The 288,358-nt window shown below is 46.0% G+C and overlaps 1 pseudogene; it reads left to right on the top strand.

The window, feature by feature from the left end:
- The first annotated feature begins 46,952 nt into the window (after positions 1 to 46,952).
- LOC119921710 lies at positions 46,953 to 48,147 on the top strand (annotated as a pseudogene).
- Positions 48,148 to 288,358: the final 240,211 nt, after the last annotated feature.

The following is a 288,358-nucleotide window of genomic DNA, read 5'->3' as shown; positions in this document are numbered from 1 at the left end:
TCATCGGAAGAGCAGGAGGTACCGGCTTCATCCTCACACCCCAATGTCGCTTTCGCACTATCCCTCCTCCCCCTTCCCTTTCCTTCCCCTCCTATGAAGCCCACATTATTCACCTCTACCAGACCCTCCAGATGCCTCCCTATCCTCTCTACCCACTCTCGATGACCGGATTACTGCTCTTAACCACACTCTCTCTACTCAACTGAACTTGCTCGCTCCCCTTTCTCTTCGCCGCTCTCGCACCACTAATCCACAACCTTGGATCACTGCCACTGTCCGTCCCCTTCGCTCTTATGGTCGAGATGCTGAATGCTGCTGGCGAAAGTCTAAACACCAAGCCAAACTTGTTCACTTTGCTCCCTTAACTCTGCCCTCTCCTCTGCTAGACAAAACTATTTTTCCTCCCTTATTGGCACCCATGCCCATCACCCCCGTCAGCTGTTCCAGACATTTAACTCCCTCCTCGGGCTCTGTGTTCCTCCCCCTCATCCATCCCTTACCCTCAACGATCTGCCCTCCTACTTCATTAGTAAAATTAACACCATCATGTCTGATCTCCCCAGTCACCCCTCCCCCTTCTCCATCCCCTCAGCACTCAACTCCTTCCGCTACTCTCCACCCTCTCCGCTGCTTTCCCATTCTTCCCAGCAGCATCTTCAGATGAGATCTCCTCCCTCCTCTCAAGTGCCACTTCAACCACCTGTGCTTCGGACCCAATTCCTTCTTAACTTATGAAAGCTCTCTCTCGCCCCTTCCCTCCTCTCCTCCTTAACTTCCATCTTCAACTGCTCACTCTCCACTGGTACCTTCCCCTCTGCCTTCAAACATGCCCATGTCCCCCCATCTTAAAACAACCCTCTTTTGACCTCACCTACCCTTCTATCTATCGCCCTATCTCCCTCCTACCATTCCTTTCCAAACCCCTTGAACAAGTCGTCTATACGCGCTACCTGAATTCCTCAACACCAGCTCTCTCCTCGACCCCCTCCAATCTGGGTTCCGTCCCCTACGTTCCACCAAAACTGCCCTCTCAAAGGTCACCAATGACCTCCTTCTTGCCAAATCCAACGGTTCCTACTCTATCCTAATCCTCCCCGACCTCTCAGCTGCCTTCGACACTTTGGACCATCCCCTTCTCCTCAACACGTTATCCAACCTTGGCTTCACAGACTCTATCCTCTCCTGGTTCTCCTCTTATCTATCCGGCCGTTCATTCTCGGTCTCCTTCGCGGGGTCCTCCTCCCCCTCCCATCCCCTTACTGTAGGGGTTCCTCAAGGGTCAGTTGTTGGTCCTCTTCTGTTCTCTATCCATACTCACTCCCTTGGTGAACTCATTCGCTCCCCCAGTTTCAACTATTATCTCAACGCCGATGACACCCGAATCTACATCTCCATCCCTGCTCTCCCTCCCTCCTTCCGGGCTTGTATCTTCTCCTGCCTTCAGGACATCTCCATCTGGATGTCTGCCTGAATCTAAAACTCAACATGTCTAAGACTGAGCTCCTTATCTTCCTTTCCAAACCCTGTCCTCTACCTGCCTTTTCTGTCACTGTAGACGGCAGTACAATCCGCTCTCTAATTCACCCCACCAATCCACAAATCATCCCACATCGCCAAAATCCGCCATTTCCTCTCCATCCAAACCACTACCTTGCTGGTTCAATCTCTCACCGTATCCCGACTGGAGTACTGCATCAGCCTCCTTTCTGATCTCCCATCCTCCTATCTCTCCCCGGTTAAGTCTACACTTCACTCTGCTGACTGGATTATCTTTATTACAGAAACGCTCTGGGCATGTCACTCCCCTCCTCAAAAATCTCCAGTGGTTGCCTGACAACCCACGAATCAAGCAAAAACTCCTTACTCTCAGCTTCAAGGCTCTCCATCACCTTGCCCCCTCCTACCTCACTTCCCTCCTTTCCTTTTACAGGCCAGTCTGCACCCTCCCCTGTTCTGTCGTTAACCTCCTCACTTTGCCTCGTTCTTTCCTGTCCAGCCATCGACCCTGGTTCACGTCCTTCCCTGGCCTGAAATGCCCACCCTCCACATATCGGCCAAACTAGCTCTCTTCCTCCCTTCAAATCCCTAGTGAGAGCTCACCTCCTCCAGGAGACCTTCCCAGACTGAGCCCCGTTTTTCTCTCCTCTTCCCCATCCCCCACGCTGAACCCCCTTCCCCTCCCCACAGCACTTGTACATATTTGTACATATATATTTCTTTATTTATTTTACTTGTACATATTTACTACCGCATTTTATTAGTGATGTGCATATACCTATAATTCTGCTTATTCTGAGAGTTTTGTCACTTGTCTACTTGTTTTGTTTTGTTATCTGTTTCCCCCTTCTAGGCTGTGAGCCCCTTGTTGGGAAGGGACCGTCTCTGTATGTTGCCGACTTGTACTCCCCAAGAGCTTAGTACAGTGCTCTTCACACAGTGAGCGCTCAATAAATACGATTGAATGAATGAATGGATGAAATGATTGAGTCAAACACAACACCGAAATTCTGACTACTGAGGCAGAAATGATAGTCGAACGATCTACAGTGATGAAAAAGGAAAGCAGCTGGGTCTGGTAGCGAGAGCTCTAATTCCAGCTCTTGACTATGTCACCCTGTGGGCAAGTACCCTCTCTACAAATGCCTGATTGATTCACTTTTTCTTTCCTTCTTTATCTCTTCTGTATATTAACGTCTGTCTCCCTGCTAGGCTGTGAGCTCACTGTGGGCGGGGATTGTGTCTGTTTATTGTGAGCCCGCTGTTGGGTAGGGACGGTCTCTATACGCTGCCAACTTGTACTTCCCAAGCGCTTAGTACAGTGTTGTGCACACAGTAAGCTCTCAATAAATACGAATGAATGAATGAATGAATAGTGTACTCCCGCAAGCTCTGTGAACAGTGCTTTGCATACACTAAGCGCTCAATCAGTGCGAGTGAATGAATGAATGAAGGAACAAATGAATGAATTCCTGGGGCCTCAATTGCCTCATCTGCAAAAGGAAAGGTAAAATCCGTAATTCGCATGTGGGGCAGGGGTGTTTCCAGCCAGATTGGCTTGAATCTACCCGAGAGCCGACGACAGAAACTGGCACATAGCAAGCGCCTATGAAGAAATACCAGTAGAACAAAAATCAAAGAGGCCAATAAGAAGGCAGGTGCCTGGACGTGGTTCGAATTGGAAGAGAAGGAGGACGATTTGGGGCATGTGGCGTTGGAGGTGTCGGAGGGCCATAGCATACATGGCCCTTGGCCCTACCAATAGGACAATGTAGACGGGAGGAGGGACAAAAATATACTTTCCCAGTGGGAGGACGTCATAGAGAATGAGGAAGTACTGAAGGACGGAAGCATCGGTTGACCGCTGAGGTAATACTCGAGAGGTGCCACCAGAGGGCAGCTGTCCGGGTTCGTCTGACCCTGGCCGGCTCCTCCGGATTCCCAGAGCCCCGCCGCCATCCAAACAACCTCGCACCACCCTCGAGAAGCAGCAAAGGGAGTTGGAAAGGGCGCAGGGCTGGGATGTGGCAGAACTGGGACCACGTCCCGGTTGTGACACTTTTCTGCTGTGTAACCTTGGCCAAGACACTCGGGAATCTGTGTGCCTGAGCTGTCACACCTGTAAACCTGAGAAGGAGCTACATGTTGACTCTCTTCCCCAGGTTGCGAGCCCCGATACGGGACTCAGGCCGCCTCTTCTCTGGTCCTGCTGTCTCCACACCCGGGATTGACCAAGAGTAATCACTGAACCAACTGGACTGCAAGAAAGAGGAGGCGACAGAGTCCAGCCTAGGCACCAACCCAAAAATTCCGGCCGTGTCGCGCTGGGAGGGAAAGTGGTGTGGCAGATCGGAGACAAAGACTTCTGGGAGTCATAGCCTGACTCTCGCTCTTGACTGGCTTTCACCTCCGCCTCCCGAAAACCAGTCACATGGTGCCCAGCGGCGGGGCCCGAGGCCATGGGCCAGAGGGCATAAGGCATGGGCGGCGTTTGTTTAGAACATTTTCCGATTGAGACCAATAGTAATTATGGTATTTTTAAGTACTTGCTACCACTCCCTGGGAGATGTACTGCAGAGAACAGAGAGACCCCAAACTCGGGCCAAATCGGGCTACTTTCATCCCATTCGCTCACGGGAGAGTTTACCACACAAACCACCGCCAGGGCACTGAGCAGCCCCACATACTGAAGGCCGAACCCGTAAATCTGGAGGCATTTCATTGACATAAGCCCACTCCCCCCTAGACCAGGCAGCTGCCCTTGGCCCTCCCCAAGCTGCTCCCACGGGAGCGAACCCTCATTAGTACCCGCGGTCTCCGTCAGATCCACATGGAGCCCAGGCCAGGCACTGACCCGGTCAGTGAGACCCTGGAAAGAGGGTCCTGTGGAGGCTCGAGGTCCAAAGACCTCAGGGAGTCGTATTCTGAAGCTCTTTCTGGACAATGTTCGCCCCCGCCTACAGAACTACAATCCCTGTATTGCCCTGCGACCTGTCTCGCGGCGTTTGGGGATTGGCAGAGGTCTCCTGAAGCCTATAATCAGCCTGACAAAGAGGAGCTTTCTGCAGCGCTGCGGCCGTGCTGGACCTTTCACCGCAACCCTCAGCTCCGCAGACTTTTCGTCTATAACTGCAATGAACTGATTCCTATTGGTGTCTGTCTCCCGCTGGAGACTGAAAGGTCATCGTGGCCAGGGAACGTGTCCCTTTTATTGTTGGGTTGTACTCCCACAAAAGCTGAGTACAGTGCTCGGTGCACAGAATACACTCTAGCAACACGATTGATCAGAGGATCGATAAATTGATTGAGTCCAACACAACACCAAAATTCAGACTAATGTTACGGGCAAAAAATCGTGCGATCTACAGTGATGAGAAAGGAAAGCGGCTGGATCTGGCGGCAAGACCTCTAATTCTGGCCCTTGACTATGTCACCCTGTGGGCAATTCCCCTCTCTACAAATGCCTAATTGATTCATTTTTTACTTTCCTTGTTTATATATTTCTGTATATTAACATCTATCACCCCCCCTAGACTGTGAGCTCACTGTGGGCAGCGATTGAGTCTGTTTATCGTTATAGAGTAATCTTCAAAGATCTGAGGACAGTGCTTTGCATACAGTAAGTACTCAGTCATTGGGAAGGAAGGAAGGAAGCAAGGAAGGAAGGAAGGAAGGAAGGAAGGAAGGATGGAAGGAAGGAAGGAAGGAATTCTCGGGGCCTCAGTTACCACATCGTTAGAAGGGAAGGTGAAGACCGTGAGTCCCACGTGGGACAGGGGTGTGTCCAACTAGATTATCTTGATTCTAACCCAGCGCCGAGGACAATACCTGACACAAAGCAAGCACGTCTGAAGAAATATCAGTAGAAGAAAAAACTAAGAGACCAAAAAAAAGTAGGTGCCGGGACAGGGTGCGGATTGGAAGAGAAGGAGGACGGTTTAGGACATGTGTAGTTGGATGTGTCAAAGGACCCTAGTACACATGGTCCCTGGCCGTAGGAACTGGACACGATAGACGGGAGGAGGGACAAAAATATGTTTTCCCAATAGTGGGAGGTCATAGAGGATGACGAAGTTCAAAAGTACTGGAACATCGACAGTTGCCACAAGAGGGCAGCTGCCCGGATTCCTCTGGCCCCAGCCGGCTCTTCTGGATTCCCTGAGCTCCGCCACCATCGAAACAACCTCACGTTACCCTCGAGAAGCAGCGAAGGGAGTTGGAAAGGGCGTAGAGTTGGGATGTGGCAGACCTGGGACCAAGTCTTGATTGTAACACTTTTTTGCTGTGTGACCTTGGCCAAGGTATTCTGGAATCCTCAGCAGCCACACCTGAAAACCTGAGGATGAACTGTGTGTTAACTCTCATCCACAGGCTCCGAGCACCGATGTGAGTCACCAGCTGCTTCTGTTCTGGTCATACGGTCTCCACACCCGCGATTGGCCAAGAGTAATACCTGAGCCAACAGCACTGCGAGCAGGCAGAGGCGACAGAGACCAGCTCAGGTCATCCACCCAAACAAACCGGTCGTTTCCCAGTGGGAGGGAGCGTTGCGTAACATATCGGGGCACAAAGACTATGGGAAGCCATAGTCTGAGGCTCGTTCTTGACTGGCGTTCACCTCCGACTCCCGAACTACCAGTCTCATCGTGTCCAGTGGCGGGGACAGAGGCCATGGACCAGAGCGCGGAAGGCACTGGTGGCGGTTGTATAGACGTTTTTCCGTTGGGATTGATAGTAAGTTTGATATTTTTAAAGTACTTTCTACCACTCCCTCTGAGGTATAGTGCTGAGAGCACAGAGACACCAAACTCAGTCCAAATCGGGCTCAACGGAACGTTTACCACACAATCAACTGCCAGAACACTCAGTGGCACCAAGTATTGAATGCTGGTCCCTTGAATTGGGAGGGGTTTCATTGGCATGAGCCTGCTCCCTGCTGGTCCAGGCAGCTGCCCTTGGCCCTCCCCATGATTCCCCCACGGGAGCGAATATTCATTACTACCCTTCGCTCTCCCTCAGATCCCCATGGAGCCTAAGCCAGGCACAGACCTAGTCAGTCAGCCCTTGGAGGGAGGGTCTTGTGGAGGTTCGAGGCCCAAAAACCTCTGGGAGTCTGATGCTCTCTCTGGAATGCTATCGCCTCCACCTACCGCAGTACCATTTCCGTCGTGCCCCACGGCCTGTTTCGAGGCAGTTCTGGGGCTTACAGAAGGCTCGGATAGCAGATATTCAGCCTCGCAAAGGGCGGCTGTGCCAGTGCTGGGGCCTTGCTGAGCTTCTTCCCACAACTCCCAGTTCCCCAGCCCTTCAGTCATTAGCCGGAAGGAATTGATTCCTATTTATGTCTGCCTTCCCCTGAAGACTGAAAGCTCGTTGTGGCCAGGGAAAGTGTGGCTTTTATTGTTGGGTTGTACTCCCGCAAAGTCTGAGTACAGTGCTAGATGCAGAGAATGCACTCAATCAACAGGATTGCTCGAAAATCGATCGCTTGATTGAGTCAAACACAACACCGAAATTCAGACTAGTGAGACAGGAAGTAAAGTCGTATGATCTATTGTGATGCGAAAGGAAAGCAGCTGGATCTAGCGGCGGGAGCTCTAATTCCAGCTCTTGAATATGTCACCCTGTGGGTAAGTCCCCTCCCTGTATATGTCTAATTGATTCATTTTTTTTCCTTTCCTTCTTTATCTATTTCTGTATATTAAACTTCTGTCTACCCCTCTAAACAGCGAGCTCAATGTGGACGGGGATTGTGTCTGTTCATTGTTATAGTGTACTCGCCCAAACTCTGAGGATAGTGCTTTGCATACATTAAGCGGTCAATCATTGCGATTGAATGAATGAATGAAGGAACAAATGAATGGATTCTGGGGCCTTCAGTTACCTCCTCTGTAAAAGGGAAGGTGAAGACCGTGAGTCCCATGTGGGGCAGGTGTGTGTCCAACCAGATTAGCGTGATTGCAACTCAGCGCCGAGGACAGTATCTGGTACATAGCAAGCTCTTATGAAGAAATAGCAACAGAAAAAAAATCAAGAGACCAGAAAAAAGTAGGTGTCTTGACAGGATTCGAATTGGAAGAGAACGAGGACAGGTTTCTACAAGTGGAGCTAGAGATGTCAGAGGGTCCCTGGCCCAAGTAATTGGACAATGTAGACGGGAGGAGGAACAAAAAATATTTTTTTTCCAGTAGTAGGACGTCATAGAAGATGACGAAGTACAAAAGGACTGATGAATCGGATGATCGCCAATGGAATACTCGAGAGTTGCCACCAGAGGTCAGCTGCCCGGATTCGTCTGGTCCTGGACGGCTCCTTTGGATTCCCAGAGCCCCACCGCCATCGAAGCAACCTCTCACGACCTTCGAGAAGCAGCGAAGGGAGTTGGAAATCAATCAATCAATCAATCAATCAGTCGCATTTATTGAGAGCTTACTGTGTGCAGAGCAGTGTACTAAGCGCTTGGGAAGTACAAGTCGGCAACACATGGAGACAGTCCCTAACCAACAGCGGGCTCACAGTCTAGAAGGGGGAGACAGAGAACAAAACAAAACATACTGACAAAATAAAATAAATAGAATAGATATGTACAAGTAAGATAAATAAATAAATAAATGGAGTAATAAATATGTACAAACATATATACATATATACAGGTGCTGTGGGGAAGGGAAGGATGTAAGATGGGGGATGGAGAGGGGGACGAGGGGGAGAGGAAGGAAGGGGTTCAGTCTGGAAAGGCCTCCTGGAGGAGGTGAGCTCTCAGTAGGCCCTTGAAGGGAGGAAGAGAGCTAGTTTGGCGGATGGGCAGAGGGAGGGCATTCCAGGCCCGGGGGATGACGTGGGCCGGAGGTCGATGGCGGGACAGGCGAGAACGAGGCACGGTGAGGAGATTAGCGGCGGAGGAGCGGAGGGTGCGGGGTGGGCTGTAGAAGGAGAGAAGGGAGGTGAGGTAGGAGGGGGCGAGGTGATGGAGAGCCTTGAAGCTGAGGGTGAGGAGTTTTTGCCTGATGTGTAGCCACTGATTGATTGATTGGTAGCCACTGGAGATTTTTGAGGAGGGAAGTAACATGTCCAGAGCGTTTCGGGACAAAGACAATCCGGGCAGCAGCATGAAGTATGGATTGAAGTGGGGAGAGACACGAGGATGGGAGATCAGAGAGAAGGCTGCTGCAGTAGTCCAGACGGGATAGGATGAGAGCTTGAATGAGCAGGGTAGCGGTATGGATGGAGAGGAAAGGGCGGATCTTGGCAATGTTGCGGAGCTGAGACCGGCAGGTTTTGGTGACGGCTTGGATGTGAGGGGTGAATGAGAGAGCGGAGTCGAGGATGACACCAAGTTTGCGGGCTTGTGAGACGGGAAGGATGGTAGTGCTGTCAACAGAGATGTGAAAGTCAGGGAGAGGGCAGGGTTTGGGAGGGAAGACAAGGAGTTCAGTCTTGGATATGTTGAGTTTTAGGTGGCGGGCAGACATCCAGATGGAGATGTCCTGAAGGCAGGAGGAGATGCGAGCCTGGAGAGAGCGGGAGAGAGCAGGGGCGGAGATGTGAATCTGGGTGTCATCAGCGTAGAGATGATAGTTGAAGCCGTGGGAGCGAATGAGGTCACCAAGGGAGTGAGTGTAGATCGAGAACAGAAGGGGACCAAGCACTAAACCTTGGGGAACCCACACAGCAAGGGGATGGGAGGGGGAGGAGGAGCCTGCAAAAGAAACTGAGAATGAACGGCCGGAGAGATAACAGGAGAACCAGGAGCGGACGGAGTCTGTGAAGCCAAGGTCGGATAGCGTGTTGAGGAGAAAGAGATGTTCCACAGTGTCGAAGGCAGCTGAGAGGTCGAGGAGGATTAGGATAGAGTAGGAGCCGTTAGATTTGGCAACCAGGTCATTGGTGACCTTTGAGAGGGCAGTTTCCGTGGAATGTAGGGGAGACTGGAGGGGGTCGAGGAGAGAGGAAAGGGCACAGGGCTGGGATGGGGCAGAACTGGGACCAAGTCCCGGTTGTGAGACTTTTGTACTGTGTGGCCTTGGCCAAGACACTCTGGAATCCGTGTGCTTCAGCTGTCACAACTGTAAACCTGAGGAGGAACTCACTTCCCCATGCTGAGAGCCCCGATGTGGGGCGCAGGCTGCCTGTGCTCTGGTCGTACGGTCCCCACACCCGCAATGGGCCAAGAGTAATCGCTGAACCAATATCACTGCAAGAAAGAGGAGGCGGCCGAAGCCAGCCCATGCACCTACCCAAACACTCCAGCCATGTCGCGGTGTGGTGGAGCGTGGCATGGCAGATCGGGGCCCAAAGAAATCTGGGAGTCGTAGTCGGACACTCGCTCTTGACTGGCGTTCACCTCCGCCTCCCGAACTACCATCGTGCCCGACGGCGGGGCCCGAGGCCGTGGGCCAGACAGCGGAAGTTGAGGTAGGTGGTTATTTAGAAAGTTTTCCGATTGAGATAGATAGTAATTGTAGTATTTTTAAATAATTGCTACCACTACCTGTGAGGTGTAGTGCGGAGAACACAGAGACCCCAAACTCGGTCACATCGGGATCCTTTCATCTCATTCACTCACGGGAGAGTTTACCACACAAACAACCTCCAGGGCACTCAGCTGGCCCATGTATTAAAGGTCTGACCCTTAAAGCGGGAGGCGTTTCATTGGCATGAACCCGCTCCCCACTGGTCCAGGCAGCTGCCCTTGGCCCTCTCCACAATGCTCCCACGGGAGCGAACCCTCATTACTACACAGCGCTCTCCATCAGATCCCAATGGAGTCCAGGCCAGGCACCGACCCAGTCAATCAGACCCTGGCTTGAGCGTCCTGTAGGGGCTTGAAGCACAAAGACCTCTGGGGGTCATATTCTGATGCTCTCTCTGGACAGCGATCTCCTCTACCTACAGAACTTCCATACCCGTCGTGCCTCACGGCCTGTCTCAAGGCCCGCGGGGGAGCTCTCAGAAGGCTCAGGTAGCCGATATCCAGCCTGAAAAGGGCGGCTTTGCCCAGAGCTGCTGCCATCCATTTCTCCTCAGCACGTTATCCATTTTCATAGTACATTTCGTAGTACATTTTCAGTCTACTACGCGGGCTCCTCCTCCCCTTCCCATCCCCTACGGTAGGGGTTCCTCAATCATTCATTCAATCATTCAATCGTATTTATTGAGCGTTTACTCTGTGCAGAGCACTGTATTAAGAGCTTGGGTAGTACAACTTGGCAACATATAGAGAAGGTCCCTACCCAACAGCGGGCTCACAGTCTAGAAAGGGGAGACAGACAAAGAAAGAAAACATATTAACAAAATAAAATAAATTGAATAGTAAATATGTACAAATAAAATAGAGTAATAATTATGTACAAACATATATACAGGTGCTGTGGGGAGGGGAAGGAGGTAGGGCGGGGGAGATGGGAAAGGGGAGGAGGGGGAGAGGAAGGAGGGGGCTCAGTCTGGGAAGCCCAGGAGGCAAGCTCCCAGTAGGGAGGAAGAGAGCTAGCTTGGTGGATGTGCGGAGGGAGGGCACTCCAGGCCAGGGGAAGGACGTGGACCGTGGGTCGACGGCGGGACAGGCGAGAACGAGGCACAGTGAGGAGGCTAGCGGCAGAAGAGCGGAGGGTGCGGGCTGACGGAAAGAAGGGAGGTGAGGTAGGAGGAGGCTCACTCCTTTGGTGAACTCATTCGCTCCCACGGCTTCAACTATCATCTCTACGCTGATGACACCCAAATCTACATCTCTGACCCTGCTCTCTCTCCCTCTCTACAGGCTTGCATCTCCTCCTGCCTTCAGAACATCTCCATCTGGATGTCTGACCGCGATCTAAAACTCAACATGTACAAGACTGAACTCCTTATCTTCCTTTCCGCTGTTGGGCACGGACCGTCTCTATATCTTGCGAACATGTACTTCCCAAGCGCTTAGTACAGTGCTCTGCACACTGTAAGGACTCAATAAATACGACTGAATGAATGAATGAATAAATAAATACGATTGAATAAATGAATGAATTTATTCTATTTATTTTATTTTGTTATATGTTTTGTTTTGTTCATTCATTCATTCATTCAATCGCATTTATTGAGTGCTTACTGTGTGCAAAGCACTGTGCTAAGTGTTTGGGAAGTCCAGGTTGGCAACATATAGAGACGGTCCCTACCTAACAGTGGGCTCGACGGCAGGACAAGCGAGAACGCGGCACGGTGAGGAGATTAGCGGCAGAGGAGAGGAGGGTGCCGGTTGGGCTGTAGGAGGAGAGAAGGGAGTTGAGGTAGGAGGGGGCGAGGGTATGGAGAACCGTGAAGCCGAGGGTGAGGAGTTTATGCCTGATGCGTAAATTGATTGATAGCCACTGGAGATTTTTGAGGAGGGGAGTAACATGCCCATAGCGTTTCTGGACAAAGACAATCCGGGAAGCGGCGTGAAGTATGGATTGAAGTGGGGAGAGACAAGAGGATGGGTTGAGAGCTTGAACGAGCAGGGTAGCGGTTTGGATGGAGAGGAAAGGGCGGATCTTGGCAATGTTGCGGAGCTGAGACCGGCAGGTTTTGGTGACGGCTGGGATGTGAGGGGTGAACGAGAGAGCGGAGTCGAGGATGACACCAAGGTTGCGGGCTTGTGAGACGGGAAGGATGGTAGTGCCGTCAACAGTGATGGAAAGGTCAGGGAGAGGGCATGGTTTGGGAAGGAAGATAAGGAGTTCAGTCTTGGACATATTGAGTTTTTAGTGGCGGGCAGACATCCAGATGGAGATGTCCTGAAGGCAGGAGGAGATGCGAGCCTGGAGGGAGGGAGAGAGAGCAGGGGCAGAGATGTAGATTTGGGTGTCATCAGCGTAGAGATGATAGTTGAAGCTGTGGGAGCGAATGAGGTCACCAAGGGAGTGAGTGTAGATCGAGAACAGAAGGGGACCAAGAACTGAACCCTGAGGAACCCCTACATTAAGGGGATGGGAGGGGGAGGAGGAGCCTGCAAAAGAGACTGAGAATGAACGACCGGAGACATAAGAGGAGAACCAGGAGAGGACGGAGTCTCTGAAACCAAGGTTGGATAGTGTATTGAGGAGAAGGGGGTGGTCCACAGTGTCGAAGGCAGCTGAGAGGTCGAGGAGGATTAAGATAGAGTATGAGCCGTTGGATCTGGCAAGCAGGAGGTCATTGGTGACCTTTGAGAGGACAGTTTCAGTGGAATGTAGGGGACGGAAGCCAGATTGGAGGGAGTCGAGGAGAGAGTTGTTGTTGAGGAATTCTAGGCAGCGCGTGCAGACGACTCGTTCAAGGAGTTTGGAAAGGAATGGTGGGAGGGAGATGGGGCGATAACTAGAAGGTGAGGTGGGGTAAAGAGAGGGGTTTTTGCTAGGATGGGAGAGTCATGGGCATGTTTGAAGGCAGAGAGGAAGGAAGAAGTGGGGAGTGAGCGGTTGAAGATGGAAGTTAACGAGGGGAGAAAGGACGGAGCGAGAGATTTCATGAGATGAGAGGGAATGGGGTCAGAAGCACAGATGGCCGCAATAGCACTTGAGAGGAGGGAGGAGAGCTCCTCTGAGGATACTGCTGGGAAGGATGGGAGAGTAGTGGAGAGCGTTGAAAGCCGGGGGGTTGGAGAAGGTGGGGGAGTGACTTTGGGGAAATCAGACATGATGGATTTAATTTTATTAACGAAGTAGTAGGCCAGATCTTTGGGGTGAGGGAAGGAGGAGGGGGAGGACCCTGGAGCCTGAGAAGGGAGTTGAATGTACGGACGAGCTGACGGGGATGATGGGCATAGGTGTCAATAAGGGAGGAGAAATATGTTTGTGTGCCAGAGGAAAGGGCTGCGTTAAGGCAGGAAAGGAAACACTTGAAGTGAACGAGAGTGGCATGGTGTTTAGACTTTCGCCAGCAGCGTTCGGCAGCTCCAGCATAAGAGCGAAGAAGGCGGAGAGTGGCAGTGATCCAGGGCTGTGGGTTAGTGGTACGAGAGCGGCGAAGGGAAAGGGGAGCGAGTGAGTCTAGCTGAGTAGAAAGGGTAGAGTGGAGAACAGTAATCTGATCATCAAGACTGGGTAGAGAGGAGAGGGAGGCGAGTCGGGGTGTGAGGCGCTCAGAAAGATGGATGGGGTCAAGAGAGCGGAGATCTCTGTGGGGGAGTAATATGGATTTACAGGGGAAATGAATGAGAGTGAGGAGGGAGGTGAGAAGATTATCATCAGAGTTGGTGAGGGCAGACACAGTGCAGCGGTAGGAGATGATAAGGTCGAGGGTATGACCAAGTTGGTGAGTGGGCAAGGTGGGGTGGAGCAAGAGGTTGGCAGCGTCAAGGAGACACAGAAGGCGGGCGGCAGATGAGTCATCAGGGATACTATAGTGAAAAGAACATCCAAAGGATAGGGGGGATCAGTCCATCCTTCCTTCCTCTCCTTCTTCCTTTCCTTCCTCTTCCCTTCCCTTCCTTCCCTATCCCTTCCTTCCTTCCTTCCTTCTCTCCTTCCTTCCTTCCTTCCTTCCTTCCTTCCTTCCTTCCTTCCTTCCTTCCTTCCTTCCTTCCTTCCTTCTTCCTTCCTTCCTCTTCCTTCCTTCCTTCCTTCCTTCCTTCCTTCCTTCCTTCCTTCCTTCCTTCTTCCTTCCTTCCTTCCTTCCTTCCTTCCTTCCTTCCTTCCTTCCTTCCTTCCTTCCTTCCCACATTCCCTATCCACAACAACTCACAGTCTAGTGATAAATAAATAAATAAACTACAGGTGTGTGCATAGGTGCTTTGAGCTGGGAGAGGGGCAATGAACAAAGGGAGCAAGGTCGGTGACTAAAAAGCGAGTGGGAGAAGAAGAAGGGGAGATTAGTCAGGAACGGTCCTCTGGCGAGGAGATTGCCCTCAATAAGGATTTGAAGGCAGGGAGGGTAATTGCCTGTTGAATTTAACAAGAGCGGATATTCCAGGCCCGGACATCGACGAGAGGTTGGTGCAGAGATAGGTGAGATTAAGGCACAGCAAGAAGCTTAGCATTAGATGAGCTAGGTGTGCAGACTGGGTTGTAGCAGAAATGTAGCCAGGTAAGGTAGGGGGAGGTAAAGTAATTAAGTGCTTTAAATAATAATAATTAATAATAATTGTGGGATTTGTTAAATGCTCACTATATGCCAGGCACTGTTCTAAGCGCTTGGGGTAGATAAAAACATAATCGGGTTGGGCACAGTACTTGTCCCACATAGCGCTCACAGTCTTATTCCCCATTTTACAGATGAGGGAACTGAGGTACAGAAAAGTTAAGTGACTTGTCCAAGGTCACACAGCATACAGGTGGCAGTGCTGGGATTAGTACCCATGACCTCCTGACTCCCATGTCACTCTGAAATATGGTGATGCACCTCAAGAACGCTAGTCTGCCCAGACTGACCTCAGAAGTGAGAAAGTCCACCTTCTCTGCAGAACCGGTGTGGAGCAAAGGATATTGGAGCTGGTTAAAATGGAACTGGGGACAAAAGTCTTTGCTTGGTGGACCGGAGACCATGGGTCTGGGCATCATTGTGAGAGTGAGCCAGTAAACTGTATTGGTTTGAGATTTTTGCCCTATGGTCTCATCCTGGTTTTGACAGTTATCCTGGGGTGATGCAGGGGTTCTTTCCCTTTTTTGTGGAGCCCAAAGATTTGGCTCAGCAGTCCACCACCTCTAGAGATGGTCCTGGGACATGGTCCAGCACCCTGGAAACTAGCAGGAGAGCCATGAATCAAAATCCTAGTGCCTATTGGGCAGGGGTCTCAGGACCTCACTCGGGCTCTTGGCATTTGTGAAAGTTCTGGCACATGATTCAGCATCTCAGTGAGGGCTCTGGGACCTGGGCGAGCAAGCCCGATCCTGTAGGGATGGTCCTAGGTTCTGATTCAGCACCATAGCAGCAGAAACAAGGGCTCTGAGCCTCAGGTCACTTCCCTGGGACATGTGGGAGGGGTTCTGAGATTAGCACCGGAGAAATGTAAGTAGGAAGGGCCCTAGTACCTCGGAACTATGAGGTTGTGGAGTGGGGCTGTGGCCTGGTCTAGAGTGGGGCCACAATCTGGTCTGTGAGTGGGGCCGTGGCCCGGTCTAAGTGGGGCTGTGGCTTGGTCTGTGAGTGGGGATTTGGTCTGATTTGTGAGTGATGCCAAGGCCCAGTCAGTGAGTTACTACGAGGCCCTGTCTGGGAATAGGACCTCAATCTGGTCTGTGAGTGGGCCTGCTGTCCGGTCTTTCTGAGTGGCCTTGGTCTGGTATATGAATAAGGATACAGCCCAGTCTGTGAGTGGGGATAGGCACGAGTCACCACTCACAGAACAGGTGTCTACCCCACGTACAAACTGGGAGGCGAATCCACTTACACACTAGGCCACAGCCCTGCTTGAACAAAGGGCCATGCCACCAGTCACAGACCATTCCATGTTTCCAATCACAGACTGGATGGAGGCCTCACTCACTGACTAGGCCATATCTCCATTCACAGAATGAAGAGCAGCCCAATTCACAGACTGAACTGTGGCCCCATTCACAGATTAGTCAGTCAGTCAGTTGTATTAATTGAACACTTACTGTGTGCACAGAACTGTACTAACTACATGGAAGAATACAACAATATAATAAGCACATTCCCTGCCCACAACGAATTAGAAGGGGAGAGAGACAATAATATAAATCTATACAATACAGATACTGACATAGGTGCTGAGGGACTGGGAGGGAGAATGAATGAAGGGAGCAAGTCCTGGTGATGGAGAAGAGAGAGGGAGAAGAGGATAGAATGGCTTGGTCAGGGGAGGCCTCTTGGAGGAGCTGTGCCTTCAAGAAGGCTTTGAAGTGGGGGAGAGTAATTATCTGTTGGCTACAAGGAGGGAGGGCAATCCAGGACAGAAGCAGGATGTGGGTGAGAGGTTGGTGGTGAGATAGATAAGACAGAAGCACAGTGAGAAGGTTAGCATTAGAGAGAAGCACGTGGGCTGGGTTATAGTAGGAGAGTAGCATGGTGAGGAAGGAAGGGGCAAGGTGATGGAGTGCTTTAAAGCAATTGGTGAAGGGTTTCTGTTTGATGTGGAGGGGGATGGGTAACCACTGGAGGCTCTTGAGGAAAGGGGAAAAAGTGGCCTAAACATTTTTCTAGAAAAGGGATATGGGCAGCAGAGTGAAGAATGGACTAGAGTGGGGAGAGTTGGGAGGTCAGCCAAGAGGCTAACACAATAATCGAGGTGGAATAGAATAAGTGATTGGATAAACATGGTAGCTGTTTGGACGGATAGGAAAGTGCAGAATGTAGGGCTGTTGGTTGGACCAACAAGATTTAGTGACGGATTGAATATGTGGGTTGAATGAGAGAGAGAGGAGTCAAGGCGTTATGGCATTACGGGCTTGTGAGACAAGAAGAATGGCGGTGCCAACTACAGTGATGGGAAAGTAAAGGGAATGACAGGGGAAATCAGACAGTGGCCCCACTCCAAGGCCAGACCACGGCCCCTTCTCACTCACGCTGAGAAGCAGCGTGGCTCAGTGGAAAGAGCTCGGGCTTGGGAGTCAGAGGTCATGTGTTGAAATCCCGGTTCCACCAATTGTCAGCTGTGTGACTTTGGGCAAGGCAGTTCACTTCTCTGGGCCTAACTTCCCTCATCTGCAAAATGGAGATTAAGACTGTGAGCCCCACGATGGGACAACCTGATCACCTTGTAACCTCCCCAGCGCTTAGTACATTGCTTTGCACATAGTAAGCGCTTATTATTAAATGCCACGGTTATTATTATTATTATTTAAACAGTGATGATGGCAGGGCCTTGTTGCCTCTTCTAATGTAGGCAGAGCTTGGGTGCCTTTTCTGGCCTTGAAACGGGCTGTGGACAGAGATTGGGTAACTCTACTGGGATTGACACAAGGGCTGTTGGCAGAACAAGGGTACCTCTTCTTGAACATAAACAGGGATTATTTAAGTAGTACCACGTTAGTCCCATCACTATCCTGCCTTGTATCAGCCTCCTTGCTGACCTCCCAGCCTCCTCTCTCTCCCCACTCTAATCCATACTTCACTCTGTTGCCCGGATTGTTTTTCTACAAAAATACTCAGACCATGCTTCCCCACTCCCCAAGAATTTCCAGTGATTACCTATCCACCTCTGCATCAAACAGAAACTCCTCACGATTGGCTTTAAAGCATTCAATCCCCTTGCCTCCTCCTATCTCACCTTGCTACTTTCCTACTATAATCCAGTCCACACACCTGGCTACTCTAATGCTAACTTTCTCACTGTATTTTGATCTCTTGCTCACGTCCTGCCCTTCAATACCCTCCCTCCTCATATCTGACAGACAATTACTCTCACCCTCTTTAAAGCCACATCTCCTCCAAGAGGTCTTCCCTGACTAAGCCTTCTAATCCTTCTCATCAGTTCTATTCTGCATCATCTGGACTTGCTCTCCTTATTCATCCACCTACTCAGCCCCACAGCATTTATGTACATATCTGTAATTTACTTATTTATATTCATGTCCATCTCCCCCTCTAGACTGTAAGCTCGTTTTAGGCAGGGAAGGTAACTGTTGTTGTGTTGCATTGCACTCTTGAATTGTACTCTCCCAAGAATTTAGAATGGTGCTGTGCGAACAGTAAGTACTCAGTAAATTCAATTGACTGATTGACTGACTGACTGTGGGCAGAGCCTGGGAGCTCTTCTACTCTTGACACACGGACAATGGGAAGAGCCTGGGTGCTTCCTTTGGCATTGACACAGGGATTGTAAACAAAGCCCGGATGCCTTTTCTGACATTGACACAGGGACTGTGGGTAAAGCCTGGGTTCCTTTTCTGACTTTGAAACAGGGACTGTGGGGAGAACCCAGACACCTTAATCAATCCACGATATTTATTGAGGGCAGTGTTCTAAGCGCTTGGGAGGGTACAATTTAACACATTTGGTAGACGCATTCCGTGCCCACAATGTGCTTACATTCTAGAGGGAGAGACAGACACCTACCACCCTTCTGTGGGGCTGAATTCTATGCAAACGAACTGAAGAATGGCTGTCCTTCCTCTCATCCCACTCCAGAGTCCAGGCAGAGTCTGAGTGCCCTTTCTGGCATTTATGCAGTGACTGCTCTCCAACACATATCTAGTGGCCTAGGGTGTCCACCTTCACCATCCCCATCAAAATGAGTCCCTCTGCCTCCTTTCAACCCAGAGCCAGTCCCAAATCCTAGGCTGCAGAGATGGCAGCAATGGAGACCTGCAGGAAAGGAGCCATTTCAGGAGCCAGTTCAGGAAATCGATACTTCATACAAAAATCACATGTACAAAACAGCCTAAAAACCAGGGTAATGAAGGGGGGCGTGGCCCCACACTAAAATCCAGGGGTGTCTTTAGTTTCACCTTGCCACCCTGATCCACTCAGTTGTCTGCCCCACCAACAAGGACAAGGGGGAGGATAAAAGGGCTTCCACTCTCTGGCTCTGGGCAGGCCTCATTTACATATACAGTAAATGCCATTACCAAAAATAAAGACAGCCCTGACATACATTCCGGATCCCCAGCCCCATTCCCAACACCCGGTGGAGGGTCAGGCCCAGGGTACGGTGGGATTTCACAAGCTAGAAGACAACTCCTCCTCAATCAACAGGATCAGATGAAGGGTGGCCAGGACGAGGCCCCAACCTTATTTGGGATCAAATCTGAAAATAATTATTCCAGCTTCTCTTGGGCCCAGTCCTCTCAGCGCTAGGGCCCCATCTTGAGAGCCATTGGAGGCCAGTATATAAGACAGCCTGGTCTTCGTCGGGGTCTGGCCTGTTCAGGCGTGACTCCACACCCTCTGCAGACCCCAATCAAGCCACTGAGGGATTTGGGCAGCAGTCATCCTGAGCAGAATCTTGTCTCTGACTGGCCCCTGATAGCAAAACTGACACAGCTAGTTCCCATGACTGTGGGGAGAGCCCAGTCACCTCTTCTGGCATTGGCACAGGGACAGAAGGCAAAGCCTGGATACCTTTTATGGCATTGAGACAGAGAATGTCCGCAAAGCCTGGGTGCTTCTTCTGGCATCGACTCAGGAGCTGCTGTCAGAGCTCTTGGGATCCTGTTCTGGGCATTGATTCAGGGACATTGTGCAAAATCTTTAGGGCTTCTTATAGCATAAGTACAGGGACTATGGGCATAGCCAGGGTGCCTAAAGTGACATTGTCACAAGGGCTGTGGTCAGAGTCTTTGTGCCTTTCGAGGCATTGATACTGGAACTGTAGGCAGAGACAAGGCATTTCCCTTGGCCTTGACACAGGTAGAATTTGAGGGCCTCTTTTAGCATTGACACATGAACTGTGGTCAGAGCTTGGGTGTCTCTTCTGGCATTGATACAAGAGCTAAGTGTAGAGCCTGGTGGTCTCTTGTCTTGATCCAGGGACTGTGGGTTGAGCCTGCAGGCCTCTTCTGGCATTGGCACAGTGGCTGTGGGCAGAGCCTGGGTAACTCTTCTGAAATAGCCTCAGGGGCTGTGGGCAGAGCTTATAGCACTGACAAACGGACTGTGGGCAAACCCTGGGTTTATACTAATAACAGTATTTTTAAGCGCTGACTATGTGCCAGGCAGAGTACTAAGCACTGGGGTGGATGCGAGCAAATCGACTTGGACACAGTCCCTTTCCCATTTGGGGCTCATAGTCTCAATCCCCATTTTACAGATGAGGTAACTGAGACACAGAGAAATGAAATGAATTACCTAAGGTCACATGGCAGACAAGCCATGGAGAAGCAGCGTGCCTCAGTGGAAATAGCACGGGCTTTGTAGTCAGAGTTCAAGGGTTCAAATCCCGGCTCTGCCAATTGTCAACTGTGTGACTTTGGGCAAGTCACTTCACTTCTCTGTGCCTCAGTTACCTCATCTGTAAAATGGGGATGAAGACTCTGAGCCCCCCGTGCGACAACCTTATCACCTTGTAACCTCCCCAGTGCTTAGAGCAGTGCTTTGCACATACGAAGTGGTTAATAAATGACATTATTATTATTATTATTATTATTATTATTATTATTATCATTATTATTATTAAGCAGTGGAGCTGGGATTAGAATCCATGACCTTTTGACTCCTAGGCCTGTTCTCTATTCACTACACCAGGCTGCTTGTCTTCTGGAATTGAGACAGTGGCTGTATGCAGAGCATGGGTTTCTCTCCTGGAATTGATAAAAGGAATGTGGCCAGAGACTGGGCAATTCTACTGACCATGTCTTAGAGTCTGTGGGCATAACATGGATGCCTCTACTGTCATTGACACGGGGGCTGTGATCATAGCCCCCACAACTCTTTGGACAGTGTCTCAAGGTCTGTGGACAAAGCCTGGTGATTTTTGTGGCATTAACATGAGGGCTGTGTGCAGATCCTGAATGCCAGTGAACAGCTGGGCTTTGGCCAGGCAGACTCCACTTCGTAACAAGCCACCATTTGCTCTGAACAAATACACCATGTGTCTGCCAGTGCTAAGCCAAGACTGTGGGCCCCTTGATTCTGAAAACTCACAAGGTCACTGACACCAGAGGACTAGCAGTGAGTGATAAGGAACAGTGAGCTCCTTGATTCTGAAAAAACACACAAGGTCACTGACGCTGTAGGGCTAGCAGTGAAACCCACAAGGTCTCCTAGTAAAGAATTCCAATGGGTCTTGACACATGATCCTCCCAAATGTGAACAGGGAGAGGATTGAGAATTGTAGTAGATTGGAATTCTGTCACACTAATGTCACACTAATGTCACACCAATCCTCTACCGAGATGAGGGTGCCCACTTTGCCAGATCTTGCGTGGTTCCAAGTGAACGAGTGGACCTCCTTGCTGGAGCAAAGAGGAGTGAGTATCCCTTCGAGGAGTGAGCTCAAATGGTAACCCTTCGAGGAGGTAGGTCAAGTGCAAGGTGATATGAAAGGTAGTCCATGCCGGGTGTGATTTGAAAGGTTGCCCCTGGAGAATTGATTCCTGGGTAATTTGAAAGGTAGCCTCTGGAGATGACCATGTCTCCTTCCTGCTTCTGCCGGCTGTTAGAAGTTGGGAACCATGTTGACCCGTGGACTCACTGCCTAATAGTATAGGATTGGCATTGCTTGTAACTTATAACTGTGTTCCTCCCCCCCCCCGCCCCCACCCAAAGGGATGCTCAATAAACCATGAATGATTAAAAACAAGGATTTTGTTCCCAAAAGGGAAGTTCAAATCCCTGCACGGAATACATCTTTCATCTTTCCGATTCTGGTCTCACTCTAACCATGCCGATCCTTGAATCCCATCCCCACCTGTTGGATGAAAGTGCTTCTTCAGGCACTGATGCAGGATAGTTCGTCTGGCAACATCTCAAGTGTTCTGGGCAGTGCCAAGGTGCTTCGGCCGGCAATAACACGGTGGATGAGATCGAGTCTGGGTCCCTCTTCTAGCAGTGACACAGAGACTCTGGGCTGAGGCTGGAGACTTCTTCTCGAATTGATGCAGGGACTGTGGCCAGGGCCTGGGCAAATCTCCTGGCCTTGACAAAGGGGCTGTGGTCAGAGCCTGTCTGTCTTTTCTGTAATAGTTCAGGGGAAGTAGACAGTGCCTAGATGTCTCTTCTAGAATTGACCTAGGGTTTAAGAGAATAACATGGTGCCTCCTCTGGCATTGATACAGGTATTTATCCGATCCTGCCGTGATTATTGTATCAGCCACCTTGCTGACCTCCCTGCCTCCTATTTCTTTGCACTCCAGTCTATACTTCATACTGCTGCCTGAATCATTTTTCTTCAAAAATGTTCAGACCGTATTTCCCCACTTCTCAAGAAACTCCAGTGGTTGCCCATCCACCTACACGTCAAGCAAAAACTCCTGACCATTGGTTTTAAAACACTTAATCACCTTGCCTGCTCCTATCTCACCTAGCTGCTCTCCTAGTACAGGCCAGACCTCACAATTCATTCCTCTGGTCCTAAACTTCTCACTGTACTTTGATCTCATCTATCTCGCCACCGACCTCTCACCCACATCCTACTTCTGGCCTAGAATGCTCCCTCCCCAACTCATATCAGAGGGAGGCAGAGTTCATTTGCTCTACCTCATTTCAAAGCCATGTTCAAAGCCTGGACATCTCCTCCAGGAAGCCTTCCCTGACTGGGCTCTCCTCTCCTCTTCTCCCACTCCCTTTTGTGCCACTCATACTTGCTCCTTCAATCATCCACCCTCCCTTCCCCATAGCACATATGTTTATTTATCTGTAATTTCTTTATTTACCCATTTATTTATATTTAATGTCTGTCTCCCCTTCTAGACTGTGAGCTCATTTTGGGCAAGGAATGTGTCTGATTTTATTTTGTACTTTCCCAAGCGCTTAGTATAGTGCATGGCACAAGGTAAGTGCTCAATAAATATTATTGATTTACGGTAGCAAAGCCTGTGGCTTCTTCTGGCTTTGAAACAGGGTGTGTGGGGAGAGCTTAGATGCTTCTTTTGGCATTATTCACAGGGGCTGTATGCAGAGCCTGGGTGTCTTTTTCATGCACTGAGACAGAAACTGTGGGCAGAGCGCAGACATCTCTTCGGGCAGACCCTCCGGGGTTCTGGGCAGAGCCTATCTGTCTCTTCCGGAATTGACACATGGATTGTGTCAAAGCTAGAGAAGGCACCCAGCCTCTGCCCACAGTACTCATGTCAGTGTCAGAAGAAACATCCAAGCACTGCCCACAGCCCCTAAAACTATGCCAAAAGAGGTGTCTAGATTCTGTCCACAGCTCTTGTTTCAATCCCAGAAGAGGCATTCAGGTTTTTCCCACAGTCCATGAGTCAAGGTCAGGAGGGGCACCTAAGCTCTGCCCACAACCCCCTTGTTAATGCCAGAAGAAGTACTCAGGTGCTGCCCACAGCCTCTACGACTATGCCAGAAGAGGTGCCCCTGCTCTGTCACAATCCCTTTGTCAATGCCAGGTGAGACATCCAGGATCTGCCTATAGTTCTTGTGTCAATGCCAGAAAGGGCACACACACTCTGCCAACAGTCCCTGTGTCCGTGCCATAAGATGCGTCCAGGCTCTGCCTCCAGTCACTGTGTCAATGCCAGCATTAGCACCCAGGCTCATGCCACAGTCCATGAATCAATGCCTGAAGAGGCACCCAGGTTGTCCTACGGGACCTGTGTCAATGCCAGAGGAGGATCCCAGGTCCTTCCCACAGACCTCGTGTCAATGCCAGAAGAAGCATCCAGCCACTGCTCACATTACCTGAAACTATGCCAGAAGAGGTGCCTGTGCTCTGTCCATAGCGCCCTTGTAAATGCCAGGAGAGGCACCAAGGCACTGCCAACAGGCCCCGTGGATCTGTCAGAAGAGGCACCCAGGATCTTCCCACATTCCCTGTTCCAATGCAAGAAGAAGCACCTAGGATCTGCTCACCTTCCCTGTTCCAATGCAGAAAGAGGCACCCAGGATCTATCCACAGCACCTGTGTCACTGTCAGAAGATGCACCTGGGCTCTAACCACAGCACCTGTGCCAGTCCTCTCAACTGCTACTCCATCCACCTGCGTTTCGGACCCATTCCCTTTCATCTTATGAAAACTCTGGCCCCTTCCCTCTTACCCTCCTTAGCTTCCATCTTCAACCGCTCACTCTCCACTGGGTCCTTCCCCGCTGCCTTCAAACATGCTCTCGTCTCTCTTAACCTAAAAACCCTCTCTCGACCTCACTGTCCCTTCTAGTTACCACCTTATCTCCCTCTTACTCGTCCTTTCCAAACTCCTAGAACAAGTCGTCTACACTCGCTGACTCGAATTCCTCAACTCCAACTATCTCCTAGACCTCCTCCAATCTGGCTTACAACCCCTACACTTCACCGAAACTGTCCTCTCAAAGGTCACCAATGACCACCTTCTTGCCGAATCCAATGGCGCCTACTCTATCGTAATCCTCCTAGAACTCTCAGCTGCCTTCGACACTGTGGATCACCTCCTTCTCCTCATTACACTAACCAACCTTGACTTCACAGACTCTGTCCTCTCCTGGTTCTCCTTCTATCTCTCCGGACGTTCATTCCCAGTTTCCTTTGTGGGCTCCTCCTCCTCCCCCTCACATCCCCTTTCTGTAGGGGTTCCTCAAGGGTCAGTTCTTGGTCCCCTTCTGTTCTCTATCTACACTCACTCCCTCGGTGAACTTAATCGCTCGCACGGCTTTAACTATCATCTCTACGCTGATGGCTCCCAAATCTACATCTCTGCCCCTGCTCTCTCTCCCTCCCTCCAGGCTAGTATCTCCTCCTGGCTTCAGGACATCTCCATCTGGATGTCTGCCCGCCATCTTAAACTCAGTCTGTCGAAGACTGAACTCCTTATCTTCCTTCCCAAATCCTCTTCTCCCCCTGACTTTTCCGTCACCTTAGACGGCACTGCCATCTTTCCTGTCTCACAAGCCCACAACTTGGGGGTCATCTTCGACTCCGCTCTCCTATTCACCCCACACATCCAATCTATCACCACAACCTACCAGTCTCACCTCCACAGTACCGAGAAGAAACGCCCTTTCCTCTACATCCAAACTGCTACCTTGCTGGTTCAATCTCTCACCCTATCCCGACTGGATTACTGCATCAGCCTCTTCTCTGATCTCCCATCCTCCTGTCTCTCCCCACTTCAGTCTATAGTTAACTCTGCTGCCCGGATTATCTTTGTAGAGAAACGATCTGAGCGTGTCATTCCTCTCCTCAAAAATCTCCAGTGGTGGCCTGTCAACTTACGAATCAGAAAAAACTTTTGAGTAGCGGCTGCAAGTCTCTCCATCACCTCGCCCCCTCATACCTCACCTCCCTTCTTTCCTTCTACAGCCCAGTCCACACCCTCTGCTACTTTGTAACGAACCTCTTCACTGTGCCTCGTTCTCGCCTGTCCTGCCGTCGACCGCCGGCCCATTTCCTTCCCCTGGCCTGGAATGCCCTCCCTCCACACAACCACCATAGTAGCTCTCTTCCTCCCTTCAAAGCCTTACTGAGAGCTCACATCTGCCAGGAGATCTTTCCAGACTGAGCCCCCTGTTTTCTTCTCCTCCTCCACATTCCCCCTCTCAGCCCTACCTCCTTCCCCTCCCCAAAGTACTTGTATACTTTCGTACAGATTTATTACTCTATTTATTTTACTTGTACATATTTACTATTCTATTTATTTTGTTAATGATGTGCAAGTGCTGAATAAATGCCTTAATCATTATATAGCTATAATTGTATTTATTCTAGCGATTTTGACACCTGTCTACTTGTTTCGTTTTGTTGCCTGTCTCCCCCTTGTAATGACGATGGCATTTGTTAAGCGCTTAGAACATGCAAAGCATTGTTCCAAGTGCTGGGGGGATACAAGGTGATCAGGTTGCCACACGTGGGGCTCACAGTCTTAGTCCTCATTTTGCAGATGAGGTAACTGAGGCTCAGAGAAGTTAAGTGACTTGCCCAAGGTCACACAGCAGAAATGTGGTGGAGCTGAGATTAGAACCCATGACCTCTGAGTCCCAACCCAGTGATCTTTCCACTGAGCCATGCTGCTTCTCAAGACTGTGAGCCCGTTATTGGGGAGGGACCATGTCTATATGTTGCTGACCTGCACTTCCCAAGCACTTAGTACAGTGCTCTGCATACAGTAAGCGGTCAATAATTATGATTGAATGAATAGAGGTGGTAGTTGTAGCCATGGGAATGAATGAGTTTTCCAAGGGAGTGGGTTTAGATGGAGAAGAGAAGGGACCCAGAACTGAACCTTGGGGGTCCCCCAAAGTTTGAGGGTGGGAGACAGAGGAGGAGCCTGCTAAGGAGACTCAGAATAAATAGCCAGAGTGATGAGGGGAACCAGGAGAGGACAGTATCATTGAAGCCAAGGTTTCCAGAAGAAGGGGGTGGTCTACAGTGTCTAAGGCAGCTGAGAGGTCGAGAAGCATTACGATGGAGTGTAGACCATTGGATTTGGAAAGAAGGAGATCATTTGTGTCCTTTGAGATGGCTGTTTCTGTGGAGTGAAGGGGATGGAAGTCAGATTGAAGGGGGTCAAGGAGAGAATTGGAGGAGAGGAGTTTGAGACAATGGGTGTAGACAACTCACTCAAGAAGTTTGGAGAGGAATGATAGGAGGGAAATGGGATGATAACTGGAGGGAGCCGTGGGGTCAAGGTAGAGTTTTTTTAAGAATTGGGGAGACATGGGTACGTTTGAAAGGAGTGAGGAAGAAGCCATTGGAGAGTGAACAGTTAGGAAGATAGCTGCTAGGAATTGAAGAAGGGAGGGGGCAAGTGTTTTGGTAAGGTGAGAAGGAATGGGGTTAGATGCGCAGGTGGAGGGAGTGGCTTTTGAGAGGAGGCAAGAGATCTTATTTAGGGATCCTGCTGGGAAGGATGGGAGAGTTGAAGAGGGGGCTAGAATGGGGAGGGACTGAGGAGGAGCAGGGGCGATCTTTAGGAAGCTCATGACTGATAGTGTCAATTTTCTGAATGAAGTAGGTGGCCAGTTCATTGGGGGCAAGGGAAGGGAGAGGCGAGGGGAAAGGGGCCTGAGGAAGGAGTTACATATCTGAAACTACTGGCAAGGGCAATGGTCTTGGCTGTCAATAAGGGTGGAGGAATAGTTTCGCGGGGCAGAGGAGAGTGCACAGTTAAAACATTAAATGACAAACTTGAAGTGGACAAATTCAGTCTGATATTTAGATTTCCACCAGCAAGCGCTATGCGGCTTGAGCACGAGAGAGAAGAATGTGGATTTCTGCTGACACCTCAAAGTAAACATGTCCAAAACTGAACTCCATATGTTCCCACCCAAACCGTGTCCTAACGCTTTCTTTCCCATCTGTGTTGGCAATACCATTATCCACCCTATCTCACGAGCCTGTAACGTTGGTACTGTCCTCGACTCATCTCTCTGATTCCACCAAATTCAGTGTCATCAAATCCTGTCGGTTCTACCTTCACAACATTGCCTTTCCTCTCCATTCAAACTGCTACCATGCTGATTTAATCACTTGACTACTGCATCTGTCTCCTCACTGCCCTCCTGCCCTCCTGTCTCTCCCCACTCCAATCCATACTTAGCTCTGCTGCACGGATTATTTTTCAACACAAGCTTTCGTTCAATCCTTGCCTCTCCAGTCCTCAAGAACCTGCAATAGCCGCCCATCCACTACTAGATCAAACAGAAACTCCTTACCATTTGCTTTAAAACACTCGGTCAGCTCTCCTCATCCTATCTCACCTCACTGTTCGCCTACAACAACTCAGCCCACACACTCCTGTAGAACCAGTTTACTCACTGTGCCCCAATCTTATCTTGATGACAACCCCTTTCCCACGTCTTCCCCCTAGCCTGGAACATTGCCCCAGTTCATACACATCTAGCCACCACTTTCTCCACCTTCAAAGTACAGTTTCAGTCACATCTCCTCCAAGAGGCCTTCCCTGACTAAGCTCTTTTTTCCCTGCCTCACTCTTCCTTCTGCCTCCTCTATGAACTTGGATCTGTGACCTTTGAACATTTGATATTTGCCCCATCCCCAAACCAACAGCTCTTGTGTACATATATTGTAATTATATAGTATGACTCACTTATTTTCCCCTTCTAAATTTGTCGTGCAGGGAGCAGAGAACTGAGAGACAGGGAGCAGAGTGCTGAATGGGGAATGCAGAGAACTGAGGGAAATGGATCAAAGAGTTGGGGGGTGGAATGGTCAGAGAACACGGGAGCAGAAGCAATGGGGCAGAGAGCTGGGGTGAGGGGCAAAGAATAAAGAGCCTAAGGGCAAGGAGCATTCCTCTCCCCCTCCTTCCCCTCCCCATCACCCTTGCCTTACCTCCTTCCCCTCCCCACACAACCTGTATATATGTTTGTACATATTTATTACTCTATTTTACTTGTACATATTTGCTATTCTATTTGTTTTATTTTGTTAATGTGTTTTGTTTTGTTGTCTGTCTCCCCCTTGTAGACTGTGAGCCCACTGTTGGGTAGGGACCATCTCTATATGTTGCCAACCTGTACTTCTCAAGCGCTTAGTACAGTGCTCTGCAAACAGTAAGTGCTCAGTAAATACGATTGAATGAAAATGAATGAAGATATAAGGGACAGAGAACTGAGGGACAGAGAGCTGAGAAGAGGGACAGAGAGCCGAGGGGCAGAAAGCTCAGGGCTAAAGAGCAGAGATCAGAGGGGCAGAGAGCAGAGAGCTGAGGGCTAGAGAGCAGAGCACTAGAGACCAGAGTGCTAAAGGGCAGAGAGCAGAGAGCCAAGGAGCAGAGATCGTGGAGGCAGAAGGCAGAGACCACGCAGGGGTCGGGGTGGGGAGGGGGTTGAGAGGGCGGAGCAGAAAGCAGAGAGTTGACAGGGGTTAGAGAGCAGAGAGCTGAGGGGCAGGGAGTAACGTGCTGAGCGGAGACAAAAGAGAACTGAGGGGCATGAATCAGAGAATAGGGGGGAAATTGTCAGTGATCAGAGGAGCAGAGACCAGGGAAGCAAGTAGCAGAGAGGCAGAGACGCGGGGTCAGAGAGCAGAGGGGCAAAGAGCAAAAAGCTGAAGTAGAGAGAGTGGAGATCAGAGGGGTAGAGAGCTGTAGGGCAGAAAATAGAGAGTTGGAGGCCAGACAAGATATCTGATAATAATAATAATAATAGTAATTATTATTATTATTTTTATGGTATTTTTTGAGCGCTTTTGATGTAACATGCACTGTTCGAAGCACTGGGTAGATGCAAAGTAAACTGGTTGTCCCATGTGGGCCTCACGGTCTCAATCCCCATTTTACAGATGAGGTAACTGAGGCATAGAGTAGTTTGGTGGATTGTCAAGGCTCTCCATCACCTCGCCCCCTCCTACCTTACCTCCCTTCTCTCCTTCTACAGCCAAGCCCGCACTTTCCGTTCCTCGGCTGCTAATCTCCTCACCGTGCCTCGTTCTCATCTGTTCCGCCGTCGACCCGCGGCCCACATCATCCCCCTGGCCTGGAATGCCCTCCCTCTGCGCACCTGCCAAGCTAGCTCTCTTCCTCCCTTCAAAGCCCTACTGAGAGCTCACCTCCTCCAGGAGGCCTTCCTAGACTGTTCCCCCTAATTCCTCTCCCCCTTCTCCCCCTCCCCATCCCCCCGCCTTACCTCCTTCCCCTCCCCACAGCACCCGTATATATGTATACATCTTTGTACATATTTATTTCTCTATTCATTTATTTATTTTACTTGTACATATCTACTCTATTTTATTTTGTTAATATGTTTTGTTTGGTTCTCTGTCTCCCCCTTCTAGACAGTGAGAACACTATTGGGTAGGGACTGCCTCTAAATGCTGCCAACTTGTACTTCCCAAGCGCTTAGTACAGTAATCGCTTAATAAATACAATTGAATGAATGAATGAATGAGATGCAGAGAGCTGAGAGGCAGAGAGGTGAGTCCTGAGGGACAGATGCCAAAGAACTGAGGGGCAGCGCCAAAAGGAAAGAGTGGCAGAGCCCAGAGAGCTGAAGGGCAGTGGTCATTGAATGGAAGGGCAGAGATCTGAGGGTCAGTGAGGCAGAGTACAGAAAGGTGATTGACATAGGCCAGAGAACTGGGGGGTAGAGAGCAGAGAGCTGAGGCGTAGAAAGCTGAAGGGAAAGGGCAGAGAGCTGAGGTGCAGAGAACCGAGGGGCACAGACTAGAAAGCTGAGGTGCAGAGGCCAGAGGTTCGAAGGGCAAAGGTCTGAGAGTTGAAGGGCAGACACCTGTGAGTTGAAAGGCAGAGGCCAGAGAGCTTAGGGGAAAAGGATGGACAGCCCGGGGGCAGAGAGCTTGGGGGCCCAGGGATGGGGACAGAGGAATGGTGGGTCAGAAAGCAGAGAGCTGCAGGACAGAGCAGTGAGCTTGGGTACAAAGCAGAGAGCTGGAAAACAAAGAAGAAATCTGGTGGGCAGACAGAAGAGAGATGGAGGGCAATAAGCATACAACTGGGGGTCAATCAGCAGATAAATGGGGAAGAATGAGCAAATAACTTTGGGCAATGAGCAGATAACTGGGAGGAATTGTGCAAAGAATAGAGAGTGGGGGGCTAGATAGCAGGGGGGCAGAGAGCTGAGGATACATAGCTGAGAGACAAAGATCTCACAGATTGAGAACTCGCGGAACGAGAGCAAGGGGTAGAGAACTGGGTATCCAGAAAGCTGAGGGGCAGGAAACTGAGGGGCATGGTGGAAAGAGTGGAGAACTGGGGGCAAAGAACGTAGAGCCTGGGGTGGGCAGAGAGCAGAGAGCAGGGAGTGGGCAGAGAGCAGAGAGCCTGGAATGGGCAGAGAACGTAGGGGCACAAGGCAGAGAGCTGGGGGTAAAGGGGAGAAAGCTGTGGGAAAGAAGGCAAAGAGCTGGGGGACAGAGGGCAGAGAGCTGGGGGATAGAGGGAAGAAAGCTGGGGGACAGAGGGAAGAAAGCTCGGGGGCAGAGAGCTGGTGGGCAGAGATCAAAGCAGCATGGCTTAGTGAACTGAGGGTCATAGATGTTTGAGGGACAACGAGCAGGGAGCATGGATTTCTGAGGGACAGCAAGTAGAAAACTGAGGGGAAGTGAGCAGAGGGCCTAGGGGTAACATGTAGAGAGCTGAGGGGGAGAGTGCAGAGACATGCAGGGCAGAGATTAGAGAGTCTAGTGGTAGAGATTAGCGAGCTGGGGGGGTAGGGAATAGAGAGCTGGGGGGCAGAGAGCAGAACACCGGGGGCCACAAAGCAGAGAGATAGGGACAGATAGCAGAGACCTAGAGGGCATAGAGGGGAGACCTAGAGGGCAGAGTGAAGACCTAAAGGGCAGGGGGATGAGACCTAGAGGACCGAGAACAGAGGAAGATAGGAGTGATCTAGAGGGCAGAGAAGAGATATGCATAGACCTTGGAAACAGAGAATAGAGAGCTGAGGGCCAAAGAACAGAGAGCTAGAGATCGGGGGGCAGAGACCGGGGGTCAGAGGTCGGGGTGGTAGGGAGCAGAAAGCTGAGCTGCAGGGAGTGGAGCATAGGACAATGTGCAGCTAGCAAGAGGGCAGAGACCCGTTTGCATGTGTGTTGGGTGGGTGGCGGGTGGCAGAGAGCATGGAGGGCAGAGAGCTGAGTGGAGAAGAAAAGAAAGCTGAGTGGGAGAGGAAGTGAGGAACAGAGGTGCAGAGACCTGAGGGACACAGTGATGAGGGACAGAGAGCAGAATAATAATAATTATTATAATGACATTTTAAAGTGCTTATTATGGGCAAAGTACTATTTTAAGCACTGGGGAGGATACAAGGTGATCAGATTGTTCCATGTGGTGTTCACAGTCTTCATCCCCATTTTACTGATTAGGTAGCCGAGGCACAGAGAAGTTAAGTGACTTTCCCAGAGTCACACAGCTGACAATTGGTAGATCCGGGATTTGACCCCATGACCTCTGACTCCCAGTCCCATGCTTTGTCCACTGAGCCATGCTGCTTGCGAATGCTGTGCTGTGCTGGGGGGAGAACAGAGAGCTGGGGTTCACTGAATAGAGAGCCAGAGGCCAGGAGGGCAGAGTCTGGTTCACGGGGTGATAGAGAGAAGAGATTTTAGGGGCAGGAAGCAGAAACCTAGGTGCAGGAAGTCGAGCATAGGGCAATGGACAGATAGCAGGGGAGCAGAGATCAGGGGACAGTGACTTGTGGGGAGGGGATCTTGGGGACAAGGTCCTCAGGGGCAAGGACCCCAGGGCAGAGAGCCGGGGGCAGAGACCAGGCGGGGCAGAGAATAAGGTAGCAGAGAGCCGGGATGCAGGGAGCAGGGGTGTCAGAGAGCATGGGTGTCAGAGAGATAAGGGGCAGGAAGTAGAGAGCTGACGTTCAGGGAGCAGAGAGCTGAGGCAAAGGGAGCAGAGAGCTGAGAGGTAGGGAATAGGGAGCCGAAGGGCAGGGGGCAGAGGGATTGAGGGATAGCGAGCAGACCAATGTAAGGCTGAGGGGCAGAGAGCAGAGAGCAGGGAGCTTTGGGTCAAAACCAACTGGAGGTAGAAAGCAAAGAACTGAAGGCGATCAGAAAGCAGAGAGTGGGGGTGGATCAGAGAGAGGAGAGCTGTCGGGGGCTAGAGAGCAGAGAGCTGGAGGGGTCATAGAGCACAGAACGTTGGGAGGCAGGGCATTACAGGGCAGGGACCAGGGGGGCCGAGTTGACTGGTAGAGAGCTGGGGGATGGAGAGCTTGGTGGCAGAGTTCTCCGGGACAGAGTGCTGGGAGACAGAGTGCTGGGGGCAGAGAGCAGAGAACAGAGAGCTGAGGGTGAGAGAGCAGAGAGTTGAGGGGAGAAGAGCATTGAGCTAAGGGGATGGAGAACAGAGAGCTGAGGGTGAGAAAACAGAACTGATGGTGAGAGATTAGAGAGTTGAGGGGACGAGAGCAGTGAGCTAACGGGATGGAGAGCAGAGAGCTGAGGAGCAGAAGCCAGACAGCTGAGGGGCAGAAACCCGACAGCTGAGAGGCAGAGAGCGAAATCTGTGGGGCAGAGAGCAGAAAGCTGAGGGATAGAGAATTGAGGGGCAGAGCTGACAGGCAGAGAGGCAGAGACCAGAGGCCAGAGACCTGAGAAGCAGAGCAGAAAGCTGAGGGGGAGAGAACATTCATTCATTGATTCAATCGTATTTATTGAGAGCTTACTGTGTGCAGTGCACTGTACTAAGCGCTTGGGAAGTACAAGTCAGCAACATATAGAGACGGTCCCTACCCAACAACGGGCTCACAGTGTAGTAGGTGGAGACAGACAACGAAAGAAAACATGTAGACAGGTGTTAAAACTGCCGGAAGAAATAGAATTACAGCTATATGCATATAATTAACAAAAGGAATAGAGTAGTAAATATGTACAAGTAAAATAAATAGAGTAATGCATCTGTACAAATCTATACAAGTGCTGTGGGGAGGGGAAGGGGGAAGGGCAGAAGGGAGGGGATGGGGAGGAGGAGAGGAAGTCCTCCTGGAGGAGTTGAGCTCTCAGTAGGGCTTAGAAGGGCAGAAGAGAGCTAGTTTTGCGGATGTGTGGAGGGAGGGCATTCCAGGCCAGGGGAAGAACATGGGGCAGGGGTCGATGGCGGGACAGGCGAGAACGAGGCACGGAGAGGAAGTTAGCAGCAGAGGAGTGGAGGGTGAGGGCTGGGCTGTACACGGAGAGAAGGGAGGTGAGGTGAGGGAGAGCAGAGAGCTGTGGTGCAGAGATCATATAGCTGAGGGTCAGAGAACTAAGGAGCATCAACCAGGGGACAGAGAGCTGAGGGGCAGAGGGCAGAGAGCTGAGAGGCAGACAGCAGAGAGCCGAGGGGCAGAGGGTCAAAAGAATTAAGGTCAGAGAGCTGAGGAGCAGAGAGCTGGGGGCAGGGACTTGCGGAACAGGTACCAGGGGGGCAGGAACACGGGGGCAGTGAGCCAAGGGTCAGGGAGTTTATGCGGAGGGAGCAGAAAACAGAAGGTTAGAGAGAAGAATGAGAGAATGGAAGGGCAGAGAGCAGAGGAGCAGAGATCTGAGAGCTTAGGGGCAGAGACCTGAGGAACTGAGGGGCAGGGAGCTGAGAAGCAGGGGGCTAATTGCTGAAGGGCCGAAAGAAGAGAGCTGAGGGCCAGAGATTTGAGGAATAGAGGGCAGAAAGCAGAGGAGCAGAGAGCAGGAAGCTTATGGGCAGAGAGCGAGGGGCAGAGATGGGGGCCAGAGCTAGGGCTTACAGAGTTGGGGTGCAGGGACCTGCGGGTCAGGGACAAGGGGGGCCGGGTCCAGGGAGTGGAGAGCCGGTGGGTAGGTAGCCGAGGGACTGGATCCATGGGCCAAGGAAGAGAAAGAGCAGAAAACAAAAAGGCAGAGAGCAGAACAAAAGAGAGCAGAAGGGCAACGAGGAAAGAGCTGAGGGGCAGAGGGCAGAGAGCTTAGGGGCATAGGGTAGAAAGATGAGGGGCAGAGAGCAACCTGAGGCCAAGAGAGCAGAGGGACAGAGAGGCAGAGGGGCAGGGGGACAGAGACCTGGGGGACAGAGAACTGGGCGGGGGGGGGGACAGAGAGTTGAGGGACTGAGGCCTGAGAGTTGAAGTGCAGTGGCCTGTGAGTGGAGGGTCAGCGGCCTTAGAGCTGAAGTTCAGCAATCTGAGAGCTGAGGCCAGAGGTCTGAGAGCTTAGAGTCAGAGGACCGAGAGCTGAGGGGCACAGTGCAGTAAGCTAAGGGGCAGGGAGCTGAGGGACAAAGTGGTGAGGGTCAGAGAGCTGAGGAGAAGGGGAGCTGGGGGGAAGGGGAACTGGGGGGATGGGGAGCTGGGGGGACAAAGAGCTGGGAGGACAGAGCTGAAGAGATAGAGAGCTGGGGGTGTTACGGGAGGTCTTCCTGCTGGAGGATACAGAGTTGAGAGCTAAAGGGTGGAGAACAGAAAGCTGGGGGGCGGGGGCAGAAAGCTGAGGGGCAGACAGCAGACAGCTGAGGGCTAGAGAGGCAGAGAGCTGAGGTTCAGAGAGCTTGAGAGAGGGAGCTGGGAGGCAGAGTGCTGGGGAACAGACGGCTGGGGCCAGAGATCCGAGAGATGAGGGGTCGAGAGCTTGGGGGACAGAGCTGCGGGGACAGAGAGCTGTGGGGACAGAATTGTTCCAGATGTTTAACTCCCTTCTCAAACCACCTATCCTTCCACCATCCCATTCCCTTGTCCCTAATGACCCAACCACCTACTCTATTGAGAAAATTGACACTACCAGGCATGATTTCCCTAAATTCTCCCCTGCACCTCCCTGGTCCCTCTCCCATCCTGCCCCTTCTTCAATTTTCCCATCTTCCCCAGCACTGTCCCTACAGGAGATCCCCTGCCATCTTTCCAAACCTACCACCTCCACCTCCACATCTGACCCTAATCCTTGGCACCTCATCAAAACACCTGTCACCTGCTTTCTTCCCTCCCTAACAGCAATCGTCAACTGTTCGCTCTCCAGTGGCTTCTTCCCCACTGTTTTCTCACCATGCCCAACTCTCCCCTTCCCTAAAAAACCCTCCCCTGACTCAATGGCTCCCTCCACTTCTTGCTCCATCCCACTCCTACCTGTCCTCTCCAGACTCCTTGTGTAAGTTGACTATGCCGGCTGTCCCAAGTTCCTCTCCTCCAAACCTCTTTACTCTCCTCCAGATGGGCTTCCATCCTCTCCAATCTCCAAAAACGTCCCTCTCAAAGGTCACCAATGATCTCCTTCTTGCCATTTTATTATTAAGTGCCATCAAGTCATTTCTGATTCATAGCGACTCCATGGACATATTTTCTCCAGAGTGTCTTGTCCTCTGCCATAATCTGGAACCTTTCTCATGGTTCTTCCATTATTGTTGTTATGGTCTCTATCCATCTAGCTGCTGGTCTGCCTCTTCCATGCTTTCCCTGGACTTTTCCTAGTATTAGTGTCTTCTCCAGAGAATTAGTCCCCCTGATTATGAATCCAAAACATGCTATGTCGAGTCATGTGGACTTCCAAAGACCACTTTGGTTTAATTTGCTCCAAAATCCATTTACTTGATTTTCGGGCAGTACATTGGTATTCGCAAAAGCGTTGTTAAACAGCACATTTCAAAAGAATTGATGTTCTTTCTATACTATTTTTTCACTGTCCAGCTTTCAGATCAAAACAGTGTTACTGGAAACAGCATAGAGTTGACAATTTGTATTTTTGTGGCAGTTGTTACATCAGCACATTTCATGACGTTTTCCGGGTTCTTTGTAGCAAGTCTTCCTAATATTAATCTTCGGCGTGTTTCTTGGCTACTAGTTTCTTTATTATTGATGATCGATCCCAGGAGAGAAAAACTGTCACCGGTTTCAAACTTCTGTCTGTCCACTACAAAGTGTTAAAACTTCCAGTTGTCATGATCTTTGTTTTCTTGACATTCAGATATAGTTCCAGCATTTTGCTCAGGTCCTTAGTTTTAATAATCAGCCCTTCAAATCTTCACTTTCTCCTAGTAGGGTTGTATCATCAGCATAATGAGGGTTGTATATATTCCTTCCTCCAATCTTTACTTCCTGTTTGTCTTCATTTAATCTGGCTTCTCTCATTAGGTATTGGGTGTAAAGGATGAACAGATAAGGCAATAATAATAATAATAATAATAATAACGATGTTATTTTTAAGTGCTTACTATGTGCTGAGCACTGTTCTAAGCGCTAGGGGGATACAGAGTAATCAAGTTGTACAACGTGGGGCTCACAGTCTTAATCCCCATTTTACAGATGAGGGAATTGAGGCTCAGAGACGTTAAGTGACTTGCCCAAGGTCACACAGCTGACAAGTGGCAGAGCCAGGATTAGAATCCACGACCTCTGACTCCTAAGTCCTGTGCTCTTTCCACTGAGCCATGCTGCATCTCTGATAAGATTCATCCTTGTCTTACAACCTTACTAATGGGAAACCAATCTGTTTCTACATATTCTGGTCTTATTGTAACCACCTGTTTGTCATACAGGTTCTGTATTAATGGAATTAAATGGTTCAGTCTGCCCATTTTCCTCAATGTGCTCCCGGATTTCTTGTGATCCACACAGTCAAAGGCCTTAATATAATCAATAACGCACCGGCTGACTTCCTCTGGCTATTCTCTTTTCCTTTTAATTATCTAACAAACATCAGCAATAACATTTCACGTCCCTTGTCCTTTCCGGAATCCTGCTTGAACATTGGGCCATTCGCGTTCCATGTAGGCCTCCATTCGATGCTGTATAACTTTTAGCAGTTCCTTGCTGGCATGTGAGATCAAGGAAAGTGTACGATAAATGATGCATTTAGTTGTATCTCTTTTCTTCGGTATTGGAACATTAACTGATGTCTTCCAATCAAATGGCCATTGAATGGTTAGCCACACCTGTTGACATAATTCGGTAAGGACTTTAACCAATTCCTCTTTAGCTGTCTGAAACACCTCAATAAGAAGCCTATCAAAGCCAGGTGCCTTGATTTTGGAGAGGCAGTGTAAAGCTAACCTAACTTCACTTTCCATGATGAGTAGCTTAAATCCTAAAGGAGATTCCTCAGATACTTATTGTATATTGCAGTCTTTCTGGTATAGTTCCCGTGTGTATTCTTTCCATATCTGTTTGATTCCACTTGGTATCATTTATTGTCAGTCCATCTTTGCTTTTGACAAAGCCAATCCAAGGACGAAATGTTCCCTTAATTTCCTTAATCTTCTGAAACAGTGATTTTGTCTGCCCACATTTGTTACTGATGCCCATTTCTTTACATATGCTGTTGTAATGTTCCTGTTTGTCCTTCCTGTCAGAGCGCTGAAATTCTCAGCTTAGTTCTTGAACCAGGTTCTTTTATCCTCTGATATTTGCTTCCTTCCTTTTTTTGGCTACTTCCAGAGTTATGTTTGACATCTATTTTGGGTTTTTCTTCTTCCTGACCTTTTGCAATACTGTGTCACTTTCTTCCTTGATGACATTTTCAAACTCCGTCCAAATTTCTTCTGGATCTTTGTCTGAGATTATACACCTCAAATCTATTTTTTAAATGATCCTTAAATACAGGTGGAATGTTCATCAGTTTATATGTGGGCAACTTTTAGACATGATTAATCTTTCTAAGTTTTTGCCTGAGGTTACACAGTAACAGCTCGTGATCTGTTCCACAGTCAATCAATCAATCGTATTTATTGAGCGCTTACTGTGTGCAGAGCCCTGTACTAAGCGCTTGGGAAGTACAATTTGGCAACATATATAGACGGTCCCTACCCAACAGTGGACTCACAGTCTAAAAGGGGGAGACAGAGAACAAAACCAAACATATGAACAATATAAAATAAATAGAAAAGATATGTACAAGTAAAATAAATAGAGTAATAAATATGTACAAACGTATATACATATATACAGGTGCTGTGGGGAAGGGAAGGAGGTAAGTTGGGGGGATGGAGAGGGGATCTAGGGGGAGGAAGGAAGAAGGAGGGGGCTCAGTCTGGGAAGACCACCTGGAAGAGGTGAGCTCTCAGTAGGGCCCTGAAGGGAAGAAGAGAGCTAGCTTGGCGGATGTTGGGAGCGAGGGCATTCCAGGCCAGGGGGATGATGTGGGCCGGGGGTCGACAGTGGGACAGGCGAGAACGAGGCACGGTGAGGAGATTAGCAGAGAGGAGCAGAGGGTTCAGGCTGGGCTGTAGAAGGAGAGAAGGGAGGTGAGGTAGGAGGGGGCGGGGTGATGGAGAGCCTTGAAGCCGAGGGTGAGGAGTTTCTGCCTGATACGCAGATTGATTGGTAGCCACTGGAGATTTTTGAGGAGGGGAGTAACATGCCCAGAGCGTTTCTGGACAAAGACAATCCGGGCAGCGGCGTGAAGTATGGATTGAAGTGGGGAGAGACACCAGGATGGGAGATCAGAGAGGAGGCTGATACAGTAGTCCAGACGATATATGATGAGAGCTTGAACGAGCAGGGTAACGGTTTGGATGGAGAGGAAATGGCGGAGCTTGGCAATGTTGTGGAGCTGAGATCGGCAGGTTTTGGTGATGGCTTGGATGTAAGGGGTGAACGAGAGAGCGGAGTCGAGGATGACACCAAGGCTGCGGGCCTGTGAGACGGGAAGGATGATAGTGCCGTCAACAGTGATGGGAAAGTCAGGGAGAGGGCAGGGTTTGGGAGGGAAGACAAGGAGTTCAGTCTTGGACATGTTGGGTTTTAGATGGCGGCAGACATTATGTTGGAGATGTCCTGAAGGCAGGAGGAGATGCAGCCTGGAGCCAGGGGAAGAGAGCAGGAGCAGAGATGTAGATTTGTGTGTCATCAGCGTAGAGATGATAGTTGAAGCTCCAGTCAGCTCCAGGCCAAGTTTTTCCTGCCAGAACAGAACTCCTCCATCTCGTTCAACAAATAATATAGACTATTTGATTTCTACATAGTCCATGTGGTGAAGCCAATGTCTGCCATTGTCGTTTAGGTTGGATAAAGAAGGTGCTGCAAATAAAAAAGTCATTTGTGTCACAGAAATCCTAAGTCGGTCCCTGGCTTGATTCCTATTTCCAAGGCCATATTTTCCAACAATCTTCATTTGCATTCTATAACCAACTTTTGCATTCCAGTCCCCAGTGATAATCAACATATCTTGCAGCTTTTACCAATCTCTCTCTGTACTTCATCGTAAAACCTTTTTCTTCTTGCTCTGCATTCGTTGTTGGGGCGTACACCTGAACTATTGTCATATTGAATGGTTTTCTTCTGAAACTAAAAGATAACGATTGGTCACTTACAGCATTATATCCAATTACTGTATTAGCAATTTTCCTTTTATTGGGGCGCCAGAAGGAAGTCAAGACCTCCTTTCCCAGTGACTCTCGAGGAGTGAGAGAAGATGAGGCCCACTCTGGAGAGAGCAGAATGAGGGTCCATGTTGTCTCGGGAGAGTCAATTTTCAGTGAAGGGGAGGAGGAGGAGTGACTGGGACAGGAACAGTTCAAAGATGAAGGGAAGCTTCCTCACGGTGGAATTGGGGATCCACAGGTATACCTTGGCTGAATCTATGGATATGTGGGTATGTGGGTGGTGGGGAGGGAAGAGGGGACAGCGCTAGAGTAGGGGAGGGATTGGGTGAGACAAGGGCTGGTGTAGGGGGAGGGGACAAGGGGTGGCGCTGAAACAGGATTACAGGGATGAGACGGGGAGAATGGTGTGAGCAGTGCAAGAGGTGGGGAGGAATTTGGCAGCGGAGCCTGGGGGAGGTGGGGTGGGAGGAGACGACTGGGGTGGTCTGACAGGAAGTGGGAGGGACTGAAGGGTCATGGTGGAGTTGGTGAGATAAATGACAATAACAATCCCGTGTTACTCAAAGGAGGTGGTTGCATTGTCTTTGGGTCGTTAAGTGGGAGAAGGTCAGAGACTAGAAGAACCTTGAGTAGATGGCTGAATTGTCCTTGGGTCTTAGAGAGTGAAGGGTCCTGTGTTCAGGTGAACCCCGAGGAGTTTGTAAATTCGTTGTGGTCATGGAATGTAACTTTATTATTGTTGTCCTCTCTCAAGCGCTTAAGTGTTCTGCATGCAGATTGAATGAATGAATGAATAGTTGAATTTTCCTTGGGGCCTAGGGAGTGAAGGGGCCATTGTTCATTCATTCACTCATTCATTCGTATTTTTTGAGTGCCTACTGTGTGCAGAGTACTGTACTAAAAGCTTGGAGAGTCCAATTCAGCAATAGAGACAATTCCCACCCACACCGGATCTACAGTTGAGAAGGGGGAGACAGACATTAAAACAAGTAAACAGGCTCAATATAAAAAAAAACTACAATTATAGCTATGTACTCATCAAAACAGGTAAGCAGGCATTAATATTAATTCTTCATTCAATCGTATTTATCAAGCATTTATTGTTTGCAAAGGACTGTATTAAGTGCTTGAAAGGACAAATCAGTAATAAAGGGAGACAAATAGAATTATAAGTATATATATAGATATATAGATATATACATATACATGTATGTACGTGTATATATATATTTATATTTATGTATATACATATACATGTATGTACATATATATGTGTATATATATATATATATATATACGTATGGATATATCCACATGTGCTGTGGGGTGGGAGGGGAGGAAGAGCCAAGGGAGTGAGTCTGGCTGATGGGGAGGTTTGCGGGAGCTGAGGAAAAGGGGGTTTTAGTCTGGTGAGGCCTCATAGAGGAGGTGAGCCTTCAGTAGGGCTTTGAAGGAGGGAAGTGTGTTTTTTTGGCGGATAAGAGGAGGGAAGGCACTCCAGGCCCCAGGTACTACGTGGTCGATGGCGAAACAGGTGAGAACGAGGCACAGTAAGAAGGTTAGCACCAGAGGAGCGGAGTGTGCGGGCTGGGATATAGAAGGAGAGAAGGGAGGTGATCTGACTGTAGGGAAAGTGGGAAGATTAATACACTGAGGAAAAAAAGCCACTTCACGTCCGCAGGAGATCGAGAACACTGGGTCCTATAATCCTGGCGGGCAAGCAGACGGTTGTCAGGGATTCCAACGGTTGATGACCTGACCAGGCTGAGGTAGCTCGGGGGAGAGGTCCATCGTTCTCTGGAAAGTCTCTGCCCCGAGCGACGGTTGATGTTCCCCGCCGGTTTGTGGCCCGTCGGCGAAGGGATCTCGTGATTCCTGGGCAGCTCGGTGTTCCAGGCCACGGTTGAAGGCCACACCGGTCTGTGGCCTCTCGAAGGAAAGTTCTCACCGTCCTATGTCAGGTCATTGTTCCGGGCCACAGTTGATCGTCTGCGCCACTTGTGCCCCCTCGCTGTAGAGATGTCGGCCTCCTGAGACAGGTCTTTGTCCCAAGGGGTGGTTGATGGTCCGTACCGTTTTGTGGCCTCGTTTCCCTATGGCCTGGCTCCGGCTCTCGTCCTCACCGGCTTCCTATTCTCTCTCAGCCTGAGAGCACTAACAACAAGCCCAGGCCATCATTCTCTTCCAGGCTTCTCGTGTGGGAGCTGAGAAATGGGCAGATCGTGGTCGAGGGGTCGTTCTTTAGAATTTCAGTTTCTGAAAAGTGGGTGGCAAAAACCACGTGAGACCCGATGCAGCCCTACCCTCTTAGCAGCCCTCCTCTTCTACCACACCCCGGGTACCTGGGAGGAGTCCTGACTTCCCCTTGCCTCACCCTCCAACTTCCCCTTCCAGGGCTGCGGAGACGGTAAGGGGCTTAGAGAAAGAGCCTGAGAGAAGGGAAAGAGGAGAAAGAAAGTCAGAGAAATCAATCAACCGATAGTATTTGTCGATTCAATCAGTCAACCGATGGTGTTACTATTTGGAGCGCACTGTACTAAGAGCTGGGGAGAGCAAAATCCATCAGAATGAGCAGACTCGTTTCCCTGCCCTTAACGAGCTGACAGTCTAGGGGAAAACAGCGGCTAGAGGCCCAGCGGGCAAGCATTCAGAGAGGAGAATAAGGGAGGAAAGGAAGATGGAGGAGGATGCATAAAACCGAGAAGGGGGGGGGGGTGAGAGAGAGGGACAGAAAGGGAGAGGGGGGAGAGAGAGAGAGAGAAAGAGAGAGAGAGAGAGAGGGAGAGAGAGGAGACAGAGAGTCTACGGTTGGGATTCATCCTGTGAAAGGAATTTCAAGTCTTGCTCGGAGAACCACAGATTTTCCAGACCGATGGTAATGGCGAGGGAACAGGAACCATGCCGTTATTTTCTATTTTCATTATCCATCCATCTATCCTCTTCCCAGAGGGATTACTCTGGAGGAGGAGCACTGAGGGGCCTACCGTCGGCACTAGTCAAAAGAAGGGGCTCTCCCACTCTTCCCTGCTCTGCTTCTAGATTGATGGTGATGGTGTAGACTGATGGGGAAGGCAACAAACCATTAATTTCTCCTTTGTTTGTCCATTCATCCGTCCACTCGCTTTCTGGATGAAATACTGCCGCTCGATTTCCTACTACTCTGTCTGGATTTGGCCCTCTTCCTCCTCCTGGTCCTAGTCCACCTCCGTCCCATGGTACTATCTATCACCTCTGACTGTTCCTCCTCCTCTAGCGGGTCATGACCCTACCCTTCTGCCTAGTCCGGACCCTCTGTCTCTCCCTGATCCTGTGCCCTCATTCTCCTCCTGGTCCTGGCCTTCCTCCTCCTTTGTCGGGCCCTGGTCCTCCTCCTCCATCTGGTCTTGTCCCTTGTACTCTACCTGGTTATGGCCCTGCTCCTCCATCTAGTCGTAATTCTCCACCTCTCTCTGTTCTTGGCCCACCTACTCCTCCTGGTACTGGACCACCTCCTCGCCCTGGTCTTGGTCCTCCTGCTATGCCTGACTATCACCTCCCTCCTTCTCCTGGCCCCGGCCCTCATCCTCCACCTGATACTGGTCTTCGTCCTGCACCTGATCCTGGCCTTAATCCAATCCCTGGTCCTAGTCCGCCTTCTCCACCTGGTTCTGAGCCTCGTCATCTGCCTACCCCTGGCCCTCCTCCTCCCCCTTGTCCTGGCCCTAGTCCTCCTCCGTCTGGTCCTTGGCCCCCTCCTCCCACGGCCCTGGCCCACCCCTTCCGCTTGCTCTGGTCCTCCTCCCCTGGCTCTACCTCAGCCTTCTCTGCCTGGTACTGGCCCTCCTCCTCCATCAGTTATTAGCCGTCCTCGTCCACCTGATCCTGGCCCTCCTCCTCCTCCGATGGCATCAAATGAACAGGCTGGAACCCAGTTCTGGCCCCAGTCCAAGTGCCATTCCCAAGCGCTTATCACAGTGCTCTACACACGGTAAGCGCTCAGTAAATACGATGGAATGGATGAATGCCATACCAACCCACTCCTGGGGCACCCATGCCTCACCAGAAGTGTGTCCAAGCCCAGCACTTAAAACTATCCAAGCTCTACCCCGGTAGGCGGGTCTCCCCCTCCCCGGCCCACCCCCAGACTCGAATGGCGCTCCACTGTCAGCGCCCCCACTCCCTACCGACCCCGCTGGCTGAAGGAAAGGCGGTCCCAACCTGGAAAGGAGGTAGGGCTTTGATACTGGCGAGGTCCAGTTCCCCCCATCCCGAGTCCTGGGGTTAGAGTCCACCCCCCACCTGGCCTCCTTCCTGTCGCTGGCGTCCAGAGCAAAAATGGGGGTTCACGGAGAGGGCCGGGCCCCCTGAACCTGCTTCTTTCACATGGCTGTCTGGGGCCGGAATCCTCTCAATTCTTCGGAGACCTGAACCTACGGCACGTCCCAAGGCAACCCCCATTGCCTCAGACCTGGAGCCCCAGGATAGTCCTGTTGCCACCTCCCCCTCCTAGGCTTCGTCTTCTCCCACGGGATGGGAGCCCTCAGAAGAGGGCTTCCTTCCCCTCCCCCTCGTCCCCCTCTCCATCCCCCCATCTTACCTCCTTCCCTTCCCCACAGCACCTGTATATATGCATATATGTTTGTACATATTTATTACTCTATTTATTTATTTATTTATTTATTTATTTTACTTGTACATATCTATTCTATTTATTTTATTTTGTTAGTATGCTTGGTTTTGTTTTCTGTCTCCCCCTTTAGACTGTGAGCCCACTGTTGGATAGGGACTGTCTCTATATGTTGCCAACTTGTACTTCCCAAGCGCTTAGTACAGTGCTCTATACACAGTAAGCGCTCAATAAATACGATTGATGATGATGATGATGATGATGATGATGATGAAGAACTGGCCATCGTTCTCTGCCAGTCTCCTCTTGAAGGATCTCAGGAATCTGCGAATCTTGGTCGAGCAGTCGTTTTCTAGAGTTTGAATTTCTGAAAAGGTGGTGGTAAAGAGCACGTGAGATGTAGGGCAGAGAGAGAGACGGGGGGGGGAGAGGGAGAGAGAGAGAGAGGATGTCTATGTTTGAGACTCTCTGGAAAAGGATTCCCAAGTCCTCTACGGAGAGCAGCGAGCTTGCTAGAATGATGGTGTTGGTGTGTATTGAGGGGAAAGGAAAAGAGCCATTATTTTCTCATTAGTTTGCCGATCCATCCATCCAATCGCTTCCCAGAAGGACTTCAGACGCTCGGTTTCCATGTCCATCCCACGGAGGCAGGGAGGAGGAACCATGAGAGGACTCCTTTGGGATCCGTCTAAGAAAAGGGGCCGGGCCTGATCATGAGCATATTTTGCAGCTTTTTGTTTGCTTCTTTTTTCTTTCCCGAGCACTCTCTTCTCTCCACTCACCAAGGGAGACAATGGCCACAAATTTCACATCTGGCTGGGGGCAGTTGGGATGAGAAAATGGGATGGTTATACTCAAAGCTTTCCATCTGTGGAGGAAGAGAAGGAGAGTGAGAGACGCCAGCCCACCCCCAACCTCCTTGCGGATGCACCCCAACTCTTCAACTCCTAGTTCCACCCAAGGGCACTGGGCTCTTAACCTCCTCCTGGTACCTTTAGCAAATCACCCCCTCTAGACTGTAAGGTCATTGCAGGCCGGGAACGTGTCCACCAACTGTTTAACTCTACTCTCTGGGGCACTCGGTACAGTGCTCTGCAAACAGTAATTACCCAAGATATCCCACCCATGTGTCCCCCAGGAGGGATCCTCACCCACAATCCCACACCCCGCCCATCCCTGACGTACTTACCAAGGCCTCACAGATGGTACCGTAGGCTGTGCTCTCCCTCTCTTCCCAGCTCAACATCCACCCGACTACTTGGGAGTGCCTCCAGCCGACATTCTGGGCCAACTAGAAGAAGGTATATCTGGCTTTCTGGAAACGGAGAGCCCGAGGGGTGGGTGTCAGAGGGCGGCACATCCCAGGTCCAGGGGCCCAGAGAGGATGGGCACTGTGGAGGGTGGGGGAGACTCACTTTGACCACTGTTGGGTGCTCGTCCTTCAGGTGGAAGAGGACGGGAAGGAAACAGAAGATCAGCTTCTGACAGAGGCCGGCTTTCCTCTCCATCACACAGCCGCTGGCTACTGCTGCCAGCAGCGCCAGGGCTGCCACCCGCACCTGGGGTCTCTCCTGAGGGGAAATCCCCGGTGCAGGGTGTAGGAGGGGCAGGAGATGGGTGGGGGGCTTCTGGCACCCTGGCGAGGGCTGGGGACCCTTGGGCAGAGATAGCAGGGGTACTGAAATCTCCTGGGCAAGGGCAACGCTGGCAGATTGGGAGACACAGTGCCTGGCGGAGGGTGTGGGAGCGCCGTGGGTCGCCGCTGAGGTGACAGGCTGGGGAAGCGCTTCAGATTCCCCAAGCTCTATGGGAGTCTTGGATGCGGCCGCTCCCACTTGGGTTCTCTCCTGAGGAGAGATCCCCGGTAGAGTGTATGAGAGGGGCAAGAGATGAGTGGGGAGCTTCTGACACCAGGGCGGGGGCTTGGGACCCCAGGGCAGGGACAACCGGGGGAGAGACGTCTGCCGGGGGAGTGTAGGGAGCGAAGGCAGCGCCGGCAGAAGGAAAGCTGCGCTCGGGTACGGGGGAAGCCCTGTGGCTCGTTGCGGGGGTGACGTTATTGGGAAGGGCAGCCGATGCCACGAACCCAGGGGCAGCGGCCCCCTCTGGGTTATGCCACAGCCGGGTCGGTGGCCGCGAAAGTTCAGAAGGATAGGAAGGAAGGAAAGGAAGACGGATGAGGAAGCACAAAACAAAGCTAGAGAGAGAGAGATACAGACAGACAGACTACGATTGGGACTCACCCTGGGAAAGGAATTCCAAGTCTTCATCGAAGAGCCCCAGATTATCCAGACTGATGTCGATGGTGTATACTGAAGAAGATCTGTAGGCCTTCCAGTAGGCCTTCTGGAAATGGAGAACAAGAATGGGGGCTGCAGGGGGAGGGGAGGTGTCAGAGGAAGAGGGAGGGGAGGACCAGTCGCCCAAAATAGGCAGGGACTGCAGAAGGTGGGGAAGACGCATTTTGCTCACTGTAGGGTGTTGGTCCATTGCGTGGAAGAGGACAGAGAGGAGGCAGTGGAACATCAATGTTGTAGTTGGCAGGCTTCCTTCTCTATCGACCAGCCACCAGCCACGGTTCCCAGCAGCTCCACGGGAGCAGCCTGTATTTGGGGTCTCTCCTGAGAAGAAACCCCCGTTAGAGTGTGTAGGAAGGGCGGGAGATGGGAACGGGGCAGGTTCATGTCCCGGGCGGTGGTTGATGATCCCGACGGTTTGTATTTTTATTTTCTAATTTGTTTGCCTATCCATCCATTCACCCGTTTTCTAGAAGGACTATTGCCGCTCGGCTTCCATATCCAGTCCCCAGAGGCATGGAGGAGAAACCAAGAGGGGCCACATCTGGGATCCGGCAAAGAAAAGGGGCTGGGCCAGAACATGGCGCTTTTTTGTTGGTTTTTTGTATGTTTTCCTTTCTTTCCCCAGTGCCTTCCACTCTCCACTCACCGAAGACGAGCACGGCCGTAAATTTCACATCTGGTTGTGGGCAGTTGGTATAAGCCAGAGCTTGGGACAAGAAAATGGCATGGTTGTCCTCAAAGCTCTCCATCTGAGCAGGAAGAGAAGGAGAGTGAGAGACCCCTGCCCATCCCAAACAGGCTTGTAGATTCCCACCCCCAAGTCCCCAAAACCTCGTTCCACCCCAGGGCACTGGGCTCTTACCCTCCTCTTGGTCCATTTTCCAAATCAACCCCTCTAGCCTGGAAGTCATTGTAGATCGGGACCGTGTCCACTAGCTGTTCAACTGAACTCTCCCAAGTGCTGGGAACAGTGCTCTGCATATGCTAATTACCCCCGATATGCCATCGATGTGCCTCCCAGGAGACATCCGGGCCCACAATTCCCCCTTAGACTCAAGGCCGCCCCTCCAGCCCCCCACCCATCCCAGTCCTACTCACCAAGGCCTCCCAGATGGTACCATAGCCCGTGCTCTCCCTCTCCTCTCCGCTTAGTGTCCATCCAACTACTTGGGTGTACCCCCAGTCGATGCTCTGGGCCAGCCAGAAGAATATGTATCTGGCTTTTATGAAATGGAGAATCCGAGGGTGAGTTTTAGAGGGGAGAAGAGGCCAGGACCAGGGACCGAGATGAAGGGGACTGTGCAGGGTCGGGGAGACTCACTTTGCCCACTGTGGAGTGCTCGTCCTTTAAGTGGAAAAGGACAGGGAGGAGGCAGCGGATCAGCTCCTGCTGGAGGCAGGCTTCCTCCTCCGTCACCCAGCAGCCGGCCACAGCTGCCAGCAGCTCCAGAGCTGCCACCCGCACGTGGGTTAGCTCCTCGGGAGAAACCCGTGGTGGAGTGTGTAGGAGGGGAAGGAGATGTGAAGAGGGCAGGTCCTTGACCCGGGCGGTGGTTGATGGTCCTACTGGTTTGTAGCCGTCCGTGGGGAGATCTCGGCATCTTCGTGGAGGTCTCTGACCCAGGCGGTGGTTTATTGTCCGCACCAGTTTGTGGCCTTTCGGGCCTCACACTTGGTTGTGGCCCTCGTTCTCACAAGCTTACTATTCTCCCCCAGCCAAGGAGCACTAAGAATAACCTCAGGCCATAATTCGTATTCTGCCTCTGCACGTGGGAGTTGAGAAATGTGTAGATCGTGTTCTCAGCACTTGTCGTGATAGTTTACTCTATTACCGTTCCTGCAATGTAGCCCAGTGCCTGGATCAAGCCACGGCTGTGGCCTGGGAGATGCAATCGGCCGTGTTCCCATCAGACTGGAGTAGCAATGGTGGTCATGCAGACAGTGGTTATTCTCAACACTCCACGATAGGTTGGTTCAGGTCCACATGCAGTAAACCTCTTGGCATCCTTGGGAGTGGATATCCTCTCTTCCCTGGAACTTCGGTGCGTGAATTTTCCTATTCTATTTCGCTTTGTCCTATTTGATGTACGCTGCTGTTGGAAACCGCCGAAGAATAGCATGGAAGCGAGGAAATGGGATCCCCCTCATGCCTGTCCAGATAAGGCATTGGCTGTAGGGCCGTCAAGAGCCCCACTGGGCCACGGCTGGACCAGTGCCAAAACGTGGGATAGAAGAAAGGGGGATACGTCCCGATGGGTAGAGATTAAGCTCTGCCTTTATTTGTAACAATTAGCTAAATTTAGTGTCTGAATTGCAGAAGTAATCGGTAGATCCGTCAGATTTCATGGGAGCTTACTGCATGCAGAGTACCTTGCTGAGTGTTTGAAAGTCTACAATATCACAGAGTTGGGGGACACATTCCCTGCCCACAAAGAACTCACAATCTGGAGTACATAGTATTTACATTACTAGAAATAAGATATGTTTATAATATAAATAACTAAGTTTGGTCTAGCCCTCAGTCCTGAATTGCTGGATGACTGCCATCAAGACCTCCAGGTGACTCGGGGGAATCGGCTTCTTTGGTCAATCGATGGGATTTATTGAGTCCCCACTGGGGGCAGAGCACTTTACCGAGCGCTAGGGAGAGTAAGATTCAAAAATCGGCTCAGCTTCCGCTTCATTTTCAGGAAGGTGATTGGGGGTCTGAAAAATTATAATAATGGCATTTGTAAAGCGCTGACTAGGTGCCAAGCACTGTTCTAAGCACTGGGCTAGGTATAAGATCATCAGGTCAAAATACAGTCCCTGTCCCACATGGAGAACTCAGTCTAATAATAATAACTGTGACATTTTTTAGTCGCTTGCTATGTGCCAGGCACTGTACTAAGCACTGTGGTGGATAAGACCAGATCGTGTTGGATCTAGTCCCTGTCCCACATGGGGCTCCTTCTCTTCATCCCGGCAGGTACGCGACCCTCACAAGCTCACCTCCTCCAGGAGACGATCCAAGACTAAGCCCCTTTTTCCTTTGCTCCTCCTCCCCTCCCCATCGCCTCTACTCACTCCCTCTACTCTACAACCCCTCCCCACCACACAGCACTTGTGTATACATGTTCATATTTATAATTCTACTGATTTTATTGATCATGTGTATACATCTATAATTCTCTTTATTTATATTGATGCTATTGATACCTGTCCATTTGTTTTGTTTTGTTTTGTTGTCTATCTCCCCCCTTCTAGATTCTGAGCCCGTTATGGAAGGATTGTCGCTATTTGTTGCCGTACTGTACTCTCCAAGTTCTTAGGACAGTGCTCTGCTGACAGTAAGCACGCAGTGAATACGATTGATTGAATGAATGAATGAATGAATGAATGAATGAATGAAGGATGTCAGACTAGGAATGTAGGCTCCGGCTTCACACAAGAAACTATACGAGGAGGACTTGGCCAAGCCCGTTGTGCATATCGTCCGCGCAGCTCACACTGGATTTACCCTCCAAAACCAGACGGCCAAGGTACGGGAGACCTGGTCCCGTACGTCTACAGGACTCGGGTAGGACCGAATAGACTCCGAGAAACTGGAAGTTATTTGGGCATTCCTTTCCTCGTGTTTCCCCACTGTTGCCTCCCCCATTGGTCCTGGCATATTTTGACTTTCGTCCCTCAAGACATGGCTTAAATAGTGTCGTGCTCTGTTGTTCTCCACTCCAGCGTTCTCTATAGCTTTTTTCCCCGCTGCTTCTCCACGAAGATCCACCTGAACGCGCTCTGCCTAGAGCAACACTGGAGCTGACCAGTCGGGATGCATTTGGAGTCTCCCAACCAGAGCTAGCCACACCGACCCCATTTTGGAAAGGCCCTCCTTCTCCTCTGTTATCAGGGAATTGTTACATGCTCTGAGTTGTTTATGTATGGGAAACAAAGACTTGTAGTTAGAGGCCACACCTTGCAGATATGGCTTAAGGTTACACTTAACAGGGCCGAAACATCTCACCCGAAGTCCCCTATATATTCCCCGTCTGCCACGTCCACAAAAACATGTTTCTATGTAGAGTAGGGTCCATGCGGAAGAAGCTCGATGTTACGCGTTACAGGCAGATAATCTTTTCCAAACATGGCGGTCATATTGGATTGCTCACCTGGTTGGTCGGGGAATATGAACGCCCAGCTGCCACTTCCACGCCCACCCCCATCAAAACAATGTGCACCTGGGCTAACTCTTGCTCTTTGCAACCCGGAGGGGAGGCTAGGACAGTCCAGAGTATTTTTGGCTTAGCCTGGGGCTCCCGGCCCGAGGCTCAGTAAAGGCCCCGACACTAGCCCCAATCGCACTTTCAGGCATGTGTGGGCATCGACAATAGCCTCGATAGACGGCCACTCCTCCCCTGGAAGCCCAAAGCACGCATTAGGTTATCTACGGGCACCAGATATGTGTAGGCACCTAAAAATCGGTTTTCCGATCGTGGGCACAAATCAACAGAATTTTTCTGCCATGAGCACCAACAAAGCGCTTGCTTTTGCAGGCTTCACTAGGGGAGAGTGATTTTCGTTTGCAAAATAGGGAGATTGTGGGGTTTTGGATTAAAAGCCTTCTAAAGTTGTTCCTTTTTTATGAGGAGTAATAGAAAAAAAGGGAAAGGAAGCAACAGGAAAAAAAATTCTGTAAGCTACTCACTTGCAGAGGTTTTGTGGAGGAACAGCCACGTCTCCCAAGGCTCATGGTCAGGGATTTTTCTAAATTGAAAGACAAAAATAATTAGAGAAGTAGCTTAACACACTGTAAAGACCGCGGGCGCTGGAGTCAGAGGTCATAGGTTCAAATTCCGCCTCCACCAATTACAGGCCGTGTGAATTTGGAAACGTCACTTCACTTCTCTGTGCCTCGGTTCCCTCATCGGTAAAGTGGGGATTAAGGTTGTGAGCCCAGCGTTGGACAACCCGATTACCTTCTAACCTCTGCCGCGCTCAGAACAGTGCTTTGCACATAATAAGTCCTTAATAAGTAATACTATAGTAGATGGAATTATTATTCCGATGGAACTCGTGCAGCCATACCGTAACTGGGGCAGGTGGGTCATTCTGATCTCTCGGACCAAACTCGAGACGGCCCCCTCTGCACAGGTAAACTACACCTACAGACAGCTACCCACGACCCGACTCAGGATCAACAACAAAATCTGCGACAGAGCCAAAGCCCCTACCCCAAGAGAGCAGTGAAAAAGTCAAAATAAGCTCCATATCCTCACTCACCATGACCCGGGAATACAGAGAGGAGGGCAGGCTCAGGGAAGGTACTGAAACGGCAGCAACCGGGAGAAGGCCCAACCTCCGGGGGCCTTATATAGAGTAAGGAAGGGGCGGGACTCAACCGCCTGGCAATCCCTTCATTGGGAGCAGCCTAGTAGTGGACCACCTTAGGAGGGGACTGGGCCGTGGGCAGCTCATCCTTTGGAGTAAAAACACCATACCAGATAGGCAGAGTGCGTGGGATATGGACGGGGGCTTCCTCGGCAGGGGATGTCATGAAAAACCCAGTGGGAAAGGACCGAAAAGGAATCTCGGGTACTCCAAGGGACCCAGGGGAATGGGAGAGCTAGGGTATGGCCTAGCTGATTATTTAAAAAGAAGGAAAAATAAACTGAACTAAAGGTTTCCCGATCCAACATTCTGTCCCCATGAGGCGGGAATTAAATCAAATTTCTTTCAGTTTGGACAGTGAGGACCCACCGAGACTGGAACCGGTACCCTGCCGATTTTCAACTGCCCACCCCATAAGGTGGACCCCGGGAAGAGTACACTAAATTCCATAGGGAAATAAAATTGAAAAAAAAACCCATGATGGCCCCCAAAAGAATAGAGGGGTTTAAAACATGCCTTAGAAACCTCAGAACCACAAAAGGAACCGAAATGAAAAAGTAATTGGCGTTTTGATTTTCTCTTAAATTTATTTAATTTAAGAGGAAATCAAAAAGCCAAAGCATCATCTGACTATTCATATCCATGGTGTCCCGGGAAGGGAGGTGGTTCCATTAGAGGATGGACAGTGGGAATTGTCGGCCCGAAAAATTTTTCGTGTTTTGGGGATTTTTTTGAATGGCCCATCCACCTTCCGTCCAGCACTGGGGTGGACACAGGGGTAGCCGGGCAACCCAATCGAGTAAGTTCCATTTTCCAGAATGATCTCCATCGATTTTCAAGGAAATTAATGTACCTCCGGACATCTAGAATATTGATATCCTTTATCCTCCCACCAGAAAATCCAAATTAGCAGTTAAAAATCAATTTGGGCACCGCTGGGGACCGAAAACCGGTTTAGGCCCCCACACGGTTATTTAAGGTTAACCTGTGGCCCCCAATCGCACTGTCGGGCATGTGTGGACAACGGCAACACCCTCGACCGACGGCCACTCATCCCCTTGATGACCAAAGCACTCATTAGATTATCTACGGGCACCAGATATCTGTAGCCACCTAAATATCGGTTTTGCGATCGTGGGCACAATTCAACAGATTTGTTCTGCCATGAGCAGCAACAATGCGCTTGCTCTTGCAGGCTTCACTTGGGGAGAGTGATTCTAGTTTGAAAAATAGGGAGGTTGTGGGGTTTTGGATTAAAGGCCTTTACAGTTGTTCCTATTTTTATGAGGAGGACTAGATAGAGAAAAAGGGAAAGGAAGCATCAGGGAAAAAAAGTCTGTAAACTACTCACTTGCAGGGGTTTTGCGGAATAACAGCCACGTCTCCCAAGGCTCTGGGTCAGGGATTAATCTAAATAGAAAGACAAAAATAATTAGAGAAGCAGCTTGTCACAGTATAAAGAGAGCGGGCTTTGGAGTCAGAGGTCATGGGTCCAAATCCCGCCTCCACCAATTACCGGCTTTGTGACTTTGTACACATCACTTCACTTCTCTGTGCCTCAGTTCCCTCATCGGTAAAGTGGGGATTAAGGCTGTGAGCCCCGCGTTAGACAACCCGATTACCTTGTAACCTCTGCCGCACTCAGAACAGTGCGTTGCACATAATAAGTCCTTAACAAATAATACTATATTACATGGAATTATTATTCCAATGGAACCCGTACAGCCATACCGTAACTGGGGCAGGTGGGTCATTCTGACCTCTCAGAAGAAACTCGAGATGGCCCCCTCCGCACAGAGAAACTACACCAAAAGGCATCTGCTCATGACCCGACTCAGGATCAACAACACAAACTCCGACAGAGCGAAAGCCCCTCCCCACAGAGAGCAGCGAAAAACTCAAAATAAACGCCCTACCCTCACTCACCATGACGCGGCAATACAGAGGGGAGGGCAGGCATTGGTAAGATACTGAAACGGCAGCAACCGGGAGAACGCTCAACCTCCGCGGGCCTTATATAGTGTAGGGAAGGGGCGGGACTCAAGCGCATGACAATCCCTTCATTGTAAGCAGCTGAGTAGTGGACCACCATTGGAGGGGACTGTGCCTGTGAGCGGCTCATCCTTTGCAGAACAAACACCGTACCTTCTTGGTAGAGTGCGTGAGATGTGGAGGGGAGCTTCCTCGGCTGGGGGTGGCATGGAAAAGTCAGTGGAGAAGGACCGAAAAGTAATCTCGGGTACTCCAAGGGACCCAGGGGATGAGAGAGCTAGGATACGGCCTAGCTGATTATTACAAAAGAAGGAAAAGTAAACCTAAATAAAATTTTCCCGATCCAGCACTATGTCCCCATGAGGCGGGTATTAAATCAGATTTCTTTTGGTTTGGTCAGTGAGGTCCCAACGAGACTGGTACTGGGACCCTGCCGATTTTCAATGTCCACCCCAAGAGGTGGACCCCTGGAAGAGTGCCCTAAATCCCACAGGGAAATAAAATTGAAAAAAACCCACGATGGCCCCCAAAAGAATAGAGGGCTTTAAAACATGCCTTAGAAACCTCAGAACCACAAAAGGAACCGAAATGAAAAATTAATTGGAGTTTTGATTTTCTCTTAAATTTATTTAATTTAAGAGGAAATCAAAAAGCCAATGCATCATCTGACTATTAATATCCATGGTGTCCCGGGAAGGGAGGTGGTTCCTTTAGATGATGGACAAAGGGAATTGCCGACCCGAAAAATTTTTCGTGTTTTGGAGATTTTTTTGAATGGCCCATCCACCTTCCTTCCAGCATTGGGGTGGACACAGGGCTAGCCGGGAAAACCAACCGAGTCTGTTCTATTTTTCACAGTGATCTCCCCTCGATTTTCACGGAAATTAAAGTACCTCTGGACATCTAGAATATTGATATCCTTTATCCTCCAATCAGTAAATCCAAATTACCAGCCAAAAATCAATTTGTGTAGGGCTGGGGACCGAAAACTGGTTTACCCCCCACACGGTTATTTAAGGTTAACCTGCTCCCCCAGTCGCACCTTCGGGCATGTGTGGGCAACGACAAGACCCTCGACAGAAGGCAACTACTCCCCCTGGAGCCTAAAGCACTCATTAGGTTGTCTACAGGCACCAGATATCTGTAGGCACCTAAAAATCGGTTTTGCGATCGTGGGCAAAAATCAACAGATTTGTTCTGCCATGAGCACCAACAAAGCACTTGCTCTTGCAGGCTTCACTTGGGGAGAGTGATTTTCGTTTGAAAAATAGGGAGGTTGTGGAATTTTGGATTAAAAGCCTTCTACAGTTGTTCCTTTTTTTATGAGGAGCACTAGATAGAGAAAAAGGAAAAGAAAGCACCAGGAAAAAAAAAGTCTGTAAGCTACTCACTTGCAGAGGTTCTGTGGAGGAACAGCCACGTCTCCTAAGGTTCTGGGTCAGGGATTAATCTAAATAGAAAGAACAAAATAATTAGAGAAGCAGCTTGTCACAGTGTAAAGAGCGCGGGCTATGGAGTTAAAATCCCGCCTCCAAAAATTACCGGCTGTGTGACTTTGGACAAGTCACTTCACTTCTCTGTGCCTCGGTTCCCTCATCGGTAATGTGTGGTTTAAGGCTGTGAGCGCCGCGTTGGACAACCCGGTTACCTTCTAACCTCTGCCGCGCTCAGAACAGCTCTTTGCACATAATCAGTCCTTAATAAATGGTACTATATTAGATGGAATTATTATTCCAATGGATCTCGTGCAGCCATACCGTAACTGGGGTAGGTGGGTCATCCTGACCTCTCGGACCAAACTCGAGACGGCCCCCTCCGCACATAGAAACTACACCTACAGGTAACTGGCCACGACCCGACTCAGGATCAACAACACAAACTCCGACAGGGCCAAAGCCCCTACCCCCAGAGAGCGGTGAAAAAGTCAAAATAAGCCCCCTGCCCTCACTCACCATGACACGGCAATGCAGAGAGGAGGGCAGGCATTGGCAAGATACTGAAACGGCAGCAACCGGGAGAAGGCCCAACCTCCGGAGGCCTTGTATAGAGTCGGGAAGGGGCGGGACTCAACCGCCTGGCAATCCCTTCACTGGGAGCATCTGAGTAGCGGGCCAACATTGGAGGGGACTGTGCCAGTGCTCTGCTCATTCGTTGCAGAACAAACACCGTACCCGCTTGGCAGAGTGCGGGGGATGTGGAGGGATGCTTCCTCGGCAGGGGGTGGCATGGAAGACCCAGTGGGGAAGGACCGAAAAGGAATCTCGGGCACTGCAAGGGGCCCAGGGATTGGGAGAGCTAGGGTACGGCCTAGCTGATTATTTTAAAAAAAGGAAAAATAAACCGAACTAAACGCTTCCCGATCCAACATTCTGTCCCCATGAGGAGGGAATTAAATCAAATATCTTTCGGTTTGGACAGTGAGGACCCAACGAGACTGGAACTGGGACCCTGTCGATTTTCAACTGTCCACCCCAATTGGTGGACCCGTGAAGAGTGCCCTAAATCCCACCGGGTAATAAAATTAAAACAACCACGATGACCCCCAAAAGAATAGAGGGGTTTAAAACATGCCTTAGAAACCTTAGAACCACAAAAGCAACCGAAATGAAAAAGCAATTGGCGTTTTGATTTCCTCTGAAATTTACTTAATTAAGAGTAAATCAAAAAGCCAATGCATCATCGGCCTGTTAATATCCATGGTGTCCCGGGAAGGGAGGTGGTTCCTTTAGAGGTTGGACAAAGGGAATTGCCGGCCCGAAAATGTTTTCGTGTTTTCGGGAAATTTTTGAATGGCCCATCCACCTTCCTTCCAGCTTTGGGGTGGACACAGGGCTAGCCGGGTACCCAACCGAGTCTGTTCCATTTTCCAGAGTGATCTCCATCGATTTTCAAGGAAATCAAAGTACTTCTGGACATACAGAATATTGATACCCTTTTCCCTCCCATCAGGATATCCAAATTACCAGCCATAAATCAACTTGGGCACCGCTGCGGACCGAAAACCGGTTTAGGCCCCCTCACGGTTATTTCAGGTCAACCTGTGATCCTGTGGCCCCCAATCGCACTTTTGGTCATGTGTGGGCATCGGCAATACCCTCGACCGACGGTCACTCCTCCCCTTGGAGCCCAAAGCACTTATTAGGTTATCTACGGGCACCAAATATCTGTAGCCACCTAAAAATCGGTTTTGCGATCGTGGGCACAAATCAACAGATTCGTTCTGCCATTTGCACCAACAAAACGCTTGGTCTTGCAGGCTTCACATGGGGGGAATGATTTTCGTTTTAATAACAGGGAGGTTGTGGGGTTTTCGATTAAAAGCCTTCTACAATTGTTCCTTTTTTATGAGAAGGACTAGATAGAGAAAAAAGGAAAGGAAGCACCAGGAAAAAAAAAGTCTGTAAGCTACTCACTTGCAGGGTTTTTGTGGAGGAACAGCCACGTCTCCAAAGGCTCAGGGTCAGGGATTAATCTAAATAGAAAGACAAAAATAATTAGAGAAGCAACTTGTAACAATGTAAAGAGAGCGGGCTTTGGAGTCAGAGGTCATGAGTTCAAATCACCCCTCCACCAGTTACCGGCTGTGTGACTTTGGACACGTCACTTCACTTCTCTGTGCCTCGGTTCTCTCATCGGTAAAGTGGGGATTAAAGCTGTGAGCCCCGCGTTGGACAACCCGATTACCTTGATACCTCGCCCGCAATCAGAACAGTGCTTTGTACATTATAAGTCATTAATAAATAATACTATATTTCATGGAATTATTATTCCAATGGATCCCATGCAGCCGTACCGGAACTGGGGCATGTGGTTCATTCTGACAGACTTACAGTCTTACAGACTTTTTTTTTCCTGGTGCTTCCTTTCCCTTTTTCTCTATCTAGTCCTCCTCATAAAAAAGGAACAACTGTAGAAAGCTTTTAATCCACAACACCACAACCTACCTATTTTTAAAACAAAAATCACTCTCCCGAAGAGCCTGCAAGAGCAAGCGCTTTATTGGTGCTCATGGCACAACAAATCTGGTGATTTGTGCCCACGATCGCAAAACCGATTTTTAGGTGGCTACAGTTATCCGGTGCCATAGATAAACTAATGAGTGCTTTGGGCTCCAAGGGGAGGAATGGCTGTCGGTCGAGGGTCGAGGGTATTGTCGATGCCCACACAAGATCGAAGGTGCGATTGGGGGCCACAGGGTCACAGGCTAACCTTAAATCACCGTGAGGGGGCCTAAACCGGTTTTCGGTCCGCAGCGGTGCCCAAATTGATTTTTAGCTAGTAATTTGGATTTCCTGATGGGAGGATAAAGGATATCAATATTCTAGATGCCCAGAGGTACTTTGATTTCCATGAAAATGAATGGAGATTACTCTGGAAAATGGAACATACACGGTTGCATTGCCCGGCTAGCCCTGTGTCCACCCCAGTGCTGTAAGGAAGGTGGATGGGCCATTCAAAAAATTTCCCCAAACACGAAAAATTTTTCGGGCCGGTAATTCCCTTTGTCCATCCTCGAAAGGAACCACCTCTCTTCCCGGGACAGCATGGATATTAATAGTCAGATTAATAAGTAAATTAAATAAATTTAAGAGGAAATCAAAACGCCAATTACTTTTTCATTTCGTTTCTTTTTGTGGTTCTGAGGTTTCTAAGGCATGTTTTGAACCCCTCTATTCTTTTGGGGGCCATCGTGGTTTTTTTTCAATTTTATTTCCCTGTGGGATTTAGGGCACTCTTCCCTGGGCCCACTTCTTGGGGTGGACAGTTGAAAATCGGCAGGGTCCCTGTTCCAGTCTCGTTTGGTCTTCACTGTCCAAACCGAAAGAAATTTGATTTAATTCCCGCCTCATGGGGACAGAATGCTGGATCGGGGACCTTTTAGTTCGGTTTATTTTTCCTTCTTTTTAAATAATCAGCTAGTCCGTACCCTAGGTCTCCCATCCGCGGGTTCACTTGGAGTACCCGAGATTCATTTTCGGTTCTTCCCCACTGGGTTTTTCATACCACCCCCTGCCGAGGAAGCCCCCCTCCACATCCCCCGCACTCTGCCAAGCAGGTACGGTGTTTGTTCTGCAAAGAATGAGCAGAGCACTGGCACAGTCCCCTCCAATGGTGGCCCACTACTCAGCTGCTCCCAGTGAAGGGATTGCCAGGGGGTTGAGTCCCGCCCCTTCCCTACTCTATGTAAGGCCCCCGGAGATTGAGCCTTCTCCCGGTTGCTGCCGTTTCAGTATCTTACCAATGGCTGCCCTCCTCTCTGTATTGCCGCGTCATGGTGAGTGAGGGTAGGGCCCTTATTTTGACTTTTCACTGCTCTCTGGGGGTAGGGGCTTTGGCTCCGTCGGAGTTTGTGCTGCTGATCCTGAGTCGGGTCGTGGGCAGATGCCTGTAGGTGTAGTTTCTCTGTGCGGAGGGTGCCGTCTCGAGTTTGGTCCGAGAGGTCTGAATAACCCACCTGCCCCAGTTACGGTATGGCTGCACGAGTTCCATTGGAATAATAATTATATCTAATATAGTATTATTTATTAAGGATTTTCACGTGCAAATCACTATTCTCAGCGCGGCAGAGGTTACAAGGTAATGGGGTTGTCCAACGCGGGGCTCACAGACTTAATCACCACTTTACCGAAGAGAGAATCGAGGCCCAGAGAAGTAAAGTGGCGTGTCCAAAGTCACACAGCCGGTAATCTGTGGAGCCGGGATTTGAACCCATGACCTCTGACTCCAGAGCACACGCTCTTTGTACTGTGACAAGCAGCTTCTCTAATTATTTTTGTATTTCTATTTAGATGAATCTCTGACCCAGAGACTTGGGAGATGTGGCTGATCCTCCACAAAACCCCTGCAAGTGAGTAACTTACAGACTTGTTTTTCCTGGTGCTTCCTTTCCTTTTCCTCTATCTAGTCCTCCTCATAAAAAATGGAATTATTGTAGAAGGCTTTTAATCCAAAACCCCACAATCTCCCTATTTTTAAAACGAAAATCACTCTCCCCAAGTGAAGTCAGCAACAGCAAGCGCTTTTTTGGTGCTCATGGCAGAACAAATCTGTTGATTTGTGCCCACGATCTTAAAACCGATTTTTAGGTGGCTTCAGATATCTGGTGCACGTAGATAAACTAATGAGTGCTTTGGGCTCCAAGGGGAGGAGTGGCCGTCGGTCGAAGGTATTGCCGATGCCCACACATGCCCGAAAGTGCGATTGAGGGCCACAGGGTCATAGGTTAACCTTAAATAACGGTGTGGGGGCCTAAACCGGTTCTCGGTCCCCAGCGGTGCCCAAATCGATTTTTGGCTGGTAATCTGTATTTCCTGATGGGAGGATAAAGGGCATCAATATTCTGGATGTCTAGAGGTACTTTGATTTCCTAGAAAATCGTTGGAGATCACTCTGGAAAATGGAACAGACTCGGTTGGGTTTTCCGGCTAGCCCTGTGTCCATCCCAGTGATGGAAGGAGGGTAGATGGGCCATCCAAAAATGTCCCCAAATCATGAAAAAGTTTTTGGGCCGGCAATTCCCTTTGTCCTTCGTCTAAAGGAACCACCTCCCTTCCCGGGACACCATGGATATTAATAGTCAGATCATGCATTGGCTTTTTGTTTTCCTTTTAAATAAATTTAAGAGGAAATCAAAACGCCAATTACTTTTTCATTTCCGTTCCTTTTGTGGTTCTGAGGTTTCTAAGGCATGTTTTAAAGCCCTGTATTCTTTTGAGTGCCATCGTGGTTTTTTTTTCAATTTTATTTCCCTGGGGGATTTAGGGCACTCTTCCCAGGGAAATTTGTTTTACTTCACCCCTCATGGGGACAGAATGTTGGATCGGGAAACTTTTATTTCGGTTTATTTTTCCCTCTTTTTTAAATAATCAGCTAGGCCGTATCCTAACCATGCCATTCCCTGGGTTCCTTGGAGTACCCGAGCTTCTTTTTCGGTCCTTCCCTACTGGGATTCTCATGCCACCCCCTGCCGAGGAAGGCCCTCTCCACATCCCACGCACTCTGCCAAGCGGGTACAGTGTTTGTTCTGCAAAGAGTGAACCGCTCACGGGCACAGGCCTCTCCAATGGTGGCCCACTATTCAGCTGCTCCCAGTGAAGGGATTACCAGGCGATTGAGTCCCGACCTTTCCCTACTCCATATAAGGCCCCCGCAGGTTAGGCCTTCTCCCGGTTGCTGCTGTTTCAGTATCTTACCAGTGCCTGCCCTCTTCTCTATATTGCCGTGTTACGGTGAGTGAGGTTAGGGGGCTAATTTTGACCTTTTCACTGCTCTCTGGTGGTAGGGGCTTTGGATCTGTCTGTGTTTGTGTTGTTGATCCTGAGTCGGGTCGTAGGTAGATGCCTGTAGGTGTAGTTTCTCTGTGCGGAGGGGACTGTCTCGAGTTTGGTCCGAGAGGTCAGAATGACCCACCTGCCCCAGTTACGGTATGGCTGAACGAGTTCCATTGGAATAATAATTCCATGTAATGTAGTATTATTTACTGAGGACTTCTTATGTGCAAAGCACTGTTCTGAGCACGGCAGAGGTTACAAGGTAATCGGATTGTCCAACGCGGGGCTCACAACCTTAATCCCCACTTTACCAGTGAGGGAACTGAGGCACAGAGAGGTGAAGTGACGTGTCCAAAGTCACAGAGCCGGTAATTGGTGGAGGCGGGATTAGAACCCCTGACCTGTGACTCCAAAGCCCGCGCTCTTTACACTGACAAGTTGCTTGTCTAATTATTTTTGTCTTTCTATTTGGATTAATCCCTGACCCAGAGCATTGGGAGACGTGGCTGTTCCTCCACAAAACAGCTGCAAGTGAGTAGTTTACAGACTTTTTTTGCCTGGTGCTTCCTTTCCCTTTTTCTCTATTTAGTACTCCTCATAAAAAAGGAACAACTGTAGAAGGCTTTTAATTCAAAACCCCAAAACCTCCCTATTTTTAAAACGAAAATAATTCTCCCCAAATGAAGCCAGCAAGAACAAATGATCTGTTGGTGCTCATGGCAGAAAAAAATCTGTTGATTTGTGCCCACGATCGCAAAACCGATTTTTAGGTGGCTTCAGATATCTGGTGCCCGTAGATAACCTAATGAGTGCTTTAGGCTCCAAGGGGAGGAGTGGCCGTCGGTCGAGTGTATTCCCGATGCCCACACATGCCGGAAAGTGCGATCGGGTGCCGCATGGTTATAGGTTAGCCTTAAATAACCGTGTGGGGGCCTAAACCGGTTTTCGGTACCCAGCGGTGCCCAAATTGATTTTTGGCTGGTAATTTGGATTTCCTGATGGGAGGATAAAGGGTATCAAAATTCTGCATGTCCAGAGGTACTTTGATTTCCTAGAAAATCGATGGAGATCACTGTGGAAAATGGAACAGACTCGGTTGGGCTGCCCGGCTAGCCCTGTGTCCACCCCAGTGCTGGAAGGAAGGTGGATGGGCCATTCAAAAAAATCCTTAAATCACGAAAAAATTTTCGGGCGGGCAATTCCCTTTTTCCTTCCTCTAAAGGAACCAGCTCCCTTCCCGGGACACCATCGATATTAATAGTCAGAAGATGCATTAGCTTTTTGATTTCCTCTTAAATTAAATAAATTTAAGAGGAAATCAAAACGCCAATTACTTTTTCATATCGGTTTCTTTTGTGGTTATGAGGTTTCTAAGGCATGTTTTAAACCCCTCTATTCTTTTGGGGGCCATCGTGGTTTTTTTCAATTTTATTTCCCTGGGGGATTTAGGGCACTCTTCCCAGGGTCCACCTCTTGGGGTAGACAGTTCAAAATCGGCATAGTCCCAGTTCCAGTCTCGTACTGTCCACTCTGTCCAAACCGAAAGAAATTTGATTTAATTCCCGCCGCATGGATACAGAATCTTCGATCGGGAATCTTTTAGATCGATTTATTTTTCCTTCTTTTTAAATACTCAGCTAGGCCGTACCCTAGCTCTCCCATTCCCTGGGTCCCTTGGAGTACCCGACATTCCTTTTCGGTCCTTCCCCAGTGGGTTTTTCATGCCAGCCCTGCCGAGGAAACCCCCCTCCGCATCCCACGCACCCTGCCAAGAGGGTACGGTGTTTGTTCTGCAAAGAATGAGCCGCTCAGCGGCACAGTCCCCTCCAATGGTGGCCCAATACTCAGCTGCTCCCAATGAAGGGATTGCCAGGCGATTGAGTCCCGACAGTTCCCTACTCTATATAAAGACCTTCCGGAGGCTTGGCCTTCTCCCGGTTTCTGGAGTTTCAGTATCATACCAGTGCCTGCCCTCTTCTCTATATTGCCGGGTCATGGTGAGTGAGGGTAGGGGGCTAATTTTTACCTTTTCGCTGCTCTCCGGGGGTAGGGGCTTTGGCTCTGTCTGAGTTTGTGTTGTTGATCCTGAGTCGGGTCGTGGGCAGATGCCTGTAGGTCTAGTTTCTCTGTGCGGAGGGGGCCGTCTCGAGTTTGGTCCGAGAGGTAAGAATGACCCACCTGCCCCATTTACGGTATGGCTGCACGAGTTCCATTGGAATAATAATTCCATGTAAAGTAGTATTATTTATTAAGGACTTCTTATGTGCAAAGCACTGTTCTGAGCGCGGCAGAGGTTTCAAGGTAATCGGATTGTCCAACGCGGGGCTCACAGCCTTCATCCCCACTTTACCGATGAGGGAACCGAGGCACAGAGAAGTGAAGTGACGTGTCCAAAGTCACAGAGCCGGTAATTGGTGGAGGCGGGATTTGAACTCATGACCTGTGACTCCAAAGCCCGTGCTCTTTGCACTGTGACAAGCTGTTTCTCTAATTATTTTTGTCTTTCTTTTGAGATTCATCGCTGACCCAGAGCCTTGGGAGACGTGGCTGTCCCTCCACAAAACCCCTGCAAGTGAGTAGTTTACATACTTTTTTTTCCTGGTGCTTCCTTTCCCTTTTTCTCTATCTAGTCCCCCTGATAAAAAAAGGAACAACTGTAGAAGGCTTTTAATCCAAAACCTCCCTATTTTAAAAACGAAAATCACTCTCCCCAAGTGAAGCCAGCATGAGCAAGCGCTTTGTTTGTGCTCATGGCAGAAAAAATCTTTTGATTTGTGTCCACGATCGCAAAACCGATTTTTAGGTGGCTTCAGATATCTGGTGCCCGTAGATAACCTAATGAGTGCTCTGAGCTGTACGGGGAGGAGTGGCCGTCGGTAGAGAGTATTGCCGATGCCCACACATGACCGAAAGTGCGATTGAGGGCCACAGGGTCATAGGTTAACCTATGAAGGGAGGAAGAGAGCTAGCTTGGTGGATGTACGGAGGGAGGGCATTCCAGGCCAGGGACAGGACATGGGCTGGGGGTCGACGAAGAGACAGGCGAGAACGAGGCACAGTGAGGAGATCAGCGGCAGAGGAGCAGAGAGTGCGGGGTGGGCTGGAGAAGGAGAGAAGGGAGGTGAGGTAGGAGGGGGCAAGGTGATGGACAGCCTTGAAGCCCAGGGTGAGGAGTTTCTGCCTGATGCACAGATTGATTGGTAGCCACTGGAGCTTTTTGAGGAGGGGAGTAACATGCCCAGAGCGTTTCTGGACAAAGACAATCCGGGCAATCAATCAATCAATCGTATTTATTGAGTGCTTACTGTGTGCAGAGCACTGTACTAAGTGCTTGGAAAGTACAAGTTGGCAACATATAGAGACAGTCCCTACCAAACAGTGGGCTCACAGTCTAAAAGGGGGAGACAGAGAACAAAACCAAACTTACTAACAAAATAAAATAAATAGAATAGACATGTACAAGTAAAATAAATAAATAGAGTAATAAATATGTACAAACATATATACATATATACAGGTGCTGTGGGGAAGGGAAGGAGGGAAGATGGGGGGGATGGAGAGGGGGACGAGGGGGAGAGGAAGGAAGGGGCTCAGTCTGGGAAGGCCTCCTGGAGGAGGTGAGCTCTCAGCAGGGCCTTGAAGGGAGGAAGAGAGCTAGCTTGGAGGATGGGCAGAGGGAGGGCATTCCAGGCCCGGGGGATGACGTGGGCAGGGGGTCAATGGCGGGACAGGCGAGAACGAGGTACGGTGAGGAGATTAGCGGTGGAGGAGCGGAGGGTGCGGGGTGGGCTGTAGAAGCAGAGAAGGGAGGTGAGGTAGGAGGGGGGGAGGTGATGGAGAGCCTTGAAGCCCAGGGTGAGGAGTTTCTGCCTGATGCACAGATTGATTGGTAGCCATTGGAGATTTTTGAGGAGGGGAGTAACATGCCCAGAGCATTTCTGGACAAAGATAATCTGGGCAGCAGCATGAAGTATGGATTGAAGTGGGGAGAGACACGAGGATGGGAGATCAGAGAGAAGGCTGATGCAGTAGTCCAGACGGGATAGGATGAGAGCTTGAATGAGCAGGGTAGCAGTATGGATGGAGAGGAAAGGGCGGATCTTGGCAATGTTGCGGAGTTGAGACCGGCAGGTTTTGGTGACAGCTTGGATGTGAGGGGTGAATGAGAGAGCGGAGTCGAGGAGTCGAGGGCAGCAGCATGAAGTATGGATTGAAGTGGGGAGAGACACGAGGATGGGAGATCAGAGAGAAGGCTGATGCAGTAGTCCAGACGCGATAGGATGAGAGCTCGGATGAGAAGGGTAGCGGTGTGGATGGAGAGGAAAGGGCGGATCTTGGCAATGTTGCGGAACTGAGACCGGCAGGTTTTGGTGACGGCTTGGATGTGAGGGGTGAATGAGATGTGAGGGGTTGTATCTACCCCGCTGCTTAGTACAGTGCCTGGAAAATTGTAAGTGCTTATCAAATACCAAAACTATTATTATTTGCATCCTGAAGAATCATGGTATCGGACACTGCCTTCCATGACTTAGAAATCTGGGTCCTCAAGCGTAGAGATAGAAAAGTAGAGATGTACTCTACAAAACAAGTCTTAGCACAACTGAATCTTAGCATTTCACTTAATCTTTAGACTGTAAGCTCGTCTCCAGACTGTAAACTCATTGTGGGCTGGGAGTGCATCTGTTTTTCTGTTATTTTGACTCTCCCAAGCACTTAATCAATCAGTCGTATTTATTGAGTGCTTACTGTGTTCAGAGCACTGTATTAAGTGCTTGGGAAGTTCAAGTTGGCAACATATAGAGACAGTCCCTACCCAACAGTGGGCTCACAGTCTAAAAGGGGGAGACAGAGAACAAAACCAAACATACTAACAAAATAAAATAAATAGAATAGATATGTACAAGTATAATAAATAGAGTAATAAATATGTACAAACATATATACTTAATATAGTGCTTTGCACATGGTAAGTGCTCAATTGATATGATTGAATGAATGAATCTCATTGTGCAACAACATTTAGTGCCCCCTTCTGTATGCAGAGCACTATGTGGGTCCAAGACAGGGCAGTAATTTGCATGAGAGCTGTTTGGTTGGTTTAGAAATTTGTCCAGGCTTCCTATTAGTTCTACTAATCCCAAGACTCAGAGGTTAAACTCTGGTCTAATATGGCTTCACCTTCCCCTCCCAGTCATATGACGGGATCTGGTGCTAGTCTGCTGCCCAACACGACACACATCCTGACTCCCACCCCTCCCACAGTCCTGGGGGTGGCGGGGGTGGCAGCAGCAGCTCTCAGCACCCTGCCAGGAAAGGCCCGGCTACAGTCCCCGGCACAGCGGCAGTGGTGGCGACCGCAGCTCTCAGCCAGGAGAGCCCCAGCTATGGTGGCCCAGACTGGTGTCCCCTCTTCCCCTGCCATGAGGGTCACCTCTGGAGGAAAGTACCAACTCCCTTTTCCCCCACACCGCTCCCTGGTTGGAAGGTTGAATGACTTTGTAATTTAAAGTATGCAGAGAGAAAAGCAGGGGGTGCTATAAACTGCTCTTTTATGAAATCATTTTAAGAATTTCAACCAATGATTTGTAGAGCAAAATGTGTCAGTCCATAATGGAACTATATTAGGTGCTTAGGGGACATCCAGTAAAAGCCAAAGACCTAGTCTCTGCCCTCATGAAGTTTAAAATCTGTTAAAGGAGATAATCTGACACAGATTGCTAAATACAATAAGCAAGAAGTAGAAGAATAGAGACTGATGATTAAAAGTTACCAAGAGTAAGCAAATTCATAAACCAACAAAAAATTCTAGGAAAAAAGTCCATGAGGTCAGGGAACATGCCTTGCAAGCAGCCTGGCCAAGTAGAAAGATCGCAGGCCTGGGAAATCAGAGGACCTGAGTTCTAATCCCAACTCTGCCATTTACCTGCCGTGTGAACTTGGGAAATCATTTAATTTCTCTGTGCCTCAGTTCCCTCTTCTGCAAAGTGGGGATTCAATATCTATTCTCCCTCCTACTTAGACCGTGAGCCCCATGTGGGACTTGATTATTTTGTATCTACCCCAGCACTTTGTACAAAGCTTGAAACATTGTAAGCACTTAAATACCACAATTATTACTCATGCAGCGTGTTGTCCCCATAAACATTCAATAGAGACCATGTTAAATAATGCCCATAAGTGCCAAAGTGAATGAAGAAATGACATTGTGAGCAAGGTGGAAGATTTATTAGGGAATGCCTCAGTCAAGAAATTAATCAATGACATTTATTAAGTGCTTACTATGTCCACAGCACTGTACTAACCTCTTGGAAAAGTACAATATAACAGAGGTGGTAGACACAATCCCTGCTCATCGCAGTTTATAGTCTACAGGGAAAGACAAAAAGAATAAATTACATATAGGGGAACTAGTACAGTACAAGAATATTTAAGTGTTGTGGTGTTGGAAAGGGTTATGATAATTCTGGTATTTGCTAAGCGCTTACTATGTGCCAGGCACTGTACTAAGCACTGGTGTGGATCCAAGCAAATCAGGTTTCTGGAGAAGGTAACTTTTGAGGAGAGCTCTGAAGGTCAGGAGGGATGTAAGACGACAGAGCTGAGTGGGGAGGGTGTGAAGAAGTTAATTGGAGTTAGGGAGCTGAGTGCAAGAAACAATCCAGAGTTGTCTAGGGAGGAGCAAAGTTGAAGTGGGAAAACAGCAGGTACAAACACATCAGAAGCTTTTGTTTGGGTGAAATTGAATAATCTTCTTTAGAAATATTGGAGTACTGGTGACCATTTGCTAGGCTGGAACCACTCTTGTTTTGAAGGGGTTTAAGTAGCAGCATGGAATCATGGATAGAGCACAGGCCTGGGAGTCAGGTCATGGGTTTTAATCCTGGTTCTGCCAATTTGTCTATGTGACCTTGGGAAAATCACTTCACTTCTCTGTGCCTCAGTTACTTCAACTGTAAAATGGAGATTGAGATTGTGAACCCAACGTGGAACAAGAGACTGTGTCCAACCCAATTTGCTTATATCTACCCCAGTGCTTAGTACAGTGCCTGACACAGAGTAAGCACTTAAAAATACCATTATTATTATTATTATTATTATTATTTGGTAGCTTAACTCAGTAAGGGCTTTGGTGCAGCTCAGTTCTGCACCAGCTAAAGCTGGAGGTGACAGTGCACCCTTGTCCAGGACACACTTTGAACAGCACCTGGCACATTGTAAGCACTTAAATACCATAACAATATAGTATAATAATAATAATGCAGGGTACCTGGGGCATACTAAGCACAGTCCTACACTCTCAGTAACACCACTCACTTGGCTGACAAGTCTCAGGGAAGAGCAGTCCAGTCAGATGCTCTCAACTCTGGGGAACCATAGAACACGTACTGAGCTCTCATTGTGTACAGTGCTTAGGAACTACAAAATAAGCAAGTAATCCTGATTCTGTTGCTTGCCTGCTGGATGGTTCACTTAACTTCTAATAGTAATGGTATTTGTTAAGGGCATATTATGAGCAAGCATTGTACTAAACAGTGATGTAGGTACAAGATAATTAGATCGGATTCAGTCCCTGTCCCAGATGGCACTCACAGCCTGTACTTCAATTTCCTCATCTGTGAAAGCGTAGTTTAAACAGTTTTTCTCCTTTGCAGCTGGACAGAGCCCCAAGGGGGACAGGGACTGTTTCTGGTCTGATTCTCCCATATCTACTCTTGCACTTAAAATAGTGCCTGGCACAGCAAAAGTGTTTAACAAATACTCTTGTTTTTTATTATTATTGTTATTATTATTGTTACTTTATAAGTGACACACTCACAAAATTCACAGTAATGGGAGAGACTGGCAAAAGTTTTTAGCAACAGGGAAATCAAAATAAATAAATAAGCACATATGCATGAACAGTTTTGGCATAATGGGTAGAATACGGGCCTAGGAGTCAGAAAGGCATGGGTTCTAATCCCAGCTCAGCCATCTGTCTGCTTTCTGACCTTGAGCAAGTCACTTTATTTCTCTGTGCCTCAGTTACCTCATCTGTAAAAATGGGGATTGAGATTATGAGCCCCACGTAGGACAGGGACTGTGTCCAACTCTATTTGCTTGTATCCACCCCAGCACTTAGTATAATGCCTGGCATCATTATTATTTGTGGTTGGGTATAGGTAGGTTCATAAGTCCTAAAATGGCTGATGAGTTTATATGACTTGGGTTTCGAGGAACTAATCGGGGAAGGTATGTTAGAGGAGGTGGGATTTCAGGAGAGCTTTGAATATGGGGAGGGCCATGGGTTAGTGAATTTGGTAAGGAGAAAGTTTCAATTTGGGGAAGCTGCATTAATGAGGGGATGGAGGCAACAGAGTTAAGAGCAGGATACAGTTAGAATGCAGTTGGGAGCAGCGAAGAAAGGGAGTTGGGTAATAGTGGGTGAAAAGAACAGATACATAAAATGGGGTGAGTTAGTGGAGAATTGTGAGAAGCTTTCACTTAATGTGGACAGCCACTGGGAGCCAGTTAAGGGCTTTGAGGAGCAAAAAGAGGATGGGCAGTGTAGCAGTGTGTAATATATTTTGCAAAATGAAGAGGCTGCAAGCTGGGAGACCAGCAAGATAACGTAGTCTAGTTTCTTATAACCAGAGCTCCTACCGGAGTTGAAGCTGTTTGGGTAGAGAGAAAGGTGACTTGAGGATCTCTCGGATCTCCAGGAGCCCCTGGAGCAATTTAGCCCAGCAGAGATCATTTCCAGCTCTTGGGAGCCCTTGGTGTAAGGAAGGCTGAGATGGCTAGAAAGGATGACCCAGAACCTATTTGGGAATCTATGAACCTGGGAATTGACCCAGATGGAATTATATCCCTCCAAAGGTGGACACCAGCCTCTTGGGACCACACTGAATCCACAGCATGTACCTGGGTTCCCTAGGCCCTACCCCAGAGCATATGACAGGGGGTAGGAAGAAGAATGCTTAATTACTGCTATGCTGGGGCAGCCTCCCCATCCCTAACCCCACAACTACACAGCATCAGTGTAAGTGAAACTATCAATACATTCTGCTCTGGAAGACTGGTTAACCTCCAGGGGTTTGTGCTGGTCTATTCTTTTCTCTGTGCAAGGGAAAAAACAGACCTCTGAAATGCTGGCTCTCTCTTTTTCTCTGTTTTCAAGTTTCTATATAACTCCCTCCGCCTTTATGTCTCTGATTTTATTTTTGTCTCTATCTCTCAATCATGTTTATTGACCACTTACTGAGTGCAGAGCACTGTACTAAGTGCTTGGGAGAGTACAAATTAACAATATCTTACACACACACACACACACACACACACACACACACACACACAGAGTAATTCAATAAGTATTCCTCAAGGTTAAAATTGTTTTCCTGGAACCCAAATAATGTGGTTAGTTCAATATTTTTCAAGTCCCATAAATAGACCATATAGAGCATTTATTAACAGTTAAATCTTTTCTACAACCCTGAAAGAAGTGAGGAATGCATTTTTTTTCCAAAATAAATTCCAACTACAGTTCTTGGGATTGCAGGAAAATTATACCTCTGGATCCCCTAACAACCTCAAGTGGTTCATTTTAGAACTTCAGAGCTAAATTATTAAGCTCGTATATCTTTCCAGTAGATTAATGAGCGACAACTCTGGATGCTTGTGACAGCAACTTTTTGGCAACTGTTCCAAGGAGGAGCTGCTCAAGGTGAAATCTGGAAGAATTACATAAGAAGGGAATCTGAATATTTACAACTACAGGTCTATGGAAACCAAGAGTCCATTTTTCTTCTTTCCTTTACACCCCATCAAAGATGATGCAATTTGACTTCAAAGGGCTCTCCAAACTTGCCTCAACTCTGCAGGGGTGTGGAGTAAGCTGAGAAAGGCCCATTATGTCTTGAATTTCATGTCCCAAATCATTATTTCATTGATGCATGAGCTGGTTACCTAGGCCTACAAAATAACATCATAACTGGCCATGCCACTGGGCTGATGATATATCAGGTCCAGGAAATTTACAAAGAGAGCATTTTGGTTTCAATCACATTTTAAAGCCTCTTTTCTCCTTCCATTTGTAGAAATTCTTCGAACATCCTTTAGCGATGGTCTGGTACCCCCATAATGCCCGGGGACCTGCTGTGTTTTGACCTCCTCTTCCCGAACTCTGGTCTGAGAAGCATGGAGTGTCACCCTGAGGTAATTAAATGTGTAGGTATCAGAATACCCACTTCCATCTGCTGGTTGGCAGGCACTTCCATTTCTAATTTGGAATTTTTCTGGTCATTTGTCAGTAATGCAGGATTAACTTTTAGTTAATCTAAAAAAAATTTAAAACAGCCCTCAAGTTTTATAGAAAACACATTTTTCAGCACATTGTTTGCTCAACAATGATATGATTTTTCTCACTTGCCAGCTGCATTAACGGTATGACCTATAATGGTTTGAAAGGGGGCATTATATTCTATCCATTCAAAAAATCCCCTTTAAAAGTGCCTAAATATTTAGTTACAGTCTATTTGTAAAATAATATCCATAGCATAATGTGGATATTGGTTTTGACAAAAAGCAAATAATTTATTAAGGCCCTTTCATGTTCATTTTTAAACAAGGCTAAAATCATGTTTTCTTGAAAGAGTGAGACGACTGGATTCAGTTAAGTATTTTGGGATAATAGACTACAATTTATACCATTGCTTGGGATCATTCTTTTTCCTCTTTACACATTAAATCACATTCATTTGGAAAAAAGAATGAGGAAATTTACAAACAGGGCTGGGTTTAAATGATTTTGAGTTACAAATAGGGCTGGATTTTGAGTTAGGACAGAAAAAGAAGCAGAAGAAACACAAATTGACAGTTTTGAAATCATTTCATTTTTTCTGGGACCTTATAAGTGATTGTCAGGCACAAGTATTAAGCGTTTTGACAGTATCATTCAGTGATATTTGTTGAGCATTCGGTGTATACAGAGCACTGTACTAAGAGCAGTATTGGTTTTACTTTGCCCAGTTTTGTAATGTAAATTAGTCTATCCTTTAAGGGAGATAAGTAGAGGAAGATGATCAAAATTTTATCCTTCAATCACTGACCAATGAGCACTGTCTCCCCCTATTCCCTCCGCCCTCCCCCCCCCCCCAAATGAAGGCAAATATTGGCTATCATTCAAGAGAGGAGAGAGGAAATTAATGCCACTACCCTCCTTGCAGAAGAGAGCTACAAATGAATTCTCTCTCTCCCCTCTACAACTCCTTTTTGTATAGTTGTAAAATTCCAGCAAAGCAGCCAAGACTTCTCATTGGCTTTCATCCTTTTTGCAGTAATTGTCCTCATTGCCAATGTCACATTTTTTTAAATTCTACTTCCAAGGCCCTGTCCTAAGTTCTGTTAGATCCCTTCAATAGTTCGCATGCAGCGTACACTCTAGCATTTCTTGGCAGAGCCTAAGGATAGTGCATGTTACATCTCTGATGCCAGGAAGAATCAGAACCATCCCCAGAAGGGTATATTTTTGAACCAGCAGAGAACAATGATTAGCATCAAGCCTCAGTGCTTTTGTCAAGATGCTGGCCTGCCGTTGCTTGGAAAAACTGTTCTAATGAACAGAATCCACACTTACCAGATGTGCTATCATGGCTATGCCAGATTTCTACAAAATAGGACTTTATCCCTTGTGCAAATTGCAAGTTAGATTGAAACTTCTATTATAGAAATTACACTTGGCTCTAGTGGACTGCCTAATTATTTTAAAAAACCTGCAAGTGTTCCCGAAGAGGGTGCTGATTTCTAGGAGAGGAACACATACAAGCTGTCCAGATTCCCTGGCTGCTGCTGTAGATATTTACACAAGGTGGCATAGTTGCAAAATATGCCAGGAGAAAGGCACACCTCTTGTTTAGAAACATTTCCCCTTGAGATGTGTCGTGAAACACACTATAGAATCTAAAATTCAAGTGGTGGTAATAGTTTGCCACCGAGTTCATGAAAGAGACCATTTAGATAAAATGCCCAAGGGTAATTTTCACATTATCCATTCCATGGGACTGAATTCGAGTGTGGGAAAAGGGTCTCTGCAGTCCCTGAAAGATTCATCTTGTGGGCCTACGTGAGACAAAATGATAAAAGAAAGAAAATAACTAAAATGCTATTTCGGTTCTGAAGGAATACTTTTTTCTTGCTTTGCCCAAAAGTAAACAAACCCCAAGCCCTCTAATGAAAACAAATTACTGTTATAAAATGGCTTTGAGAGGAATTTTGCTGCTTCTTCTGTGAGACCTTCTCATTCCCACACACCACAGCTGCTTGCTTTCATCTTTGTCTTTTAGCTTTCTTCCCAGAACATCTATTCTAAAGGGGACAGAGTGCAGATTTATATTTGGGTATAGGTGCATGGTGTTGGCAACATGTAGTTTCCCATGAATTTCCTCTGGAAACATCTTCCGCATCTTTCCTGGAAATTTCCCTAGCACATCACATATGGATGTTCACCTGAATAACCTAAACCATTCACCAGAACCTGGGTCTTCATGTGATTATGGTCCGTTGCCTGTGGTCCGAATGATAGATTCTAACATTTGGGTGAGTCCCAGGGAAGATCTCAGTTATCAAAATGTCCAGAACTCATATGTTCCAAAGCAATAGTACTGTCCAGGGAGCCTAGCTGGTGGAAACACGGCCTAGCAGAAAGAGCACGGGCCTTGGAGTCAGAGGAAGTGAGTCCTAATCCCTGCTCCATCACTAGTCTGCTGCGTGACCTTGGGCAAGTCATTTAACTTCTCTCCTCAGTTCCCTCATCTGTAAAATGGAGATTCACTACATGTTCTTCCTCCTACTGTAAGCCCCATGTGGGACCACATCATCTTGTATCTACCCCAGCGCTTAGTACAGTACTGGACATATGGTAAGCACTTAACAAATGCCACAATTATTATTAGTATCCCTATTTATGTTTGCTTGCCTTGGCAGAGTATGCTCAACAGGAGTTTCTTTGGAAAAAAGGAACTGACTTCTTTGTTCACACCAGTTCCTCATCCACCATTATGACTAGATCACAATTGTTCAGCACCTAACATATATCAGAATTTTAGCCAAAAAGCAAAGATATAGTCCTTGTATTTAAGCAACTATTTTCCTACCACCACAAAAGAAACCTACCTAGGGACCATTTCTGCCCAAGGCAAACATTCTCTTGGAACTATCCATTTTTGACCAAATTTGGACCAAGCAAATCTCATCCTCAGTCTCAAACAGATGTTTGTATCAGGACCACTCTCCCCACCTTCAAAGCCTTATAATAATAATAATGAAAATCATTCACAGATAATTCTCATTCACATAACCTCATTCACAGATGAGGTTAAAATAATAATAAAAATGATGGCATTTGTTAAGTGCTTACTATGTGCCAAGCACTGTTTTAAGCACTGGGGTAGATATAAGGTAATCAGGTTGCCCCACATGGGGTTCACAGTCAATCCCCATTTTACAGATGAGGTAACTGAGGTACAGAGAAGTCAAGTGACTTGCCCAAAGTCATACAGCTGATAAGTGGCACAGGAGGGATTAGAACCCACCACCTCTGACTCCCAAGCCTGGGCTCTTTCCACTAAGCCACACTCTATTAAATCACATCTCCTACAAGAAGCCTTCCTTGACTAAGCCCTCTTTCCCCTTACTCCCTTTCCCTTCTGTGCTTGGAGCTATTCCCTTTAAGCATTTGATATTCACCCTACTCTCAGCCCCACAGCACTTACATAAATGACTGATTTATTTATATTAATATCTGCCTCCCCCTATAGACCATGAGCTCCTTGGGGGTATAGAACATTCCTAACAACTCTGTTATATTGTACTCTCTCAAGCTCTTAATGTATTCCTTTGCACACAGTAAGTGCTCACTAAATATCATTGATTGATTGATCAATCATAACTATAAAGGGAAGGAACCACCAGTTCCTCCTCAGAGGCCCCCCCTTTGTTCCCTGATACCAGGATGTTGGCGAAGAACAACTGGGGTTCTTTTGGCTCCCAACCCTCTTGTTCTGTTGGGAGTCAGAAAGGCCTGCATTCTAATCTCTGCTCCACCACTTGTCTGCTGTGTGTCCTTGAGCAAGTCACTTCATTTCTCAATGCCTAGTTACCTCTAATGTAAAATGGGGATTAAGACTGTGAGCACCTTGTGGGACAGGGACTGTGTCCTACCAAATTACCTTGTATCTACCCCAGTGCTTAGAACAGTGACTGGCACATGGTAACACTTAATACTTTCATTATTATTATTATTCTGTTAAGGAGAGATGCTCATGGAAGTTCCCAGAATTCTTGAAGAACAATTGGTTTTGAGAAAGGGGGCTGAGGAGGAGAAAGAGAGTACTCTCGAACAACTGTGAATCAATCTACCAGGCCAATCAGAGACAAAGGAAAATGAAATCACATAATAAAACAACACTACCTGGATAACCTCAAACAGCCTTCACCAAATCCATTGAAATTAAAACAACTTTCTCTTTAATCCATCAGGAGTAATTATTGAGCACCCGCTGGGTCAGAGCACTGTAGTAAACACTTGGCAAAGTACAACAGGATCAAAGCCAAGAGGCCTTTCATTTGAGTGAGGTTAGGAATAATTTCAAAGTTAAAAATTTGTTGATTCAAGATTTCTTCAAACTTGTGGAATCTCTCCCATGCTATCAGGACCATACACTAATAATCAAGATAGCAAGTGAAACACTGTAAAGACACAATACCACACCAGGGTGGTGGAAAAGAAAAAGTGTCATCCACGTTGCTTGTTTTAAGGTTAAACCATCAAAGAGTTGGGGAATAGAATTGGATTATCTAGATTGACCCCTTAAGGTCTGAACCTGCATTCCTGTTCCTTAAGTGGTTGGGTATTCAAACTGGGAATTGGCAGGCAGCAGTGCAATCACGCTACCACTAAGCTATCAGCATGGTCCACCTGTTACAAGTTAATAAGAAAAAATAAATTACAGCAGATGTTATGCAGAAAAGCATTAGGAGAAGGGTGCCCATTTAATTCCAATCAGGGCAATTTCTCACCCAGTTGAAGATAAGGGGAGAGAATCTCATAGCGAACAGAGTCAGTGGGGAAGTATTTGCTCAAGCAATGAACCTCCCAGAGGTTTACAGACTACTCAATCTGAAATAACGTTGCATCTCCCCAGTTATTAGCTGGTTAAAATCAATCAATCAATCAATCAATCGTATTTATTGAGCGCTTACTATGTGCTGAGCACTGTACTAAGCGCTTGGGAAGTACAAATTGGCATCACATAGAGACAGTCCCTGCCCAACAGTGGGCTCACAGTCTAAAAGGGTCTAAAAAAAACCCTAAAACAAAGTCTAATCCTGGGTCTGCACCATGAGAAACAAGTATTGTGACAAGAAATAAGCAGGTGTCTGTGAATGGGACTTTGGAAGCAGGAAGAGATGATGTCCATTCCACACTCATTTCTCATTGACAGACGGGAGTGATTCAGATTGAAGTGTCCTGATTGGCTGACATTGAGTCAGATCACAAAAACCTTCTTGACTGGCAGCTATAAAGCTGGCTACCACCCTACATCATCTTTAGTACCCTCTCCATTTTGTATTTTGAAGTTTCATGGAACGGAAAGTATATTTTGAGCCAAGAAATATACTACAAATTTAAATTTTTTAAATCAACTCAATCAATTTTTACTAGAACCAGGAGGACTCCTGCTATGATGGAGTGGTATTTCCTGATTCACCTCTCCTCACTTATTCTCTGCCCCCTCCCAGGGTTCACCCTGAGGATTGCTTTTCTGAAAATAGAAGCTGCAGCAGAGCAGAGGAGAGGAGGAAGGGTGAGGCAATGAATCTACCTCTTCCCCTGCCACTTATAATGGCATTCTGTGTGCATACACACACACACACACACACACGTATACATGTTCAAGTACGTCATCTCTGTTCCCTAGAGACTTTTATTATTCACCACCTCCCCCAAACAAGCAGATAGCTCTAGACTATAAGCTCACTGTGGACAGGGAACACGTCTACTAACTCTTATTTTGTACTCCCCCAAGCGTTTAGAACAGTGGTCTGCATTCAATCCATTGTATTTGAGTTTACTGTGTGAAGAGCACTGTAATAAGCACTTGGAAGAGTACAATATAACAGAGTTGGTAGACTCATTACCTGCCCACAAGTACTTAATAAGTGCTCAGTAAATATGATTGATCCTGCAGGGACAGAGATGAAGAGCTAGAAGTAGGGTGGGGGTCAGTGACTAGCACCAATCTGGTGGGATAACTGAGAAAATGAGGGGAAGATTTGTAAAGGAAAATAATTAGTTCACCCTTATTCATATGGACCTTGATTTGACAGACATCTATGTGGAGATATCCTGAAGGTGAGAGGAAATCCAAGATTTGAGGAGAGGTGAGGATATGGGGCTAATGAGATAGAATTGAGATAACTACTGTCCATAAATCCTCCTCCCCAAGGACCCAGAAATTAGGAGACAAATAGTGAACCACATACATATGCCCTGATAAGGAATCCATCTTAAAAGTGAAGATTATGCCTCAGTATCTTTCCTCTCCCCAAGCATCATCAGCCTTTTTCTAAGGAGCAGTAACCCACCAAGCCCACAGCAGGGAGGCTATGTACTGGACTAACCCCAAACTCTGAACCTCAGAGGGGCCCAGGGTTCTTCAGTATAGAGAGCAAAGTTTGCCATGATGGTGAGTGTCAAGGAGTTTCTGTTCTCTTAGGATTAAGATTTTGGGGGTGGTGGAATGGTTCTAGGGTCTCCTGGGAACCCCAGCTACCTCTGGGGATTCTTGGGTTGGAGGGGAGTGGCTTAGGAGGGAGGGAATTCAGTCATGGAAGGGAAGTTGAAAGGGCCTTGCCTCTCTGCTTGCCCCATTTTCAAGTGAAGATAGGGCATCCCTATAGTGGCCTAGTGGGAAGAGCACAGGACTGGGACTCGGAAGACCTGGATTCTAATCCCATCTCTGCCACTGACCAGCTGTATAACCTTGGTTAAATCACAACCTCTCTGTGCTTCAACTTTTTCCATCTATAAAATTCAATCATATTAATTGAGCACTTTCTCCATGCAGAGCACTGTACTAAGTGCTTGGGAGAGTGCAATACAATAAGCAGACGCATTCCCTGTCCACAACAAACATACAGTCTAGAGGGGAGAATGGTTCATCCAAAACAGCAAAGTCTTTTCGGACTACCAGTCCCTAAGATTTCTGAGACTGTCTGAGATTTGTCCCTTCTTCCAGGGTCATCAGACTCTGAAGCAGAAAATATCCGCTGTTTGTTAACCCTGTTTCATTCTGTGTTTATTTCTGGACAATGAAGGTATCAATAATTTATTATTATTTTCCTAGGAAGATAATCTGATGCATTTTACATTTTGGGTGGTTTTAGACCTTTAATTGCCGTTATTCACTTCCAGCAACCGGATACAAGGAAGAGGGGGGGGGAAAGGCTTCTTTAAAAATAAAAGAGGCCAACTCTTATATAGATCTATGCACCAAATATAAGGGCATGGGGAATCTTGAAATATTCCACTAGGTAATTTATTTCTGAAAGCTTAATGAGTAGCCAAATCAAATAGATATCTACAGTCTTGGCAGATGATTTTTTTCTCTTGATTGCATACAATTTCATTAGCCAATGTTAACCTTATGTGCATCACTTTTTATGCACTAGTTTTTGGTATGCACATTGGAAACAGAGGGAATTTGGGAGCCATTTATGGTGATAATGCCCATCTATTCTGAAATCTGTTTTTGTGTTCCATTAGTGAAAGAGAACTGGAATTCCACCAAAGGTATTTTAATAGGATTAAGAGAAACAGCTCCAGGGATTTGAAACAAGAAATATTAAGACAAGGAAAAGCACGCTAACATCTTTTAGGCAGCATTCACTTGACTTTCTGTTTAGGAAATTTTCTTTAAAGGTGTATTTTACTTTGAAAGATAGTGTAAAGGTGTGAACACTAAGTAAACAGTCAAACAGCATTTATTGAGTGCTTACTGTGTGCATAGTACCTTACTAAGCCCTTGGGACAGTACAATGCAACAAGAGTCGGTAGAAGACATTCTGCCCACAAGGAATGGTATCTGCCTGCAGGAGCATATAGATATTTACTCTTTTGGTCTCATTACTCGAGAGCATTAATAGTTTAGACCCATGTTATTTTGGGTACACAAAGTATTGGCTTCAGAACCACCAAAAGGTCTCAGTTTAAAAGTCTGATTTCAGCCTAAATTTGCTTAATGAATAAAACACAGCACAGATTCAGCCTTTCTATTTCTCCCTTGGGACCTCAAATTATTCTTTCTCTTCCCCAGCCTCTGCTGCTCTCTCCTTTATCTCTGGACTAGCAGAAGTGGCTAGTTTCAAGCCAGATGCCCCAAACCTCATTCATGTCCACCCCCCTTTCCATCCCCTCCAGCTCGTGCCTCACTCTCTCACTGTAAATATCTCCTTTGCTGTCCCGGATCCTACAACAGACCCTGCTTAGGTTCCTGTGTTCCTCACCCATCCCTTTCCCCGTGGCCTAGGTTCTTAGCCAGTCACCTTTTTGGGAGCTGTAGGAACCACTTTGAATGCTCAGTTGTGATGATTCAGATTGAGACCACTTCTACCTTCCAACTCAGGAGCATATAGATTCAGCGGTGCATGAATGAAGACACTCATGCCTGATTGGGGGCTGATTTGTAAGTAGTGAGGAGGTAGGATGGGAAGAGGGCCACAGATTACCCTTCAATGCTGGAAAATTGCTGCTAATGGAATAGTCGGCATCCATGGCCATGGACAAGGAATTGAATGGACTTTTCTTCCTGGTTCTCCATTCTCACTTTTTACACTGACAAGTTCATGGCTGGGCACTGGGAAACAGTATTCTTGGTGGCTAATAATAATAACCTTACAAACCTAAGAGCTTGGGTGAATTCTCCAGTAATTTCACCCTTTCTACATCCAGATGTCAGGTTTACAGGTTACACATAAGTAATAATAATAATAATAATAGTACTTATTAAGGTGATTACTATATGCCAAGCACTGTTATAAGTGTTGGAGTAGTTACAAGTTAATCATGTAGGACACAGTTTCTGTCCCATATTGGGGTCATGCTCTTAATCCCCATTTTTTACAGATGAGGTAACAGGCACAGAGAAGTTAAGTGACTTTTCCCAAAGTCACACAGTAGACAAGTGGTGGATCTGGGATTAGAACCCATGACCTTCTGTCTCCCAGATCCATGTTCTATCCACTACACCATGCTGCTTCTCACATGGTGTTGAGACTTTCTTCACATATGAAGATGTGGCTCTAAAGATCAATTGTATTTATTGTTTACTGTGTGCACAGAGTACTGTACTAATCACTTGGAACAATGCAATAGAACTAAATTGGTAAACACATTCCTTGCCCACAACAAGCTTACAGTCTCAGGGAGGTTGGGGGGGTGGGAGGGGAGTCAATGCAGTCCCAAACTCTTCCTCTGTTTGTGTTGGTAAAGATCATCCCTTGCCCTGCTAATGGGACTTAAATTGTCTACATGAGCCATAATATTGCTGATATCACAATTTCTCAACAATTTAAAAGGATAATGAGGAATTTTATTAAGTGTATGCTATGTGAAAAGAACTGTGCTAAGGGTTGGGATAGATATAAGATCAGATTCTTTGAGGGAGGGAGATAGAACAGTTATGTCATCTCCATCTTACATGTAAGGAAACAGGCATAGAGAAGGCAAATAACTTGCCCAAGGTTGTACAGAAGGTCATGAGTTCTAATCCCACCTCTTCCACTTGTCTGTTGTGTGGCCTTGGGGAAGTCACTTTACTTCTCTGTGCTTCAGTTACCTCATGAGTAAAATAGAGACTGAGACTGTGAGCCCCTGTATGTCAGTAACTGTGTCCAACCTGATTTGCTTGTATCTACCTCAGTGCTTAGTACAATGCCTGGCATATAGTAAGTGCTTAACAACTACCACAATTGCCACAGCAGACAAATGGTTGAGTCAGGATTAGTACCCCAGTCCTCTGACTCTAGGGGCCCCATGTGGGACTTGATTATCTTATATCTAACCATTGCATAGTACAGCATTTAACAAGTACTATTATTATTATTATCATTATTATTATAATTCTCAGGGTTGGTGGAGTGGAGAACTATAACAGTTCATAAGGCAATGAACTTTCTACAAAACACTGTCCCTGTCATAATGAATGGCATTTATTATGCACTTACTATGTGCAGAACACTATACTAAATGCTTGAAAGAGTACAAAAGAATTGGTAGACATGTTCCCTATCTACAAGGAGCTTAGTCTCTCCATGGAACTTTCTCTACGCATGAAAAGCTCTGCCTCGTTATTCTCTCTTCAATGACTTGACAAAATACTCAGAGGGAAGTACTAAATATCACATTTATCCAAATGAGTCCAAAGCTTTAGCTTGGTTTAAGACATTTTGGCAAATTTAAGATGTTTCAATAGAGGATAATGTAACAAACTGGGTCATGACCCCAAGCTGAATTTCAATGAATTGGAGTGGAATTAAAAGGTACAGAACCAAACATATTCCAGATACTGAATAATGACTTCTTTTCCCCAGATATTTCTAACATGTCCCATGTTTGGTTTGATTCAGTGGTGAATAACAGGAGGGAAGCTGTTGGACAACATGAATATAGAGCTACAACTCCAGGTTTTTGCCTGAGTTTGGAGAAGAGTAACTGCTTCAATGCTTCACTGAACTTTGAGGAAGGCTCTACAATCCAAAAGGACTTTGAGTCAGAATATCTGTCCAATGTGAGCAAAGCTTGGACCGGAGCACTCTGTCTAGGGAGGTTGAAAATCAGGCCTCATGAACAGCATGTGGTGTGTAAAATGAGAGATTTAGTGGAGCCTAAATAAGCATCATAATATAGAACAAACTTTGAGACAAAGATCAGTAATAATAATAATAATAATAATGGTATTTGTTAATCGCTTACTATGTGCAAAGCACTGTTCTAAGTGCTGGGGAGGTTACAAGGTGATCAGGTTGTCCCTTGGGGGGCTCAGAGTTTTAATCCCCATTTTACAGATGAGGTAACTGAGGCCCAGAGAAGTGAAGTGATTTGCCCAAAGTCACGCAGCTGACGAGTGGCAGAGCTGGGATTTGAACCCATGACATCAGTAGACTTGTGATGGTGTCCAGCGAAAATAATAATAATAATAGTGGTATTTGGGGGTTTTTTATGGTAGTTGTTAAGTGCTCACTATGTACCAAGGACTGTACTAAGCACTGGGGTCAATACAAGTTAATCAGGTTGGACATAGCCCTTGTCCTGAAAGGGGCTCCCAGTTTTAAACCTCATTTTGGAGATGAAGAAACTGAGGCATAGAGAAGTAAGAGACTTGACCCAGGTCACACAGCAGACATTTGGTGGAGCTGGGATTAGAAACCACGTCTCTCTGACTCCCAGGGCTGTGCTCAATCTACTAAGTACTTACTATAGGCCAAGCACTGTACTAAGAACTTGGGAGAGTATGAAACAGAGTTGGTAGACATGTTTCCTTCCCACAAGGAGCTTACAGTCTAGGGGGGAGGCTCACATTAATATAAATTACAGATATGCACATAAATACTATGGTACTATGGGCAGGATGAATTTCAAATGCTTAAAGGGTAGAGATCTAAGTGCATAGACAACACAGATGGGACTCACATTGGGAAAAAGAGGGCTTAATTAGGTAAGGCTTCTTAGAGGAGATTTTAAAGGTGAGGGAATGTTGGTAGGGAGACAAGTGACTTGCCCAAGGTCATAGGGCAGCCTCAGGTTTAGAATCCAGGTAATCTGACTCCAAGGCCTGTGCTCTCTTCACTAGATTACACTGCTCCTCTCAACATGTTCAGCCAATTCTAGCAGCAACACACTGGGTACGTGAAATAACTAAGAAGAACAGATGACAGAAGAATAGCCAAGTAGCTGCCATATTGGAAGCTGAAAGGAAACATATGTAAGCAGGGAGGGCAGAATGAATGATTGAGAGATATGGTAAAAGCACTATCTTCAACACAGACTGTAAGCTCATCTCTCGACTGAAAACTTGTTTTGAGCAGGGAATGTGTCTGTTTATTGTTATAGTGTACTCTCCCAAGCACTTAGTACAGTGCTTCGCACACAAGTACTCAGTAAATATGATTGAATAAATGAATGAATGAATGTGACATAACAATAAGATCCTTGTGTTAAGGGATTGGGTCTACCAACTCTTTACTATTGTATTCTCCCAAGAGCTTAGTACAGTGCTCTGTACTCTCCCAAAAGCTTAGTACAGTGCTCTGCACACAGTAAGCACTCAATAAGTACCATTGACTGATTGATCATAGTAGAGTAACAGGAGACAATTGCAGCAGGTGAAAGGTGATGCAAACATCTGGAGACCCAAAGGCCCTTCAAGAGGTAATTTCATCAGCGCAGCACAGATTCTGTGCACACAATCTGAAGTGGACGATCAATCTATTCAGCAGTGGGTAAAATCTAATCATCATTAGAACCACCCATGCAAATGAAGAACAGCTAAATACATATGTCTATCTTCATACCTTGTTCCTTTAAGAACCTCTGGTTATGGGTCATCCCAAAGATATGTTAACTGGGGGAAACTGAGACAGGCCAGAGCCAGGAACTACAATTGAAAACCTCTACTTTTCATATAAAATGCAAAAAAGTATATAATATTAAAGAAGTCCTGTGAAACACATCATTTTCAAGTCTAAAACTGTGGTAAAATAAGGATGAGTTTATGCTTAGCGATTATTTATCTAGACAAGATACCCATTGGGAAAATTCTGTGTATTTATTAGGTAGCAACACAATCATGCATGACAATTGTGGTTTTTTTTTAATAATGAAATTCAAATGCAAAACATTGTGACATTTAACCAAATTAAGAACATTTTTCTGACTTGATGTCTGTCTCTAGATCTTCACTTCTGATGGATTTTCCATCACTGCTTGGTTGCCTTAGAGAAAATTACTCTGTGACAGGCTTTACATTCTGCGTTGAAGATAAAACTGAGTACTGCCACATACTTCCATTACCATATGAAATTGTCATAACCATAGCCTAACAGGAAGAGCTAAATAAATGCAAAACTTTATATAACATCAAGCACTTAGTACAGTGCTTGGCATAAAGTAAAAATCAATTAATACCATGGACTGAGCATCCCACTGATGTGGGACACCCTTTTGAAGTCAATGGGTATTTTGCTTAAGGATGGAGATATCTTTATTAGGAGGAATGTGCTGAAACAAGTCCCACACTTTGCATTTTACTTAGGATAAGCTTAGATCTCTAAAGAACTCTTAGAGAAACAGTGTGGCTCAGTGGAAAGAGCACGGGCTTGGGAGTCAGAGGTCATGGGTTCGAATCCTGCCTCAGCCCCTTGTCATTCATTCATTCAATCACATTTATTGAGCACTCACTGTATGCAGAGCACTTTACTAAGTGCTTGGGAAGTACAAGTTGGCAACATATAGAGATGGTTCCTACCCAACAATGGGCTCACAGTCTAGAAAGGGGAGACAGACAACAAAACGAAACTTGTGAACAGGTGTCAAGTCTTCAGAATAAATAGAAGTAAAGCTAGATGCACATCGTTAACAAAATAAATAGAATAGTAAATGAGTACAAAAAATAAATAGAGTAATAAATCTGTACAAACATATATGCAGGTGCTGTGGGGAGGGGAAGGAGGTAGGGCGGGGGGATGGAGAGAGGGAGAGAAAGGAGGGAGCTCAGTCTGGGAAAGCCTCCTGGAGGAGGTGAGCTCTCAGTAGGGATTTTGAAGGGAGGAAGAGAGCTAGCTTGGCGGATGTGCGGAGGGAGGGCATTCCAGGCCAGGGGGAGGAAGTGGGCCGGGGGTCGATGGCTGGACAGGTGAGAACGAGGCACAGTGAGGAGGTTAGTGGCAGAGGAGCAGAGGGTGCGGGCTGGGCTGTAGAAGGAAAGAAGGGAGGTGAAGTAAGGGGGGGCGAGGTGATGGAGATGCTTGAAGCCGAGAGTGAGGAGTTTTTGCCTGATGCGTAGGTTGACTGGTAGCCACTGGAGATTTTTGAGGAGGGGAGTAACATGCCCAGAGCGTTTCTGCACAGAGACAATCCTGGCAGCAGCATGAAGTATAGACGGAAGTGGGGAGAGACAGGAGGAAGGGAGATCAGAGAGGAGGCTGAAGCAGTAATCCAGTCAGGATAGGATGAGAGATTGAACCAGCAGTGTAGCGGTTTGGATGGAGAGGAAAGGGCGGATCTTGGCGATGTTGCAGATGTGAGACCGGCAGGTTTTGGTGGTGGATTGGATGTGAGTGGTGAATGAGAGAGCGGAGTTCAGGATGATACCAAGTTCGCGGGATTGTGAGACGGGAAGGATGGTAGTGCCGTCTACAGTGATGGGAAAGTCAGGGAGAGGGCAGGGTTTGGGAGGGAAGATAAGGAGTTCAGTCTTGGACATACTGAGTTTTAGATGGTGGGCAGACATCCAGATGGAGATGTCCTGAAGGCAGGAGGAGACCCAAGCCTGAAGGGAGGGAGAGAGAGCAGGGGCAGAGTTGTAGATTTGGGTGTCATCAGCATAGAGATGATAGTTGAAGCTGTGGGAGCAAATGAGTTCACCAAGGGAGTGAATGTAGATAGAGAACAGAAGGGAACCAAGAACTGACCCTTGAGGAACCCCTACAGTAAGGGGATGGGAGGGGGAGGAGGAGCCCGCAAAGGAGATGAGAATGAAGGGCCAGAGACATAAGAGGAGAACCAGGAGAGGACGGAGTCAGTGAAGCCAAGATTGGGTAGCGTGTTGAGGAGAAGGGGATGGTCCACAGTGTCGAAGGCAGCTCAGTTGTTTGACCTTGGGCAAGCCACTTAACTTCTCTGTGCCTCAGTTACCTCATCTGTACAATGAGGATTAAGACTGTGAGCCCCATGTGGGACAACCTGATCCCTTTTTATCCCCCCAGCACTTAGAACAGTGCTTTGCACATAGTAAGCACTTAACAAATCCCATCATTATTATTAAACGGGTTGATCTGACAACTGAAACACTACTAATTTTGGACAATTTGAGCTGGAATTGAAAAGAAATGAGCTTATTCCTTGTGAGAAGCAGCAAGGCTTAGTGGAAAGAGCACAAGCTTGGGAGTCAGAGGTTGTGGGTTCTAACCCTGGCTCCGCCACTGGTCTGCTGTGTGACCTTGGGCAAGCCACTTAACTTCTCTGTGCCTCAGCTACATCATCTGTAAAATGGGGATTAGGATTGTGAGCCTCACGTGGGACAATCTGATTACCTTGTAGCTACCCCAGCGTTTAGAGCAGTGCTTGGCATATAGTAAGTGCTTAACAAATACCATAATTTTTATTATTATTATTCCAAATTGAAATTCAAATTACAAAATGTTCAACTGATCCAAAAATCCAGATAAACACACAGTGCAAATATTGGGACAGAAGTATGGAATTTCCTAAAAGGTTTCCGTAGTCAGCCTTCCAAAGTTACATATAAAAATTACAATTAATGATGGTTTTGTTTCTGGTAAATGCTAGGCACACACACAACACTAGGGTAAACACAAGATAATCAGATTGGACACAGCCCTTGTCTCCACTTTGCACTCACAGCTTAAGTATGAGAGATGAGTTCCATATGTTACAGTCGAAGAAACTGAGACATTGATAAGTTAAGTGACTTGTCCAAGGTCACACAGCAGATAAGTGGTGGAGCTGGGATTGGAACCCAGGTTTTCTAACTCCCAGGCCTCTGCTCTTTCCATTAGGCCAGATTGCTTCCCAAGTGCTTAGTATAATGCACTGCACAAGTAAGTGCTCTATAAATATAATTGATGGATATACAGATAGGATTAGAGATGCAACAGGAGGGGGTAGATTTTGATAGGAGGTGTGAGAACTTAAGATACTACTGGAGAGGATGAGGGAGGTTATAAGGAGGCAGGAGGAGGAAGGATTGGAGGGGTGCATTGACAATTATGTCAAGGAAATGGATGGCAAATCATCAGGGACAAATGATGTGGGAGGCAAAAGGGCAGGGGGTTTAAGGAGGGATGAAAAAGTATAAACGGTTGGTGTGGATAATGGGTATGAGAGTCAGTAAGGATGGAGAAATATTGTTGCTAGGCAGAGGAGAGGACAAAATTACAGCAGGTGAGCTAGAAATGGACGAGGTTGGCCTAGTGTCTGGATTCCCACCAGCAGCATTCTGCAGCTCAAAACGCGAGCAGAGAACATGTACGTATCACGATTCAGTATCCCAGTTGCATTGTCAGTCGTGCCAGAGTTAGAGGTGCTCTGCTGACACATTCCCTATCGTCATCAGGTTGAAGCAGGGCTGGAAGGCTGGTCCAATTCTGTTTAGCATGCCCCGTGCTTGAGAAGACAAAGAGTTATCTCAAAGCCAGTCAGAATAAATCAATCAGTGGTATTTAGAGAAGCAGTGTAGGCCTGGGAGTCCAGAGGTCATGGGTTCTAATCCCAGCTCTACCACTTCTCTGCTGTGGGCCTTGGGCAAGGCACTTCACTTCTCTGTGCCTCAGTTACCTCATCTGTAAAATTGGGATTAGGACTGGGAGCCCAATGTGGGACAGGAACTGTGTCCAACCCAATTTCCTTGTATCCACCCAGTGTTTAGTACAGTGTCTGGTATGTAGTAAGCACTTAAATGCCACAGTTATTATTATTATTATTAATCCCAACTCACCACTTGTCTGCTGTGTGACTTTGGGCAAGGCACTTCAATTCTCTGTGCCTTAGTTTCCTCATCCATAAAATGGGAATTAAATCCCACTCCCTCCTACTTAGACTGTGAACCCCATACGGGACTGGGACTGTGTCCAAACTGATAACTTTGTATCTACCCTAGCGCTTAGAACAATACTTAGCCCATAATGAGCACTTACATACCACAATTAGTATTATTATTATTGAGTATTTACTGTGTGTTTCAGAGTCACAAGGAAACTCTTTGCTTTTATGAAACTACTATATGCCAAACACTGATCTAACACTGGATAGCCACAAGATAATCAGATCAAACATAGTCCCTATCTAATATGGGAATGTCTCAGGTTGGGGGGGCCAGAGAAGTTAAGAGACTTGCCCAGGGTCACACAGTTGGCAAATAGCTGGGATGGAATTAGAGCCCAGGTTTTCTATCTCCTATTCCCCTGCTCTTTCTCTCAGGCTACACTGCCTCTAGCTGTGCTTCTCAAAAATCTTTGAGACATTTTTTCAGAGAAATTGATTTATGGTGATGACTTGCTCTTGGGTATGAAACTATATACACCAAAGTCTTGCAAATGAATTATTTTATAGATGTCATACAGCACTATAGACTCACAATAATCAAGGTTATCAATCAGCTTATGTCCAGGAAGATCTACATGGAACCAAAAAAATCTTCATTGAGAACACAGAGTGTAATACCCTTACTCCTTTCTGCTATCTTGGCAGCAAACAATTAATGACGCACAGGTAGACAACAGGTCACCAATGTATAAACCATGTTGAAAGTCTATAAAAATTATTGCGGTGGTAAACCTTTTGCATGGCTGTGAGACCTATACTTAATATGAAAGATACAACTTGATTTTCAAGCAGTTTTTTCCAACATCACCTACAAACCATACCCTACATTTATATTATGATAATGTTTCTGACAGATTGTGGACTACAGTCAGCTCACCATCATTGAGAAGATGCCCACAGAAATACAGCTTCACTTTAAGGGCATTTTAGTCAAATGAAATATAGCAAGATAGCAGCTGCTTTGTGCAGTGAAAGTGGACAAAGGCAACCCTGGAGGAGTACGACTAAGTTTCTGTGGGCAGGTAATATGTCTGTTATATTTTACTCTCCAAGGAGCATAATACAGTGCTCTGTACACACTAAGTGCATAATAAATACAACTCACTAAAGAAACGGTGGTGTTTAGTAATTGTGACATTTAATAAGTGCTTGTGTGTGCCAAGCACTGTACAGAGAAAACACTGAGTAGATATTAATCAGGTCAGGCACAGTGTCTGTCCCACACAGGGCTCACGGTCTAAGTAAAAGGGACAATGGGCATTGGATCCCCATTTTACAGTTGAAGAAACCGTGAAGTTATATGATATGCCCAAGGTCACACAGCAGGCATAAGATGGCCCCCAGGTTTCTGACTCCCAGACTAGTGCTCATATTTTTTTGTGATTGATGGAGTACTGAATTGCTGGGAACCCAATGATGAAGGCAGATTAGCTGGAGGATAAAAAAAAAATAGGAAGATAAGTTGCTCTGTTTGAGCAAAGGCTCGGGGAAGATCGGGCTACCAGCAGACAGGGTAGAGAAAAAAAGAGGTGGGCCCCGTGTGGGACAAACTCACTCTTTATGTTCGCATGATGAAGAATATTAATTCATTCAGTTGTATTTATTGAGTGCTTACAGTGTGCAGAGCACTGTACTAAGTGCTTGGGAAGTACAATTCAGCAACAAATAGCGACAATCCCTGCCCACAACGGGCTCACAGTCTATAAGGGGGGAGACCGATATCAAAACAAGTAAACAGGTCTCAGTAGCATCATTATAAATGAATAGAATTGTAGATACATACACATAATTAATAAAAAATAAATGTAATTATAATTATGAATATGTACATATATACACAAGTGCTTTGGGGCAGGTTGTCGGGTAGAGCAAAAGGAGTGGGAGCATAGAGTTGGTCGTACACCAGTCTTTTCAGCCACACTTGCACACATGGGAAGAACCTCGTCATTATGAGCAGTGTCATGATCAGCTATATCTGTATATATTGATTGAAATGTTGGTCACATTCTAAATAGGATAGAAGCTAAATCCTTGCCTGTAAGAACAACAACAACTGTGCTATTTGAAAAGCACTTACTATGTGCCAAACACCGTACTAAGCACTGGGGTACATAAAAGGTAATCAGGTCCCATTTGGGGCTCACAGTCCAGGTAGGAAAGAGAGCAGGTTTTGGCGTTGAGAGAACTGAGGCACAGAAAAGTTAAGCGACCTGCCCAAGGTCACAGCACGTATGTGATAGAGCCGAAATTAGAACTCAGGTCCTCTGAGTCCCGGGCCCATACTCTTTCCACTATGTTATGCTGCCTCCCTAATGAATTTGAGCTTGCTCCATGAATTATTTCCTATACTTACACTGGGTGTTGGTTACCATTATAAGCACTGAAAATTTTATGGTAACAATTCAATTAGGCCCCTAAGAAGTTATTAAAATACATGTCAATATTAATATCAACACAGATGTCGATATTTATGTTGATTGTATCCAATTATGCATGAATTTAATTTACATAAGCAAATTTACATTATTTTAGCAGCATTCTTTGGAGGTGATCTGACACCTCTTCAATTTCATTCATTAAGACAGTGGTATCTGCCCCATCCCTAACCCCACAGCATTTATGTGTGTATCTTTAAATTATATATTATAAATTATATTAGTGTCTGTCTCCCCCTCTAGACTGTAAGCTCATTATGGGCAGGAAGTGTAACTGCTAATTCTGCTGTATTCTGCTCTCTGACCTGCTCAGTACAGTGGTCTGCACAAAGTAAGTGCTCCATAAATATCACTAATTAGTAAGACAAGCATAGCCAACCTGAGGCTTATGGCCAGTCCACTGTATTTTAATTGTCCTTGTCTCTGTGTTCCTTTTGTCTGTTTCTTCCCCATCTCTCTTACCCTGTCTCAGACTCTCTGCCTTTTTCTGTTTTTCCCTCTGTCTCCAAATGATTCTCTTACTTGTCTCTGTCTTTCCATCTCTGTATCACTACCTCCTTTTCCATCTCTCTCATTATTATTATTACCACATTTGTTAAGTACTTACTATGTGTCAAGCACTGTTGTAAGTGCTGGGGTAAATATAAGTTAATCAGGTTATACACAGTCTCTGTCCCACCTGGTATGTATAGTCTCCTCATTAATTCTGGACCATTGTCCCCTTCTCCATAGTAGCCCTGACCATTAACACTGTCTGCAAGAAGATAAAAATAGTTCCATTCATAAATGTCTCTCCTTTTTGTTCTGTTCAGAATACCCAAGCAATACCTATCTATTCAATCATTCAATGGCATTTACTGAGTGCCAACTGTGTGCAGAACACTGTACTAAGTGCTTGGGAGAGTACAATACAATAGTGGTGCTAGACATGATTCCTGTCTTCAAGGAGTAGGTTGAACTGAAAGGGGAAATATGCAAGCTGGAAAAACAGCATGAACGATTTAAAGACATAGTGAAGCATTACATCAAACAATGCCCCTTGTGGGATGGGATTGTGTTTACCAACTCTGCTGTATTCTCCCAAGCTCTTAGTACAGTGCTCTGCACACAGTAAGTGGTCAGTAAATACCATTGATGGAATTGTTACAGGCTAACAGCAGAATATTTGGAAGAACAGCCTGGTGGGCAGCAAGCAGGGGCATGGGCTGTTCTTCTTGAGCAAAGTCTTCAGGAAATTTGGGATACCATGAAGCATATTCAAGCTCAGAGATAGTCACTGTATGGGACAAGCCCATTAGAGCAGGAAGGATCTTTGTTTTTAGTGGAAGCAATGTGGAATGGAGTGTTGGTCACACCGTGAAGACCAGATTAGTGCTGGGTCTTCAGCATCTAAAGACTAAGGAGGACTCTGATGCCACCCAGGGATATGCCATCAAAGCTGCCACTTCTTCAGATGGCAGCCATGCACTTTCTGACCCTACCTGAGTAGTGGCCCCTTGAGATTTTGAGTAGCAGCATGGTTCAGTGGAAAGAGCATAGGCTTTGGAGTCAGAGGTCATGGGTTCAAATCCTGGCTCCACCAATTGTCAGCTGTGTGACTTTGGGCAAGTCACTTAACTTCTCTGGGCCTCAGTTTACCGCATCTGGAAAATGGGGATGAAGACTGTGAGCCCCCCGTGGGACACCCTGATCACCTTGTAACCTCCCCAGTGCTTAGAACAGTGCTATGCACATAGTAAGAGCTTAATAAATGCCATTATTAGTATTATTATTATATTGTTAAAATAGCACTCAAATTAGAAAGTCCCAAGTTTGCTGTCGTGCATGCATAATGTAACATAACATAGCATTACTCTAGCCCCTTCTCCTTCAAAGCCATCTTGAAGGAACATGTCCTCCAGGAGGCCTTCTCTGACTAAGACCCACCTTTCCTCTTCTCCCACTCCCTTCTACCTTGCCCTGACTTGCTTCCTATCTTCTTCCCCCACTTCCAGCCTCACAAAACTTATGTGCACACCTGTAATATCTGTGTGCATATATGCATAGATATACATATCTATGTGTATATATATGTATATATATATACACACACATACACATATGTACACACACACACACACAGAGTAATGGGTTCGAATCCCGGCTCCACCTCATCTGCTGTGTGACCTTGGGCAAGCCACTTAACTTCTCTGTGCCTCAGTTACCTCATCTGTAAAATGGGGATTACGACAGAGTCCCACATGGGACAACCTGATCACCTTGTATCCTTCCCAGAGCTTAGAACAGTGCTTCGCACATAGTAAGCTATTAACAAATACCACCATTATTATTACTAATGTCTGTCTCCCCACCTCTAAACTGTAAGCTTGTAGTGGACAGGGAATGCGTCTGTTTATTATTGTACTGTACTCTCCCAAGTGCTTAGCATAGTGCTCTGCACATAGTAAGCATTCAATAAACAGAACTGAATGAATGAGATGGCCACATGGACAGTAAGTTATAAATCAGAAATTGATTCCTGAAACAAGATTGGAGATCCCATGCTTACCAAAATTATCTAAAATTTTGTACTCAGCTATAGATATGGTTGGCCACATGGATCATATTTCACCATGATCTTAAACAAAGAACAACTAGATATATATTTATTGATAAAGTGCTAGGCATTCCCCAGACATACATCACAAATAATTCTTAAAAACTGAGTCTCTCAACAAAACATTACAAACTAAAACCTCAAAGGAGCAGTGTTAGAAATGGAGGATTTGTTCATGAGACAAGGTCAGCTATCCTATATCTACAAAAATTACCCAGAATTTGGTACTAATGATAGATAAATAAAGTAGCTGGCTTTGCCTTCATCATATGTAAAATGGATGTTTTGACCTTCTCTTGTGACTGCTGGGGATTAAGTAACACTCTTCCTGCCCCCAGTCTCTCCCAATTCATCCACCCTAAATACCCTCTTCAAGTTTTTCAAGAGAAGCAGTGTGGCTCAGTGGAAAGAGCCCGGGCTTTGGAGTCAGAGGTCATGGGTTCAAATCCCGGCTCCGCCACTTGTCAGCTGTGTGACTTTGGGCAAGTCACAACTTCTCTGGGCCTCAGTGACCTCATCTGTAAAATGGGGATTAAGACTGTGAGCCCCACATGGGACAACCTGATCACTTTGTAACCTCTCCAGCACTTAGAACAGTGCTTTGCACATAGTAAGTGCTTAATAAATGCCATTATTATTATTATTATTATTTTACTCTCCCTCCCCCTACCCCCTTGACCAGTCACAACCTGACCAAGCTAAGCATCTTAGCTCACTAGCACTGGAGAGGCTTGCAGGAAGCGATAGGAAGCATTAATACTTCCCATACCTCACGGTACTCCTGGAGGGGCTGGGTGAGCAATAAAGCCAACCAATTAAACCTGGAATGATAAAATTGTGATGAGTCCTGTCACATGATCCTTTTTCACCTCAAATACAGCCAAGGGAAGAGAATCAGGAAGTAACAAGGTATATCTGGGGAGGGGTCTCCACGAACTTTTGGATGTAGGTTATAACTGTTACATCGATGTGGAGAGTCCCCTGTACCCAAAGTTAGGGATGCCCACTCTGTCAGACCCTGCCTGGTACCAAGTGACTGATCAGACATCCTCACTGGAACTCGGAGAAGTGAGTATTCTAGGAACCTGACCCCTGGTTGACTGTGAAAGGTAGCCCCTTGTCGGGGTTCCTGGAAAGGTAGCCCCAGGTTGGGATGGTTTTAGAGGTAGCCAGTTTGGGATTAGTTGAAAGGAAGCCCATTTGGGGTGGTTTTAAATAGGTTTAAGAGGTAGCCCATTTGGGGTTAATCAAAAGGAAGTCTGTTTGGGGTGGTTTGAAAGATAGCCCCAGTAGACAACTGGTATTTCCTTCACAATTTTACCAGCCGCTAGATGTCTGGAACCATGATGACCAGTGTATTTATTGCTTATTGGTCTAGGAATAGCTTTGCTCCTCAGGGTTATCTATCGTGGATTGTTCGTGTTACCTTAATCAATCATTTATTGAGCACTTACTGTGTGCAGAGCACTGTACTAAGCGCTTGGGAAGTACAAGTTGGCAACACATAGAGACAGTCCCTACCCAACAGTGGGCTCACAGTCTAGAAGTCTAAACATGCTATTACCCATAACCCCCGAGTCTGTGAATCCCTTTCCAACCCTTCAATCCATGAGCTCACGAGTTAACCGGTGGCTCATTCTGCCTAGTGACCCACCCCCCACCCTCTGATACCATGGTTCTAAAAAATAAATTAATAAATAAAATAAAAAAAAGATTTCCCATTTCACTATGACTCCAGTGTGCCACTCCTTCCATTTCCTCTAGACTGTAAGCTCCTTGTGGATAGACTCTCTTTATTGTACTCTCCCAAGAGCTTATTACGGCGATTGCACACAGTAAGAACTCAATAAATATGATTAATTTATTGACAAACCACCCACACCCCCAGAGCTAGTGTTGTAAAGTTAAAATCCATGCACTATAAAGCCTAAGATGTGAATTTAGAAACATCATAAAGTGAGTTATAACATGAAACATTCTAAATTGAGGACTGTCTAATTTTACGAATTGTGAGTAATGTACAGTTTTTTTTTCCAAACTCAGATTATAAAAAAAAGTGCATGGCATATGCGGACTATCCACAGAAATGCTTAATTTGGGTTAAGTTGGTAATTTTCCTTTTTTACCTCACTGATTTCCTACTATTACCCAGCCCACCCATTTTGCTACTCTCATGCCAACCTACTCACTGTACCTCAAGATCATCCATCTCATCAGTGACCTATCCCCACATCTTCCCTCTGGCCTGAAACTCCCTCCCCCTTCCATATGATTCCACTCTCCCCACCTTTAAAGCCTTACTGAAATCCAACAGGCCTTCCCTTACTAAAGCCCTCATTTCCCCTAAACTCTCTTCTCTGCATTGCCTAGGCACTTGGATCTGTACTCTTTGAACAGTTGATAGTCACCTTGCCCTCAGCCCCACAACCCTTATTTACATATCCATAGTTTAATGTCTATCTCCCCCTCTAAACTGTAAGCTCCTGGTGACCAGGGAACGTGGCTACCAAGTCTGTTGTATTGTACTCACCCAAGGATTTGGTACATTGTATTGCACACCGTAAATGCTGAATATATGCCATTGCTTGATTAATGAATGACTTTGCATATGGGAAGATATCACTGTAGTTATGTATAGCAGTAATTCCACTGGAACTGTGCATGGCCTACCTCAGGGGTGCCAGGGCTGAGACAGTTTAGGATTCTGATGTTGATTTGCTAGGGAAATGGAAAATGTTGGAGGCTCTTGGGAGCAGAGAATGGACAGAAGCCCTGACCTATGTGGCCCAGAATCTTTCCACAACTATAGATCTCTAGGGACCCAAGAGGGCAGGGTACCACTTCCCCCACACCTTAGCCAACACCTCAGACCAAGCCCTACCCCCTTCCTCTGCCTCCATATCCCTCCCTCCTCCCCCCCGCCATGCCCCTTGCCACACACACTCACCCCGCAAAAACCCGTAAACAGGGTATGCTAGAAGGCAAATCTGGGAGAATTGATTGAGAATGCACTGGGAAGTGGTAGATGAAAAGTCAATATCCAAGATGGAGAAAGCCACTGGAGAGTTACTCAGGCTAAGGTTTTTATGCATGATGTAGAAGGAAGCGGGTGACCATTTTGAGGTGTTTTTAGGAGACTGGCTCTGGTTTATTAGTGTTTTGTCTTGGAGTAGCCACCTGGCTTTTGTAGAAGTTCCCACTTGGGTCTATCACTTTGTCCTGCAGATCCTTTGGCAAAATCACCCCAAAATGGAAGTCACCCTCAGGTGGCTTATGTGAGTACAGATGTCTTAGTGCAACTTTCCTGGTAAACATCTCCAGCACAAAATTTTCCAAGAGTCTACAATCTTGGGGATAAAAATGTTGTGAGCAAGTTCCATTCATGTCCTAGGAGAAGATAATACTCAAATTTCATGAAAGAGTTGTGGCAACGCGGACTATGGAAACTGTAATTTCTTTTCCAACACTTTTATTGCCTGTTATTGGTAGACTCCAAACAATGGAAGTTCAGGGACATGGCTCTAATCTACTCAACACAACTGCGATGGATGGGGCTCATGGAGAGAATGAGTGATAGTCAGGTGCCCTTTACAGCTGAAATTGGGAAACCAAAAGAAAGTAGGGCAAAGGAAACATTTTAAGGATGAGACAAAACATAGTCTCTGGTAATGTTGCACCCCATCTTAAAACAGAGTTAGCTGCTAAGGACAGACCAGAATGGCCTACTGCTGCTAAGAAAAGAGAGACTCATCCTGAGCTCAACTATTGTAAGGAACAAATGGCAAAGTGGCAAAAGAGAAAACAGACCCAGGCTCTGGAAATATCAAACACAATTTTCTTGTACACACAATGTAGCCTGGACTATGAGTGCCACATTGTCCTTTACAGTCATACAAGGATGCACAGGTGAATTTCACCATGGCATTGTTCTCTTGATTTACAGCTCTTCAATTGAGGATATTATCTCAATAGCAAACCAAAACCCAGAAAGTACAAAATGTCCCCACCAAAACCATGGAGGGAATAAGGTAGGGTTATCGAAGTAAAGATGTTATCTTTAATCTCATCATTTTAGACCCTCTCTGAGACCCCCTCCTACAGTCCTGCCATGGCCCCAGGAGACAACTGTTGTCAAAGGAAGATCAGCAGATTTCACTACAGCTGTATCAACAGCATACTCTATTTATTTTATAAAGTGGACCCTACATGTCTATCATGACACACTGGGTTGTGAAAGTTAAAAAAAGAGTTATTTCTTTAACCATTAGTGTGTTCTTGGAAGCATTCTCTCAAAACATTTTCATGTAAATTTACACTTTTTTACACCTCAGATTATTTTTAGAGTTTACTACCTTTACAGAAGAATCATTCACTATGGTTTAGATGTATAGTCCTATTTTTGTCACTCAGATTCCTGAAGGTGAAAAGTGGAAAAGAACATTGCATGGCCTCATTTCATATGTACATTTGTGCCTGGTAACTAGGATGACCTGATAGCCCAATTTGGGGAGAGGGGAGCCCTGAAATTTAAGGATCTGTCCTCTCTCCTACTTTAGATTTGAGGACATGAGTATGCCTAGGAAAATTAAAAAATGTTGTCCAATATAGGGGGAATAACATAAGGTGGGAGATGCATGCTCACAACAGCATGGATCTCCCTTTTACTCTCTGGAGAAGGGGAAGCTGAAGGCAGAAGGGTAGAAGGTGACCATAATCAACCAGCAAACCTTAAACCCCTAACTCTGAAGCTTCTAGGTCTATGTTGCCAGCTTGTACTTCCCAAGCGCTTAGTACAGTGCTCTGCACACAGTAAGTGCTCAACAAATACGATTGATTGATTATGTGAGTCTAAAGTTCTGGCTGTTCTGAGGGAGTCCCAGGTCTGTGTTTCTAGGACTGTGTAAGGTTGAATGTGCAGATCTTGAAAGTTCCTGTGGCTCACAGAACCAGGCTGGCAGCACCAGGGAGGTCACGGACAAGCGTAGGCTAATTCACCCAGGGCCAGTCCCATCACCACCATAACTCAGGCCAGAGCTGTTGTGTTGGCCCCAGGAGGATCATCTCTCCCTCAACCAAGACTCCACCAGGGCTGTGGGATGGAAACAGCCAGAAGAGATGGGGTGAAGGTAGCAGAGAGGGAAATGAAAAAGGAAGGAACTGAATGTGTTTTTCCACTCACCCCACTAGACCACAACTTTAACTTTCTCCTCTTTCCTATTTCCCACCCTGCCATCCCTCTCATCCAGAACCAATCAATAGAACGTATTGAGCGCCTGTGAGCAGAACACTGTTTTAAGCTTTGGGAGAGTACATTAGACTTAGTGGACATGTTTTCTTCCCTCTAGTAACCTAACTTGCATTGCTTTTTTTTTTAAACTAACTCCAGCCCTATCCTCCTAATAATAACAATGATGGTACTTGTTAACTGCTATGTGCCAAGCACTGTACTAAGCACTGGGATAAATACAAGTTAATCATGTTGGAACCAGATCCTGCCCCGCATGGTCTTATAGTCTATTATTATCATCATTACTATTACTGTATTTGTTAAGCACTTACTATGTGTCAAGCACTACTCTAATCACTGGGGTAGATAGGAGTTAATTAGGTCAGATAGTCTCTGTCCCACTTGAGTCTCAAAGTATAAGTAGGACAGAGAACAGGTATTTAATACACATTTTACAGTTGAGGAAACTCCCAGAGAAGTTAAGTGACTTACCTAAAGTCACACAGCAGGCAATTGGCAGAGCTAGGATTAGAACCCAGGTCCTCTGACTTCATAGCCCATGCTCTTTCCACTAGGCCATGCTGCTTCAATGACACTACTTCTTGGAAAGTGTAAGTACCTGCTTTATCTTCACTTTGTAATTATACAGAAGCATACTTTTTTGGAAGTCTTTTGCCCATTTAAAACACTAAAAAACAACAACAAAACTACATATTCAAAGGAAATTATGCTTAAATTAAAAGGTATTCATTCATTCAATTATATTTATTGAGCTCTTACTGTGTGCAGAGCACTGTACTAAGTGCTTGGTATGGAGAATAGGAAAGTCAAATGAACTCATTTTTAAGAGTATGATCACTGGAAATACATAAATCTTAAAAGGAATAAACTCAACATATTTATCTGTTAGGGAAGCAATGTGGCTCAGTGGAAAGAGAATGGGCTTTGGAGTCAGAGGTCATGGGCTCAAATCCCAGCTCTGCCACTTGTCAGCTGTGTGACTTTGGTCAAGCCACTTAACTTCTCTGTGCCCCAGTTACCTCATCTGTAAAATGGGGATTAAGACTGTGAGCCCCCTGTGGGGCAACCTGATCACTTTGTAATGTCCCCAGCACTTAGAACAGTGCTTTGTACATAGTAAGCACTTAATAAATGCCATTATTATTATTATCTATTAAATTATGATGACTACCAACTAGCCTAACTACAAGGGAGTAGTTTAAACCCTATTTTACAGATGAGGAAAATGAGGCAAGAGGACATGAAGTGACTTGCCTAAAGTCACACAGCACACAATCAATCAATCATATTTGAGCACTTACTGTGTGCAGAGCACTGTACTAAGTGCTTGGGAAGTACAAGTTGGCAACATATAGAGACAGTCCCTACCCAACAGTGGGCTCACAGTCTAAAAGGGGGAGACAGAGAACCAAACCAAACATACTAACAAAATAAAATAAATAGAATAGATATGTACAAGTAAAATAGAGTAATAAATATGTACAAACATATATACATATATACAGGTGCTGTGGGGTAGGGAAGGAGGTAAGATGGGGGGGATGGAGAGGGGGACGAGGGGATGACACAAGTGATGGAGCCAGGCTTAGGACGCAAGTCCTCTGATTCTCAGGCCTGTGTTCTTTCCATGAGGCCACACTGCTTCCCAATTAGTCATTGCTCCTCCTGATTATTATTATATTATAAATTATAATATTATATATTATTATATTATCATATTGTAATAATACTATTTATTAAGCGCTTACTCTGTACCAAGCACTGTTATAAGCACTGGGGTAGATACAAGGTAATCAGGTTGTCCCACATGGGGCTCACAGTCTTAGTCCCCATTTTACAGATGACATAACTGAGGCACAGAGAAGTTAAGTGGCTTCCCCAAGGTCACACAGCAAACAAGTGACAGAGCCGGGATTAGAATCCACATCCTCTGATTCCCAAGACCATGCTCTTTCCACTGAGCCATGCCACTTTTCTAATTACCACTTCAATTACCATTGAAGACCATAAACAGTGCTGTAAGGACTAGGTGAATGCTTCATGCTACCTAGCAATCTCACTAAAAGTGGTAGGTAACAGGATGCTCAGGAAAAGGGAAACCCACAGTTAAAACTTTCCTCTTCCTACTCTGATCCACACTGAACCACCTGAAGAGCAGTGTCCCTTTTAAGAGTCAGCCACTTCTGCCTCTGAGGATCATAAGGACAGGGGACTACCCTCCCAGGTGTGGACTGCCTCATCCCTGAGGCTCTGCTTGACTGGGAGAATGGAGTAAGGCAGCAGTGGTAGAGTCAGAGCCACCCCAGGTCAGTGCCTGGCTCTGGAGTTGAGCTCCAAGAGGATAGCCCCACACAGTTTCCCTTCCAGTGTTTCTCCATTAGATCCCGTTAAAAAGTGGCCACCATTCATTCATTCAATCGTATTTATTGAGCACTTACTGGGTGCAGAGCATTGTACTAAGTGCTTGGGAAGTACAAATTGTCAACATATAGAGACCATACACATGATGCATCAGAGGGAGCAGGGATTGCAGAGCAACACTGGGTCACCCTCCCTCTCTTGCATTGGTTGTGTGTGGTGGCCATTTTGGGAAGGCCTATAATAGAATATCCCAAGTGGAGGCCATATTAATAGGGTGAGGAGAAGCACAGTGTCATCTGAAGCAGAAACTGTTTGAATCGTGTATTTCTAGGAGGGGGTGGAGGAATCTAGACCTGCATAGCCCAGAGCTGTAACTTCAAAAACATCTGAGTCAATCCAACGCTAAGCACCTTACCAATGTTGTGCTGTAGCATTATGAACTGGCAAGCAATTGCCTTCGCGGCTTCTACAGTGTTCACTTACATCAGCCAGCTGTATTTCTAGATCACCTGTGGGCTTATCCTCCTTTCAGACCACTTTGGATGATTCTTCAGTCAGAAAAGTTCACCACTCATGGCCAGGGCAAAGTGGGCACAACCAAAACTAGAACCCAAGTTTCTTGATTGCCAGGGTAGTGTTCTTGCTACCAGATGTTACAGAGTCCAAGTCCTGGACTGATAACACTTGTCCTGATGAATCAAATTTAGAGAGTATTCCTCTAACCCAGACAGCAGAGCTTACAAACCACAATTTCTTAATTTTGACCAAAGTAACCATGAATTCATTGAACAGATCTCCATTCACATGATCTTTGATGACAATCTGCCCATTGAAAGTACTCTCCATAAAGCTGAAAAAATTGTGAAATATACACATGTAGAATTTTTGTATATCTTGCACCACTACAGTAAGTGCACTGGCTTTTCTGCCTTTTTTGTATATGCAAAAAATGTAGATGGGAATTTGCTTTTCCAAAAATGTGATTTCTGGCCAACAGATCAAACACCAAATACTTTTTAAGGATAAAGCTGAACAGACTGAGAGCCCCATGCAGGACAGACTGTGTCTGACATGATTAACTCATACCTACCCAAGTGCTTGGAACAGTGTTTGGCACAGAGTAAGCACTAAAATACCGTGAGAGACAAAAAGAAAAAAAAAACCCAAAACCTCACTTTGCTAAATGTAATTAATCACTTGCCCCAAATGACTCCTCCTCCTCAGGCTAATTTCCCCTGATATCACACTCTACAGGAGTACCCAAAGAGAGCTTTGGTACATTTTCATTGAAAACCCTTCAGTTTCCACCATTGGCCCCAAGCTGGTCTGCCTTCAGCAGACTTTCAGTTACAGAAACGTTTCCTGAAGCTGCTACCTGCGAAAGGGCATTCTTCGTAATTCAGTCTTATAATAAAAAAGCTTGAACTTCAGCATGCCAGAAAATGCTGTTCAGTTTGTTTTAGGGTCTGAAAAAAGATTGTACTGTAGGTTCCAAAGATTAATTACCCTAAATGATAATTTTTGAAGTCGATTCAAAAGACAAAAGAGTTTAACCTTTCTCTTTTGTCCCTCAAAAAAACAAAAGCGGCTGGGGTGGGGGGAGACTGACAAATATACCTCTTCCCTCTGGGTTTTAAATGTTCAAGGAGAGCTTGTAGATTGAATGTTGAAGGAGTTATTTGAATGCATGTTGCAAATCTCCCATCTCTGGAGTTTATGATGGATGTCAGTGAAGTTTGAAGCTGGATAACTGTAGTCTCACATCAATGAGATTTATCGTGAGGATGCATTTAGTATTATTCATGAGCCGCTTAACAAGACTGAGCCAAGAAGACCATATGGCCTTTGTTCAGATTCCCAGGAGACCGTAGGAAGGCCACTTCAGAACTGGAGCAGTTTTGTGATAAATGGTGGAAGTCCTCAAGGTGGGTCTGTGGCTGCAAGTGTGTTTTCCTGTTATCTCAAAGAGGTGAGCCATTTATCCTACCTTACCCATTCTCCAAATACAAAATCATCAGATATTCTGCTGCTATTTTATTTTGCTACTGTTCAACAGCATTAAAGCACCAAGAGGGACACATTTGGTAGAAAAATGTTCATTTGACTCTCTATTATAGCAACTTGGAGCATCTTAACAGGCTATGCCGATTGTTGAACAGAAATGGAGCAACATATGTTTGAGCAGTCTTTCATATTGTATTGTTTATGTTTATGACCTACATTCTTTCAGTGGATTGTTATTTATGGCAACTGTGTGTATAATATTTTTGACTTAACTAAGTACTTTAGTACTACAGCAGCTAGCTAAAAGACATGGGAATAAAACAATTCAAAGCAGTTGCTCTGGTGATTTAGTTCAATAAACTGGAGCCTGGTAGAGCAGGTAAATAAAGGTTAGAAATTAAAACTCTTACACCAAAAGAACTGTTTTAGTGATTTGGTTAAATAGCAATTCCTAGAAGTAATGGAAAGTGATTTAAATTAAAAAGCTGGAATGAAAAGAGACTTTCCAAAAAATTTTGGTGCTTTACCTCAGGTTGAAAGTTTTACCATCATAATACAAAGTAGTCTAATCCCCTTGTGGCTAGGGTGTCCGTCTCTTTCAGAGGACATGGCATCTTCTAGTGAAATGTTTAACCTTAGTATTAATAATAGTTATGACATTTTACGTATGCATACTGCAATCACATTAAGTGCTTTGCACATAGTAAGCGCTTAATAAATGCCATCATTATTATCCCAATTTCCTTAGAATACTCTGGACATCAGATCACCACCAATGCCATGTTGAATCAGCCCAGTCATTATCCAGCTCAGTCAATTCTTGGCAGTGACTTTGAATGAAAGACACTTGGAAGAGTGTGATCTTTGTCCTAAATTTTTGACATCGTACTCATATATATTCATTAAATATAGTTGCCCTACAAATTCAGACACGGCTGCTGATTGTGTTATTTAATATGTGCAAGGGGTAGCCGATCAAAGTCAATCAGTGGTGTCTGTTAAGCTCTTATTTGTGCAGAGCACTATATTAAGCTCTTGGCAGAATACCACAATGTTGCTGGACATGTTCCCTGCCCACAACAAGCTTATATCTAGAGGCAGAGACAAATGTGTAACCAATAATTCCTTGCTGCAAGGTTGTTATTTTTATTATGTTATTTGTTAAATGCTTACTACATGTCAAGCGCTGTTCTAAGTTCTGGGATAAATATAAATTAATCAGGTTGGAATCAGTCCTTGTCCCATAATGGGGCTAATAATTTTAGTAGGTGAGACAATGGGTATTTCCAATCTTTCCAAAGCCTCTTTCAATAACAACAATAATAATAATGGTATTAGGTAAGCACTTACTATGTGCCAAGCACTGTTCTCAGTGCTGGAATAGATACAAGCTTACCAGGTTGTCCCAGGTGGGGCTCCCAGTCTTAAATCCTATTGTACAGATGAAGTTACTGAGGCACAGAGAAGTTAAGTGACTTGCCCAAAGTCACACAGCTGACAAGTGACGGAGCCGGGATTAGAACCCACAATCTCTGACTGCCAAGCCCCTGCTCTTTCCACTACACATCCGTCTTTTCTAACACAGGCAAAACCACCAGGCTAACCTGTCTGGCATGACGATTCCCACCTGCTCTGTGCTATCCCACTGCCCACTCTGTTCATGGTTTCCTGACTTCAGCTTACTCTAGAGCATTTAATTAGCATTCTTGCTGTCATCTATTCTTCCCACATGTTCCACCTACTGAAGATGAGGTGAGCAGTGCTTCCATGCTGGTGACTTCACTCCACTCCAAGACTTTGTTGTATGTGACCCTCTTACCCCTGATGCTAAATAGCCGAGAAATTTAGAGATATGAAGTTTAAACTGGCAGTCAGCTGGAGATTTTTGAGGAGGGGAGTAACATGCCCAGAGCATTTCTGGACAAAGATAATCCGGGCAGCAGAGTAAAGTATAGACTGAAGTGGGGAAAGATAGGTGGATGGAAGATCAGAGAGGAGGCTGTTGGAGTAATCCAGTCGGGATAGGATGAGAGATTCAACCAGCAAGGTAGCGGTTTGGATGAAGAGGAAAAGGCGATCTTGGCGATGTTGTGGAAGTGAGATGGGCAGGTTTTGGTGACGGACTGGTTATGTGGAGGATGACACCAAGGTTGTGGGCTTGTGAGATGGGCAGTGGCGAGCAAGTGGAAGGAAGTCTGTTACAAGTCAAAACTCACCCATGCTGGGCAGCAGCAGCATGGGAGACAGTCGAGGGTGGAAACTCAAGTTTGCTGCACAGAAAGAGGCATTGATAAACTACTTATGTATTTTTACCAAGAAAACTCTATGGATACACTACCAGAACCTTTACAGATGAGGTGGGGAATTCTGGGAGAGATGTACCCATGGTGTCACTATGGTTCAGGGACAATAATAATAATAATAATAATAATAATGGTATTTGTTAAGTGCTTACTATGTGCCAGGCACTGTATTAAGCTCTGGGGTGGATACAAGCAAATTGTGTTGGACACAGTCCCTTTCCCACGTGGGGTCACAGTCTCAATCCCCATTTTACAGATGAGGTGACTGAGGCCCAGAGAAGTGAAGTGACTTGCCTAAAGTCACACAGCAAACAAGTGGAGGAGCCGGGATTAGAACACATGACCTTCTGACTCCCAGGCCGATGCTCTTCCCACTAAGCCATGCCTCTTCTTCTGGGAGAGATGTGTCCATGGGGTCACTATGGGTCAGAAATGACTCGACGGGATGAGACAAGACAATTTGCCAGGCACTGTACCAAGTGCTGGGATAGACACAAGGTAATCAGGTTGGACACAGTCCATTGTCCCATAGGGAGCTCACTGTCTTAGTCCCCATTTTACAGAGGAGGTAACTGAAACACTGACAAGTTAAGTGACTTGCTCAAGGTCACACAGCAGGCAAGTGGCCTTTAGACTATGAGCTCGTTGTGGGCAGGGAATGTGTCTCTTTAGTGTTATATTGTACTCTCTCTAGTGCTTAGTACAGTGCTTTGCAAACCATAAATGCTCAATAAATACAATTGAAAGAAAAAAAGTGGCAGAGTGGGGTTTGAACACAGGTCTTCCTGACTCCCAGGTACTTCCCAAGCACTTAATACATTGTTCTGCACAGATTAACTGCTTAATAAGTGCCACTGATGGTTTGATTGTCTGACAGCAATTCATTGCTTGAGAGCTCACTCACTAGGACTTGTCTTACCGAGTTATTTCTGACCCATAGTGACCCCAAGGACACATCTCTCCCAGAACACCCTGCTCTACATCTACAATAGTTCTGGTAGTTTATCCATAGAGTTTTCTTGGTAAAAATACAGAAGTGGTTTACCATTGCCTTCTTCCGCGCAGTAAACTCCAGTCTCTGCCCTCAACTATCTTCCATGCCGCTGCTGCCCAGCATGGGTAAGCTTTGACCTGTAGCAGATTGTCTTCCCCTCACTAGCCACTGGGCAAGCTAGGACTGGAAATGCCTCTGCTTGACACTCCCTCCCGTAGCTGAAACTGGTAGAGTACTGGAAACTCTCCTCTTCTTCCTGCAGTGGCATAGGCAGATTTCTTTCCCAAATGACAGCTGAAGAGTGGACAGGAAGAGAAAACACTGCCTGGATTAAGGGCCACACTTCCGGTTATGGACAAAGGCTTTTGGGGCAAGGGAAAGAGGAAAATGAAACCTGTCATATTGCCCAGACTCCTGGCAGAAGGATGGGGAGCAGTTTGTTTTCCCTCACATTAATTCAATAGGGCCTGATGTTTGGAATGAACACACTGGCTGATTTTCTAGTGCCAACAAATTCCATTCCTTGCTTCATCTTCCTCCAATCCTCACACTGCTGCCTACAACAATTCTCTTAAAACAGTATGCTGGCAAGTCACCAACACCATCGTTTTTCAAAAAACATTCATTCAGTGCCAGCAATTCTTGGCATTGACTTGAGGGTAATAAAATGCAGGCCTCTGTGATAGGAACTTCCCCGATAGGCAAAATTCCCATTATGACTGGGAAATGTGCATATTTAAGAAGGTCATTATCAACATCAAATATTTATTTAGTGCATCTTATGCTGTGCCAGACACTCTATGGAGCAATTTAGAAATGGTCCCTCTTAGAGCTTAAATGCTAAAATGGGAAACATAGATGAGGAAGACAGACAGTATTGAATAGCCATGTAGTGATATGAAGATGACTGGAATGGTAAAACAATAACTAGGAATAAATAAATAAGGATTTCAAGTTCATGAACACTAGCTGAAAAACTTCAGAGGTATCATTCCAAAAGACAGATGGGAGATTTTTATTTCAAAGCTAGGAGTAGGGGTTAATTTGAGCCAAGTCCTTGTGGAATAGGCAACTCTGGCCTTAGCAGTACACTTGTGAAAATAAATTAAAAAAAAAAAACTTGATTGGTAAACCTGCTAGGTACCACAAAACTAACATTTTACCTTACCCCACTAATAGTACACTCTTCAAAATAAACTTGATTGTTTAAGTGGCCATCTTGCTACCATTAGAAATAGTAATTGTGATTATGCTACACATTCTAAGTCGCTACAAATTAAAACAAAGCTTAGACACTTAATACCGATACAAACTTTTCTTGAAATCCAATTGTAGCATTGGTTTGTAGGTAGAACCCCTGTCCAGTCTGTACTTCATTACTAACCATATCAATTTAATTATATTTTTATCATTTATTTAGTATGATTTATTAATGTCTGCCTCCCCCCTAGAGTGTAAGCTTGTTGAGAGGAGGCAATGTGTCTGTCATATTGTAATAATAATAATAATAATAATAATGTTGGCATTTGTTAAGCACTTACTATGTTCAAAGCACTGTTCTAAGCGCTTGGGGGGATACAAAGTGATCAGGTTGTCCCAAGTGGGGCTCACAGTCTTAATCCCCATTTTACAGATGAGGTAACTGAGGCTCAGAGAAGTTAAGTGACTTGCCCAAGGTCACACAGCAGACATGTGGCGGAGCCGGAATTCGAACCCATGACCTCTGACTCCAAAGCTTGTGCTCTTTCCACTGAACCACACTGCTTCTCTCCCATGCACTTAGTGGGGTGCTCTGCACATATTAAGTGCTCAATACAATTGACTGACTGATCAATCGTGTCTGCGTGCTTACAGTGTGTAGAGCATTGTATTAAGTGCTTGGGAGAGTACAATTTAACAGAGTTGGTAGACACATTCCCTACCCACACTGGAAAAAGACATTCTGTGCACATCACCCTCACTCCTCAAACTCCCTGCCCATTTTTTCCCCCCAAACAGAAACTCTTCCCATCAGCTTTATTGCACTCAATCAGCTTCTCTCTCTCCTATTTATCCTCATTCCTCTCCCATTACAACCCAGCCCTCACATTTTGCTCCTCCAACACAAATCTACTCACTGAACATTAATCTCATGTCTCACACTGTCAACTCCTTGTACATGCCCACCACCAGCCTGGAACTCCTTTCCCCTTTATAGCCAACAGACCACCTCTCCCCATCTTCAAAGTCTTCTTAAAAGTCTCATCTCCTCCAGGAAGCTTGCCCTGATTAACCAGTCACCTTCCTACCCTATTATCTCTCCCTTCTGCATCACCTATACACTTGGTTCTGTACCCCATACGCACTTCGATACTCGCCCTACCCCCACAGCTCTTATGTACATGTCCTTACCTTTTGCTTCTCCCTTTATCTGTAATTTATTTTAATTTTCATTCAATCATACTTACTGAGCACTTCCTGTGTGCAGAGCACTCTACTAAGTGCTTGGAAAGTACAAGTCGGCAACAATCCTTACCCAACAATGGGCTCACAGTCTAGAAGGGGAAGACAGACAACAGAACAAAAGTAGATAGACATCAACAGCATCAAAATAGAGAAATATAATTATATATATATATATATATATACATCATTAATAAATAGAATAATAAATATGTACAAATATACACTAGTGCTGTGGGGCAGGGAAGGGAGTAGAGCAGAGGGAGGAAGTAGGAGCAATGGGGAGGAGGAGCAGAGGAAAAAGGGGGGCTCAGCCTAGAAAGACCTCCTGGAGGAGGTGAGCTCTCAGTAGGTCTTTGAAGGTGGTGGGGAAGAGAGCTAGTTTGGCAAATGTGAGGAGGAAGGGCATTCCAGGCCAGAGGCAGGACGTGGGCCAGGGGTCACAATGGCAGAACAGGCAAGAACAAGGTATAGTGAGGAAGTTCGTGGCAGAGGAGTGGAGTGTGCGGGATCTCTCCCACTGTATTGAATTCCTTAAGGGTAGAGGTTGTGTCTACAAGCAGTGTGGCTCAGTGGAAAGACCATGGGCTTGGGAGTCAGAGGTCATGGCTTCCAATCCCAGTTCTGCCACTTGTCAGCTATGTGACTTTGGGCAAGTCACTTAACTTATCTGTGCCTCAGTTACCTCATCTGGAAAATGGGGATTAAGACTGTTAGCCCCACGTGAGACAACCTGCTCACCTTGTATCCCCCCAGAGCTTGGAAAAAGTGCTTGGCACATAATAAGCGCTTAACAAATGCCATTATTATTATTATTATTATTGTACTCTCCTGAGCACTTAGTACGTAATAAATGCTCAATAAATTAGCCATTGATTGAAATTCACAAGAGAAAGGTGAGAAAGAGATGGATGATTTTTAAAATACTATTCCTTTACCCTTAATTTATGCCTTGGTAGACCTCTTCAGAAAACTGAACAAAGTGTTAAATCAGGGATCAGGAACTATGGCAAACTAGCCACCAATGGCTCTTGAATGTAAGTTCCCACTCCTGGTCTTGGCACTGGAAAAGTGATGCCATTAGCTTTGCCTCCTGATCAAGAAGTAGGCAGGAATCTGGGAAGAAAATAGGTGGGCCACCTTGCCCCCTTGATCTAGAAAGTGGCAGAGGGAGAGCCAAGGTGGTGGCTCAGTGGTTTACAGAAAGGGTGAACTCAGATCTTCTCCTCTTCTACCCTGCACATCAACAGCAAAAAGCTGTGACTTCTCCAAACCAATCAGAAAAGGAAAGCATTCACCTGCCCTGCTGATAGGGGATGAGACCAGTACTTGAAAAGCAGCATGACCTAGTGGATAGAGCCCGGGCCTGCTGGTCAGAAAGACCTGCATTCTAATACCAGCTGCATTACTTGTCTGCTGTATTACCTCAAGAAAGTTCATTCATTCATTCAGTCATATTTATTGAGCACTGTGTGCGGAGCACTGTACTAAGTGCTTGGGAAGTACAAGTTGGCAACATATAGAGATGGTTCCTACCTAACAATGGGCTCACAGTCTAGAAGGGGGAGACAGACAACAAAACATGTGGACAGGTGTCAAGTCATCAGAATAAATAGAAGTAAAGCTAGATGCACATCATTAACAAAATAAATAGAATAGTTAATATGTACAAGTAAAATAAATAGAGTAATAAATCTGTACAAACATATATACAGGTGCTGTGGGGAGGGGGAGGAGGTAGGGCTGGGGGGATGGGGAGAAGGAGAGGACAAAGGGGGCTCAGTCTGGGAAGGCCTTCTGGAGGAGGTGAGCTGTCAGTAGGGCTTTGAAGGGAGGAAGAGAGCTAGCTTGGCGGATGTGCAGAGGGAGGGCATTCCAGGCCAGGGGGAGGATGTCACTTCACTTTCTGGGTCTCAGTTATCTCATCTGTAAAATGGTGATTATGACATGAGCCCCATGGGGGACTGGGACTTTGTCCAACCTTATGAACCCATATCTACTACAGGGCTTTACTACAGTATAGGAGAGGTGAATGCTTTCCTTCCCTGATTGGCTTGAAGAAGTCACAGTTGTTTGCTTGGATTACTTGGGCCAAGAGATTATTTGGCACTGAACCCTGTGGTGAGTTCAGCTAGTGTACTGACTGAACTCATGATAGTCACCTATCATGAACCCTGTCTAAGACCGCTTAGGAAGGAGGGACCCAGATGGTTTCTCCCTCTACTTTCTACCCTGCTAGCAACGCTAATTTGCACTATAAAGCAGCCATACAGAGCAGTGACATCACACAGCATGATGCAATGAAGTCATCCTTCCTCTCCCTCTCCTTCCCCTCCCCATCCCCCCTGCCCTACCTCCTTCCCCTCCCCACAGCACCTGTATATCTGTTTGTACATATTTACTCTATTTTACTTGTACATATTTACTATTCTATTTTGTTAATATGTTTTGTTGTCTGTCTCCCTCTTCTAGACTGTGAGCCTGCTGTTGGGTAGGGACCGTCTCTATATGTTGCCAACTTGTACTTACCAAGCGCTTAGTACAGTGCTCTGCACACAGTAAGCGCTCAATAAATGCGATTGAATGAATGAAATGACTCTATTTTACTTGTACATATTTACTTTTCTATTTATTTTATTAATATGTTTTGCTTTGTTGTCTGTCTCCCTCTTCTAGACTGTGAGCCCGCTGTTGGGTAGGGACCGTCCCTATATGTTGCCAAGTTGTACTTCCCAACACTTAGTACAGTGCTCTGCACACAGTAAGTGCTCAATAAATACAATTGATTGAATGAATGAATGAATCACTAGAAAGGATGGAGGGTCATAAATTGTAAGGCTCTTTGTGCCTCAACTCCTTGAAGCTTTTTTTTTTAAAAAAAAAAAGTTTGCCCATCCCTATGTTAGATGACACTCAAGAAAGCTTTGTTACAAGCTCTTAAAGATAGTAAAAATGCAGTACACACAAACCTCTCCTTTTTTAAACACCCCTCACTTAAGTTTGAGAAAAATTTGATGTGGCAAAAAGTGTTTTCTACCCAAACTGTAGTGTGGGTACTTTAAACAGCTCACTCTACTTTTGCTTTCACAGAAACAGATCAATCATCTGAAATCCATTCCTGTGTTTTCCTCTTACTGGGTCATTGGGTTATAATGAAATATTCCTGAGATTTGGTTGTGGAAATCTGAGAAGGCAGGTGAACACTGATCAGAGCAGAATGAAAGATTCTATAGTGTTTCAATAACAGAGAGAAAAATAACTTCTTCCCTCAATGGTCTAGAGCAGTATGGCAACAGCAGGGTTGGGTTTTAACTGTGGGGGTGAAAACCTGGAGATTAATAAAGTGGCTAATAAAACCCAGACACCTTTCACTAGATTCTGCTTTTCTCCTCTTCAAGAATTTGACTCTGATATCAGATCCTCTCCAGTTATTTTCACTTCAATCACCTAATTAGTAGGAAGACTCCTAGGCAGCTCCTGTCATTGAGGACATCTGAAATCTTTTTGGGATTTCCTCCCCTCCCTGCCCACCTTAAAGCTTAAGAGAAGCAGCGTAGTTTAGTGGAAAGAGCATGGACTTGGGAGCCAGAGGTTGTGGGTTCTAATCCCACCTCCACCACGTCAGCTGTGTGACTTTAGGCAAGTCACTTAACTTCTCTGGGCCTCAGTTACCTCATCTGTAAAATGGGGATTAAGACCCTGAGCCCCTCGTGGGACAACCTGATCACCTTGTATTTTCTCCCCCAGCACTTAGAACGGTGCTTTGCATACAGAAAGCACTTAACAAATACCATCATTATTAAGACTTCATCATCCTTATTTAATAATAACAATACTACAAGGTGATCAGGTTGTCCCACATGGGGCTCACAGTCAATCCCCATTTTACATATGAGGTAACTGAGGCCCAGAGAAGTTAAGTGACTTGCCCAGAGTCACCCAGCTGACAAGTGGTGGAGCCAGGATTAGAACCTATGACCTCTGGCTCCCAAGCACGTGCTCTTTCCACTGAGCCACACTCACAAAGAATATGAAGATTGATTCAAATGAAATTTTTCCATTTGATTTCTGGAGGCAGGAAAAGATTAAGTTATTCACTCATTTCATCTGATGAAAATCTGTAAGATTGACCAAAACAATTCTATTTCAAGTACGAAAGCTTTATGCTAGTAAGTTTTCGGCTCCTCCCTGCTCTATACCATCCATGCCAGGAGAAACTGGGACATTCAACAGGGCTAGGCCTCTTCCAGCCCAAGTAATCATTCATTAGGGATCAATCAATAGTATTTATTGAGCACTTACTGTACTAAGCGCTTGGGAGAGTACAGAGGTGTTAGACACACTCTCTGCCCCAATGAGCTTACAGTCTAAAGGTGAGGCACATTTAATATGTACATTATGAATAAACTAGGAAACATTTCCCAGAGCAATTGTTTTTCTCGTTGAACAGTGCTCTGCACATAGTAAGCACTCATACCACTAGTTGATTAACAATTCTCCATGACATTCCACTGACAGTCTCCATTTTCAAGGAAGTTTTTTTAAGCTGTTGAAGCATGGGTGGTATAGTTTGTAAAGTAATGAGGATCTAGTTTGCAATATGTTTTATAGACACTCTTAGGAAGAAAAGGGAACTACCCTGTGAAAGAAGGAAATTAGGTGGTGGAAGAAAAGGGCAGGATGCACAAGTCTTTGTGATGCATCTTAGTGAGAATCAGCACAGCACAGTAGAAAGACTACAGGCCTGGGGGTCAGTGGACCTGGCTTCTAATCCCCACTCTGCCATTTTTCTGCTATATGATCTTGAAAAAGTCCTTTACCTCATCTGTAAAATGGGACTGATGACCGTTAACCCTAGGTGGAACAGGGATTGTATCTCACCCAACTATCTTGTATTTACCCTAGTGCTTAGTAAAATGCCTGGCCCATAGTAAAGGCTTAACATACCACAGTCCTCATCACTATCAACAGCTGGACAGGCTGGAGTGCACCTGGTTCAGACTCACTGAATGAGGAAGGACTGGGTGATTGGTTTCCATGAGTTTGGGTCAACATGAGGTATAGGGAGCTCCCCAGAGTCTGATTAAAACTCATGAAAATCAAACTAGTGGTCCTAAGCCATATCCTTGTGGAGGTATTATGGGAGTAGTGCTATCTCCACTTAGCACAGAAATTCATGGAATTTCAGGGTTCTAGGTAATGTATCCAGGGAACAGTGTGCATCTGGGATTTGGTGATATTCTCAATGGTAGTTAATTATGGTATTTGTTCAGCGTTTACTATGCGGTAGTCACTATACTAAGTGCTGGGGTGGACACAAGCAAATCAGTTGGACAGTTCCTGTCCTACATGGGACTCACAGTCGCAATCCCCCTTTTACAATGAGGTAACTGAGGCCCAGAGAAGTAAAGTTACTTGCCCAAGGTCACAAAGACAAGTGGTGGAGATGGGATTAGAACTCATGACCTCCTAACTCCCAGGCCCATGCTCTATCCACTATGCCACGCTGCTTCTCCGATGTAAGGGAAAAGCTAGCATCAGAATGGAGGGACAATTGCTTTTTATCTCTAAAGAGGGGAAAATCTTGTATCTACCCCAGTGCTTAATACACAGTAGGTGCTTAAATACCCCTATTAGAACACTACTAAATCCCCATTTTTCAGGTGAGGAAACTGAGGCAGAGACCAGTCAAGTGAAAGCCTCTTGGAGAAGGAAAGCCTTCAGTGGGGCTTTGAAGTGGGGGCAAGAGGGACTATGATTGACATATTTGAGGAGGGAGGGCATTCCAGGCCAGAGGGAGGACATGGGCCAGGGTCAATGGCAGGACAGGTGAAAACAAAGCACAGTGAGAAGGTTAGCAGCAGAGAAGCGGAGTATGCGGGCTGGGCTGTAGAAAGAGAAGGGAGGTGAGGTAAGAAAGGACAAGTTGATGGAGAACTTTGAAGCCAATAGTAAGGAGTTTAGAATCAGCTGCCCCTTAAAACACTGATCATCAGTCAAGTGTTAGTCCCAAGCGAACTGAGGACCCTAAGGCCTCACCTATTACTAAATAGGCATATTTCATTGTTATTAAATATAATTTATTGAGGTATAGTTGTCTCTGTTTTGAGAACAGACATAAAGTCAGTAGAGGGGCCAAAATACGATTGAATGAATGAATATGCAAGTGGCATTCAAAAGTCAGCAGGCAATGGTTTGAGGTGGAGACAGTCTTGCCCCACACCACTTGAGGGTCATTTGGGTATGGCCCAGGATCTCAACCCCAACCCCACCCACTAATACTACACCTCCTACCCAGCACCAGGCTTTCAACATCTGCCCAACACTGTCCCATAACAAAAAAGGGGACATTGGAAACACCTCACCCTCACTTCCTCATCTTACCAGCTGCAGTTGACACTCCAATAACTCCCAGAAAAAGAGATGTCACATCTTATGTCACAGAATATTTTTTTTCTTCCCCCAAATGCCCAGGATGCTTTCAGGGGGCTAATGTCTGGTCCTATAAACAAGCATATACAGCATTTGGCTAGGAGACCATTGCCTCTGCTCCCTCCTCAAAGCAATAACTTAGCAACTACAAGATAGTGGGTTCATCAGGGGCAGAGGTCACCAATATTTCCCCTTTGCAGTGAATGAATGTTTTTACTATATTTTTAAAAGATATCAAATGCAAAATCTTAGGTCACTGTTAAGCATGAATTGAACAATTTAGCAAAAAGCAACCAGTACAAGTAGCTTTTACATAAAAAACCCTTATACAGCTACAGACCACCCTGATTTGGCCTTAGGCTTGTTGAGATTCCATAAAACTATTAGCACCCACTTATCTGTATTCCACATGTGGTCTTTTCTGATGGAGCTGCTTCTTCTTTGGCCAAATAAGCCATACTTCCTTCCTGCTTCCCTATTTATCCTTTCTTCTAACTTCCCTCCACCCCTTTGCCCCACCCATTACATTGTATGGGCTTCAGCTGATACCATCAGGTGAGTCTCTCTGAACATCTCTGAACAGAGCAACTATCTGAACATTTGACAGCTCCTGCAAATAGATTTTCCCAGAGAGTCTTTAACCAACCAAAGAGAGCTGTAATCAATCAATCAATCGTATTTATTGAGCACTTACTGTGTGCAGAGCACTGTACTAAGCGCTTGGGAAGTACAAGTTGGCAACACATAGAGATAGTCCCTACCCAACAGTGGGCTCACATGCAATGGACTTTCACTCAGTAAGGGATCTACTTGCAGGCAGACGGGCACTTTGCCTGCCCTTAAAGAAGCCCTTGAGAAGCAGTGTGGCTCAGTGGAAAGAGCCTGGGCTTTGGAGTCAGAGGTCATGGGTTCAAATCCCAGCTCCGCCAATTGTCAGCTGTGTGACTTTAGGCAAGTCACTTCACTTCTCTGTGCCTCAGTTCCCTCATCTGTAAAATGGGGATTAAGACTGTGAGCCCCACATGGGACAACCCGATTGCCTTGTAACCTCCCCAGCGCTTAGAACAGTGCTTTGCACATAGTAAGTGCTTAATAAATGCCATTATTATTATTAAAGGTCTGCCATAGTTACCAAACCTTCTTCTGTGATTTGAAATCAATCAATCATATTTATTGAGTGCTTCTTGTGTGCAAAGCACTGTACCAAGTGCTTGGGAGAATACAACAGTAGATGTGTTCCCTGCCCACAACAGCACAGCTGCAGCCTAGGGATTTTAACAACTCCGTTCTGCTTCCTTATCCACTGGCTAGGCACTCAGACTCCATCATCATCATCATCAATCGTATTTATAGAGCGCTTACTGTGTGCAGAGCACTGTACTAAGCACTTGGGAAGTACAAGTTGGCAACACATAGAGACAGTCCCTTCCCAACAGTGGGCTCACAGTCTCCATCACCCTAATCCCAGCAGGTTGAGGAGAAAGGAAGTGAGCAAAGGTCCGTGACAGGGGTGTGATGTGCATAGGAGACACTTGGTTGGCTTCTGAAGTTTTCTGGGCAAACTATCAATTCTACCAATCCCATGAAGGGGTTAAACTACCCTCCAACATGGAGCTGTCTGCCTCCCGTCCAATCATATGACACATTCTGATGCTGGCTTGGTGTCTATCCTCCATTTCTGGCCCTGCTAGTATCTAATAATAATAATGACGGCATTTGTCAAGTGCTTACTATGTGCAAAGTACTATTCTAAGCACTGGGGAGGATAAAAGGTGATCAGGTTGTCCCACTTGGGGCTCACAGTCTTCATCCCCATTTGACAGATGAGGAAACTAAGGCACAGAGAAGTGAAGTGACTTGCCCAAAGTCACACAGCTGACAACTGGCAGAGCCAGGATTTGAACCCATGACTTCTAACTCCCAAGCCCGGGCTCTTTCCACTGAGCCAGGCTGCTTCTCTAGTCTGCCAATGGTAGTATCTGTCAGTACTACCACTTCCACAGCTAGGCTATATGGGTGAAGTGAGTCAGTGGAAAGAGCAGGGGCTTGGGAGTCAGAGGGTGTGGGCTCTAATCCTGGCTCCGCCACTTGTCTGCTGTGTGACCTTGGGCAAGCCACTTAACGTCTCTGTGCCTCTTTTACCTCATCTGTAAAATGGGGATTAAGACTGTGAGCCCCGTGTGGGACAAGCTGATTGCCTTGTATCTACCCCAACACTTAGAACAGTGCTTGGCACATAGTAAGCCCTTAACAAATACAATCATTAAGTGGCAGAGCCAGGATTAGAACCCAGGTCCTTCTGACTCCCAGGACCCTGCTCTGTCCACTAATCCATGCTGCTTCTCTGTCACAGAGAGTTGTTGATAATATTGCTGCTACCATCAGGCTCTATGGGTGAATGGAGACATGTGCTCACATGGTTTCCACTGCTGGACCAGGGGACAAACAAGAAAAGAGAGCTAGTTACAGAGCTATTTCAACTACCAGAGGTAATAAAAATAACAATTATGGTATTTGTTAAGCATTTTCTAAGTGCTGGGGTAGATACAAGGTAATCAGCTTGTCCCACGTGGGGCTTACAGTCTTCATCCCCATTTGACAGATGATGGAACTGAGGCACAGAGAAGTGAAGTGGCTTGCCCAAGGTCACACAGCAGACAAGTGGCGGAGCCAGGATTAGAACCCACGTCCTCTGACTCTCAAGCCCATGCTCTTTCCACTGACTCCCTTCACCCCTATAGCCTAGCTGTGGAAGTGGTAGTACTAGCAGATACTACCATTAGCATATTAGAGAAGCAGCATGGCTCAGCGGAAAGAGCCCGAGCTTGGGAGTCAGAAGTCATGGGTTCAAATCCCGACTCTGCCAATTGTCAGTTGTTTGACTTTGGGGAAGTCACTTAACTTCTCTGGGCCTCAGTTCCCTCATCTGTCAAATGGGGATGAAGACTGGGAGCCCCACGTGGGACAACCTGATCACTTTGTAACCTCCCCAGTGCTTACAACAGTGCTTTGCACATAGTAAGCACTTAACAAATGCCATTATTATTATTGTTATTAGATACTAGCAGGGCCAGACATGGAGGATAGGCACCAAGCCAGCATCAGATTGTGTCATATGATTGGACGGGGGAAGACAGATCCATGTTGGAGGGTAGTTCAACCCTTTCACGGGATTAATAGAATTGATAGGTTACCCAGAATACTTCAGAAGCCAATCAAGTGTCTCGTAGGCACATCACACCCTTGTCACGGACCTTTGCTCACTTCGCCAGCAACCCATCCTGGGTTGTCCCACGTGGGGCTCACAGCCTCAATCCCCATTTTACAGGTGAGGGAACTGAGGTCCAGAGAAGTGAAGTGACTTGCCCAAAGTCACACAGCTGACAAGTGGCAGAGCCGGGATTAGAACCCATGACCTCTGACTCCCAAGCCTGGGCTCTTTCCACTAAGCCACACTGCACTTGTCTGCTGTTTGACCTTGGGCAAGTCACTTCACTTCTCTGTGCCTCAGTTCCCTTATCTGTAAAATGGGGATTGAGACAGTGAGCCCTGTATGGGAGAGGGACTGGGTCTGACCCAATATGTTTGTATCCACCCAGAGCTGAGCACGTTGCCTGGATCATAGTAAGCACTTAACAAATACCATTATTATTATTATAACTGTGACATATCTGTAGAGTTTTGGTTCCTGGAGAGCTTCAGCTTCCTTCCCTCCCACAGTGTTTTCCACACTTTCAGCGGACAAGCAGGGAGACAGAATTCAGGCAGCACCAACCCCCACAAGGAGATAGGAGAGCCCCAGCTGTGGCAGCCCAACCTGGGGTCCCTTCTGCCACTGGGATAAGCTCTGCTTCACCCACGCATGTTTCATTTCTGGAGGGAAACACACAGCCCCACGGTCAACCAAGTTTCCTTCCTCCCGAGCTTCATTAAAGTCCCACTTTCCTCTTCCCTGGAGCCTCCCTCCCTCTGCTCAGAAGATCAGAAAACCATGTAAAACAAACTAGTACTGATATGTAAACATTAGAAAAGCCCATTTGTCCTTTCATCATTCAATGCCTGAATAAGGTTTTGTAGAACAAAATACACCAAGCCAACATGGAATTGTCAGCAATAAGTGAACCACTCATTCATTCAATTGTATTTATTGAGCACTTACTGTAACCAATTTGTAAATCTGTAGTAGTAATAATCATATTTGTTAAGCACTTACTAGGTACCAGCAGCTTGTGGATACAAGCAAATCAGGTTGAACACAGTCCTTGTCCCACATGGGACTTACAGTCTTAATTCCCATTCCCATTTTACAGATGAGGTAACTGAGGCAAGGAGAAGTGAAGTGAAGTGACTTGCCCAAAGCCACATAGCAGACAAGTGGCAGAGTCAGGTTTAGAATCTATGACCTTCTGACTCTCTGTCCCATGCTCTATCTACTATGCCATGTCAACAGGATTCCTGGGATTGGGAAAGAGAAGGACATTGGATTCTAAAACTCTGTCAGCCTGAGACATGACATGATGAGACATGATTTAATGTTAAATAGCCTACACCTAATCTCCAACATTTAGTGTGCATTCATTCATTCATTCAATTGTATTTATTGAGCACTTATTGTGTGCAGAGCACTGTACTAAGCACTTGGGAAGTACAATTCAGCAACAGAGACAATCCCTACCCACAATGGATTCACAGTCTAGAAGGGGGAAGGCAGACATCAAAACAAGTAAATAGGCATCAGTAGCATCATTATAAATAAATAGAATTATAGATATAGATACATCATTAATACAAATAAATGGAATTATAATTATAAATATGTACACATATACACAAGTGCTGTGGGGTGGGGAGGGGGGTAGAGCTAAGGGAGCGGGTTGGGGCAATGGAGAGGGGAAGGGGAGCAGAGGAAAAGGGGGGCTTTTCCTGGGAAGGTCTCCTGGAGAAGGTGAGCTTTCAATAGGGCTTTGAAGGGGGGAAGTGTGCTAGTTCAGCAGATTTGAGGAGGGAGGGCATTCGTTCATTCATTCATTCATTCAATCGTATTTATAGAGCACTTACTGTGTGCAGAGCACTGGACTAAGCTCTTGGCACAGGGCAATTGGGCAGCTAGTGGAAAATTTCTTTCCTGACCCCTGTCTAGTCAATGCCAAGATACCACAGCCTCAAACCACCCCCATTCTCCACTCTCTTTTATCCTCTATAACAACATTATTCTCTGTATTTGGCCCATAGTACTATTATTATTATTCCTCAGGCATTGTAGTCTACTAGAAAGAGCATAGGACTGGAAGTCAGTAGATCTGGATCCTGGGTTCACCTTGGGTCAATCTCTGTCTATTTCCCCATCTGCTAAAAATGGGGTAAAATACCCAGTCTCTGACCCTGTGAGATGGTGAGCCCCGTCTGGGATGGGGACTGTTTCAGGTTCAGATTAGACTTTCTGTGGACTGTAAACTTGCTGTGGGCAGCGAACATGACTACCAACTCTGTTACACTGTACTCTCCCTAGTGCTTAATACAGTGCTCTGCACAAAGTATGTGCTCAATAAATGCCATTGCTTGAGTGAGAGATAATGTGCAGAACACTGTACTAGGTATTTATTAGACTATAAGCACAATTTTTATGGTATTTACTAAGTGCATCTATTAGCCAGATACCTTCCTAAGCACTGAGGAAGATACAAGATAATCAGTTCAGACACAGTCCATGCCCCACATAGGGCTCACGGCTTTAATCCCCATTTTACAGATGAGGAAACTGAGGCACAGAGAAGTTAAGTGACTCCCCCAAAGTCACATAACTGAGTAGTGGTAGAGCTGGGATTCGAACCCAGGTCCTCTGACTTGCAGGCCCATGCTTCTTCCACTAGACCTGATTGCTTCTCACTGTGGGCAGGGTGCATGTCTACCAACTCTGTTGTATTGTACTCTTCCAAACACTTAGTACTGTGCCCTGCATGCAATAAGTGCCACTTTTTAAGTTATAAAAGTAAGCTCATATAATAGATATGAGTAAAATTCTTATATAGGGAATTATACATTCCATAGGTAATGAAGACAGACACTTAAGAGAAGGTCCCCTTCCTCTGTGACCCCCTCCCTGCCCCAAGACCCCCCTGCCTAGGCCCCCCCTTCCTCTTCTCCCACTCCCTTCTGCATCGCCCTGACTTGCTCCCTTTACTCATCCCCCATTTCAGCCCCACACCGCTTATATCCACGTCTCATTTATTTATAGTAATGTCTGTCTCACCCCACGGTAAGCTCGTTGCGGGCAGGGGATGTGTTTGTTATATTGTACTCTCCCAAGTACAGTGCTCTGCACACTGTTAGCGTTCAATAAATGCGATTGACTGACTGACAAGCTTTCCACCAGAATTGTCTGGAACATTCTGGAAGGCCCCAGAAAAAGTGGGAACACCCTGGGAGGAGACTGGCCCCTATGCCAGCACTGTTAGAGCTCCACCCATCCTCTGTCCATCTGAATTCTCCAGAGGGCAGTGAGAAAGGAAGCCATACAGCTGGGAGATTCCTGTTGGCTGTGATATGTTGCCTGCCTGCCTCCCCCAATGCCCAGCCAAAAGAATTCTCTTCTCTTCACCCCAAGCCAAGCTCTCACACTTTACATATGGCAAGGGAGCATTTGACTTCCGTTAATCAAATCCTTAACTTGGCCAAATCAGCCTTGAACCTCTGTGGTTTTAAATATTATCCTAAAAACCTTGGTTTTAGTCATTTCTTTTGTGTTCTTTCTCCATTTGCATCCTAATTAAATCCTGATCTTAATCATTATCTTGTCTGGAAGTCTGGTTCAGCGCTAGTCGCTTGGGGCCTACATAGATCTCTCAACTGCACTCCTGTGGGAGTTTAAATCCCATACCAGCTTCTGATGGCCCTACACACAGGGTAGTTGTTGAGCCTCATTTAAGGTTATACCGAAGAGCGGCCCCAATTTCAATCTTCCAAGGAATAAGCTTCACTGTAGTGTAGTAGCAGGTTCATGAGGATTTAGATCAATTCATGATTAAGCAGTTTATGGTGGATAACTATAAGGGAGGTTTGGGATACAGAAGTTAAGGGTGTTTTATGGAACATGAGAATGAGTGTCCAGAATTCCGCCGTCAATTACAAAGACTTTCCATGTGTCACGGTGCTTCTGTCAGAGATAGAATTCTGGACTGGATGGCCTGGGGGATCTGACATCAGTTTGCAATATCCTTAAGAATATAAAAAATGATTGAGAGTATTAATTATTACAAGTACTAATTAAGAGCAAAGAAAAGCAACATGACCTAGTGTACAGAGCACAGGCCTGGGAGTCAAAAGGACATAGGTTCTAATTCTGACTCCACCACCTGTCTGCTGTATGACCTTGGGCAAGTCACTTCACTTCTCTTTGCCTCAGTTACCTCATCTGTAAAATGAACTGTGAGCCCCATGTGGACATAGACTGTGTACAACCTGATTAGTTTGTATCTATCCCAGAGGTTATTAATACAGTGCCTGGCACGTAGTAAGTGCTTAATAAATACCTTAAAAAAGAATATGGATAACAGACTTATCTTCTCCAAAAGGAGTTCTAGACTACCCTTTCCTGGCTAACCACCAAAAAGTGCAGTTTCCTGCTAAATTGGAAGATCCTTGAGGTCAAGAATTATGTCTACTAATGCTACTGTACTGTTCCAAGAGTTTAGTACAGTACTCTGCACACCGTAAGTGCTCAGTATTACCACTGATTGGTTGTAAGATCCCTGAGGGCAGTTATTGTGTCTACTAAGCCTAGTGTACTCTCCAAAGAGTTGAGTGCAGTGCTTGCACACTGTATGTGCTCAATAGGTACCCTTGATTGACTTAGTCAGATGCCAAGCACAAGGTGTTTCATATACACCAACACCATTGAAGATGTTAAAGACACCACTTGCATGACACCCTAAGAAGAGGCAGAATTTCAGGGGTTTTTAATGGTATTTGCTAAACGCTTACTATGTGCCAGGCACTGTACTAAGCACTGGAGTGGATACAAGCTAATCAGTTTGAACATAGTCCATGTGCCACATGGGTCTTATAGCCTTAATCCCCATTATCAGATGAGTTAACTGAGGCAGAGAAGTGAAGTGACTTGCCAAGGTCACACAGCAGACAAGTGACAGAGCAGGGATTAGAATCACATCCTTCTGATTCTCAGACCCAAGCTCTATTCACTAGATCACACTGCTTTGAATAGGCCACGTCCTCCTTTGTCAGTTTGCATCACCCAGGGCAACCCTTGGGGATCTAGATAAAGGGGAAACCAGTGGACTGAGCCTCCATCTCTTATGGAATCACCTGTCAGCAGTGTGATTCTGTTCCCCTGCTTGTGCCACTCTAGGTCTCGCAGACCCCTTCACTGGACGGCAAATGAGGTTAGGGCTCTAGGGCCAGTAGGCAATAGGCACAATCAGCTCAGAGCCCGTTCCTTGTGTGCCTCCTTTCCCTAGTGTAGTCGTCATCCCATTCACCTCACGTGCTAAATGTCCACAGAGTGAAACCGGGGGAGGCACTAAAATTTTAGGGAAGCAGCACGGCCTAGTGGATAGAGCATGAGACTGGGAGTCAGAAGGACCTGGGTTCTAATGCCAGCTCCACCACATGTCTCTTGTGTGACCTTGGGAAATCACTTAACATCTCTGTGCCTCAGTTCCCTCATATGTAAAATGAGGATTAAGTCCATGAGCCCCATGTGGGAGAGGGACTGTGTCTAACCCAATTCACTTGTTTCTACCCCCAGCACTTAGAACAATGCCTGGCACATAGTAAGCACTCAACAAATACCATATATGCATATAATACATATGTATATTTCCTCTACAAGGATGACTCCTACATCTTTCTCTCTAACAATGACTTGCCTCCTGTTATTCAATCATGCATCTCCTCTTGCTTCCATCACATCTCCACTTGGGTGGCTCTCTGACTCCTCAAACTCAACAGGCCTAAAGGCAAAGTTCTCACCTTCCTGCAAAATTAATCCCTCCTCCAAAATTTCCCATCTCTGATGACGATATTTATCCACCCTATGCCAGAAACCCACAACCCTGAGCTATTCCTCAAATCTACACTGTCTTTGAGCTCTCAAAGTTAATTGCTAAATCCTGAGAATTCTTCCTTCCCTAAATTTCCTAGGTTTACCCTTTCCTCTACACCCATGAGCCAACAACCTAGCTCATATTGCAGTTAGACTATTGTTTTATCCTCCTTCTGGTCTCCCTGCCTCCAATTTCTCCCCTCTTCATAGAGAAGCAGCCTAGCCTAGTGGATAGAGGATGGTACTGGGAGTCAGAAGAACCTGGGTTTTAAATCCACCTGCAACACTTGTCTGCTATATGACCTTGGGCAAGGCACTTAACTTCTCTGTGCCAGTCACCTCATCTATAAAATGAGAATTATCCTGTTTTATGCCATTGAGTTGTCTCCAACCCATAGCGACACCATGGACACATCTCTCCCAGAATGCCCCACCTCCATCTGCAACGGTTCTGGTAGTGTCTCCATAGAGTTCTCTTGGTAAAAATAGGGAAGTGGTTTACCATTGCCTCCTTCTGTACAGTGAACTTGAGTCTCCACCCTCGACTCTCTCCCATGCCTCTGCTGCCCAGCACAGTTGAGTTTTGACTTGTAGCAGATTGCCTTCCACTCGCTAGCCACTGCCCCATCTAGGAATGGAATGGGTATGCCTCCTGTAGTCGAGACTGGTAGAGTACTGGAAACTCTCCAGGTGTGACCCTGAGAGGGGAAAATGGGGATTAAAACTGTGAAACAGGGACTCTGTCCAACCTGATTGTCTTGGATCTACACCAGTGCTTAGTAGAATGCCAGACACATAGTAAGCTCTTAACAAATACCATTTACAAAAATAATCTTGCAGAAATGTCATTCATCACACATCTTTCCGGTCTTAAAAAATCTACAGTGTTTGTCCATCTCTCTCTGCATCATACAAAAACTCTTCACCATTGACTTCAAAGTTCTCCACCAGCTTTCTTGATCTAAAATTTCAGCTTTTTTTACCCACTCCTCTCCAGATCATATAATTGGCTTCACCTTCTAATCCCACTCTCAGCTCACCTGTCTTTAACCCCTTTGTTCATGTTTTTCCAGACTTAAACTCCTTTCTCACCCCAAATCCACTAGACCTCAAACCTCACCATCTTCAAAACCTCCTTTAATCCCACCTCCTCCAGCAAGCCTTCCTGATTAATTCCCAGCACTCCTAGCTATATGAATGAAAGAGCTATCCTTAGCATTTATGTATTTATCCCCAACTTTAGAGAAGATGTGGCGATTGCTCCTGTTTCATACGCCCTATTCTCCCCAACTTCTAAACAGTCCTAAAGTTATATCTCCTCCAAAAGGCTTTCCCTGACTGATTTTCAGTCCTTATTTTCCCTATTCATCCTCCCTTCTGCATCACCTATTCAATAAGCAATTGATATTCACCTCAGCCTCAACCCCACAGCATGTATGAATGTATAATAATAATAATAATAAAAATAATAATAATAATAATAATGGTATTTTAAGTGCTTACTGTTTGCCAGACACTGTTCTAAGCGCTGGGATGGATACAGACAAAACAAGTTGGACACAGTCCCAGTCCCATGTGGGGTTCACAGTCTCAATCCCCATTTTACAGATGAGGTAACTGAGGCACAGAGAAGTGAAGTGACTTACCCAAGGTGGGTATAGCTACAACAGACAAGTGGCTGGAGCCAGAATTAGAATCCACAACATACCTCCTATACAATTCCATTTCTCCTAGCCTTAATTTATTTTAATCTGTGTATCTCTAAGTAGTAAACTCTTTGTGGATGGAGTTTGTGTCTACCAAATCTACTCCACTGAACCCTCCAAAACCCTTAGTACAATTCTCTGCATGCAGTCAATCAATAAATCAATCTACGGTATATATTAAGCACATACTGTGTGCAGAGTACTATACTAAGCACTTGGGAAAGTACAATACAACAGAGTTAGACACAATCCCTGCCCAGAAGACGCTTATAATTTAAATGGAGAGAGAGCCATTAAAATAAATTATGGATGTGGGAAATAGTATAGTATAAGCATATTTACATATATCCAATGGTGTTGGGGTGAGTATTAAAGTGCTTAAGGGTACACAGACAAGTGTATAATCACAAAGGAGGAAAGGGTGGATAAGACTTAGTACAGTGCTCTGCACACAGTAAGCACTCAATAAAGACTATTGAATGAATAAGGGAAATGAGGGTTTAGTGAGGGAAGGCTTGGAGGAGATTTAATTTTAGGATAGTTTTGAAAGTGGGGAGAAAAATGGTCTGTTGGATGAAGAGGGAAGGAGTTACAGGCCTGAGGGAAGTTGTGGCTAGTGGTCATTGGTGGGATAGATGAGATCGAGGTAGAGTGATTAGGTTGGTATGAAAGGAACAGAGTGTGTGAGTAGGGTTGTAGTAGTAGATCAATGAGACAAGGTAGGAGAAAGAGAGCTGATTGAGCCCCTTTAAGTCAGTGTAAAGAGTTTCCATTTGATGCAAATTTCAGCGGGCAACCACTGGAGGTTTTTAAGCAGTAAATAAGTGAAAAATGCCATTAAGTGCTCAATAAATACCATTGGTTGATTGATTGATGCAGATTCAATTGTATATTTCAACAATTCTGATTTTTTCCTTAATCTCATCCTGGGATGAGATTTCAAAGTTTAATCTGATTTTATTTCCTGTCTGATCTTGGATCTTCTTTCTGTTCTCATTATCTGTAAGTGTTCTGCATGTTTGTCTCTCTCGTTGCAGTATAGGCTCTGGACAGGGAACTTGCTTATACTTCCGTTGTTTGTTCCCAAGGCCTTACTTAATACACTTAATTGCACTGAGTAGTTGCTCATTAACTGCTGCTTTTATGTGCTACTATGTGAAAAAATCTGATATATCCGAATTACTTCTCCCTGCTTTTCAAATTTACCCAATAAACGTTCAACCCTCCATTTTGTTTTGGTTGTTTAATTCTGCCTTGAGGGTATTTATCTGCCAGCATATATAGGTGGGTTGACTGAGCCCGAGACCAGAAGAGCTACTGAAGAACATGGTTGTGCCACTAGTCTTCTCTCCTAGTTTCTGGACACTACAATAGAAAGTTCTGGCTTAGCCAAACCACATTAGTCATTCAAAGGACATCCATTGTTTTGGTCAACATAAAGTCTTCGACATTTTCAAATACTGAAAATAAGATCAATATACTTCTTAAGAAGGAGTATATTGATTTAGAACTAATAATCAGCCGTTAATCACTCACAATGCACCTAGCAAAAATTCTGATTCTAGATTGATGCAGACAATTTTGAGAGAGGCGTATTAAATTGTGCGATACCAAGGAAATCTGTGTGGCAATTCACTGGGAGAAGAATGGCTAAACCACAGCTTTAACAGATCATTCCTGGTTTCCTGTTGACTCATTAGTGCAAGGCGTGCAGATCTGGCAATGCACTGCCCTAATCAGTACAGTTGTAGGTTAGACATTAGATGTTAAGATTTCTACAAATTGGACCCTTGATAGCTCTTAAAGCTAGGGCCTAGGTCTTATTTCTCTGCCCTAAACCCCTGAAAAAAAATAACGGCCGCAGCATGCTTAATTTCACTGTCATATAAACATAAGGGAAGAATAATTTAAAATGACTTTTGGATTTTCATTAATAAGCTTAACAATCTATTAAGATGTCTTTGGCTAAGCAGTCAATGAGAACTTGGAGATTGCCAGCTATGAATTTTAATGGCCACGAGTCTTTTGTGCTATTTTTCACTGTCTCCTGTGAATGTCCTCCGTAGAACAAGCACAAACATTTACCGTTCTTAAAATTAGTCAGAGAGCAAGACTATCTTCACATTGCAAAATTCTGCAAAGAACTCTCTGGAAAAAAACTGTCCTACCCTGTTAAATATGATTTGATGGATCATTATTTTATTTTCCTCACTGTTTGTAGCCCAGGTGAATTTTCAGAACCCAGTCATAATGGTCATTCAGCTTAAGTTCAGAATAATGAAAATATCAGACAAATTGGTATTCTACCGCACACCTACATAAAGCACTAGGGTTAGGTCCTTAGTCTCATGATAGACTGTAACAGGAATGGAAAGTGGCACTACATTAATCTACTTAGGTGAAAAATTATCATAAAAAGTGGAATTAGTGCAAAATTCATCTCATTTCATTATACTCTCAACATAGTATTTTCCGCAGGTGCTCTTCAGATAGCCTGATTTAGGAGACTCTGAATCAGAAACATTCTCAGAAAACCTACAGTGTTTTTTTTTAATTAATCACACAGATACTGTACACTGAAGCCTCCCCAAAGAGATACCCAAGAATTCTTAGTCTGAGAGACCAACAGAAACACATCACAAGGGGAGGAGGGTACCAGTGGCCCTCAGATAAGGTTGGGAGTGTGGAAAATATAAGCCCATGACCTTTGACCCCCTCCCCTCTTTATTTTTCCTCCTATAACAAGGCATGGTTGGCAGGCAAAAAACAATAAGAAGTTCTCATCTCTTTTGTTTAGCTTAAGAAGGACTGGAGAAAGCTTTATTTTCAGCTAAATTAGAGGCTAGAAAGACAAGTCTTTTTCAATCATGTTTTTCTAACAATTAATCACCACATTACACAGTTGCCTAAATAAACTGGCAGGCTCCATAAGGTAAAATGCAAAGTACACTATGAAAGGATGAGGTTTTCAAATTGTTGCTGGGTTGCTGTTTTTTTAATTGGTGCTGTTAGTGCCTAATATTCATTGTCTTTTTAAAGAGTTTTAACAATCCGTTAGTAGTCCCAGATCATGGGGATGATGACAAGAAGAGGAATCACAGATTTCAAGGAGAGCCATCTGTGGGAGCCTAGGTGCTTAACCAGGCTGATGTATCCCTTGGCATTCGTTATGGAGTGCTAATGCGCCACTGTAATGGGAAGTTGAATTACTTGTGAAATTAAAAGTAGCAGATCTAAGACTAGGAAGAAGCAGCATGGCTCAGTGGAAAGAGCCAGGGCTTTGGAGTCAGAGGTCATGGGTTCAAATCTCAGCTCCGCCAACTGTCAGCTGTGTGACTTTGGGCTTAACTTCTCTGTGCCTCAGTTATCTCATCTGTAAAATGGGGATTAAAACTGTGAGCCCCATGTGGAACAACCTGATCACCTTGTAACCTCCCCAGCGCTTAGGACAGTGCTTTGCACATAGTAAGTGTTTAACAAATACCATTATTATTATTATTATTCTAAAAACGGGTTAGTGGAAGTAAAGCTTATAACATATCTGTGCCATAACTATTTTGTGAGTGGGTAAAGGGAGACATGGCTCACAATATAGGCTTTGATGATGGGATATATACCTGTATATATAGAGTACATATGCATATATGCATATATATATACTCTTATGTGTACATGATTTCCAATCCCAGATTTAGGAAATTGTAAAGAATACTAGAAATTACTGTGAGTAAATGAGCATTAATATCAATATAAACGCTTTCTATGTATACATCAGAATTTGAAATGAGCATGGATTTTGAAAAAAAAAGCATTGTTTGTGTGGAAAGTTTATTTTTTTCTCACTATCCTAAAATAATTAGGCTTCATTACATTTGATGAGCAGAGGGATATGCAGGACTGACTTTGGTCCAAGAAGCCAAATTACTTTCAATTGGCTGGAGTGCCAAAAAAAAATTTATGATAATGAACAAATACATAAATAAAGTGAAATGTGTTCCCGATAAGAAAGCAGCGGAAACAGCATGACATAATGGAAAGAGCACCGGTCTGGAAATCAGAGGATATGGGTTCTAAATCCTACTCCACCATTTGCCTGTTGCATGACTTGAACAAGTTCATTCAATCATATTTATTGAGCGCTTACTGTGTGCAGAGCACTGTACTAAGCGCAAGTCCATTGACTTCACTGTGCCTCTGTTTCCTCATCTACACAATAGGGAGTTGATACCTATTTTCCCTCCTACTTAGATTATGAGCCTGATAAGGGACCGGGATTTTGTCTGACCTGCTTATCTTGTATCTACCCTAGCACTTAGTACAGTTCTTGACACATAGTAAGCAGTGAACAAATAATATTATTATTGCTGTTATTATTGTTATTATTAATAATTATAAAAGAAAGTTGAAGAGGAAAGGTTATTTCTGAGTTCATTTCTGGACTAGCTTTCACCGTTGCCAGATCAAAACAGGATCTGAGCTTTCGATGAATTAGTCCACTCTCAATTAGTTATAGGTAAAGCATTTAGTGATTTCCAGGGGCCCATGTTGATGTAGCTTTAGACACAAACAACTACCACTCTTCACTCCACCAACAATAAATTGATCATCAGTCGATTCATGTTTGATGTGTTTGAAGAAATCATCCTGTGGGTGGATTTGTCCCTCTGGATAGTTCTGCATTTCTCAGATCCTTTCTTATCGGAATCAGTATCATTAGTTAAAATACAAAAAGTGAAGCACAATCAGTTTGGGAGACAGACTTAGCTATTGGCCTTCATTAAGAAGTGCAACTTCAGACCATGCTTCCCTGAATTTTACCTTGATTATGGATGTTTTGGGCTGGATGGAGATTTCAGCTCAAAAAACACAGGCCTGAAACTTCAAAAAGCCAGGATTCAAATAGTATTTATTGAGTGCCTAATACTGTACTGTGTTTAGTACTGCACTGTCCTAATTTCTTGGAAGAGTAGAAAGGTAGGAATACCCATGATCCCTCTAGAAGGGGAGACAGACACTAAAATAAACTAGAGGTTAGGGAGAAACAACAGAGCTTAGAGATATGTACAGATATGTTACAAAGGGAATAGAGGGAAAAGGACAGTACTAAATAATAATGGTATTTGTTAAGCGCTTACTTTGTGCTGAGCACTGCTCAAAGCGCTGGGGTAGATTCAAGGTTAACAGATTGTCCCACGTGGGGCTCACAGTCTTAATCCCCACTTTCCAGATGAGGGAGCTGAGGCCCAGAGAAGTTAAGTAACTTGCCAAAAGTCATGCAGCTGACAAGTGGTGGATCGGGATTTGAACCCTTGACCTCTGACTCTCAAACCCATTCTCTTTCCACTAAGCCACGATGCTTCTCTATCTAGTATGAAGTGCTTAGGTGTTGGAGACTCAACACATAGGTGACACAGGAGTGTTGAAGTGGCAGCGGTGGGGGAAATAGGGTGGGGAGATGAAAGAGTGATCAAAGGAAGCTTACTAGAGGACATGCGATTCCAAAAGGGCTTTGAAGATGGGCAGAATAGTGGTTTACCAGAAAGGAAGGGCCAGAGAAAGGGTGTAAGAATTCAACAGTGAGGGAGATAAGAATGAGACAAGATGAGAAGGTTGGCCTTAGAGGAAACAAGTCTGCAAGCTAGGGTGCAGTGGAAGAAAGAGAGCTGATTGACTACCTTAAAGCCAATAGTCAGGAGTTTCTGCTTGATGCTTAGAGGATTCATTCATTCATTCAATCATATTTATTGAGTGCTTACTATGCAGAGAACTCTACTAAGCTCTTGGGAGAGTTTAATATAATAGTAAGTAGACACATTTCCTGCCCACAATGAGCTTACAGTCTAGAGGGTAATGCTATTTGCATGAGGTCTGGCCAGATGTAAGGCCATAAACCATTTTAAGGTTTCTCTTTCTAGCCAGGATCATGGCTCATCCAAACAGAAACTTACTTGTGAACATTTTAAATAAGAGAAGATTGCATAATCACTAATGTAGTACAATTAAGACAGCCTTGAAAATAGAATAATCACTAGTCCCTCATCACCCTACCATTTTTTTAGTAGCTTGTTCTCTCCAGGCAGTGCCCAGGTGTAAAATATAGTAAATAAAATGGATGATCTTGTCTACTTGTGTGGCTTATATTGTCTTTGCTAAGATGACCGAGGCAACTCTGCATGGTATTATTACACATTTGCCGAAAATGCTGATGGGCTTTAAAAACTTGACATGGATGAGATCAGGAATTATTGCCTCCAAGGGAAGCCAAAATACCGTACATATTATACTCATCAAACTACTTCAATATCTAGTAGATCTCTCAGTCACTGAACTGTGAGCTCCCTCATTAGAATGTAAAGGCAGGGACCTTGTCTTACTCGTTCTGGCAACACTTCTCAGGGGTTAGAAGAGTAATTTCTCTCAGTACTCGATTAAGTCATTATTGTTGATGATGACAAAGAGGAGAATAATGAAATAAGTATGGTGTTTGTTAAGCACTTATTATGTGCAAGGCACTATATTAAGCACTGGGGTGGATACAAGCAAATTGGGTTGGACACAGTCCCTGTTCCATGTGGGGCTCACAGTCTCAGTCCCCATTTTACAGATGAGGTAACTCAGGCCCAGAGAAGTGAAGTGAGTTGCCCAAGGTCACACAGCATACAAGTGGCTAAGCAGGGATTAGAACCACGACCTTCTGATTTCTAGGCTAGAGCTCTATCCACTATGCCATGTTGCTTCTAAACTCACCTTAATGTTCATTGTGATGTATAAATCCCCAGTCCTATTTTGTAAAGTTTGAATTGGGTAGTGATTGATACAAACCTAAAAGGAAAAGTTAAGAAATTCATTGTTTATTGAAATTCTACTGTAATAGAAACTAGAAATAGAAAACTATTTTTTTGTGGAGAGGTGTGTTCAATTTGGCTATAAGAGACTCTTTACAGACACCTTGAGGCTCAGAGTCCCAGACCAGAGACTTCCCCTTACATACACAAACAAAGGAAGGAAGACATAGAATGAGAGAGGCTGAAGGTCGGTGGAGATGATGATCCAGATCTGCTCCCAAAGTTGAGGAAGTAGACAGCCAACTCTGGTTTCCTGCAGGAATGAGTTAACACTTTTACCTCAAGTACCACATTGCAGCCAAAATTGCAACTGGAATGAATTGTACTTTCCAAGCATTTAGTACAGTGCTCTGCACACAGTTATTGCTCAATAAATATGATTGAAAGAATGAGTGGAGACAGAGAACATTTTTATCTTAACAGTTTCGTCTTAAAAAATAGATGGGGAAAGGAGTGAGATTTTAGTGATTTAAATCCAATGTGCCAACCAATCTGCCAACTTTCTACTAGAGAAAACTGAGTCTCACTGTCCTCATATTCCTCATAAGCCCCACTGAAGAGGTTCTTCTTAGACTTCATAAGGGAACTAGTCACTTATTCAAGGTCTTTAAAAGTTAGCCCATCTCCCTCTCTCTGATTCTTTCTGGCCATTCTAATGGGTTTTTTAAATGGGTAGCCTGATTCCCCGTATTCAGAACCATTTAGAGAAGCATGGGATGTCAGCGAATACATTTCCCAATCCACCTGCTAGTCAACCCTTAGGGCAGTAGACTGGGGAAATAAGATCCAGTTTGCTTTGAATTTCCCATTTCCTTGTTTGACTTTTGTGTTGTAAAACTTCCCATTTGTTGAGAGTGATACCTTTTGTATTTCTGATGTCAGCTCAAAGTCTATTTGAGGGAAGTGCACATTTGAGTGCTGGTAGAGATGGGCTGACTAGGCTAATTCTGAAAAAAGATCCTCTATGTCTGCTAATTTAAAAGAACAGTTGATCTATCCCAAGTACCAAAGCATCATTAAGATGTCAGTGGATATATACAATGTGTCTAAACATTTTCATCTCTCCCGTGTTTTAGGAGTCCATAGAGGTTTTGGTGTTCTGCAATCGTTGGCTATTTTTATTTAGAAAGAGGAAGAAGATTGTTATTTAATTCAATCTCAGATGAGCGCTCTGAATCTTCTGAATGTTGATTCATTTATCAACATGCAATAGCTTGCAGAATGAGGTTCATCTGGCCTGAATATGCACTGTCATGTCGAGTGGATCACCTGTGTACGATCATGAAGTTATATCTTTCTGAATATAGTCTTTCTCTTGCACAAACTAAAACTCGAGTCACATTTTTCTTCCCAGTTCTTCTAAGGTGTCCAAGTTAAGAAGTGCAGCATGATGTAGTGGAGAATGTATGGGCCTAGAAGTCAGACAAACTGGGTTCTAATCCCATCTCAGCCAGTGGCTCGCTGTGTGACTTCTCTGTGCCTCAGTTTCCTCAACTGTTCTCCCTCCAACTTACACAGTGAGCTCCCATGCCCCTTGTGAGCCCAGATTGTGAGTACAGATTGTTACAGAGACTAGGCATTGAGGTTGAAGGGTCCTAAGGAGGATGGTATCACTATTCCCAGTACATACAATTTGAGGACCTCAACATTGGCTTCAGGTTCCTGGAGCCACACAAGAGTAAATAGAACATCTTCACTCCATCTGTAGATGTACGCTACATCTCCATCTCCATCTAGTCTCACTCCCTTGGTGAACTCATTCACTCCCAAGGCTTCAACTCTTCTCTACGCAGATGACACCCAGATCGACATCTCCTCCCGTTCTCTATTCCTCCCTCCAGGTTCATATGTCCTCTTGCCTTCAGGACATCTCCACCTGGATGTTCGCCTGCCACTTAAAACTCAACATGTCCAAGACTGAGCTACTTATCTTCCCTCCCAAACCCTGTCCTCTCTCTGACTTTCCTGTCACTGTGGATGGCACTACCATCCTTCCCGTCTCACAAGCCCGCAACCTTGGTGTCATCCTTGACTCTGCTCTCTCATTCAACCCACACATCCAATCTGTCACCAAAAGCTGTCAGTCTCATCTTCACAACATTGCCAAGATCTGCCCTTTCCTCTCCAACCAAATCGCTACCTTGTTGGTACAATCTCTCATCATATCCTGACTGGTTTAATGTGTCAGCCTCCTTTCTGATCTCCCATCCTCCTGTCTCTCCCCACTTCAGACTATATTTCACTCTGCTGCCCAGATTATTTTTCTTCAGAAACACTCTGGGCACATCACTCTCCTCCTCAAATATCTCCAGTGGTTGCCTATCAATGTTAGTATCAAGAAAAAACTCCTCACTATTGGCTTCAAAGCTCTCCGTCACCTTGCCTCCGCCTACCTCTCCCCCCTTCTCTCCTTCTACAGCCCAGCCCTCACACTCCACTCCTCTGCCACTAACCTCCTCACTGTGCCTCGTTCTTGCCTGTCCCACCATCGACCCCTGGCGCACATCCTACCTCTGGCCTGGAATGTCCTCCCTCCTCACATCCACTAAACTAGCTCTTTTCCCCCCTTCAAAGCCCTACTGAGAGCCCATCTCCTCCAGGAGGCCTTCCCAGACTAAACCCCCACTTTTCCTCTGCTTCTCGTACCCTCCCCATCGCCCCACTCCTTCCCTCAGCTCTATCCCCTTCCCTGCCCCATAACACTTGTGTATATTTGTACATATTTGTTATTCTATTTGTTTTATCAAATATATATATATAATTCTATTTATCTATTTTGATGCTACTGGTGCCTGTCTACTTGTTTTGTTTTGTTGTCTGTATCCCCCTTCTAGACTGTGAGCCCATTGTTGGGTAGGGATTGTCTATATATGTTGCCGAACTGTACTTTCCAAGCACTTAGTACTATGCTCTGTACAATTGAATGAATGAACACAAAAGGAAGATAGGATCAGGGCTACAGTTACAAGGGACAGTAGGGCTACAACAACTAATAGATCAACCTATCACCACCAATACTGAAGGGCAGGGAAACATTCCCCAAACAATCAGCCCAAGAAGGTCAAACTAGCTGATCTGACTGTGACCCTTTTGCAAGAATTGCTCAGGCTCTCAACAAGGTAACACCCCAAAATATGCAGACACACCTCAGGAATACTCCAGACCACTCAGTCTGACATCAGAGGTGAGGATGCTCACCTTCAGGGAAGAACGAGGGAGGAGCAAGGAGTGTTGGAGAGGTATAAAAGGGATCCAGGGGCTAATGTCCTTTTTTCTGTGGGCCAGAGTTCACTAGTCCCTAAACCAATGTAAAGGTGAGCCAGTAAGATGCATTGTTGTGGACCTCTTCACGTGTCATCTCTTTCTTGGACTGGTAAGTATACTGGGACGATAAACAGGTTCTTTCCCGTTTTGTGGGGTTCTCTTATAGCAACCCCTGCACATTATTGATGGGAGGCAGTTGTCAGCAACACAGCATTTTTTAATATTTTAAAGTAGCTGGCTAGTGAAGTGACTTGCCCAAGGTCACACAGCTGACAAGTGTCGGAGCCAGGATTCAAACCAATGACCTCTGACTCCCAAGCCCGTGCTCTTTCCACTGAGCCACTGCTGCTTTCCCTAAGCAGCATACAATATACTGCAAACTCCTTGAGGGCAGGGATCCTGAATACTTTATTGTATTCATTCATTCAATTGTATTTATTGAGCGCTTACTATGTGCAGAGCACTGGACTAAGTGCTTGGGAAGTACAAGTCGGCAACAAATAGAGATGGTCCTTACCCAGCCAGCTCAATGGAAAGAGCACGGGCTTTGGAGTCAGAGGTCATGGGTTCAAATCTCAGCTCCACTAAATGTCAGCTGTGGGACTTTGGGCAAGTCGCTTAACTTCTCTGTGCCTCAGTTACCGCATCTGTAAAATGGGGATTAAGACTGTGAGCCCCTTGTGGGACAATTTGATCACCTTGTAACCTCCCCAGCACTTAGAACAGTGCTTTGCACATAGTAAGCACTTAATAAATGCCATTATTATTATTATTATTATTATTATTATTAATGGGTATTGTACTCCACCATGCTCTGCTCACAGTGGGTGCTCCAATAATTCTCTAGCCTCCCTCCCCAGTAGTTGATCACTCGTTCCTGGAGAAGAAGCACTCAATAAATGCCACTGATTAATTCAGTTGGTCTATTTATTGAGTGCTTTCTGTGTGCAGAGCACTGTACTAAGTGCTTGGAAGAGGACAATGTAACAGAGTCAGTAGATGCATGCCCTGCCCATGAGGAGCTGACAGTCGAGAGGGGGAGATGGACATGAATAGAAAGAAATGAGCAATGTGGACATAAATGGTGTGGGGCTGGGAGGGGGGATGAAGAAATGGAGCGAGTCAGGGCGACGCAGAAGGGAGGTGGAAATGAGGAAAAGTGGGGCTCAGTCAGGGAAGTCCTCTGGGAGGTGGTGGGCCTTCAATAAGGCTTTGAATCCGGGGGGCGGGGGGGAGTCATCGTCGGTGGGATATGAGAAGCAGCATGTCTCAGTGGAAAGAGCCCGGGCTTGGGAGTCAGGGGTCAGGGGTTCTAATCCCAGCTCTGCTGCTTGTCAGCTGTGTGACTTTGGGCAAGTCACTTCACTTCTCTGGGCCTCAGTTACCTCATCTGTAAAAGGGGGATTAAGACTGAGCCCCACGTGGGACAACCTAATCACCTTGTATCCCCCCAGTGCTTAGAAGACTACTTTGCACATAGTAAGCACTTAACAAATACCATCATCATCATCATCTAGCCTTGGGAAAAGTTATTAAAACAGGATTTAAATTCTAAGATAAAAGACACTCAAGGCCAGAGACTATCTCCCAGTGTGGAAAGCATTGGCAAAGAGAGTATACAGATCTGGAACTGAGGTCTGGCTAGTTTCCCACTTAATCATAGGTAAGGTGGTCCTCTCCATAGAGGTTGGCTAAGCAGAGAGCAAAGAGCCTGCTGGGACACAAAAGTTATTCAGGAAGTGCAATTTTGTCCTTTTTCCTACTCCTCTGGGTAAATGGGAAGAGTGAAGTCTTCTCTGCCTTTCGGGGAAACTCCATCCACTTCCAGTTTAGAAATGGAATTGGTACTCCAGATTCCCTAAACAAGAGCTGTATTTGGCACTCCCATTATAGAACATCTTTGGTTTCATCCATGTGGCTCATATTCAATCTGACAAGTCATGGAGCGATTAAAAATTGGAATGCTCCAACCACAGGGTTGGAATTAGGATCAGTGACGAAGTGAACTCTCCCTGACAAGGAAAGCCTGGCCAAGACCATGACCCAGCCAGGAGGGATCCTTCAGCTTGGCTGCGCACTGCCAATGGGGACTGACAAGTCTCCTCACGGCAGCAAATGTGAGGTCGAGCAGATGCACCGTGAACAAAGTTTCCACTTCTGGCCAGTCTTAACCCAGTGCTGTTTCTTAGAACACACTGGCAACTGGGTTTCAGCAGCCTCGGGACGTGGATTACGGGAGGCCATTAAAGAAGTTGAAAGAGTACCTTGGACAAGACCTAATAAAAGCAGCAACTTCAATACAGTAATTGGATTTTTCAAAGAGCTATTTAATTTGCAAAGATAATATTTCAGTGGGGCAGAATGCAAGGGGTTAGAGAGTGTTCTTCATTTATCATCTGGCACTAACCCTATATTCAGGTAATGATTTTACTGCTTTGGGCAACTCATAAGTTTAAACCTCTAATAATTTTCCAAACATGTTTTGACCAGCGTCATCAGAAACAATGCAGCTGTGGCTGTTTTAGGCTTTATGATTTCCACTCTCCTTGAAAAACCCTGGGACGGAAGCCTGAGGTAAAAGACTCAATCAAATTTTTGAAATCCATGTGATGTACTCATGACTGGGGTCTTGTGCATAGCACGGTGAAACTGAAGTCTGATCTGTGTTTGGCATGCCAATGCTTTTGAGAGGATTACTTGTGCAGTCAACAAACCTATTAAAACAAAAATAGCAAATGTGGTGAAGAAGGTGCTAGAAAGAGACATAGGAGAAGAAAGGAAAATTAATTATCCTCAGAAATTCCTTATCTTAATGCAAAGATCTGTCTTGAACATAAATCACATGACCACTCTGTAGTGTATCTATTTCACTCCATCCACTGGCAGCAATATTATGCCAATCAAATATTCACAGATCTCACCTTCCATCCATTACATTTCAATCATAGATGAAGTCAGTAAAGAAACCTCTAAAATTCAGCAGCTCTGCCAATATCATTTGCTCCTCATCCAAGAGGGGAAACTATGAATGGGAAGTGAATAGTAAAGTGTCTCAAAGATTTTTGAAAATCATCTATCATTTTGAAAAATCAGTGGAATAGGCATTCTCACTATTCACTACCAATACATAGTTACCCCTGTTGGGTGACAGACATATGGCTATTTGCAGAACTGCTGACTTTAACAACCTTTTGTGAGTCCTCTCCTGCAGAGAAGCTGAACTGGGGAAATGGCTTTCCAAAGCAGAGTTAACATGATTAAATGGGGAGATGAGCAATACAATACTGGATCTCAAATTCTGACCTAGCAAGAGGCCAGCCGGTGTATTCTGGGATTTACCTTAAGAGTGAAAACCTCTGAGCTGATTCTTTCACTAGCACCCACTGAGTTGGTATGTGTTCATAATTGAACTGGAAATTTGATCGGGCATCAAAATGTACCCTGATAGAAGGGAAGATGTGTACGTGTGCCTGTGCCTGAGAAGTTTCCAGTCTTTTAGGATGATCCTATGGTTCATTCTTCATGTATGTCATATTCAAATCCATAAAACAATATTCATATATGAATATACTTTCACATGCTCTATATTTAAAATATATTGCATCCAAAAGTATAAAATGTATGGTTATTTTAAAATGTCAGCTAGATAACTAAAACTTTTGAAAGTTCAAGTTCAAATTTTGTATTTTTCTAATTTTGCATTTTTTGTTAAAGAATGATGTGGATGATGCACATGAGGAGTAGGAGGAATAGGTTCATGAGAAAAGAAGGCTGAGAAGATTATGGTTTGACCAAGACTAACCGGATCTTGAACAATGAAGGGCCTGAGAACTATTTCCCTCCACCCCCAAGTAGGAAAATATTTGTTTTATTGTTTATGTTGAATTTTTGTTTTTACATAATTTACCTGGTTGTTCTTTTCCTATATGCCGCCCCACCCCCTTTTAGATCCTGGGTTTCCTGGAGGCCAGAGACCCCATTTGAATGAATGTCCTTAGATCTTTTCAAAGTGCACTGCATTATAAACATTTGAGATATATCAGAAATCAATATATAGAAGTGTGCTTCTCCCACACACTTTTGGAACCCCTCTTTTGCCACTGAGAAAAGCATCTGTGGTAACTTCCCCCTTCCCATCAGCCACTGAGGGTCCCTCCTTCCAGCATGTTCTGTGCTTACCAGACTGGGAATAAATCTGCTTCTGCACCCACCCACAGTCTGAGGCCTCCACAAAACTCCAAGAAGACTGGTGGCTGTGGGTGTGTCCTGAACTCAGAGCACCAAAGTGCCTGAAATTCTGCTCCTTTGGCATCAGGTCCCTACTGATTTTGACTTCATTTTGTGTATTTGCCTATGTTATATTTTCAATTTTCCTCATTATCGATCAATCAATTATATTTATTGAGCACTTACTACGTGCAGAGCACTGTACTAAGTGCTTGAGAGAATACAACAGAATAAGCAGGCACGTTTCCTAGCCATAATGAGCGTACAGTCTAGAGTGGGAGACAGACAATATGAATAAATAAGCAATTCATAATAATAATAATAATAATAATAATAATGACATTTATTAAGCGCTTACTACGTGCAAAGCACTGTTCTAAGCTCTGGGGGGATACAAGATGATCAGGTTGTCCCACGTGGGGCTCACAGTCTTAATCCCCATTTTACAGATGAGGTAACTGAGGCTCAGAGAAGTTAAGTGACTTGCCCAAGGTCACACAGCAGACATGTGGTAGAGTCAGGATTCGAACCCATGACATCTGACTCCAAAGCCTGTGCTCTTTCCACTGAGCCACGCTATAAAGATATGCACGTATGTGCTGTGGGATTGGGGTTAGGGAGACTATCAAATGTCCAAAGGTCACAGATTGAAGTGCCTAGACAACACAGAAGGGAGAGAGAGTTGGAGAAAGAGTGCTTAATTGGGGAAGGCCTCTTGAAGGAGATGTGACCTTGGTAATGATTTGTAGGTGGATTCAGTGGTGGCCCGGAATATATGGAGAGGGAGGGAGTTCAAGGCTATGGGAAGGATATGGGAAAGCGGTTGGCAGTGAGCTAGGGGAAACTGGGCCACAGTGAGTATGATGGCACTAGAGAAGCAGACTGAGCTGTAGTAGGAGATTAGTGAGGTGAGGTAGGATGGGACAAGCTGATTGAGTTCTTTTACTAATGTCTGTCTCCAGTCCCTCCACTCTACTTATACTCTTAGATTGTGGTCCCTGGAGGGGCAGGTACTATGTCTAATTCCTACCTGCGTCTTCTCTCCCAGAACTTAGTACTGTACTCAGCACATAGAAAGCTTAATAAATGCCATTATTACTACAACTTACCACTACTACTACTATGAAGAGAAGTAGAAAAAGAGAGGGGATGAGGGGAAGAAAGATGTGGAAGATGAGGAGGAGATAAAGAGGAGGAAGAGGGCAATAGAGCTCTATTAGAATTTCAGTGCCAAAGCTAAACCAAACCTCCCTCTGTTAGCAGCCAAAATATTGCTTTGGACCTGGCCTTGTTGATTCAAATCAAATTGCAAATTTTCAACTCAGTTTGAAGAAGCTGGAGAAATATTTGTTTCAATACTCCTAATGAAGGAAGGAAGTTCTTTCTCTGCCTAGCTAGAAGCATCTAAACTGGAAACCAAAATGAAAAAGAAACTGGGAACTCAAATTAGGGTATTCAAATAGCAAGCATTGATTACATAAGACACTCTTCTATTCATGTTTTCTTTCTAAATTCAAACCTTGGAAATCAATCCAGTGGACAGCTCCAGAATTGAAATTGATTCCTTTGTATAGTTTGTACTGGATCCAGGGTTTTCTTTATTTTAATTGGTTTTAGCTCAAATCTAAGTGTATCCAAGTCTATGAACTGACAGATATCTCTTTGACTTTTATTCTGGAAAATGGTATTTTTTTGGTATTCATTTTTCAACAATGAAGATAATTTTAAAAAGTCCTGAAAAATTCAATTCCATTCATATAATACAGTAACTGTATTTAGTGGACCCCAACATAATTTCAACACTATAAATTTGAAAACCTGGAATAATGATTTCTTGTCAAATATCCTGAGTTTGTGGAAATAAAAGAATCATGAATTAATCAATCAATGTTTTTATTTACATCGTGAAGTTTCTGTTTTCTTCATCTCATTTCTTGATTAGAATTTATTAGAGATATTTATTTTCAACAACCCTCAATAGACCCTCACGTTCCTGTTGATTGATCTGACATTGTAGTCACCACATGGATTTTATGTAAAATGGAATAAGATCCAATGTATTTAGCATGACTGCCATTTTTTTCAGTTGATTGTATTTACTGAGTGCTTACTGTGTACAGAGCACTGTAGGAAGCACTTGGAAAGTACAACACAATAGACCTGATAGACATGATCCCTGCTCACAAGGAGTTTAAGTCTAAGGGGGAAACATGTTAAAATAAATTACCAATAGGGGAATGGGAGAACATAAGGACATAAGTGTTGTGGGACTTGGGGTGGGGCACATTTTTTATTTGTGTATCATAGTTCAGTTTTATGCTGGCATAGTTAAGGGCAAATCTTCCCTTCCCTAAACATCTTCTGAACCTGATTCTTGTATTGCTCCTGACCCCTGAAACCAATCTACACCCGACTCAGCAATGTTTTAGAAGGAAGCTGTGTGGAGTGACAAAGGCAACAAGCTAGCCCCCTTACTTCCAGTGGTATTAGCCTTTTGTTGAAAAAACATACTTTGAGCATAGAATATATACTTATGCAAATATTTTTCTCTATATAAAGATGATATGCCCATGTATAAACATAAATATACATATATATCAGGTAATTCAACTTGGAAATACTATTTCATTTGTCACATATACAATGCAGAAAGTTATTAATAAATATAAAAACTGGCCAACCCAAAGGTTCATTTTACCAATGAAGAAGGAGTTAAATTGTACCTTGACTAGAGGTTATTCTTAACAGTAATCTCTTTATATATTAGCAGGTCAACAGTTCAGCCCAAGAAGGAACTATAACTTGAATAGACACTAATTAAAAGAATCAATTCTTATCCTACTACATATGTCCAGACATATTAACACATTTCTAGATTTCTTTCTCAGTGAACTAGTCAAGATTAAAGGATTTGCTTATGTGGATGAACTGAGTATGCTTCCAAACTGACTGAGCAGATTTGGGAACAAATTAGTTCATTTAAAATTGACAGTGAGAGATTGATTTTGCCCAGAATGAGTAACTGAAGGTTTTCATCATTCCCTTTGCTTCCTTGTACAAGGCAGATCTCTGCTTCTTAAACTTCATGATTGTAATAGGACTGCTTACTGAGCACCTCGCTGTCACAGAAGTGATTGCAGCCAGTCATTCTTTGTCATTTCAGACATATTTTAGCCTCTTGGTCAAACCTTCAGAAATATCTTCCTTAAAAGCTTCAATAATAATGACTCACTGCTTGAGTTGCTCAACTGAACCGTATCGTACATTTTAAAGCACGGGGAAAGATTGTAATTACTTAGAAGATCTAATTATTCATAGGGCCATTTGATTCATTATCCAAATTGGTGGGAGTTGAACAGAATCCTATCAGAGAGGTATCTAGGTAGCACTTACAAATTAATGTGGACATTATATAACTTTCCACAGCTCTTGTCTTTTGGTTCTGGGCACAGTGGATGATAACAATGAATTCATACTTTACTGAGGAAGTGAAGAAGTCTACTCAAATGCAGGGGTGTAAAATATGGGAAAATCATAAGAAGGTGAGATTTCTTGATGATAATACATAAAATTAGAGAGGGTTAAAAGAAGTTTTAAACATAACCGTGGAAAAATAGTGAATAAATGAAGTAAAATTAGTTATAGAGGAAACACAGAAAGGTGGCGGAAAAGGAAATCTGTTTAACAATGTGAGGAATCATTGGGTTTTTACCCCTGGGGTCTAACATTTGGGCTCCAGGCACCTAAATGATTTATTTAAATCCAAGAATGACCCATTCAGAAGTTTGAGTCAGAGTGGTGTGAGACCCTTTTTATAGAACCAGTGGTGAGAAAATTAATACCTTTGAATTTGTCAGTATCGTGTGCTGTTGGGTTCACCCAGAAGGTTGAAAATCAGTGAAATTCATTCCCACAGGAAACTGCAGACCAAAAGTAACAGTGGGTTTCAAGAAAGGTTTGGAAAAAAATCATGGAAGAGTGGTCCATAACAGATTACTTGATGGAAGATTGGGATGTGGAAGGAAATGTTAGAGCATTTGGACTGTCCATCCCTAACCGTTTAGATGGAGATCTAAGAAAACAAAAATTACATGGCTCTTTTAAAGGCTCCAGTGTTGGAGCAGGATGGAGCCAACCACGCAACTCCAGATTTCTCCAACATGCAGAATCTGAATGCTGAAGGTAGTGAATGCTGAATGCTAACTCTCTTGTGGCTTAGTGGAAAGAGTGTGGTCTTGGGAGTCAGGGGACATGGGTTCTAATCCCTCCTCTGCCACTTGTCTGCTGTGTGACTTTGGGCAAGTCACTTAATTTATCTGTGCTTCAGTTACCTCAACTGTAAAATGGGGATTGTAAGTGTGAGCCCCATATGCGACAACCTGATTACCCTGTATCTACCCCAGTGCTTAGAACAGTGCTTGAACATAGTATGTGCTTAACAAATACCATCATTATTATTATTATTTCTCCTCCAGCCATTCCAGGGGAGAAAATCTGTCTAGGAGAATGATACAGCATCTGAATCAGTCAGTCTATAGTATTTTTTGAATGCTTAGTACAGTGTTCTGCACATACTAAGTACTTGGGAGAGGATAATATGACAACATAATAGCCACATTCCCTGCCCACAATAAGCTTAGGGTCTAGAGGGAGAGACAGAAATAAATATATATAAATCAAATTACAGAAGAGTATGATAGTGTTGTGATCCAGTAGGAGGAATCCTCTTATACTAATTTCTTGTCCTTCCTTTTCTGCTTGTTATCACAAGGAAGAAGATCTTTCCATAGGGTGCAGGTCATCATAAACCCCTTCACTTTTATAAGGTTGCAAAGATTGTCACAGTTTAGACCAAGGGCAGCCTTTCTGAGGCCAGTGAAGAACTTAAGAACATGAAAAGCGATGTAGCCTAGTGGAAACAGTGTGAGCCTGGGATTCAGAAGGACCTGGGTTCTAAGGGAAGCAGCGTGGCTCAGTGGAAAGAGCCCGGGCTTTGGAGTCAGAGGTCATGGGTTCAAATCCCAGCTCCGCCACTTGTCAGTGGTTTGACTTTGGGCAAGTCACTTCACTTCTCTGGACCTCAGTTCCCTCATCTGGAAAATGGGGATTAAGACTGTGAGCCCTCCTTGGACAACCCGATCACCTTACCTCCCCAGCATTTAGAACAGTGCTTTGCACATAGTAAGCGCTTAACAAATGCCATCATCATTATTATTATTCTAAACCTGGCTTTGCAACTTGTCAGCTGCGTGATCTTGGGCAAGTCACTTAACTTCTCTGTACCTCAATTACTTCATCTATAAATCGGAATTAAGACTGTGACTCCCATATGGAACATAGACTGTGTCCAACCTAATTTGCTTGAATCTACCCTAGCACTTAGTACTACCATTCTTACTACTTGTTTTAGTCTGTGAGCCCTTTGTGGCCTTGGGATTATCTCTGAGTCAACATCCTTAGCCTAAAATAAATGCTTAGCCAATGGCAAAGCTATTAATATTGATGCTGATAATGATGATGATAGTAATAATAATAATGGTAATAGGGAAAAGTTACAGAGGTTAAATGGTACATCACTGGTTATGTAGTTGAATGTCAAAAGGAGGAGCCATCCCACTGCTCCTCAAAGCATCCTTTGATGCCACCATCAGAGACTGTACTGAATGTACTACCTCTGTGGTAGGTGCCCTTTTTCACCCCCATCACTTTGTATAATGAATGAAAGATCCTATGAATGGCCGTTTAGACATTATGACCCTGGGAAGATGCCTCATTACTTAACAATTCTGTATTTATCGTGGCTTAGTGGAAAGAGCACGGGCTTGGGAGTCAGAGAACATAGGTTCTGCAACGTGTCTGCTGCGTGACCTTGGGTAAGTCACTTAACTTCTCTGTGCCTCAGTTACCTCATCTGAAAAATGGGAATTAAAAGTGTGAGCCCCACGTGGGACAACCTGATAACCCTGTAACTACTCCTGCTCTTAGAACAGTGCTTGGCACACAGTAAGCGCTTAACAATTCAGTACTTAGAACAGTGCTTTGCACATAGTAAGCACTTAACAAATGCCATTGTTATTATTATTATTATTATTACTGCCACTCATATCTTTCCTTTAGTACTAATCTTCAGAATGCACAAGCAAAGATGATTCTATTACCAGCTAACATTTCCTAGGAAACAGTGGTGCCCAAGGACACAGAGATCTCACTCTGCCAAGCTGTTTTAGCCAACTCAGGACCATGTAGCAACAGAGCCACTGCCTACCAGCCTCCATGACAAAAATAACTTTCCCCAAAGTCTCCTAGAATGGCCACTTCTAAGGGCATTCTTTCATTTGACTTCTCCCTGCAATTCTGCAGGGAGAGAACAGTGGAGATGTGGTGTGACTGTTTGAAACCCTGTGGGCAAAGACCTTGTGGGAAGGGAATATGCCCCCTTATCGTTGCTTATTGCAATTTAATTTAATTTAATTATGTCATTTTTGAAGCACTTATTATGCCCCAAGCACTGTTTTAATTGGGGCTCACACTCTTATCCCCATTTTACAGATGAGATAACTGAGGCACAGAAAAGTTAAATGATTTGCCCAAGCTCACACAGGAGACAAGTGGCAGAGCTGGGATAAGAACTCATGGCCTCTGACTCCCAAACCTGTGCTCTTTCCATTAAGCCATGCTGCTTCTCTTCCAAGGGCTTAGTACAATGCTCTGTACACAGTAAGCGCTCAATAAACGCAACTGAATGAATGAATGAATGACTCTTCTTACATACCAATAGTTCATTCATTCATTCATTCAATCGTATTTATTGAGCCCTTACTGTGTGCAGACCACTATACTAAGCACTTGGGAAGTAAAAGTTGGCAACGTATAGAGACGGTCCCTACCCAACAACTAGCTCACAGTCTAGAAGGGGGAGACAGACAACGAAACAAAACATGTAGTCAGGTGTCAAGTCATCAGAATAAATAGAAGTAAAGCTAGATGGACATCATTGACAAAATAAATAGAATAGTAAATATGTACAAGTAAAATGAATAGAGTAATAAATCTGTACAAATATATATACAGGTGCTGTGTGGGGAAGGAGGTAGGGCGGGTGGGATGGAGAGGGGCCTACCTTCCCAACAATGCAGCCCTCTGTTTATTGTAAGCATCCACCTCTTGGCTCAAGTGTACCCAACTACTTGCATTCAATTCAGCTGTTAATCAATGGAACCACCAGATTAAACAGTAATTGCTGCTGAAAATCTCTCCTATGCTCCTTAAACTTCCTTGATCTTACCATGTCTCCTCAATCCCCTCTCTTTGATCAGCCCAACCCTGTCTTTTCTTCCCAGACCTCCCCTTATCACCCTCCATTCAACCCCTCCCCCCTCCCCTGCCCCATCCCTATCCTCCTTTTCCTGCACTGCCCCTCATCTTTTTCTCTGGGCTCTGATTACATCAGGTCACTCCCATCCAACCCCTCTCCAACTCTCACTTCAACCAGCCTGTGGAATCATGGCTCCATCCCACAGCACTTGGCCCCACAAAACTTAAACACACATCTCTAATTTATTTTAATGTCTGTTTCTCCCTCTAGACTGTAAGCAACTCGTGGGCAGGAATCTTAGTCTACCAACACTATTGTACTATAATTTCTCAAGCCGTTAGTGCAGTACTCTGCACACAGTAAGAACTCAGTAAATACCGCTGATTGATGTAAACCAGCAAAGACTACTTTTCCTCTCCTCCTCCCCATCCCCCCACTCTCCCTCCTTCCCCTCCCCACAGCACCTGTATATATGTTTGTACAGATTTATTACTCAATTTATTTTGCTTGTACATATTTACTATTCTATTTATTTTGTTAATGATGTGCATCTAGCTTTATTTCTATTTATTCTGATGACTTGACACCTGTCCACATGTTTTGTTTTGTTATCTGTCTCCCCCTTCTAGACTGTGAGCCCGTTGTTGGATAGGGACCGTCTCTATCTGTTGTCAACTTGTACTTCCCAAGTGCTTAGTACCATGATCTACACACAGTAAGTGCTCAATAAATATGTCTGATTGAATGAAGGAATGAATGAATTTATCCAAATCCTTCCTGAGCTATTTGTGGGGGGGGGGGGGGTGTCTGAACAACTTCCTGTGGTAATAAATTCCATCTGCTTAGCATCAGCTGAGTGAAGAAATCTAAATGTTTCATTTTCTTTTTTAGCTTACTACTTTCACGTTTCAATGGGTGTCCCCTCATCTTGATGCTCCTCACATCAAACAGAAACTCCTTAGCATCATCTTTAGAATGCTCAATCACCTTTCCGCCTCCTACTTCACCTTTCTGATTTCCTACTACAACCCAGCCCACATACTTCACTGCTCTAATACCAGTCTAGTCACTGTATCTCAACCTCTTGTATCTCACCACTGACCTCTCACCCACATCCTGCCTGAAATCTCCTCCTTCTTCATATCTGACAGACCATCATTCTCCCTGCCTTCAAAGCCATATTAAAATCACATCTCTTTCGGTAACTAAGCCCCCCATTTCCTCTTCCAATTTTTTTCTGCTTTATCCTTGCACTTGTTAGACTGTAAGCTCATTGAGGCCAGGGAACATGTCTGCTAATTTTGTTGTATGTACTCTCCCAAGTGCTTAGTACAGTACTCTGCACATAGGAAGTGCTCAGTAAATACCAATGATTGAATGACTGTACCCTCTCAAGTGCTTAGTACAGTGCTCTTCACACAGTAAGTGGTCAATAACTATGATTGATTGACTGGATTTGCACCCTTTATTCAACCCTCCCTCATCCCCACATCACTTATGTGCATATCTGTAATTTACTTATTTATATTGATTTCTGTCTCCTTCTCTAGACTATAAGCTTGCTGTGGGCAGGAAACATGTCCATGAACTCTGTTGTATTGTACTCTTTCAAGTGCTTAGTACAGTGCTCTACACACCATAAGTGCTCAATAAGTATGATTGATTGATTGATTGATTAATTGTGGTGGGATTTAGTAAATAAAAATTTCATATTTTCCCTGTCCAATCCATTAGGATTTTGAAGACTTCATTCATGACCCCCTTCCTGTTTGCATTAATCGAGACCAAAATGTCTGAACCCTTTCAGCTTCTCCTGCTTCATCCCGCTAATTCCCATCCCCCGATCATCTTGGCTCTCTTTCGCTCTACCTCTTCCCACTCCATTTCATCCTTCCTAAAATGTAGCAATCAGAAGGGCACATGGTGCTCCAGGTGAAGGTGTGCCATGGTTTCATATTTTGGGAAAACTATGACACTGTAACACAGTTCCACAGATCTGTCTGTAAAATGCAAAGCCGCGTGGGAGTCAGAGGACCTGGATTCTAACCCCGGGTCTGCCACTTGTCTGCTGTGTGACCTTGGGCAAGTCACTTTACTTCTCTGGGCCTCATTTACCTTATCTGTAAAATGGGGATTAAGGCTGTGAGTCCCCTGTGGGATAGAGACTCTTTACAACCTGATTATCTTGTATTTACCCCACTGCTTAGTACAGCTCCTGGCACATAGTAAGCATTAAACAAATACCACAGAAAAAAATACTGCCTTGTCATACAAGCTATTCATTTTTTTGTCATGTTTATTCCTTGGTCACACAGGCATTTGCAAAGTTTTTGAAACACAGCAGCCCTGCCATAAATTAGCTCAGGCTGCTGATCTTTTTCAAGATATTTCAATTTCACTTCTAAAGCAATTATAACATTTTTCTTTGGAAAGTCTGAGTTTTATATGTTCAATAGTTTCATTCATTCATCTGAAATTCACTTAGGGGTATTCTAAACTAGATTTCATGAAGGGTTAAGTAGGCTATAAATAAATGGGAATATACAATTCATTGTCAACAGTTTTATTATTTTTTTCCACTTAAATCAATTTTACTTCCATTTACTTAGAAAACCAGGAATGCTATATTTACTTTTGGGGAATTATACACAGACCATTATGAGCACCGGCTGGAGAGGGTGAAAAGATTTGTAGTCTTCAGCCTGGAAAGGTGAAGGCTAAGATAAGGTGCAGACAGAATTCTCATTCACTAAATCTGGTATCTCCAAGATAAGGTAGAATGCATTGAATCCTGATGCTAGAAAGTTCAAAACAAAAGGAAACACTTCTTCATATAAACAGGGCAAAACTAATGGAAGTTGTATGGGCTGGAAATAGTAGGAAGTTCAAGAATAGTTCTCACAAATTTGTGGACAAGGGGACTTTAATAGGTTACTAGGGGCAATATAGATAGGAAAACTTAAGACAATTGAGTGATGTATCCCAGTTCAAAAGCACTGATGACAAGGACAGTTGGCCCTACTGAGAGCTCACCTATTCCAGGAGGCCTTCCCAGACTGAGCCCCTTCCTTCCTCTCCCCCTCGTCCCTCTCTCCATTCCCCCATCTTACCTGCTTCCCTTTCCCATAGCACCTGTATATATGTATATATGTTTGTACATATTTATTACTCTATTTATTTATTTATTTATTTTACTTGTACATATCTATTCTATTTATTTTATTTTGTTAGTATGTTTGGTTATGTTCTCTGTCTCCCCCTTTTAGACTGTGAGCCCACTGTTGGGTAGGGACTGTCTCTATATGTTGCCAACTTGTACTTCCCAAGCACTTAGTAGAGTGCTCTGCACATAGTAAGCACTCAATAAATACGATTGATGATGATGATGATGACAGTTATTACAATCCCTTCTAGAATCATTTTGCACTGATTAAAGGCAGAATTCTGGGTGGACCGTGGTTCTGATCAAGTCATGGTTTTGCTTATATGCTTCACAGCAGTTCAGGTAAAGCAATTCCCCAAGTCAAATTAGTGGGTTTGTCCCATTATAGGCTGCCGTTTTGTTGCCTCTCAGAGGCATTGCATGCTAAAACCATTAGGTTCAATAAATTATTTTGAGAAATGCTTTAGAAATAGGAAAGATTATTCATTTAAAGATTAAACCAGTAACCACCTATCAATGGAGCGGGAGAAAGGAGTGATGCTAGGGAAGCAGCATGGCCTACAGGATAGAGCACAGGCCTGGTAGTCAGAAGGTCATGGGTTCTAATCCTGGCTCTGCCACTTGCCTGCTGTGTGACCTTGGGCAAGTGACTTCACTACTCTGGGCCTCAGTTACTTCATTTATAAAATGGGGATTGAGACTGTGAGCCCCACATGGGACAGGAAATGTGTCCTATCCAATTTGCTGTATCCGCCTTAGAGCTTAGTACAGTGCTTGGCACATAGTAAGTGCTTAACTAATACCATAATTATTATTAGGTGGTGCCTTTCTGAGAAAGGAAGTCCCAGGGCCAGATTTTCTCTTCTGCTGATTGGAGTCCAGTCGTTAAAGCCTATATTTAAAGTTAAAATATTTATACCATCTGTTTAGAAAGGATTAGCTCTCTGTAGTCCGAACTCTACTGAAAGCATCATTATTTATCTGTACAATAAATTTATGAAGGGAAAATATTTATATTAAATGTTCTCAGTGGCAACTCACATGAAAGAGAAAGGCTATATTCTGAACAGTAGGAAATTTATACAAATAGAATGGTTCGGAAAGCTATTTTATAAAATGGCACACAGACATGTGGAATAAGTTAAGAATAACAAGATAACTTCTACCATATGCTTATGAACCAATATGTTCAACAGACTCCTAGTTAAGGTCTCAGGAACTGGGAAAACTGAGGAGGGAATACCATGGAAAGGTTACAGTCATTTAGGCCAGTTCATTGGTGAAAGTAGCCCCCAAAAGTCACTTTTCTGAGACGTGAAAGTTTTTTTTTGGATTTTTAATCATTTTCTTTCACAAGACTTTTCACCAACATAAAATCCTTCTCTACTCTGGAATCCTAATGCATTTGATCCTGTGTCTACCTCTCCTCCCGGGTGCAAGGGCAATGAATCAGACCTATTGAAATGGAAAAATAAAGGAAGACTAGAAAGGTGTCGTTTCAAAGATAAGACCATTAACAAAAATACAGGAAACTAGAAGGGAATGGAGGCCAAAAACTCAGTCTATCTGGACAGCTTCGCTGCACTAGCAAACCCAAAGGCAGGACATTACAAGAAGAAATCATTGTAAAACATATCTAGGGTCATGTTAAGTGCACCCGATTCTTCAAAGAAGAAAGTGGACTTGTAACAGTTACTCTTTGTCCATGGTTATTTGGGGACAGTTTCACTGGATAGGCATTTGACAGTATAGTGTTGAGGAACAGCAAATGGCTTATTTCCATTAAAAATCACAATCATTTAGAACTATCGATTTCAGGCCCTAACCCCTAGGAGGCAACAGTCAAAGAAAACAAGAAATATGAAAATGAATCAATTTTTTTTAAGGATGTGTGTTGGTGTGCATCTAACAGTAAAGATTCTGTGAGGAGAAGGTGGTTTTGTGGTAATGCCAAGGGTCACAGAGATGCTTCAAAAGGAATGTAATTTTTAAGATTAGCTTTAATGCTTCTCTTCCAGTTAATTTGTTTCCATGCTCTGAATTTTGATGAATTAATTTCACTTCAGGATAGAAGATTTTCTGTAATCAATGTAAAGATGGCCCGCCTTCTCAGCAATCTGTCTTTTGACTTTGTGGAGAAAAATATGGCTCCTCCCAAATAACACTTAGCTAGCCATGCTGGGGTGCTGGGGGCCCAATCCATCAACTAATCAGCTGTATTTATTGAATGCTTACTGTGTGCAGTGCACTGTATTAATAAACCCTTGGGAGAGTACACTATAGTAGCATTGGTAGTAGCACTGTGGGGCTGAGAGAGGGGTGAATAAAGGGTGCAAATCCAAATACAGGGATGATGCAGAAGGGAGTGAGAGGGGAGGAAATGAGGGCCTAAATGACAGATGATCATTGGTATTACCAACTTCCTCAGCTTGCTTATTTTCTCTAAGCAGTGACATTCTTCAGATATATTGCTGACTTGTACTTCCCAAGCATTTAGTACAGTGCTCTGCACACAGTAAGCGCTCAATCAATACGATTGAATGAATGAATGAATATATTTTTTATGAGTACTCAAGATCACATAATTTGTTGGCAAAGGAGCTTGGGATTGCAAAAATAAACTTTTGACCAATTCCTTTCTTTTGCCTTCTCTTCCTCAATCCAATAACTAGGATGGGAATCAAGCTTCCCAAAATGCTCATGCACTGTCCATATGAGGTCTTTCCATAATAAATAATTCTTGCAATTTACCTTTTGCTCTCTTCCTATCTAAACATTAGTACCTAATCTGGGGCCTGACATTATTGCTAAAACTCTAAAGCACCCCATGTAAGATTTTGCTTGATTTATTCAAGTAATGAATTAGTTTTATTATGAATGATTAAATGTATTTTACTTTTGAAAGCACAAGAACTAGAAAAGAAGAGCTGCGTTACAATTTGAAAATAACTAGAAAGATAAGTTCATTAACTTGCCTACACTTGTGCATCATAAAAACCTTGTTAAAAATGACTCCCCAGCCTGCTGTATTAGCTTCTTTATGAGGTAATTTCTTCATACAGTAATAAGATTTCTCTTTTACTCTCCAGTGCATATTAAACCCACTAATCTTCTTTTATAAACTACAGTTTCAGCCACTTTCTCAATTTACTCACTTTAAAGATACACTCCTATTAATATTAAAGGTAGCAAATGCAGATATGAACTTTGCAAAACATTCGTCTGGATTTATAGCACAATTTTTTAACAGTGAATTGCTGGAGCACAAAGGGGACAATGCAGTAAATGTCAAATATGTCTCCTGACAAACCAAACAATCCTGGTCCCCAGAGAATTAATTCCCCCTCCCATGCATTATGTGAATGAACTATAGACATATTTTCTGCTGTCAGCAGATAACAACAGCCTGGTAAGACTCTGTTCATTGAGGGAAAGGAAATTAAATTGTGCACGGAAACCACACAGATGTCAATGATCTGACTGATAGGGATTATGGATGTCTTGGGGGAAGGCTATCAGACCAACATTTCTACCTGGGAAGAAGATCATCCAGTGCCAATTTTATTTTTTGCCTGCTAAATGAGAAAGGCCACATTATTAGATTGAGAAGAGTCTCCATAAGCAAAATGGAGAGGAGAACTGAGACAATTATCCAGATAATTTAAGTCAATAAAACCATTTTCACTTTGACTACCTGCATGACTCAAATAAATAATTTTTCAGAAGCTGATATCTGGATAATTGACTCAATGGCTTTCATTCAATCAGTCAATCATTATTTAGTGCTTTCTGTATGGAGAGCACTGTACTAAGAGCTTGAGAGTGTAATATACCAGAGTTGGTAGACATATTCCCTGCCCACAACGAGTTTACAGTCTAGAGGAGAAAACGGACATGAATATGAATAAAGAAATTACGGATTATGTAAATAAGTGCTGTGGGGTTGAAGTAGGCCTGAATAAGGGGTGCAAATCCCAGTGCCAGGACAATGCATAAGGGAGTGGAAAAAGAGGAAATGAGGGCCTAGTTGGGGAAGGCCTCCTGGAGGAGACTTGGAAGGTGGGGGAAGTGATCGTCTGTTGGATATGAAGAGAGAGGACATTCTAGCCCAGAGTCAGGATTATCCAGATAATAAACCCACATTCACTTGACTACCTGGATGACTCAGATAGGGGCCAAAATCTGGATAATTGACTTACTGACTAATTTTACTTGTTAGTGTAACTTTCATCCTCACAGTGAGGGAGGTGAGGGGCCCCAAATCCCCTTGCCATTGGGCAGTGTGACTCAGTGGAAAGTGCACGGGCTTGTGAGTCAGAGGTCATGGGTTCTAATCCCGGCTCCGCCACTTGTCAGCTGTGTGACCCTAGGTAAGTCACTTCACTTCTCTGTACCTCAGTTACCTCATCTGTAAAATGGAGATGAAGACTGTGAGCCCCATGTGGGACAACTCGCTTACCTTGTATCCTCCCCAGCACTTAGAACAGTGCTTGGCACATAGCAAGTGCTTAACAAATACCATCATTATTATTGGGCTCTAGGATCTGTGAAGGACTACCTGTTGGCTGGGCTGGTCTCGTCCCTCCAGGCCAGGGAGAAACCTCATTCCCCTACTATATCCTTTGGAATAATGAGAGGTTTTGCCTGTTTGCCTGGAATGGAAAAGGGCCATAGAACTGTCCAATATAGTCACGATCTTCTCAATTTCATGAACTTAGAACTGTAACTTCTGAGTTTTACCTGTTCTTCTTTAAGTGTGATACATTTAAATTGAGAAGAACATCTTCGTGGAAATAGCATGGGGCCTGGGAGCCAGGGGACCTGGGTTCTAATCCTGGCTCAGCTACTTGTCTGCTGTGTGATCTTGGGTGAGTTGCTTGACTTTTCTGTGCCTCAATTTCTTCAACTATTCTCCCTCCCCTTCAGACTGTAAGCCCTATTCAAGACAGAGCCTGTGTCTGACCTGCTTATCTTATCTCTGCCCCAGTGCTTAGTGCCTATTAAATGCTTAACAATTATTGTAATATTTATTATTGTTATTATTAATTGTTGGATTTTTCTCTGACTCCCCCCACTCCCACCTGTCTCACTGGACTGTGAGTCCCTGAAGACCAAGAACCCTATCATAATTAATTTCCAGTTAACCACCCCAGCAATTAGTACAGAGTTCTGTACATTTTAAGCACTCAGTAAATAGCTGAGATGATGGAATGATGAGGGTGACAATGACAGCAACAGGACAACTTTCTAATCTTTTCCTTCAAAGGAATTATCTATGATAATATATCAAACTTGAAACTATAAAATGCGCAATGTTAAGATTACATGTCCCTTTCTAAGAAACTGAAGAAACCCCAGGTGGTAAAAAAAACAACAAAAATCTTCTATTCAATCTTATATTTGTCCTGTAAATGCAGAGTGTCTTCTGATGAAGGCACTACTTTGTCTCTATTTCAAGTATGCTATCTCCTCTTCTTGTTATTCATCTCAGAGTTTAGAGCCATTTCTCTGTCTGCTTAAATTTCTCTAACACTTCTCTCTCTCTCTGTCCATTCTTCTAATACATGTTGATTTAGATTTCTTCTTCTAGATTCATAAATATCTAATATATTTCTGAAGGCCATTTACTTCATGGTTTATCTCTTTGTTCCTAACTTCTGTTCCAAGGGCTTCAAGCTGTTTTGACCTTTTCCTGACCCTTCACCTAAGTGACCCCACTGTTCATCGCTCCATCGTTCCACCTCACTTATTGCTGTTATTAATTTTCCATGTCCAGGCCACACGAGGAGCCAGTACTCTTCCCAACAAAACTTTTCAGAAAAAAATTTTGTTTTCGTTCCAATACCATGTAGAAAATCAGCCCAGTATTTAAATGCTGGTCTCAGGTACCAGTCTCCACATGGGAGGAACAAAATTCCAACCCCACTTCTGATGCTGCACCAAGAACGCTAATAAGAATGGTGGTAGAAGTAGTAGTAGTAGTAGTAGCAGTATTTACCAAGTGACAACTTGATACACTGAACTGTACTAGGTGCTTGGGAAGTACATAATAATGATGTGACACACTCCCTCCCCACAAAAAGCTGTCACTCTAATGGGGGAAGACAAACATAAAAGTATTTACAATTTGAATGGTCAAAATAAATAATTGAATAAACATATGTTCAGGAGTGCTATGGATGAGTATCAAGGATGGGAATTCATTAGTGTAAAAGTAAATAATAGTATTGATTAAGTAATTACTATGCCCTAAGCACTGAGGTAGATATAAGATAATCAGATGAGGCACAGTCTTTGTACCCCAGAGGGTTTACAATCCCTGATATAGGAAGTGCAGATATGTTAATCCCATTATAAAGATAATGGTATTTGTTGAGCACTTACTATGTGCCAGGCACTGTACTAACTGCTGGGGTGGATACAAGCAAATCAAGTTGGACACAGTCCCTGTCCCATTTGGGGCTCACAGCCTCAATCCCCATTTTACAGATGAGGTAACTGAGGTACAGAGAAGTGAAGTGACTTGCCCAGGGTCACACAACAGACAAGTGGTGGAGCAGATGAAAAGTTAAATGACTTTCTCAAGGTCACAGAAGGCACAGGGAACAGAGCTGAGATTAGAACTGAGGCTTCCTGATTTTCAGTCCCAAACTCTTTCCACCAGGCAACACTGCCTCTTCCCTAAATGGAGGGCAGTGTTGTCTAGGTAACACACACTATATGAACCAACACTTTCCTTCCCTCCCACCCCACCTCCAAGCCAGTCTCCAATCTGTTGGACCCCAAGCCTGTAGCCAGACCTGAAGGGGATCCAAAGTCCCCATGCCTGGACATCAGTTATCGAGTCTATGGACTCTGGGGGTCAATCGGGAAACAAATCCATGGAAGTACAAGACTCTGCAGATCTCCTGCCTTAATGCCACAAGCCCAACCCAGCATTATCAAGGTGAACCAGGCTAAATTGAGACAGCGTCGAGACAGCCACTAAGCAGGAGGTGTTCTCTGCTCAGGTTCTTTTTATCTTTTTCAAACTGCCATGCTGTTCGTCTGTGGTAGACATGACCTCCAGGATTCACCTCAAACAACCAGTTACTTTTGACTCACTGGGTCAATGAGAAAGCTATCAAACTCTGACAAGAATATTCCTCATCCCCAGCCAGTCTTTGAACTCATTCTTCCTACCAATTTGTTCTTTTGAATACATTGGACTCTGGGATGACAAGAAGCAGGGAGTCCTAAAATACCCACTGGGTTAAGGGTGAGTCCACTGAAAGAGGGCCTGGGAAAAAAGTTAAAAGAAATTAAAATGTTCAAATGAATTAAAACCAGGTTAATAAGCTCACTACTAAACTTCCTGGGCTCCTGATTGGAGCACCTGTGTTAGCTGTAGGTGCTCCTGGAGCTGCTGTGGAGAAGAAGCAGGGGTTGGCTAAAATGACATAAGGAACTGGAGCTGGATGGAGGTGTCAGGGTTGGAAGTGGGAGTCAGAGATGGAAAGAAGAGCAGGAGCTGGGCGCCCAAGGTGGAGTTGGAAGCAGGAATAGGAGACAAGAAGAGGCAGCTGTAGGTGCAACCTGGTAAGGGTACCCATCCTGAGGTGGAGGGGAAGAGGAACGGGATTTCCAGTCATGGAGCAAATCCTGTATTACTGGCTTGGGGTCACTTCTTTGATTGACTAACCAGAGTAAGTGAGAAAAAAGGGAAAATAAAAAGGTGTGGTTAAGTGTGGACCCCCCTCTGGCTTTTAATTGACTCACTTGGCCCAACGGGCTCACATCTGCTCCTGTCCAGGGAACACTTTCCTCTCCATCCTCATCTTACTTCTGGAAAGGCAATGTTTCCCACTAATGACCTCAACCCACTTCCTCTCCACACGACAAAAAGTTATCAGAACCCATGATTGAGTGAGTGACCCCATGACACTAGGGGGTCCTAATGTAAAAATAATTGTACTGTACCACAACCCTGAGAATTTGTAATTAAATAAAGGGAGACTGCCTGGGGGTGTCAGTGGTTGCCCCCATTATGGGGAGGCGTTTGGCTCCGAGGATGCTGAGGTAGGAGGAAAGATTTGGAAAAGTGGCAGAACTTTCTAGACCCTATCTGGTTCTGAGAGATAGCATAATCCATTTTTCCTAGCCCTCAATCAATCAGTGATATTTCTTGAGCTCTTACTGTGTGCAGAGCACTAAACTAAGCAATTGGAAGAGTACAATAGAGTCATGAGAAGCAGCGTGGCTCAGTGGAAAAGAGCACGGGCTTTGGAGTCAGAGGTCATGGGTTCAAATTCCGGCTCTGCCAATTGTCAGCAATGTGACTTTGGGCAAGTCATTTAACTTCTCTGGGCCTCGGTTCCCTCGTCTGTAAAATGGGGATTAAGACTGTGAGCCCCCCGTGGGACAAGCTGATCACCTTGTAACCTCCCTAGCGCTTAGAACAGTGCTTTGTACATAGTAAGTGCTTAGTAAATGCCATCATTATTATTATAATACAACAGAGTTGGTAGACACATTCCCTGCACAAAGTGAGCTTACAGACTAGAGGGGGAAGACAGAAATTAATATAAATAAATAAATTACATGTTACATAATATATATATATATATATATATATATATATATATATATATATATATATATATATTACACAGAGGAGCAGCATGGCATAGTGTATAGAGCCCGGGCCTGGGAGTCAGAAGGTCACGAGTTCTAATCCCGGCTCCACAACTTGTGTGCTGTGTGGCCTTGAGCATGACACTTTACTTCTCTGTGCTTCAGTTACTTCAACTGTAAAATGGGGATTGAGACTGTGAGCCCCAAGTGGACAGGGATTGTCTCCAACTCGATTTGCTTGAATCCACTCCAGTGCTTAGTACAATGCCTGGCACACATAGTAAGTGCTTCGCAAATACCATAATCATATTATTATTATCTTGTATCTACCCCAGTACTTAGAACAGTGCCTGGCACATAGTAAGTTTTTAATAAATACCACAATTATTGTTATTATTATAAGTGCTGTGGAGCTGGAGTTGGGTGGGAATCAATGTGCTTAAAGGGTACAGATCCAACAGTATGGATGACACAGAATGGAGAGTGAGTCAGGGAAAGAGGGCCTAATTGGGAAAGGCCTCTTGAAAGAGATGTGGCCCTCACAGTGCTCAGTGGAGAATGACGTGGGGTTAGGGGCAATGTATCCCGGGGCTTCCTGAATATTTCTTTTCTTTTTTCCTGGGATATCTCTTAAGAAACCCAAGTAAATGTTTGGGGTCCAAACAGGCCATAGGAGTTGGTGCTCTGATTGTAATTGCTTTGCTGAGGCAACACAATATTGCAGATAACCTTTTCACAGGCTGCACCTGGCAATGCTTCCCACTAGCAGAGATTTTCCTCAGAAAATCAGGGTTAAGCCTGCCAAAGAATTTTACTCCCTAGGTGGAAACTATCCAATAAAGAAAGGCTGGGCAAAGAAGTACAGAACCAAAATCAAGAAAGCCAGCATGTCATTTGGAAAACCACTGGACAGTTTGTGGTGGTGGTGTAACATCAAGCTTCATGCTAAACTAAAGCTCAGCAGAGGTACCATGGTGTCCAACTTACCAATGGCTATGAGACCTGGACAATTCTACAATGGAGTTTTACTAGCATTGCCTATGGCCCACATTCAGCATTAAATGATAGGATGGTATCTCCATCTACAGAGTCCTGGAGCAGTTCAGCTCACCATTCATTCATTCATTCATTCAACTGTATTTATTGAGCGCTTACTACATGCAGAGCACTGTACTAAGATCTTGGGAAGTACAAAACAGTAACATACAGAGACAGTCCCTACCCAACAACAAGCTCACTGTCTAGAAGCAGGGAAACAGACAAAAAAACAAAAACAAGTAGAATGGTGTCAATACAGGTGTCTTCCCCCAGCCCCTCCCCACCTTCATATGTCCTCCACCCCTAGCCAGAACAAGCAAGGGCATCTCTCAGCCTCCATCCCCTCCTACCTCAGACCAGCAATAGTTTTGGAAACATAATCAGAAGCCCCCAACACAATCATCACCACCCCAACCCCTTTCCACTTTCTCTAGTATCCCCTAACCAATGCATAAAATAAACACATCCTTATCAGTATCACAACCCATCAATATCAAGCACCCGGGCACCTCTCTCTATGAACCTTCATCCCCACATTTGCCCCCACACCCACATTTCAACAGCATGTACATTCAAGTCATTTCTCAAACCATGGAATCAACATCTTCTCCAACCACCTCTCCACTCAACCAGTCCAATACTTCTAACCCTGATTCCACCCACCATCATCAACAACACCAATACAATAGGCATCAACAATCCCAGCAACTCCAGTCCCAGCCCCACCCTAAAAAATGTGGGGACGGGACAGCCGCAGCCCTCTCCTACTCACCGAAGCTCCAGGTGAGCCACACTCTGTCTCCTTTCCAGTTGCAAACCAGCAATGAAGAATGTGCACGGTGAAACAGCTTTCCTGAGTGGGACATGTGAGGAGAATGGATGATAACAGGATACCCAAGCAGCCTTTGAGTGGAAATTTGAGACAGGTAATGCACAAACCAGGAGAACAGGACATACATTTTAAAGACAGAAGGGAGTGCAGGATCAAACAAGCAGTGTGTGAGTGTGGATCTGGGAGTCAGAAGGACCTGGGTTCTAATCCCGGTTCTTCCATGCATCTGCTGTGTGACCTTGGGTCACTCAACTTCCCTGTGCCTCAGTCCCTCATCTGTAAAATGGGAATTAAGACTTTGAGCCCCATGTGAGTCTTGGAACATGTCCAACCTGGTTAGCTTGTATCTACCCCAGTGCTTTGAACGATACCTGGCACATTGCTAAACAAATACAATAAAAAAAATTTGGTATAGCATCATACTGTTGGAAAAGCATTGCAACAAAGAGAGTGTCAATGGGCCAAAGGCTTTCTCCCTTTAAGCAGAGGCTTCGGGGAGGATCACAGCCTCAAGTGGAAAAGTAGGAAACATAAGCACCCACGAAAGACTGTTTTTACAAGTGAAATGTGAATGGATGCTAAGGGGATATCAAGTCACAGTATTTTCTACCTGGGGTCCTCACACTGGTCAGAGGATGATAATTCAGGGCTTCTCTCTGCTCCAGGGATTATTATTCTTGGTTTTCCCGGATTATCTTTGTCCAGAAACGCTCTGGACATATTACTCCCCTCCTCAAAAACCTCCAATGGCTACCGATCAATCTGCGCATCAGGCAGAAACTCCTCACCCTGGGCTTCAAGGCTGTCCATCACCTCGCCCCCTCCTACCTCACCTCCCTTCTCTCCTTCTACTGCCCAGCCCGCACCCTCCGCTCCTCCACCACTAATCTCCTCACTGTACCTCGCTCTCGCCTGTCCCGCCATCGACCCCCGGTCCATGTCATCCCCCGGGCCTGGAATGCCCTCCCTCTGCCCATCCGCCAAGCTAGCTCTCTTCCTCCCTTCAAGGCCCTACTGAGAGCTCACCTCCTCCAGGAGGCCTTCCCAGACTGAGCCCCTTCTTTCCTCTCCCCCTCGTCCCCCTCTCCATCCCCCCGTCTTACCTCCTTCCCTTCCCCACAGCACCTGTATATATGTATATATGGTTGTACATATTTATCACTCTATTTATTTATTTATTTATTTATTTTACTTGTACATTTCTATCCTACTTATTTTATTTTGTTGGTATGTTTGGTTGTGTTCTCTGTCTCCCCCTTTTAGACTGTGAGCCCACTGTTGGGTAGGGACTGTCTCTATGTGATGCCAATTTGTACTTCCCAAGCGCTTAGTACAGTGCTCTGCACATAGTAAGCGCTCAATAAATACGATTGATTGATTGATTGATTGATTGATTTTCTGGGTCCTTGGGAGTGAATTGCAGAAAGAGGGCCAGCAGCCTTGTCTGGGTGTGGTTCATTCTAGATATTTCTAGTGTATCATCATCATCATCATCAATCGTATTTATTGAGTGCTTACTATGTGCAGAGCACTGTACTAAGCGCTTGGGAAGTACAAATTGGCAACATATAGAGACAGTCCCTACCCAACAGTGGGCTCACAGTCTAAAAGGGGAAGGCAGAGAACAAAACCAAACATACTAACAAAATAAAATAAATAGAATAGATATGTACAAGTAAAATAAATAAATAAATAAATAGAGTAATAAATATGTACAAACATATATGCATATATACAGGTGTTGTGGGGAAGGGAAGGAGGTAAGAAGGGGGGATAGAGAGGAGGACGAGGGGGAGAGGAAGGAAGGGGCTCAGTCTGGGAAGGCCTCCTGGAGGAGGTGAACTCTCACTAGGGCCCTGAAGGGAGGAAGAGAGCTAGCTTGGCGGATGGGCAGAGGGAGGGCATTCCAGGTCCGGGGGATGACGTGGGCCAGGGGTCGATGGCGGGACAGGCGAGAGCGAGGTACGGTGAGGAGATTAGTGATGGAGGAGCGGAGGGTGTGGGCTGGGCTGTAGAAGGAGAGAAGGGAGGTGAGGTAGGAGGGGGCGAGGTGATGGAGAGCCTTGAAGCCGAGGGTGAGGAGTTTCTGCCTGATGCGCAGATTGATTGGTAGCCACTGGAGATTTCTGAGGAGGGGAGTGATATGCCCAGAGCGTTTCTGGACAAAGATAATCCGGGTAGCAGCATGGTGTATGGATTGAAGTGGAGAGAGACATGAGGATGGGAGATCAGAGAGAAGGCTGATGCAGTAGTCCAGACGGGATAGGATGAGAGCTTGAATGAGCAGGGTAGCGGTATGGATGGAGAGGAAAGGGTGGATCTTGGCAATGTTGCGGAGCTGAGACCGGCAGGTTTTGGTGATGGCTTGGATGTGAGGGGTGAATGAGAGAGCGGAGTCCAGGATGACACCAAGGTTGCGGGCTTGTGAAACGGGAAGGATGGTAGTACCGTCAACAGAGATGGGAAAGTCAGGGAGAGGGCAAGGTTTGAGAGGGAAAACAAGGAGTTCAATCTTCGACATGTTGAGCTTTAGGTGGCGGGCAGACATCCAGATGGAGATGTCCTGAAGCCAGGAGGAGATGCGAGCCTGGAGAGAGGGGGAGAGAGCAGGGGCAGAGATGTAGATCTGGGTTTCATCAGCGTAGAGATGATAGTTGAAGCCGTGGGAGCGAATGAGGTCACCAAGGGAGTGCGTGTAGATCAAGAACAGAAGGGGACCAAGCACTGAACCTTGGGGAACCCCCACAGTAAGAAGATGGGAGGGGGAGGAGGAGCCTGCAAAAGAGACTGAGAATGAACGACCGGAGAGGTAAGAGGAGAACCAGGAGAGGACGGAGTCTGTGAAGCCAAGGTCAGATAGCGTGTTGAGGAGAAGGGGGTAGTCCACAGTGTCGAAGGCAGCTGAGAGGTCGAGGAGGATTAGTACAGAGTAGGAGCCATTGGATTTGGCAAGCAGGAGGTCACTGGTGACCTTTGAGAGGGCAGTTTCCGTGGAATGTAGGGGACGGAAGCCAGACTGGAGGGGGTCGAGGAGAGAGTTGTTGTTGAAGAATTAGTGTATCTAATTTTAAGTGCCAACATTCAATAATAGGAGAGGGCAGAACCACGTAGGGCTTACAAGAAGTAGTGAATAAACTTGCAGGCTTACACAATCAAAACTCCCCACAAGTGCCTATGAATTTCAGTCAGAATTTCATCCAACTAAAGATGTAGAAGCAGAATCAAAAATTAACATGACCTGATGCTCCCATCCCTAATGGCAGGCAGAAGAATTGAATCAAAAATCTGACTGCATTGCCTTGGGGGAATAAACAACTCTAGGTAATTCTAGGTTGCTAGCTGATGGGCAATTCTGTGGTGTCATATTTAGAAATTAGTCTAATAGATGAGCAATTTCTTTAGGTAACGGATGGTAAGCGAGCTAAGCTACTTTTGCCTGAAATGCAAATATTCTCATTTATTCAGCATTCCATTGAAACTTCTTTTAAGGATACTTTATGCCAAACAGAATATTTATGCAGAACCTTTTAGGGTTCATCCACATCTACTTCCCTTATACTTTTTTCACCCTTAAAGGTCATTTCACAAAAGAGATCAAAAGCAGCTCTTCTAGGACATCTCTGCAGGTGGCCAGCCACAGATTAAGTACTAACAGAGCTCTGAAATAGTACAAATCCGGATGACTTGTTTAACACAGTTCTATAATTTAGTGTCTTTATTACTCTGCAACATAATTACATATATGAAGCTGTTTAATTATAAATGATGTAATGAAAAGCACTAAAAATGGTCTTGAAACAAGCTTTCCAAATGGGCTGTCCATGAATATAGGGCACAAGCTACTGGTGGCAACTTGCTCCATCAGTAATTTAAAATACATCCCAGCCCTCAGACGTTTCATCCCACCCAGGGAACAGGAAACAGTTGTATTATGCTGAGGATCTCCAATGATCCTCAAAATGAAGTTCATTGTGGTTGCTCCAAGCAGATGTTTGCATCATTAGCTGGAGATTTTAGGGCATGATCCTGTATGCCACAGGCCAGTTTCTCGTCTTTGCGCTCCTGCAGGGCAGATCTAAGCTTGGAGCTTCCTTTGAAGTCTACAGGAGCTCTACACTGTTAAGATTTGCTGTGTGGGGGCTGGAAGAAGGAGATGAGCTGGGCCAGAATGCAGGAAATGTTGGAAATGTTCATATTGGGATTCTTACATTCCTACTCCCTGAAATGAAAACAAGGAGAACATTTCCTGTGCCCTGCTGGGGAGGAAAAGCCAGCTCACGTGAACAAACTCAGGCCTGGCCAGTGATCTCCTATATTAGGGAAGCGGGTGTCTTTCTCTCTTTCTCTCCCTCATGCTCCCCACTCGACTCCCATGGCACTGCATTGTGATCCATAAGTCCATTGAACCCCAAAAGGGATTGACCAGAAAAGCGGCAGAGCTGGCAGGACCCTCATTTCATACTCTTTGTGCACACTACCCTCTCCCCTCCTGGTGAACAGAAATAGAGTGATCAAGAGAACTGAATCGGTCAATATGGTGCCCACAATTCAGGTTTTTCTGATGACTCATGACATCTGATGGCAGATGTGCTAGTCTGCCTCAGAGCAAAATGTTTCCTAGAATCTGTACAGTTGTAGTCCCTGAAAACCGTACTAGGAATGCTCAGTGCAATCAGTGTCACCTTCATCAGGTTGTAAGGTCTCTGGGGGCAGGGTCTGTGCCTTTACTGCCAATTGTACTCTCCCAAGCACCTCTGTGCTCCGTGAACTGTAGTCAACTGATCTTGCTTTCTCTCACCAGTTCTAGCAGCTGGGTTCTAGGGGTTCCTACACTGGGAAGGGAATGACCAAAAGAATGAAAAGGGGGAAGGAAAGAAGAAGGGAAAGGTGTAATATTTGTAATGTAGGTGATTCTTCGCAAGTCATTTCCTTTAGTTTCGTGGTAGTGTGCTTCATGGAAACTTTTGAAGTAACATCAAAGCAACTGTAGCAGTTCTCCTACTATTATCACAATTATTATATTGCAAAGGAAATTTAAGGAGACGGTTTTGTAAAAGAACCATCTAAAGGTAAGTTTAAGCTTAGCTTTAATTTAAGGTGAGAGATACAATGCTTGGCTGGCAGCTTTATAGAACGTACTGGTAATGTTTAAAATTGAATTCCTTTTTCTCATGTAACTGTCAATGAAATACAGCTTTCTTATAAAATAGTCCTGTTCTTAACAAAAGTTATTTAATAGTAGTAACACTTTGACCAACATCATGCTCATCTTCACAACCATTTATTTGTAGACTATAAGCTCATTGTTGGCAGGAATTGTAGGCAGGAATAGTGTCCCCCAACTGTCCTAAGCTCTTAGCACAGTACTCTGCTCACAGTGAGTGCTTAATAAATATGATTGATTAATTGATTGTACAGAGCATCTAATTTGACAACTCATGGGCCATCTTCTATCCTGATAGATATACTTTGTGGAAAACATTCCCTAACTTTCAACTGATTTCTATTGAAATCTCAAAGTGCACTTTGTAGGAGAACTGACTGTATCCAATTAAAAAAAACCATAATGACTCCAATAGGATCACATGTCTCCCTGTCAGGAGTTACGGTATGTGGTATGACAGAATATTACTCCTTGATACCATCAGCATTGTTCCCCATCCCACCCTCTCCACTAAGACAGGGTGAGGACAAGTGGCAATTTGAGGGCCAGCAGCTCCCCTGATATCAGAACAAAATGCCCATCCCACCAGGAGACATCCCATAGTCACAGCTCCCAATCAACATCAGGGACTATCCTGCTCTCTCTACCTTGGCAATGGGAGGACAAGATGGCAGCCTGCCTTCTGAACTTTAAGAATATTGGGGATGGGATGGTTATGTCTGGTAGACTCTGAACAATCCTACCTGGGCAGGGAGGAGACTGAAACTGCTCCTTTCACCACAATGTTGTGGTATCGATTCTATATGCCTCCCTTTATATGTTTTTTCTACTTTTTATTGTTTCATCTTTTCTTTTGTGTCTGTCCCCAACTCTCCCTGACTTATTCTTAGATTCTAAGCCCTTGGGGTCAGGGACCATATCTAGTTCTCATGTGGGTACTTTTTCTCAAGGCTTACTTAGGAAGGTGTTTATCACACTGTAAGCCCACTGTTGGGTAGGGACTATCTCTATATGTTGCCACCTTGTACTTCCCAAGTGCTTAGCACAGTGCTCTGCACACAGTAAGTGCTCAATAAATACAACTGATTGATTGATTGATTGATTGATTTAGCTTGAGTTCCAATTCTTGTTTTTACAGAATGAAAAAATTCAACTAGAAAACTATTTTTTCTCCTTTTTTATTTTGACTAGTCCCTTCTGAATTTAATGAGAATCTAATATTTCATGTTGAATAGCTGGTTGCAGATTTTCCAGTTGGGCCAGATTTCTTCCTGGTTGTATTTGCTGATTATCTGAAGATTACACAAATTGGGCCATAGGACATATTGCTGGAAAAATAAGTGGATTCTAAGATTTTTTTTAATGGTACTTTTTGAGTGTTTACCATGTGCCAGGCACTGAACTAAACACCGGGGTAGATACAAGTTAATCAGGTTGGACAAAGTCTTTGCCCACATGAGGCTCATTTTACAGATGAGGTAACTGAGGCACAGAGAAATTAAGCAACTTGCCCATGGCCACATAGCAGACAAGTAAGGGATCTGGGATTAGAACCCATGTCCTTCTGACTCCCAGTCCCATTCTTTATCCATTAGGCCACACTGCTTCTGAAAATTGTGACCAAATTCTCTAATCCAGCCTGAAAATTGGCATTAGACTTTTAGATGTAAAGTCTTTCAAGGGCAGGCTGTCTATTTAAAGGAGAAAAGCAGTAAAGATCTGAATTCTCTTATATATAGAACAAATGACTCTATTCTTAACATCCATAGTGAGACTCATGGTGCATTAAAGTGGGTCTGTGTGTGCATATGTGTGTATGCATAAATATATGGAGAAAACTAGACCAAATATTAACCAAAATAGCTCAATGAGGAGTAAGACATACCTAAACACAGGTAAGAATACATTAGTGAACATATATTTGAGCTTGAAGGTTTGTATTCATGACCTCCAAATAATTATTCACGTCCTCCAAATAATTGTGGTCAATAACCATGCCTTGTGCCCTATAGGTAAGCCCCAACAGCCCATCCACCTGGCCTTGCCAATAGGAATGTTGTTAAGTCTGATTTGGCAGGAGGTCATTCTTTGAATATTTTACTGGCAAACCTGCCACCTGCTAGGTAATGTGAGTTTTATGTCCCTCCAACTCCATATGTTCACTTTAAAAATGGTGATTTGAAGCTTTCCAGGCATTTAACTCGCAATATTGATGGCAATAATACAAAAAGAAACATTTTTGCTGAAATGGACGAAAAATTGGCATGACTTTGGAAAGGAACTGTTTTCACTGCAGTGCTCCCCCAAACTCTCCCAGATAAAAATAAGATACGGGTTTTTCTTGAGTATCACATACATATGTATGTATATATACATATTTCTTGCTTCATATGTATGTAATTTGATTTTGTATGGCTTGATAATGCATAGAATCTCAGTGGTGAGATTAGAATTGATATCTGAATGAAATGCAATTTGCCAAAAAAGAATATCAGAGTTATTTCTTGAATTCAAACACTGGAAATGCATTTCCAAATAACAACTTGAATACACCCAGTGGCTCAAAACTTAAATGAGAAATTTAGAAATCAATTTAGTATTATTAATGGGTAGGGCAGCTGTGTCACCTTCAAAGAGGGACTAGGGAATAATCCAGCATAATGCTGCCTTATATTCTACTAGGATTCCTTATGAAGGCTTGTGAAATGAACATTAATAAAACTATGGAGCAAAACACTTGAGGTTCAAACAGAAAATGTCGGATGTAATATGTTCAAAACAAAATGTATTTTATTTTTTAAATCTTTTCTTAGTGCTACTTAGAAATGTGACAGACCCTCACCCCCATCTTCTACACCTCCTATCAGACTGATGTTCATTTAACTTCAGATATGGACTTCCTTCTTCAATCATCTTTTTCTATGATTTGAAACCTTTAAACTATATTGATACATCACAGACACATTAGTAATGTTCAGAAACATGGACAACAATAGCCAGTTTGGCACCAAAGGGAAATTCTGCCTGAAGGATCTGCGACAGATTCTGTTCTTCTGTGTCGAAATCCTATGAGCCTGGAAAGAAAAATCAGTGGGAGTAAAGCAAGTTGGACATGCCAATAAATTAATGATAAATTATTAAAGCATGATTGGAAATATTGCCATTTTTCACAGCTGTCATTTTAAGTATAAAAGCATCAGCACATTAAACTAGTTACTGCTTTTTCATAATTGAGACTTTAGCTTCTAGCTGTGCCTTGCAGCTTTTCATTAATCACTAGGACTGAAGTTCAAGTATCATGACAGCTTAGAAGGCATTAAATGGGCAAAGTATTTCCCAGGTACAGCTAGTAAAGGCCTTTTAGTCCTATAATCCTTAGCTAATTGTTTTTCAGAGTCACTAAACAAAATCTTCTTGTGGCGTGTCCTAGTGACTGAATTAGCAGCACAGACTAGCAGGCTTTTTATCTTTGCAAGCTTTCTCTCCTCAAGATATACAGAGGGGTTATGGTGAGCTGCCTATAACAGGTGCAGAATGGCTGGAAGATGTAAAACTGTAACTGATACTTAACCAAGGAAACATTAATTAGGTGGCCTGGGAAACAATACTTCCTGAAGACGGATTCTAATTACACCATTTAATTTGTCGTAAAAGGAACAAGATGGCGGGAAGGTTTTACACACCGGCAGATTTCCTTTCCCTCATCCACCTAGTATCGACCTGGAAAATAATGGGTGTTGGGATTTGCTAATGAATGCATCTAAGATAAACTGGAAACCAGGCCATCCACCTTCACACTGAAGCTGGAGTATTCCCGGAGTACCCCTTTAACCCCTTTTCTGTCTAGTTCACTTTTCCCTTTGCTAAATGCAAAGTGTTGTACATCAAGATTTAATGGAAATGCCAAAACATTCTTTCTTTTGTATAACAAATTATCAAGTGCACAGAGGTTCATTAATTATGTCATCTAATTGGATTGAGGCAGGTGTAAAATACCTCAGATGAAGTGGTCACTGGCAGGAAGGCTAAACGCAAGTTTTTCTATTAGAAACCAGCGTGTCTCCAGACTCCTGGAATTACTTTGTACTCATTGATTAATGGCCATAATTTATTACAGTGCAGAAGATCTTGCATTGAGTTAAATGTGTGATTAATCAATTTTCCATCAAATTATGAACAGTGGACCAGTTGCCAGAAAGAAAATACCGAATGCATTTTCCCATGGTATGACTCTAGCAGGACTTTTGCTTGAGGAGAGCTAATAACTGTCTATCACACCCTTAATATTTCCTGCCACACTGACAAATACCATCCCCACAAACAGGCCACAGGTAGCGGTGATGGAAAGACCCCCAGACCAGCCGCAGAACTGCCTTTCTTATATAATGAAACACTCCTTAAGCCCATCTCAAAACAATTTACTAATGCAAAATTCATTTCTGCCTTCAGCTTGAAATATATCATTGTAAAGTCAACAATATGATATTAAATTGATAACTGATATTGAGGGAAGGAAACAGGCAACGGGGAGATGAATTTGGAATTTCTGAACACAGGAGCTCATTTTTATTTTCCATCAAGAACTCAGACGTGTGACTAATTGATGTCAATTCTAATCAGCTGTTAAAGCACATTACACCCAGGACCTGCAAACACTGCTCCCCCTGGAAAAAAAATTCTAGGTCTTTTACTTCAACGACCCAAACATGGAAAATCCTTTCAGAAATAGTCTGGTATTTCACTCCATCCTTTGTTTCCCAAAGGCACTGCATAGTACATCCGAGCTGATATGCCATGTATGTTTGGTCCATCATGGATTACTAGAAGGAAAGTGAGGTGTATCTTAAGGTCTATCCCTAATTATGAGGAAAATGGTGGAGGAATCTATATACAATTAATCAATCAATCAATCGTATTTATTGAGCGCTTACTGTGTGCAGAGCACTGTACTAAGCGCTTGGGAAGTACAAGCTGGCAACATATAGAGACAGTCCCTACCCAACAGTGGGCTCACAGTCTAGAAGAGGGAGACAGAGAACAAAACCAAACATACTAACAAAATAAAATAAATAGAATAGATAGGTACAAGTAAAATAAATAAATAAATAGAGTAATAAATATGTACAAACATATATACATATATACAGGTGCTGTGGGGAAGGGAAGGAGGTAAGATGCAGGGGATGGAGAGGGGGACGAGGGGGAGAGGAAGCAATAAATGCTCAGTAAATGGTGTCAATGATTATGATCACACTTTTCCTTAAAGCACCCTATCATGACTGTTGGACACAAGGATCCTGGGTAATATAGGTCCCTGAAACAATGCCAGATAGAAAGATATATTTATATCTTTCTTTATATATTTCTTTCTTTATATATATATATATATATATATATAGCGAGAGAGAGAGAGAGAGAGAGAGAAAGAGAGAAAGAGAGAGAGAGAGAGAGAGAGAGAGAGAGAGAGAGAGAGAGAGAGAGAGAGAGAGAGAGAGAGAGAGAGAGTTAGGTAGACCTAGTTGGTATCCATATTCAAAGAATACACTAAACTCAGTGAGTGCTGGTTTGACTAAAAAATAACAATGATGGCATTTGTTAAGTGCTTATTATGTACTAAGCACAGTTCTAAGCGCTGGAAAGTCAGTGAGGGTCACATAGTCCTGGCCACATTGCACGTAGACAAAGACCATCTCTGGTCATTCATGTTTAATGTTTGCAGCATCATCATTTAGAAAAATAAAAACTAGCTCCCAGTTTTTAACTAAGATGCAGTAAGTTCTGAGGCTCTCTTTAACTGTGTCCTTGTGTCCTGTTTTCTCTGTCCACCTTGCTTTTATTCTCCTCACACACCGCACCCAGTATAGCTGTGTTGAGGAGAGCAGGGCTTCAGGGCTGGGAGACTAACTCTGGCCCAGAACTTCATTGTTTGTGAGCTACTGCAACAAATGGCCTCACTTGGGACTCCCCACTCAGGAAGACCACTTTAGACACAGTGCTAATGGCAGAGGTAACCTTGGTCTGGCTGCCAATGAAGCAGTCAATAACTAAAAAATGTAAGGCACTCTGGCAATAAAAGCACCACTTGGAAACACAGGTATTATTATTCCCTTTAGACTGTGAGCCCATTGTGGGCAGGGATTGTCTCTCTTTATTTGCTGTATTGTACTTTCCAAGCATTTAGTGCAGTGCTCTGCACACAGTAAGCTCTCTTTAAATACGATTGAATGAATTGAATGAGTGAGTGAATGAATGAATCATCACTGACCTCTTCTTTAGCAGCAAGATCAAGTGTCGTTCTAGCCAGAGGGTTCCTGTTCTAGCACACCAACTCAAATAGGACCTTTCATGTACTACCTTACGTCTAGCAGATGGCAAGACAGAACCCCCAAAACATGACTACAACACCCAGATTGGGAATTTTGGTCATCTTGGCCTGTGACAGTTGAATATCACTAAGTTTAATAGGCATTTAATAGGTGAGTTTTAATAACCTCCAAGCAATATTCTCTTCCTTCTCCCCTCATATGTACTGTTAGTTGAGCTAGACATGTTCACGGCCAACAAGGAGCTTATGGTCTAGAGGAAAAGAGCACAGGCTTGGGAGTCAGAAGACCTGATTCTAATCCCACCTCTGCCACTGTCTGCTGTGGGATCTTGGACAAGTCACTTAACCTCTTTGTGCCTCAGTTTCCTCTGCTGTAAATGGGGCTTCAATACCTGTTCTCCCTCCCCCTTAGAGGCTGTTCCCCTTATAAGGCAGGAACTGGGTTTGACTGGATTATCTTGTATCTAATACAGTACTTGGCACATAATTAAGTGCTGAAGACATGCCTTTGGTTTGTTAGGTATGCTTTTACCACTTCATTATTTTTAATGCTGAAATTCATCCCATTCATTTTTGTCCTTCTAGTGATTGTCTGATTCCGCAGACAATGATAGTCCCTTGGGAAGAAGAGGAAATAGAAGAGTATTTAGTATTTGGGTTCAATACACTGTACAAGCAGCGTGGCTCAGTGGAAAGAGGATGGGCTTTGGAGTCAGAGGTCATGGGTTCAAATCCCAGCTCCACCAATTGTCAGCTGTGTGACTTTGGGCAAGTCACTTAACTTCTCTGAGCCTCAGTGACCTCATCTGTAAAATGGAGATTAAGACTGTGAGCCCCCCATGGGACAACATGATCACCTTGAAACCTCCCCAGTGCTTAGAACAGTGCTTTGAACATAGTAGGTGCTTAATAGATGCCATTATTATTATTATTACTACAAGTGCTTGACAAATGCAAACAGAGTGTTATGTTCTCTGCTCTTAAGGAGCTTACATACTCCAGTCAATCTCTTCCTCTTTTTGTGATTTCACTATATTTCATGCACACTCATTCATTCATTCATTTGATCATGCTTATTGAGCATCTACTGTGTGCAGAGCACTGTACTTAGCGCTTGGGAAGTACAAGTCGGCAACAAGTTGTACACCTTATACAAGTACAAGTTACACACCTTAATTGTCCATCTTCTAATCCATTTCCAAGGATGTGATGTACCTCTCGGCAAATTATTTCCCATTCCCCAGCTACTACAACCCAACCCACACACTTCACTCCTCTAATGCCAACTTACTCACTGTACCTTGTTCTGTATGTCACCACGGACCCCTTACCCACATTTTGCCTCTGACCTGCAAACCCTCCCTCTTCATATCCAACAGAACATCATTCTCCCTACCTTCAAAGCCTTATTAAAAGCCCATCTCATTCAAGATGCCTTCCCCAACTGAACCCTCATTTCCTTTTCTCCTACTCTCTTCTGCATAGTCTTTGTCCTTGGATTCACACCCTTTATTCACCCCTCCCTCAGCCCCACAGCACTTATGCACAGATCTGTAATTTATTTATTTATCTTAGTGTTATTTATCTTAGTGTCTGTCTCCCCCTCTAGACTGTAAGCTTGTTGGGTGCAGGGAATGTGTCTACCAACTCCATTGCATTTTATCCTCCCAAACACTTAGTACCATGCTTTGCACACAGTAAGTGCTCAATCAATGATTGGTTGAATGATTGATTGATCAACAACAGCATATATTAGACACATGCAGCATGTTGGTCACTGTTCTGAGCTATTGGGCATAAATAATATAAATGAACAGGATCTCTACCCACAACGAGGTTCCACGTGAGTCCAGTTGAAATCTTTTCAATTTAAAGTGATTGAACTTTGGCGTCCCTCGTTTGCCAGAGAATCGATTTGCCATTTCCTGCCTATCTCAACTCATCTCCCCAGTTTCTATGGATTTTCTGGCCCCCTTACCACATCCCAAACTCACTCCCCTACCTCCCCTGTCCCCCATGCTCTCTTCTATTCTGTATCTCTTCTTGAAACATATGTAGATATTTTGGAGAAGCAGTATGGCTCAGTGGAAAGAGCCTGGGCTTGAGAGTCAGAGGTCATGGGTTGTAATCTTGACTCCGCCGCTTGTCTGCTGTGTGACTTTGGGCAAGTCACTTAACTTCTCTGTGCCTCAGTTACCTCATCTGTAAAATGGGGATTTAGATTGTGAGCCCCATGTGGGACAACCTGATCACCTAGTATCCCCCCAGGGCTTAGAACAGTGCTTTGCACATAGTAAGCACTTAACAAATACCATTATTATTATTATTATTATTTGCATTACAGTTCCACCGCTGTTGAGTACTATCTGGAACCTAACTGTTATTGCTGCCCAAGCCCCTTCCTTATCTAACAGTCTTCATCTTTCAAAGTGGAAAGTCAGAGGGCTGGAGCTGGTTTGGGATGGAATGGGTGGGGTGAAAAAAGTCAAGGAGGTTGGGAGCCAGTGTACAGGAATTAAGGTCCTAGGCTCCCCCAACCCTTCTGCCTTTCTCCTCTTCCTTCCCCTTCCTTCTTCTGGCACTGCTACCACCCACTCTCTCCCCTTCAGCCCTTGTCTTCTCTCAATCCCCACAATTTTGCAATCTCAGAAGGTGAGGACCATAGGTTCTCCCCTCTCCACCTATCCTACCTATCCTTGCTCCTCTCTCACTACAACCCAGCCCACACACTTGGCCTCAGTAATTCTACCTACTCACTATTTCTTGCTCTCATCTATCTCATCAGCAAGAGGTGTTCTTTGACTTTATCTCCCCTTCTTATCATCCCTCCTGCATCACGTTTGCACTCAGATCTGTACCTCTTAAGCGTTTTGATATTCACCCCACCCCCAGCCACATAGCACTTATTCATTCAATCATATTTTTTGAGCGATTACTGTGAGCACAGCACTGTACTAAGTGTTTGGGAAAGTACAGCAATAAACAGTGACATTCCCTGCCCACAGTGAGCCCATAGTCTAGAGGTGGGGAGACAGACATCAATAGAAATACCTAAAATATCCTTATACTCTCCCATGCCCCCTATCTGTAATTTATTTTATGTCTTTCTCCCCCTGTAAACTGTGAGTTCTTTGTTGGCAGGCATCATTAATAATCAATTAATTAATAATGGTATTTTGTTAAGTGCTTACTACGTGCCAAGCACTGTTCCAAGCGCTGGGGGATACAAGGTTAAGTTGTCCCAGGTGATGCTCACAGTCTTAATCACCATTTTACAGATGAGGTAACAGACACAGACAAGCTAAGTGACTTGCCCAAAGTCACACAGCCGACAAGTGGCAGAGTCGGGATTAGAACCCACATCCTCTGACTCCCAAGTCCATGTTCTTTCCACTAAGCCACGCTGCTTCTCTAATCATGTCTACCAACTCTATTGTAACTGTATTCTTCCAAGCCTTTAGTACAGTGGTCTGCACATAGTCATCACTCAACAAACGCCATTGACTGATTTTTGTTGCTGTGAGGCAATGATTTACCTAAATTACCATCTGAAGACAAACTTGTTTCTCTCTTATTAAAAGAACAATAGGCCCAGACCCATTACACCACCAAATTTCATGTGGATTTTTCAAATTTTGCATTTCATGGCCAAGGCAATATTTGAAAGGAGAAAGTAAACAGGCCAAAAATATCAAACACCGATTCCCACTTGCAAAGCAACTAATTCTTCTTAAGTCTCCAAACTAAGTGGGATAGAACTAGTAGTCGTCTAAAACAGGCAACTTGGAACAGAAAAGGAGAGAGAAAAAGAGGTATGAAGGAGAGATAAAATTCAGGCAGCTAAACTTCTGTTGAGCCAATAGTTCATTAGACATTGCTTTGAGAATGTAAGACCCCCTCCAGGAGTGTATTTGAGAGTTCAAGCTTGAACCTATGGTAAACTTTGTTTAGTGTATCTGAGTCACAACACTAAAAACTGAGTGCTATTCATGAAAAAGGACCTGGCATGCTCCCTTGCAGTTTGTATTATCTTTACTCAGGGGATGTTTAGAACACTTTCTCCCATTTACCCTGTCTCATCTGATATCCATTAAACCTCTGTTTCCATTCTCCAGCGTGGCCGTGTGGAGTGAACTCTTCAGTGTTAAGCACCTAAAAGATGTACAGCTGAAAGGATGGATCAGAGTCAGACGGTACATCGACATCCATGGCTCTGAGGTGTATAATGTGCATATTCATCAAATAGGCTTTAAACAAATCATAAAAAAGGGGAGAGCACAGGTTACTATTGCCCTGGGATAGCTAAAAATTGCATCCTGTCCAATTGAATGAAAAATTGCTGACCATACAGTGAAGTAGTATGAATACCACAGTAACTTAGCAGTGAACAGAGACATTTGCACATGCCACACACACACACACACACACACACACACACACTCTTTCACTCTGGCTGAGAAAGCGAGGAGTGCCGCAATTGAACATAACAACTTTAAAGTTTGCTTTTCTTAAACAGAGGTTAATAGAGTTGTCTTTGGTGCTAACACAGTCTTTTCTTTGTAACTGACTTTAACAAGAGCCATAAAAAATCTCCCTCCCTGCCCTTTGCCTCTCCAAAAGTCTATTCCTGAACTTATTTGGAATGATAGACACTTGCTTAGGGATTAGGTACAAATGTCAGCCTCCTGCCCACTTTGGAAGCTGTTTCCATTTCCTATTTGCCCTTATTTGAACCCTACAAAGGATCATTCTGCAAAGGAGTTTCAGAAATGTATATATTTGGGATAGAAAAAATTGAGATTTTCATTCCCATTTTGGCTTGTTCTGAGATGCACATGTACTTGTTCAGGTCACAACTACCATCACCTTCATGAATCTTGATCCAATGCCTCTGTTTCAAAAGTACAACCATTCTGCGGACTGTAGTGGAAGAACTTTTTATTTTAAGAGGTTTTTTCTAAAATTCAGCTGATTTTCCCTTCATGTGTAATCCATTATCACAATCAGAGCATTACATTTCTTTTTAAAACCAACCTAAATTAGTTTATCCAATTAAAAATGCTTTATTCTGAGTTAGATAGTTTCAAGACTAAAGTAATCAATCCTTTCCCTAAACCCTGCTGCAAGAAAAGGATGTAGAGTTTGGGGAGGTGGGAGGGAGAGGTCTTCCCTGGTTAAACCCTCTTTTCCCTGGCTCCCTCTCCCTTGTGTCATCCATGCATTTGGACATTTGGACAGTTGATATCCACCCTACCCTTAGCCTCACAATACTTGTGTACATATCTATAAATTATATATTCTAAATTATTTATTTGTACAAATGCCTGTCTCCCCTTCTGGACTGTAAGCTCACTGTGGGAAGGGAATGCTTCTACCAACTCTGTTGTACTTTCCCAAGTGCTTAGTACAGTGATCTGCACATAGTAAAAGCTCAATAAATAGCGTTGATGATGATGATGATGTCTCTACCTCCTCCAAATGAGCTTGGGCTCAGTGCTAAACTGCAGTGTCTGTATAGAGACCCAGCTTCCCATTACCAGGTAGTAGGGTGTGTTGGAAGGAGAGCCAGTGGGGGTTCTACTGAATCAATCAATCAATCAAATTTATTGAATACTTACTGTGTGTGCAAGGCACTGTACTATACATTTGGGCAAATACAACACAACACTATTACAGACACATTCCCTGCCCACAATAACCTTACAGTCTAGAAGGGAGAAAAACATTAATATAAACAAATATATTATTTATATGTATCTAAGTGCTGAATGCCCTCAAGCAAAGTCACACAGCCCAAAGTCACACAACAGGCAAGTGGAAGAACCAAGATTAGAACTCAGGTCCTCTGGCTTTCAGGTTTGTGCTCTTTCGGATAGATCACAATGCTTCCTAACTTCAAGATTCTTCAAGAAACTTTTTGTTTTATTAAATGGAAATTGTTAAGCACTTATTATCATGCCAGGCACTGAATTAAGTGCTGGGGTAGATGCAGGATAATCAGCTTAGACACAATCACTGTCCCACGTGGAGCTCACAAACTAAATCAGAGGTATTGATTTAAAATTTTATAAATGCGGTACTTGAAATACAATGAAATTAAGTGACTTGCCCAAGGTCAACCAGCAGACATGTGGAAAGGCCAGGATTAGAACCCAGGCCTTCTGACTCCCTCTCCCATCTTCTTTCTCCTAGGCCATGATACCTCCTTGAATTCACAGCTTCTTTGGGAAACCAGCTATGCTTAATCTCCCTCATCCCCACCCTTTTTAATAATAATAATAATAATAATAATAATAATGGTATTTGTTAAGTGCTTACTATGTGCAAAGCACTGTTCTAAGCACTGGGGGGATACAAGGTGATCAGGTTGCCACACATGGGGCTCACAGTCTTAATCCCCATTTTACAGATGAGGGAATTTACACACAGAGAAGTGAAGTGACTTGCCCTAAGTCGCACAGCTGACAATTAGCGAAGCCGGGATTTGAACCCATGACCTCTGACTCCAAAGCCCGCACTCTTTCCATCGAGCCATGCTGCTCCTTTCCTTCCCTCGTAACACCTGAGCACATTTGCAACACCTATGCACTTCAGTACTCACCAACCTTACTTACATACCTCCAAATATCTTTAAATATGTATACTTATCTTTACAAATCCATAATTTATTCATGTATATTCATAATTTCACTCATTTATTCATTCCTTCAATCATATTTATTGAGCGCTTATTTTGTGCAGGGCACTGTACTAAGCGCTTGGGAAGTCCAAGTTGGCAACATATAGAGATGGTCCCTACCCAACAGTGGGCTCACAGTCTAGAAGAGGGGGTTACTACTACAACCGGTTCACCCAGAGGCCTTCCCAGACTGAGCCCCCCTTTTCCTCTGCTCCTCCTCCCCTCCACATTGCCCCTATTCCCTCCCTCTACTCTATCCCCTTCCCCACCCCACAGCACTTGTATATATTTGTACATATTTATTACTCTATTTCATTAATGTATATATATATCTATAATGTATATATATATATATAATTCTATCTATCTATTTTAATGCTATTGATGCCTGTCTACTTGTTTTGTTGTCTGTCTCCCCCTTCTAGACTGTGAGCCCATTGTTGGGTAGGGATTGTCTCTGTTGCCGAATTGTACTTCCCAAGCACTTGGTACAGTGCTCTGCACACAATAAGTGCTCAATAAATATTATTGAATGAATGAACCCAGGTCCTCTTGACTCCCAGACTAATGACCTCTCCACTAGGCCATGCGGCTTCCCTACTCTCCCTCACATACAACATAATAATAATAATAGCATTTATTAAGCACTTACTATGAGCAAAGCACTGTTCTAAGCGCTGGGGAGGTTACAAGGTGATCAGGTTGTCCCACGGGGGGCTCACAGTCTTAATCCCCATTTTACAGATGAGGTAACTGAGGCACAGAGCGCTAAGTGATTTGCCCAAAGCCACATAGCTGACAAGTGGGAGAGCCAGAATTTGAACCCATGACCTCTGACTCCAAAGCCCGTGCTCTTTCCACTGAGCCATGCTGTTTCATACCCACATCCACATGCCCATGAACACACATGTATGCACTCACTCACTCACACACACCTTGAGAGTGAAGATAGCAACTCTCCATTTTCCAGCACAGTTCCCATAAGAGTGCCAACTAGCAACTTTAGCTGCTGTAGCCATGGAGCCTCTCTCCAAGACACCAAACCTTTTAGTTTGCACACCATTCATTCATTCATTCAATCATATTTATTTAGCTCTTACTGTGTACAGAGCACTGTACTAAGCACTTGGGAAAGTTCAGTACAACAATAAACAGACACATTCCCTGAACACAACGAGTTTACATTCCAATAAAGTCTGGGCCACAGAACTCCTCAGACCAAACTGTTAGTGTTGATGGGCAATTCCTGCCTGCAGGATCCCAAAATTATCTGGGTTTTCTGGGCTCTAATGTGACTTCTGGCACCCAGAAGATCTGGTTGCAGAAAGAGAGAGGGAGGGGAAAAAACATGTCCTTGTTCCCTACTTTACACTAGTGACTGACTACAAGTGTCACCACTACTGAACCCTCATGTCCTAGAGGAAAGAGCACAGACCGAGGACCTGGGCTCTCATCCCAGCTCTCCCACTTGCCTGCTGTGTGACTTTGGGCAAGTCACAACTTCATTGTTTCTGGTTCCTCATCTGTAAACTGGAAATTAAGAGAAGGAGCATGGCTTAATGGAAAGAGCACAGGCTTGGGAGTCAGAATTCATGGGTTCTAATCCTGGCTCTGGCACTTGTCACCTGTGTGACTTTGGGCAAGTCACTTAACTTCTCTGGGTCTTAGTTACATATCCTGTAAATGAGGGCTTAAAACTGTGAGCCCAACGTGGGACAACCTGATTACCTTGTATCTACCCCAGCGCTTAGAACAGTGCTTGGCACATAGTAAACACTTAACAAATACCATCATTAATTAAATACACGCAACATGGCTTAGTGGATAGAGCACAGGCCTGGGGATCAGAAGGGCATGGGTTCTAAGCTTGGCTCTGCCACTTGTCTGCTGTGTGGCCTTGGGAAAGTCATTTCACTTCTTTTAGACTGTGAGCCCACTGTTGGGTAGGGACTGTCTCTTTATGTTGCCAACTTGTACTTCCCAAGTGCTTAGTACAGTGCTCTGCACACAGTAAGCGCTCAATAAATGCGACTGATTGATTGATTTCACTTCTCTATGCCTCAGTTACCTCACCTGTAAAATGGGGATTGAGACTGTGAGCCCCACGTGGGACAGGGACTGTGTCCAACCTGATTTGTTTGTATCCTCCCCAGTATAGTGCCTCGCACATAGTAAGCACTTAACAAATACTATTATTATTATTATTACTTAGACTGTGAGCTCCACAAGGGACAGGGACTGTGGCCCAGCTGCTTATCTTGTATCTACCCTAGCACCTGGTACAGTGCTTGGCCCATAGTAAGCATTCAGCAAGTGCTACTATTGTTATTACATTTGAATACAAGTATAATATATTTTCTTACTTCTGGGAAATTTTTTCAATTCATTGGGCTTCAGGCATCATTTAAAGTCTCAGAGACAATCCCGCAAGAATTGCTGTATGCAGATGACTGCACCCTAGAGGCACACACCCAAGAAGGTTGTAAATTGTTATAAAATGATTGCCCAAATTAGTCAGGCAATATGGGCTGGTAATAAATAAAGAAAACAGGTGATCCATCAGCCTGGACCAAGGAAGCCATATCCAAATCAAAAATTGATATTGACAACAGAGAACTAATAACTATCGTGAAATTCTGTTACCCAGGCAGCATATTGATGAGGAGCAGTGTGGCTTAATGGAAAGAGCATGGACTTGGGAGTCAGAGGTCATGAGTTCTAATCCTGGCTCCACCACTTATCAGCTGTGTAATTTTGGGCAAGTCACTTAACTTCTCTGTGCCTCAGTTACCTTATCAGTAAAATGGGGATTATGATTGTGAGCCCCACGAGGGATGCCCTAATTACCTTGTATGTACCCCAGTATTTAGAACAGTGCTTGGCACATACTAAGTGCTTAAGAAATACCACCGTTATTATAATGATCACCAGGTGATAGGGAAAGATTTAAAAAACATGTAGATGTAAATATACCTCATTCTCGCCTGCCCCGCCATTGACCCCTGGCCCACAACCTTTCCCTGGCCTGGAATGCCTTCCCTCCACCCATCCACCAAGCTAGCTCTCTTCCTCCCTTCAAAGCCCTGCTGAGAGCTCACTTCCTCCAGGCGGACTTCCCAGACTGAGCCCCCTTTTTTCTCTCCTCCTCCCCATCCCCCCCCGCCCTACCTCCTTCCCCTCCCCACAGCACTTGTATATATACTTGTACAGATTTATGACTCTATTTTACTTGTACATATTTACTATTCTATTTATTTTGTTAATGATGTGCATATAGCTTTAATTCTATATGTTCTGCCGATTTTGAAACCTGTCTACATGTTTTGTTTTGTTGTCTGTCTACCCCTTCTAGACTGTGAGCCCATTGTTGGGTAGGGACCATCTCTATATAATGCCAACTTGTACTTCCCAAGCACTTAGTACAGTGCTCTGCACACAGTAAGCGCTTAATAAATATGACAATGAATGAATGAATGAAAACCAAATCAAGAAGGCCAGCACCACTTTTGTGAAACTGTAAGAGTGTGGCAGTAGCATGGTATCAATCAATCAATCAGTGGTATTTATTGAGCACCTACTGTGTGAGGAGAACTTGACTAAGCACTTGGGAGACAATAGAGTTGGTAGATATGTTGTCTGCCCACAAAGATCAGGCTTCAGACTAAACTAAAAGTATTACTGATAGTAATAATAATAATAATAATAGTGTCAAACATGCACTAGGGTAAATACAGGATAATCAGAATGGACACTGCTCCTATCCCACACAGGGCTTACAGTCTAGAGGAGAATGATGACAGGCAGTTAATACCCATTTTTCAAGTGAAGAACTGAACGAGAAAAGTCAAGTGACTTGCCCAAGTTCACACATCAGGCTAGAGAACTGTAATGTTGTCTATCTATTGCTGTGAGATTTGGACCCTACACAGGCACCATATTCGGCTCCATGCACAGTTTCAACAGTGTCATTAACAGGCTTTATTCAATATCAGATGGCAAGGTAAGATTAATTCATTCAATCGTATTTATTGAGCACCTACTGTGTGCAGAGCACTGTGCTAAGTGCTTGGTTTATTCACTCAATTGTTTTCATTGAGCGCAAGATCACAAACAGTGAAGTTCTGAAACACAGCCTTGTAGTACTGAAGTTATATTCACCTCCACCCTGGGTGGAACATGTGAGGACATGACACATGAGGAGAATGAATAACAGCCAGAAACATCAAAAACTGTTTTGTGGAGACCCAAAATGAGGAAAATAAAAGCAGGACAGACAAGGGCAGAATAAACATTTTAAGAACATATTAAAACAAAGTCGAAGACATTGGTGCATTCCAGCAGAAAACTGAGAGTCAGTTGCTGAGGAAGACCAGTGTAGCGAACTGTTTTCAATAAACAAGGGGTGTTTTTTCTAGCCAAATTTTGTTAAGGAACGAGAAACAAGGAAGCAACAAAGTGAACAGTGCCAGGAACTACAAACCTCAGATGTGTCACCGCAACAAGGGACAGTCTTTTGGGGGTTAACAATGGGGTTGGGCCTGTGTACCCGACTTTGGGCCTTTAGGTACATGCACCCTTACAGGTGAGTTTCATCATCAGTGGTGCCATCTTCAAACATGAAAGCAATACTGAAATATTCTGTCCTCCTAGGGGACACCATAATATTGCATCCTAACCTTAGCAGGCAATCATACATGGGTACAGCTACCTTCTTTTTAATGGTATTTTTAGGGGCTTACTATTTGCCAGACATTGTCCAAAGTGCCAGTAGATATAAGCTAATCAGGTTGAACCCAGTCCCATGTCCCACATGCGGCTCACTGCCTTAATCCCCATTTTACAGATGAGGTAAAGACTGTCTGAAAAGACCTGCCTCCAATTCATTCATTCATTCAATCCTATTTACTGAGCGCTTACTGTGTGCAGAGCACTGTACTAAGCCCTTGGAAAGTACAATTCAGCAACAAAGAGAGACAATCCCTGTCCATGATGGGCCCACAGTCTAGAAGGGGGAAGACAGACATCAAAACAAGTAAACAGGCATCAGTAGCATCAATAAAAATAAACAGAATTAGATATATATACACATCAGAACAAGTAAAACAGGCATTAATATAAATAAATAGAATTATAGATATGTACATATATACACAAGTGCTGTGGGGCAGGGAGGAAGGTAGAGCAAAGGGAGCGAGTTGGGGAGGGGGAGCTGAGGAAAAGGGGGGCTTAGACTGGGAAGGCCTTCTGGAGGAGGTGATCCTTCAGGAGGGCGTTGTCGGGGGGTGGAGGTGGTACTCCAATCTGCTATTCCAACGATACCACTATTCCTCTCCACTTAAATAAGCAAACAAACCTCAGACATATATTGATAATAGCTCCTCTACCATGGATCAGTGACATTTCTTTCCATTCGCACCGCCCAAATCCTCATATTTAAAGGCTTTACATCATAAGTGGAATTTATTGAGCTCTCATTATGCCCACACCACTACACAATATATAGCCCTGCAGAAAATAATCCCAGCCCCATTCTAGAGCTGTTTGAAAACTTTCAAAATGTGAGTCCTAAGTAAGGGAAGCAAGCGCTTAGAACAGTGCTCTGCACATAGTAAGCGCTTAACAAATGCCATCATTATTTAGATATCAATTATTACTTTAATTTCACAAGGCCACTGTCAAAAATGTTACCACAAGTGATTGCAGAAATATATCTTGATATACCACATCTGCTAGGCTGTGATTATTATTCAATCAATCAGTCACATTGATTGAGTGCTTACTGTGTTCAGGGAACTGTCCTAAGCCCTTAGAAGAGTACAACATAACAATATAACATACCACTGAAAATCAAATATAAGCACATTTTGAAATACATACCCAGTCCGAGGAACAAATGGGGCTTTGTCTGAGAAGATCCTTTTTTTCCATTTTAATTTTACATAATCCACTCCTAGTTTAAAACCTAATCAGGGAAATCTTATTTAAACTGCACATATCCAGAGTTCCTGCAGAGATAAAACGTTCAAACCCTTGTCCGGATTAGACTGAATGATCCAGAATGAGTATTTTCTAATGTCACTAGTCTGGCTAAAATCTATTTTTCATGGCAAATATGAAACTGCTCCATCAAAGGGAGAAGCTGACTCTGTCGTTATTTCCAAGAATAGCCACAGGGGCCAGAGCGGAATGCATGGCTAGAGGGCCAGTTGGCCATAGAATTGCTACCTGGGCAATGCATTATTGTTTCTGCCAGGTACTCTCCTTCCTGGCACAAGTTGTCCCAGGAACAAAACATGCTGGAAATTGCTTTTCCAACCCACGGGTAGTTTTTTTCCTAAAACCTTCCAATAATCTACATTTTATTGCTCACATAAAAAGGAAGAAAGATCTAAGAAAGGCAGGACTTCCTCCCCCAGAGGAAGCCAGTTTTCGATAGAAGGAAAGGTAAACAAAAGTATTGGGGGAATGTAGGTGTAGAGTCAGATCTTGAAAAATTATCAATAATTATAACTATTCTGCTGTTTGTTAAGCCTGTACTGTGTGCCAGGCACTATACTAAGCACTGGGTGAATACAAGCAAATCACATTGGACGCAGTCCCCTGTCCCGCATGGGGTTCACAGTCTTAATTACCATTTTGCATATGAGGAAACTGAGGCACAGAGAAGTGAAATGACTTGTCCAAGGTCACACAGCTCAGTGGCAGAGCTGGGATTAGAACCCACAACCTTCTTACTCCCAGGCCCTTGCTTAATCCACTACACTATGCTGCTTCAAGACAACTCCATTTGCTGGTGATGGCAGGGATGACAGATGGCAGATGGCAGAGAGATTTTCTTGTTGCTCAAGAAAATCCCTCAGTTTTATTAGTCTCAAATATCACTCTCCCCTACAACAGCTACCATGATAGATCTTCACATCCTTGGTTATTCTTTCTCTTGCTCCCAGATCTCCCATCTGTAGCTACTTCACTAGCATCCAGCTTAAAGACCCACAGCTTTGGCATCATTAAGACTGTGAGCCCCCCGTGGAACAACCTAATCACCGTCTAACCTCCCCAGTGCTTAGAACAGTGCTTTGCACATAGTAAGCACTTAATAAATGTCATCATCATTATTATTATTATCCTCAACTCTTCATTGTCTTTTAGCTCAAGCAATTCAATTAATTCTGCTAGTGGTTCCTTCCAACATTTCCTGTTTGTTATATCCTATTTCATCTACAGACTCAACCTCCTCACTGACCCTTCTTCCTCCAGTCTCTCTCCTCTCCACTTCACGCTTCCCTCAATCAATCTATCAATCGTATTTATTGGGCACTTACTTTGTGCAGAGCACTATGCTACGTGCTTTGGAGTGTATAATATAATAAAGTTAATAGACATGCTCCTTGCCCACAATAAGCTTACAGTCTAGAGGGGGAGACAGACATTCATTCATATAAATAAATCACAGATATGTAAGTGCAGTCACTCAGTTGCTCATATCATTTTTCTAATATTTTTGAGCACACTTTCCCACTTCTCAAATTTCTCCAATCGTTTCCCCTTCCCTCTGTGCATCAAACACCCCAACAGTGGCTTTGATACACTCAGTCAGCTCTCCCCTCTCTATTTATCCTTTCTCCTCTCTCACTACATTCCATCCAACACATTTCACTCCTGTAATGCCAGCCTGCTCACTGTACCTCACTCTTGTCTTTCCCTCCTTCAAACTTGTACTCAAGCCCCTCTCCTGTCAGAAACTCCCTTCCCCTTTCACATCTGGTAGATCACTACTCTCCCCATATTCAAAGTCCAACTGAAATCATATCCCTGCCAGGAAGCCTTCCATGACTAATCTCTCATCTCCCTGCCTTATTTCTCTCCCTACTGTATCACCTGGACACTTGAGTCCTCACCCTCTAAGTCCTGCCCCCTCTACCCACAGCACTTATTTTTTAAATGGTATTTGTTAAGTGATTATTTTGTGCCAGGCAATGTACTAAGTGCTGGGGATGATACAAGCTAATCAGTTTGAACACAGTCCCTGTCTCACATGGGGCTCACAGTCTTAATTGCCATTTTACAGATGAGGTAAATGAGGCACCGAGAAGTGAAGTGACTTGCCCAAGGACACACAGCAGCCAAGGGGCCTCCTCCCCCTCCCATCCTCTTACTGTGGGGGTTCCCCAAGGTTCAGTGCTTGGTCCCCTTCTGTTCTCAATATACACTCACTCCCTTGGTGACCTCATTCGCTCCCACGGCTTCAACTATCATCTCTACGCTGATGACACCCAGATCTACATCTCTGCCCCTGCTCTCTCCCCCTCCCTCCAGGCTCACATCTCCTCCTGCCTTCAGGACATCTCCATCTGGATGTCCGCCCGCCACCTAAAGCTCAACATGTCGAAGACTGAGCTCCTTGTCTTCCCTCCCAAACCTTGTCCTCTCCCTGACTTTCCCATCTCTGTTGACGGCACTACCATCCTTCCCGTCTCACAAGCCCGCAACCTTGGTGTCATCCTCGACTCCGCTCTCTCATTCACCCCTCACATCCAAGCCGTCACCGAAACCTGCCGGTCTCAGCTCCGCAACATTGCCAAGATCCGCCCTTTCCTCTCCATCCAAACCGCTACCCTGCTAATTCAAGCTCTCATCCTATCCCGTCTGGACTACTGCACTAGCCTTCTCTCTGATCTCCCATCCTCGTGTCTCTCTCCACTTCAATCCATACTTCATGCTGCTGCCCGGATTATCTTTGTCCAGAAACGCTCTGGACATATTACTCCCCTCCTCAAAAACCTCCAATGGCTACCGATCAATCTGCGCATCAGGCAGAAACTCCTCACCCTGGGCTTCAAGGCTCTCCATCACCTCGCCCCCTCCTACCTCACCTCCCTCCTCTCCTTCTACTGCCCAGCCCGCACCCTCCGCTCCTCCACCACTAATCTCCTCACTGTACCTCGCTCTCGCCTGTCCCGCCATCGACCCCCGGTCCACGTCATCCCCCGGGCCTGGAATGCCCGCCCTCTGCCCATCCGCCAAGCTAGCTCTCTTCCTCCCTTCAAGGCCCTGCTGAGAGCTCACCTCCTCCAGGAGGCCTTCCCAGACTGAGCCCCTTCTTTCCTCTCCCCCTCGTCCCCCTCTCCATCCCCCCATCTTACCTCCTTCCCTTCCCCACAGCACCTGTATATATGTATATATGGTTGTACATATTTATTACTCTATTTATTTATTTATTTATTTTACTTGTACATTTCTATCCTACTTATTTTATTTTGTTGGTATGTTTGGTTCTGTTCTCTGTCTCCCCCTTTTAGACTGTGAGCCCACTGTTGGGTAGGGACTGTCTCTATGTGATGCCAATTTGTACTTTCCAAGCGCTTAGTACAGTGCTCTGCACATAGTAAGCGCTCAATAAATACGATTGATTGATTGATTGAAGTGGCAGGGCTGGGATTAGAACCCGGGTCATCTGGCTCCCAAGTCTGTGCTAATTTATTTTAGTATCTGTCTCTCCTGAAGGCAGGAACCATGTCTACTAACCATATTTTACTCTCCCAAGTGCTTAGTACAATGCTCTGCACAAAATGCCCAATAAATACTACTGATTGATTTATTGAATTTCCTCTCCACCCTTAACCAAGCTTTTAATGCACGATGGTCGTATTACTGTATCAGCGTCCTTAATTGTCTCAATGCCTCCAGCCTCTCCCCATTTCAGTCTCTATAACACAATGCTTCCTAAAATGTCTCTTGCATCCATCATAATGCTATCCATCTCCCACCACAGCAAACAGAAATTCCTTAGGATCATTTTCATGTGGCCCTACCGAATTTTCTCCATCTTAGATATCAGGTCTCTTCACCTGCAACAACAAAGCTTGCACTCTTCATTCATCCCAAGATCATCTTCTAACTGTGCTTCATTCCCAATTCTCCTCCCTCCACCCTCCCCTTTCCTCCCCACTAGTTTCTCTCTCTGCTTGGAGCTTCATGCCTCACTACTCCAATCCGTCACACCACAGCTCTTCCCATTTTAAAACAATCAATCCGTTTTATTTATTGAGCACTTATTCTGTGCAGTGCACCCTTTTAAAATCCCACCTCTTCCTTGTTGCCTCCCGTGATTAAGTCACTTAAACCCTTGAATCCAAAAAACCACCCATAGCCCTTAAGTACCCTATTCCTATGCTCAGCATCCATGTACTTATGTTGATTTTTGCTAATTCATATATTTACTCAAATAGTCATATTTGTTGAAATATTTATTCTGATATATATGTACTCCTTTCTATTTTATCCTTGCTCTTCCTCCTGTTCACACTATTTGCAAGTGATTAAATAGAGCCAAAGGGAGAGAAGTAATAGGAGGAAAATATCTGGAAAGCCAACACCTGCTCTTATCCACCCCTAACTAAATCTTCCACTTCAGATCTGAATACAATAGCAGCTCAATGGCAAACCAAAGAAACTGGTCACGTTGGGTGAGATATTGCATTAGCGGGACTCATAGCAAGGCTCAACTGCATCCATCCACCCTTGGCAGTAGCAGGGTAGGTGGGCAGAGCTGGGCAGTTGGGAAGGACTTGGAGGGAGGTGTCTGGTGAAAAGCTGTCAATAGTATTTATCAGTGATAGCTGTGGTGCTAAAATCAGGGGTTCTATATCTCTGATATAGAGGTGATGGCCATGGTTTAGAAGCAGCATGGCTCAGTGGAAAGAGCACCGGCATGGAAGTCAGAGTTCATGGGTTCTAATCCCGGCTCTGCCACTTGTCAACTGTGTGACTTTGGGCAAGTCACTTAACTTCTCTGTGCCTCAGTTCCCTCATCTGTCAAATGGGGATGAAGACTGTGAGCCCCACGTGGGAAAACCTGATCACCTTGTAACCCCCCCAATTCTTAGAACAGTGCTTTGCACATAGTAAGCACTTAAAAAATATGATTATTATTATTATTATTAACACTGCTTTTGTAGGTCTGGGTTAATTCCCCAGTGGTGCTTTCTTAGGGCTTAATACACTTGCACCAAGTTCCCAGGGCAGAAACCAAATTGATTCCAATAAAATTTCCTTACTAAACTAGGCCAGGGCCCAGGCAGACCAGCCACTGATGCAACCCCTAAGGCTATGAAGGCCAGCACCTGCTTTGCATCTCTGCCTCGGAGAAAATTCTGGGACTGGCTCTAAAGCTGACAAAACTCTTTCCAAAAAGCAGAATTTTGCTATTCCGTCTTGTCTTATCCATAATAAATTAGATTTATCTACGAGATGTTCTGTGAGTGAAAGGGGAAGCGTGGCCCTATCTGGGGCCAGGCTGAATGCTGTCTCTAATTATGGTACTTGTTAAGTTCTTACTGTGTGCCAAACAATGTTCTAAGCAAATTAGTCAGGTTGGACACAGTCCCCTGTCCCATATGGGGCTCATATTCTTAATTCCCATTTTACAGATTCGATAACTGAGGCCCAGAGAAGTTGAGTTGCCTAAGGTCACACAGCGGACATGTTGCAGAGCCCGGACTAGAACCCAGGTCCTTCTGAGTCCCAGGCCCGTGTTCTCTCCACTAGGCCATGCTGCTTCTCTAGCCTCAGTCCCTCCATCCCCACTTTCCACAGCCACCTCCAGAGTCCTATCTGCCATCATAAGCGTGTAGTTCTTCCCTTTGCAGGAGTGGAGAGCATAATAACAGGGATAATAATGCTATCAATCATGATGATGATGATAATGAGAATGATGATGATCGTGACACAGTGGATAGAACACGGGCCTGGCAGTCAGGAGGTCATGAGTTCTAATCCTGACTCTGCCACTTTAATTCAATCATATTTATTGAGCGCATACTGTGTGCAGAGCACTGTACTAAGCACTTGTCTGCTGTGTGACCTTGGGTAAGTCACTTCACTTCTCTGTGCATCTGTAAAATGGAGATTGAGACTGTGAGCCCTGAATGGGACTGGGACTTGGTAGAAGGTCACGAGTTCTAATCCTGACTCTGCCACTTGCCTGCTGTGTGACCTTGGGTAAGTCACTTCACTTCTCTGTGCATCTGTAAAATGGAGATTGAGACCGTGAACCCTCAATGGGACTGGGACTTGGTCCAACCCGATTTGTCTGTACCACCCCAGTGCTTAGTACAGTGCCTAGCACATGGTAAGCGCTTCACAAATACCATGATTATTATTATTATTAACAAACACCACAATTATCATAGTAATGGCAATCTACTATTCCACCTACTAAGAACTCTCTCTCCCTTCACATCCAACTGATCCACTATTCTCCCCAATTACGTGTCCTCCAGGAGCTCTTCCTTAATTATTCTATCATCTTCCTACCCTATGTCCCCCTACCGCTTCAATATTGCCACATTACCTATTCGCTTTAGTACTCACCTTCATCCAGTAACTCATGTATTGTCTTGTCTTACACTGTAGAATTGTCTCCAATCTATAGTGACGCCATGGACACATCTCTTCCAGAACACCCCACCTCCATCTGCAATCATTCTGGTAGTGTATCCATAGACTTTTCTTGGTCAAAATACAGAAATGGTTCACCATTGCCTCCTCTGAACAGTGTACCTGAGTCTTCACCCTTGACTCTCTCCCATGCTGCTGCTGCCCAGCAAATCTTAAACTCTGTTGCTTCTTTCTATGTGTAATCTATTTTAGTGTTTGTCCCCTCCTTAAATTGTAAGCTTCTTACAGGCTAGGATTGTCTTGCTCTGTAATAACCAGAAGTTCTCAGATCTAAATCCTGTCTGAAAAGGCTCCAGGAGTCACAGTATGAGCACCAGGACTCCGGTCAATCTCCACTGGGTTCTAAAATCCTCTAGTTCTCCTGTTCTTCTAATGCATGTTTGGGGACATCCTGCCCAGGACTCCCCAAGTTCCTGCGAGCTTATTGACAACACCAGCCCTCGACTGAAGCATAGGCATCTCCTCAAATATGTAGAGGTCATCAGGGACTAACCTACCACCTTCCCCTGGGGAAGCTCACAAACAGAGCACTTCTTCCTGCTCCCACAGATTTACAGCACCTGGAGTTTTTCCTTCAGCCCCTACCACAAGCTGACACCAAGATCTGAGATCTCAACAATGTTAAAGCCCAGTGTTGGGTAGGGACTGTCTCTATGTGTTGCCAACTTGTACTTCCCAAGCACTTAGTACAGTGCACTGCACACAGTAAGCACTCAATAAATACGATTGATTGATTGATTAAATGGGTGCTTAACAAGTGGATAGAGCATGGGCCTAGGAGTCAGATGGACCTGGGTTCTAATCCCAGCTCTGCCATATGTCTGCTGTATGATCTTGGGCAAGTCACTTCACTTCTCTGGGCCTCAGTTATCTCATTTGTAAAATGGGATAATAATAATAATTATGGTATTTGTTAAGTGCTAACTTGGTGTCAAGACATGTACTAAGCACTGGCACTGTACTAAGCCCTGAGCATGAGCCCCATGTGGGAGAGGGACTTTGTCCAACTTGATTAATGTGTATTTACCCCAGTGCATAGAACAGTGCTTGGTACATAGTAAGAGCTTAACAATACCAAAACAAATCCAGTCCAAATCACCTTTCTCCGAATCTAACACTTTTTCCCCCAGGAATCTCTGTATTTCCTGGAGGTGTTCCAAGGCTCATGTTCCTCTGGTCCTTCCTCTTCTTTTTGGGGGGATCCTCAGATTCCACTTTTGATTGCAGGGTCCTTCCAGGTCCTTTCTCCTGCTCAGCGACAGGAGTCTTACTCCCCTGGAGTCCCTGTGCCCTGTGTCTGTCCAGGGTCCACTTGATGAGCTCTCCCTCTGTCCTGTTCTCACAGACACACAGCTTGTCACCCTCAAGATGGCCAAGGGTCTTCTTCTCCCACTCTCTGGACTCCCTACTTCCTCAATAATCATGAGTGATAGGTGATCATGACAATGATAAAATCAGAATGCCCTCACTTTATACTTCCATCCTAGAAGATGGAATACATAGATGGGATAGGACTGTAAATTTTCTTGAAGTTTACCCGAAATCTGAGTACATTTAAGGAATGTAAATGCATTTCCATATGTACTATGGATTCATTCATTCATTCAATCATATTTATTGAGCACTTACTGTGTGCAGAGCACTGTACTAAGCGCTTGGGAAGTACAAGTTGGCAACATATAGAGACAGTCTCTACCCAACAGTGGGCTCACTGTCTAGAAGGGGGAGACAGACAACAAAAAAAAACATATTAACAAAATAAATAAATAGAATAATTATGTACAAATAAAATAAATAGAGTAATAAATACGTACAAACATATATACATATATACAGGTGCTGTGGGGAGGGGAATGAGGTAAGGCGGGGGAGGGGGAGGGGGAGAGGGAGGAGGGGGCTCAGTCTGGGAAGGCCCCCTGGAGGAGGTGAACTCTCAGTAGGGCTTTGAAGGGAGGAAGAGCTAGCTTGGCAAATGTGTGGAGGGAGGGAGGACATTCCAGGCCAGGGGGAGGACATGGGCCAGGGGTTGATGGCGGGACAGGCGAGAACGAGGCACAGTGAGGAGATTAATGGCAGAGGAGCGGAGGGTGTGGGCTGGGCTGTAGAAGGAGAGAAGGGAGGTGAGGTAGGAGGGGGCAAGATGATGGAGAGCCTTGAAGCCGAGGGTGAGGAGTTTTGCCTGATGATAGATGACCAACCAGGATTCTCTCTGGGATAGAAATCACCCTCAGGAGATTTCTTGGGGATGGTGGTTTTCAAGCTACTGAACCCTTCCTCATCTTATCAACAAAGTTGATTGGACAACTTCCTTATACAGAGCACTGAACCTAAATTGTAGGTGTTGGCGATAGTATTTATTGAGGCTCTGCTGGATGGAATTTTCTATACTAAGCACTTAGCACTAAACACAGTCTATTCCCTATAGAATGTGAGCTTGTTGTGGGTAGGGAATGTGTCTGACAGTTTTGTTGTACAGTACTCTCCCAAGTGCTTAATACAGTGCTCTGCACACAGTAAGCACTCAATAAATACCATGGATTGATAGATTGATTATGAAAGTACAACAAGAGTGCCAGAAATATTTTCTGCCCACAAAGAACTTACAGTCTAATAGGGGAGAAAGAAAGCAAAGTATTTACAAGTAGGCTAATCGGAATAAATGCATTGACTGTACAATCAATACAATACACATATATGCAAGTGCTAAGGGAGTGTGTTAAGTTCATTCATTCATTCAATCGTATTTATTGAGCACTTACTGTGTGCAGAGCACTGTAATAAGCGCTTGGGAAGTACAAATCGGCAACATATAGAGATGGTCCCTACCCAACAACAGGCTTACAGTCTAGAAGGGGAAGGGCTAGAGGTGGTTGATGGGTGGATTGACTTGGGGCTTTGGGAGTTTAATCAGGAAAGACTTGTTGGAGAAGATGGGATTTTAGGAAGGCTTTGAATTTGGGGGAAGAATTGTCATCTCTTTAATTAGATGGGCAAAGACATTCCAGAGGAATGACATGAATGAAGGGATGGAGATAGGAGAGTCAAGAGTGAGGTTCAGCAAGGAGATTAGCATGGGAGGAACCAAGAGAGTGACTGGAGATTGACTGACTGTAGCAGGTGAAGAGGACTAGTACATAGAATGAGGAACATACAGAAGTAGAAGATATGATCCTTGTAGGGAAGAGAAGTTGACATGCACTGATGTCCAGCCAGAAGTTAAGTGTGATCACAGTATAACTCCAAGTGAATCACATAATCCATAACAAATAAGTGTCTAATTACTCATGGTAATAGTACTGAAAGATGGCAAGGCTGGGAAGGTGGCAGACAGGTGCGGGCCTGTTGCATACCTCACTGCCGGGCAGAGATTTCATCCATGTAGAGTTTTTAAGGGCCAGTTCAGAAAAAACACACTAAGGAAAACAAAGCAGACACCAACAGTCTTATTAGACACCCCTCGTTTATGCTGGTCTCCCAGCCCAGAATTCTCTCCCTTCTCAATTCTGCCAGGAAACAGCTCTCCCCACCTTGAAATCCCTCCTAATATCCCCTAATATCCTCTTAATATCAGCTGTTTCATCCCAATGTTTTTGTACTGCTTCCTGCTTTGCCTTATTCTTCCTCCACCTTTCACTATCCCAATCGGTTTACCCGTCTACCCCATTAAATTGTAAACTCCTTGAGGGGAACATGTACCTTGGAACTGACGGGCTCTACCATGTGCTTAGTACAGTGCCTAGCCCTCAGTAGTTACTCAGTAAGCACCATTGATTAATGATTGGCTGGATGGATAAGATCTCACATCAGTAGTGTCATCTTCAAACCCAAAGGACAGCTACACATAAATATGAAGAAATGAAGGAAGGCCTTCCAGGAGGCTTCTCGGTTAGAATTCAAATTTGCAAAATTCCCTGGATGGCTTTATAAAGCTTATAGATTCACCAGCAGACTCTCAATTGAACTGAGAAAGATGCCAATGCAGCAATGACCATAGCATAGCATTGTTAGGTACAGATTGGCTTTCTTGTTTCCATAATTTGTAAAGAATGGTAACTTTGTTTTTAAGGCTGTGACCACATGACAAAGCTTTTAAGTCAATTTCTGAACTTTGGCTTAAACAGTATCTTAGTTTAATTCTTACACGGGAAATCAATTTTCATATGACTGTTCCAATCCCAATATTCATGAGCTTTGCTTACTCAGATTAGTCAATCCAATTTTACTAAAACAATAATTAATCTGAATAAGGCACTTGAGCATTTCTACTGAGGGAGACATTCCATAAAAGCAGATGTGTCAGTGACAAATGCAATGAAAAATAGCAAAAATAGGGAGAGTCAAAAGACCATTTCTAACCTGTAAAGAAATCTCATTAACACCATGATCAGAAAATACTCATACTTGTATCTGTGAATGAATAACATTGTAATTTAGACTGGGTTTTTAAATCAAAATAGGCACTTTTATTTTTAAAGCTTCTTTCCTCACCAAATAAATGATTAAAATGACTGAACCCAGAATGAAGGCAATGAATAGTCATATCATTATTAGCTGCTAGTGATTGGTGCTCTCATGAGGCTATATCATAGCATTTGAACAGACATAGTTCAGATTTCTCATTGATGGAACTGTGCTTTTCCACTATCAGACTGTCAGTGCTGTATAATCAATTGCTGCTGCTTGGTTTTTACTGCCTTTAGCAAGAGGGAAATTGGGATTAGCATAAATAATTGTAACATTTAACCTTTTGGCATTAGCATGAAATGATACCTAGGTGATGAAAGGAAATCACTGCAGTGTTAAGGAACTGTTTTTCAGTGTACTGTCTGATGGACCAAAATCCATGAAAGTCAAATGAAATGAAAACAAGTGGCACTGTTAATTAATGTCACAGCATCTTAATAGAATCTTTGCACTGTAGTATTTTAGAGTGAACTGAAAAACAGGATTATTAATCACACAAATAAGTCAGGAAAAAAACAGTTCTGTTTGCCTCCTCAAATATGGAGGATTGGCAGAGAACTTGTTTATTGTGTGGTGTTCTCCCCTGAGAAATGTGTCATGAAACAATTTCAAAGGAATAAAGAAGTTTTTTCTGCTTTCTGGTTCATGTCAAGATTGTTGAGGGTCATAGGGCAAAATAAATGTTTTTGGAAGCTGCTTCCCCATATACTGGTGGCATTACTTTGATGGCAAAGTTAATGCACCAGTTAGAAATTCCAGAACAGGAGAAATGCTGGACTAAACCACAACAATGCTACCACCTTGAGTCACAGGTGGTGGCTCTGTAATCTGACCTGAAAATACAGTGAAGCAGCAGTGAGATGACTGTTCTTTGAATTAATAGTTCCTGTTCATATCCAGTCATGCTTCACATTGAGAACGCAGTACAATAATACTAGTAATATTCTTTTATCCAAATACTTCTAATTTCAACAGACACAGAAACATAACTAGATATCAGTGTCAACTGCTTCCCACATTCAATTGTAAGTTCCTCAAGGGCAGGCATCTTTTCCTTTTTCTCCATGTTGCCTAAGTACTTAGTACAGTGCTGTGCACACAGTAAGTATGTGTGTGTCATGGGGAGGAGAAAACAGGTCTAGAAAAATGCTGCTATTCCTGTTCCCAGCATTCCATACAGCCCACTGTAAAAGCTTAAGAAATATCAATTCTACTACTGCTAAACCCATGATCCACCCTGCCACCAGGTGTTGACTAGCTGATAGTAGAATCTGAGGGCCCATGGAGGAACAATGTGATGCTAAACTTCCTAGACATCCACTTCATGTTCACAAACTAACTTATCTTGGTCTTCTACTATTCTCACTCTAACTCACTAGCTTGGAAGGAAAGCTTCCAACTCATCCCCCCTAGGGATGAGTTGGGGAACTTTGGTGTTGGCTTAGTTCCCCAACTAAGCTCTGGACCACTCTAGAGCCTGAAAGGAGTAGCAGAAAAGTGGTTGCTGTAAATGGGGGCCCTTCCACGGGAGGCAGGAGGGCCTAGTAGAAAGACTCCAGGACTGAGAGTCAGGAGACCTGTTTCTGAGTCCCACTTCCAAGACTGACTTACTGTTTGACCTTGAGTAAGTCATTTAACCTCTCTGGGCCTCATTTCCTCTTCTGTATAATGGGGATAAGATAGGTTGTGAGTCCCAAGTAGGATAGGGACTGTGATGTAACCGTTAACCTTATGTCTACCCCAGAATTTTGCACACAGTACTTAATAAATGTCTTTATTATTTGATTTTTTATGGTATTGTTAAGCACTTACTATGTGCCCGGTACTGTACCTGGGTTCAAATCCTGTCTGCCACTTGCTTGTTGTGTGACACTGAGCAAGTCACTTGGTCAATTGTTCAATCAATGGTATTTATTGAGAGCTTACTATGTACAGAGCAGTGTTAATAATAATAATAATAATTATGGCATTTATTAAGCACTTACTATGTGCAAAGCACTGTTCTAAGCGCTGAGCACTGTTCTAAGCACTTGGGAAAGGACAATGCAAAAGAGTTGGTAGACATATTCCCTGCCCACAATGAGCTTACAGTCTAGCGGGAGAGACAGACATTAATATAAATGAATAAATTATGGGTATATACATAAGTGCTGTGGGGCTGAGGGAAGCATGAATAAAAGGTGCAAATCCAAGTTCAAGGGCAAAGTAGAAGGGAGTGGCAAGAGGAAATGGGAGTTTTGCTGGGGAAGGCCTCTTGGAAGCCTTCAATAAGGCTTTGAAAGTCGGGATTCATTCATTCAAGCATATTTATTGAGTGGTTACTGTGTGTAAAACACTGTATTAAGCACTTGGAAGAGCATTCATTCCATCATATTTATGAGCACTTACTGTGTACAGAGCACTGTACCAAACACTTGAGAGAGTGCAATATAACACCGAGACACATTCCCTGCCCACAATGACCTTACAGTCTAATGAGGAGACAGACATTACTATAAATATATAAATTACAGATATGTACATAAGTGTTGAGGGTCTGGGAAGGGGGATGAATAACAAGACCGAGTCAGGCCAACACAAAAGGGAGTGGGAGAAGAGGAAAGGAGGGCTTAGGGGAGAATAATTGTCTTTTGGATATGAAGACGGAGGACATTCCAGGCCAGAGGCAGGATGTAGATGAGAGGTTGGTGGGGAGATAGATGAGATCAAGGTGTAGTGAGTAGGTTGGCATTAGAGGGATGAAGTGGGTTGTAGTAGGAAATGAGGGAGGTAAGGTAGGAGGATGCAAGGTGATTGAGTGCTTTAAAGCCGATAGGAGTTTCTGTTTAATGTGGAAGTGGATGGGCAACCACTGGAGAGTCTTGAGGAGTGGGGAAATGGACTGAACAGTTCTATGGAAAAAATGATCTGGAGAGAAGAGTGAAGTATGGACTGGAGTGGGGAGAGGCATAAGGCAGGGAGGTTAGCAAGAAACCTGATGAGGCAATCAGGAGGTTGATGCAGTAAATAGGAGAATGATGCAGTAATCTTAACCTTAATCTTAATACTAATAAATCTTAGGTAATTAATATGCTCCACTCTCAGGGTTGCACCTGGAGAGTTTCCAGTACTCTACCAGTCTCGACAATGGGAGGGAGAGTCAAGCAGAGGCAAACCCATTCCATTCCCAGCTTGGGCAGTGGCTAGTAAGTAGTGGGCAATCTGCTACAAGTCAAAACTCACCTGTGGTGGGCAGCAGCTGCATGGGAGAGAGTTGAGGGTGGAGACTCAGTTTACTGTGCAGGAGGCAATGCTAAATCACTTCCGTATTTTGACTATGAAAACTCTATGGAAACACTACCAGAATGATTGCAGGTGGAGGTGGGGCATCCTGGGAGAGATGTGTCCATGGCGCCACTATGGGTTGGAGATGACTCAACAGCATAAGAGAAAACAAGAGTTAATATGCATCGGTCTACCCCACTATTAAAATTTGTAATAGTAGAACTGAACGCTAGGCACTGAGTCAGTGCCTAGATTTTGGGGAAGGCTATGGGAAAATAGGGTGTTGTAGAGGAGGGGTGTTTATTGATTATTTAACATCTATGGAGAGTCAACAACACATTCATCCCCATAATGAGGTTCAGGAAATTAAATCTAATGCCATCTTCAACAGTATTGAGTGTCTTCGAGTTATAGATAGGGTGGCCAGTCATCTTGTTTTAGACCAGACAATATGTTTTTCTGCTGGTCTGACCCGAATCCAGGTTGACTAGGGAATCAAACACCTTTATATCTGGTATTGTTATTTTCAGCATTCGGTCTCACACCATAACAGCTTCAGCCACCCAGTATCCTAGCTCTGATGTTTAAATTCCCTGGAGCAAGTAGGGGAATCCAAGTGTTCTCCTTTCTTCCCTCACCCACCAAGAAACTCATTAGGTTTAACAAACTCAGCCTTCCTTCATAAAGTGGATTGTGTGATATCATTATATTACTCTGCATCATAAGGCCATTATCATACTCTGCCAGGAGTTAATGCATGGGACGCTATGCGCTACCGATGTGCAGTGTTTTTGAGCACTTCCAGTAGCCACCTTAGGTAGAGGTTATTGTGTTAAGTGCTAGGGGGATGTAGAGAAAGAATGTCAGAAATGGTCTGCCAGAGAGGCAAAATGGAATAGTAGAAAGAGCACGAGATGGTAAATCAGAACACCAGGATTTTGGCCCCTGTTCTGGTATGAACTTAGGTGAGATACAACCCCAGTTTCCTCATCTGTAGAATGGGGATAGAGTTCCTATTCCCCCTCCCTCTTAGACTATGAACTCTATGGGGCAGGGACTGTGTCTAATCTTACTGTCCTGTATCATGCCAATGTTTACCACAGGGCTTGGCATAAAGAGGGCACTGAATGAATATAGTTATCCTTAATTTCCTTATTGTTATTAATATTGTTGTTATTATTATCCCTGCAATTGGGGAGCTTACAACCTAAAAGGGAAGATCTAAAGAGTCTGACAATGGATATAAACACACACAGGTGAGTTAAATCAATCAGTAAATAAACAAGTAAGCTGTTAAGGACTGAGGTGTCTGAAGGATGGCATAGCTAGGTAGGTAGAGAGATTGATCTAGCAATATTTGCCAAAAATTAAGTCCCGGGTTGCAGCCAACGTTGCATTTCTTATAACACTCATGATGAATGCAAATCAACACAATTTTAATCACAGTATTAAACAAATAAACTCCAGTCTTTTCCTCTTGGTGGTGTCACTGACTCTAGTTTTATTGAGAAAATAACAGTGCCTGTTGGAAACTGCCAAAGGTAATACAAATCTTGGAATCTCCACTAGCCTTAAGCTAATGCACATCTTTCTAATTAAGAGCCTGATCCTGCCATCATTCTAGATACATAACTCCCAATGAAGCCAATAGAATTTTTCAGGCAGAAGCGTTGTCTGGACAGTCCCCCAAATTAAAGAGTCTAATCTCCAACTGGGTCACAAGTGTAACTCCTATTAACACTAATGGAAGCTCCATACATACAGTGACTCATTTCAAATAGATGATATTGCCCCATGCATTGAATTTATTGCCCAGCGTCTGAAAACGAGTGTGTGTGTGAGTGTGGTGGGGAGGAGAGGGGCTTTATTTTCAAGATAAGTGATAGAATTTGCTAAATCACAGCTCCTGAACTTCTAAAGGCAAATTGTATTAGATCCATCGATTCAATTGCAGGATTTGTAATGTAAAGCGGTTTAAAAATTATAAATGAAATTCTCCCTTTAAAGATATCAGGATGAAACACGATGGCTTATACACTTTGCATGTTGCCTCTTTATTTTTACTGAATAAAACCATTTAGTGCCAAACTACAGTCATCAATCTTTTCTGTTGTCATTTAGAAAAAAAAAAACTATTTGGGAAAGTTGGTCCAATAAGTGGCGATCAAATACATACATATGTATTTTTAAAAGAACCAATAATGATATTCTATTATCATGATGAGACCCAAATTAATTTAAATAATGGGCTTGATTCATGAAAAACAAAAATCCTTAACCCAGTGGGGGTGGGCATTATTTCAGCAATTTTTTTATGTGCACAAGTCAGGGTCTTTATTTGCCATCCAATTCAAAAAGAAAAAGTTGAAGATTTATGTAGGTAGTTTTTGTCTCTGCAGTTTTAAGTAAAAAAAAAATGCACTCATAGAAAACTTATGCCTTTGAGCAGTGTGTAAGAGTGATCACGGGCTGAACCCCAGGCAAAGTCTCATCCCAATAAATTATTATAAATGCTAGCAAGCACCATGTTGTTGGACTCAGACAGCAGAGACAAAATGGTGACACAGAAGAAAACCGCCACATAAATCACATTAAAATAGTGTTTCGCTTAACTAACTATTGGGTGGGTGCTGGGGGGAGAGGTATCTCTATCCTCTACTAGAGCTACAGTTCTCTCTTTTCAGCCCTAAAATAACATGGCAACTGTCCAAAACACTAAAAATTGTTTGAAATGCATGCCCCTGGGTTTGGAGCCAAACTGAGTTGTTCCTTTACATGCAGTATTTAGAGATGGAACGTATATGGACAGGAGTAAATTCTTTTTTGCTGTGAATTTGGGGGAGCAAAAAAATAGTTAAGTTGTAAAACACACCGAATCTGTGAAAATTAAGCTTTTGGATTGCCAGTTGTCTGGATTTCTCCTGGGGAGAAAATACAGGAAAGTAGAAAGATCAATCTTTTCACATATATTTTCAGAGCTAGCATACATTTGCAAAGAGCAGCCCAAGAAGAAAAGGACAAAGTCACTAAAATGAGGGGCTACTGCCTGCTGGTGACATTTCTGCAAAAGCAAACATATTTTCGTTCCTATTTCAATTCCCAGTAAAAATTTTCAATGCCATGCTCTTTTCCAGTAGAAATCAAGTCTTAAAATTGTAAATGTCTCTGTGAAATGATTACTTACCAAATCAAAAGGCAAAACCAAACACACCTTCTAAGTATTACATTTAAATGCTTTATTTCTTCTACAAACTCAATGGAATTCGTAATTAATTGATTATGACAGCTATTCGTTCTAACAGTAGTTGAAAGTAATTCAACTTTATTAACAGTTTCAAAATGAAACAGTGTGTAGATCATATAAATCCCTGAAATCTATTTTTAAACACTGAAGTTGTCCCTTTTAATACCAGCAGGATGGTAGAGAGAGAACTGTAATAAAATTTCCTTTAATAAAAAAGGTTTCCTAAGGACTATTTATCATTTTCCCATTTTAATGAAATAGTTTGGATCCTATGGGTGGACTTTTTAAAAAACTTATAAGCAAATTTGGGGTTATTTTAAAGCTGTGGCCTGGCCATTTTAATGTGCTGTTTTTAGCTTTCTCATCCAACTTCTTTTTGATCCAATTTTAGGCATTTTTTGAAAACAACCTTTAGGTCAATATAAATACAAAGTCCAGAACATTTTGCTCGACCGCGTGAAAGCCATAGATTCCTACTGTCCCTTTCTGACATCGTTGATGTCACTTCCCTTAAATTCTCACATCAATCTTTTAAGTTGAAGGTAGAAACAACTTGCAACTTCGGCAGTTACCAAATTACCAAAACTGGTGCAGCAACTCTTAATGAGCAAAACCATTAACAATTTTCTGAGTGTAGCCCCTGTTCAAATACCGCGGACACCTTGTTAGCACAGAATGAGGTGTTCAATCAAGAGACTGGGAATTGGAAGAACCAGAGCATAGTTTTGAGTGGTGATTACAAGGGTATAAGTGTGAATGCCAAAGTAACAGTCTTCTGCCCGGCAGGAAGCTGAGAAACCTTCAAGCCTACATTTGTAAATCAGTCTTGATGATTACCCCAGTCACAAGCAAAGAACATATGAAACAATTATTTGCACTATTCTTTCACTGTTTTAATTTGCTCTCAGAATGAACTAGGTGATCCTAAGAGTCACTGACATCTTGTCTCTAAATTTAGGCTGAGACTTCAGTAGTTTTCAGAAGAGTGTGGAAAATAAAAATGGATCAAAATCAGAAACTTCTTGTAGAAATAATTGCATCTATCCTCTTAAACCACTTTACCACGGTAAGCCAAGAATACAGAAATACTCTGACATCCCTTAATGTTGAACTGAAGGAATTTATAAAAGTCACATCTTTTGGTTAGTGAGGCTATTTCCCTCATTTTTAATTAAAAAGGGAGAGAATTTTTTTATTAATTTTAGGATATAATAATTTCAATTTCATTGTTGATTAATTTAAATCCTCGTGACTTTCTCAGGAGCAATACATATAGATTAAGTTTCCATCTTGAACTATCTAATTCTCACTCCTGCCCTCAGTAGTTTATGAACAGTTGATGACTTTGCCTTCTCCTGACTTCTCCAGAATTCAGATTACCCTGAAAAAGTACCAGCAGAAGACTGTTAAATCCTGATATGCCTAGAATGAAAGATACATAAGCCTTAAATTAATATTACAAATAAGGCTTATTTTCATTAGAGAGACACTTGTGATGAAAAATATTGATTTGCCTTCCTAAATGTCAAAAAATTTAGGTTAGCATTTCAATACTATGTATGATCAAACTAATTTCCTTTTATGCAATTAAGTGCAGAGTTCTCCTTGTTTAAAAAACATGGTTGCACTATAAAGATTGTGTACATAAAATGGCTTGTTTTGGGGTTACATATACTAGAGTCTTCACATGTGGAAACAAATATAAAAAGATTTTTTCGTTTCATAGCTTTGGAGATTAGCAAGAAAAGGATGAATGGAATTTCTAAAATCATTAGAGATAGAGATGAGAGAAATTAAATTCCTTACCTGAGTCTAGCTACATGCATCATATGTAAAAAGTAGGAAAGAATTGCTCTTAAAAGAGGGCTAAAAGACATTATTTTTGAGTATCAAAATCTTCACCCCAATTTTTGAAAAAATACTAAGCAGTAATTTTGAAGATTTTTTTGTTTGATTTTTGAAATTAACCTTACCTATTAAGAAAATCTCTTTATGACTATAGTGCTGATTTTCAGAACATCCAGGTCTATCTGAGCACTAAAGGGAATGAATATGTTTTGACTAAATAAAATGTATTTCTTAAACAACCTACTAAGTAAAATGCATTTCTAGTTCACAGATACATATAATTTGTATGTAAGTATACATCATTTGTAAGGAAATGTTTATTATATTATGAGGAAATATATATATATATTTTCTTACAAATGAGATCCATTTCTTCTGGACTCTTTATTTTATTTTTGTTTTTGAGAGATGAAATTTGTGTTTCCAAATTGTATTTGATTACTATAGCTGATATTTTTGTAACAATGGGAAAAAATGGTAAAGACTTCCATATGATTTGTAATGTTATAAACGTATTACAAATTCTTTTTCTCTCAAATCCATAACAATTGATTTCAGAAGGCTCGTTGTTAATCAGTTAAATCCTTTCAAAAAATCAAATCATGTAGAGGGCGCTATTGTACACGTATTTTGCAAGTGTATCCTGATAAGGGAAAGCACATTTGTTTAATCATTTGCTGTTAATATTTTTTCGTCTCTCCTTTAATTTCGGTGAAATTATTGACATCCTATTTAAAGCAATTAATTTGTTGGAAAAGAATTTTGCACAGCAAGACTGAGTGCCAGCAACTGTCACTAATTAAAAACTCTTTTCTGTGCTTTAAAAAATAATTCCGTTTCTTGTGTTTTGTAACTCAATCTCAAATTGCTATCAAATCATCAAATTGTTTCTGCTGTTTTGACTGACATTTTAAAATGCCACATATGAGCATTTTTTAAATTCCATCAACTGAAATCTATTGCTATCAACTCATTTATTTTTTCTTTCCTCAACCTTCAGAAATAAACTTCAGTAGTATTATTATAATAAAATAGAACAGTCTTTAGTGAATTATATAAACTAAATCCAAGGAAAATTTAAGGTCATAAAGAATCTGCACCTAGAAGAAAAGATAATTTAAGTGCTGCCTACCTTCAGTTTAAAATTATTTAACCATTTTCCTACATTTTTTTCTTTAAAAATTACTGGAGGTAGTTATTTTTCTGAAGGAATTAGTAGACCCTTTTTGACCAGTGCATTTTCGAGGATGATCGCACATTCCTCATTTTTTTCCCCTTGCACTGTGGAAAAATAAAAATAAAAATGCAAGTCGAAAAGCAAACTGCTGTTCAATATTTTCTTGAATCTAATTCAGGCAAGATATGATTTAGATTTTTTTAAATAAGGAAACTCAAAAGTAAAATCCAAAACTCCAGACTCTGAAGAAACCCTTGGGCCACCCTTTTCTTGTATCAAACATAATTTAATTAAGATTGAGGCCAACTTTATGCTTTTAGATCACAGAAGTGTGCATGAAGGTTAAGAGATGCTGCTTTAGACCTTCATAATTTTCAGAAAACTCAAACTGGGCATTATGAATTAATTCAAATTCTACTGTAGCTTCAAATATAGATTTTATATTATTTGAAACAGAAAAAAATGGATCATGCTTTTTCTCACCAGGTCCTTCATCAAACACTGAAACAACAATGTTAAAAATATTTTAAACAATTAATTAAAATGTAGTTTTCATTCCATGCAAATGTATTCTTGAAACTATGATTCCGGATAAACAGATACATTTTCTGAAGATAAATCTACGTTCAATGTTCACCAGACATCATGTCTTTTCACTACTCCAGCTATTTTTAAGTCAATGTAAACTTTGAAAAAAAAACACACAAGGAAAACAGCTCACCCAAACAGCTCATAACTTGTTCTTTGAATTTCACTTCTGACACTTTGTCTAGTTAAACTCTATCTAATCTATACCAATAGGCATTGTTTATTTTTTCTGGTATCAGCGAACATTCTAAGTTTTACACCTGAAAAAGGCTTAAACATAACTGAGTTACAATTGCATTTTCTGACTGGCAAGTTCTTTGGGACAGAGATACCCCCCAGCCTGACAGACTAGATCAGCTCAGATGCATTTTGGCCCTGTCTTTATGTCAAATCACTGCCATCAAAACAATGGCTCATATTACATGAAAATCTTGTGCAAATGAGACATAATGGGAGTGAATGACAATCTCTAAAACCATGCAGCAGGATTCTCCTTTGATCTGAAATACTGTTAATCTTTCTCAAACATAACACTAAGTATACTTGGCAAATCCTGTATGAGAAAGTCCTTAAAGTGCAGATCTGGAGATTTAAAAAACCATATATGAAATACACGTCCACAAAAAAGTTCCACATTAACAGTATATTTTCCATCACCTAAAGTATGTTTGCAGGCAAGTTGCAGAATACATTGGTTTTACTAAAACATATTAAGTGGAAATGACCATTGCTTTATATTTATTAGAGAATTTGATGGGCCTGAAATATTTCAAAAGGACTTCTAAGAATGTCTTAGAGCAAATTCCTTATTCCCGTTACAGACTTTTGCCATTAATCATCCTGACTCTGAACAATAGCTTTATATGATGGTCCAGAAAACAAATAAAAGAGCGTAAGACTCAGACTTTTCTGAGCCAACAAAATCAGAAGGCAGCAGTTTTACTAACAAGGCTTTGAGGATCATGAGAATGCTTTAACTAATGGCACTTTAAACAAGGACCAAGTGACTGTTGCTCTCTGATAAAGCCATATATCAGTTTTGTTAGAGGAAAATTCTCCCTTTCTACGTCTTCTACCCAGCACACACTGTTTTGTTGTGCAGCCAAATTTGAAAGGCGTGCGTAGACGAATGCAAACCGAGTAAATCATGGTGATTCAATGCTGGTAGGAATATGCCTCTCCAGTTGCACACTGCGTTTGAAGTACTGCCTAAAAATCAGCCTTGGGCTTCAAAGAGAGGGGATTATAGCCTTTATCCAGCAATTAATATGGCTGAAACTCAAAATGTCAGCACCTGGCAACTATACAGGCTGGACAGTAGCCTGGTAGGGGTCAATTCTGCCATCAAGAATGGGAATTTATGAAAAAAGTGTGCATAAATGGAGTGCAATATTAAGTGGGGGGAGTATTAAATCTCTAACTTCTTTTGACAGGCTTCGCTTGCCCCCCCACCCCCCCCCAAAAATGATGTCCCTTGACCTTTTAACCTGCCTTATGCACCTAGATCATTTTAATCTCCCACCAACTGTTAAGCAGAAAGGCACGCTTCCTCCCTTCAAAGCCCTGGCACAGTCCCCTTCAATGGTCGCCCACTGCTCAGCTGCTCCCAATCAAGGGATTGCCCGGCGGTTGAGCCGAGCCCCGCCCCTTCCCAACTCTGTATACGGCCCCCATAGCGTTGGCCTTCTCTCAGCTGTTGCCACTTCAGTACCTTCCCAGTGCCTGCCCTCTCAGCTGTTGCCTCTTCAGTACCTTTCCAGTTCCTGCTCTCCTCTCTGGGTTCCCGGGTCATGGTGAGTGAGGGTAGGGGGCTTATTCTGACATTTTCACTGCTCTCTGTGGTTAGGGGCTTTGGCTCGGTCAGAGTTTGTGTTGTTGAGCCTGAGTAGGGCCGTGGGCAAATCCTTGTAGGGGTAGCCTCTCTGCGCGGGGGGGGGGGGGGGGGGCGTCTCGGGTTTGGTTCCAGAGGACAGGATGACCCACCTGCCTCAGCTACGGTATGGCTGCACCAGTTTCATAGGAATAATAATTCAATCTATTATAGTAGCATTTCTTAAGCACTTACTACGTGCAAAGCACTGTTCTCAGCGCTGTAGAGGTTACAAGGTAATCGGCTTGTCCCTCGGGGGCTCACAGCCTTAATCCCCACTTTACCGACCAGGGAACCGAGGCACAGTGAAGTGAAGTGACGTGCCCAAAGTCACACGGCCGATAATTGGTGGAAGCGGGATTTGAACCCAGGACCTCTGACTCCAAACCTCGTGTTCTTTCCCTGAGCCACGCTGCTTCTCTAATTCTTATTTTTCTGTCTTTCTTTTGAGATTCATCACTGACCCAGAGCCTTGGGAGACGTGGCTGTTCCTCAACAAAACCTCTGCAAGTGAGTAGCTTACAGAATTTGTTTTTTCCTGGTGCTTTCTCTCCCTTTTCCCGCATCGAGTCCTCCTCATAAAAAAAGGAACAACTGTACCAGGCTATTAAACAAATACCCCACAACCTCCCTATTTTTAAAACATAAATCAATCTCCCCAAATTAACCCTTCAAGAGCAAACGGTTTGTTAGTGCTCCTGGCAGACCACATCTGTTTGTTTTGTGCCCAGGATGGCACTACAGATTTTTTGGTGGGCAGAGGGTCCAAACGGATTTCTGGTGCTCGTGGATAACCTAATGAGTGACTTAGGAAACCAAGGGGAGGAGGGGGAGGGGGTCGAGGGTTTTATCGATGCCCACACCTGGCCAAAAGTGCGATTGGGGGCCACAGGGTCCCAAGTAAACCTTCAATAACCGTGCAGGGGTCTAAAGAGTTTTCCAGTACCCAGCGGTGCCCAAATTAATTTTTGGCTGGTAATTTGGATTTTCTGATGGGAGAATAAAGTATATCAATATTCTGGATGTCCAGAGGTACTTTGATTTCTTTGAAAATCGATGGAGAGCACTCTGGAAAATGGAACAGACTCGGTTGGGCTGCCCTGATAGCCATATGTCCACCCCAATGCTGGAAGGAAGGTGGATGGGCCATTGAAGAAAAATTGCTCGAAACACAAAACTTTTTCGGGCCGGCAATTCCCTTTGGCCATCGTATAAAGGAACCATCTCCCTTACCGGGACAACATGCATATTAATATTCAGATGATGCATTGGCTTTTTGATTTCCTCTTAAATTAAGTAAATTTAAGAGGAAATCAAAACGCCAATTACTTTTTCATTTCGGTTCCTGTTGGGGTCCTCAGGTTTCTAAGGCATGTTTAAAACCCCTCTATTATTTTGGGGGCCATAGTGATTTTTCTTTAATTTTATTTCCCTGTGGGATTTAGGGCACACTCCTCGGGGTCCCGTTGGGTCCTTACAGTCCAAATCGAAAGAAATTTGATGTAATACTCGCCTCTTGGGGAGCGAATGTTGGATCGGGAAACTTCTAGGTCGTTTTATTATTCCTTCTATTTAAATAATCAGATAGGCCTTACCCTAGCACTCTCATCCCCTGGGTCCCTTGGAGTACCCGAGATGTTTTTTCGATCCTTCCCCACTGGGTTTTTAATGTCACCCCCTGCCGATTAAGCCCCCCTCCACATCTCACGCACTCTCCCAAGCGGGTACGGTGTTTGATCTGCAAAGAGTGAGCCGCTCACGGGCACAGTCCCCTCCAATTTTCACCCACTACTCAGCTGCTCCTCCCAATGAAGGGATTGCCAGGCGATTGAGTCCCGCCCATTCCCTACTCTATATAAGGCCCCTGGAGGTTCGGCTTTCTCCCGGTTGCTGCCGCTTCAGTATCTTACCAGTGTTTGCCCTATTCTCTATATTGTCGGGTTATGGTGAGTGAGGTTAGGGTGTTAATTTTGACCTTTTCACTGCTCTCCGGGGGTAGGGGCTTTGGCTCTGTCTGAGCTTGTGTTGTTGATCCTGAGTCGGGTCGTGGGCAGATGCCTGTAGGTGTAGTTTCTCTGTGCGGAGGGGGCCGTCTCGAGTTTGGTCCGAGAGGTCAGAATGACCCACCTGCCCCAGTTACGGTATGGCTGTACGAGTTCCATTGGAATAATAATTCCATCTAATATAGTATGATTTATTAAGGACTTATGGGCAAATCACTGTTCTGAGCACGGCTGAGGTTAGAAGGTGATTGTGCTGTCCAACGCGGGGATCACGGTCTTAATCCCCGCTTTACCGATGAGGTAACCGAGGCACAGAGAAGTGAAGTGACGTGTCCAAAGTCACACAGCCGGTAATTGGTGGAGGCGGCATTTGAACCCATGACCTGTGACTCCAAAGCACGTGCTCAATACACTGTGACAAGCTGCTTCTCTAATTATTTTTGTCTTTCTATTTAGATTAATCCCTGACAGTAAGCTTTGGGAGACATGGCTGTTCCTCCACAAATCCCCTGCAAGTGAGTTGTTTACAGACTTTTTTTCCTGGTGCTTCCTTTCTGTTTTTCCCTACCTAGTCCTCCTCGTAAACAAAGGAACAACTGAAGAAGGCTTTTAATTCAAAACCCCAAAACCTCCCTATATTTAAAAAGAAAATCACTCTCCTCATGTGAAGCCAGCAAGAGCAAGCGCTTTGTTGGTGCTCATGGCATAACAAATCTGCTGATTTGTGCCCACGATCGCTAAACCGATTTTTAGGTGGCTTCAGATATCTGGTGCCCGTAGATCATCTAATGAGTGCTTTGGGCTCCAAGGGGAGGAGTGGCCGTCGGTCGAGGGTATTGCCGATGCCTACACATGTCCGAGAGTGCGATTGGGGGCCACAGGGTTACAGGTTAAACTTAAATAACCGTGTGGGGGCCCAAACCGGTTTTCGGTCCCCAGCGGTGCCCAAATTGATTTTTGGCTGGTAATTTCGATTTCCCGATGGGAGGATAAAGGATATCAATATTCTGGATGTCCAGAGGTACTTTGCTTTCCTAGACAATCGATGGAGATCATTCTGGAAAATGGAACAGACTCGGTTGGGTTGCCCGGCTAGCCCTGTGTCCACCCTAATGCTGCAAGGAAGGAGGATGGGTCATGCAAAGAAATCCCCAAATCACGAAAAAGTTTTCGGGCGGGCAATTCCCTTTGGCCTTCCTCTAAAGGAACCACCTCCTGTCCCGGGACACCATGGATATTAATAGTCAAATCATGCATTGGCTTTTGATTTCCTCTTAAATTAAATAAATTTAAGAGGAAATCAAAACGCCAATTACTTTTTCATATCGGTTATTTTTGTGGTTCTTAGGTTTCTAAGGCATGTTTTAAAGCCCTGTATTGTTTTGGAGGCCACCGTGGTTTTTTTTTTTTTCAATTTTATTTCCCTGGGGGATTTAGGGCAGTCGTCCCAAGGTCCACCTCTTGGGGTAGACAGTTCAAAATCGGCAGGGTCCCAGTTCCAGTTTCGTACTGTCCTCACTGTTCAAACCGAAAGATATTTGATTTAATTCCCGCCTCATGGAGACAGAATGTTGGATCGGGAAACTTTAGTTCGGTTTATTTTTCCTTCTTTTTAAATAATCAGATAGGCCGTACCCTAGCTCTCCCACTCCCTGGGTCTCTTGGAGTACCCGAGATTCCTTTTCGGTCCTTCCCCACTGCGTTTTTCATGACACCCCCTGTCGAGGAAGCCCCCCTCCACAACCCACGCACTCTGCCAGGAGGGTACGGTGTTTGTTCTGCAAAGAATGAACCGCTCACCGGCACAGTCCCCTCCAATGGTGGCCCACTACTCAGCTGCTCCCAATGAAGGGATTGCCAGGCGATTGAGTCCCGACAGTTCCCTACTCTATATAAGGCCCCCGGAGGTTTGGCCTTCTCCCAGTTGCTGCCGTTTCAGTATTTTACCAGTGCCTTCCCTCTTCTCTATATTGCCGGGTCATTGTGAGTGAGGTTAGGGGGCTAATTTTGACCTTTTCACTGCTCTCTGTGGGTAGGGGCTTTGGCTCTGTCTGAGTTTGTGTTGTTGATCCTGAGTCGGGTCGTGGGCAGATGCCTGTAGGTGTAGTTTCTCTGTGAGGAGGGGGCCGTCTCGAGTTTTGTCCGAGAGGTCAGAATGACCCACCTGCCCCATTTACGGTATGGCTGCAGAGTTCCATTGGAATAATCATTCCATGAAATGTAGTATTATTTATTAAGGACTTCTTATGTGCAAAGCTCTGTTCTGGGCGCGGCAGAGGTTTCAAGGTAATCGGATTGTCCAACGCGGGGCTCACAGCCTTCATCCCCACTTTACCGATGAGGGAACCGAGGCACAGAGAAGTGAAGTGACGTGTCCAAAGTCACAAAGCCGGTAATTGGTGAAGGCAGGATTTGAACTCATGACGTGTGACTCCAAAGCCCGCGCTCTTTACACTGTGACAAGCTGCTTCTCTAATTATTTTTGTCTTTATATTTAGATTAATCCCTGACCCAAAGCCTTGGGAGACGTGGCTGTTACTCCACAAAACCCCTGCAAGTGTGTAGTTTACATACTTTTTTTCCTGGTGCTTCCTTTCCCTTTTTCTCTATCTAGTCCTCCTCAAAAAAAAAAGGAACAACTGTAGAAGGCTTTTAATCGAAAACCCCAAAACCTGGCTATTTTAAAATCACTCTCCCCATGTGAAGCCAGCAAGAGCAAGCGCTTTGTTGGTGCTCATGCCAGAACAAATCTGTTGATTTGTGCCCACGATCGCAAAACCGATTTTTAGGTGGCTTCACATATCTGGTGCCCGTAGATACCCTAATGAGTGCTTTGGGCTCCAAGGGGAGGAGTGGCCGTCGGTCGAGGGTATTGCCGATACCCACACATGCCGGAGAGTGCGATTGGGGGCCACAGGGTCATATGTTAACCTTAAATAACCGTGTGGGGGCCTAAACCGGTTTTCGGTCCCCAGCGGTGCCCAAATTGATTTTTGTCTGGTAATCTGGATTTCCCGATGGGAGGATAAAGTATATCAATATTCTGGATGTCCAGAGGTACTTTGCTTTTCTAGAAAATCGATGGAGATCTCTCTGGAAAATGGAACAGACTCGGTTGGGTTACCCGGCTAGCCCTGCATCCACCCCAATGCTGCAAGGAAGGAGGATGGGTCATGCAAAAAAAATCCCCAAATCACGAAAAATCTTTCGGGCGGGCAATTCCCTTTGGCCTTCCTCTAAAGGAACCACCTCCCTTCCCGGGACACCATGGATATTAATAGTCAGATCATGCATTGGCTTTTTGATTTAAATTTATTTAATTTAAGAGGAATTCAAAACGCCAATTACTTTTTCATATCGGTTACTTTTGTGGTTCCGAGGTTTCTGAGGCATGTTTTAAAGCCGTGTATTCTTTTGGGGGCCATCGTGGTTTTTTTGTTTCAATTTTATTTCCCTGGGGGATTTAGGGCACTCTTCCCAGGGTCCACCTCTTGGAGTAGACAGGTCAAAATCGGCAGGATCCCAGTACCAGTCTCGTACTGTCCTCACTGTCCAAACCGAAAGAAATTTGATTTAATTCCCGCCTCATGGAGACAGAATGTTGGATCGGGAAACTTTTAGTTCGGTTTATTTTTCGTTCTTTTTAAATAATCAACCTGGCCGTACCCTAGCTCTCCCATTCCCTGGGTCCCTTGGAGTATCCGAGATTCCTTTTCAGTCCTTCCCCACTGGGTTTTTCATGCCACCCCCTGCCGAGGAAGCCCCCCTCCACATCCCACACACCCGGCCAAGTGGGTACGGTGTTTGTTCTGCAAAGAATGAGCCGCTCAGCGGCACAGTCCCCTCCAATGGTGGCCCACTACTCAGCTGCTCCCAATGAAGGGATTGCCAGGCGATTGAGTCCCGGCCTTTCCCTACTCTATATAAGGCCCTCGGAGGTCTGGCCTTCTCCCGGTTGCTGCCGTTTCAGTATCTTACCAGTGTCTGCCCTCTTCTCTATATTGCCGGGTCATGGTGAGTGTGGTTGGGGGCTAATTTGGACCTTTTCACTGCTCGCCGGGGGTAGGGGCTTTGAGGGAACCGAGGCACAGAAGTGAAGTGACGTGTCCAAAGTCACAAAGCCGGTAGTTGGTGGAGGCGGGATTTGAACTCATGACCTGTGACTCTAAAGCCCGCGCTCTTTACACTGTGACAAGTTGCTTCTCTAATTATTTTTGTCTTTCTATTTAGATTAATCCCTGACCCAAAGCCTTGGGAGACGTGGCTGCTCCTCCAGAAAACCCCTGCAAGTGAGTAGTTTACAGACTTTTTTTCCTGGTGCTTCCTTTCCCTTTTTCTCTATCTAGTCCTCCTCATAAAAAAAGGAACAACTGAAGAAGGCTTTTAATCCAAAACCCCAAATCCTCCCTATTTTTAAAACGAAAATCACTCTCCCCATGTGAAGCCAGAAAGAGTAAGCGTTTTGTTGGTGCTCATGGCGGAACAAATCTGTTGATTTGTGCCCACGATCGCAAAACCGATTTTTAGGTGGCTTCAGATATCTGGTGCCCGTAGATTACCTAACGAGTGCTTTGGGCTCCAAGGGGAGGAGTGGCCGTCGGTCGAGGGTATTCCCGATGCCCACACGTGCCCGAAAGTGAGATTGGGGGCCACAGGGTCATAGGTTAACCTTAAATAACCGTGTGGGGCCTAAACCGGTTTTCGGTACCCACTGGTGCCCAAATTGATTTTTGGCTGGTAATTTGGATTTCCCGATGGGAGGATAAAGGATATCAATATTCTGGATGTCCAGGGGTGTCCCGAGGTGACCCTCGGGTACCGGCTATCTCAAGGTCAAAAGCTATCTCGTGACCACCTGAGCAAGCAGGCGGAACTAGGAAGTGAGGGTGGGATACCGCCCACATGACCAAATCTGCTAGATTGACAGCCCAAGCTGGGAATACAGAAGGTGTCCCTCGCCCCCGTGCCAATCAAATTAGGTATGGAGGAGGCCAGGAGGGCAGAGATTGGATAGACTGAGGCCGGAAGCTGGAATGGCCTAGGGGCACAGGCAATAAATACCTGTCGCCTCTGACCTTCGGGGTCAGAACACCAGGACACGCAGCAGTAGGAGCAGCCACTGCAGCAGCAGCACACGTGTCTCTCCCTGCCCAGAAGGCCAGATGCCCGCTCTACAACCAGAACCAACACACTGAGGCAAGGGCCTCGGGATGGGTGAGTGTCTCGTGGGTGGGACCCAGGTATCCCGCTGCTGATGGGAATTATGAGTGGATTCCTCCCATGTAGGGAGAGCACATTGTGAGAGCTAGCCGCCCACCACGTGCGCGGATAATGTAATGAATTCTTCCCATGTGGGAAAGTAAGTGTATTCTTCCCGAGTGGGAAGTGCACATGGGTGAGAGTTAACCAACTCACCACGTGCGATTAACGGATGATTGTGTTCCTCCCGTGTAGGGAAGCTCTAATATTGCTAATTGATTATATTCCTCCCGAAAGGGAAGCTCAATCCATTGCGCCTAAACAATTACATAAATTCAATTCACCTCGTGGAATAAATTTTATATAAAACTTAGGCTTTCCATCCCCGGCCTCTCTCTCTCGCCTCGCTGATCACTGAATGAACCCGTCCCCGGACTTCGCGTGACATAAATGGCGACGAGGATGGAATCGGCGATAGGCGACAGAGACCCGAGAGGGCTTTTTGAATTTCTCGCGGATCAGGGATGGAAAGCCCCAAGATGGGACAGCCGCTGGGTGGAGAATCACTGGGAAGACCCGGCCAATTTGGTGAGGGAATTTTGTGATTGGCGGGAGGCTACCTAAATCAGGAAAAGGAAAGACCGCCCTCCTCGGTCTCCTAGCAACGGCGCTGCAGGCCGTCGCCCAGGATCGCCGGCGGTGGCGGCAGGAGCGGGCCGCCCTAGAGGCAAAACTAAAGGAAAGTGAGACGAAATGCCTCTTACTGCAGACAGTGGCCGAGGTAAAAATGCAGCAGGCGATACCTTTAGAGCAGAAATTGGCACCCCGGGTGGCTAAGTAGTCAGAAGCACAGAGGAAACTTCCCGTAACTGAGCAGGAGATCAAGCGGGTCATGTACTCGGAGCTGGGTAGGAAGAATCCCTCTGGGGAGGAGAAGCGGGGTTCCGATCCTCTACCACAACTGGAACCAGCCTCTTCCCCTTGGGATTGGGAGGTGCCCCCGCAGAACCCTGAGGGGCAGCCCAAGGTCCTCTATCCTATTATCAAGGAAAAGCGGAATCCTGAGGGAAAGGTCACCACCCAAACTACTCACTTCACAGCCACTGAACTCAGGCAGCTCTCTAAGGAGTTTTCCCGGGACCCCGGGGAGCCGGTGATGGGCTGGTTGGCCAGGGTATGGAAGGGAGCCGCAGCCCAGCTGGACCTCAGCCCAAATGAAAGCAGCTGCCTCCATTTGGGCCCAGGGGTGGATGTTACCCACAATCAGACTCAAGGTCGTACCCTCTGGACCCTCGCGGTACACTGGGCTCGGACATTCCCCCGGAGTGAACAGGTGAACAGGGAAGGGCCAGCACCCTCCGCTGGACCGACCCAGCTACATTAAACCGGCATCTCCTGGTGCTTGGAATTGAACAACTCCTGGATGAGAGGGAGAAACCTCAGGAACCAAGCCGCTGGTCCCTCCCCGCCCAAGAGGGCCTACTTCGTGCAATAGTAATGGGTGCACCCCCGGGGCCGGAGCGCGGGCTGGCCCACCGTTTGAGGGATAGAGTCACTGGGGTACAAACCTGGAGCACTTTAGCCAACGTGGTCAACAGTGACTGGTCCCTATTCCAGTCCCCTAAGATGCCGATTACCCGGCGTGTAGCAGCCATGATTAGGAAAGACCTGGGGTTCAGGAGGGCAAAGCCGGTTCCAACGAATAGTAAAAGGGATACCCACCGACCCCCACAGCGGGTCGGCTCAGGAAGATTGGGCCCAGGAGAACGGGTGATCATATGGAGGGAGTTAAGGGAGCGGGGATTTCCTATGGACGAGCTGGATGGGCTGGCCACACATATTCTGAAGCTGCTCACTCAGGAAGGTAGACCAACGGCCCCAACCACCACGCAGCGGGGAAATTAGAAGGGGGATCCGGCGGGCCCGGCCGTTGGACGGCGGCCGCGGCCCTCTCGCAACCCGGGTGCCCCTCCCGCGTCATATGACCGTCCCAGTAAATGATCGTCGGAAAGTTTTACCGGTAGACACCATGGCCCGGGTATCTATGATGAGGAAGGATGCTTGGCAAGGAGGCCAACCATCAATTACAGGAAATAATTAAATAATTGGGGTTACTGGGAAACGGGGGACCCTTCCCATCACCCGAGCACCCAGCTACTTAAGAAATTTGCAAGCTAAAGCATGAGGGTAGGAAACTTAACCACTTTGCCTTCAGGGCGAGAGCTATCAGATGGGAGATCAAAATGGAATTCCTTTGAGGGAAGGCACCTCCTTCTAGCAAAGGGTTGCCTCCCTCCCAGTGAATGGCTGCCTTTCTCAGTCTAAGGCACTTCCCCATAGAAACTACAATGGCGGTCATTAGGAATGAATTGGGAGTGAACTTGCCATTGTTCTCCCAGCCTAGGAAAAACTGGAGGGGTGGTGATTTAATCATTATATCCGAAATGCCATTGCCTTAAATTTCTCTAACTTAGTAAACGGTAAAAGCAGATCAAATACAAAAGTCATCTTGATATATTTGAAATGATAAATGAATCTGACTGGGCAAACCTGTGCAGCTAATCCCAATGAGGGCTGCCCACTAACTTTGGTAGAGGCTTGGAGATCCTCCAAGACCTAGACCCTTCTCTTTTGTAGACATCACGCCTGGGAGAGGGGGAATGACGACACATTACTCTGTGAAACGTGTTAAATAATAGAACACGCAAAGTCCAGATTTAATTGCTGCATCTTACAAATTATATGTATTAGAACTGGGGTTTGTTCGTCTTTGCTTGTTAAATTGGTTCAGATGGTCTTTAATATAAAATCTCCATTTTTCAGGGTTGACAATGCAAGTACTGCATGCTGTCTCTGCTATAGCCTAGCTAATGGGCAAAAAACAGCTGTATGTTATTCGGTATCATACATATGTACAGATCTGGATGTCTACTTTGTCTTTGCGATTGTTTCCTTTTAAGGGACTGAAAAGGTTTAGTCATCATATCCCAAGGATTTGGAAAGCAACAGAAGAATAATTGGAAAATTTGTTAAAATTGTTAGTAGTTTTTAAGAATGAGTGAAGAATAATTGTTTAATGTTATTAGGAGAAAAGCTATTATTTCAAACTTTATCAATCACATCTGGCTATATGATGCTCCTGGGTACTTCTCTGCCTCACAATTCTATGGTCAGGATTGCCTGACTTCCAGACAGGCCCAACAAAGGAATCATCACTGTACTGCCTCCCAGAGAGCCTGTCTTCAGTCTTAGCCATGGTGTGACATCATCAGGGAGGGGAACCTATTTCTACCAGGCGACCTGTTCCTGTTTCAACATGAACGGTACTTCTCGCCCCCTCACTCCAGTGACTCTGAACAATTGGACACGATGATCTCTGGCAGTGTACCAGGCAGCTAATGAAGAGTCCCCACCACCAGAGGAGTTTTGTACTGGTTCTATGGACTCTTTAGACTTAAGCGGGGAAACTCACTATTCCAGGGGTTGCTGCTACTTTTGCTCCTGGTGGTGGGCTTAGTGGGAGGATGTTGGTCACTAAGTTGCTGTTGCTTGGCCCTTTTCACACAGGTGCGACAAACACACAGTCACCCCCAGCTCTTGCCTCTGTGCGTTATCTTAAGACCATTGTGCTAGTAAGGGAAGGGGTTGTTATCTGTCCCAGTGTTACACTGCTCTATCTGTGGATAGCGGCCACTTCAACCATCCCTGGCCCCTTTCCTCAGTGCAGTGCTTCAAAACCATGGCGGGCCACCGACCACCTTCCATACCTCCACTACAGATTTTCTGGTGGGCACAGGGTCCAAACGGATTTCTGATGCACGTAGATACCCTACTGAGTGCTTTGGGCACCACGGGGAGGAGGGAGCATCTGTCGAGGGTATTTTCGATGCCCACACTTGCCCAAAAGTACCTCTATGTGCCACATGTTCAAAGGTAAACCTCACATAACCGTGGGGGTGCCTAAACAGGCTTTCGGTCCCCAGCGGTGCCCAAATTGATTTTTGGCTGGTAAGGTGGAATTCATTACGGGACGATAAAGGAGATCAATATCCTGCCTGTCCAGAGGCACTTTGATGTGGTTGAAATCGATGGACATCACTCTGGAAAATGGAAGAAACTCGGTTGGGCTGCCCGACTAGCCATGTGTCCACCACAACGCTGGAAGCAAAGTTGATGGGGCATTAAAAAAACACGAAAAAATTTTCGGGCCGCCAATTCCCTTTGTCCATCCTCTAAAGTAACCCCTTGCCTTCCCGGGTGACCATGGATATTAATAGTCAGATGATGCATTGGCTTTTTACATTATTCTTCAATTGATTAATTAATTTTAATTAATAAAATGAATTAATTTAATGAATTAAATTATTTATATTTGAGGAAATCAAAAAGGCAAGTACGTTTTCATTTCGGGTGCTGTTCTGCTTCTGAGATTGCTAAGGCATGTTTTAAACCCCTCTATACCTTTGGGGGCCATCGTGGGTTTTATTCAATTTTATTTGCCTGTGACATTTATGGCATTCTTCCAGGCGTCCACCTTTTGGGGTAGACAGTTGAAGATAGTCAGTGTCCCAGTTCCAGTCCCGTTGGGTCCTCACTGTCCAAATCGTAAGAAATTTAATACGATTCCCGCCTCTTGGGGACAGAATGTTGGATCGGAAAACGTTTAGTTTGGTTTTTTTTCCTTCTTTTAAAATAATCAGCTAGGCCGTACCCTAGCTCTCCCATCCCCCGGGTCCCTTGGAGCACCCGAGATTCCTTTTAGGTCCTTCCCTACTGGGTTTTCCGTGACACCGGCTGCCGAGGAAGCCCCCCTCCGCCTCCTCCGCACTCTGCCAAGTAGGAATGGTGTTTGTTCTGCAAAGGATGAGCGGCTCCCGGGAACAGTCCACTTCAATGGTCGCCCACTGCTCAGCTGCTTCCAATCAAGGGCTTGCCCGACGGTTGAGCCGAGCCCCGCCCCTTCCCAACTCTGTATACGGCCCCCATAGCGTTGGCCTTCTCTCAGCTGCTGCCACTTCAATACCTTCCCAGTGCCTGCCCTCTCAGCTGTTGCTTCTTCAGTACCTTCCCAGTTCCCGCCCTCCTCTCTGGGTTCGGGGGTCATGATGAGTGCGGGTAGGGGGCTTATTCTCCTCATAAAAAAAGGGACAACTGCAGAAGGCTTTTAGTCCAAACTCCAAAACCTCCCTATTTCTAAAACGAAAATCACTCTCCCCATGTGAAGCCAGCAAGCCAAGCGCTTAGTACAGTGCTCTGCACATATTAAGCGCTCAATAGATACGATTGGTTGATTGATTGATTGTTGGTGCTCATGGAAGAACAAATCTTTTTATTTGTGCTCACGATCGGAAAACCGATTTTTAGGTGGCTTCAGATATCTGCTGCCCGTAGATAACCTAATGAGTTCTTTGGGCTCCAAAGGAAGGAGTGGCCGTCGGTAGAGGGTATTCCCGATGCCCACACATGCCCGAGAATGCGATAGGGGGCAGCAGGGTCATAGGTTAACCTTAAATAACCGTGTGGGGGCCTAAACCGATTTTTGGTCCCCAGCGGTGCCCAAATTGATTTTTGGCTGGTAATTTGTTTTTCCCGAAGGGAGGATAAAGGATATCAATATTCTGGATGTCCAGAGGTACTTTGCTTTCCTAGAAAATCGTTGGAGATCACTCTGGAAAATGGAACAGACTCGCTTGGGTTTCCCGGCTATCCCTGTGTCCACCCCAGTGCTGCAAGAGAGGAGGATGGGTCATCCAAAAAAATCCCCAAATCACGAAAAGATTTTAGGGCGGGCAATTCCCTTTGTCCTTCCTCTAAAGGAACCACCTCCCTTCCCGGGACACCATGGATATTAATAGTCCATTAATAGTCCATTTAGGGGAAGCAGCGTGGCTCAGTGGAAAGAGCCCGGGCTTTGGAATCCGAGGTTGTCGGTTCAAATCCCAGCTCCACCACTTGTCAGCTGTGTGACTTTGGGCAAGTCACTTCACTTCTCTGGGCCTTAGTTCCCTCATCTGTAAAATGGGGATTAAGACTGTAAACCCCCCGTGGGACAACCTGATCACCTTGTAAACTCCCCAGCGCTTAGAACAGTGCTTTGCACATAGTAAGCGCTTAATAAATGCCATCATTAATAGTCAGATGATGCATTGGCTTTTTGATTTCCTCTTAAAATAAATTTAAAAAGGAAATCAAAACGCCAATTACTTTTTCATATCGGTTCCTTTTGTGGTTCTGAGGTTTCTAAGTCATGGTTTAAAGCCCTGTATTCTTTTGGGGGCCATCGTGGTTTTTTTTTTCAATTTAATTTCCCGGGGGGATTTAGGGCACTCGTCCCAGGGTCCACCTCTTGGGGTAGACAGTTAAAAATCGTCAGGGTCCCAGTTCCAGTCTCGTACTATCCAAACCCAACGAAATTTGATTTAATTACCGCCGCCTGGAGAAAGAATGTTGGATCGGGAAACTTTTAGTTGGGTTTATTTTTCCTTCTTTTTAAATAATCAGATAGGCCGTACCGTAGCAATCCCATTCCCTGGGTCCCTTGTAGTACCCGAGATTCCTTTTCGGTCCTTCCCCACTTTGTTTTTCATGCCACCCCCTGCCGAGGAAGCCCCCCTCCACATCCCACGCACTCTGTCAGGGGGGTACGGTGTTTGTTCTGCAAAGAATGGGCCGCTCACCGGCACATTCCCCTCCAATGGTGGCCCACTACTCACCTGCTCCCAATAAACGGATTGCCAGGCGACTGATACCCGACCTTTCCCTACTCTATATAAGGCCCCCGGACGTTTGGCCTTCTCCCAGTTGCTGCCGTTTCAGTATCATACCAGTGCCTGCCCTCTTCTCTATATTGCCGGGTCATGGTGAGTGAGGTTGGAGGCTAATTTTGACTTTTTGCTACTCTCTGGGGTAGGGGCTTCATCTCTGTCTGAGTTTGTGTTGTTGATCCTGAGTCGGGTAGTGGGCAGATGCCTGTAGGTGTAGTTTCTCTTTGCGGAGGGGGCCGTCTCGACTTTGGTCCGAGAGGTCAGAATGACCCACCTGCCCCATTTACGGTATGGCTGCACGAGTTCCATTGGAATAATAATTCCATGTAATGTAGTATTATTTATTAAGGACTTCTTATGTGCAAAGCACTGTTCTGAGCGCGGCAGAGGTTACAAGGTAATCGGATTGTAGAACGCGGGGCTCACAGCCTTAATCCCCACTTTACTGATGTGGGCACAGAGAAGTGAAGTGACGTGTCCAAAGTCACAAAGACGGTAATTGGTGGAGGCGGGATTTGAATTCATGACCTGTGACTCCAAAGCCCACGCTCTTTACACTGTGACAACCTGCTTCTCTAATTACGTTTATCTTTCTATTTAGATTAATTCCTTACCCAAAGCCTTGGGAGACGTGGCTGTTCCTCCAGAAATCCCCTGCAAGTGGATTACAAACATTTTTTTCCTGGTGCTTCCTTTCCCTTTTTCTCCATCTAGTCCTCCTCATAAATAAAGGAACAACTGCAGAAGGCTTTTGATCCAAAACCCCTAAACCTCCCTATTTTTAAAACGAAAATCACTCTCTCCATGTGGAGCCAGCAAGAGCAAGCGCTTTGTTGGTGCTCATGCCAGAACAAATCTGTTGATTTGTGCCCACGATCGCAAAACCGATTTTTAGGTGGCTTCACATATCTGGTGCCCGTAGATAACCTAATGAGTACCTTGGGCTCCAAGGGGAGCAGTGGCCGTCGGTAGAGGGTATTCCCGATGCCCACACACGCCCGAGAGTGCGATTGGGGGCCACGGGGTCATAGGTTAACCTTAAATATTCGTGTGGGGTCCTAAACCGTTTTTGCGGCCCCAGCGGTGCCCAAATTGATTTTTGGCTGGTAGTTTGGATTTCCCGATGGGAGGATAAAGGATATCAATATTCTGGATGTCCAGAGGTACTTTGCTTTCCTAGAAAATCGATGGAGATCACTCTGGAAAATGGAACAGACTCGGTTGGGTTGCCCGGCTAGCCCTGTGTCCACCCCGATGCTGCAAGGAAGGAGGATGGGTCATGCAAAAAAATCCCCAAATCACGAAAAATCTTTCGGGAGGGCAATTCCCTTTGTCCTTCCTCTAAAGGAACCACCTCCCTTCCCAGGACACCATGGATATTAATAGCCAGATGATGCATTGGCTTTTTGATTTCCTCTTGAATTAAATAAATTTAAGAGGAAATCAAAACGCCAATTACTTTTTCATATCGGTTCCTTTGGGGTTCTGAAGTTTCTAAGGCATAGTACAGTTCTCTGCACCCAGTAAGCGCTCAATAAATACGATTGAGTGAATGAATGAATGAACCTTTGATTCCTCTCTCTCATTCACCCCACATGTTCAATCTGCCCCCAAATCCTGTCGGTTCAACCTTCACAACATTCCTCTCCATCCAAACTGCTACCATGTTAATCAAAGCATTTATCCTATCCTGACTCAATTACTGCGTCAGCCTCCTTTGCCGATCTCCCAGCCTCCTGTCTCTCCCCACTCCGGTCCATACTTCTTCCTTCCGCTGCCCCGCTCATTTTTCTACTAAAACTTTCAGTCCGGGTTTCCCCGTCCCTCAGGAATCTCCAGTGGTTGCCCATCTACCTCTGCATCGAACAGAAAGGCCTTACCTTGCCCCAACCTGGTTTATCTCCTCCTACAACCCATCCCTCCCTCTTCGCTCCTTTAATGCTATATGTTACCAACTTGTACTTCCCAAGCGCTTAGTACAGTGCTCTGCACGCAGTAAGCGCTCAATAAATACGATTGAATGAATGAATAATGCTGGCCTACTCACTGTACTTCGATTTCGTCTGTCTCGCCGCTGACTTCTTGCCCACGTCCCGCCTCTGGCCTGGAATGCCCTCCCTCCTCATATCTTGTACTTCCCAAGCGCTTAGTACAGTGCTCTGCACACAGTAAGCGCTCAATAAATACGATTGAATGAATGAATGAATGTTTTAAAGCCCTGTATTCTTTTGGGGGCCATCGTGGTTTTTTTTTCAATTTTATTTCCCTGAGGGATTTAGGGCACTCTGCCCAAGGTCCACGTCTTGAGGTAGACAGTTCAAAATCGGCAGGGTCCCAGTTCCAGTCTCGTACTGTCCGCACTGTTCAAACCGAAAGAAATTTGATTTAATTCCCGCGGTATGGAGACAAAATGTTGGATCGGGAAACTTTTAGTTAGGTTTATTTTTCCTTCTTTTTAAATAATCAGCTAGGGCGTACCGTAGCTCTCCCATTCCCTGGGTCCCTTGGAGTACCGGAGATTCTTTTTAGGTCCTTCCCCACTGGGTTTTTCATACCACCCCCTGCCGAGAAAGCCCCCCTCCATATTCTATGCACTCTGCCAAGCGGGTACGGTGTTTTTTCTGCGAAGAATGAGCCGCTCACTGGCAAACTTCCCTCCAATGGTTCCCCACTACTCAGCTGCTCCTAATAAAAGAATTGCCAGGCGATTGAGTCCCGACCTTTCCCTACTCTATATAAGGCCCCCGGAGGTTTGGCTTTCTCCCAGTTGCTGCCGTTTCAGTATCTTACCAGTGCCTGCCCTCTTCTCTATATTGCCGGGTCATGGTGAGTGAGGCTAGGGGGCTAATTTTGACCGTTTTTGCTGCTCTCTGGGGTAGGGGCTTTATCTCTGTCTGAGTTTGTGTTGTTGATCCTGAGTCGCGTTGTGGGCCGATACCTGTAGGTGTAGTTTCTCTGTGCGGAGGGGGCCGTCTCGAGCTTTCTTTGAGAGGTCAGAATGACCCACCTGCCCCATTTACGGTATTGCTGCACGAGTTCCATTGGAATAATAAATCCATGTAATGTAGTATTATTTATTAAGGACTTATGTGCAAAGCACTGTTCCGAGCGCGGCAGAGGTTACAAGGTAATCGGATTATTCAACGCGGGGCTCACAGCTTTAATCCCCTCTTTACCGATGAGGGAACCGAGGCACAGAGAAGTGAAGTGACGTGTCCAAAGTCACAAAGCCGGTAATTGGTGGAGGCGGGATTTGAACTCATGACCTGTGACTCCAAAGCCCGCGCTCTTTATACTGGTACAAGCTGCTTCACTAATTATTTTGGCTTTCTATTTAGAGTAATCCCTGACACAAAACTTTGGGAGACGTGGCTGTTACTCTACAAAACTCCTGCAAGTGAGTAGTTTACAGACGTTTTTTTCCTGGTGCTTCCTTTCCTTTTTTCTCTATCTAGGCCTCCTAATAAAAAAAGTACAACTGCAGAAGGCTTTTAATGCAAAACCCCAAAACTTCCCTATTTTAAAAATCACTCTCCCCCTGTGAAGCCAGCAAGAGCAAGCGCTTTTTTGGTGCTCATGCCAGAACAAATCTGTTGATTTGTGCCCACGATCGCAAAACCGATTTTTAAGTTGCTTCACATGTCTGGTGCCCGTAGATAACCTAATGAGTGCTTTGGGCTCCAAGGGGAGGAGTGGCCGTCTTTGGACGCGTCACTCCACTACTCTGTGCCTCGGTTCCCTCATCGGTAAAGTGGGGATTAAAGATGTGAGCTCCGCCTTGGACAATCCGATTACCTTGTAACCTCTGCCGCGCCCACAACGGTGCTTTGCACATCAGAAATCCTTAATAAATAATACTACCTTACATGGAATTATTATTCCAATGGAACTCGTTTAGCCATACTGTAAATGGGGCAGGTGGGTCATTCTGAACTCTCAAACTAAACTCGAGACGGCCCCCTCAGCACAGAGAAACTACACCGGCATGTATCTGCCCACGACGCGACTCAGGATCAACAACACAAACTCAGACAGAGTTAAAGCCCCTACCCCTGAGAGCAGCAAAAAGGTCAGAATTAGCCCCCTAACCTCACTCACTATGACCCGGCAACATAGAGAAGAGGGCAGGCACTGGTAAGATACTGAAACGGCAGCAACTGGGGGAAGGCCAAACCTCCGGGGGCCTTATATAGAGTAGGGAAAGGTCGGGATTCAATCGCCTGGCATTTCCTTTATTAGGAGCAGCTGAGTAATGGGCAACCATTGGAGGGAAGTGTGCCGGTGAGCGGCTCATTCTTTGCAGAAAAAACACCGTACCCGCTTGGCAGAGTGCGTGGGATATGGAGGGGCGCTTTCTCGGCAGGGGGTGGCATGAAAAACCCAGTGGGGAAGGACCTAAAAGGAATCTCCGATACTCCAAGGGACCCAGGGAATGGGCGAGCTACGGTACGCCCTAGCTGATTATTTAAAAATGAAAAATAAACCGAACTAAAAGTTTCCCGATCCGACATTCTGTCTCCATACCGCGGGAATTAAATCAAATTTCTTTCGGTTTGAACAGTGCGGACAATACGAGACTGGAACTGGGACCCTGCCGATTTTGAACTGTCTACCCCAAGACGTGGACCCTGGGCAGAGTGCCCTAAATCCCTCAGGGAAATAAAATTGAAAAAAACCCACGATGGCCACCAAAAGAATACAGGGCTTTAAAATATGCCTTAGAAACCTCAGAACCCCAAAGGAACCGATATGAAAAATATGGCGTTTTGATTTCCTCTTAAATTTCTTTAAAAAACCACGATGGCCCCCAAAAGAATACAGGGCTTTAAAACATGCCTTAGAAACCTCAGAACCCCAAAGGAACCGATATGAAAAAGTAATATGGCGTTTTGATTTCCTCTTAAATTTATTTAATTTAAGAAGAAATCAAAAAGCCAATGCATCATCTGACTATTAATATCCATGGTGTCCCGGGAAGGGAGGTGGTTCCTTTCGAGGAAGGACAAAGGGAATTGCCCTCCCGAAAGATTTTTCGTGATTTGGGGATGTTTTTGCATGACCCATCCTCCTTCCTTGCAGCATTGGGGTGGACACAGTGCTAGCCCGGTAACCCAACCGAGTCTGTTCCATTTTCCAGAGTGATCTCCATCGATTTTCTAGGAAAGCAAAGTACCTCTGGACATCCAGAATATTGATATCCTTTATCCTCCCATCAAGAAATCCAAAGCACTAGCCAAAAATCAATTTGGGCACCGCTGGGGACCGAAAACCGGTTTAGGCCCCCACACGGTTATTTAAGGTTAATCTTTGACCCTGTGGCCCCCAATCGCATTTTCGGGCATGTGCAGGCATCGGCAACAACCTCGACAGACGACCACTCCTCCCCTAGGAGCCCAAAGCACTCATTAGGTTATCTATGTGCACCAGACATCTGAAGCCTAAAAATCGGTTTTGCAATCGCGGGCACAAATCAGATTTGTTCTGCCATGAGAACCAACAAAGCACTTGCTCTTGCTGGCTAAACTTGGGGAGAGTGATAGTCGAATTAAAAATAGGGAGATTTTGGGGTTTTGGATTAAAAGCCTTCTACAGTTGTTCCGTTTATTATGAGGACTAGAGTAAAAGGTAAAGGAAGCACCAGGAAAAAAAGTCTGTAAACTACTCACTTACTGGGATTTTGTGGAGGAACAGCCACGTCTCCCAAGGCTCTGGATCAGGGATTAATCTAAATAGAAAGACAAAAATAATTAGAGAAGCAACTTGTCACATTGTATAGAGCGCGTGCTTTGGAGTCACAGGTCATGGGTTCAAATGCCGCCTCCACCAATTACCGGCTGTGTGACTTTGGACACGTCACTTCACTTCTCTGTGCCTCGGTTCCCTCATCCGTAAAGTGGGGATTAAGACTGTGAGCCCCGCGTTGGACAGCACAATTACCTTCTAACCTCTGCCACGCTCAGAACAGTGATTTACCCATAAATCCTTAATAAATAATACTATATTAGATGGAATTATTATTCCAATGGAACTCGTGCAGCCATACCGCAACTGGAGCAGGTGGGTCATTCTGACCTATCGGACCAAACTCGAGACGGCCCCCTCCGCACAGAGAAAATATACCTACAGGCATCTGCCCACGACCCGACACAGGATCAACAACACAAACTCAGACAGAGCCAAAGCCCCTACCCCCAGAGAGCAGTGAAAAGGTCAAAATTAGCACCCTAACCTCACTCACCATGACCCAGCAATATAGAGAAGAGGGCAGGCAATGGTAAGATACTGAAACGGCAGCAACCGGCAGAAAGCCGACCCTCCAGGGGCCTTATATAGAGTAGGGAATGGGCGGGACTCAATCGCCTGGCAATCCCTTCATTGGGAGCAGCTGAGTAGTGGGTGAACATTCGAGGGGACTGTGCTCGTGAGCGGCTCACACTTTGCAGAACAAACACCGTACCCGCTTGGCAGAGTGCGTGGGATGTGGAGGGGGGCTTACTCCGTAGCGGGTGACATTAAAAACCCAGTGGGAAAGGACCGAAAAAACATCTCGGGTACTCCAAGGGACTCAGGGGATAATAGAGCTAGGGTACGGCCTATCTGATTATTTAAATAGAAGGAATAATGAAACGACCTAGAAGTTTCCCAGTCCAACATTCGGTCCCCAAGAAGCGAGTATTAAATCAAATTTCTTTCGATTTGGACTGTGAGGACCCAACGGGACTGGAACTGGGACCCTGCCAAACGTAAACTCTCCAAACGAAGAGGTGGACCCCGAGGAGTGTGCCGTAAATTCCACAAGGAAATAAAATTGAAAAAAAATCACGATGGCCCCCAAAATAATAGAGGGGTTTTAAACATGCCTTAGAAACCTGAGGTCCACAACAGGAACCGAAATGAAAAAGTAATTAGCGTTTGGATTTCCTCTTAAATTTATTTAATATAAGAGGAAATCAAAAAGCCAATGCATCATCTGAATATTAATATGCATGTTGTCCCGGTAAGGGAGATGGTTCTTTTATACGATGGCCAAAGGGAATTGCCGGCCCGAAAAAGTTTCGTGTTTCGAGCAATTTTTCTTTAATGGCCCATCCACCTTCCTTCCAGCATTGGGGTGGACATATGGCTATCAGGGCAGCCCAACCGAGTCTGTTCCATTTTCCAGAGTGATCTCCATCGATTTTCAAGGAAATCAAAGTACGTCTGGACATCCAGAATATTGATATACTTTATCCTCCCATCAGGAAATCCAAATTACCAGCCAAAAATCAATTTGGGCACCGCTGGGTACTGGAAAACTCTTTAGGCCCCTGCATGATTATTTAAGGTTTACTTGGGACCCTGTGGCCCCCAATCGCACTTTTGGCCAGGTGTGGGCATCGATAACACCCTCAACCCCCTCCCCCCCTCCCCTTGGTTCCCTAAAACACTCATTAGGGTATCCACGAGCACCAGAAATCCGTTTGGACCCTCTGCCCACCAAAAAATCTGTAGTGCCATCCTGGGCACAAAACAAACAGATTTGGTCTGCCAGGAGCACTAACAAACGGTATGCTCTTGCAGGGTTAATTTGGGGAGACTGATTTATGTTTTAAAAATAGGGAGGTTGTGGGATATTTGTTTAAAAGCCTTGTTCAGTTGTTCCTTTTTTTATGAGGATGACTAGATGCGGGAAAAGGGAGAGAAAGCACCAGGAAAAAACAAATTCTGTAAGCTACTCACTTGCAGAGGTTTTGTTGAGGAACAGCCACGTCTCCCAAGGCTCTGGGTCAGTGATGAATCTCAAAAGAAAGACAGAAAAATAAGAATTAGAGAAGCAGCGTGGCTCAGGGAAAGAACACAAGGTTTGGAGTCAGAGGTCCTGGGTTCAAATCCCGCTTCCACCAATTATCGGCCGTGTGACTTTGGGCACGTCACTTCACTTCGCCTCGGTTCCCTGGTCGGTAAAGTGGGGATTAAGGCTGTAAGCCCCCGAGGGACAAGCTGATTACCTTGTAACCTCTACAGCGCTGAGAACAGTGCTTTGCACGTAGTAAGTGCTTAAGAAATGCCATTATAATAGATTGAATTATTATTCCTATGAAACTGGTGCAGCCATACCGTAGCTGAGGCAGGTGTGTCATCCTGTCCTCTGGAACCAAACCCGAGACGGGCCCCCCCCGCGCAGAGAGGCTACCCCTACAAGGATTTGCCCACGGCCCTACTCAGGCTCAACAACACAAACTCTGACCGAGCCAAAGCCCCTAACCACAGAGAGCAGTGAAAATGTCAGAACAAGCCCCCTACCCTCACTAACCATGACCCGGGAACCCAGAGAGGAGAGCAGGAACTGGGAAGGTACTGAAGAGGCAACAGCTGAGAGGGCAGGCACTGGGAAGGTACTGAAGTGGCAGCAGCTGAGAGAAGGCCAACGCTATGGGGGCCGTATACAGAGTTGGGAAGGGGCGGGGCTCGGCTCAACCGCCGGGCAATCCCTTGATTGGGAGCAGCTGAGCAGTGGGCGACCATTGAAGGGGACTGTGCCCGGGAGCCGCTCATCCTTTGCAGAACAAACACCATTCCTACTTGGCAGAGTGCGGAGGAGGCGGAGGGGGGCTTCCTCGGCAGCCGGTGGCACGGAAAACCCAGTAGGGAAGGACCTAAAAGGAATCTCGGGTGCCCTAAGGGACCCGGGGGATGGGAGAGCTAGGGTACGGCCTAACTGGTTATTTTAAAAGAAGGAAAAAAAAAACAAACTAAACGTTTTCCGATCCAACATTCTGTCCCCAAGAGGCGGGAATCGTATTAAATTTCTTACGATTTGGACAGTGAGGACCCAACGGGACTGGAACTGGGACACTGACTATCTTCAACTGTCTACCCCAAAAGGTGGACGCCTGGAAGAATGCCATAAATGCCACAGGCAAATAAAATTGAATAAAACCCACGATGGCCCCCAAAGGTATAGAGGGGTTTAAAACATGCCTTAGCAATCTCAGAACCAGAACAGCACCCGAAATGGAAAAAGTACTTGCCTTTTTGATTTCCTCAAATATAAATAATTTAATCCATTAAATTCATTTTATTAATTAAAATTAGTTAATCAATTGAAGAGTAATTTTAAAAAGCCAATGCATCATCTGACTATTAATATCCATGGTCACCCGGGAAGGCAAGGGGTTACTTTAGAGGATGGACAAAGGGAATTGGCGGCCCGAAAATTTTTTCGTGTTTTAGGGATTTTTTTAATGCCCCATCAACTTTGCTTCCAGCGTTGTGGTGGACACATGGCTAGTCGGGCAGCCCAACCGAGTTTCTTCCATTTTCCAGAGTGATGTCCACCGATTTTCAACCAAAGTGCCTCAGGACAGCTAGGATATTGATCTCCTTTATCGCCCCGTACTGAATTCCACGTTACCATCCAAAAATCAATTTGGGCACCGCTGGGGACCGAAAGCCTGTTTAGGCACCCCCAGGGTTATGTGAGGTTTACCTTTGAACCTGTGGCGCATAGACGTACTTTTGGGCAAGTGTGGGCATCGAAAATACCCTCGACAGACGCCCCCTCCTCCCCGTGGTGCCCAAAGCACTCAGTAGGGTATCTACGTGCACCAGAAATCCGTTTGGACCGTGTGCCCACCAGAAAATCTGTAGTGCCTTCCTGGGCATAAAATAAACAGATTTGGTCTGTCGGGAGTACTAACAAACCGTTTGCTCTTGCAGGGTTATTTTGGGGAGATTGATTTACGTTTTAAAAATAGGGAGGTTGTGGGATATTTGTTTAAAAGCCTTGCACAGTTGTTCCGTTTTATATGAGGAGGACAAGATGCGTGAAAAGGGAGAGAAAGCTCCAGGAAAAAAAATATTCTGTAAGCTACTCACTTGCAGAGGTTTTGTTGAGGAACAGCCATATCTCCCAAGGCTCTACGTCAGTGATGAATCTCAAAAGAAAGACAAAAAAATAAGAATTAGAGTAGCAGCCTGGGTAAGTGGAAAGAACACAGGGTTTGGAGTCAGAGGTCCTGGGTTCCAATCCCGCCTTCAATTACCGGCCGTGTGACTTTGGGCACATCACTTGACTACTCTGTGCCTCCGTTCCCTCGTAGGTAAAGTGGGGATTAAGACTGTGAGCACCCCGAGGGACAAGCCGATTACCTTGTAAACTCTGCAGCGTTTAGAACAGTGCTTTGCACGTAGTAAGTGCTTAAGAAATGCTTTTGAAATCGAAAACCGGTTTAGGTCACCACACGGTTATTTAAGGTTAACCTGTGGCCCCCAAACGCAATTTCGGGCATGTGTGGGCATCGACAATACCCACGAACGTCGGCCACTCCTCCCATTGAGCCCAAAGCACTCAGATTATATACGGGCACCAGATATCAATGTAGCCACCTAAAAATTGGTTTTCCGATCGTGGGCACAAATCAGATTTGTTCAGCCAGGAGCACCAACAAAGTGCTTGCTCTTGCTGGCTTCACATGGGGAGAGTTATTTTCGTTAACAAAATAGGGAGGTTGTGGTATTTTGGATTAAAAGCCTTCTGCAGTTGTTCCTTTTTTATGAGGAGGACTATATAGAGAAAAAGGCAAAGGAAGCACCAGGAAAAAAAAGTCTGCAAACTACTCACTTGAAGGGGTTTTCTGGAGGAACAGCCACGTCTCCCAAGGCTTTGGGTCAGGGATTAATCTAAATAGAACCACAAAAATAATTAGAGAAGCAGCTTGTCTCAGTGTAAAGAGCGCGGGCTTTGGAGTCACAGGTCATGAGTTCAAATCCCGCCTCCACCAATTCCCGGCTTTGTGACTTTGGACACGTCACTTCACTTCTCTATGCCTAGGTTCCCTGATCGGTAAAGTGGGGATTAAGGCTGTGAGCCCCGCGTTGCACAATCCGAATACTTTGTAACCTCTGCCGCGCTCAGAACAGTGCTTTGCACAGAAGAAGTCCTTAATAAATAATACTACATTACATGGAATTATTATTCCAATGGAACTCGTGCAGCCATACCGTAAATGGGTCAGGTGGGTCATTCTGACCTCTCGCACCAAACTTGAGATGGCCCACCCTGCACAGACAAACTACACCTACAGGCATCTGCCCACGACCCGACTCAGGATCAACAAGACAAACTCAGACAGAGCCAAAGCCCCTACCCGCAGAGAGCAGTGAAAAGGTCAGAATTAGCCCCCTAACCACACTCACCATGACCCGGCAATATACAGAAGAGGGCAGGCACTGGTAAGATACTGAAACGGCAGCAACTGGGAGAAGGCCAAACCTCCGAGGAACTTATATAGAGTAGGGAAAGGTCGGGAATCAATCGCCTGGCAATCCCTTCAGTGGGAGCAGCTGAGTAGTGGGCCTCCATTGGAGGGGACTGTGCCGGTGAGCGGCTCATTCTTCGCAGAAGAAACACCGTACACTCTTGGCATGACGTGGAGGAGGGCTTCCTCGGCAAGGGGTTGCATGAAAAACCCAGGGGGGAAGGACCGGAAAGGAATCTCGGGTACTCCAAGGGCCCCAGGGAATGGGAGAGCTAGGGTATGGCCTAGCTGATTATTTGAAAACAAGGAAAAATGACACGAACAAAAAGTTTCCCGATCCAACATTTTGTCTCCATGAAGCGGGAATTAAATCACATTTCTTTCGGTTTTAGACAGTAAAGACAGTACGAAGGTGGAACTGGGACCCTGCAGAATTTGAACTGTCTACCCCAAGAAGTGGACCCTGGGAAGAGTGCCCTAAATCCCCCAGGGAAATAAAATTGAAAAAAAGCACGATGGCCCCCAAAAGAATACAGGGCTTTAAAACATGCCTTAGAAACCTCAGCACCACAAAAGGAACCGATATGAAAAAGTAATTGGCGTTTTGATTTCCTCTTAAATTTATTTAATTTAAGAGGAAATCAAAAAGCCAATACATCATCTGGCTATTAATGTACATGGTGTCCCGGGAAGGGAGGTGGTTCCTTTAGAGTAAGGACAAAGGGAATTGCCCGCCAGAAAGATTTTTCGTGATTTGGGGATTTTTTTGCATGACCCATCCTCCTTCCTTGCAGCATCGGGGTGGACACAGGGCTAGCCGGGCAACCCAACCGAGTCTGTTCCATTTTTCAGAGTGATCTCCATTGATTTTCTAGGAAAGCAAAGTACCTCTGGACATCCAGAATATTGATATCCTTTATCCTCCCAACGGGAAATGCAAAGTACCAGGCAAAAATCAATTTGGACACGGCTGGGGTCCGAAAACCGGTTGAGGCCCCACACAGTTATTTAAGGTTAACCTCTGACCCTGTGGCCCCCAATCGCACTCTCGGGCATGTGTGGGCATCGGGAATACCCTCGACCGACGACCACTCCTCCCCTTGGAGCCCAAAGCACTTATTAGGTTATCTACGGGCACCAGATATGTGAAGCCACCTAAAAATCAGTTTTGCGATCGTGGGCACAAATCTACAGAATTGTTCTGGCATGAGCACCAACAAAGCGCTTGCTCTTGCTGGCTTCTCATGGGGAGAGTGATTTTCGTTTAAAAATAGGGAGGTTTTGGATCAAAAGCCTTCTGTAGTTGTTCCTTTTTTTATGAGGAGGACTAGATAGAGAAAAAGGGAAAGGAAGCACCAGGAAAAAAGTGTCTATAAACTACTCACTTGCAGGGGCTTTCTGGAAGAACAGCCACGTCTCCCAAGGCTTTGGGTCAGGAATTAATCTAAATAGAAAGACAAAAGTAATTAGAGAAGCAGCATGTCACAGTGTAAAGAGCGCGAGCTTTGGAGTCACAGGTCATGAGTTCAAATCCCGCCTCCACCAATTCCCGGCTTTGTGATTTTGGACACGTCACTTCACTTCTCTGTGCCTCGGTTCCCTCATCGGCAAAGTGGGGATTAAGGCGGTGAGCCGCATGTTGCACAATCCGATTACCTTGTAACCTCTGCCGCGCTCAGAACAGTGCTTTGCACGTAAGAAGTCCTTAATAAATAATACTACATTACATGGAATTATTCTTCCAATGGAACTCGTGCAGCCATACCGTAAATGGGGCAGGTGGTTCATTATGACCTCTCGGACCAAACTCGAGACGGCCCCCTCCGCACAGAGAAACTACTCCTACAGGCATCTGCCCACGACCCGATTCAGGATCAACAAGACAAACTCAGACAGAGCCAAAGCCCCAACCCCTAGCGAGCAGTGAAAAGGTCAAAATTAGACCCCTAACCACACTCACCATGACCCGGCAATAAAGGGAAGAGGGCAGGCACTGGTAAGATACTGAAACGGCAGCAACCGGGAGAAGGCCAAACTTCCGGAAGGCCTTATATAGAGTACGGAAAGGTGGGGAATCAATCGCCTGGCAATTCCTTCCTTGGGAGCAGCTGAGTAGTGTGCCACTTTTGGAGGGGACTGTGCCGGTGAGCGGCTCACTCTTTGCAGAACAAACACCGTACGCTCTTGGCAAAATGCGTGGGATGTGGAAGAGGGCTTCCTCAGCAAGGGGTGGCATGAAAAACCCAGTGGGGAAGGACCGAAAAGGAATCTTGGGTACTCCAAGGGCCCCAGGGAATGGGAGAGCTAGGGTACGGCCTAGCTGATTATTCCAAAAGAAGGAAAAATAAACCGAACAAAAAGTTTCCCGATCCAACATTCTGTTTCCATGAGGCAGGAATTAAATCAAATTTCTTTCGGTTTGGACAGTGAGGACAGTACGAGACGAACTGGGACCCTGACGATTTTGAACTGTCCACCCGAAGAGGTGGACCCTGGGAAGTGTGCCCTAAATCCCCCAGGGAAATATAATTGAAAAAAAAGCACGATGGCCCCCAAAAGAATACAGGGCTTTAAAACATGCCTTAGAAACCTCAGAACCACAAAAGGAACCGATATGAAAAAGTAATTGGCGTTTTTATTTCCTCTTAAATTTATGTAATTTAAGAGGAAATCAAAAAACCAATGCATCATCCGGCTATTAATATCCATGGTGTCCCGGGAAGCGAGGTGGTTCCTTTAGAGGAAGGAGAAAGGGAATTGCCCTCCCGAAAGATTTTTCGTGATTTGGGGATTTTTTTGCACAACTCATCCTCCTTCCGTGCAGCATTGGGGTGGACATAGGGCTAGCCGGGCAACCCAACCGAGTCTGTTCCATTTTCCAGAATGATCTCCATCGATTTTCTAGGAAAGCAAAGTACCTCTGGACATCCAGAATATTGATACCCTTTATCCTCCCATCGGGAAATCCAAAGTTCCAGCCAAAAATTTATTTGGGCACCGCTGGGGTCCGAAAAACAGGTTTAGGCCCCCATACGGTTACTTAAGGTTAACCTATGACCCTGTGGCCCCCAATCGCACTCTCGGGCATGTGTGGGTATCGGGAATACCCTCTACCGACGGCCACTCCTCCCCTTGGAGCCCAAAGCACTCATTAGGTTATCTACGAGCACCACATATGTGAAGCCACCTAAAAATCGGTTTTGCGATCGTGGGCACAAATCAACAGATTTGTTCTGGCATGAGCACCAAGAAAGCGCTTGCTCTTGCTGGCTTCACATGGGGAGAGTGATTTTCGTTTTAAAAATAGGGAAGTTTTGGATCAAAAGCCTTCTGCAGTTGCTCCTTTTTTATGAGGACGACTAGATAGAGAAAAAGGGAAAGGAAGCACCAGGAAAAAAAAAGTCTGTAAACTACTCACTTGCAGGGGTTTTCTGACGGAACAGCCACGTCTCCCAAGGCTTTGGGCCAGGGATTAATCTAAATAGAAAGACAAAAATAATTAGAGAAGCAGCTTGTCACAGTGGAAAGAGCGCGGGCTTTGGAGTCACAGGTCATGAGTTCAAATCCCGCCTCCACCAATTACCGGCTTTGTGACTTGGGACACGTCACTTCTCTGTGCCTAGGTTCCCTCAACGGTAAAGTGAGGATTAAGGCTGTCTGCCCCGCGTTGGACAATCCGATTACCTTGTGACATCTGCCGCGCCCAGAACAGTGCTTTGCACCTAAGAAGTCCTCAATAAATACTACATTACATGGAATTATTATTCCAATGGAACTCGTGCAGCCATACCGTAAATGGGGCAGGTGGATCATTCTGACCTTTCGGACCAAACTCGAGACGGCCCCCTCCGCACGGAGAATTCTACACCTACAGGCATCTGCCCACGACCCGACTCAGGATCAACACCACAAACTCAGACAGAGCCAAAGCTCCTACCCCCAGCGAGCAGTGAAAAGGTCAAAATTAGCCCCCTAACCACACTCACCGTTACCCGGCAATACAGAGAAGAGGGCAGGCACTGGTAAGATACTGAAACGGCAGCAACCGGGAGAAGGCCAAATCTCCCGGGGCTTTATATAGGGTAGGGAAAGTTCGGGACTCAATCGCCTGGCAATCCCTTCATTGGGAGCAGCTGAGTAGTGGGCCTCCATTGGAGGGGACTTTGCCAGTGAGCGGCTAATTCTTCGCAGAAAAAAACACCGTACCCGCTTGGCAGAGTGCATGGGATGTGGAGGGGGGCTTACTCGGCAGGGGGTGGCATTTAAAACCCAGTGGGGAAGGACCTAAAAGGTATCTCGGGTACTCCAAGGGACCCAGGGAATGGGAGAGTTAGGGTACGGCCTAGCTGATTATTTAAAAAGGAAAAATAAACCAAACTAAAAGTTTCCCGATCCAACGTTCTGTTTACATGAGGCAGGAATTAAATCTAATTTCTTTCGTTTTGGACAGTGAGGACAGTACGAGACTGGAACTGGGACACTGCCGATTTTGAACTGTCTACCCCAAGAGGTGGACCCCGGGAAGAGTGCCCTAAGTCCCCCAGGGAAATAAAATTGAAATAAAACCACGATGGCCCCCAAAAGAATGCAGGGCTTTAAACCATGCCTCAGAAACCTCAGAACCACAAAATAAACCGATATGAAAAAGTAATTGGCGTTTTGATTTCCTCTTAAATTTATTTAATTTAAGAGGAAATCAAAAAGCCAATGCATCATCTGTCTATTAATATCCATGGTGTACCGGGAAGGGAGGTGGTTCCTTTAGAGGAAGAACAAAAGGAATTGCCCGCCAGAAAGATTTTTCGTGATTTGGGGATTTTTTTGCATGACCCATCCTCCTTCCTTGCAGCATTGGGCTTGACACAGGGCTAGCTGGGCAACCCAGCCGAGTCTGTTCCATTTTCCAGAGTGATCTCCATCGATTTTCTAGGACATCAAAGTACCTCTGGACATAGTGAATATTCATACCCTTTATCCTCCCATCAGGAAATCCAAATTACCAGCCAAAAATCAATTTGGGCACCGCTGGGGACCGAAAACCAGTTTAGGCCCCCACACGGCTATTTAAGGTTAACCTATGACCCTGTGGCCCCCGATCTCACTTTCGGGCATGTGTGGGCATCGGCAATACCCTCGACCGACGGCCACACCTCCCCTTGGAGCCCAAAGCACTCATTAGGTTATCTACGGGCACCAGATATCTGAGGCCACCTAAAATCGGTTTTGCGATCGGGGGCACAAATGAACAGATTTGTTCTGCCATGAGCACCAACAAATCGTTTGCTCTTTCTGGCTAAACTTGGGGAGAGTGATTGTCGCTTTAAAAATAGGGAGGTTTTGGATTAAAAGCTTTCTACAGTTGCTATTTTTATGAGGAGGACTAGATAGAGAAAAAGGGAAAGGAAGCACCAGGAAAAAAAAAAAGTCTGTAAACTACTCACTTGCAGGGGTTTTGTGGAGGAACAGCCACGTCTCCCAAGGCTTTGGGTCAGGGATTAATCTAAATAGAAGGACAAATATAATAAGAGAAACAGCTTGTCACAGTGTAAAGCGCGCGGGCTTTGGAGTCACAGGTCATGAGTTCAAATCCCGTCTCCACCAATTACCGGCTTTGTGACTTTGGACACGTCACTTCACTTCTCTGTTCCTCGGTTCCCTCATCGGTAAGGTGGGGATTAAGGCTGTGAGCCCCGCGTTGGACAATCCGACTACCTTGTAACCTCTGCCGTGCTCAGAACAGTGCTTTGCACATAAGTAGTCCTTAATAAATAATACTACATTACATGGAATTATTATTCCAATGGAACTCGTGCAGCCATACGGTAACTGGGGCAGGTGCTTCATTCTGACCTCTCGGACAAGACTCGAGACGGCCCCCTCCGAATAGAGAAACTACACCTACAGGCATCTGCCCACGACCCGACTCAGGATCAGCAACACAAACTCAGACAGAGCCAAAGCCCCTACCCCCAGAAAGCAGTGAAAAGGTCAAAATTAGCCCCCTAACCTAACCCACCATGACCCGGCAATATAGAGAAGAGGGCAAGCACTGGTAAGATACTGAAACGGCAACAACCGGGAGAAGGCCAAACCTCCGGGGGCCTTATATAGAGTAGGGAAAGGTCGGGACTCAATCGCCTGGCAATCCCTTCATTGGGAGCAGCTGAGTAGTGGGCCACCATTGGAGGGGACTGTGACGGTGAGCGGCTCATTCTTTGCAGAACCAGCACCGTACTCGCTTGGCAGAGTGCGTGGGATGTGGAGGGGGGCTTCTTCGGCAGGGGGTGGCATGAATAACCCAGTGGGGAAAGCCCGAAAAGGAATCTTGGTTACTCCAAGGGACCAAGGGAATGGGAGAGCTAGGGTACGGCCTAGCTGATTATTTCAAAAGAAGGAAAAATAAACCGAACTAAAAGTTTCCGGATACAATATTCTGTCTCCATGAGGCGGGAATTAAATCAAATTTCTTTCTGTTTGGACAGTGAGGATCCACGGGACTGGAACTGGGACCCTGCCGAGCGTATACTGTCCACACCAAGAGGTGGACCCCGGGAAGTGTGCCTTAAATCCCACAGGGAAATAAAATTGAAAAAAAAATCACGATGGCCCCCAAAACAATAGAGGGGTTTAAAACATGCCTTAGAAACCTGAGGACCACAACAGGAACCGAAATGAAACAGTAATTGTCGTTTTGATTTCCTCTTAAATTTGTTTAATTTAAGAGGAAATGAAAAAGCCAATGCATCATCTGAATATTAATATGCATGTTGTCCCATTAAGGAAGATGGTTCCTTTATAGGATGGTCAAAGGGAATTGCCGGCCCGAAAAATTTTCGTGTTTCGAGTAATTTTTCTTTAATGGCCCATCAACCTTCCTTCCAGCATTGGGGTGGACATATGGCTATCCTGGTAGCCCAACCGAGTCTGTTCCATTTTCCAGAGTGATCTCCATCGATTTTCAAGGAAATCAAAGTACCTCTGGACATCCAGAGTACTGATATCCTTTATCCTCCCATGAGGAAAACCAAATTACCAGCCCAAAATCAACTTGGGCACCGCTGGGTACTGGAAAACTCTTTAGGCCCCTGCAAGGTTAAGGTTTACTTGTGACCCTGTGGCCCCCAATCGCACTTTTGTCCATGTGTGGGCATCGATAACACCGTCAACCCGCTCCCCCTCCTCCACTCCCGCTCCATGCCCCCTTCTCCCCTTGGTGCCCTAAGCACTCATTATGGTATCCACGAGCACCAGAAATCAGATTGGACCCTCTGCCCACCAAAAAAGTCTGTAGTGCCATCCTGGGCACAAAACGAACAGATTCGGTCTCCCAGGAGCACTTACAAACCGTTTGCTCTTGCAGGGTTAATTTGGGGAGATTGTTTCATGTTTTAAAAATAGGGAGGTTGTGGGGTATTTGTTCAAAAGCCTTGTACAGTTGCTCCTTTTTTATGAGGAGGACTAGATGCGAGAAAATGGAGAGAAAGCACCAGGAAAAAAGAAATTCTGTAAGCTACTCACTTGCAGAGGTTTTGCTGAGGAACAGCCACGTCTCCCAAGAATCTGGCTAAGTGATGAATCTAAAAAGAAAGACAGAAAAATAAGAATTAGAGAAGCAGCGTGGCTCAGTGGAAAGAACACAGGGTTTGGGGTCAGAGGTCCTGGGTTCAAATCCCGCCTCCACCAATTACCGGCCATGTGACTTTCGGCACGTTACTTCACTTCTCTGTGAATCGGTTCCCTCGTTGGTAAAGTGGGGATTAAGGTTGTGAGCCCCCCGAGGGACAAGCCGATTACCTTGTAACCTCTGCAGCGCTTAGAACAGTGCTTTGCACGTAGTAAGTGCTTAAGAAATGCTATTATAATAGATTGAATTATTATTCCTATGAAACTGGTGCAGCCATACCGTACCTGAGGCAGGTGGGTCATCCTATCCTCTGGACCCAAACCCGAGACGGGCCCCCCGGCACAGAGACGCTACCGCTACAAGGATCTGCCCACGGCCCTACTCAGGCTAAACAACACAAACTCTGACCGAGCCAAAGTCCCTAACCACAGAGAGCAGTACAAATGTCAGAATAAGCCCCCTACCCTCACTCACCATGACCCGGGAACCCAGAGAGGAGGGCAGGAACTGGGAAGGTACTGAAGAGGCAACAGCTGAGAAGTCAGGCACTGGGAAGGTACTGAAATGGCAACAGCTGAGAGGCGGCCAACGCTCTGGGGGTCGTATACAGAGTTGGGAAGGGGCGGGGCTCAACCGCCGGGCAATCCCTTGATTGGGAGCAGCTGAGCAGTGGGCGACCATTGAAGGGGACTGTGCCCGAGAGCCGCTTATCCTTTGCAGAACAAATACCATGCCTGCTTGGCAGATTGCGGAGGAGGCGGAGGGGGGTTTCCTCGGCAGCCGGTGGCACGGAAAACCCAGTAGGGAAGGACCTAAAAGGAATCTCGGGTGCTCCAAGGGACCCGGGGGATGGGGGAGCTAGGGTACGGCCTAGGTGATTATTTAAAAAGGAAAAAAAGCTAAACGTTTACCGATCCAACATTCCGTCCACAAGAGGCGGGAATCATATCAAATTTCTTACGATTTGGACAGTGAGAACCCAACGGGACTGGAACTGGGACCCGGACTATCTTCAACTGTCTACCCCAAGAGACGGACCCCGGGAAGTGTGCCCTGAATCCCACAGGGAAATAAAATTGAAAAAAATCACGATGGCCCCCAAAAGAATAGAGGAGTTTAAAACATGCCTTAGAAACCTCAGAACCGCAAAAGGAACCGATATGAAAAAGTAATTGGCGTTTTGATTTCCTCTTAAATTTATTTAAGAGGAAATCAAAAAGCCAATGCTTCTTCTATCAATATGCATGTTGTCCCGGTAATGGAGATGGTTCCTTTATAGGATGGACAAACTATAAAGTTTTCCTGTTTTGAGCCATTTTTCTTTAATGGCCCATCCTCCTTCCTTCCAGCATTGGGGTGGACATACGGCTATCCGGGCAGCCAAACCGAGTTTGTTCCATTTTCCAGAGTGATCTCCATCGATTTTCAAGGACATCAAAGTACCTCTGGACATCCAGAATATTGATATACTTTATCCTCCCATCAGGAAATCAAAAGTACCAGCCAAAAGTCAATTCGGGCACCGCTGGGGACCGAAAACCGTTTTATGCCCCCGCACCGATATTTAAGGTTAACCTGTGACCCACAATCGCACTTTCGGGCAAGTGTGGGCATCGACAATGCCCTCGACCGACGCCCCCTCCTTCCCTTGGTGCCCAAAGCACTCATTAGGGTATCCACGAGCACAAGAAATCCGTTCGGACCCTTCGCGCACCAGAAAATCTCTAGTGCCATCCTGGGCACAAAATAAACAGATTTGGTCTGTCGCGAGCACTAACAAACTGTTTGCTCTTACAGGGTTAATTTGGGGAGATTGGTTTATGTTTTAGTAATAGGGAGGTTGTGGGGTATTTGTTTTAAAGCCTTGCACAGTTGTTCCTTTTTACATGAGAAGCACTAGATGCGGGAAAAGGGAAAGAAGACACCAGGAAAAAAAAAATTCTGTAAACTACTCACTTGCGGTGGTTTTGTTGAGGAACAGCCACGTCTCCCAAGGCTCTGGGTCAGTAATGAATCTAAAAAGAAAGACAAAAAATAAGAATTAAAGAAGAAGCGTGGCTCAGTGGAAAGAACACAGGGTTTGGAGTCAGAGGTCCTGGGTTCAAATCCCGCCTCCACCAATTACCGGCCATGTGACTTTCGGTACATTACTTCACTTCTCTGTGAATCGGTTCCCTCGTCGGTAAAGTGGGGATTAAGGTTGTGAGCCCCCCAAGGGACAAGCCGATTACCTTGTAACCTCTGCAGCGCTTAGAATAGTGCTTTGCACGTAGTAAGTGCTTAAGAAATGCTATTATAATAGATGGAATTATTACTCCGATGGAACCGGTGCAGCCATACCGTACCTGAGGCAGGTGGGTCATCCTGTCCCCTGGGACCAAACCCGAGATGGCCCCCTCCGCAAAGAGACGCTACCTCTACAAGCAACTACCCACGGCCCGATTCAGGCTCAACAACACAAACTCCGACAGAGCCAAAGCCGCTAACCACAGAGAGCCGTGTAATCTCAAAATGGGCCCCCTACCCTCACTCACCATGACGCGGGAACATAGAGAGGAGAGCAGGTATTGAGAAGGTACTGAAGAGGCAGCAGCTTAAAGAAGGCCCACGCTCCAGGGGACTTATATAGAAAAGGAAAGAGGCGGGGCCCTTGTTCAACAGCCTGGTAATCCCTTGATTGGGAGCAGCTGTGCATTGGTGTGCCCGGGAGCTGTGCCCGGGAGCCGCTCATCCTTTGCAGAACAAACACCTTGCCTGCTTGGCAGAGTGTGTATGAGGCGGAGGGGTCTTTTTCGGCAGCCGGTGGCATGGAAAACCCAGTAGGGAAAGACCGAAAAAGAATCTCGGGTACTCCTAGGGACCCAGGGGATGAGATAGCTAGGGTACGGCCTATCTGATTATTTAAAAAGAAGGAAAAATAAAACGAACTAGAAGTTCCCCGATACAACATTCGGTCCCCAAGAGGCGGGAATTAAATCAAATTTCTATCGATTTGGACAGTAAGGAACCAACGGGACTGAAACTTGGACCCTGCCGATCGTAAACTGTCCACACCAAGAGGTGGACACGGGGAAGTGTGCCCTAAATCCCACAGGGAAATAAAATTGAAAAAAAAAATCACGATGGCCCCCAAATGAATAGAGGGGTTTAAAACATGCCTCAGAAACCTGAGGACCACAACAGGAACCGAAGTGAAACCGCTTTTCGGTCCCCAGCAGTGCCCAAATTGATTTTTGGCTGGTAATTTCGATTTCTTGATGGGAGGATAAACGGTATCAATATTCTCGATGTCCACGGGTACTTTGATTTCCTAGAAAATCGATGGAGATCACTCTGGAAAATGGAACAAACTCGGTTGGGTTGCCCGGCTAGCCCTGTGTCCACCCCAATTCTGCAAGGAAGGAGGATGGGTCATTGAAAAAATCCCCAAATCACGAAAAAAAATTTTCGGGCGGGCAATTCCCTTTGTCCTTCCTCTAAAGGAACCACCTCCCTTCCCGGGACACCATGAATATTAATAGTCAGATGATGCATTGGCTTTTTGATTTCCTCTTAAAATGTATTTAATTTAAGAGGAAATCAAAACGCCAATTACTTTTTCATATCGGTTCCTTTTGTGGTTCTGAGGTTTCTAAGGCATGTTTTAAAGCCCTGTATACTTTTGGGGGGCCATCGTGGTTTTTTTTTTTCAATTTTAGTTCCCTGGGGGATTTAGGGCACTCTTCCCAGGGTCCACCTCTTGGGGTAGACAGTTCAAAATCGGCAGGGTCCCAGTTCCAGTCTCGTCCAAACCAGTCCAAACCGAAAGAAATTTGATATAATTCCCTCCTAATGGAGACAGAATGTTGGATCCGGAAACTTTTAGTTCGGTTTATTTTTCTTTCTTTTTAAATAATCATCTAGGCCGTACCCTAGCTCTCCAATTCCCTGGGTCCCTTGGAGAACCCGAGAATCCTTTTCGGTCCGTCCCCACTGGGTTTTTCATGCCACCCCCTGCCGAGGAAGCCCCCATCCACATCCCACGCACTCTGACAAGCTGGTACGGTGTTCTGCACAGAATGAGCCGCTCATGGGCACAGTCCCCTCCAATGGTGGCCCACTACTCAGCTGCTTCCAATGAAGGGATTGCCAGGCGATTGAGTCCCAACCTTTCCCTACTCTATATAAGACTCCCGGAGGGTTGGCCTTCTCCCGGTTGCTGCCATTTCAGTATCTTACCAGTGCCTGCCCATTTCTCTATATTGCCGGGTCATTGTGAGTGAGGTTAGGGGTCTAATTTTGACCTTTTCACTGCTCTCTGTGGGTAGGGGCTTTGGCTTTGTCTGAGTTTGTGTTGTTGATATTGAGTCGGGTCGTGGGCAGATGCCTGTAGGTGTAGTTTCTCTGAGCGAAGGAGGCCGTTTCGAGTTTGGTCCGAGAGGTCAGAATGACCCACCTGCCCCATTTACGGGATGGCTGCACGATTTCCATTGGAATAATAATTCCATGTAATGTAGTATTATTTATTAAGGACATCTTATGTGCAAAGCACTGTTCTGAGTGCGGCAGAGGTTACAAGGTAATCGGATTGTCCAACGCGGGGCTCACAGCCTAAATCCCCACTTTTTCGATGAGGGAACCGAGGCACAGTGAAGTGACGTCTCCAAAGTCACAAAGCCGGTAATTGGTGGGGGCGGGATTTGAACTCATGACCTGTGACTCCAAAGCCCGCGCTCCTTACACTGTGACAAGCTGCTTCTCTAATAATTTTTGTCTTTCTATTTAGATTAATCCCTGACCCAAAGCTTTGGGAGACGTGGCTGTTCCTCCACAAAACACCTGCAAGTGAGTAGTTTACAGAATTTTTTTCCCTGGTGCTTCCTTTCCCTTTTTCTGTATCTGGTCCTCCTCATAAAAAAGGAACAACTGCAGAAGGGTTTTAATCCAAAACCCCAAAACCTCCCTATTTTTAAAACGAAAATCACTCCCCCATGTGAAGCCAGTAAGAGCAAGCGCTTGTTCGTGCTCATGGCAGAACAAATCTGTTGATTTGTGCCCCCGATCGCAAAACCGATTTTTAGGTGGCTTCAGATATCTGGTGCCCGTAGATAATCTAATGAGTGCTTTAGGCTCCAAGGGGAGGGGTGGCCGTCGGTCGTGGGTATTGCCGATGCCCACACGTACACGAAAATGCGATTGGGGGCCACAGGGTCATAGGTTAACCTTAAATAACTGTGTGGGGGCCTCAGCCGGTTTTCGGTCCCCAGCGGTGCCCAAATTGATTTTTGGCTGGTAATTTGGATTTCCAGATCGGAGGATAAAGGATGTCAATATTCTGGATGTCCAGAGGTACTTTGCGTTCCTAGAAAATCGATGGAGATCACCCTGGAAAATGGAGCAGACTCCGTTTGGTTGTCCGGCTAGCCCTGCGTCAGCCCCAGTGCTCGAAGGAAGGTGGATGGGCCATTCAAAAAAATTCCCAAAACACAAAAAATTTTTCGGGCCGGCAATTCCCTTTCTCCATCATCTAAAGGAACCACCTCCCTTCCCGGGACACCATGAATATTAATAGTCAGATGATGCATTGGCTTTTTGATTTCCTCTTAAATTAAATAAATTTAAGAGGAAATCAAAACGCCAATTACTTTTTCATTTCGGTTCCTTTTGTGGTTCTGAGGTTTCCAAGGCATGTTTTAAAGCCCTATATTCTTTTGGGGGCCATCGTGGGTTTTTTTCAATTTTATTTCCCGGAGGGATTTAGGGCACTGTTCCAGGGGTCCCCCTCTTGGGGTAGACAATTCAAAACCAGCAGGATCCCAGTTCCAGACTCGTTGGGTCCTCACTGTCCAAACCGAAAGAAATTTGATTTAATTCCCGCCTCATGGGGACAGTATGTTGGATCGGGAAACTTTTAGTTCGGTTTATTTTTCCTTCATTTTAAATAATCAGCTAGGCCGTACCCTAGCCCTCCCATTCCCTGGGTCCCTTGGAGTCCCCGATATTCTTTTTCGATCCTTCCCCACTGGGATTTTCATGCAATCCCCTGCCGAGAAAGCCCCCCTCCACATTCCACGCACTCTGCCAACAGGGTACGGTGCTTGTTCTGCAAAGAATGAGCCGCTCATGGGCACAGTCTCCTTCAATGGTGGCCCACTTCTCAGCTGCTCCCAATGAAGGGATTGCCAGGCGATTGAGTCCCGACCTTTTCCTACTCTATTTAAGGCCCCGCAGAGCTGGCCTTCTCCCGGTTGCTGCCGTCTCAGTATCTTACCAGTGCCTGCCCCCTTCTCTGTATTGCCGGGTCATGGTGAGTGAGTTTAGGGGGCTAATTTTGAACTTTTCACTGCTCTCTGGGGGTAGGGGCTTTGACTGTGTCCGAGTTTGTGTTGTTGATCCTGAGTCAGATCGTGGGCAGATGCCTGTAGGTGTAGTTTCTCTGAGCGGAGGGGGCTGTCTCGAGTGTGGTCCAAGGGGTCAGAATGACCCACCTGCCCCAGTAACGGTATGGCTGCACGAGGTTCCATTGGAATAATAATTCTATCTAATATAGTATTATTTATTAAGGACTTATAGGAAAATCACTGCTCTGAGCGCGGCAGAGGTTAGAAGGTAATTGGGTTGTCCAACGCGGGGCTCACAGCCTTAATCCCCACTTTACTGAGGAGGGAACAGAGGCACAGAGAAGTGAAGTGACGTTTCCAAAGTCACACAGCCGGTAATTGGTGGAGGCGGGATTTGAACCCATGACCTGGGACTCCAAAGCCTGCGCTCTATACACTGTGACAAGCTGTTTCTCTAATTATTTTTGTCTTTCTATTTAGATTAATACCTGGCCCCGAGCCTTGGGAGACGTGGCTGTTCCTCCACAAAACCCCAGCAAGTGAGAAGTTCACTGACCTTTTTTTCCTGGTGCTTCCTTTTCCTTTTTCTCTATCTAGTGCTCCTCATAAAAAAGGAACAACTGTAGAAGGCTTTGAATCCAAAACCCCAAAACCTCCCTATTTTTAAAACGAAAATCACTCTCCCCAAGTGAAGCCAGCATGAGCAAGCGCTTTGTTGGTGTTCATGGCAGAACAAATCTGTTGATTTGTGCCCCCGATCGCAATTCCGATTTTTAGGTGGCTTCAGATATCTGGTGCCCGTAGATAACCTAATGAGTGCTTTGGGCTACAAGGGGAGGAGTGGCTGTCGTTCGAGGGTATTGCCGATGCCCACGCATGGCCGGCATTTTGATTGGGGGCCACAGGGTCATAGGTTAACCTTAACCGTGTGGGGGCCTCAAATGATTTTCGGTCCCCAGCGGTGCCCAAATCGATTTTTGGCTGGTAATTTGGATTTCCTGATGGGAGGATAAAGGGTATCAATATTCTGGATGTCCAGAGGTACTTTGGTTTCCTAGAAAATCGATGGAGATCACTCTGGAAAATGGAACAGACTCGGTTGGGTTGCCCGGCTAGCCCTGTGTCCACCCCAATGCTGCAAGGGAGTAGGATGGGTCTTGCAAAAAAATCCCCAAATCACGAAAAATTTTTCTAGCGGGCAATTCCCTTTGTCCTTCCTCTAAAGGAACCACCTCCCTTTCCAGGACACCATGGATATTAATAGTCATATGATGCATTGGCTTTTTGATTTCCTCCTAAATTAAATAAATTTAAGAAGAAATAACAACGCCAATTACTTTTTCATATCGGTTCCTTTTGTGGTTCCGAGGTTTCTAAGGTATATTTTAAATCCCTGTATTCTTTTGGGGGCCATCGTGGGTTTTTTTCAATTTTATTTACCTGGGGGATTTAGGGCACTCTTCCCAGGGTCCACCTCTTGGGGTAGACAGTTCAAAATCGGCAGGGTCCCAGTTCCAATCTCGTAGGGTCCTCACTTTCCAAACCGAAAGAAATTTGATTTAATTCCCGCCTCATGGAAACAGAATGTTGGATCGGGAAACTTTTAGTTCGGTTTATTTTTCCTTCTTTTGAAATAATCAGCCAGGCCGTACCCCAGCTCGCCCATTCCCTGGGTCCCTTGGAGTACCCGAGATTCCTTTGCGGTCCTTCCCCACTGGGTTTTTCATGCCGCCCCCTGCCGAGGAAGCGCCCCTCCACATCCCACGCATTCTGCCAGGGGGGTGCGGTGTTTGTTCTGCAAAGAATGAGCCGCTCACCGGTACAGTCCCCTCCAATGGTGGCCCACTACTCAACTTCTCCCAGTGAAGGAATTGCCAGGCGATTGAGTCCCGACCTTTCCCTACTCTATATAAGGCCCCCCGAGGTTTGGCCTTTTCCCGGTTGCTGCCGTTTCAGAATCTTACCAGTGTCTGCCCTCTTCACTATATTGCCGGGTCATGGTGAGTGAGGTTAGTTGGCTAATTCTGACCTTTTCACTGCTCTCTGGGGGTAGGGGCTTTGGCTGTGTTTGAGTTGGTGTTGTTGATCGTGAGTCGGGTCGTGGGCAGATGCCTGTAGGTGTAGTTTCTCTGTGCAGAGGGGGTCGTCGCGAGGTGGGTCCGAGTGTTCAGAATGACCCACCTGCCCCATTTGCGGTATGGCTGCACGAGTTCCATTGGAATAATAATTCCATGTAATGTAGTATCATTTATTCAGGACTTATGTGCAAAGCACTGTGCTGAGCGCGGCTGAGGTTGCAAGGTAATCGGATTGTCGAACGCGGGGCTCACAGCCTTAATCTCCACTTTACCGATGAGGGAACCGAGGCACACAGAAGTGAAGTGACGTGTCCAAAGTCACAAAGCCGGTAATTGGTGGAGGCGGGGTTTGAACTAATGACCTGTGACTCCAAAGCCCGCACTCTTTACACTGTGACAAGCTGCTTCTCTAATAATTTTTGTCTTTCTATTTAGATTAATCCCTGACCCAAAGCCTTGCGAAACGTGGCTGTTCCTCCAAAAAATCCCTGCAAGTGAGTAGTTTACAGACTTTTTTTCCTGGTGTTTCCTTTCCCTTTTTCTCTATCTAGTCCTCCTCATAAAAAAAGGAACAACTGCAGAAGGCTTTTAATCCAAAACCCCAAAACCTCCCTGTTTTTAAAACGAAAATCACTCTCCCCATGTGAAGCCAGCAAGAGCAAGCGTTTTGTTGGTGCTCATGGCAGAACAAATCTGTTGATTTCTGCCCACGATCGCAAAACAGATTTTTAGGTGGCTTCAAATATCTGGTGACCGTAGAAAACCTAATAAGTGCTTTGGTCTCCAAGAGGAGGGGTGGCCGTCGATCGAGGGTATTCCCGATGCCTACACATGCCCGAAAGTGCGACTGGGGGCACAGGGTCATAAGATAACCTTAAATAACCGTGTGGAGGCCTAAACCGGTTTTCGATCTCCAGCGGTGCCCAAATTGACTTTTGGCTGGTAATTTGGATTTCCCGATGGGAGGATAAAGGATATCAATATTCTGGATGTCCAGAGGTACTTTGGTTTCCTAGAAAATCGATGGAGATCACTCTGAAAAATGGAACAGACTCGGTTGGGTTGCCCGGCTATCCCTGTGTCCACCCCAATGCTGCATGAGAGGAGGATGGGTCATGCAAAAAGATCCCCAAATCACGAAAAATCTTTCGGGCGGGCAATTCCCTTTGTCCTTCCTCTAAAGGAACCACCTCCCTTCGTGGGACTCCATGGATATTAATAGTCAGATGATGCATTGGCTTTTTGATTTCCTCTTAAATTAAATAAATTTAAGAGGAAATCAAAACGCCAATTACTTTTTCATATCGGTTCCTTTGGGGTTCTGAGGTTTCTAAGGCATGTTTTAAAGCCTGCATGTTTTAAAGTTCTGCAGAGAGTGAGCCGCTCACGGGCACAGTCCCCTCCAATGGTGGCCCACTACTCAGCTGCTCCCAATCAAGGGATTGCCAGGCGTTGAGTTCCGACCTTTCCATACTCTATATAAAGACCCCGGAGATTTGGCCTTCTCCCGGTTGCTGCCGTTTCAGTATCTTACCAGTGCCTGCCCTCCTCTCCGTATTGCCGGGTCAAGGAGAGTGAGGTTAGGGGGCTTATTTTGACCTTTTCACTTCTCTCTGGGGGTAGGGACTTTGGCTCTGTCTGAGTTTGTGTTGTTGATCCTGAGTCGGGTCGTGGGCAGATGCCTGTCGGTGTACTTTCTCTGTGCGGAGGTGGCCTTCTTGAGTTTGGTCCGAGAGGTCAGAATGACCCATCTGCCCCATTTACGGTATGGCTGTACGAGTTTCATTGGAATAATAATTCCAAGTAATGTAGTATTATTTATTAAGGACTTCTTATGTGCAAAGAACTGTTCTGAGCGCGGCTGAGGTTACAAAGTAATCGGATTGTCCAACCCGGGGCTCACAGCCTTAATCCCCAGTTTACCGATGAGGGAACCGAGGCACAGAGAAGTGAGGTTACGTGTCCAAAATCACAAAGCGGGTAATTGTTGGAGGCGGGATTTGAACTCATGACCTCTGACTCCAAAGCCCGCGCTCTTTACACTGTGACAAGCTGCTTGTCTGTTTTTTCTTTCTGTTTAGATTAATCCCTGACCCAGAGCCTTGGGAGACGTGGCTGTTCCTCCACAAAACCCCTGCAAGTGAGTAGTTTACAGACTTGTGTTTTCCTGGTGCTTCCTTTCCCTTTTACTCTATCTAGTCCTCCTCATAAAACAAGGAACAACTGTAGAAGGCTTTTAATCCAAAACCCTACAACCTCCCTATTTTTAAAACGAAAATCACTCTCCCCATGTGAAGCCAGCAAGAGCAAGCGCTTTGTTGGTGCTCATGGCAGAACAAATCTGTTGATATCTGCCCGCGATCGGTAAACCGATTTTTAGGTGGCTACATAGATATCTGATGCCCGTAGAAAATCTAATGAGTACTGTGGGCTGCAAAGGGAGTAGTGGCCGACGGTCGCGGGTATTGTCGGTGCCCACACATGCCCGAAATTGCGTTTGGGGGCCACAGGTTAACCTTAAATAGCCGTGTGGTGTCCTAAACCGGTTTTCGGTTATAATAGCATTTCTTAAGCATTTATTTTGTGCAAAGCACTGTTCTAAACGCTGCAGAGTTTACAAGGTAATCGGCCTGTCCCTCGGGGGGCTCAGAGCCTTAATCCCCACTTTACCTACGATGGAACCGAGGCACAGAGCAGTGAAGTGATGTGTCCAAAGTCACACGGCCGGTAATTTGTGAAGGCGGGATTTGAACCCTGGACCTCTGACTCCAAACCCTGTGTTCTTTCCACTTAGCCAGGCTGCTACTTTAATTCTTTTTTTTTCTGTCTTTCTTTTTAGATTCATCACTGACCTAGAGCCTTGGGAGACGTGGCTGTTCCTCAACAAAACCTCTGCAAGTGAGTAGCTTACAGAATATTTTTTTCCTGGTGCTTTCTCTCCCTTTTCCCGCATCTTGTCCTCCTCATATAAAAAGGAACAACTGTGCAAGGATTTTAAACAAATACCCCACAACCTCCCTATTTTTAAAACATAAATCAATCTCCCCAAATTAACCCTGCAAGAGCAAACGGTTTGTTAGTACTCCCCACAGGCCAAATCTGTTTATTTTGTGCCCAGGAAGGCACTATAGATCTTCCGGTGGGCACAGGGTCCAAACGGATTTCTGGTGCACGTAGGTACCCTAATGAGTGCTTTGGGTACCAAGGGGAGGAGGGGACGTCTTTCGAGGGTACATTCGATGCCCACAATTGCCCAAAAGTACTTTTATGCGCCAGAGGTTCAAAGGTAAACCTCACCGTGGGGGTGCCTAAACAGGCTTTCGGTCCCCAGCGGTGCCCAAGTTGATTTTTGGCGGGTAAGGTGGATTTCATTACGGGACGATAAAGGATATCAATATCCTGGCTGTCCAGAGGCACTTTGATGTGGTTGAAAATCGATGGACATCACTCTGGAAAATGGAAGAAACTCAGTTGGGCTGCCCGACTAGCCATGTGTCCAACACAACGCTGGAAGGAAAGTAGATGGGGCATTAAAAAAATCCCTAAAACAGGAAAAAATTTTCGGGCCGCCAATTCTCTTTGTCCATCCTCTAAAGTAACCCCTTGCCTTCCCGGGTGACCATGGATATTAATAGTCAGATGATGCATTGGCTATTTACATTCCTTTTCAATTGATTAATTAACTTTAATTAATTAAATTAATTAAATTAATGAATTTAATTATATTTAAGAGGAAATCAAAAAGCCAATTACTTTTTCATTTCGGGTGCTGTTGTGGTTCTGAGATTAGTAAGGCATGTTTTAAAGCCCTCTATACCTTTGGGGGCCATCGTGGGTTTTATTCAATTTTATTTGCCTGTGACATTTATGGCATTCTTCCAGGCGTCCACCTTTTGGGGTAGACAGTTGAAGATAGTCAGTGTCCCAGTTCCAGTCCCGTTGGGTCCTCACTGTTCAAATCGTAAGAAATTTAATATGATTCCCGACTCTTGGGGACAGAATATTGGATCGGAAAACGTTTAGTTTGTTTTTTGTCCTTCTTTTTAAATAATCAGCTAGGCCGTACCCTAGCTCCCCCATCCCCCGGGTCCCTTGGAGCACCCGAGATTCCTTTTAGGTCCTTCCCTACTGGGTTTTCCGTGCCACCGGCTGCCGAGGAAGCCCTCCTCCGCACTCTGCCAAGTAGGAATGGTGTTTGTTCTGCAAAGGATGAGCGGCTCCCGGGCACAGTCCCCTTCAATGGTCGCCCACTGCTCAGCTGCTCCCAATCAAGGGATTGCCCGGCGGTTGAGCCCCGCCCCTTCCCAACTCTGTATACGGCCCCCATAGCGTTGGCCTTCTCTCAGCTGTTGCCTCTTCAGTACCTTCCCAGTGCCTGCCCTCTCAGCTGTTGCCTCTTCAGTACCTTCTCAGTTCCTGCCCTCCTCTCTGGGTTCCCGGGTCGTGGTGAGTGAGGGTAGGGGGCTTATTCTGACATTTGTACTGCTCTCTGTGGTTAGGGGCTTTGGCTCGGTCAGAGTTTGTGTTGTTGAGCCTGAGTAGGGCCGTGGGCAGATCCTTGTAGGGGTAGCGTATCTGTGCGGGGGGGGGGGTCCGTCTGGGGTATGGGTCCAGAGGACAGGATGACCCACCTGCCTCAGCTACGGTATGGCTGCACCAGTTTCATAGGAATAATAATTCAATCTATTATAATAGCATTTCTTAAGCACTTACTACGTGCAAAGCACTGTTCTCAGCGCTGCAGAGGTTATAAGGTAATCGGCTTGTCCCTAGGGGGCTCACAGCCTTAATCCCCACTTTACCGACCAGGGAACCGAGGCACAGTGAAGTGAAGTGACGTGCCCAAAGTCACACGGCTGGTAATTGGTGGAGGTGGGATTTGAACTCAGGACCTCTGACTCCAAACCCTGTGTTCTTTCCACTGAGCCACGCTGCGTCTCTAATTCATATTTTTCTGTCTTTTTAGATTCATCACTGACCCAGAGCCTTTAGAGACGTGGCTGTTCCTCAACAAAACCTCTGCAAGTGAGTAGCTTACAGAATTTGTTTTTTCCTGGTACTTTTTCTCCCTTTTCCGGCATCTAGTCCTCCTCATAAAAAAGGAACAACTGTACCAGGCTATTAAACAAATACCCCACAACCTCCCTATTTTTAAAACATAAATCAATCTCCCCAAATTAACCTTACAAGAGCAAACAGTTTGTTATTGCTCCTGGCAGACCACATCTGTTTGTTTTGTGCCCAGGATGGCACTACAGATTTTTTGGTGGGCAGAGGGTCCAAACGGATTTCTGGTGCTCGTGGATATCCTAATGAGTGCTTTAGTGAACCAAGGGGGGGAGTGGAGTAGGGGGAGGGGGTCGAGGGTGTTATCGATACCCACACATGTCCAAAAGTGCGATTGAGGGCCATAGGGTCACAGGTAAAACTTAAATAACCGTGCAAGGGCCTAAAGAGTTCTCCAGTACCCAGAGGTGTCCAAATTCATTTCTGGCTGGTAATTTGGTTTTCCTGATGGGAGGATAAAGGATATCAATATTCTGGATGTCCAGAGGTACTTTGATTTCCTTGAAAATCGATGGAGATCACTCTGGAAAATGGAACAAACTCGGTTGGGCTGCCCGGATAGCCATATGTCCACCCCAATGCTGGAATGAAGGTGGATGAGCCATTAAAGAAAAATTCCTCAAAACACGAAAATTTTTCGGGCCGGCAATTCCCTTTGGCCATCCTATAAAGGAGCCATCTCCCTTACCGGGACAACATGCATATTAATATTCAGATGATGCATTGGCTTTTTGATTTCCTCTTAAATTAAATAAATTTAAGAGGAAATCAAAACGCCTATTACTTTTTTCATTTTGGTTCCTGTTGTGGTCCTCAGGTTTGTAAGGCATGTTTAAAACCCCTCTATTATTTTGGGGGCCATCGTGATTTTTTTTCAATTTTATTTCCCTGTGGGATTTAGGGCACACTTCTCGGCGTCCACCTCTTGGTGTGGAGGGTTTACGTTCGGCAGGGTCCCAGTTCCAGTCCCGGTGGGTCCTCACTGTCCAAATCGAAAGAAATTTGATTTAATACCCTACTCGTGGGGACCGAATGTTGGATCGGGAAACTTATAGGTCGTTTTATTTTTCCTTCTATTTAAGTAATCAGATTGGCCGTACCCTAGCACTTCCATCCCCTGGGTCCCTTGCAGTACCCTAGATTCTTTTTCGGTCCTTCCCCACTTGGTTTGTCATGCCACCCCCTGCCGAGTAAGCCCCCTCCACATCGCACGCACTCTGCCAATCGTGTACGGTGTTTGTTCTGCAAAGAGTGAGCCGCTCACGGGCACAGTCCCCTCCAATTTTCACCCACTACTCAGCTGCTCCCAATGAAGGGATTGCCAGGCGATTGAGTCCCGCCCATTCCCTACTCTATATAAGGCCCCTGGAGGGTCGGCTTTCTGCCGGTTGCTGCCGTTTCAGTATCTTACCAGTGCCTGCCCTATTCTCTAAATTGCCGGGTCATGGTGAGTGAGGTCAGGGTGTTAATTTTGACCTTTTCACTGCTCTCTGGGGTTAGGGGCTTTGGCTCTGTCTGAGTTTGTGTTGTTGATCCTGAGTCGGGTCGTGGGCAGATGCCTGTAGGTGTAGTTTCTCTGTGCGGAGGGGGCCGTCTCGAGTTTGGTCCGAGAGGTCAGAATGACCCACCTGCCCCAGTTACGGTATGTCTACACGAGTTCCATTGGAATAATAATTCCTTGTAATGTAGTATTTTTTATTAAGGACTTCTTATGTGCAAAGCACTGTTCTGAGCGCGGCAGACGTTACAAGGTAAGCGGATTGTCCAACGAGGGGCTCACAGCCTTAATGCCCACTTTACCGATGAGGGAACCGAGGCACAGAGAAGTGAAGTGACATGTCCAAAGTCACACAGCAGGTAATTGGTGGAGGCGGGATTTGAACCCTTGACCTGTTACTCCAAAGCCCGAGCTCTATACACTGTTTCAAGCTGCTTCTCTAATTATTTTTGTCTTTCTATTTAGATTAATCCCTGAACCAGAGCCTTGGGAGACGTTGCCGTTCCTCCACAAAACCCCAGAAAGTGAGTAGTTTACTGACTTTTTTTTCCTAGTGCTTCCTTTCCTTTTTCTTTATCTAGTCTCCTCATAAATAAAAGAACAACTGTAGTAGGCTTTTAATCAAAAACCCCAAAACCTCCCTATTTTTAATGAGAAAATCACTCTCCCCGTGTTTAGCCAACAAGAGCAAGCACTTTCTTGGTGCTCATGGCAGAACAAATCTGTTGATTTGTGCCCCAGATCGCAAAACCGATTTTTAGGTGGCTTCAGTTATCTGGTGCCCGTAGATAACCTAATGAGTGCTTTGGGCTCCAGGTGGAGGAGTGGCCGTCGGTTGAGGGTATTCCCGATGCCCACACATGCCCGAAAGTGCGATTGGGGGCCACAGGGTCATAGGTTAACCTTAAATAACCGTGTGGGGGCCTAAACCGGTTTTCGGTCCCCAGTGGTGCCCAAATTGATTTTGGGCTGGTAATTTGGATTTCCTGATGGGAGGATAAAGGGTATCAATATTCTCGATGTCCGGAGGTACTTTGATTTCCTAGAAAATCGATGTAGATCTCTCTGGAAAATGGAACAGACTCGGTTGGGTTGCCCGGCAAGCCCTGTGTCCACCCCAATGCTGCAAGGAAGGTGGACGGGTCATTGAAAAAAATCCCCAAATCACGAAAAATTTTTCGGGTGGGCAATTCCCTTTGTCCTTCCTCTAAAGGAACCACCTCCCTTCCCGGGACACCATGGATATTAATAGTCAGATGATGAATTGGCGTTTTGATTTCCTCTTAAATAAATTTAAGAGAAAATCAAAACGCCAATTACTCTTTCATATCGGTTCCTTCTCTGGTTCCGAGGTTTCTAAAGCATGTTTTAAAGCCCTGTATTCTTTTGGGGGCCATCGTGCTTTTTTTTTTTTCAATTTTATTTCCCTGGGGGATTTAGGGCACACTTCCCTGGGTCCAACTCTTGTGGTAGACAGTACAAAATCGGCAGGGTCCCAGTTCCAGTCTCGTAGGGTTCCCACTGTCCAAACCGAAAGAAATTTGATATATTTCCCGCATCATGGAAATAGAATGTTGGATTGGGAAACTCTTAGTTCGGTTTATTTTTCCTTCTTTTTAAATAATCAGCTAGGCCGTACCCTTGCTCTCCCATTCCCTGGGTCCCTTGGAGTACCTGATATTCCTTTTCGGTCCTTCCCCACTGGGTTTTTCATGCCACCCCTTGCCGAGGAAGCCCCCCACCACATACCACGCACTCTACCAAGCGAGTACGGTGTTTGTTCTGCAAAGAATGAGCCGCTCACGACCACAGTCCCCTCCAATGGCGGCCCACTACTCAGCTGCTCCCAAAGAAGGGATTGCCAGGCGATTGAGTCCCGACCTTTCCCTACTTTATATAAGGCCCCCGGAGGTTTGGCCTTCTCCCGGTTGCTGCCGTTTCAGTATCTTGCCAGTGCCTGCCCTCTTCTCTATATTGCCGCATCATGGTGAGTGAGGTTAGGGGGCTAATTTTGATCTTTTCACTGCTCTCTGGGGGTGGAGGCTTTGGCTCTGTCTGAATTTGTGTTGATCTTGAGTCGCGTCGTGGGCAGATGCCTGTAGGTGTAGTTTCTCTGTGCGGAGGGGGCCGTCTCGAGTTTGCTCCGAGAGGTCAGAATGACCCACCTGCCCCATTTACGGTATGGCTACACGAGTTCCATTGGAATAATAATTCCATGTAATGTAGTATTATTTATTAAGGACTTCTAATGTGCAAAGCACTGTTCTGAGCGCGGCAGAGGTTACAAGGTAATCAGATTGTCGAACGCGGGGCTCACAGCCTTAATCCCCAGTTTACCGTTGAGGGAACTAAGGCACAGAGATGTGAAGTGACGTGTCCAAAGTCACAAAGCCGGTAATTGGTGGAGGCGGGATTTGAAATCACGACCTGTGACTCCAAAGCCCGCGCTCTTTACACTGTGACAAGCTGCTTCTCTAATTACTTTTGTCTTTCTATTTAGATTAATCCATGACCTAAAGCTCTGGGAGACGTGGCTGTTCCTCCACAAAACCCCTGCAAGTGAGTAGTTTACAGGCCTTTTTTTCCTAGTGCTTCCATTCCCTTTTTCGCTATCTAGTCCTCCTCAAAAAAAAAAGGAACAACTGCAGAAGGCTTTTAATCCAAAACCCCAAAACTTCCCTTTTTTTAAAACGAAAATCACTCTCCCCATGTAAAGCCAGCAAGAGCAAGCGCTTTGTTGGTGCTCATGCCAGAACAAATCTGTTGATTTGGGCTCCCTATCGCAAAAGCGATTTTTAGGTGGCTTCAGATCTCTGGTGCCCGTAGATGACCTAATGAGTGCTTTGGGCTCCAGGGGGAGGAGTGGCCGTCGGTAGAGGGTATTCCCGATGCCCTCACATGCCCTAAAGTGGGATTGGGGGCCACAGGGTCATAGGTTAACCTTAAATAACCTTGTGGGGGCCTAAACCTGTTTTCGGTCCCTAGCGGTGTCCAAATTGATTTTTGGCTGGTAATTTGGATTTCCTGATGGGACGATAAAGGATATTAATATTCTGGAAATCCAGAGGTACTTTGCTTTCCTAGAAAATCGATGGAGATCACTCTGGAAAACGGAACAGACTCGGTTGCGTTGCCCGGTTAGCCCTGTGTCCACCCCAATGCTGGAAGGAAGGTGGATGGGCCATTCAAAAAAATCCCCAAAACACGAAAAATTTTTCCGGTCGGCAATTCCCTTAGTCCATCCTCTAAAGGAAATTCCTCCCTTCCCGGGGCACCATGGAGATAAATAGATGATGCATTGGCTTTTTTATTTCCTCTTAAATTAAATAAATTTAATAATATAATAATAATAATAATAATAATTTAATAAATTTAAGAGGAAATCAAAACGCCAATTACTTTTTCATTTCGGTTCCTTTTGTGGTTCTGAGGTTTCTAAGGCATGTTTTAAAGCCCTGTATTCTTTGGGGGGTCATCGTCGTTCTTTTTCAATTTTATTTCCCTGGGGGATTTAGGGCACTCTTCCCTTGGTCCACCTCTTGGGGTAGACAATTCAAAATTGGCAGGGTCCCAGTTCCAGTCTCGTAGGGTCCTCACTGTCCAAACCGAAAGAAATTTGATTTATTTCCCGCCTCATGGGGACAGAATGTTGGATCGGGAAACTTTTAGACCGTTTTATTTTTCCTTCTTTTTAAATAATCAGCTAGGCCGTACCCTAGCCCTGGGTGCCTTGGAGTACCCGAGATTTCTTTTCGGTTCTTCCCGACTGGGATTTTCATGCCACCTCCTGCCAAGGAAACCCGCCCCCCGCCCCCCCCACATCCCACGTACTCTGCCAAGCTGGTACGGTGTTTGTTCTACACAGAATGAGCCGCTCACGGGCACAGCCCCCTCCGATGGTGGCCCACTACTCAGCTGCTCCCAATGAAGGGATTGCCAGGCGATTGAGTCCCGACCTTTCCCTACTCTATGTAAGGCACCCGGAGTTTTGACCCTCTCCCGGTTGCTGCCGTTTCATCATCATCATCGTCATCATCAATCGTATTTATTGAGCGCTTACTATGTGCAGAGCACTGTACTAAGCGCTTGGGAAGTACAAATTGGCAACATATTGATACAGTCCCTACCCAACAGTGGGCTCACAGTCTAAAAGGGGGAGACAGCGAACAAAACCAAACATACTAACAAAATAAAATAAATAGAATAGATATGTAGAACTAAAATAAATAGAGTAATAAATATGTACAAACATATATACAGGTGCTGTGGGGAAGGGAAGGAGGTAAGTTGGGGGGGATGGAGAGGGAGACGAGGGGAAGAGGAAGGAAGGGGCTCAGGCTGGGAAGGCCTCCTGGAGGAGGTGAGCTCTCAGCAGGGCCTTGAAGCGAAGAAGAGAGCTAGCTTGGCGGATGGGCAGAGGGAGGGCATTCCAGGCCCGGGGGATGACGTGGGCCGGGGGTCGATGGCGGGAGAGGCGAGAGCGAGGTACGGCGAGGAGATTAGCGGTGGAGGAACAGAGAGTGCGGGTTGGGCTGTAGAAGGACAGAAGGGAAGTGAGTTAGGAGGGGGCGAGGTGATGGAGAGCCTTGAAGCCCAGGGTGAGGAGTTTCTGCCTGATGTGCAGATTGATTGGTAGCCACTGGAGATTTTTTGAGAAGGGGAGTGATATGCCCAGAGCGTTTCTGGACAAAGATAATCCGGGCAGCAGCATGAAGTATGGATTGAAGTGGAGAGAGAAACGAGGATGGGAGATCAGAGAGAAGGCTGATGCCGTAGTCCAGACGGGATAGGATGAGAGCTTGAATGAGCAGGGTAGCGGTTTGGATGGAGAGGAAAGGGCGGATCTTGGCAATGTTGTGGAGCTGAGACCGGCAGGTTTTGGTCACGGCTTGGATGTGAGGGGTGAATGAGAGAGCGAAGTCGAGGATGACACCAAGTTTGCGGGCTTGTGAGACGGGAAGGATGGTAGTGCCGTCGAGATGGGAAAGTCATGGAGAGGGCAAGGTTTGGGAGGGAAGACAAGGAGTTCAGTCTTGGACATGTTGAGTCTTAGGTCGCGGGCAGACATCTAGATGGAGATGTCCTGAAGGCAGGAGGAGATGCGAGCCTGGAGAGAGGGAGAGAGAGCAGGGGCAGAGATGTAGATCTCGGTGTCATCAGCATAGAGATGATAGTTGAAGCCGTGGGAGCGAATGAGGTCACCAAGGGAGTGCGTGTAGATCGAGAACAGAAGGGGACCAAGCACTGAACCTTGGGGAACCCCCACAGTAAGAGGATGGGAGGGGGAGGAGGAGCCTGCAAAGGAGACTGAGAAAGAACGACTGGAGAGGAAAGAGGAGAACCAGGAGAGGACGGAGTCTGTGAAGGTCAGATAGCGTGTTGAGAAGAAGGGGGTGGTCCACAGTGTCGAAGGCAGCTGAGAGGTCGAGCAGGATTAGAACAGAGTATGGGCCGTTGGATTTGGCAAGCAGGAGGTCATTGGTGAACTTTGAGAGGGCAGTTTCCGTGGAATGTAGGGGACGGAAGCCAGACTGGAGGGGGTCGAGGAGAGAGTTGTTATTGAGGAATTCTAGGCAGCGAGTGTTCACAACTCGTTCAAGGAGTTTGGAAAGGAATGGTAGGAGGGATATGGGGCGATAACTAGAAAGTGAGGTGGGGTCAAGAGAGGGTTTTTTTAGGATGGGAGAGACATGTGCATGTTTGAAGGCAGAGGGGAAGGAACCAGTGGAGAGTGAGTGGTTGAAGATGGAAGTTAAGGAGGGGAGAAGGGATGGAGCGAGAGATTTCATGACATGAGAGGGAATGGGGTCAGAAGCACAGGTGGCCAGAGTAGCACTTGAGAGGAGAGAGGAGAGCTCCTCTGAGGATACTGCTGGGAAGGATGGGAGAGTAACAGAGAGTGTTGAGAGCCGGGGGGATGGAGAAAGGGGGAAAGAGACTTTGGGGAGGTCGGACCTGATGGATTTAATTTTGTTAATGAAGTAGGAGGCCAGATCGTTGGGCGTGAGGTAAGGAGGAGGGAGAGGAACCGGGGGCCTGAGAAGGGAGTTGAGTGTACGGAAGAGTTGGCGGAGGTGATGGGCATGGGTGTCAATAGGGAGGAGAAATAGTTTTGTCTGGCAGAAGAGGGGGCTGAGGTAAGGCAGGAAAGGATAAACTTGAAGTGAATGGCGTTGGTATGGTATTTAGGCTTGCGCCAGGAGCGTTCGGCAGCTCGAGCATAAGAGCGAAGGAGGAAGACAGTGGCAGTGATCCAGGGCTGTGGGTTAGTGGTGCGAGAGCGGCGAAGGGAAAGGGGAGCGAGTGTGTCTAACTGAGTAGAAAGGGTAGAGTTGAGAGCAGTAATCTGATCATCAAGACTGGGTAGAGAGGAGAGGGCGGCGAGGGGGGGTGTGAGGCGCTCTGAAAGATGGATGGGGTCCAGAGAGCGGAGATTTCTGTGAGGGAGTAACACGGATTTACAGGGGAAAGGAGGGTGAGTGAGGAGGCAGGTGAGAAGATTATGATCAGAGAGAGGGATTTCAGATTTGGTGAGGGTGGGCACAGTGCAGCGGTAGGAGATGATGAGGTCGAGGGTGTGACCAAGTTGGTGAGTGGGTGAGATGGGGTGTAGGAAGAGGTTGGCAGCATAGAGGAGAGATAGAAGGCGGCCGGCAGAGGAGTCGTTAGGGATATTCATGTGGATATTGAAGTCTCCGAGGATCAGAGTGGGCATGGAGAAGGAGAGAAGGAAGGTGAGGAAGGGGTCAAAGTCGTTAAAGAAGTTGGAAGTGGGGTCGGGAGGGCGGTAGATGACCGCTACAAAATCTGGAGGGGGTGGTAGAGGCGAATAATGTGGGCTTCAAAGGAAGGGAAGGAAAGGGAAGGGGGAAGAGGGATAGTGCAAAAGCAACATTGGGGGGCGAGAAGGAAACCGAAACCTTCTCCTTTTCCGGTGAGTCTGGGGGAATAGGAGAAGAAGAGGCCTGCACTGCAGAGAGCAGCAGAAGAGACCGTGTCGTCTGGAGACAGCCAAGTTTCAGTTAGGGCGAGGAGGAGTAGCGAGCTGGAAAGGAATAGGTACAGGATGAAAGGGATCTTACTTAAAACGGAGCGGGGGTTCCAGAGGCCACACTTGGCAGCAGCTGTCGAGGGAGGGGAGGGAGGGTTTGGATTGGGATGAGTTTGCGGGGGCCTGGGCGGGGAGAGTGGGAAGGGGAGTGGCGATGGGAAAGGAGAACTGGGATAGGGTGGGGGCGGGGAGAAGGGGAGGGAGGGGGCCGTGAGGGAGGAGCGGAGGACCTGCGCTGGTACAGAGGAATCCTTGGTAGGGGGTGAGGGGGAGTGGTCTTGGTGGGGGAGAGGGAGGGAAAAAGCTGGGTGGGAGAGGGAAGGGGAAGGTGAGGAATGGGAATGGCAGTTGGGAGGAAGGGAATTGAAAGTTCATGGTGAGGTCAGCTGGGCGAGTGATAGTACGGTGGGAGGTTAACAATTGCGATGCAGAAGCAATAAAACAGTAGCAATGATATAAGTAGGCTATGGCATCACAGGGTGTAGTTAATCAATATGCTATGGCAATAATGAAATTGGCAGATAATGATGTGTTTCAGTGTCTTACCAGTGCCTGCCCTCTTCTCTATATTGCCGGGTCATGGTGAGTGAGGTTATGGTGCTAATTTTGACCTTTTCACTGCTCTCTGGGGGTAGGGGCATTGGCTCTGTCTGAGTGATCCTGAGTCGGGTCGTGGGCAGATGCCTGTAGGTGTAGTTTCTCTGTGCGGAGGGGGCCGTCTCGAGTTTGGTCCGAGAGGTCAGAATGACCCACCTGCCCATAGACAGAGGGACCAGGGCCGAGAGGCAGAGAGGCACAAAACCCCAGCAAGTGAGTAGTTTACTGACCTTTTTATCCTGGTGCTCCCTTTCCCTTTCTCTCTATCTAGTCCTCCACAAAACCCCAGCAAGTGAGTAGTTTACTGACTTTTTTTTCCTGGTGCTTCCTTTCCCTTTTTCTCTATCTAGTCCTCCTAATAAAAAACGAACAACTGTAGAAGACTTTTAATCCAAAACCTTCCTATTTTTAAAACGAAAATCACTCTCCTCATGTGAAGCCAGCAAGTGCAAGCGCTTTGTTGGTGCTCATGGCAGAAGAAATCGGTTGATTTGTGCCTCCGATAGCAAAACCGATTTTTAGGTGAATTCAGATATCTGGTGCCCGTAGATAACCTAATGAGGGCTTTGGGCTGCAAGGGGAGGAGTGGCCGTCGGTCGAGGGTATTCCAGATGCCCACACATGCCCGAAAGTGCGATTGGGGGCCACACGGTCATAGGTTAACCTTAAATAACCATGTGGGGGCCTAAACCGGTTTTCGGTCCCCAGCGGTGCCCAAATTGATTTTTGGCTGATAATTTGGATTTCCCGATGGGAGGATAAAAGATATCAATATTCTGGATGTCCAGAGGTACTTTGCTTTCCTCGAAAATCGATGGGGATCACTCTGGAAAATGGAACAGACTGGGTTGGGTTGCCCGGCTAGCTCTGCGACCACCCCAATGCTGGAAGGAAGGTGGATGGGCCATTCAAAAAAATCCCCAAAACATGGAAAAATTTCGGGTCGGCAAATCCCTTTTTCCATCCTCTATAGTAACCACCTCCCTTCCCGGGACACCATGGATATTAATAGTCAGAAGATGCATTGGTTTTATGATTTCCTCAAATTAAATAAATTTAAATTTAATTTAATTTAAAGAAATTTGAGAGGAAATCAAAACGCCAATTACTTTTTCATTTTGATTCCTTTTGTGGTTCTGAGGTTTCTAAGGCATGTTCTAAAGCCCTGTATTCTTTTGGGGGCCATAGTGGGTTTTTTTCAATTATATTTCCCTGTGGTTATTTAGGGCACTCTTCCCGGGGTCCACCTCTTGGGGTAGAAAATTCAAAATCAGCAAGGTCCCAGTTCCAGTCTCGTTGGGTCCTCACTGTCCAAACCGAAAGAAATTTGATTTAATTCCTGCCTAATGTGGACAGAATCCTGGATCGGGAAACTTTTAGTTCGGTTTATTTTTCCTTTTTCAATAATCAGCTAGGCCGTACCCTAGCCCTCCCATTCCCTGGGTCCCTTGGAGTACCCGATATTCTTTTTCGGTCCTTCCCCACTGGGATTTTCATGCCACCCCCTGCCGAGGAAGCCCCCCTCCACATCCCACGCAGTCTGCCAAGAGGGTACGGTGTTTGTTCTGCACAGCGCGAGCCGCTCACTAGCAGAGTCCCCTCCAATGGTGGCCCACTACACAGCTGCTCCCATTGAAGGGATTGCCAGGCGATTGAGTCCCGACCTTTCCCTACTCTTTATAAGGCCCCCGGAGATTTGACCTTCTCCCGGTTGCTGCCGTTTCCGTATGTTACCAGTGCCTGCCCTCTTCTCTGTATTGCCGGGTCATGGTGAGTGAGGATAGGGGGCTAATTCTGACTTTTTCACAGCTCTTTGAGGGTAGGGGCTTTGGCTCTGTCTGAGGTTGTGTTGTTGACCCTGAGTCGGGTCGTGGGCAGATGCCTGTATGTGTAGTTTCTCTGTGCGGAGGGGGCCGTCTCGAGTTTGGTCCGAGAGGTCAGAATGACCCACCTGCCCCAGTTACCGTATGGCTGCACGAGTTCCATTGGAATAATAATTCCATGTATTGTAGTATTATTTATTAAGGTCTTATTATGTGCAAAGCACTGTTCTGAGCGCTGCAGAGGTTACAACGTAATCGGATTGTCCAACGCGGGGATCACAGCCTTAATTCCCACTTTACCGATGAGGGAACCGAGGCATAGAGAAGTGAAGTGAGGTGTCCAAAGTCAAACACCCGGTAATTGGTGGAGGTGGGATTTGAACCCATGACCTGTGACTCCAAAGCCCGCGCTCTTTACACTGTGATGAACTGCTTCTCTAATTATTTTTGTCTTTCTATTTAGATTAATCCCTGACACAAAGCCTTGGGAGACGTGGCTGTTCCTCCACAAAACCCCTGCAAGTGAGTAGTTTACAGAATTATGTTCCTGGTGCTTCCTTTCCCTTTTTCTCTATCTAGTCCTTCTCATAAAAAAGGAACAACTGTAGAAGGCTTATAATCCAAAACCTCAAAGCCTCCCTATTTTTAAAACGAAAATCACTCTCCCCAAGTGAAGCCAGCATGAGCAAGCGCTTTGTTGGTGCTCATGGCAGAACAAATCTGTTGATTTGTGTCCACGATCGCAAAATCGATTTTTAGGTGGCTTCAGATATCTGGTGCCCGTAGATAACCTAATGAGGGCTTTGGGCTCCAAGGGGAGGAGTGGCCGTCGGTCGAGGGTATTGCCGATGCCCGAAAGTGCGATTGGGGGCCATAGGGTCATAGGTTAACCTTAAATTACCATGTGTGGACCTCAACCGGTTTTCGGTCCCCAGTGGTGCCCAAATCAATTTTTGGCTGGTAATTTGGATTTCCTGAGGGGAGGATAAAGGGTATGAATATTCTGGATGTCCAGAGATACTTTGAATTCCTAGAAAACCGATGGAGATCACTCTGGAAAATGGAACAGCCTCGGTTGGGTTGCCCGGCTAGCCCTGTGTCCACCCCAATGCTGGAAGGAAGGTTGATGGGCCATTCAAAAAAATACCCAAATCACGAAAATTTTTCGAGCGGGCAATTCCCTTTGTCCTTCCTCTAAAGGAACCACCTCCCTTCGCGGGACACCATGGATATTAATAGTCAGATGATGCATTGGCTTTTTGATTTCCTCTTAATCATAAAGTCAATTACTTTTTCATATCGGTTCCTTTTGTGGTTCTGAGGATTCTAAGGCATGTTTTAAAGCCCTGTATTCTTTTGGGGGCCATCGTAGTTTTTTTCAATTTTATTTCCCTGGGGGATTTAGGGCACTCTTTCTGGGGTCCACCAATTGGGGTAGAAAGTTCAAAATCGGCAGGGTCCAAGTTCCAATCTCGTTTGGTCCTCACTGTCCAAACCGAAAGAAATTTGATTTAATTCCAGCCTCATGGGGACAGAATGTTGGATCGGGAAACTTTTTGTTCGGTTTATTTTTCCTTCTTTTTAAATAATCAGCTAGGCCGTACCCTAGCCCTCCAATTCCCTGGGTCCCTTGGAGTACCCGAGATTCCTTTTCGGTCCTTCCCCACTGGGATTTTCATGCCAGCCCCTGCCGAGGAAGCCCCCCATCCACATCCCACGCTCTCTGACAAGCTAGTACGGTGTTCTGCACAGAATGAGCCGCTCATGGGCACAGTTCCCTCCAATGGTGGCCCACTACTCAGCTGCTCCCAATGAAGGGATTGCTAGGAGATTGAGTCCCGACCTTTCCCTACTCTATATAAGGCCCCCGGAGGTTTGGCCTTCTCCCGGTTGCTGCCGTTTCAGTATCTTACTTGTGCCTGCCCTCTTCTCTATATTGCCGGGTCATGGTGAGTGATGTTAGGGGGCTAATTTTGACCTTTTCACTGCTCTCGTGGGTAGGGACTTTGGCTCTGTCTGAGTTTGTGATGTTGAATCTGAGTCGTGTGGTGGGCAGATGCCTGTAGTTGTAGTTTCTCTGTGCGTAGGGGGCCGTCTCGAATTTGGTCCGAGAGGTCAGCATGATGCACCTTCCCCAGTTACCGTATGGCTGCACTAGTTCCATTAGAATAATAATTCCGTGTAATGTAGTATTATTTATTAAGGACTTATTATGTGCAAAGCACTGTTCTAAGCGCAGAAGAGGATACAAGGTAATCGGATTGTCCAACGCGGGGCTCACAGGCTTAATGCACACTTTACCGATGAGGAAACCGAGGCACCGAGAAGAGAATTGAGGTTTCCAAAGTCACACAGCCGGTAATTGGTGGAGGCGGGATTTGAACCCATGACCTTTGACTCCAAAGTCCGCGCTATTTACACTGTGACAAGATGCTTCTCTAATTATTTTTACCATTCTATTTAGATTATGCCCTGACCCAAAGCCTTGGGGGACGTGGCTGTTCCTCCACAAAACCCCTGCAAGTGAGTAGTTTACAGACGTTTTTTTCCTGGTGCTTCCTTTCCCTTTTTCTCTATCTAGTCCTCCTCTTAAAGAAAGAGACAACTGTAGAAGGCTTTTAATCCAAAAATCCGATACCTCCCTATTTTAAAACGAAAATCACTGTCCCCACGTGAAGCCAGCAAGAGCAAGCGCTTTGTTGGTGCTCATGGAAGAACAAATCTGTTGCTTTGTGCCCACGATCGCAAAACCGATTTTTAGGTGACTTCAGATATCTGGTGCCCTTAGATAACCTAATGAGTGCTTTGGGCACCAAGGGGAGTGGTGGCCGTCGTTCGAGGGTATTTGCGATGCCCACACATGCCCGACAGTGCGATTTGGGGTCACAGATTAACCTTAAATAACCGTGTGGGGGCTTAAACCGGTTTTCGGTCCCCAGCGGTGCCCAAAGTGATTTTTGGCTTGTAATTTGGATTTCCTGATGGGGGGATAAAGGGTACCAATATTCTGGGTGTCCAGAGGTACTTTGATTTCCTGGAAAAGCGATGGAGATCACTCTGGAAAATGGAAAAGACTCTGTTGGGCTGCCTGGCTAACCCTGTGTCCACCCCAGTGGTGGAAGGAAGGTGGATGGGCCATTCAAGAAAAAGCCCAAACCACGAAAGAATTTTTGGGCGGGCAATTCCCTTTGTCTTTCCTCTAAGGGAACCAGCTCCCTTTCCGGGATACCATGGATATTAATAGTCAGATGATGCATTGGCTTTTTGATTTCCTCTTAAATTAATTTTTAAGAGGAAATCAAAACGCCAATTACTTTTTCATATCGGTTCCTTTTGTGGTTCTGAGGTTTCTAAGGCATGTGTTAAAGGCCTGTATTCTTTTGGGGCCATCATGGTTTTCTTTTCAATTTTATTTCTCTGGGGGACTTAGGGCACTCTTCCCATATTCCACCTCTTGGGGTAGACAGTTCAAAAGTGGTAGGGTCCCAGTTCCAGTCTCGTTGGGTCCTCACTGTCCCAACGGAAAGAAATTTGATTCAATTCCCGCCTCATGGGGACAGAATGTTGGATCGGGAAAATTTTAGTTCGGTTTATTTTTCCTTCTTTTTTAAATAATTAGCTAGGCCGTACCGTAGCTCTCCCATTCCCTGGCTCCCTTGGAGTACCCGAGATTCCTTTTCGGTCCTTCCCCACTGGGTTTTTCATGCCACCACCTGTCGAGGAAGCTCCCCTCCACATCCCACACCCACAGCCTAGCGGATACGGTGTTTGTTCGGCAAAGAATTAGCCGCTCACGGGCATAGTCCCCTCCAATGGTGGCCCACTACTCAGCTGCTCCCAATGAAGGGATTCCCAGGCAATTGAGTCCCGTCATTTCACTAGTGTATATAAGGCCCCCGGAGGTTTCGCCTTATCCCGGCTGCTGCCGTTTAAGTATTTTACCAGTGCCTTCCCTCTTCGCTGTATTACCGGGTCAGCGTGAGTGAGGTTAGGGGGCTAATTTTGACCTTTTCACTGCTCTCTGGTGGTAGGGGCTTTGGCTCTGTCTGAGTTTGTGTTGTTGATCCTGAGTCGGGTCTTTGTCCAATGACTGTAAGTGTAGTTTCTCTGTGCGGAGGGGGCTGTCTCGAGTTTGTTCCGAGAGGTCAGAATGACCCACCTGCCCCATTTACGGTATGGCTGCACGAGTTCCATTGGAATAATAATTCCATGCAATGTAGTATTATTTATTAAGGATTTATTATGTGCAAAGCACTGTTATGAGCGCGGCAGAGGTTACAAGGTAATCGGATTGTCCAACGCGGCTCTCACAGCGTTAATGCCCAGTTTACCGATGAGGGAACCGAGGCATAAAGAAGTGAAGTGACGTGTCCAAAGTCACAAAGCCGGTAACTGGTGGAGGCGGGATTTGAACTCATGACCTGTGACTAAAAAGCCCGCGCTCTTTACAATGTGACAAGCCGCTTCTCTAATTATTTTTGTCTTTCTATTTAGATTAATCCCTGACCCAAAGCCTTAGGAGATGTGGCTGTTCCTCCACAAATCCCCAGCAAGTGAGTAGTTTACAGACTTTTCTTTCCTTGTGCTTCCTTTCCTTTTTTCTCTATCTAGTCCTCCTCATAAAAAAGGAACAACTGTAGAAGGCTTTTAATCCAAAACGCCGAAATCTCCCTATTTTTAAAACGAAAATCACTCTCCCCGCGTGAAGCCAGCAAGAGCAAGCGGTTTTTTGGTGCTCATGGCAGAACAAATCTGTTGATTTGTGCCCACGATCGCAAAACCGATTTTTAGGTGGCTTCAGATATCTGGTGCCCGTAGATAACCTAATGAGTGCTTTGGGCTCCAAGGGGAGGAGTGGCCGTCGGTCGAGTGTATTGCCGATGCCCTCACATGCCCGACAGTGCGATTGGGGGTCACATTAACCTTAAATAACCGTGTGGGGGTCTAAACCGGTTTTCGGTCCCCAGCGGTGCCCAAAGTGATTTTTGCTGGTAATTTGGATTTCCTGATGGGAGGATAAAGGATATCAATATTCTGGAGGTCCAGAGGTACTTTGCTTTCCTAGAAAATCGATGGAGATCACTCTGGAAAATGAAACAGACTCGGTTGGGTTGCCCGGCTAGTCCTGCGTCCACCTCTATGCTGGAAGGAAGGTGGATGGGCCATTCAAAAAAATCCCCAAAACACGAAAAATTTTTTGGGCCGTCAATTCCCTTTGTACATCCTCTAAAGGAATCACCTCCCTTCCCGGGACAACATGGATATTAATAGTCAGATGATGCATTGGCTTTTTGATTTCCTGTTAAATTAAATTTAAGGGGAAATCAAAACGCCAATTACTTTTTCATATCGGTTCCTTTTGTGGTTCTGAGGTTTCTAAGGCATGATTTAAAGCCCTGTATTCTTTTGGGGGCCATCGTGGTTTTTTTCAATTTTAGGGCACTCTTCCCGGGGTCCACCTCTAGGGGTAGACAGTTCAAAATCGGCAGGGTCCCAGTTCCAGTCTCTTTCAGTCCTCACTGTCCAAACCGAAAGAAATTTGATTTAATTCCCGACTCCTGGGGACAGAATGTTGGATCGGGAAACTTTTAGTTCGGTTTATTTTTCCTTCTTTTTAAATAAACAGCTCGGCCCTATCCTAGCCTTCCCATTCCCTGGGTCCCTTGGAGAACCCGAGATTCCTTTTCTGCCCTTCCCCATTGGTTTCGTCATGCCAGCCCCTGCCGAGGAAGCCCCCCTCCACATCACACGCACTCTGCCAAGCGGGTGCGGTGTTTGTTCTGCAAAGAGTGAGCCGCTCACGGACACAGTCCCCTCCAATGGTGGCCCACTACTCTGTTGCTCCCATTGAAAGGATTGCCAGGCGATTGAATCTCGACCTTCCCCTACTCTATATAAGGCCCCCGGAAATTTAGCCTTCTCCCGGTTGCTGCCGTTTCAGTATATTACCAGTGCCTGCCCTCTTCTCTGTATTGCCGGATCATGGTGAGTGAGGATAGGGGGCTAAATTTGACCTTTTCACTGCTCTCTGGGAGTAGGGGCTTTGGCTCTGTCTGAGTTTGTGTTGTTGATCCTGAGTCGGGTCTTGGGCAGATGCGTGTATGTGTAGTTTCTGTGTGCGGATTGGGCCGTCTCGAGTTTGGTCCTAGAGGTCAGAATGACCCACCTGCCCCAGTTAAGACATGGCTGTACGACTTCCATTGCAATAATAATTCCATCTAATATAGTATTATTTATTAAGGACTTACGGGCAAATCACTGTTCTGAGCGCAGCAGAGGTTAGAAGGTAATTGGGTTGTCCAACGCGGGGCTCACAGCCTTAATCCCCACTTTACCGATGAGGGAACCGAGGCATAGAGAAGTGAAGTGACGTGTCCAAAGTCACATAGCCGGTAATTGGTGGAGGCGGGATTTGAACCCATGACCTGTGGCTCCAAAGCCCGCGCTCTACACACAATGGCAAGCTGCTTCTCTCATTATTTTTGTCTTTCTATTTAGATTAATCCCTGACCCAAAGCCTTGGGAGACGTGGCTGTTCCTCCACAAAACCCAAGCAAGTGAGTAGTTTACTGACTTTTTTTCCTGGTGCTTCCTTTTCCTTTTTCTCTATCTAGTCCTCCTCATAAAAAAGGAACAACTGTAGAAGCCTTTTAATCCAAAACCTCCAAACCTCCCCTTTTTCAAAGCGACAATCACTCTCCCCAAGTTTAGCTAGCAAGAGCAAGCGCTTTGTAGGTGCTCATGGCAGAACAAATCTGTTGATTTGTGCCTCCGATAGCAAAACCGATTTTTAGGTGAATTCAGATATCTGGTGCCCGTAGATAACCTAATGAGGGCTTTGGGCTCCAAGGGGAGGAGTGGCCGTCGGTTGAGGGTACTGCCGATGCCCACACATGCCCGACAGTGCGATTGGGGATCACAGATTAACCTTAAATAACCGTGTGAGGGCCTTAGCCGGTTTTCGGTCCCCAGCGGTGCCCAAATTGATTTTTGGGTGGTAATTTGGATTTCCTGATGGGAGGATAAAGGGTATCAATATTCTCGATGTCCAGAGGTACTTCGATTTCCTAGAAAATCGGTGGAGATCACTCTGGAAAATGGAACAGACTCGGTTGGGTTGCCCGGCTAGCCTTGCTTCCACGCCAATGCTGGAAGGAAGGGGGATGGGCCATTCAAAAAAATCCCCAAAGCACGAAAAATTTTTCAGGCCGGCAATTCCCTTTGTCCATCCTCTAAAGGAACCACCTCCATTCCCGGGACACCATGAATATCAATAGTCAGATGATGCAATGGCTTTTTGATTTCCTCTTAAATTAAATGAATTTGAGGAAATCAAAACGCCAATTACTTTTTCATTTCGGTTCCTTTTCTGGTTCTGAGGTATCTAAGGTATGTTTTAAAGCCCTGTATTCTTTTGGGGCCCATCGTGTTTTTTTTTCAATTTTACTTCCGTGGGGGATTTAGGGCACACTTCCCGGGGTCTACCTCTTGGGATAGACAATTCAAAATCGGAAGGGTCCCAGTTCCAGTCTCGTTGGGTCCTCACTGTCCAATCCGAAAGAAATTTGATTTAATTCCAGCCTCATGGGGACAGAATGTTGGATCGGGAAACTTTTAGTTCGGTTTATTTTTCCGTCTTTTCAAATAATCAGCTCGGCCGTACCCTAGCCCTCCCATTCCCTGGGCCCCTTGGAGTACCCGAGATTCCTTTTCGGTCCTTCCCCAATTGGATTTCATGCCACCCCTTGCCGAGGAAGCCCCCCTCCACAACCCACCCACTCTGCCAAGCGGGTACGGTGTTTGTTCTGCAAAGAGTAAGCCGCTCACGACCACAGTCCCCTCCAATGGTGGCCCACTACTCATCTGCTCCCAATGGAGGGAGTGCCAGGCGACTGAGTCTCGACCTTTCCCTACTCTATATCAGGCCCCCGGAGGTTTGGCCTTCTCCCGGCTGCTGCCGTTTCAGTATTTTACCAGTGCCTGCCCTCTTCTCTGTATTTCCGGGTCATGGTGAGTGAGGTTGGGCTAATTTTGGCCTTTTCGCTGCTCTCTGGCGGTAGGGGCTTTGGCTCTGTCTGAGTTTGTGTTGTTGATCCTGAGTCGGGTCGTGAGTAGATGCCTGTAGATGTAGTTTCTCTGTGCGGAGGGGGCCGTCTTGAGTTTGGTCCGAGAGGTCAGAATGACCCACCTGCCCCAGTTACGGTATGGCTGCATGAGTAACATTGGAATAATAATTCCATCTAATATAGTATTATTTATTAAGGACTTATGGACAAAGCACTGTTCTGAGATCGGCAAAGGTTAGAATGTAATTGGGTTGTCCAACTCGGGGCTGACAGCGTTAATCCCCACTTTACCGATGAGGGGACCGAAGCACAGAGAAGTGAAGTGACGTGTCCAAAGTCACACAGCCGGTAATTGGTGGAGGCGGGATTTGAACTCGACCCGTGACTCCAAAGCCCGCGCTCTTTATACTATGAAAAGCTGCTTCTCTAATTATTTTTGTCTTTCTATTTAGATTAATCCCTGACCCAGATCCTTCGGAGACGTGGCTGTTCCTCCACAAAACCCCAGCAAGTGTGTAGTTTACTGACATTTTTTTCCTGGTGCTTCCTTTCCCTTTTCCTCTATCTAGCCCTCCTCATAAAAAATGAAGAACTGTAGAAGGCTCTTAATCCAAAATCCCAAAACCTCCCTATTTTTAAAGCGACAATCACTATCCCCAAGTTTAGCCAGCAAGAGCAAGCGCTTTGTTGGTGCTCATGGCAGAACAAATCTGATGATTTGTGCCCCCGATTGCAAAACCAATTTTTAGGTGGCTTCAGATATCTGGTGCCCGTAGATAGCCTAATGAGTGCTTTTGCTCCCAGGGGAGGAATGGCCGTCGGTCGAGGGTATTGCCGATGCCCACACATGCCCGAAAGTTCGATTGGGGGCCCCAGGGTCATAGGTTAACCTTAAATAACCGTGTGGGGGCCTCAACAGGTTTTCGGTCTCCAGAGGTGCCAAAATTTATTTTTGGTTGGTAATTTGGATTTCCAGATGGGAGGATGAAGCATATCAATATTCTGGATGTCCAGAGGTACTTTGCTTTCCTAGAAAATCGATGGAGATCACTCTGGAAAATGGAACAGACTCGGTTGGGTTGCCCGGTTAGCCCTGCGTCCACCCCAGTGCTGGAAGGAAGTTGTATGGGCCAGTCAAAAAAATCCCCAAAACACGAAAAATGTTACGGGCAGGCAATTCCCTTTGTCCATCCTCTAAAGGAACCACCTCCCTTCACGGGACACGATGGATATTAATAGTCAGATGATGCATTGGCTTTTTGATTTCTTCTTAAATTAAATAAATTTAAGAGGAAATGAAAACGCCAATTACTTTTTCATTTGGTTTATTTTGTGTTTCTGAGGTTTCTAAGGTATGTTTTAAAGCCCTGTATTCTTTTGGGGGCCATCGGTTTTTTTTTTTTTCAATTTTATTTCCCTGGGGGATTTAGGGTACTCTTCCCGGGGTCCGCCTCTTGGGGTAGACAATGCAAACTCGGCAGGGTCCCAGGTCCAGTCTCGTTGGGTCCTCACTGTCCAATCCGAAAGAAATTTGATTTATTTTCAGCCTCATGGGGACAGAATGTTGGATCGCATAACTTTAAGTTCGGTTTATTTTTCCTTATTTTTAAATACTCAACTCGGCCGTACCCTAGCCCTCCTATTCTCTCGGTCCCTTGGAGTACCCGAGATTCCATTTCGGTCCTTCCCCAATAGGTTTTACATGCCACCCCCTGCCGAGGAAGCCCCCCTCCACATCCCACGCACTCTGCCAAGCGGGTACGGTGTTAGTTCTGCAAAGAGTGAGCCGCTCACGGGCAAAGTCCCCTCCAATGGTGGCCCATTACTCAGCTGCTCCAAATGAAGGGATTGTCAGGCGATTGAGTCCCGACCTTTCCCTACTCTATATAAGGCCCCCGGAGGTTTGGCCTTCTCCCGGCTGCTGCCGTTTCAGTATTTTACCAGTGCGTGCCCTCTTCTCTGTATTTCCGGGTCATGGTGAGTGAGGGTAGGGGGCTAATTCTGACCTCTTCACTGCTCTCTTGGGGTAGGAGCATTGGTTCTTTCTGAGTTTGTGTTGTTGATCCTGAGTCGGGTTGTGGGCAGATGCCTGTAGGTGTAGTTTCTCTGTGCGGAGGGGGCCGTCTCGAGTTTGGTCCGAGAGGTCAGAATGACCCACCTGCCCCATTTACGGTATGGCTGCACGAGTTCCATTGGAATAATAATTCCATGCAATGTACTATTATTTATTAAGGATTTATTATATGCAAAGCACTGTTATGAGCGCGGCAGCGGTAACAAGGTAATCGGATTGTCCAACGCGGGGCTCACAGGCTTAATCCCCACTTTACCAATGAGGGAACCGAGGCATAGAGAAGTGAAGTGACGTGTCAAAAGTCACAAAGCCGGTAATTGGTGGAGGCGGGATTTGAACTCATGACCTGTGACTCCAAAGCCCGCGCTCTTTACACTGTGACAAGCTGCTTCTCTAATTATTTTTGTCTTTCTATTTAGATTAATTTCTGACCCAAAGCCTTGGGAGACGTGGCTGTTCCTCCACAAAACCCCTGCAAGTGAGTAGTTTACAGACTTTTTTTCCTGGTGTTTCCTTTCCCTTTCTCTATCTAGTCCTCCTCATAAAAAACGAACACCTGTAGAAGGCTTTTAATCCAAAACCCCAAAACCTCCCTATTTTTAAAACGAAAATCACTCTCCCCATGTGAAGCCAGCAAGAGCAAGCGCTTTATTGGTGCTCATGGCAGAACAAGTCTGTTGATTTGTGCCCATGATCGCAAAACCGATTTTTAGGTGGCTTCAGATATCTGGTGCCCGTAGATAACCTAATGAGTGCTTTGGGCTCCAAGGGTTGGAGTAGCCGTCGGTCGAGGGTATTGCCGGTGCCCACAGGTGCCCGAAAGTGGGATTGGGATCACAGGTTAATCTTAAATAACCGTGCGGGGGCCCAAACCGGTTTTCCGTCGCTAGCGGTGCCCAAATCGATTTTTGGTTGGTAATTTGGATTTCCTGTTTGGAGGATAAAGGCTATCAATATTCTGGATTTCCAGACGGTATTCCCGATGCCCACACATGCCCCTAAGTGCGATTGGGGGCCACAGGGTCATTGGTTAACCTTAAATAACCGTGTGGGGGCCTCAACCTGTTGTCGGTCCCCAGCGGTGCCCAAATTGCTTTTTGGCTGGTAATTTGGATTTCCTGATGGGAGGATAAAGGATATCAATGTTCTGGATGTCCACGGGTACTTTTCTTTCGTAGAAAATCGATGGAGATCACACTGGAAAATGGAACAGACTCGGCTGGGGTGCCCGGCTAGCCCTGTTTCCATCCCAGTGCTGCAAGGAAGGTGGATGGGTCATTCAAAGAAATGCCCAAATCACGAAAAAGGTTTCGGGCGGGCAATTCCCTTTGTCCTTCCTCTAATGGAACCACTTCCCTTCCCGGGACACCATGGAGATTAATAGTCAGATGAATGCATTGGCTTTTTGATTTCCTTTTAAATTAAATACATTTAAGAGGAAATCAAAACGCCAATTACTTTTTCATATCTGTTCCTTTTGTGGTTCTGAGTTTTCTAAGGCATGTTTCAAAGCCCTGTATTCTTTTGGGGGCCATCGTGGTTTTTTTTCAATTTTATTTCCCTGGGGGATTTAGGGCACTCTTCCCAGGGTCCACCTCTTGGGAAAGATAGTTCAAAATCGGCAGGGTCCCAGTTCCAGTCTCGTAGGGTCATCACTGTCCAAACCGAAAGAAATTTGATTTAATTCCCGCCTCATGGAGACAGAATGTTGGATGGGGAAACTTTTAGTTCGGTTTATTTTTCCTTCTTTTTAAATAATCAGCTAGGCCGTACCCTAGCTCTCCCATTTCCTGGGTCCCTTGGAGTACCCGACATTCCTTTTCGGTCCTTTCCCACCGGGTTTTTCATGCCACCCCCTGCCGAGGAAGCCCCCCTCCACATCCCACGCACTCTGCCAAGCGTGTGCGTGCCAAGTGTTTGTTCTGCAAAGAATAAGCCGCTCACCGGCACAGTCCCCTCCAGTGGTGGCCCACTACTCAGCTGCTCCCAATGAAGGGATTGTCAGGCGATTGAGTCCCGACCTTTCCCTACTCTATGCCCCCGGAGGTTTGGCCTTATTCCGGTTCCTGGCGTTTCCGTATCTTACCAGTGCCTGCCCTCTTCTCTACATTGCCGGGTCATGGTGAGTGAGGTTAGGGGGCTAATTCTGACCTTTTCACTGCTCTCTGGGGTTAGGGGCTTTGGCTCTGTCTGAGTTTGTGTTGTTTATCCTGAGTCGGGTCCTGGGCAGATGCCTGTAAGTGTAGTTTCTCTTTGCGGAGGAGGCCGTCTCGAGGTTGGTCCTAGAGGTCAGAATGACCCACCTGCCCATAGACAGAGGGACCAGGGCCGAGAGCCAGAGGGGGACCAAGGTAGAGCGGAAGACGGGGAGCAGGACTAGGAGGCAGAGTGTTATCTGGGCCGGGAGAACGTTTACCAGGTCAAAGAAGAAAAGGGGGACCAGGGCCGAAAGGCAGAGTGGAACCAGGGCCAGGAGGCAGTGGGGTATCCGAGCCGGGAGATGGGGAACCAGGGCCGAGAGGTAGAGGGGGACTTGGGCTGAGAAGCCAGGGGAACAAGGGCTTGGAAGCTGAAGTGTACCTGGGCAGGGAGGCTGGGCGACCAGGGCCGAGAGGTAGAGTGGATCTAGAGCCAGGAGGCAAGGGGTACCAGGGCCGGTAGACGGGGGACCATGCCCAGGAGGCAGAGGTGTACCAGGGCCAGGATGCTGTGGGGTACTTGGGCTGGGAGACGGACGACCAGTGCGTGGAGGTAGAGGGAGACCAGGGCCGGGAGACAGAGGGTGACCAGGGCGCGGAGGTAGAGGGAGTCCAGGGCCAGGAGGCAGAGGGCTACCTGGTCCAGCAGACATAGGGACAAGAGCAGGCAGGCAAAGGGGTACTTGGGCTGGGAGACGAGGGACCAGGCCCACGAGGCATAGGGGTACCAGGGCCTGACGGTAGACAACGGGATTATGTTCACGAGGTAGAGGGGATCTAGGGAAGGGACAGAGAGAGACTCAAGGGCCTGGAGGAAGAAGGAGACCAGGGCCTGGAGGCATTGAGGGTCCAGGGCCTGGAGACCCCGGGGTTCCAGGGCCGGAAGACCAAGAGAGACCAGGGCCGGGAGGCACAAGGGGACGAGGGCAGGGCGGCAGAGGGGAACCAGAGCCTGCAAGGAGGCGGGGGGGTAACTGGGCCGGGAGGCAGAGGGGGACCAGGGCACAGAAGAAGTAGGGACCAGGGCAAGGAGGAAGAGGGGGAGCAGGGTTGGGCGGCATAGCGGGACCAGAGCGGGAAGGCAAAGGGGACCCAGGGCCAGGAAGCAGAGGGAGCAGAGCCGGGAACTAGAGGGATTCCAGGGCCGGGATGGAGGGAGACCCAAAGACCTGGACGTGGAAGGAGATCCTGGCCAGAAGGCAGAGGGGTACCTGGGCCGGGAGGCAGAGAGGTACGGGGGCTGGATGATAGGGGTACCAGGGCCGAAAGGCAGGAGGGAGCAGGGCAAGGAGGCAGAGGGGGAACATGGCCAGGAGGTAGAGAGGTACCTGGGCCTGGAGGTAGAGGGATCATGGCCAGAAGACACAGAGGTTTCAGAGCAGAGAGAGGGGGACCAGGACAGGTTAGCAGAGGTAGATCAGGTCCAGGAGGCAGAGGGGTACCTGCACCGGGCTACAGAGGGGGACCAGGGCCGATAAGCAGGGGGGAACAGTGCAGGGAGGCAAAGGGGGAGCAAGGCTGGGGGGCAGATGGGGGACGAGGGACAGGAGGCAGAAAAGGACCAGAGCCACGAAGCAGAGGGGTACCAGGGCCGGGAGGCATAGGGGAACGGGGAACCAGGTCCGGGTGGTAGGGGGGACCCAGGGACGGGACAGTGAGTGGCCCAAGTGCCTGGAGGTAGAAGTAGACTAGGGCCGGGTGGCAGAGGGGGACCAGGGCCAAGAGGAGTGTGGGACCAAGGCAGGCAGGCAGAGGTGGACCCGGGCCGGGAGGCAGGGAGGGACCTGCGCAGGGAGGCGGAGGGGGACCTCGGCCAGGAGATGGGGAGATAAGGGCCGAGAGGTAGAGGAAACCCAGGGCTGTGACCTAGGCAATTGGAGTTAGAACGATACCAGAGCCGAGAGGTACAGAGGGACCAGGGACCTGAGGCAGAGGGGGCCCAGGGCCGGGAGGCAGAGGGGTAGCTGAGCCAGGAAAGAGCGGGCCCAGTGGCGAGACGTAGGGGGGACTAGAGCAGGGAGGTAGAGGGGGACCAGGGCCGGGGAGCAGAGGTGAAGCTGGGCCAGGAAACAGCAGGACCAGTGCCAGGAAGTAGGGGGGACCAGAACAGGGAGGTAGAGGACAGCCAGGGCCAGGAGGCATATGGGGACCAGGGCCGGAAGGCAGAAGAGGACCAGGTCCAGAAGGCAAAGGTTACCTGGCCAGGAAACAGGGGGACAGGGCCGGGAGGTAGAGAGGTACCTGGGCCCGGAGGTAGACGGGACCAGGGACCGGGACGGAGAGAGACATTAGGGCCTGGAGATCTATCTATTCCTGGGAGACCAGGAACAGGAGGCACAGAGGGTCCAGGTCTGGGCAGCACAGAGGGACCAGGGCCTGGAGGCAGAGAGCTACCTTGACTGGGAGACAGTGGGAGCAGGACCTGAAGGCAGACGGGTACCTGGGCCGGGAGATAGGGGGGCCACATCCGAGTGGCAGAGGGGGATCATGGCCAAGAGGCATAGGGGTACCAGGGCTGAGACGCAGAGGGGGGCCAGGGTCCGGAGGTAAAGGGGAACCAGGGTCGAGACAGAGAGAAACTCAAGGGCCTGGAAGTAGAAAGAGACAAGGGCCTGGAGGCAGAGGGGAACCGGGGCTGGGCGGCAGAGGAGGACCAGGGCCAGGAGGCATAGGGGATCCAGGACCGAGAAGCTGGGATGCCCAAAGGCAGGGAGGCAGATGGGACCGGGGCCGCTAGGCAGAGGAGGACCAGGGCCGGAAGGCAGAGGTTTACCTGGGTCGGGAAACAGGGGACCAGGGCCGGGAGGTAAAGGGGAACCAGATCTGCGACGGAGAGAGACCCAAGCGCCTGGACGTAGAAGGGGACAAGGGCCGGGAGGCACAGAGGGACTAGGCCCAGGGGGAAGAAGGGGACCAGGGCTGGGCGGCCAAGGGGGACCAGAGCCAGGAGGCTGAGGGGACCCAGGGCCGAGAAGTGGGGATGACTAGGGCAGGGAGGTATCTACGACCTGGGCCGGGAGGCAGAGTGGTACCTGGGTCAAGAGACAGGGGGACCAGGGTCGAAAGGTAGAGGGTACTCAGGGCTAGGAGGCAGAGGGGTACCTGGTTCTGGAGACACTGGGACCAGGGCCTGGAGGTAGAGGGGACCCAGGGCCGGGACGGAGAGACACCCAGGGGTCTGGAGGTAGAGAGGACTCGGGGCCGGGAGGTAGAGGGGACACAGGGCCGGGAGGTAGAGGGGGACCAGGGCCATGAGACAGGGGGATACCTGGGCCAGGAGGCAGAGGGAGACCAGGGCCGGGAGGCTGAGTGGAAGCTGGGTCAGGAGACGGGGGACCAGTGCTGGGAGGTAGAGGGGAACCAGGGCCAGGAGGCAGAGGGCTACCTGGGTCTGGAGATAGGGGGACCCGGGCCGAGAGTTATAGGGGACCCAGGGCCAGGACAGAGAGTGACCCAAAGATCTGTAGATAGAAGGAGACAAGGGCCGGGAGGCACAGAGGAAGACAGAGGGGGAGCAGGGCTGGGCGGTAGAGGGGGACCTGGGCCAGGAGACAGAGGGGTACCTAGGCCGGCAGGCACAGGGTAACCAGGGCCGAGAGGTAGAGGGGTCATGTCCGAGGCACAGGGTGGGACCAGGGACGGGAGGCAAAGGGGGACCAGGACTGGGCAGCAGAGGGGGATCAGGGCCACGAGGCTGAGGGGTACCTGGGACGGGAGGCAGAGGGGTATCTGGGTCAGGAGGCAGGGGGACCAGTGCTGGGAGGTAGAGGGTACCCAGGGCTAGGAGGCAGAGGGGTACCTGGGTCTGGAAATAGGGGGACCAGGGCCGGGAGGTAGAGGGGACCCGTGGCCGGGATGGAGAGTGACCCAAGGGGCTGTAGATAGAAGGATATAAGGGCCGGGAGGCACAGAGGGACCAGGGCCGTGAGACAGAGGGGGAGCAGGGCTGGGCGGCAGAGGGGGACCTGGGCCAGGAGACAAAAGGGTACATGGGCCGGCGGGCACAGGGCAACCAGGGCCGAGAGGCAGAGAGGTCATGGCTGAGGCGGAGGGTGGGACCAGGGACGGGAGGCAAAGGGGGACCAGGACTGGGCAGCAGAGGGGGATCAGGGCCAGGAGGGTGAGAAGTACCTGGGCTGGGAGGCAGGGGGGAACCTGGGCCAGGGTGCCAAGGGGTACATGGTCTGGGAGATGGGGGAACAGGTCTGGGAGGCAGAGGGAGATCAGGGCCGATAGGCAGGTGGGACCAGAGTATGCAGGCAGCGGCAGAACAGGGCCGGGAAGCAGGTGGGCACCAGAGCCAGGAGGCAGAGGTGGACGTGGGTCCCGAGACAGGGGACCAGGCCCGGGAGGGAGAGAGAGATGAGGGCTGGTAGGCAAGGGGGACCAGGGCCGGGAGGTACAAGGCGACGAGGGCTGGGAAGAACCGCGGCACCATGCCAGTAATAATAATAATAATGACATTTAGTAAGCACTTACTATGTGCAAAGCACTGTTCTAAACACTGGGGAGGTTACAAGGCGATCGGGTTGTCTCCCGTGGGGCTCACAGTCTTAATCCCCATTTTACAGATGAGGTAACTGAGGCACAGAGAAGTTGAGTGACTTGCCCCAAGTCCCACAGCTGACAATTGGCAGAGCCAGGATTCAAACTGATGACCTCTGACTCCAAAGCCCATGTTCTTTCCACGGGGCCACGGGAGGGACTAGGTCTAGGCGGAAGATGGGGACCAGTGCAAACAGGTAGAGGGGAAATAGGGCCAGAGGAAGAGGGGGACCAGGGCCGGAAGTTCTGGGGGGACCAATGCCACGAAGTAAAGTGGGACCAGGGCTGAAAGGCAGAGGGGGACCAGGGCCGGCAGGCAGAGGTATACAGGGGGACCAGGGCCGGGAGTTCGACGGGTATCAGGGCTGGGAGACAGGGCGACCAGGGCGCGGGAGGTAGAGGGGACCCAGAGCAGGGAACAAGAGAGTCACCAGGGCCTGGAGGTATAATGACATAGGGGCAGAGAGGCAGGGGTCGACCAGGGTCGGGAGGCAGAGGTGGACCAGTGAGGGGAGGCAGAGCAGGACCTGGGCCAGGAGGTAGAGGGGTACGTGGGTCCGGAGACAGGGGGACCAGTGCCTGGAGGTAGAGTGGACCCAGGGTCGGGACGGAGAGAAGGGCCAGGACCCGGAGGTAGAGGGTGATGAGAGCTGGCAGGCACAGGGGGACCAGGGCAGAGAGGCAGAGGGGCACCAGGGACCGGAGGTAAAAGGCGACAAGGGCTGGGTAGAACAGGGGCACAATGCCGGTAGACAGAGAGGGACCAGGTCTGGGCGGAAGATGTAGAACAAGGTAGGGAGGTAGAGGTGAACTAGGGCCAGAGGGAGAAGGGGACCAGGCGCGAAATTTCGGGGTGGGAGGAACAGGGCCAGAAAGTAAAGTGGGACCAGGGTTGAAAGGCAGAGGGGGAGGAGGGCCGGGAGGCAGAGGGGGACCAGAGCTGAGAAGTGGGGAGGGCCAGAGCATGGTGTCAGAGCGGGACCAGGGCCGGGAGGCAGACGGCTACCTGGACCGGGAGTCAGCGGGGGACCAGGGCCAAGAACCTGGGAGGACCCGGGAAGAGGGGGACTAGGGCCGAGAGGCAGAGGGGGATCAGAGCTGTGACGTAGAGGGGTACCAGGGACGGGAAGTAGAGAGGTACCTGGGCCGTGAGACAGGGGGACCAGGGTCGGGAGGTAGCGGGGAACCCAGGGCTGGGAAGGAGAGAGAAACAAGAGCCTGGATATAGAGTGAGACCAGGGCCGGGAGTTCTTGTAGTCCTCTAGACTGTGAGCCTGTTGTCCGGTAGGGACTGTTTCTATATGCTGCTGACCTGTACTTCCCAATAAGCGCTCAAAAAATACGACTGAATGAATGAATAAATACGATTGAATAAATGAATGAATGAGAGGTACAGGGGTCCCACGGCCGAGACACAGAGGGGGACCAGGTCCGCTAGGCAGAGGGGCACCCGGGCTGCAAGACGGAATTCAGGGCTGGGAGGCAGAGGGGGACGAGGGCCAGGATTCAGTGTGGTACACGGGCCGGGAGGCAGAGGAGGGCCAGGGCTGAGAGGTGGGAGGGACCAGGGCTGGGACGCCAAGAGGGACCGGGAATGGGAAACAGAGGGGGACCTAGGTCGGGTGGCAGAGGGTGATTAGGGCCAGGAGGCAGAGGTACCTGGACCGGGAAACAAAGGGACCAGGGTCGGGAGGTAGTGGGGTACCTATGCCGGAGGTCATGGGGACCAGGGCTGGTTGGTAGAGGGTAACCAATGCGGTAAAGGAGAGGGACCAGGCCCAGGAGGTAGAGGAGCACCAGGGCGGGAGGTAGAGGGGGATCAGGGCCAGGAGGCAGAGGTGTACCTGGACCTGCAGTCAGGCGGACCAGAGCCTGAGACAGGGAGACCTGGGCCGGAAGGTAGAGGGTCCCGGTGCTGGGATTGAGAAAGGGGCCAGGGCTTGGAGGTAGAGGGAAACCAGGGCTGGCAGAACAGGGGGACCCATGGCCCGGACGGAGAGAGACCCAGTGGCTTGGAGGTAGAGGGAGGCCATGGTCGGGAGGCTCAAAGGGACCAGGCCCGGGAGGCAGACGGCGACCTGGTCCTGGAGTTACAGGAGGACCAGGGCCAGGAGGCAGAGGTGTACCTGGGCCAGGAGACGGGATACCAGGGTCGGGAGGCAGAGAGGGACAAGGGCCAGGAGGTAGAGGGGGACCATGGTTGGGAGATGGGGATCAGGGCCGGGAGGCAAAAGGGGACCAGGGCCGAGAAGCATGGGGGACAAGGTCAGGGAGGTAGAGGTGGACCAATGAAAGGATCTAGAGGGGGACCAGGGCCGGTAGACAGGGGGACCGGGGCCAGGAGGTAGAGGGTTACCTGGGCCAGGAGACGGGGCCTAGGGCTGAGAAGCAGAGGGGAACCAGGGCCGAGAGGCGGGCGTGACCAGGTCAGAGAGGCAGAGGCCGGCCAGGTCTCGGAAGCAGAGGGAGACCAGGGCCGGTAGACAGGGGGACCAGGGTCGGAAGGCCGAGGGATACCTGGGCCGGGAGATGGGGATCAGGGCTGAGAAGCAGGGGGGACAAGGTCAGTGAGTCAGAGGGGGAGTCAGGGCTGGGAGAAAGAGGAGGACCAGGGCCGGTAGAAAGTGGGACCAGGGCCGGGAGGCAGAGGGGTTACCTGGGCTGGGAGACAGTCGTGGACCAGAGCAGAGAGGCAGAGAGATACCTGGGCCGGGGGACAAGGGGACCAGGACCAAGAGTCAGAGGGAGACCAGGGCGGGGAGGTAGAAGGGAACCAAGGCCAGCAGGCTGAGAGGTACCTGGGCAGGGATGCAGATGGGGACCGGGACCAGAAGGCGGGGGAACCAGGTCCAGGAGGCAGAGGGGAATCCGGGACAGGAGGCCAAGGTGGCCAGGGCTGAGAAGCGAGGGTGACAAGGTCAGGGAGTCACAGAGGGACCAGGGCCCGTAGGCAGAGGGGGACCAGGGCCGGGAGGTAGAAAGGTACCTGGGCTAGGAGACAAGGGGACCAGCGCTGAGAGGCAGGGGGCAACCAGGTCATAGACGCAGAGGCTTACCAGGGCCGGGAGGCAGTGGGGTACCTGCCCCTCTCTATGCCCCTCTCTCTCTATAGCTCTGCCCCTGCTCTCTCTCCCTCCCTCCAGGATCGCATCTCCTCTTGCCTTCAGGACATCTCCATCTGGATGTCTGCCCGCCAATAAAACTCAAAATGTCCAAGACTGAACTCCTTGTCTTCCCTCCCAAACCCTGCCCTCTCCCTGACTTTCCCATCACTGTTGACGGCACTACCATCCTTTCCGTCTCACAAACCCGCAGCCTTGGTGTCCTCCTCGACTCCGCTCTCTCGTTCACCCCTCACATCCAAGCCGTCATCAATACCTGCCTGTCTCACCCCCGCAACATTGCCAACATCCGCCATTTCCTCTCCATTCAAACAGCTACCCTGCTCGTTCAAGCTCTCATCCTATCACGTCTGGATTACTGTATCAGCCTCCTCTCCGATCTCCCATCCTCCTGTCTCTCCCCACTTCAATCCATACTTCACGCTGCTGCCCGGATTGTCTTTGTCCAGAAACGCTCTGGGCATGTTACCACCCTCCTCAAAAATCTCCAGTGGCTACCAATCAACCTACGCATCAGGCGGAAACTCCTCACACTCGGCTTCCAGGCTCTCCATCACCTCGCCCCCTCCTACCTCACCTCTCTTCTCTCCTTCTAGAGCCCAGCCCGCACCCTCCGCTCCTCTGCCTCTAATCTCCTCACCGTGCCTCGTTCTCACATGTCACGCCGTCGACCCCGGGCCCACGTCATCCCCCTGGCCTGGAATGCCCTCCCTCCCCACATCCGCCAAGCTAGCTCTTTTCCTCCCTTCAAGGCCCTACTGAGAGCTCACTTCCTCCAGGAGGCGCTCCCAGACTGAGCCCCCTCCTTCCACTCCCCCTCCTCCCCTTCTCCATCTCCCCGCCTTACCTCCTTCCCTTCCCCGCAGCACCTGTATATATGTATATGTTTGTACATGTTCATTACTCTATTCATTTATTTATTTTACTTGTACATATTCATTCTACTTATTTTACTTTGTTAATATGTTTTGTTTTGTGCTCTGTCTCCCCCTTCTAGACTGTGAGCCCAATGTTGGGTAGGGACCGTCTCAATATGTTGCCAATTTGTACTTCCCAAGCGCTTAGTACAGTGCTCTGCACACAGTAAGCACTCAATAAATATGATTGAATGAATGAATGAATAAATGAATGAATGAATGAATGAACCTGGGCTGGGAGGCAACGGGGGACCAGGACGAAGAAGCAGGGGCAACAAGGGCAGGGAGGTAGAGGGGGATCAAGTCCGGGAAGCAGAGGGGGACCAGGGCCGGGAGGCCGAGAGGGACCACGGCTTGGAGGCAGAGGGGTACCTGGGCCGGTAGACAGCGGGACCAGGGAAGGTAGGCAAAGGGGGACCAGTGCCAGGAGGCAGAGGTGTTCCTGGGCCAGAAGGGAGAGGGGGACTAGGGCCGGGGAGCAGGGGGAACCAGGGCAGGGAGGTATAGGGGGAACAGGGCTGGGAGGCAGAGGGTTACCGGGGAAGAGGGGGATCAGGGCCGAGAGGCAGAGGGATACCTGCTTCGGGAGACATCAGTACGAGAGCCAGGAAGTAGAGGGGACCCAGAGCAGGATGGAGCGAGACCCAAGGACTTGGTGGTAGAGGGAGACCGTGGCCGGGAAGCATAGAGCTACCAGGGTCGGGAGGCAGAGGGGTCCAGGGAAATGTGGCAGAAGGGGACCATGGCCAGGAGGCAGAGGGTTACTTGGTCCGGTAGACTGAGCACCAGAGATGCGAGGAAGAGGGGGACCGCGTCAGGGAGGCAGAGGTGCATCTGGGCCCGGAGAGAGAGGGACCAGGGCCTAGAGTCCGAAGGGGACTTCGGCTGAGAGGTAGAGGGGTACCAGGGCCGAGACACAGTGGGGGACCAGTGCCAAAGGCAGTGGTGCACCAGGGCTGAGAGATGGGTTTCAGGGCCGGGAGGTAGAGAGGAACCAGGGTCAGAAGGCACTGCGGTAGTTGGGACGGGAGGCAGACAGGGACCAGGGCCGAGAGGCGGGAGGGACCAGGACAGGGAGGCAAAGAGGTACCTGGACCGGGAAACAAAGCGACCAGGGATGAGAGGTAGTGGGGTACCTGGACCTGTAGTAATGGGGACCAGGGCCGGTTGGTAGAGGGGAACCAGGGTTGGGAAGGAGAGAGGGCCCAGGCCCTCGGCGTAGAAGGAGACCAGGGTCTGGAGGCACAAAGGGACAAGGGCGGGGAGGCAGAGGGGGACCTGTGCTGGGAGACAGGAGGAACCGGGTCGTTAGGTAGAGGGGACACAGGGCCAGGTTCGACAGAGCGGCCAGGGCCTGCATGTAGAGGGAGACCAGAGCTGACAGGCACAGGGGGACAGGGGACGGAGGCAGAGGGGCACCAGGGCCAGGTGGCTGAAGGGTTCCCGGGCCAAGAGGCAGAGGGGCACCAGGGCCAGGGACAGAGGTGTTCCTGGACTGGGAAACGGGGACCAGGGCCGGGAGGTAGAGGGGTACCTGGACCAGTAGGCACAGGGGTACCTGAGCCGGGAGTCAGAGGGATACCTGCGTCGGGAGACATTGGTACCAGGGCCGGGAAGTAGAGGGTACCTAGGGCCGGGATGGAGAGAGACCAAAGGGCTTGGAGGTAGTGGGCGACCGGGGCCGGGAGAGGCACAGAGGTAATCCCCCTTGACCTCTCAGCTGCCTTCGACACTGTGGACACGACACTCCTCAACACGTTATCCAACCTTGGCTTCACAGACTCCGTCCTCTCCTGGTTTTCTTCTTATCTCTCCGGTCGTTCATTCTCAGTCTCTTTTGCAGGCTCCTCCTCCCCCTCCTATCCCCTTACTGTGGGGGTTCCCCAAGGTTCAGTTCTTGGTCCTCTTCTGTTCTCGATCTACACTCACTCCCTTGGTGACCTCATTCGCTCCCACGGCTTCAACTATCATCTCTACGCTGATGACACCCAGATCTACATCTCTGCCCCTGCTCTCTCCCCCTCTCTCCAGGCTCGCATCTCCTCTCGCCTTCAGGACATCTCCATCTGGATGTCTGCCCGCCACCTAAAACTCAACATGTCAATCAATCAATCAATCAATCGTATTTATTGAGTGCTC

The sequence above is a fragment of the Tachyglossus aculeatus genome (assembly GCF_015852505.1).
Source record: "Tachyglossus aculeatus isolate mTacAcu1 chromosome 12 unlocalized genomic scaffold, mTacAcu1.pri SUPER_6_unloc_4, whole genome shotgun sequence".
NCBI lineage: Eukaryota > Metazoa > Chordata > Mammalia > Monotremata > Tachyglossidae > Tachyglossus > Tachyglossus aculeatus.
Note: the sequence above shows the minus strand (reverse complement) of the source record. Positions and strands in the feature narration are given on the sequence as shown.